The sequence below is a fragment of the Aquarana catesbeiana genome, linkage group LG10 (genome assembly GCF_042186555.1).
Source record: "Aquarana catesbeiana isolate 2022-GZ linkage group LG10, ASM4218655v1, whole genome shotgun sequence".
Lineage (NCBI taxonomy): Eukaryota > Metazoa > Chordata > Amphibia > Anura > Ranidae > Aquarana > Aquarana catesbeiana.
Window position 1 is genome coordinate 114,287,721 of NC_133333.1, and position 288,358 is coordinate 114,576,078.

Sequence of the window (288,358 nt, forward strand, 5' to 3'; positions counted from 1 at the left end):
CCGGGAAGACAGGAAATTCAAATGAAAGCTATTACAGCGGGCAATCCCGCTCTCTGCTGATCTGGGTGGCATGCCTCTTCCTCTGCATAGGTGGGGCTGTATGGGGCACAGGCAGACCAGGCTGTATTGGGCACAGGTCACGCTGTATGGGGCACAGGTCACGCTGTATTGGGCACAGGTCACGCTGCATTGGGCACAGGTCACGCTGTATGTGGCACAGGTCACGCTGTATGTGGCACAGGTTACGCTGCATTGACACTAGGGCAGCTGTGGGGGGGGCTTCTTGCAGGGGGGCGCCATACAGCATTTTGCTATGGGGCCCTGCTATTTCTAGTTACGCCCCTGTCCGGGGGGGTCTGTACTAATGGAGGGGGGTGGTTTGTCCTGGGGGGTCTGTACTAATAGAGGGGGGTGGTTTGTCTTGGGGGGGTCTCTACTAATGGGGGGGTGGTTTGTCGTGGGGGGTCTGTACTAATGGAGGGGGGTGGTTTGTCCGGGGGGGTCTGTACTAATGGAGGGGGGTGGTTTGTTCTGGGGGGAACTGTACTAATGAAGGGGGGGTGGTTTGTCCTGGGGGGCCTGTACTAATGGAGGGGGGTGGTTTGTCCAGGGGAGGTCTGTACTAATGGAGGGGGGGTCTGTACTAATGGAGGGTGGGTGGTTTGTTCTGGGGGTCTGTACTAATGGAGGGGGGTCTGTACTAATGGAGGGGGGATGGTTTGTCCCGGGGGTCTGTACTAATGGAGGGGGGTGGTTTGTCCAGGGGGTCTGTATTAATGGAGGGGGGTGGTTTGTTCTGGGGGGGTCTGTACTAATGGAGAGGGGTGGTTTGTTTTGGGGGCGTCTGTACTAATGGAGGGGGGTGGTTCTGTACTAATGGAGGGGGGTGGTTTGTCCTGAGGGGGTCTGTGCTAATGGAGGGGGGCGGTTATGTACTAATGGAGGGGGGTGTTTTTTCCTGAGGGGGGTCTGTACTAATGGAGGGGGGTGGTTCTGTACTAATGAAGGGGGGTGGTTTGTTCTGGGGTCTGTACTAATGGAGGGTGGGTAGTTTGGTTTGGGGGTCTGTACTAATGGAGGGGGTGGTTTGTTTTGGGGGGTCTGTACTAATGGAGGGGGTGGTTCTGTACTAATGGAGGGGGGTGGTTTGTCCTGAGGGGGGTCTGTACTAATGGAGGGGGTGTGGTTTGTCCTGAGGGGGGGGTCTGTACTAATGGAGGGGGGTGGTTTGTTCAAGGGGGGTCTGTACTAATGGAGGGGGGTGGTTCCGTAGTAATGTAGGGGGGGTGGTTTGTTCTGGGGGGTCTGTACTAATGGAGGGGGTGGTTCTGTACTAATGGAGGGGGAGTGGTTTGTCCTGAGGGGGGTCTGTACTAATGGAGGGGGGTTGGTTTGTCCTGAGGGGGGTCTATACTGATAGAGGGGGGTGTTTTGTCCTGGAGGTCTATACTGATGGGGGGTCTGTACTGAGGGAGGGGTTTATACTTAGTGGGGGTCTGCACTGACGGAGAGGGGTCTATACTTAGTGGAGGGGGGTCTGTACTGAGGAGCGACTATAGTTGGTGGAGGGGGGGTGATACCATGTTTTACCGCTCCGGGTGACACCCCTCTCCCTCTCCTCTTCGCGCGCTGCTGTACTAGTGAGCGGTGCACTATGTTTCTTCCCCCGCCTTCATATCGGCCAGGGAAGAAAAAAAAAAGGGGAAAAGAAGAGGATTGTGGGACATGTAGTCCCGAGGACTGGCAGCCCCACTGTAACACAGAAACTGCAGCCCACACAGCATGCTCAGCTGAATAGGAGAGAGAGAGTCAGGAGCCCTGGGAAAGCTTTCAGGGAAGTACACCCAGGACTCCAGGGGGAGAGGGCAGTGCTGAGGGAACACCATCAGAGAGAGAACCCTGCTGCCCTGCACCACCAGAGGGAAAGCCACACAGCCTAGCACCATCCCTGGCGCAGAAAGGAATGGAGTCATTGCCAAAATACAGATCTGGGTGCTACCCAGCGTAGTCGCCACGGGCAATTCAGAGTGAGCAGACTCCTGATCAGAGGAACCATTGATGCTGTATCGCTGGGGCAGGTGAGAGGGCCGATCGGCCATTATCTACTAACGTCCATAGGAGCTGCAGTCTCTGACCATCTCTTGTAACATGTCTGCAGTCTCTGACCATCTCTTGTATCATGTCTGCAGTCTCTGACCATCTCTTGTATTATGTCTGCAGTCTCTGACCATCTCCTGTATTATGTCTGCCGTCTCTGACCACCTCCTGTAACATGTCTGCAGTCTCTGACCATCTCTTGTATCATGTCTGCAGTCTCTGACCATCTCTTGTATCATGTCTGCAGTCTTTGACCGTCCCCTGTACTATGTCTGCAGTCTCTGATCATCTCCTGTATCATGTCTGCAGTCTCTGACCATCTCCTGTACTATGTCTGCAGTCTCTGACCATCTCCTGTATTATATCTCCAGTGTCTGACTGTCTCCTGTAGTATGTCTGCAGTCTCTGACATCTCCTGTACTATGTCTGCAGTCTCCGACCATCTCTTGTAACATGTCTACAGTCTCTGACCATCTCCTGTATTATGTCTGCAGTCTCTGTCCATCTCCTGTATTATGTCTGCAGTCTCTGACCATCTCTTGTATTATGTCTGCCGTCTCTGACCATCTCTTGTATTATGTCTGCAGTCTCTGATCATCTCCTGTATTATGTCTGCTATCTCTGACCATCTCCTGTAGTATGTCTGCACTCTGACCATCTCCTGTATTATATCTCCAGTCTCTGACCGTCTCCTGTAGTATGTCTGCAGTCTCTAACCATCTCCTGTAATATGTCTGCATTCTCTGACCATCTCTTGTAACATGTCTGCAGTCTCTGACCATCTCTTATATCATGTCTGCAGTCTCTGACCATCTCTTGTATCATGTCTGCAGTCTCTGACCATCTCCTGTAGTGTGTCTGCAATCTCTGATCATCTCCTGTAGTATGTCTGCAGTCTCTGACCATCGCCTGTAGTATGTCTGCAGTCTCTGACCATCTCCTGTACCATGTCTGCAGTCTCTGACCATCTCCTGTACCATGTCTGCAGTCTCTGACCATCTTCTGTATTATGTCTGCAGTCTCTGACCATCTCCTGTACTATGATTGCAGTCTCTGACCATCTCTTGTATCATGTCTACAGTCTCTGACCATCTCCTGTACTATGTCTGGGGGCTCTTTCTAACAGACTCTCTAACAGAAGCCCTCTCTGTGTGCATCAGAGTGACTCCCCTCCAGGTCTCATTAGTGTAAGCTCTTCCTGTATTTTCTTTATTGTAAAAAAATCATGGGAGGATCCCAGTGTAATGAAGACTTCTTAGGGGAGCATCTCTGTGTTTGAGTCATTGCCATAGTAACATTTGTAAAGGGGAGGAGTTGGTAAGATGACCACGCCCAGGTGGGGGCACCAGAAATATTTCTGCACCCAGGCATCTGTGACCCTAGGATCGGCCCTGTATCTGACTTTTTGAACGGCTTTTGTTGAACGGGCATGCTGGAAAAGCAGCATTCAATCAGCGCTCACAGACAATGACTTTGAGCGCTGATCAGGGTATTCTAGTGGTCTCAGCAGGAGAGATCCCTGAATCAACATTGCTTGTGTTGATGGGGGGATCTGTCAAGTTTTTTTTTGTTCAACCCAATGGTTGAATACAAGAAAACTTGTAGGCAGGTGCAGTCTACTTTTTCCACTGCAGATGGTGCTCTTCTGCAGCTGTACCACAGCTGGAGAGGAAGTCGAGAGGAACACAGTTTGTCTATGGTTTCCTGGGTCACTGGGGAAGCACCCAATTGGATGCTGCTGCCCCATGTGACTCAAGCAGCCTTCTTGGGTCAGGCACAGTCTATTTAAGGCCCTGGCTCCCATGCTTGATGTGCATTTTGCGAGTTGGTATAGTAGGAACAGGTACCCCATCTGTTAGGAATAGTAGCAGCGTTAGGGAGAGGTTTCTGACCAGGAGGGAAAGCATAGGGTAGCATCTCTTCTGGACACCTTCACAATTGGGAGCTAGACGGCCAGTCCACATTCTGTCCCCTCTCTACAGACGCTGTCAGTCCAGCTGGAATCTGCCCCTTCCGTGTGCTGGAAACTGTGAGTGCACCCGGTTGGGTAGCTTTCCCACCGGGTTTGTTGTGAACTGTTACTGCATTACTTCAATACAAGTCTTCTTTTGCACCTGCCTTTGTGAATTATTGCCTCCGCACCACGATGAACCACACCTACAAACTACCTGTGTGTACCTAGCTTTACTGTGTAGCCCTTGGACCCCTGCAGACAGGGCCGGTGTTCTGCCGAGAAAGTTCCTCTCGGCAGATAAGGACCCCTCTCTACTGCGCAGGCCCAGCGCTTGCGCAGTAGGAGCCGGCGGAAATAGTCAAAGCCAAATAGAATAGAAATCAGCTGTACACGGCGTCTTTAAGAGGGCCCCTCGCGGGCTCGCTTCGCTCGTCATGCTTCGGGCATGGCCTCGCTTCGCTCGGCACTTTTTTATTCTCCCTCTAGGTCCACTTGGATGGTGGGGCTTGAACCTGGACATAGCGCAGGCGCCGTGTACAGCTGATTGAAGTTTTTCAGCTTCGGCTATTTTCGGCGGCTCCTAGTCGTTCGTACTGCGCAAGCACTGCGCAGTACAGGGGGGTCCTTATCCGCCGGGGGAACTTTCTCAGCAAGACACCGGGCCAAGACATTGTGCTGCTTGGGACCAAAAAAAAATCACGCCCACCAAAAGGCCCCCACATCCATTATTTTATATCATGATAACTAAAGAGGGCCTGTCATGGCACTATACATGTATATAGGAGTATAAAGAGGACCTGTCATGGCACTATATATGTACAGTACAATATCTCACAAAAGTGAGTACACCCCTCACATTTTTGTAAATATTTTATTATATCTTTTCACGTGACAACACTGAAGAAATGACACTTTGCTACAATGTAAAGTAGTGAGTGTACAGCTTGTATAACAGTGTAAATTTGCTGTCCCCTCAAAATAACTCAACACACAGCCATTGATTCCTAAACCTCTGGCAACAAAAGTGAGTACACCCCTAAGTGAAAATGTCCAAATTGGGCCCAAAGTGTCAATATTTTGTGTGGCCACCATTATTTTCAAGCACTGCCTTAACCCTCCTGGGCATGGAGTTCACCAGAGCTTCACAGGTTGTCACTGAAGTCCTCTTCCACTCCTCCATGACGACATCATGTAGCTGGTGGATGTTAGAGACCTTGCGCTTCTCCACCTTCCATTTGAGGATGCCCCACAGATGGTCAATAGGGTTTAGGTCTGGAGACATGCTTGGCCAGTCTATCACCTTTACCCTTAGCTTCTTTAGCAAGGCAGTGGTTGTCTTAAAGTTGTGTTTGAGGTCATTATCATGTTGGAATACTGCCCTGTGGCCCAGTCTCTGAAGGGAGGGGATCATGCTCTGCTTCAGTATGTCACAGTACATGTTGGCATTCATGGTTCCCTCAATAAACTGTAGCTCCCCAGTGGCGGCAGCACTCATGCAGCCCCAGACCTTGACACTCCCCCCATCATGCTTGACTGTAGGCAAGACACACTTGTCTTTGTACTCCTCACCTGGTTGCCGCCACACACGCTTAACACCATCTGAACCAAATAAGTTTATCTTGGTCTCATCAGACTACATGACATGGTTTCAGTAATCCATGTCCTTAGTCTGCTTGTCTTCAGCAAATTGTTTGCAGGCTTTCTTGTGTATCATCTTTATAAGGGGCTTCCTTCTGGGACGACAGTCATGCAGACGAATTTGATGCAGCGTGCGGCATATGGTCTGAGCAAAAGCCTCTGGATATGATGCTGAGCACGTACATTCAACTTCTTTGGTCGAGCATGGCAAGACCTGTTCTGAGTGGAACCTGTCCTGTTAAACCGCTGTATAGTCTTGGCCACTGTGCTGGAGCTCAGTTTCAGGGTCTTGGCAATCTTATAGCTTAGGCCATCTTTATGTAGAGCATTTTTTTTTTAGATCCTTTAGAGAGTTCTTTGCCATAAGGTGCCATGTTGAACTTCCAGTGACCATTATGAGAGAATGAGAGCGATAAAACCAAATTTAACACATAAGCTCCCCGTTCACACCTAAGACCTTGTAACACTAACGAGTCACATGACATTTGGGAGGGAAAATGGCTAATTGGGCCTAATTTGGACATTTTCACTTAGGGGTGTATTCACTTTTGTTGCCAGCGGTTTAGACATTAATGGCTGTGTGTTGAGATATTTTGGGAGGACAGGAAATTTGCATTGTTATACACGCTGTACACTCACTACTTTACATTGTAGCAAAGTGTCATTTCTTCAGTGTTGTCACATGAAAAGATTGAATAAAATATTTACAAAAATGTGAGGGGTGTACTCACTTTTGTGAGATACTGTATATATAAGAATAAAGAGAACCTGTCATGGCTCTATACATGTATAAAGGGGTAGAAAGAGGACCTGTCATGGCTCTATACATGTAAAGGAATATAAAGAGGACCTGTCATGGCTCTAAACAGGTATACAGGAGTAAAAGAGGACCTATCATGGCTCTATACATGTATATAGGAGTATAGCGAGGACCTGTCATGGTTGTTTACATGTATAGGAGTATAAAGAGGACCTGTCATGGTTGTTTACATGTATAGGAGTATAAAGAGGACCTGTCATGGCTCTATACATGTAAAGGAATATAAAGAGGACCTGTCATGGCTCTATACATGTAAAGGAATATAAAGAGGACCTGTCATGGCTCTATACATTTATATAGGAGTATAAAGAGGACCTGTCATGGCTCTATACATGTGTAGGAGTATAAAGAAGACCTGTCATGGCTCTATACATGTATCGGAGTATGAAGAGGACCTGTCATGGCTCTATTCATGTAAAGGAATATGAAGAGGACCTGTCAGGGCTCTATACATTTATATAGGAGTATAAAGATGAACTGTCATGGTTCTATACATGTATATAGGAGTATAACGAGGCCCTGTCATGGTTGTTTACATGTATAGGAGTATAAAGAGGACTTGTCATGGCTCTATACCTGCCACGCCACCTGCCACAAGTTGCAGATTGTCACTTGCCTGTTACAATTGTCACTTGCTCTGTCACTTGCCTGGTAAGGTGCGGATTTCACTTGCTGTGTCCCAGAGTGAAGTCAGGCAGCAGAGAGATGATGCAATCTCTCTGCTGCCCGTGGCTGCACAGTGAGGGCAGAACTGCAGTGATGCAGGGCGGGCGGTGAGAGATGATGTCTTACCTGCCAACTGTCCTGTTCGCCGGCTCACCCGCTGACTGGCCCGCCCCCACTTGCCCGCTCACTCACCTGCCGAACTGCCCGCCTGCTCACTCACTCACCCGCGTCCCATGAGTCCCATGGTTGGGCTGGCCCTGGTCCCATGGTCAGGCTGGCCCTGTGTGTTAGAACAGCGAATGAATATTCGCTTTCCTAACACTGAACCGCCTCTCCACCAATCAGGTGTGCGGGTCTGTTACCCATCACTTGATTGGCTGAAAGGACAGGCAGTGTGATTGGACACCTATCAGGAAGAGGGGAGGAGACTTATGAAGGACACAGGAGCCGCTGTCTGACCCGCTGCAAGGTCCCACCGCTTGCCGCCGTCACCCGCATGCCTGACCTGCCACAGAGACAGGGTAAGTGCTGAGCAGACGGCGAGCGGGCGGAGTGGTCACAATGGCAGCTATTGATGGGGCACAGGGGCAGCATTTGATGGGCACAGTGGCAGCATTTGATGGGGCACAGTGGTAGCATTTCATGGGCACAGTGGCAGCATTTTATGGGGCACAGTAGCAGCATTTGATGGGGCACAGTGGCAGCATTTGATGGGGCACAGTGGCAGCATTTGATAGGGGACAGTGGCAGCATTTGATGGGCACAGTGGCAGCATTTGATGGGGCACAGTAGCAGCATTTGATGGGCACAGTGGCAGCATTTGATGGGGCACAGTGGCAGCATTTGATGGGGCACAGTGGCAGCATTTGATGGGCACAGTGGCAGCATTTGATGTGGCACAGTGGCAGCATTTGATAGGGGACAGTGGCAGCATTTGATGGGCACAGTGGCAGCATTTGATGGGGCACAGTGGCAGCATTTGATGGGGCACAGTGGCAGCATTTGACGGGGCACAGTGGCAGCATTTGATGGGGCACAGTGGCAGCATTTGATGGGGCACAGTGGCACTATTTGATGGGCACAGTGGCAGCATTTGATGGGCACAGTGGCCAGGGAAAACACGGGGAAAAAAAGATCAGTTGTCAGATTCAAAACATAGCGCCTTGAGGCCCCTATAAAAAAAAATTTTATAGAGAGAAATCACTTGTTCTTCAGATAAGCAGGTGCTGTGCAGGCTGCTCAGGCTCAGTCACAGCAGGCACAGCCACATAGGCAGCTCTCTTCAAACCCTCCCTTCCCTCACACTGAAAAGATGGAAGAGGTGGGTGGATGACGCAATTGACTGGTGCGGAGGCTGAGCACTCTGAATGCTGGGGCGGCCGCGGCCTCTGACATCACTGGTTGCTAGGTACCGGGTGGCAGGCGATTCTAGCAACCAGTGCAGCGCACAGACGTGCTGCATCGTGCTTACTGATCTGAGCGGCTACTACGGAGTGTGAGTACGGTACTACTACTGACAACTTCTTGCCCCTCTTAAAATGCCACCTGGAACTATGGTCCCACTGGGTCCCATGGTCGGGCTGGCCCTGCCTGCAGACAGTAGTCTGTGTTTTCCTAACCCAGGTGCCTACTAGCCAAGTAGAACTTTAGCCTGGCTTCCGGTAGTTAAATGGTCTGGTTTATTTCTTTCACTTACTTTTTCAGTGCTGTCCATTACTTTCTTCTTTTTATGTTTTTTTCCCCCTTTGATCTTTTAGAAATGCATCTTGCTGCGAGAAATGATAAATGTGGCACAGGAAATTTTTTCAAGTGGGTTGTAGGATGCACAAATGCGGAAGCCTGAATTTGTAACAGGGCTGTAATAGCAGTGATTGCTATCCATCTTGTGTAATTTTTCTCTAGTCCGTGACTGTCATTTGAAGCATGTCCCCATTTTTCAATAACCTCTACATGGCCACAGTCTCTGAGCATCTTTTGTGGCATGTCCATAATCTTTGACTACTTTGACAATCTCCTGTTGCATGCTTACGGTCTCTGACAGCTTTCTATAGTATTCCGTTCACTAATTATTATGTGTGGCCCTTTGGTGAGGTCAGGGGCAGCACTTGAAACCCCTTATATCAAGAAAGTTGACCCTCACTGCTCTATAAGCATCACATCAGCAAGTAATATTTTTTCCTTTGACTATTTTCTCATGTCATTTTCTTTATTATTAAAATTAATCTTGGGAATAAATAGACATATTTTACACAGGGCAAATCTTTTCATTCTTAATAAAGTGTATGTGTTTTTGTGAATGTGCACCTGAATATAAACCATCTGGAAATCCAACTTCATCCCCCAGAGCTCGTTATTATGATCATGTGTATCTGTCATGACATAGAATTAGGGTCTGTATGTGATGATAATGAGGTCTGACGAACCCCAAACTCTGTGTCATGTGCCTTATAGAGGCAAAGCTGATGAGAGGGCTTCCTTTACACCTCCTGTGCAGTACCCCCTGGAGTTGGTGACAGGGTGCAGCACTGTGAGGAGTGGCGTATCTAAACCCCTCAAAAAATATTTAATATTTTGCAGCTTACTAATCCTTAGATGAAGTGACTACATTTATATTATTTTTAGATTTTGTTCTCTTTATTTCCCATGGTGATCAGGTCAATATCACACTTCCTATCTTAGCTTAGCTCCTCTATCTTTGGATGAGTCAGGGCTCTTTCTCAATGACAATTACAATGAAGTAAAAACAGGCAGCTGAGCTTTTTTTTTGGACTGCAGAGGTTGACAGGAGGTTTGGGCAGCATCCAAGATTAGCCCCAAGTACTTCAGAGTGTGAGGGCTGGAGGGCAGACTTTGGAAAGCTTATTAAGCAAAAAGTTTGAAGGAACTGAATTGTACTTTGGACATTGGTAGATAACCAGAGGAGTTCTTCAGTAGAAGATTGTACCATGTGACATGAAAGCCTTGGATCCACAGAAGAGTAAGAAGCAAGGCAAACACTTCTGGGAACACTTGGGGCACATAAAGGAGCCCAAATGCTAGTGTTGCAAACTAGAAGTTCTGGTCTCCCGCAGCAAGCATAGAAAGTGTTCATGTAAGGGAAAGATTGGTATCTGTAGCAGAGGCGTAACTAGAATCTTCAAGAAACCATAAAGGGCCCCCACCAAGGGCATTGCTGGGTCTACAAAAGATCTCGGGCTAGATCCCATAGCAGCGAAGTAAAGAAAGTCATACACTTGGTTGGGCATAGACATGTATATAATATACATGTGTGTGTGTGTGTGTATATACTCCCTACTTACATTAGGATCCCCGGAGCCCTCTCATTACATCAGGGTCCCCAGCGAGCCCCTTCCTTACACCAGGGTCCCCAGAGAGCCCCTCCTTACATCAGGGTACCCAGAGAGCTCCTCCTTACATCAGGGTCCCCAGAGAGCCCCTCCTTACACCAGGGTCCCTAGAGAGCCCCCTACTTACATTAGGGTTCCCAGAGCTCCCTTCATTACATCAGGGTCCCCCAGAGAGCCTTTTCCTTACATCAGGGTCCCCAGAGAGCCACATCCTTACATCAGGGTCCCCAGAGAGCCTCCCCTCACATCAGGGTCCCCAGAGAGCCTCCCCTCACATCAGGGTCCCCAGAGAGCCCCCCCTTACATCAGTGTCCCCAGAGAGCCCCCCTTACATCAGTGTCCCCAGAGAGCCTCCACTTTACATCAGAGTCCCCAGAGAGCCCCCCCCTTACACCAGGGCCCCAAGAGAGCCTCCCCTTTACATCAGGGTCTCCAGAGAGACCCTTCCTTACATCAGTGTCCCCAGAGAGCCTCCCCTTACATCAGTGTCCCCAGAGAGCCTCCCCTTACATCAGTGTCCCCATAGAGACTCTCCTTACATCAGTGTCCCCAGAGGGCCCCTTCCTTACATCAGTGTTCCCAGAAAGCCCCCTCCTTACATCAGGGTCCCCAGACAGCCGCCCCCCCTTCCAGAGGTTCCCCTGTACCTGGCTGGTCTCTGCTGTCTGTGCACCTCCAACCCCCAGCACATCTCTGTGGGAGGCGGCGATCAGCAGCTCTATGGTGTCCATGGGTGGCGGGATCACCCTGGGGCTAGTAGTTCTCTTCCCCAGTGTATACAGTGGAGAGGAGAGGTGCCTCTGACCCAGGCATGTATCAGCAAGAGTGTACAAGCAGAGCGACTCACTTGTACACTGAAGAGTGAAACTGATACATGCCTGGGTCAGAGGCCCCTCCCCTCTCCACTGTATACACTGGGGAAGAGAACTACTAGCCCCAGGGAGATCCTGCGGCCTACGGGCAATGTAGAGCTGCCAATCGTCGCTTCCCACCTCCCCCCACTGCATTCTAAACAGACAGCCGAAGGTGCAGGGGAAATGCCGGGTCTTGGGGCCCCCCACAGCGACAGAACGGCAGGGCCCAGTCGCAAGTGCAACTGCTGCGACCATGAAAGTTACGCCATCAGTAGATTTCTCATATGTCTATTGATGCCAGAAATTCCCTTTGTTTGAGAGAAGCAATGACAGATCTTGGTAATTATTTTAAAGGAAAAAATTTGCGCTAGGTGTGCAAAGATGAAAAATGTGAATATAAAACCTGTGAAAAGGTATCCTGCAGCTGGACACTATAACCCTGATAGAGGGCACCACTAAGTATATATAAAGAAAAGTGCAGTGCTGGATATACAACAAACATTAAAAAAAGGAAAAAAACGCAGTGCACAGTAATTCACTAGTGGTAAAATAAATAGCGGCAAAATCATACATATTGTCCATACATATTCCAATATAATGACAAGCTGGGGTGTTGAAAAAATTCCTGTGAAAATAGATGCGTGGCTATCCCCACCGCAAACCTCTATCACACTTAGCTTTTTTGACCACTTACTCTAGCCAACATTGGGCCATTAAACGCATAATTAAAAGACATTGGCCACTTCCGGTTCCGGCGCCGCATGGAGTAGCTGCAACTACTCACAGCTCCACAGCTGTACACTAAAGATTCCCCAGCTGCACGCTCTGAATGGCAGATAGCAAAAAGAGAATTTGACACTTGGGTAAACACCCTTGAAAAAACTAAGAAGGCCCATCTAGATGCTACATTCCATAAATTTGGAAACAAAGCAGGTAAACTCCTATCCAGACTATGCAAAGGTCCATACCGCCCCACCCACATCACATCTTTACGTGATAATATAGGCGCCCTCCATGCCACTCCACTCTCAATCAACAAAGTCATGCAAAAATTCTACTCCACTCTTTATGCCTCTGATCCCATAGATTTACAAAAAGCACGCGCTTTCCTCGAAAAAATATCTATGCCCAAAATCTCTTCATCACAACTAGAAACCCTTAATGCACCTATAACTCTCCCCGAACTCTCAACAACCATCCGCAACCTAACTCTATCCAAGGCCCCCGGCCCAGATGGTCTCACCAGTGAATTTTACAAAACCCTACAACCCCTCCTAGAACCCACTCTTCTCCAAGTATATCAACATATATGGACAGGAGGCTCATACATACAATCGGGGAACCAAGCTATTATAAAACTGTTATCAAAAAAGGGCAAAGACCCCCAGGAACCGGGTTCCTACAGGCCCATATCACTTCTCAATCTAGATGTGAAAATCCTTTCAAAACTCGTTGCCACTAGGCTAGCAGATATTATGCCCTCCTTAATCCACCCCACCCAATCAGGCTTTGTTAAAGGAAGAACTGCCACCCTTAACATTCGCAAAGTCATGCTGGCCCTCGAACATGCACTCCATCACCCGAACACTGACCATGCCATTATCACGTTAGACGTGGAAAAAGCCTTTGATAACGTCAGCTTCGACTGGTTATCCATGACAATGACGGCAATGGGTTTTTCTGGTCCCTTCCACCATCTTATTATCGCCATGTACACAGCTCCAACAGCAAAGCTAGTGGCAGCAGGTCTTCTTTCTGAAGAAATCAGTCTCCATAAGGGCACACGTCAAGGTTGTCCCCTATCCCCTCTCCTCTTCAATATCGCACTAGAACCACTCTCCAGATTTCTAACATTAATAGCCCCCCTACATGGCATAAAAATAGGCACACATGACTTACGTACCTCCCTATCTGCAGATGACGTCCTCATATTCTCAGCCAACCCTACTTCAGATATGCGAACCATAAAAAATGTATTCGATGAATTTCGCTTGTGCTCTGGTCTTCGCATCAACTACAGCAAAAGCGAAATTCTACCCATCGGTACCCACTCCACACCAAAATGGACCCAGCAATCAATTTTCCCTGTTGCTAAAACTCATATCACCTACCTGGGAATAAAAATAGGAAAACTTCCCTCGTCACTATACCACCTCAACTACCCTCCTTTACTGTCAAAAATTACTCAGGAACTAAATACTTGGATGGATCTGCCCCTCTCGCTTTTGGTAAGATGTCATTTAGTGAAAATGGTCAGTTTTGCAAGACTATTATACCCAATGCAAATTATCCCACTACTTCTCCATCATAAAGATGTGACTTCACTCAATAATACTATATCGAAATTCCTGTGGCAAAACAAACGACCACGCATAGCTCTCAAAAAACCATATCTTCCCAGGCGCGAAGGGGGCATCAGTCTCCCTCATATCAGAATTTATAACATAGCATGTCTGCTTAGAACTAGTCTAGACTGGATATCGCAGTCCTCTCGTTACTCAAATTTCTCTTTGGAATCTGACATGGCCCATCCTCACTCACTAGTTGCCCTCCTACACTGCAGATGGAAGTCAGTCCACCCTCCCCACCAACATAATCTCCTATTAAAGGATACAGCAGTGGCATGGAGAGAAGCACGAAAAATACTCAAGATATCCCCCTTTGTGTCGGTTCACCTCCCAATTCAAGGAAATCCAGCCTTCCCGCCGGGTTCAGAGCACAAATCTTTTAAAATATGGGAACAAAAAGGCCTAACGAAATTCTCCTCCCTCTGTAACATACAGACGGGTCAACCATTATCCTTTACCAACATTGCGGAAACTTTCTCTCTACCCTCAACACATAAATTCTACTATGGTCAATGCACCAGTTTTCTAAGGGAGGCGTGCAAACAAGTCGACAAAAGGTTCCAAACAAGCGTCACAGACCAAATGATTTCGAATAACTCATACAAAATCTCAGACATATACAAACCTCTCCTCAACAAATCATCTCTACCCCTCTCATCCTCATCAATTAAAAACTGGAACAAAGACTTTCCTGATCCAAACCTAGTGGAAAAAATCCTACAAGGACTCAATGCTGTACAGAAGCTAACGCCCAATGAAATTTGGAGGGAAACACAACTGAAAATAGCCCACAGAGCATATATGCCTTTCCTATCGTCAAAAACGGACAAAAGCAAAGCCTTCTGCCCACTATGCAACCACCAGAAACCATCCCTAGCTCATCGATTTTGGGACTGCTCATACATATCAACATTCTGGGAACAAGTTCTAGCCTACATATTTGAAGTGACCCTAATTAAACTACCCAAGGATCCTTTGCTTCTTATTTTCGGCCACTGGGACCCAATACTTCTACCATGGTCCATAACCGCCAACATCAGTACTAGACCCACAAAGATCTCGAAAGCTGCCACCTCACACAAAGGGTGGTCCTTGACTTGCCTCTTAATCGCAATAAGAACCATCTTGAAAAACTGGATTTCACCTGTATGCCCCAATATCACCCAAGTCAAAAGAGATCTTATGCATCTACTAATCAAAGACCGCCTAAACACGGACTTTAAACAGAAAAACTCCTCAGAACACTTCCACTCCAAATGGCACGCCTTTATGTCCTCATCTCTCTCACAGGAGGAAATAGCAAATTTCAGCCTATCCTCCTTCTCCTACAACTCCTCCCACCCGATGCCTTCTCAAGAGCACAACTGGAACCATCCTCCAATCTCCAACACCAGCTAGCTCAATGTCAATGTGATAAAATAAACATAGTTACATAGTTACATAATAGGTGAGGTTGAAAAAAGGCACAAGTCCATCAAGTCCAACCTATGTGTGTGATTATGTGTCAGTATTACATTACATATCCCTGTATGTTGCGGTCATTCAGGTGATTATCTAATAGTTTCTTGAAGCTATCAATGCTCCCCGCTGAGACCACCGCCTGTGGAAGGGAATTCCACATCCTTGCCGCTCTTACAGTAAAGAACCCTCTACGTAGTTTAAGGTTAAACCTCTTTTCTTCTAATTGTAATGAGTGGCCACGAGTCTTATTAAACTCTCTTCTGCGAAAAAGTTTTATCCCTATTGTGGGGTCACCAGTACAGTATTTGTAAATTGAAATCATATCCCCTCTCAAGCGTCTCTTCTCCAGAGAGAATAAGTTCAGTGCTCGCAACCTTTCCTCATAACTAAGATCCTCCAGACCCTTTATTAGCTTTGTTGCCCTTCTTTGTACTCGCTCCATTTCCAGTACGTCCCTCCTGAGGACTGGTGCCCAGAACTGGACAGCATACTCCAGGTGCGGCCGGACCAGAGTCTTGTAGAGCGGGAGAATTATCGTTTTATCTCTGGAGTTGATCCCCCTTTTAATGCATGCCAATATTCTGTTTGCTTTATTAGCAGCAGCTTGGCATTGCATGCCATTGCTGAGCCTATCATCTACTAGGACCCCCAGGTCCTTTTCCATCCTAGATTCCCCCAGAGGTTCTCCCCCCAGTGTATAGATTGCATTCACATTTTTGCCACCCAAATGCATTATTTTACATTTTTCTACATTGAACCTCATTTGCCATGCAGTCGCCCACCCCATTAATTTGTTCAGGTCTTTTTGCAAGATTTCCACATCCTGCGGAGAAGTTATTGCCCTGCTTAGCTTAGTATCGTCTGCAAATACAGAGATTGAACTGTTTATCCCATCCTCCAGGTCGTTTATGAACAAATTAAATAGGATTGGTCCCAGCACAGAACCCTGGGGAACCCCATTACCCACCCCTGACCATTCTGAGTACTCCCCATTTATCACCACCCTCTGAACATGCCCTTGTAGCCAGTTTTCAATCCATGTACTCACCCTATGGTCCATGCCAACGCACCTTATTTTGTACAGTAAACGTTTATGGGGAACTGTGTCAAATGCTTTTGCAAAATCCAGATACACCATGTCTACGGGCCTTCCTTTATCTAGATGGCAACTCACCTCCTCATAGAAGGTTAATAGATTGGTTTGGCAAGAAGGATTCTTCATGAATCCATGCTGATTACTGCTAATGATATCATTTTTATTACTAAAATCTTGTATATAGTCCCTTATCATCCCCTCCAAGAGTTTACATACTATTGATGTTAGGCTAACTGGTCTGTAATTCCCAGGGATGTTTTTTGGGCCCTTTTTAAATATTGGTGCTACATTGGCTTTTCTCCAATCAGCTGGTACCATTCCAGTCAATAGACTGTCTGTAAAAATTAGGAACAACGGTCTGGCAACAGGGGTGGACTGATAACTCATGGGGCCCCCGGGCAATAGGAGATTATGGGGCCCCCAGGCAATCAGAAATTATGGGGCCACACAGTATACACACACACAGTATACAATCACACAGTATACACATACATGTACACACAGTATACACAGACAGATGTAAAAAACCCACAGATTTATACATACTGTCCCTGGTTTTACTGAGGTTAGCAACCCTGATGGGGCCCCCTAGTGGCCCAGGGCCCTCGGGCAGTGCCCGAGTGGCTCAATGGTCAGTCCGCCCCTGTCTGGCAATCACCTGACTGAGTTCCCTAAGTACCCTCGGATGCAAGCCATCTGGTCCCGGTGATTTATTAATGTTAAGTTTCTCAAGTCTAATTTTAATTCCGTCCTCTGTTAACCATGTAGGTGCTTCCTGTGTTGTGTCATGAGGATAAACACTGCAGTTTTGGTTACTGAAGCCCCCCGATTCACTCGTGAAGACTGAGGAGAAGAATAAATTCAATACCTTTGCCATCTCCCCATCCTTTGTAACCAGATGTCCTTCCTCATTCTTTATGGGGCCAATATGGTCTGTCCTCCCTTTTTTACTGTTTACATACTTAAAGAATTTCTTGGGATTTTTTTTGCTCTCCTCCGCTATGTGTCTTTCATGTTCTATCTTAGCCGTCCTAATTGCACCCTTACATTTCTTATTACATTCTTTATAAATTCTGAATGCTGAGGATGATCCCTCAACCTTGTATTTTTTGAAGGCCTTCTCCTTTGCTTTTATATGCATTTTTACATTGGAGTTAAGCCATCCAGGATGTTTGTTCGCTCTTTTAAATTTATTACCCAATGGGATACATTGGCTAATGCCCTTATTTAATATGCTCTTAAAGCAAACCCATCTCTCCTCCGTATTCTTTGTTCCTAATATTTTATCCCAATTTATGCCTTTTAGCAAGGTTTGTAGTTTAGGGAAGTTGGCTCTTTTGAAATTCAGTGTCTTTGTGTTCCCTTCATGTTTCCTATTTGTGTGATTTATACTGAAACTAATTGACCTGTGATCGCTGTTACCTAAATTGCCCCGTATTTCCACATCTGTGATCAGGTCTGTATTGTTGGTAATCAGTAGATCTAGTAATGTTTTATTTCTTGTTGGTGCGTCTACCATCTGACCCATAAAATTGTCCTGCAAGACATTAAGGAACTGGCGAGCCTTAAATGAATGCGCAGTTCCCTCCGCCCAGTCTATGTCTGGATAATTAAAATCCCCCATTATGATAACACTTCCCATCCTTGCTGCTAATCCAATTTGTGATAGGAGATCCGTCTCCACTTCCTCCCTCAGGTTAGGGGGCCTATAGCATACTCCCAGTATTATTTTCCCCTTAGCTTCATCCCTTTGGAGCTCTACCCATAAAGATTCCACCTCCTCCCTAGCCCCCTCAGTGATGTCATCTCTCACATTCACTTGTACATTATTCTTGATATATAGGCATACCCCTCCCCCTTTTTTACCCTCTCTATCCTTGCGGTATAGGGTATACCCTTGAATGTTTGCCAGCCAATCATGAGAGCTGTTGAACCGGGTCTCTGAAATTCCCACAAAATCCAAATCCTCCTTGTACAACAGTATCTCTAGTTCACCCATCTTGTCCGCCATGCTCCTGGCATTAGTGAACATGCCACATAGTTTAGACCAGTCGCATATTGTCCTCGTATTGGGTGTTTCAAGATTGCAACTAGGACTTGCTACTATACTCACCTTGTGTTTTTGTGCTTTGGTTAACCTGCCACTAATGCCCCCAATACTACCCTCTGGAATATCTTCCGCGCTGGCTATCACTGTCTCTGGACCCTCCCCCCATCGCCTAGTTTAAAAACCCCTCTAACTTTTTGGCCATCTTCATTCCCAGCAGATCTGCACCCTCCTCATTTAGGTGCAGTCCGTCCCTTCTATAGTACCGGTTACCGACTGAGAAGTCGGCCCAGTCCTCCAGGAACCCAAACCCCTCCTTACTACACCAGCTCTTCAGCCACTTGTTTACTTCCCTAATCTCCCTCTGCCTTTCTGGTGTGGCTCGATGTACCGGTAGTATTCCTGAGAACACTACCTTGGAGGTCCTTTTCCTCATTTTAGCTCCTAAGTCCCTAAAATCGTTCTTTAGGACACTCCATCTGCCTCTGACTTTGTCATTGGTGCCAACGTGCACCATGACAGCCGGGTCTTCCCCAGCCCCTCCCAGTAATCTGTCCACAAGATCTGTGATGTGCCGAACCCGAGCGCCCGGTAGACAACATACTGTTCGGCGCTTCAGGTCTTGGTTACAGATTGCCCTCTCTGTCCTTCTAAGAATTGAGTCCCCTACCACCAGAATCTGTCTTTCCTTTCCCTTTGCTGCCCCCCCGCACTCTCACTGGAGGAGTTCTTCCCCTGGCAGCTAGGAGAGTCCCTTATCTCCAGCAGTGCTGGTCCCTGACTGGTTTCACCAATGTCACTCAATGGAGCGTACTTATTGGGATGCTCCAGTCCTGGATCGGCCTCTCTGGCACTTCCCCCTCTACCCCTCCTGACTGTCACCCATCTACTCTTTGCTAGTGCCTGCACCTCTTTGTCTCCACCCGCCTCTGTGCTGGCCCCTGCCGGCGCCTGCCGTGTACGTTCCTGGCTCACCTTTAGTATGGAGGGACTTCTCAGTGCTGACAGTTGCTTCCCCAGATTCAGAACCTCGGCTTCCAGGGAAACAATGTGCTTACATTTTGCACAGCAGTATTCGCCCTCGATCGGATGATCAAGGAACGCATACATGCGGCAAGATGTACAAAGAGTCGCCTCTCCACACCCGCCGGGCATCATACCTATTAAATTTAGTGAGGATTTGGGGATTTTACCCTGTCCAAATTACCTAACAGCTAGCTTCCTGGCACTAATACTCAAGACAATACACAGGTACACGACAATACAATACACAGGTACACAACAAGACAATACACAGGTACAAAACAAGACAATACACAGGTACTCACAGACCTACGTGCACTCGCAATACACAAGTACACAGTACACAATACACAAGTACTAACGATCCACACACACTACTCAGACAACACTCAGATACTCACACTGCACAGGTAATATGACCCCTGTTATAACCTCCTGTTTTAAACTCCGGTTTTTTAACTCCCACTTATTCCAGCTCCACTTACACCAAGTTCCACAGCTTCAGACTGAGCACGCTCAGACTGAGTCCTACAACCAGTTAAATAGGCACCTGTGAGCAATTAACCACACCCCTTAATTGATAGACTGATGAAACCAGAGGAAAAAAAAAAAAAAAAGCTATTTAAAAAGTGACAGCAAAAGGCAAATTAAAAACTAAAAGGAAAAGCCCCAAAAATGCAACCCAGCAAACAAACAGCAAACAAACAGCAAACAGCAAACAAACAGCAAACAAACAGCAAGACTTGTACACTCTAACTCTGTTTTTTTAAACTCCCACTTATTCCAGCTCCACTTACACCAAGTTCCACAGCTTCAGACTGAGCACAACCTGGACAAACATCTACTGCACCATACCCTACCAAATGTTTTACTTTAACTAGGTGCCCCCCTCTCCCCCCCCCCACTCACCAACCTTCCATCTTTCCCTGGTTTTGTTCTCTTCTCTGTATTACTGTTATCGCAGAATTTAATGTTTTCAGGGATTTTCCAAACAGATCCATCCAGGTATTCATTAATGATAGTTAACTATTGAAATAATACGATCTGATAAAACTTGTTTATTCAGCCATCTCATATGGGTAAATACATTGGAAACCATCCCTTATTTAGACCTAAGTTCGTACCACAGTACTTCTTTTATTTATTGCCTCTGTACATGCCATAAAATCTGACTGTACTCAATGTTATATTGTTAATGTATATTCTGAAAATCAAATAAAAAACTTTTTGAAAAAAAAAAAAAAAAAAGACATTGGCCTGTCATTAAGAATGACAGGGTTTTGGGGCCTTTATTGGCAGATAAACCCTGTGTGCTATTTAGAGGTGCCTCTAATCTTAGGCACTTCATAGCACCTAATGTCCCTGACCCGCCTACAAGACCTACTTTCTTTGGAGACCTGAAGGGCTTTTATCCCTGTAAAAAATGTCAAATTTGCAGTATTAATGCATTCAGGGGGAGAAGATTAACTGAATTTACATCAACAGGGACAGGTACCACACATTTGATTAAATCTTTTATCACCTGTACTACAAAATGTGTAGAGTATCTTTTAAGGTGCCCTTGCGGTGCCCTTTTTTCAACACCCCAGCTTTTCATTATATTTGAATATGTATGGACAATATGTATGATTTTGATTTATTTTACCACTAGTGAATCACTGTGCACTGCGGTTTTTTCCTTTTTTTAATGTTTGTTGTATATCCAGCGCTGCACTTTTCTTTATAGATCTTGATAATTACTTTCGAAATTTTGGTATACAATTGCTACACAAGCCATGTTGTTGTTTTTTGTGATATAAATTTTCCTTTTCTTTTCAGTCTGCAGCCATTGTAGTTTTCTGTACTTCAATGCAATATGGCTACTAAAACTGAAATAGTAAAAACCTCACAGGCAGTGCATGTCCCAACAGGTGAGCTGAATGTGCAAACCAAACAATATATAAAAAAACAGTTCAGCATTAACTTTAAGTGCTTAAAATGGTTCTAAAGGTAAAAGTTTTTTTCTCTGCTCCCCCCCCCACCAAAATATTTAAAGTCAGCAGCTACAAATATTGTAGCTGCTGACTTTTTTTTTTCACTTTATTTATTTTTAAACATAGGACATGCTCGAGAACATACATATAAAGAGCGGAAAAAGAAAAAAAACATCACAAACATTAACATTTTTAGGCATACTTAAAACCCAATTTTGTATCATCTAACAGTAAGTTGAGTCTATGTCTAAAATAACTCTTACTCAACCATTACCCTGCCTCCTTTATAGTCTCAAGCCGGTCCCAGTCATTTTTATACCCATATATTAAGAAAACAAACAGACACACACACAAAAAAATAAATAAAATAAGAGCCAATCCATGGGGATATCTCTCCAGGGCCTTGACATCCCGCAAAAAAAGGGGATCCAGGTAGATTCCTTAAATAACTACTTTAACCATTTCGGTTACCGTCATGGAGGGTCCTTCCCTCTTCCGAGGCCAGGAAAGAATTCCAAGGAGACCAAGTCTCGGAATATCTTTCCTGTTGATGTTGCGCAGAGAGAACCAGATCTTCCAATTTATTTATCTCTCTCACTTTACGCAACCACATCTCTATCGTCGTTGGCGACGTCGATCTCCACGTCAAAGGAACACAAGCCTTAGCAGCGTCTAAGAGATGTCGTATCACGGATTTCTTATATACCTTTTCTGGTATCTGAGACCCATGAAGAAGGAAGAAGACTGGGTCTTCTGGTATCCTACAGTTAGTGATAATCTGGAGAATATGTTTATTCTCTGCCCAAAAATTCTTCAACTTAGGACAATCCCAAAAAATATGCAACATCGTGGCTCTATCTACGTGACATCTCCAGCAAAGGTCTGAAGAGTTGGGAAAGAACTTCTTCAATCCCTCTGGTGTTCTGTACCATCGAGTCAAAATTTTAAAGTTAGTCTCCTGAGTTTTCACACAGATAGAGGATTCGTGTGTAAACCTAATAATTTGTCGCAACTGTACTGAAGTTCCTTTCCAACTCTCGTTCCCAATCCCGGACCCTCGCTACATTTAATATCTCATAATTCGCTGATAGGGTATGTGATTTCGCTCCCCTCTCTGAACACATCTTCTCAAAACTATTAAGAGGCCTTTCAAACTTCCTCGGGTCTGAGAGGGAGCTAAGAAAGTGGGTAATCTGGAGAGCACTCCTGAATGTTAGTCTAAATAATTCCATCATCTCTGTAACTGTTAACCAAGTCCCCCCTTTTATATAGGTAGACACTTGTGTACCCCCCATATTTGGTAAGTGTTTAAACACTTTATCTTCATTCCCAGGGGGAAATAGGGGGTTCCCAATTATTGGATATAAGGGGGATGTCTCGGATATTACACCAACAATAGGGAACGTAGTTGCACAGATTTTAAGAGTATTTCCTATCAGGGGATGTTTAATGAGCTCTTTGGGGGCATATGCCGAACACCAGGGGACTCTTCCTAATAAGACAGGTGACTGGGCATATTCCATCTGTACCCAAAGTTTAAGATCTCTATCTCTGTTCCAGTCAACTACTCTGCTAAGATGTATAGCCCGATGATATCTGCGTGTGTCTGGCACCGCCAGTCCCCCCTGTTTCTTCGGAAGAGTTAATTGGTTATGACGTAATCGTGGTTGCTTATCCGCCCATATGAAATCGAAAATCGACTTCTGACACTGTTTAAAATAAGTAGCTGGGATTCGTATTGGTAATGCTTGTAAAAGATAAAGAAATTTGGGGAGAATACTCATCTTAACAATGTTACAGCATCCTATCCATGAGTGTAAACCAAATTTCCATTTATCTAGTAGTATCTTCACTCTTTGAAGCAGTGGGGGGAAATTTAGCCCAAAGATCTTATCAATATTGGGCACCAACAACTTGTCCAAATATGTAAGTGCTTTATCTGTCCACTTAAATTTAAAATTTTTTTAAGTTGTTCAATTGACGTTTGAGGGAAATTAACCCCCATTGCCTCTGATTTAGTAAAGTTAATATGAAGGTTGGATAGTAAGCTGTATTTCTCAAACTCCTTCATTAAATTAGGAATCGTAACTAGGGGGTTTGTCAAGGAAAACATCATATCATCTGCGTAGGCCGAGATCTTGTATTGCGCTTCTCCTACCTTTACTCCTGTAATATCTTGATTTAAACGTATAGTGCAGAGGAATGGTTCCAACGACAGGGCAAAATGGAGTGGTGAAAGGGGACATCCCTGACGTGTCCCAATTGCGATCTGGAAAGCTTCTGATAGCACTCCATTTGCCCGAACATGAGCTGTCGAACAAGAATAGATAGAAGCAATCCATTGCAACATTTTATTCCCGAAACCTCCATATCGTAAAACTGATAGCATGAAATTCCAATTTACCCTGTCGAAGGCTTTCTCCGCATCTGTGTTCAAAAACACACATTGAATCTAAGAATTTTTCACTACATGCAGGTGATTAAGGACTTTTATTGTGTTATCTTTTGCTTCGCGAGTTGGAACGAGTCCCACTTGGTCCAGATGTATCAAATTTGGAATGTATTGTTGAATTCTATTTGCCAAAATTTTTGTGAAAAGCTTAAAATCTACGTTAAGTAAAGAGATTGGGCGGTAGCTTCCACTGGAAGTCGGGTCTTTTCCCTCTTTCGGTATTACCAAAATGTGTGCTAGCATTGTATCCTTTATGAATGTTGCTGATGATCCAAGAGCGTTAAATAGTTTGACCATATATGGGGCTAATGAGGGGAGCAGGGCTTTCTAAATTTCCAAATGAAACCTAGCAGCTAACTTTGCTGCCTATTCTATTTCAGCCTATCCTAGAGATGTAACAAACACAAAGAGAAAAAAAAAAATAAGAGAGGGGAAAGAAAGGGGGGAAGGATGAATAATTTAAACACTCCACTTTATACCGTACAATTCTGCTCATATATGTAAAACTCCTACGGGGAAAGAAAAAAAATATATAGTATATATCTAGTGCTACATATAAAATATTATAAAAAATAAAAAGTAAAAATTAAGTGCTCAAAAAATTATAATGTTTATGACGGTAATCATTGTCAGAGGGAGAGGTGAGGAGTTCAAATTAGGAAGAGAGAGGAAACATAATCCTCCCTCTCCTCCCCCTCCCCCCCCCTCCCAACCCATATGGATTGCCCAGACTACAAAGACCTCTCAATAGTGTTATTTAACGTGTGGTAAACAACGTGCCTTTTTAATTGTGCTGATTTAATTGTCAATCAAGTGTCTCTAAACAGTCCCAACAAATATCAGTGAAGAAAATAAATAAATAAATAAATAGATAAGTAAGAATAAGACACACAATCCAAACGCAAACCCTCAAAGGTCATTTACCTTCCCTTCCTCTACCATTCTGTCCCCTTCCTTTCCTTCCTCCCTCCTTCTCTCTCCCTTCTCTCCCTTAAGCCATAAAACTGAAGATACAGCCAGAACCAAAAATCTATAATCTATAATAAGTAAATACTCTTATATTATATTATTATATTATATTCATAAAAAAAAAAAAAGGGGGGGGGAGGAAAGGGACTTGTATTTTAGACACTTCACTTTATACCATATATTACTGTCCATATATATATAAAGCTCCTATGGGGATAGGAAAGAAAATATAGCCTGGTTCGGGGTCAAGCGTACACAAGCCCCCCCATGGAAAGCAGCTTCCTCTGGGGGCACTCAGTGGGGGGGGGGGCAGAAGCACCAAGGGTGGACCCGAGAAGTGGAGGTTCCAGGCTGCTCTGTGCAAACCACAGAGCAAGTAAGTATGACATGTTTTTGTTTTTTTTTTAATTTATTCAAGCTTTACAATCACTTTAAAATCCAATACCATAAAGTGCTCAGTGCTTGTATTTTTCCCAAATGCAAAATCTGTAACTTGTGTCAAAATTCATCCAATGGTGGGAAACATTTATACACATCTGTGTTACAAATTAAATAAATAAATAGTTAAATATATAAATGGACCAGTCTCCTGCCCCAAAGTGTCAAAGCACTAGGAAGACTGAAATAGTAAAAACCCCATAGGTTGTGCAGCACTGCGTCACCACCAGTTAGAATCAATGTACAAACCAAACAAACAATATACACTGCTCAAAAAAATGTAAGGAACACTTTTTAATCAGAGTATCAAGTCAATTAAACTCCTGGAATATTGATCTGGTCAGTTAAGTAGTAGAGGGGGTTGTTAATCAGTTTCAGCTGCTTTGGTGTTAATGAAATTAACAACAGGTGCACTAGATGGGCAACAATGAGACAACCTCCAAAACAGGAATGGTTTTACAGGTGACATTTTTTTTCCCTACTCATCTTTTCTGACTATTTTTTACTATTTTATTTTTTGCATTTGGCTAGGGTCAGTGTTACTACTGGTAGCATGAGGCGATGTCTAGACCCTATAGAGGTTGCACATGCAGTCCAACTCCTCCAGGATGGCACATCAATACGTAAGTTTGCCAGAAGGTTTGCTGTGTCTCCCAGCATAGTCTCAAGAGCATGGAGGAGATTCCAGGAGACAGGCAGTTACTCTAGGAGAGCTAGACAGGGCTGTAGAAGGTACTTAACCCATCAGCAGGACCGGTATCTGCTCCTTTGTGCAAGAAGGAACAGGATTAACACTGCCAAAGCCCTACAAAATTACCTCCAGCAGGCCACTGGTGTGAATGTCCCTAACCAAACAATCAGAAACAGACTTCATGAGGGTAGCCTGAGGGCCCGACGGTCTCTAGTGGAGCACCATGGAGCTTGATTGACATTTGCCATTGAACACCAGAATTGGCAGGTCCGCCACTGGTGCCAAGTGCTTTTCACAGATGAGAGTAGGTTCACCCTGAGTACATGTGACAGATGTGAAAGGGTCTGGAGAAACCGCGGAGAACGTTGTGTTGCCTGTAACATCGTTCAGCAAGTCCAGTTTGGTGGTGGGTCAGTGATGGTCTGGGGAGGCATATCCATGGAGGGACGCACAGACCCCTACAGTCTAGACAACGGCACCCTGACTGCCATTGAAATCCTTGGACCCATTGTCAGACCCTACGCTGGTGCAGTGGTTCCTGGGTTCTCCCTGGTGCATGAAATTGCCCCGCCTCTTGTGGCGAGAGTATGCAGCCAGTTCCTAGAGGATGAAGGAATTGATACCATTGATTGGCCCCCACGCTCACTTGACCTAAATCCAATAGAACACCTCTGGGGCATTATGTTTCGATCCAACGTCGCCAGGTTGCACCTCAGTCTATTCAGGAGCTCAGTGATGCCCTGGTCCAGATCTGAGAGGTATACCCCAGGACACATCTGTTGTCTCATTAGGAGCATGCCTCAACGTTGTCAAGCATGCTTACAAGCACGTGGGGGCTATACAAGCTACTGAGTACCATTTTGAGTTGCTGCAATGAAATTTAAGCAAAATGGACTTGCCTGCTGCATCATTTTTTCAGGGGTTTCGGGGTTTCTTTCAATTCAGCCCTCTGTAGGTTGATCATTTTCATTTCCATCAAATGATGTGGCATACTTTCGTTCCTAACACATTACTCAGTCCATATCAGAATAGATATCCAGCATGATATTTTTCCCCATTGAGATCTAATGTGTTTTTAAATTGTTCCTTTATTTTTTTTGAGCAGTGTATAAAACAGTCCAAGATTAATAATAGTGCATAAAAATACAATACAGTAAGGTGCTCAGTGCTTGTGTTTTTCCCAAAAGCAAATTCCATGATTTGTGTCATAATTAATCCAATGGAATGGTGGTGTTCTCAGATGTGCTGCCCTGGTGCACTCCAGATACCACCCAACTTCTCCCACACTCACCAGACTCTATTGATTCCTTGTTGCGCCAAGTAAGTCAAAACAAGAGTTTAAAACACCCAGGAATCTGCTTCGGCGTTCTTTAAACTGTACCGTATATGAGGTAAAGCAATCAATGCCAAATAGAGAAGAGAGAGCTTGCCATAGTGAAGTGACCCAAACTAAAGTGCAGCACTCAAATGTGTATCTATAGTAGAATGTCCATGCAAACAAAAAACTCCACTGTGAATTGTAGATGAAATAATCTTCGTACTGTATAGTGTACAGAATTCCTCCAGGTGGAAAAAAAACCCCAACACTGTCTGTGCTCCCAACCAGTGCCCAGATCAGAGGCTTAACAGAACAGTATAACCCTGAAAATGAGAAGTCATATAGCGCTTAAAAGTGTTTAGCTCAAATCCTGAATATATGATGTCGTCACTTCACTCCACCGGCAGCCACTCTGGGGAATGCGCATGGAAAACTGAGAAGGCTCTACATAGTATAAAAATTAATGATATCCAATATTTATGAAAAACAATGCTTCTCATATGTATAAAAACATAGACAGTGCTGTGCAAACCAGACTCCCCAGGGGAATAGGCAGATTGCTTTCGGATTTCATAGTACATGATGAGGTCATGAGTGTGGGCTCTGCCTTACATGTTTCATCCAAAATTACATCTTGGGGATACTTGGGGAGTATCTTACGAAAATTTCAGTTTGGGTGAGACACTACCCAATAGTTAAATACTTCTAAAGGAATGCAGACCCTGAAGATTTTCTCATAAAAACACTGAGAATGCACCAACTGATTATACGGAACCAGACCTTCCCAGTCAGTCCCAGTTTTTTTTACTCAAAAAAAATGGTTTACTCTTTAAGTCCACGGCTGGGCAGATGCCCCCTTTTTGTATTGGGACTGTGAATAGGTTTTAATAGAAACCTTAAAATAATTTTTCCAAAGGAACTGGTATAACCACTCCTATTTTAATTCTATTTTGTACCTGTTTAAAATGACAAATTGGACCCAGATGCCCAGGACATCTTAGCTTCATACTACTGACACAAACGCCAACAGATGTCTTTAGGAATTATTATTAGGAAGGCTTCTGGGCAGGCTTGGTGGACTTAGAAGTGCAAAACTTTTAAAGAAAGGAAGTCTTACTTCTTGGTTTTAGGGTTGAAGCTTGGGGAGAGTTAAAAGACCCCTTTCTCTTGGTAGACATAGTATCTGTAGAAGTAAGAGACCTAGGATTGTTAGGTATTTTACCCAGTGACCTCCTCAATTAATTTATCAAGGGATTCTATATATAGGCATTCACCATCAAAAGGCATAAATTGAAAATGCTTCTTACAAGCAGGTTCAGGGGACCAAGCTTTTAGCTACAAAATCACAGAGATGGGGACATTCTAAAGACTTTGGTGAGTTACACTCTCGGCATCAGGGTCTTGATAGCTGCTAATCCAGGACTGTTTTAATTTTTTCCAAATGTCAGCCAGTCAACGTAATCTGTGGACAGACACTTTTTTTTATCTGTAACAAAACCTCTGCCATTCGGAAAGCACAAGCAGGGAAGCCCAGCAGCTCAATTGTGGCAAGTTCTGGCCAGTGGTCTATTCCCATGATCCAGTAACACAGTGGATCATCTACTGGAAAGCTCTCCATGTCTGTTCTATTCGCCTCTAGATAATCTTCCACCATATGATGCAGGTGTTGCAGATGGAATGTGAAAGGACTAAAAATTGTTTTAAATGCATCACTTAGGCGGCCCCCTTCTTCACTGCTCCTCCTTTGACCAACAGAAGCCTAAAAATGACCTTTTCCATGACACTGTAACCTACCAGAGTCTGGAAAGTTGTTACATAAACTCCTCTTTAAGGTGTCCTCAAGATTTTTCATCCCATGCTCCCAAGGCTTTCCCCTTGTAACTGTGGTCAAGGAGGGTTGCCAACCAATAATGATCCTTCTCCTTGATGCCATGAATTCTCTGGTCTTTTTATAGGTTTTGAAGAATAAGGGAGCCCATGCACCGCAAGTTTGCGGAGGCATGAGAAGCAAAGTTCTCAGGGTCACTGAGGATTACACTATCTGTAACTGCCTCCTTTCAGCCACATACTATTCCCAAGGTTCCTGGTGACTGAAAACCATCTCTTAAGGTTTGACGTATGTCTTCCTCTGCTTCAATGCCTCCCAAACTGCCAGAATCCTCCTCCTGCTCCTCCTCCCTCTGCTTTTGTGTGTTCTGTGGTGTCGCAAAAATGGTGTCAGCATAAAGTGGGCCTTGAGAGGAAAAGAAGTCCTCTTCTTCCTTCCGCTGCTTTGCCTCGAGTGCCCTGTCCATAATGCCACGCAAAGTATGCTCCAGCAGGAACACAAGGAATAGTGTCACTGATGCATGCATTGTCACGACTCACCATCCTTGTTGCCTCCTCAAATGGTAACAGTGCAGTGCATGCATCCTTTATTAGCAGCCATGGGTGTGGGGGAACAAGCAGAGCTCCCCTGAGCCTGTCCTTATGCCAGACTCACACAGGTACTTGTTAATGGCCCTCTGCTGCATGTTCAGCCGCTGCAGCATTGCCAAAGTTGAGTTCCACCTGGTGGGCATGTCACAAATCAGACGGTTTACGGGCAGGTGGAATTCCCACTGAATTTCAGCCAAACGAACACTGGCTGTGTATGACCTCCTTAAATGTCAACAGACTCTTCTGGCCTGCTTTAGAAGATCTTGAAAACCTGGGTACCTGTTTAAGAAATGCTGCACCACCGAATTGACAACCTGTGCCAGGCATGGCACATGTGTCAACTTTCCTTGTCGAAGGGCGGACAGAAGGTTAGTGCTATTATCGCACACCACCATTCCTGGCTCAAGCTTCCATGGCCTGAACCAGCTCTGGGCCTGCCCCTGCAGAGCTAAAAGAATCTTTGCTCTGGTGTGGCTTCTGTCCCCTAGACAGACCAGCTGAAGCATGCATGGCATCTTTTAGCCTGACTCATTGAATAGCCCCTTGAACGCTTAGGGGGTACTGATGGTTCATAGGACAATTCAGCAGATGAGGGCATGGAGGAGGAGGGGGTAGAGCTGACAGAGCTCGCATCATCATCACCAGCTGTATGGGAGTCCTGTTCTGCATCCTTCCTGCAAGAAGAGTTCCCCAGTGTGCTGTGAACGAAAAATATTGTCCCGGACCATGCTTGCTGGACACGTGTCAGCAGTAAGGTGGACCTTGCTGCTGACAGCCTTGCCCAACAATGCCAAAACATTGCCTTCCACTTGATGTTGCAGAGCTGGAATGGTCTTACCGGCAAAGAGATAGCGACTGAAAACCTGTCATTGTAGTTGTCAGGAACCATGAATCAGACTTAGACAGAAGTGCAGTAAAAATCACACTATTTAATAAAATGGTAAAATGGTATAAACAGAGCAAACGTAGTAAAAACATAGCCAGAGTTCGGTAACCAGGACGGGTAGTCACCCACAAATGCATACAAGGTAACGCCCCTCAATACCCCTGAGAGAAAATAAAACACTACACACATCGCAATCGCAATCATCTAACCAAAACCTCCTCATCATTCCCAAATACCGCTACAAAGCAAGGGGAGAGCGAAGATTCGCAGTCCAGGGACCTCGGCTATGGAACACTCTTCCAACTCACATCCGCATGGAAGAAAACCATCTGGCCTTGGGGAAAAAACTCAAGACCTTCCTCTTCTAAGAAGCTGACAACACAAAACGCATTTAGTGCCTTGAGGCGATTCAGTTCGCATTTGCAGCGCTTTACAAATCATTCATTCTTTCAGTCAGAACAAGCCAGAGAAACAGGAGTCCAGAGATCAGCAAAGTCAGGTGCAGAAAACAGGATGAGGAACCAGAAGGGAAGTCAGCCAGGCAAAAGTAATTCACAGTAAAACACAGCAGAGAGATTCCGGATATGTTGACCAAGGCGAAGGCACAGAAGATCTGATCCATGCAGTTTAAATAGCTAGCAGGAAATGAAGACCAGGTGACTCATTGTGGAATGAAGAGTGCTGGCACTAAACCAACAGTTGAGCACAGAGCTCTGAGAAGGAAGGGCTAAGACCAGCCCTGAGAGTGGTACAGCACATTCTGCAAATTCACAGAAGGGGGCAGAATCCACCAGATGGAATGAGTTGTAAAGCCAGCAATTTGGACAAGCTGGAATTTAGATGCTGGGTCTTCTTTCTGTGGGCTCATGTTTCTTCCTTTCCCCAACCTCAGAACCAACATCAGAATCAAGTAATGCCTGTGCATTGTCAAAAAGCAAGTGGCTGATGCTGTGTTCAAATAATTCAGCTGACTGCTCCATGCATGATGGTAGGGCTATGGCAGAGTAGCTCTGGACAAGGATGCAGATTAAGCTGTTCTGGCAGCTGCCTTGGACTGCAAACTAGTCTCAGCGTGGATGACAGAGGATGAGAAAGATGAGGGTGTTTTAGTAAGCCAGTCCACCATCTCCTCTGCATGCTGTGGCTGGATAGCACGGGCAATATCACTAAACAGAGAAAAACATGCCCTGCCTGAGAACGAACCATGTCCACCTTAGCCTGTGGAAAAAGGGGAGAGGTGGGGGAGTGGGATTTTATATGAAATATGCAGCTGCAGGGAATATAACAGTCAATATATATAATATCATATTTATTAATTCATAGAAATCTGTATATAACAATGCAAAAAACAATAATTCATAGTACTGTTTGATATCCCATATCATTTCATATATATGCATAGGGATGAGCTTGATGTTCGGGTAGGTTGTTCTCCCGTTCGCCGAGGGAGAACATTATGAGGCGTTCACGGGAAATTTGAGCACCCACATAACGCCCCATAATGCACTGCGAGATCGCAGTGCATTGCTGTATGATGAGTGGCCAAAGCATGCATCTGACCTGCATGCTTTGGCCAATCCCAGCGCCCTCTGCTAAGAGAGCCATATCATGGCTCAGGGGGACGCCCCACACTATATGAGGCTGCCTGCACGGCGGCCCTGTGTAGTGTTGTTGGCATGGACGGAGACATAGCTTGATTTAGATTAAGGTTATTCAGTTAGTGGAAGTGTATTTGATATATATATATATATATATATATATATATATATATATATATATATATATATATATATATACTATGCATTCAGTCAGTGTAGCCTAGATCTACATTCTACAGTGCATTCCGTGGTGTACTATTTCTAATCTACTTCAGGCAGTGTATTTGATCTTATGCATGTTAAGATAAGAATTAATTTGGAAAAACTTCCCGCACTCAGTACAGGAAAACCTCTTTACAGGAAAAGCTATCGGTTTATTGGTTTGAAGGACGGCACCATCTCTCACAGTCTGAGGTTCCTCAGGATAAGAGGAATACGATGGTCCATCTACACTGTGTACAGTCAGTCTAGTGTATATATATATATATATATATATATATATATATATATATATATACTATATACTATATACAGTGGGGACGGAAAGTATTCAGACCCCCTTAAATTTTTCACTCTTTGTTGTATTGCAGCCATTTACTAAAATCATTTAAGTTCATTTTTTTTTTCCTCATTAATGTACACACAGCACCCCATATTGACAGAAAAACACAGAATTGTTGACATTTTTGCAGATTTATTAAAAAAGAAAAACTGAAATATCACATGGTCCAAAGTATTCAGACCCTTTGATCAGTATTTAGCAGAAGCACCCTTTTGATCTAATACAGCCATGAGTCTTTTTGGGAAAGATACAACAAAATTTTCACACATAGATTTGGGAATCCTCTGCCATTCCTCCTTGCAGATCCTCTCCAGTTATGTCAGGTTGGATGGCAAACATTGGTGGACAGTCATTTTTAGGTCTCTCCAGAGATGCTCAATTGGGTTTAAGTCAGGGCTCTGGCTGGGCCATTCAAGAACAGTCACGGAGTTGTTGTGAAGCCACTCCTCCGTTATTTTAGCTGTGTGCTTAGGGTCATCGTCTTGTTGGAAGGTAAACCTTCAGCCCAGTCTGAGGTCCTGAGCACTCTGGAGAAGGTTTTTGTCCAGGATATCCCTGTACTTGGCCGCATTCATCTTTCCCTCGATTGCAACCAGTCATCCTATCCCTGCAGCTGAAAAACACCCCCATAGCATGATGCTGCCACCACCATGCTTCACTGTTGGGACTGTATTGGACAGATGATGAGCAGTGCCTGGTATTCTCCACACATACCGCTTAGAATTAAGACAAAAAGTTCTATCTTGGTCTCATCAGACCAGAGAATCTTATTTCTCACCATCTTGGAGTCCTTCAGGTGTTTTTTAGCAAACTCCATGCGGGCTTTCATGTGTCTTGCACTGAGGAGAAGCTTCCATCGGGCCACTTTGCCATAAAGTTCTGACTGGTGGAAGGCTGCAGTGATGGTTGACTTTCTACAACTTTCTCCCATCTCCCGACTGCATCTCTGGAGCTCAGTCTCAGTGATCTTTGGGTTCTTCTTTACCTCTCTCACCAAGGCTCTTCTCTTCTGAGAGCTCAGTTTGACCGGACGGCCAGCTCTAGGAAGGGTTCTGGTCGTCCCAAACGTCTTCCATTTAAGGATTATGGAGGCCACTGTGCACTTAGGAACCTTAAGTGCAGCAGAATTTTTTTTGTAAACTTGTCCAGATCTGTGCCCGATGGGCGTAACTACCACCATAGCGACCCATGCGGGCGCTATGGGGCCCGCAGCCGAGTGGGGCCCAGTGAGGATAAGAGCACCGCCGGCACAGTCTCCCAGCCAGGGGAAGAGAGAGGAAAGGAAAAGGCGAGCTGTCCGTATCAGCAGAGAGCTGAATTGCCCGATGTAAGAGCTTTCATTAGAACTTCCAGTGTTCCCGGGGCTCACGTCACATAGCTCCACCTTTTGGCCTTTGATAGACAGAACGATGATCCAATGCAGGACATGTGACGTCATCAAAGGCGTCGGGCCAAGAGATGGGGCTATGTGACGATGAGCCCCGGGAAGACAGGAAATTCAAATGAAAGCTATTACAGCTGCCAATCCCGCTCTCTGCTGATCCTGGTGGCTTGCCTCTTCCTCTGCATAGGTGGGGCTGTATGGGGCACAGGCAGACCAGGCTGTATTGGGCACAGGTCACGCTGTATGGGCACAGGTCACGCTGTATTGGGCACAGGTCACGCTGTATTGGGCACAGGTCACGCTGCATTGGGCACAGGTCACGCTGTATGTGGCACAGGTCACGCTGCATTGACACTAGGGCAGCTGTGGGGGGCTGTTTGCAGGGGGGCCCCATACAACATTTTGCTATGGGGCCCTGCTATTTCTAGTTACGCCCCTGTCTGTGCCTTGCCACAATTCTGTCTCTGAGCTCTTCAGGCAGTTCCTTTGACCTCATGATTCTCATTTGCTCTGACATGCACTTTGCCATATGTAAGATGTAAGGAAAGATGTAAAGAAAGATGTAAGGTCTTATATAGACAGGTGTGTGGCTTTCCTAATCAAGTCCAATCAGTATAATCAAACAAAGCTGGACTCAAATGAAGGTGTAGAACCATCTCAAGGATGATCAGAAGAAATGGACAGCTCCTGAGTTAAATATATGAGAGTCACAGCAAAGGGTCTGAATACTTAGAATCATGTGATATTCCAGTTTTTCTTGTTTAATAAATCTGCAAAAATGTCAACAATTCTGTGTTTTTCTGTCAATATGGGGTGCTGTGTGTACATTAATGAGGAAAAAAATGAACTTAAATTATTTTAGCAAATGGCTGCAATATAACAAAGAGTGAACAATTTAAGGGGGTCTGAATATTTTCCGTCCCCACTGTATACTCTGCATCCAGTCAGTTTAGCCTAGATCTACAGTCTACAGTGCATTTCGTGGTGTACTATTTCTAATCTACTTCAGGCGGTGTATTTGATATATATATATATATATATATATATATATATATATATACAGACAGTCTAGTATTTACATAAATATATATATATATATATATATATATATACAGTGGGGCAAAAAAGAATTTAGTCAGCCACCAATTGTGCAAGTTCTCCCACTTAAAAAGATGAGAGAGGCCTGTAATTGTCATCAGAGGTATACCTCAACTATGAGAGACAAAATGTGGAAACAAATCCAGACAATCACATTGTCTGATTTTTGAAAGAATTTATTTGCAGATTATGGTGGAAAATAAGTATTTGGTCACCTACAAACAAGCAAGATTTCTGGCTCTCACAGACCTGTATCTTCTTCTTTAAGAGGCTCCTCTGTCCTCCACTCATTACCTGTGTTAATGGCAACTGTTTGAACTTGTTATTAGTATAAAAGACACCTGTCCACAACCTCAAACAGTCACACTTCAAACTCCACTATGGTGAAGACCAAAGAGCTGTCGAAGGACACCAGAAACAAAATTGTAAACCTGCACCAGGCTGGGAAGACTGAATCTGCAATAGGCAAGCAGCTTGGTGTGAAGAAATCAACTGTGGGAGCAATAATTAGAAAATGGAAGACATACAAGACCACTGATAATCTCCCTTGATCTGGGGCTCCATGCAAGATCTCACCCCGTGGGGTCAAAATGATCACGAAAACGGTGAGCAAAAATCCCAAAACCACACGGGGGGACCTAGTGAATGACCTGCAGAGAGCTGGGACCAACGTAACAAAGGCTACCATCAGTAACACACTATGCCGCCAGGGACTCAGATCCTGCCGTGCCAGACGTGTCCCCCTGCTTAAGACAGTACATGTCCGGGCCCATCTGAGGTTTGCTAGAGAGCATTTGAATGATCCAGAAGAGGATTGGGAGAATGTCATATGGTCAGATGAAACCAAAGTAGAACTGTTTGGTAGAAACACAAATCGTCGTGTTTGGAGGAGAGAGAATGCTGAGTTGCAAACAAAGAACACCATACCTACTGTGAAGCATGGGGGTGGCAACATCATGCTTTGGGGCTGTTTCTCTGCAAAGGGAACAGGACGACTGATCCGTGTACATGAAAGAATGAATGGGACCATGTATCGTGAGATTTTGAGTGCAAAGCTCCTCCCATCAGCAAGGGCATTGAAGATGAAACATGTCTGGGTCTTTCAGCATACACACCGCCCGTGCAATGAAGGAGTGGCTTTGTAAGCAGCATTTCAAGGTCCTGGAGTGGCCTAGCCAGTCTCCAGATCTCAACCTCATAAGAAAACTTTGGAGGGAGTTGAAAGTCCATGTTGCCCAGCGACAGCCCCAAAACATCACTGCTCCAGAGGAGATCTGCATGGAGAAATGGGCCAACATACCAGCAACAGTGTGTGACAACCTTGTGAAGACACACAGAAAACGTTTGACCCATGTCATTGCCAACAAAGGATATATAACAAAGTATTGAGATTAACTTTTGATATTGACCAAATACTTTTTTTCCACCATAATTTGCAAATAAATTCTTTCAAAAATCAGACAATGTGATTGTCTGGGTTTGTTTTCAGATCTTGTCTCTCATAGTTGAGGAATACCTCTGATGACAATTACAGGCCTCTCTCATCTTTTTAAGTGGGAGAACTTGCACAATTGGTGGCTGACTAAATACTTTTTTGCCCCACTGTATATATATATATATATATATATGAATATATATATATATACACACTCTGCAGCATCCAGTGTAGCGTATATCTACAGTGCATTCTGTGATGTACTGTTTCTACTACTTTTCTGGTGGTGTACACAGCACACAATACAGTGTAATCATAGTGCAGTTGCTACTACTTTTCTGGTGGTGTACACATTTCGCAATACAGTGCAGCCATAGTGCAGTTGCTACTACGTTTCTGGTATTGTACACAGTACACAATGCAGTGCAACCGTAGTGCAGTTTCTACTATTTTTCTGGTGGTGTACACAGCACACAATAAAGTGCAACCGTAGTGCAGCTGCTACTACTTTTCTGGTGGTGTACACATTACACAATACAGTGCAACTATAGTGCAGTCTACTTTTCTGGTGGTGTACACAGCACACAATACAGTGCAACCGTAGTGCAGCTGCTACTACTTTTCTGGTGGTGTACACATTACACAATACAGTGCAACTATAGTGCAGTTGCTACTACTTTTCTGGTGGTGTACACAGCACACAATACAGTGCAACCGTAGTGCAGTTGCTACTACTTTTCTGGTGGTGTACACAGCACACAATACAGTGCAACCGTAGTACAGTTGCTACTACTTTTATGTCTGAAGCGGATCAAGCGTGGCCAGAACAGTCACTTGGGCACCACATGCTTGACCAGACATATGACGACCTCCCATGCAGTCCATTGGCAAAAGCACTTGAAAGACCCACATCAAAGAAAAAGGCGGACTTCTCCTTACTCCTCATCTGGGATCTCCAACCCCACTATACCTCCAGTCCTTTCACAAACCTGTACTGAGAGGAATTAAGGTATAGCAATAGGTGTCCCAAGTACTTGCAGCCAATCTGCTATCAGTACACCTCCATCTGATTTTAGCAGGCAAATTTCCCCAGTTGCTAAACCGTAAAAAGAAATTCGGTCCCAGCCATCCACATGCTCAGAGTCTGAATGCTAGCTTGGCCAAATTAATAGCACTGCAACTGCTGCCTTTTCAGCTGGTAGACTCGGCCCCCTTTCGTGAATTCATGGAATGTGCTGTACCTCAGTGGCAGGTTCCACAACACCATTTCTTTTCATGGAAGGCCATTCTGGCTCTCTACAGGTATGTGGAAGGCAATGTTTTGGCCTCGTTGAACAGTAAGGTGCATATTACCGCTGACTCATGGTCTAGCAGGCATGGGCAGGGACGTTCCCTTTTTTTCATAGCACACTGTATAACTCTGCTGGCAGCTGGGAAGGATGCAGGACAGGGTTCAGTATTGTTGGAGCTTGTTCCGCCACCACGCCTCCAAAATGCTAGTGGTCATTCTGCCACAGCTCTCTCCTCCACCCCGTCCTCTTCTTCTTCCTCTATGGCCTCTTCTTCAGATTTCTCCTCTGAACCAGCGGTGCTCCATAAGCGGTCAAGGGCCTACGCAAGCACATTTAGGGAAAAAGATGCCATGTGGTGCTTGAGTATGTCTGCTTAGGGGACAGGAGCCACACTGGGGCAGAGATTCTGTCAGCTCTGCAGGGGCAGGCTCAGAGGTGGTTGATGCCACGCCAGCTTCAGCCAGGAATGGTTGTGTGCACAATGGCACCAACCTACTCTCTGCCCTCCGACAGGGACACTTGACCCATGTCCCATGTTTGGCACACATCCTGAATTTGGTGGTGCAACAGTTCTTGAGCAGCTACCCAGGCTTACAGGATCTCCTGAGGTAGGCCAAAAATGTCTGTGGTCATTTCCACCGGTTATACAATGCCAGTGCTCGGCTGGCTGACAAGGGGAATGCAAAGGGAATGCAACCTGCCCACCAATCGCCTCATTTGTGACATGCCCACCAGGTGGAACTCAACGTTGGCAATGCTGCAGTGGCTGCACTCATGGCAGAGGGCCATCAATAAGTACCTGTGTGAGTATGGCACAAGGACAGGCTCAGGGGAGCTTGGCTTTTTTTTGCCACGCCAGTGGCTACTGATCAAGGATGCATGCACTGTCCTGTCACCATTTGATGAGGCCACGAGGATGGAGAGCAGTGACAATGCATGCATCAGTGATACTGTCCCTTTTGTCTTCCTGTTGGAGCACACACTTCATGGAATAATGGACAGGGCACTTTAGGCAGAACAGCGGGAGGAAGAGGAGGACTTCCTTACCTCTCAAGGCCCCCTTTATCCAGACAGCTTTCCTGTGGGCCCACCAAACACACAGGAAGAAGAGGAGGAGGAGGAGGATTGTGTCAGCGTAGATGTAGAGGATAACACTCAGCAGCAGTCTTCAAGGGATGGTTTTCAGTCCCCAGAAACCCAAGGAGTTGTACATGGTTGGGAGGAGGCAGTTCCTGACAACGTCATCCTCAGTGACCCAGAAGACTCACAATCAAATGCGTCTACAAACTTACGCTGCATGGCCTCCCTGATTCTGCAAAGCCTGCGAAAGGACTCTAGGATTCGTGGTATCAAGGAGAGGGATCATTACTGGCTGGCAACCCTTCTTGATCCACGTTACAAGGGTAAGGTTGCAGAACTCATCCTGCCTTCGCAGAGGGAGCAGAGGATGAAACATCTTCAGGAGGCCATGAAGAAAGGTTTGTGCAATGCGTTTCCAGACCCTGGGAGGTTACAATTTTCTGGTGCTGGACAACGTGTTGCTGAGGCTATGTTCAGTCAGAGGAGGAGCGGTGGAGAAGGTGGCCGGCTGACCGATGCCTTTAGACAATTTTTCAGTCATCAGCGCCAAGGTCTAATCGGTTCAAGCAACCATCGCCAGCATCTGCATTACATGGTGCAGGAATATCTTGGGGCAAGAGCAGACTTGGAGACCTTTCCGATAGAGCATCCACTGGGTTACTGGGTCTTGAGGATGGACCACTGGACAGAACTTGCTCAATATGCAGCTAAGCTACTGGCCTGTCCTGCATCCAGCATTCTTTCTGAACACACATTCGCTGCTGCTGGAGGGTTTGTAACGGATCATAGAATGCGCCTGTCCACAGACTCCGTTGATAGGCTCACATTCATAAAAATGAATCAGTCTTGGATCAGCAGCATCTATTAAGCACCTGATGCTGCTGTAACTGATTGATTTTTCTATGGATGTGGGATCCCTTTGTCAGGGGCATGTCAGCAGTCGTCGGGTGAACCTGCGTGCACGTAGGTCCACAAGGAGTGTTTTCCAGCGAATTCAGCCAAAATCCCCACCAGGGGGCGCCGGTGCGCTCCCGCGGATGCCTGTACGCGCGTTCGCGCGTTCGCGCGTTCGCGGGTGCGCGCGCCCGTTCGCGCTAGCGCCGTTTGGCGCCAAGGGGCCTTTAAGAAGGTGACAGGTGCTCATGTTAGCTGCTGTTCGTCTGCAGCTCTGCACCTGAAAGTTCCAGTATCTGCCTGCTTGTTACTACTTTTGACCCGGCTACGTTTGACTACTCTCCTGTCTCCCATCCGACCCGGCTTGTCTGACCTTGTTTACTCTGCTACCTGTTGCCGAACTCCTGCCTGTCTGACCAATCTTGGATCATCCCTCCTGCTTATACCCTGCCTGATCTCCTGCCAAATACGGACTGTCTGACCTTGCTTACCTGTGCCTTTAACGCTGCTTCCAGCCTGCCTGTTTGCTTCCAGCTACTGTCTTCATATCCGGCTGCCAGCCAACCTACCAGCCTGCACCAGTTACCTGCATCCACAGCTCAGCCATTCCTGCGGAACATCCTCCCAATTCCGGTGTTTGCTTCTGCTGGAACCTGCATCAGGCCCTCCTACCCACTGTGCTCAGGAGACCACTGTTCCCACTTCCAGCGGCTCCTGAACCAGCGCTTAAGAGAGGTCTCCTTCTACCAGTCAGGCTCACGACCAGGTACCTCACAGTACGAACAGCCATGACTGAACCTGCAGGAGAGACCTCTCCTATTCAGGAGATCTGTACACACTTGGCGGCCCTCACCCAAGCAGTAAAGACTCTACAAGACAGTTATAACAGACTGGAAGGGCAAGTGTTAAACCTCAGTGGTTCCGGTGGTGTGGCCTCTGCACCCGCAGCTGTTCCAGTACAGGCCGCAGCACCACCCTCAGTGGTCATGCTTCCACCAGAACCAAGAGTACCTGTTCCTGACAAGTTTTCCGGTGACCGAACTAAGTTTGTGGCCTTCCGCAGCGCTTGTCAACTTTACTTTGGATTACAGCCACGGACTTTTTCTTTGGAAGCCACCAAAGTGGGGTTTGTGGTATCCCTTCTACAGGGGGAACCCCAGACCTGGGCCCATCGCTTACTTGAATCCAACGCCATACAGGTCCAGACCCTACCTGCCTTTTTTGAAGCCATGGCCCAGCTCTATGAGGACCCTATGAGGACCACCGCTGAGGCAGCCTTGATCGCGCTCCAGCAAGGCCGTAGACCGGCCGAGGACTATGTCATGGACTTTCGACGCTGGAGCGCGGATACTCAGTGGAATAACGCAGCCCTACGCCACCAGTTCCGCATGGGGTTATCTGAGGGTCTTAAGGACGAGCTTGCTCGAGTAGGAATGCCTGACACCTTAGAAGAGCTCATTGCCATCACTATCCAAATTGACCGACGCCTTCGTGAGCGCCGGTCTGAACGATCTGCCCAACAAAATCGGCCTATGTGGATGACTGCCAGAGCCCCGCTGCCTGCCTCCCGGTATCCACCTTCTGCCGGGCCAAACCCAGCCAATCAAGCAACTGACGCCTCTGAACCCATGCAACTTGGACTTATGCGTACTACTCTGACCCCTGAAGAACGGGCACGCAGGCGCCAACTGAACCTTTGCCTCTATTGTGGCGGAACGGGCCACTACGTGAACAACTGCCCAGTGAAGATCCGTAAGTGTTTTTCTTCAGCTCCAACCAGTTTGTCTGCTTTAACAGCCAATGCCACTCAACTTGTTCTCCCTCTCTCATTACAGCTTCAGGGAAGAACAATTCAAGTCAACGCCATTGTTGATTCCGGGGCATGTAGCTGTTTCGTTGACTCCACTTTTGCTACCCAGCAAGATCTTCCTTTAAAAGATAAAACACATAGACTTTCAATCTTTCTGGCCGATGGGTCCCATATAAAATCCGGGCAAGTTTCTCAAGAGACCCTTCCTCTGTCTGCTATCTGTTCATCCCAGCATCAAGAGATCTTAATCCTGGACGTTATCTCATCACCTCTTTTCCCAATCATTTTGGGTATGCCCTGGCTTCAAGCCCACAATCCTCTTGTCAATTGGGCCACGGGCGAGATCAAGTTCCAGTCACCCTATTGTCAAAGACATTGCCTACCTGAACCTGTTAATCCTGCTACCACCCTACTATGTATGGACTCTGACCCAGATCTGCTTCAAAACGTACCAGAGGTCTACCAGGACTTTGCAGATGTATTCAGCAAGAAGGGAGCAGATTCTCTGCCACCCCATCGCCCCTATGACTGTCCAATTGAATTGCTTCCTGGAGCTGAGATCCCTTTTGGGCGCATCTTTCCACTATCCGAGAAGGAACAAGAGGCGCTTAAGGTTTACATCAATGAAAATCTAGAAAAAGGCTTCATTCGACAGTCCACTTCACCAGCTGGGGCGGGAATATTTTTTGTCTCTAAGAAAGATCTTACGCTCCGCCCTTGTGTGGACTATCGGGAATTGAACAAGATTACGGTCAAGAACCGCTATCCGTTGCCCCTAATACCAGAACTGTTTCAAAAATTACGGACCGCCATTATCTTTACCAAATTGGATCTGAGAGGGGCCTACAATCTGGTCCGCATTCGGGCCGGGGATGAATGGAAGACGGCTTTCCGGACCCGTTTCGGGCACTACGAATATTTGGTCATGCCCTTTGGCCTTTGCAATGCTCCTGCCACATTTCAACATCTGGTCAACGATGTGTTTAAAGATTTCCTGGACATCTTTTTAATTGTCTACTTGGACGATATCCTTATCTTCTCCAGTTCCCTTGAACAACACAGGGAACATGTCCGTAAAGTTTTAGCCCGACTTCGCTTGCACAGATTGTACGCCAAAGCAGAAAAGTGCGAATTTGAACAAGAAGAGATTCAGTTTCTGGGGCTAGTCATCTCCCCGACCGGTATTAAAATGGATCCTCGGAAAGTGTCTGCTGTGTTAGAATGGCCAGCACCCATGGACAAGAAAGGCATTCAACGCTTCGTTGGATTTGCGAACTTTTACAGAAAGTTTATCAGGGGGTTCTCTGCCATCATCTCCCCCATTACACAGCTAACCAAGCAGAATATTCGTTTCCACTGGAACCAGGAAGCCCAGGAGGCCTTTGAGGAATTAAAGAGGCGTTTCACGTCAGCCCCGATTCTCAGCCATCCAGACCCATCTTTGCCATTTATTCTAGAGGTTGATGCCTCCGAAGTAGCTGTGGGTGCTATCATTTCCCAACGTCAGGGCAACAAAGACCTGATGCATCCTGTTGGGTTCTTCTCTAGGAAACTTTCGCCGGCTGAGCGGAACTACGATGTGGGGGATCGGGAGTTACTTGCCATCAAGACGGCCTTGGAAGAATGGAGATACTTGCTTGAAGGTGCAGTCCACCCAGTACTGATTTATACAGACCACAAAAATCTGGAGTATCTAAGATCTGCTAAAAGACTGAGACCCAGACAAGCCCGTTGGGCTCTATTCTTTACACGGTTTTGCTTCCACATCACCTACCGGCCGGGTTCCAAGAATATAAAACCAGACGCACTGTCACGCATGTTTGATAATCCCAAGGACTCTTCTGTCCCTGACACTATTTTGCCGGCAAACAGTTTTCTTCTCCTTCAGACAGATTTGCTATCCATGATTAGAGAAGCATCCCCAGAACCTTCAAGTCTTCAGGAGTCTTCCTTAACATCTCGAGATGGACTATTATGGAGGGGAAGTCAAATCTTCGTACCAGAAAACGTCAGAGTCAAGGTGCTGACACTTTTGCATGACCATCCACTTGCAGGACATTTCGGGGTCCGTAAGACCCTTGAGCTGGTGCAGCGCACGTTTTGGTGGCCTAACTTAAAGGAATTTTGCAAGAAATATGTCAACTCCTGCTCTGTCTGCATCCAGAACAAAACCCCCAGGAACAGAGCATGGGGACTACTAAGACCATTGCCCATACCAGATAGGCCCTGGAGGATGATAGCTATGGACTTTATAGTCGAACTGCCATATTCTGAGGGGTGTTCGGCGATCTTTGTGGTCGTCGACCGGCTATCCAAAATGGCCCACTTTGTGCCCCTAAAAGGAACACCCTCTGCTGTTGAGACGGCCCGTGTGTTTATTAAGGAAATCGTTAGGTTACATGGGATTCCCGCAAATATAGTGTCTGATAGGGGGGTGCAGTTTACCTCACGCTTCTGGAGAGCCCTTTGTGAAAATTTGAAGATTGAACTAGCTCTGTCCTCAGCATACCATCCCCAAACTAATGGGCAAACTGAACGGACAAATCAAACCTTGGAGCAGTACATTAGATGTTTTACATCTTTTGTACAAGATGATTGGGTATCCTTGCTGCCACTTGCAGAGTTTGCGTACAATAATGCCAGTCATTCTGCCACAGGTCAATCTCCTTTCTTTGCTAATTATGGGTTTCATGCATCTTTTTTACCAGATTTTCTTTCAGAATCTTCGGTTCCAGCAGTCCAGGACACTGTACAGTTCTTCAGTCATAATAACCGGATCTTGCAGGAAGCGATATCCAAAGCGCAAGCGGATAATAAGCGGTTCTTTGATGAGAAAAGAAGGGGAGATTTAAACCTTCAGCTTGGCGACAAGGTATGGCTGTCTACTAATAATATCAGATTGTCATGTCCTTCCAAGAAGCTTGCTCCAAAATTTATTGGACCTTTCCCTGTGAAAAGGAAAATTAATGAAGTATCGTATGAATTATGCTTACCTGATTCACTTAAGATACACCCTGTATTTCACGTTTCACTCTTAAAGCCGGCTGTAGATGATCCTTTTCCTGATAGGGGTACCAGGGTCCCCGAACCAGTTCTGGTGGACGGCAATGAAGAGTATGAAGTGGAATCCATCCTTGACTGCAGAAAGAGGTCTGGGCAGGTACAGTTTTTAATTAAGTGGAAAGGGTATGGTCCGGAAAATAACTCGTGGGAACCTGACTGTAATATTCATGCCAAACGTTTAATTCATGCATACTTTTCTACCCATCCTGAAAAAAAGGTGTATCTGGGCATCCGGAGGCTGCCCGTTGGGGGGGGGCAATGTCAGGGGCATGTCAGCAGTCGTCGGGTGAACCTGCGTGCACGTAGGTCCACAAGGAGTGTTTTCCAGCGAATTCAGCCAAAATCCCCACCAGGGGGCGCCGGTGCGCTCCCGCGGATGCCTGTACGCGCGTTCGCGGGTGCGCGCGCGCGCCCGTGCGCGCGCCCGTTCGCGCTAGCGCCGTTTGGCGCCAAGGGGCCTTTAAGAAGGTGACAGGTGCTCATGTTAGCTGCTGTTCGTCTGCAGCTCTGCACCTGAAAGTTCCAGTATCTGCCTGCTTGTTACTACTTTTGACCCGGCTACGTTTGACTACTCTCCTGTCTCCCATCCGACCCGGCTTGTCTGACCTTGTTTACTCTGCTACCTGTTGCCGAACTCCTGCCTGTCTGACCAATCTTGGATCATCCCTCCTGCTTATACCCTGCCTGATCTCCTGCCAAATACGGACTGTCTGACCTTGCTTACCTGTGCCTTTAACGCTGCTTCCAGCCTGCCTGTTTGCTTCCAGCTACTGTCTTCATATCCGGCTGCCAGCCAACCTACCAGCCTGCACCAGTTACCTGCATCCACAGCTCAGCCATTCCTGCGGAACATCCTCCCAATTCCGGTGTTTGCTTCTGCTGGAACCTGCATCAGGCCCTCCTACCCACTGTGCTCAGGAGACCACTGTTCCCACTTCCAGCGGCTCCTGAACCAGCGCTTAAGAGAGGTCTCCTTCTACCAGTCAGGCTCACGACCAGGTACCTCACACCCTTGAAGACTGCCCATGCAGAGTGACTATCCTATTCCTCCTCAATCTTGATGATGCTAGCTTCCAACAATATTTTTGGTTTAGGGCACCACCACCACTGCCTAAGGCCCAATTTTTCTGCCCCTGTTTAACAGGGGCATGTAATTACAATTTTTGATCAAATATTTCACATCAGGGCCCATTCCTGTGCCCAACAAGAGTATCTGTGAGCAGTTTCAGTGTTGTGGCACCACCACCACCATTGCCTAAGGCCCAATTTTTCTGCCCCTGTTTAACAGGGGCATGTAATTACAATTCTTGATATAATATTTCATAACAGGGCCCGTTACTGCACCCAAAAAGCATAACTGTGAGGTTTACAGTGTTGTGGCACCACAACTGCCTAAGGCCCAATTTTTCTGCCCCTGTTTAACAGGGGCATGTAATTACAATTTTTGATCAAATATTTCACTGCAGGGCCCGTTCCTGCGCCCAACAAGAGTGTCTGTGAGGGGTTACAGTGTTGTGGCACCACCACCACCACTGCCTAACACCCAATTTTTCTGCCCCTTTTTAACAGGGGCATGTAATTACAATTATTGACATAATATTTCATAGCAGGGCCCGTTCCTGTGCCCAACAAGAGTATCTGTGAGGGGTTACAGTGTTGTGGCGCCACCACTGCCTAAGGCCCAATTTTTCTGCCCCTGTTCAACAGGGGCATGTAATTACAATTTTTGATCAAATATTTCAGGGACCGTTCCTGCACCCAACAAGAGTGTCTATGAGGGGTTACAGTGTTATGGCACCACCACCACCACCACTGCCTGAGGCCCAATTTTTCTGCCCCTGATTAACAAGGGCATGTAATTACAATTTTTGATAGAATATTTCACATGAGGGACCGTTTCTGCGCCCAACAAGAGTGTCTGTGAGGGGTTACAGTGTTGTGGCACCACCACCACCACTGCCTAAGGCCCAATTTTTCTGCCCCTGTTTAACAGGGGCATGTAATTACAATTTTTGATCAAATATTTCACAGCGGGGCCCGTTCCTGTGCCCACCAAGAGTAACTGTGAGGGCTTACAGTGTTGTGGCACCACCACCCAAGGCCAAATTTTTCTGCCCCTGTTCAACGGCAGCATGTAATTACAATTCTTGATATAATATTTCATAGCAGGGCCCGTTCCTGTGCCCAACAAGAGTGTCTGTGAGGGGTTACAGTGTTATGGCACCACCACCACCACTGCCTGAGGCCCAATTTTTCTGCCCCTGTCTAACAGGGGCATGTAATTACAATTTTTGATCAAATATTTCACATCAGGGACTGTTCCTGCGCCCAACAAGAGTGTCTGTGAGGGGTTACTGTGTTGTGGCACCACCACTGCCTAAGGCCCAATTTTTCTGCCCCTGTTTAACAGGGGCATGTAATTACAATTTTTGAATTTTTGAAATAATATTTAACAGCAGGGCCTGTCCCTGCGCACAACAAGTAACTGTGAGGGATTACAGTGTTCTGGCATCACCAACACCTAAGGCCCAATTTTCTGCAGAGTATTTAGAGCAGGCTGTATAGTATATATACTTCTGTTCAGAGTATATAGTGCCTGGGGGGCCCCCCACGCCATTTTTAAAAAAAATTTGGGTGCGGCTTTGCCCTTACTATCTATACCAGACCCAAACAGCCTGGTAGTGGGCTGGGGGGGGGGGGACACATGCCGTTTTTCTCAATTATTTTCATGTATATTGCCTGACCCGACAATACATCCAATACATACAGCCGCAAGCAGTGTTTTTTTTTATTATTAGATTTTTATTACTATTTAACATGTCCATTAAAACAAACTTCATATCATATTCATATTTATCACAAAAAATAAGAACATCTTTATCAGTTTCAACTATTCCCCCCTCCCCCAAAGAAAAGGGAAAAAAAAAATGTAATTAAACATTCCCTTCCTCCCTAACCCCCCTCCTTCCTCCAAATGCCTTGTGTTGAATGTGCTTCCCCCCCCCCCTTCTACAAACCAACCCAGTTCACAAAAAAAAAAAGAAAAGCTAGCAGTGTTAAATTACTTTTTTTCCCTTAGAAATCTCATTTTGCTGTGGTATTGTTCTAAACACGGGAAAACTGCACCACTATACTATAGACACCCCCCAGGCACAATATTTAAAGGAATATTTTATTTTTATTGTATCACTTTAAGCAATCTTAAAATCACCGTCCGTTTTTAAAACTTTATTTTGCATTGATACATGTCCCCTGGGACAGGACCCGGTCCCCAAACACTTTTTAAGGCAAAAACGTGCATATAAGCCTTTAAAATTAGCACTTTTGATTCTTCACGTTCGTGTCCCATAGACTTTAACAGTGTTCGCGTGTTCGAACAAACTTTTTTGCATGTTCGGATGTTCTGGTGCGAAAAACTGGGGAGTGTTCGGCTCATCCCTATATATACACATACACACATTGAATCAGGGGCGTAACTAGAAATAGCAGGGCCCCATAGCAAAATGTTGTATGGGGCCCCCCTGCAAACAGCCCCCCCCCCACAGCTGCCCTAGTGTCAATGCAGCGTGACCTGTGCCACATACAGCGTGACCTGTGCCCAATGCAGCGTGACCTGTGCCCAATACAGCGTGACCTGTGCCCAATACAGCGTGACCTGTGCCCCATACAGCGTGACCTGTGCCCAATACAGCCTGGTCTGCCTGTGCCCCATACAACCCCACCTATGCAGAGGAAGAGGCAAGCCACCAGGATCAGCAGAGAGCGGGATTGCCCGCTGTAATAGCTTTCATTTGAATTTCCTGTCTTCCCGGGGCTCATCGTCACACAGCCCCATCTCTTGGCCCGACGCCTTTGATGACGTCACATGTCCTGCATTGGATCATCGTTCTGTCTATCAAAGGCACCGGGCCAAAAGGTGGAGCTAGGAGACGTGAGCCCCGGGAACACTGGAAGTTCTAATGAAAGCTCTTACATCGGGCAATTCAGCTCTCTGCTGATACAGACAGCTCACCTTTTCCTTTCCTCTCTCTTCCCCTGGCTGGGAGACTGTGCCGGCGGTGCTCTTATCCTCACTGGGCCCCACTCGGCTGCGGGCCCCATAGCGCCCGCATGGGTCACTATGGTGGTAGTTACGCTCCTGCGTTGAATGATACCACACTAAAGTTGCAAATGGTTGTACATATATAACCTCCAAACTCTCTAGTGCACATCAGATATATAATAACAATCTTAAAATGATAATTGCGTAAAGGATCTTAAAACCACAAGATAATAAGAATGAAAGTTGGCATGATACTTGTAAATACATAGAAGGTTTAAACACAGCATCTAGTTAGCTTGACACATTTCAAGGTTTTTGTACCACTATTCAGCAGCAAGCACGTGGTATAAGTCTGAAATACAATTTCCATATAAAGACTGACATCTATCAAAGAAAATATACAAAAGATGGGACAGGAGAGCCCCCCTGAAATTACTCAAAAAGCCGCTGTTCATTGAAGGTGTGGTACTGAGATCTGGGAGCCCACCAGGGGCATAATTTCCGGGAACTTTGGCGGCATGATTCATGACCACAACCCAACCCAAAGCATCTTCCAAAGTGGAAAGCATCCATGGAATATGGTAAGGAGTATGATCAAAACCATCTTTAAAGGGCTTCTGTAAAAAGTATTGAATATGTATAAGTCCATTGTGCACAGTATATCCCAGTATTAATGGTGAAAACGGTATAAGTGCAGCTATAGTAATAGTAACCCTAGTGAGAAAACCCCACATAGAAGAAATAATGTGTGGAGTGGTGAAAAGATAAGTAAAAAGATAATACATATACCTAAAAACCTAGATAAACCAAAAAGAAAAAAATATACCAAGGAAAGCTACTGACAAGGTCAATCCAATATAGAAAATGTATTACACAATAGTGCATGATGTGAGGGAGATCCAGACCAGAATACTGGGCCACCAAAGAATGAGCTTATATCCGCGCAGCCACAGCACACCACCAACGTCACGCAGCATGCAAAGAAATATTCCGTCTTTACCATTAATACTGGGATATACTGTGCACAATGGACTTATGCATATTCAATAATTTTTACAGAAGGCCTTTAAAGATGGTTTTGATCATACTCCTGACCATATTCCATGGATGCTTGTCCACTTTGGATGATGGGTTGGGTTGTGGTCAGGAATCACGCTGCCACAGTTCCTGGAAATGATACCCCCCGATGGGCTCCAAGATCTCAGTATCATACCTTCAATGCACAGCGGCTTTGTGAAAGATTTCAGGGGGGCTCTACCGTCTCATCTTTTGTATATTTTCTTTGATATGTCAGTCTTTATATGGAAATTGTATTGTATTTCATATTTACACCACATGCTTGTTCCTGAAGAGTGGTACAAAAACCATGAAACGCGTCAAGCTAACTAGATGCCGTGTTTAAACCTTCTATGTATTTACAAGTATCATGTCAAATTTCATTCTTATTATCTTGTGGTTTTAAGATCCTTTACGCAATTATCATTTTAAGATTTTTATTATGTATCTGATGTGCACTAGAGAGTTTGGAGGTTATATATGTATAACCATTTACAACTGTACTTTGGTATCATTCAACATGTGTATGTGTATATATATGAATTTCTAAGGGATATCAAATAGTACTATGAATTACTGTTTTTTACATTGGTATATACAGAGTTCTATGAATTAATAAATATGATATTACAGTGCCTTGCAAAAGTATTCACCCCCCCTTGGCATTTTTCGTGTTTTGTTGCCTCACAACCTGGAATTAACATGGATTGTTTGAGGATTTGCATCATTTAATTTACAGAACATGCCCACAACTTTGAAGATTTTTTTTGTTTTATTATTGTAAAGCAAACAACAAATAGGACAAAATAACAGAAAAAATCAATGTGCATAACTATTCACCCCTCTAAAGTCAGTACTTTGTAGAGCCACTTTTTGCGGCTATCATAGTTCCAAGTCACTTTGGATAAATCTCTATGAGCTTGCAACATCTTACCACTGGGATTTTTGCCCATTCATCCTTGCAAAACTGCTCCAGCTCCTTCAAGTTGGATGGTTTGCGCTTGTGATCAGAAATCTTTAAGTCTGACACAGCTAGAGTGCTGGAAGCCATCGCCTTTTGCCAACCCACCCTCACCTTCAGGATTGAGGAGGTGAAGGTAGACGTCTCCTTGATTAGGTAAGATGTACACAAACTAAGAGAGCGGATGTCTGAAACCGAACGCCGGGTCGACCATGTGGAGGAAGGCCTACACCCACTCCAAGTTACCGCTGAACAACTGCAATACCAACTGAACGCGGTTCTCTGCAAGCAGGATGACATGGAGAATCGCCTCCGGAGGTGTAACCTGCACTTCGTGGGGCTTCCTGAGAGGTCCGGGGGTGCCGACCTCCCCACGTACCTGGAAAATCTCCTCATCAAAACCTACGGCAGAGAGGCCTTTTCCTCCACATTCATGCACACCGCCTTGCTGGAAAGCCCCTCCCCATTGGAGCGCCGCCGCTGACTTTTATTGCCAAGCTCCTGAATTACTGCGACCGAGACACCATCCTTAGGCTTACCCAGGAAAGAGGCAACATCCCCATCGGCAACGCGACCGTAGCGGTGTTCCCGGACTTCTCAGCAGAAGTCCAGAAAAAAAGAGCGAAATTCACTGAGGTGAAAAGACAACTCTGTGTGCAACTGCCATACGCGATGCTTTTCCCAGCGAGGCTTCGTGTGACGATTGACAGAAAGGCGCACTTCTTTGAAGACCTGCAGGCCGTTCTTTCTTGGCTAGAACAACACCAAGCGGCTGGCCCGTCCCGCACTTAGATCCACAGCCCTGAACACGGACGTCATGCACGGAAGTGAAAGCCGCACATCTTCTAGGATCTGTACCCTTACCATCAACCCGGGAACCGTGAGTTAGACAAGCACCACTTTAACTTTGTTGTCCCCCTTCTTCCTCATCCTACACTGTGGATCCGCACTTGTGTTTCTTCCCCTACATCTACCTGGCAAACTACTGTCTTTCCCCCACAGTATGCTTGAGTTGCGCATCTCGGGCGGCTCGCCTACACCTGTACCCCCCCAAGACTGTAAATCCCCCCTGCACCGTTGTGCGCTCTCCAGTTTGACCGCCCTACTGACCTTGCTGGTCACCCCAAGACAATGGCATCTCTGCCACCCCTGTTTGCCATTTTACTAAAGCTGTTTCCCTGGCCAGCCTCTGCCCCTGGTTCCACAGTGGACGTCAGAGTGTTAAACCTGCCTTGCTGGTCCAGTGCCTTTGCAGTCTGTTTGTTTTCTTTAGTTTTTTGCATTTTTTTTTCTACCTTTTGAATCCACACTGATGTACTGCATAAACTATGATGCTTTTTTCTTGATGCTGCTGCTTAGATGTATAACCCTCCTGTATGGGCCCATTAAACCTCTCACTACTATATATATGACCCATGCCCGCAATGGCTCTGTGGAGCTGACGTGGCACCCACCGGCTGGCTCCTCTGACCTCTGGGTGCTTGATATGCATTTTCATTATGCCAGGAAGTGTTTTATGCTGATTTCATTATTTTATGCTGCTCGTCGCCCCTTGGGAGTCTGACTGTACAAGTTGATCCCCCCTTGTACCACATAGCATCCCTAAAAATAATGACCTGGAATGTCCGGGGCCTCGGTGAGAGGGCCAAACGCACTGCGATCCTTTCCCACCTTAAATCCCAGAGGGCGGACATCTCCATTCTTGTCAAAATTCACCTGGCAGGCCAGAAACAAACAAGTCTCAAAAAGCTGTGGGTGAGATGGCTGTACCAGGCTCCACACACCACCAATTCCCGTGGGGTTGCGATTCTCATTGCCAAAACGGTGCAATTTCAGCTTCACACACTACAGTCAGACCCCCAGGGCCGGTCATTGTTTCTGCATGTCACAGTTGGAGGCCTGGAGACTCTTCTCCTTGCTTTCTACATCCCCCCACCATTTCATTTTGATGTGTTGCAGATGGGGATAGCCTTTATGGCCCAACACCCGACAGTGCCGACCATTTGGGCTGGGGACTTCAACATGGTCATTACCCAAAACCTAGACAGACTGAGCTTAATTACCCCCTCAACCTCCACATCTAACACCACCAGATTCGGGAAGTTCCTTGTGGAATTTAGCCTCACTGATACGTGGAGATACCAGCACCCGACCTCACCATGCTTCTCCTGCTTTATGCCCTCACGATCAGCCATGTCCTGCATACACTTTATCTTTCTCACCCCATCTCTCCTTCCCCGACTCCTAGACACAGGCTTTGATGCCAGAGTGCTTTCTGACCACTCTCCACACTGGATCATATTGCGGTTGCCGCCCCCCCTGCAGTCCGGATCTGGAGGCTGAACCCGTTTTGGCTCACCACTAGGGATGAGCTTCTTGTTCGAGTGGAACCCATGTTCGACTTGAACATCGTCTGTTCGATCGTTCGCCGAATTGCGAACGATATGAGCCGTTCGCGCCAAATTCGCCCATAATTCACTGCGGCATCGCAGTGCTTTGCTGGCTGATGATTGGCCAAGCATGCACTATGACCCGCATGCTTGGCCAATCACAGCGCCGTCAGTAGAGAGAGCTGTAATTGGCCAAAGCCAGGGTGGCTTTGGCCAATTATGGCTCAGGGGGTTTAGAACACGCCCCACACTATATAAGGCTGCCTGCATGGCGGCACTGTGTAGTGTGTTCCGGCGTGCTTAGAGAGAGAGAGAGACAGTGTCATTTCATTTGAGTTAGCTAGATTAGGCAGGACAGTCAGTGAGTTAGCTGCACTTACAGTGTATTGTGTATATATATGCATCCCAGGTGTTGTGTATATATATATATATATATATATATATATATATATATATATAAATATATATATATATATATATATATATATATATATATATATATATATATATATATATATATATATATACATATATATATATACACTGTATTCAGTTTAGCTAGATCCATTCCTGTTATCTTCCTACTGACAGGCAGGCTTGTCTTGTTACAGTATTTACAGCTACCTGAAGAAAATTGCTGGTGTTCTTTTGATCCTATTAGTACCACAGTCAGGCAGCTAGACTATTTGCAGTTAGTGTGATGCATCCTCCTCACAGTGTTCAGTTAAAGCTACAAGTTAGTTTAGTGTAACCTCTGCACAGTGTTCAGCTAAAGCTACAAGTTAGGGTAGTGCGTCCTCCTCACAGTGTTCAGCTAAAGCTACAAGTTAGTTTAGTGTGACCTCTGAACAGTGTTCAGCTAAAGCTATAAGTTAGTGTAGTGTGTCCTCTGAACAGTGTTCAGCTAAAATTACAAGTTAATGTAGTGCGACCTCTGCACAGTGTTCAGCTAAAGCTACAAGTTAGTGTAGTGCGTCCTCTGAACAGTGTTCAGCTAAAGCTACAAGTTAGTGTAGTGTGTCCTCTGAACAGTGTTCAGCTAAAATTACAAGTTAGTGTAGTGCGACCTCTGCACAGTGTTCAGCTAAAGCTACAAGTTAGTGTAGTGAGTCCTCTGAACAGTGTTCAGCTAAAACTACAAGTTAGTGTAGTGCGACCTCTGCACAGTGTTCAGCTAAAGCTACAAGTTAGTGTAGTGCGACCTCTGCACAGTGTTCAGCTAAAGCTACAAGTTAGTGTAGTGCGACCTCTGCACAGTGTTCAGCTAAAGCTACAAGTTAGTGTAGTGTGTCCTCTGAACAGTGTTCAGCTAAAACTACAAGTTAGTGTAGTGTGACCTCTGCACAGTGCTCAGCTAAAGCTACAAGTTAGTGTAGTGCGTCCTCCTCACAGAGTTCAGCTAAAATTACAAGTTAGTGTAGTGCGGCCTCTGCACAGTGTTCAGCTAAAACTGCAAGTTAGTGTAGTGCGACCTCTGCACAGTGTTCAGCTAAAGCTACAAGTTAGTGTAGTGCGTCCTCTGAACAGTGTTCAGCTAAAACTACAAGTTAGTGTAGTGCGACCTCTGCACAGTGTTCAGCTAAAGCTACAAGTTAGTGTAGTGCGTCCTCTGAACAGTGTTCAGCTAAAACTACAAGCTATATATACACTGTATTCAGTTTAGCTAGATCCATTCCTGTTATCTTCCTACTGACAGGCAGGCTTGTCTTGTTACAGTATTTACAGCTACCTGAAGAAAATTGCTGGTGTTCTTTTGATCCTATTAGTACCACAGTCAGGCAGCTAGACTATTTACAGTTAGTGTGATGCATCCTCCTCACAGTGTTCAGTTAAAGCTACAAGTTAGTTTAGTGTAACCTCTGCACAGTGTTCAGCTAAAGCTACAAGTTAGGGTAGTGCGTCCTCCTCACAGTGTTCAGCTAAAGCTACAAGTTAGTTTAGTGTGACCTCTGAACAGTGTTCAGCTAAAGCTATAAGTTAGTGTAGTGTGTCCTCTGAACAGTGTTCAGCTAAAATTACAAGTTAGTGTAGTGCGACCTCTGCACAGTGTTCAGCTAAAGCTACAAGTTAGTGTAGTGCGTCCTCTGAACAGTGTTCAGCTAAAACTACAAGTTAGTGTAGTGCGTCCTCTGAACAGTGTTCAGCTAAAGCTACAAGTTAGTGTAGTGTGTCCTCTGAACAGTGTTCAGCTAAAATTACAAGTTAGTGTAGTGCGACCTCTGCACAGTGTTCAGCTAAAGCTACAAGTTAGTGTAGTGAGTCCTCTGAACAGTGTTCAGCTAAAACTACAAGTTAGTGTAGTGCGACCTCTGCACAGTGTTCAGCTAAAGCTACAAGTTAGTGTAGTGCGACCTCTGCACAGTGTTCAGCTAAAGCTACAAGTTAGTGTAGTGTGACCTCTGCACAGTGTTCAGCTAAAGCTACAAGTTAGTGTAGTGTGTCCTCTGAACAGTGTTCAGCTAAAACTACAAGTTAGTGTAGTGTGACCTCTGCACAGTGCTCAGCTAAAGCTACAAGTTAGTGTAGTGCGTCCTCCTCACAGAGTTCAGCTAAAATTACAAGTTAGTGTAGTGCGGCCTCTGCACAGTGTTCAGCTAAAACTGCAAGTTAGTGTAGTGCGACCTCTGCACAGTGTTCAGCTAAAGCTACAAGTTAGTGTAGTGCGTCCTCTGAACAGTGTTCAGCTAAAACTACAAGTTAGTGTAGTGCGACCTCTGCACAGTGTTCAGCTAAAGCTACAAGTTAGTGTAGTGCGTCCTCTGAACAGTGTTCAGCTAAAACTACAAGCTAGTGTAGTGCGACCTCTGCACAGTGTTCAGCTAAAGCTACAAGTTAGTGTAGTGTGTCCTCTGAGCAGTGTTCAGCTAAAACTACAAGTTAGTGTAGTGTGACCTCTGCACAGTGTTCAGCTAAAGCTACAAGTTAGGGTAGTGCGTCCTCTGAACAGTGTTCAGCTAAAACTACAAGTTAGTGTAGTGCGACCTCTGCACAGTGTTCAGCTAAAGCTACAAGTTAGTGTAGTGCGTCCTCCTCACAGTGTTCAGCTAAAACTACAAGTTAGTGTAGTGCAACCTCTGCACAGTGTTCAGCTAAAGCTACAAGTTAGTGTAGTGCGTCCTCCTCACAGTGTTCAGCTAAAGCTACAAGTTAGTTTAGTGTGACCTCTGCACAGTGTTCAGCTGAAGCTACAAGTTAGGGTAGTGCGTCCTCCTCACAGTGTTCAGCTAAAGCTACAAGTTAGTTTAGTGTGACCTCTGCACAGTGTTCAGCTGAAGCTACAAGTTAGGGTAGTGCGTCCTCCTCACAGTGTTCAGCTAAAGCTACAAGTTAGTTTAGTGTGACCTCTGCACAGTGTTCAGCTAAAGCTACAAGTTAGTGTAGTGCGTCCTCTGAACAGTGTTCAGCTAAAATTACAAGTTAGTGTAGTGCGACCTCTGCACAGTGTTCAGCTAAAGCTACAAGTTAGTGTAGTGCGTCCTCTGAACAGTGTTCAGCTAAAACTACAAGCTAGTGTAGTGCGACCTCTGCACAGTGTTCAGCTAAAGCTACAAGTTAGTGTAGTGCATCCTCTGAACAGTGTGCAGCTAAAACTACAAGTTAGTGTAGTGCGACCTCTGCACAGTGTTCAGCTAAAGCTACAAGTTAGTGTAGTGTGTCCTCTGAACAGTGTTCAGCTAAAACTACAAGTTAGTGTAGTGCGACCTCTGCACAGTGTTCAGCTAAAGCTACAAGTTAGTGTAGTGCGTCCTCCTCACAGTGTTCAGCTAAAACTACAAGTTAGTGTAGTGCAACCTCTGCACAGTGTTCAGCTAAAGCTACAAGTTAGTGTAGTGCGTCCTCCTCACAGTGTTCAGCGAAAGCTACAAGTTAGTTTAGTGTGACCTCTGCACAGTGTTCAGCTGAAGCTACAAGTTAGGGTAGTGCGTCCTCCTCACAGTGTTCAGCTAAAGCTACAAGTTAGTGTAGTGCGTCCTCCTCACAGTGTTCAGCTAAAGCTACAAGTTAGTTTAGTGTGACCTCTGCACAGTGTTCAGCTAAAGCTACAAGTTAGTGTAGTGCGTCATCTGAACAGTGTTCAGCTAAAATTACAAGTTAGTGTAGTGCGACCTCTGCACAGTGTTCAGCTAAAGCTACAAGTTAGTGTAGTGCGTCCTCTGAACAGTGTTCAGCTAAAGCTACAAGTTAGTGTAGTGTGTCCTCTGAACAGTGTTCAGCTAAAACTACAAGTTAGTGTAGTGCGACCTCTGCACAGTGCTCAGCTAAAGGTACAAGTTAGTGTAGTGCGTCCTCCTCACAGTGTTCAGCTAAAATTACAAGTTAGTGTAGTGCGACCTCTGCACAGTGTTCAGCTAAAACTGCAAGTTAGTGTAGTGCGACCTCTGCACAGTGTTCAGCTAAAGCTACAAGTTAGTGTAGTGCGTCCTCTGAACAGTGTTCAACTAAAACTACAAGTTAGTGTAGTGCGACCTCTGCACAGTGTTCAGCTAAAGCTACAAGTTAGTGTAGTGCATCCTCTGAACCGTGTGCAGCTAAAACTACAAGTTAGTGTAGTGCGACCTCTGCACAGTGTTCAGCTAAAACTACAAGTTAGTGTAGTGTGACCTCTGCACAGTGTTCAGCTAAAGCTACAAGTTAGTGTAGTGCGTCCTCCTCACAGTGTTCAGCTAAAACTACAAGTTAGTGTAGTGCGACCGCTGCACAGTGTTCAGCTAAAGCTACAAGTTAGTGTAGTGCGTCCTCCTCACAGTGTTCAGCTAAAACTACAAGTTAGTGTAGTGCGAGCTCTGCACAGTGTTCACCTAAAGTTACCTGTATAAGGTTGGTGGTGTTTTCCTGATCCTATCACTACCGCAGGCAGCTAAATAAGTTACAAGTAATTTTTTTGCGAGCTCTGCACAGTGTTCACCTAAAGCTACCTGTAGAAGGTTGGTGGTGTTTTCTTGATCCTATCACTACCGCAGGCAGCTAAATAAGCTACAAGTTATTTTTTGGGAGCTCTGCACAGTGTTCACCTAAAGCTACCTGTAGAAGGTTGGTGGTGTTTTCCTGATCCTATCACTACCGCAGTCAGCTAAATAAGCTACAAGTTAGTTTTTTGCGAGCTCTGCACAGTGTTCAGCTAAAACTACAAGTTAGTGTAGTGCGAGCTCTGCACAGTGTTCAGCTAAAGCTACCTGTAGGAGGTTGGTGGTGTTCTCATACTACAGGCAGGCAGTAGATTTTGCTAGCTGCAGTATTAGTATATATATATATATATATATATATATATATATATATATATATATATATATCCCAGCTTAGTGCAGCTACAGGCCATTAGTATGTCTGGATGTCTGGAAGGCCAACAAGGAGAGGCAGACAGTCACAAGCCAATAAAAGAAGGCAAGCAGGCTCTGTGTCTAGAGGCAACAGTGCTGGTCATGGAGATGGTGCATCCTCATCAGCACGTGGCCGTGGGACACGCTTGGCCTTTTTTTCAGCAGCTGGCCGTGTTGAGCCGCAACATGTGGAAGACTTGGTCGAGTGGATGACCAAGCCGTCCTCATCCTCCTCATCCTCTCTCACCCATGCTCAGGGTACTTTGTCTGGCAAAGCAGCTGCCAACGCGGCCTCTTCCCTCGGCTCAATGGCATCAATGACTCCTTCCCTAGCCCCACCATGTCCTCCTGAGGAGTCCCTCGAACAGTTTGACCACAGTGTTGGGTACAAGCTCCAGGAGGATGCCCAGCGTTTAGAAGGCTCTGATGATGATACTGAGCTAAATGAAGGCAGTAACGTGAGCACGGACAGAGGGGGTGCCCAAGAAGGACAGCAATCTGGCAGTCATGCTCCCCCTGCTGCAGCATACTGCCAGGTTTGCTCCAGTGATGAGGAGGGAGGGGATGATGAGGTCACTGACTCAACGTGGGTGCCTGATAGGAGAGAGGAGGAGGAGGAGGAGGCACATCACCAACGAGGCAGGATGCCCTCCAGGGGCCAGCCTAAGGGCAGCACACTGACTGCATCACACCCCAAAGCTCTGCATGTGCAGGGCGCTGCTGTCTCTGTGCATTATTCCAAAAGTTCTTTGGTGTGGGCCTTTTTTGAGATGAGTGCATCAGATCGCACCGCTGCTATTTGCAACATATCAAACTTATCTGGCGTGGCCAAAACATCTCCCTCTTGGGCACCACATGCTTGACCAGACATATGTTGACCTGCCTTGCAGTTCATTGGCAAGCGTAACTAAAAGACCCACACCAAAGAACAAAGAGGACCTCTCCTTGCTCCTCATCAGCTGAGATCTCCAACCCCACTATACCTTCAGTCCTCTCTGAGACCTGCACTGAGAGGAATGAAGGTGCAGAATTAGGTGTGTCACAGCCAAGTACTTGTGGGCGATCTGCTTTCGGTACACCGACGTCAGATTGTACCAGGCAAATTTCCCTGCCCCGGCTGCTGCACCGCCGAAAGAAGTTCGCTCCCAGCCATCCACATGCCCAGCGGTTGAATGGTAGCTTGGCAAAATTGCTAGCGCTTCAACTGCTGCCTTTTCAGTTGGTAGACTCTGCCCCCTTCCGTGAGTTTGTGGAATGTGCGGTTCCTCAGTGGCAGGTACCCAAACACCACTTTTTCTCTCGGAAGGCGATTCCAGCTCTCTACCGGCATGTGGAAGGCAATGTCCATGCCTTGCTGGACAGGGCAGTCAGCGGTAAGGTGCATATTACCGCTGACTCATGGTCCAGCAGGCATGGACAGGGACATTACCTAGGTTTCACCGTGCATTGGGTGACTCTGCTGGCAGCTGGGAAGGATGCAGGACAAGGTGCAGTAGTGTTGGAGGTTGTTCCGCCACCACGCCTCCAAAAGGCCACTACTAATGATTGTGACACACCTCTCTCCTCCACCCCCTCCTCTTCTTCTTCCTCCATGGCCTCTTCTTGTGCTTTGTCCTCGGAACCAGCGGTGCTCCGTAGCCGTTCAAGGGGCTACGCAAGTATGCAGGCCAAAAGATGCCATGCGGTGCTTGAGCTGGTGTGCTTGGGGGACAGGAGCCACACTGGGGCAGAGGTTCTGTCAGCTCTGCAGGGGCAGGTTCAGAGGTGGTTGACGCCACGCCAACTTAAGGCAGGAATGGTGGTTTGTGACAATGGCACCAACCTCCTCTCTGCCCTCCGACAGGGACAAATGACCTATGTGCCCTGTTTGGCTCATGTCCTTAACTTGGTGGTGCAGCGGTTCTTGGGCAGGTACCTGGGCTTACAGGATGTCCTGAGGCAGGCCAGGAAAGTCTGTGTGCATTTACGCCGGTCATATAATGCCAGTGCTCGGCTGGCAGACCTCCAAAAAGAGTTTAACCTGCCCAAGAACTGTCTAATCTGTGACATGCCCACCAGGTGGAACTCAACGTTGGCCATGCTGCAGCGGCTGCACACGCAGCAGAGGGCCATCAATGAGTACCTGTGTCACTGTGGCACCAGGAAAGGGTCAGGGGAGCTTGTTTTTTTTTCCCCACGCCAGTGGGCCATGATCAGGGATGCATGCACTGCCCTGTCACCATTTAAGGAGGCCATGAGGATGGTGAGCAGTGACAGTGCATGCATCAGTGACACTGTCCCCCTTGTCCACCTGTTGGAGCACACACTGCGTGGAATAATGGACAGGGCACTTGAGGCAGAACAGAGGCAGGAAGAGGAGGACTTCCTTAGCTCTCAAGGCCCCCTTTATCCAGACAGTGTTCCTGCGTGCCCGCCGATCACACAGGAGGAGGAGGAGGAGGATTGTGTCAGTATGGAGGTGGAGCCTGGCACTCAGCATCAGCAGCAGTCTTTAAGGGATCAGTCCCAAGAAACACATGGACTTGTACGTGGCTGGGAGGAGGTGGCTGCGGACCATGTCGTCCTTAGTGACCCAGAGGACTCCGGACCGAATGCCTCAGCAAACCTACACTGCATGGCCTCCCTGATCCTGCAAAGCCTGCGTAAGGATCCTCGTATTCGTGGTATCAAGGAGAAAGACCAATACTGGCTGGCAACCCTCCTTGATCCACATTACAAGGGTAAGGTTGCAGACCTTATCTTGCCATTGCAGAGGGAGCAGAGGATGTAACATCTTCGGGAGGCCTTGCAGAAAGGTCTGTGCAACGCGTTCCCAGAGACTGGGAGGTTACAAACTCCTGTTTCTGGACAACGTGTTGCTGAGGCTTCGGTCAGTCAAAGAAGGAGCGGTGGAGAAGGTGGCCGTCTGACCGATGCGTTCAGACAATTTTTTAGTCCGCAGCCCCAAGGTATGATCGGTTCCAGCAACCATCGCCAGCGTCTGTTTTACATGGTGCAGGAATCCCTAGGGGCAAGATCTGACTTGGACACCTTTCCCACTGAAAATCCTCTAGGTTACTGGGTCTTGAGGATGGATCACTGGCCAGAGCTTGCACAGTATGCAATTGAGCTACTGGCCTGTCCTGCATCCAGCGTTCTTTCGGAACGCACATTTAGTGCTGCTGGAGGCTTTGTGACCGATCACAGGGTGCGTCTGTCCACCGACTCGGTCGATTGACTGACCTTCATAAAAATTAATCAGTCTTGGATCACCACCAGCTACCAAGCACCTGATGCTGATGTAACCGAATAATTTTTTTTGAAATCTCAGATCCCTTCATAGACTGCCTATGCTGATGCTGAGTGACTATCCTGAGTAATTATCCTCTTCCTCCTCAATGAGCACGCTGATAGCTTGTAAGAACATTTTTGGTTCTGGGCGCCGCCACTAAGGCCCAATTTTTCAGCCCCTGTTTAACAGGGGCGTGTAATTACAATTTTTGATGCAATACTTTGCAGCAGGGCTCGTTCCTGCATTCCAACTAGAGTATCTGTGAGGGGTTGCAGTGTTGTGGCACCAGCACCAGTGCCTAAGGCCCAATTTTTCAGCCCCTGTTCAACAGGGGCATGTAATTACAATTCTTGATCTAATATTTCACAGCAGGGCCCGTTTCTGCGCCCACTAAGAGCGAGTGAGGACTTACAGTGGCCACAACAACACCTAAGGCCCAAATTTCTGCTGAGTATATAGGGCAGGCCCCTACTTTCAAACATCCAACTTACAAACGACTCCTACTTGCAAACGGAAGGAGACAACAGGAAGTGAGATGAAATCTACCCCTAGGAAGGGAAATTCTCTCCTGTAAGAGTTAATATGGGAAAAACGTGTCTCCTTTCCACTGATGCTTTATCACCAATCCTTGTTTCACAAAAAAACCCAAACTTTCAAAAAACATTTGTCATTGGGACAAAAAGTGAGGTGAAATCTTCTGAAGAGGAGCACAGACAGCAAAACAAATGTCACAGGGGTGATAACCCTTCCCTATGTTTTCCAAAAAGCTTAAAATAGATTTTTTGGCTGGAGCTAAACACGTTAAAAATGTACCAGTTCAAAATTACAAACAGATTCTACTTAACAACAAACCTACAGTCCCTGTCTTGTTTGCACCGTCTGTATACTGCTGTTCAGAGTACAGAGCCTGTATACTGCTGTTTCCTTTTTTCATTTGGGTGCGTGGTTCCCCTTAATATCCATACAAGACCCAAAGGGCCTGGTAATGGACTGGGGGGGTACCCATGCCGTTTGTCTCACTGATTTTCATCCATATTGCCAGGACCCGACATTACATTAAAGCCGCAAGCAGTTTTAAATGACTTTTTTTCGTTTAAAAATGACATTTTGTGCAGGGACTGTTCTAAGCACGGGAAACACGCGCCACTTTACAGGCATACTATAGACACCCCCCAGGTACGATATTTAAAGGGATATTTCACTTTTTTTTTTTTTTTTACTTTAAGCTTTATTAAAATCACTGCTCCCGAAAAAACGGCCGTTTTTAAGAGGTTTTTTTGCATTGATACATGTCCCCTGGGGCAGGACCCGGGTCCCCAAACCCTTTTTAGGACAATACCATGCAAATTAGCCTTTAAAATGAGCACTTTTGATTTCGAACGTTCGAGTCCCATAGACGTCAATGGGGTTCTAACGTTCGTGCGAATTTTCGGTCCGTTCGCAGGTTCTGGTGCGAACTGAACTGGGGGTGTTCGGCTCATCCCTACTCACCACCCTGTCTGGCTTGGATACTGTCCAGGTGGAGTGGGAGCACTTCTTTCGCACAAACGAGGGTTCTGCTCTGGTCGGTTCCGTGTGGGAGGCCTTCAAATTGCATGCCCGTATGATTCTCTCTATGCACATTAATAGGCACAAGGCCTCCTCTAAATTACTGCTTCGCCAGGTGGAGGAACGTTTACACACCCTAGAACAGAACTTTCAGACTGATCCAACAGCTGCCAACGCCTCCCTTGTGCGAATGCAGACTAGGCTCACAGACCAACTACATCTCGAGAAAGCCAAACAGGGTATCTTCTTCACTAAACAACGCATATTCGAACATGGCGAATGAGCTGGCAAGCTCCTAGCTTATATGGCTCAGCTGGACCACAAACCCCCAATAGTGGTCTCTCTCCAGTCAACACCTGAGAACATGATCACAGACCCTGACCAAGTGGCGTTCAGGACCTTCTATTCTAACCTGTACTCCTCCACCACTCACTACTCCCAGGACGAACTGTCAGCGTTCCTACAAAACATCACTTTCCCCACAATCACTTCGTCACAGGTCGATCAACTTGAAGCTCCTATAACCACTGAATGTATAGCTGAGGCACTGGCACAACTTCCCTCATCTAAGGCACCCGGTTCGGATGGGCTCCCGCTGGAGTTCTACAAGCAATTCGGCAAGACCCTCATTCCTAAACTATGCAAACTTTACACCCACATATTCGAAACAAAAGCACTCCCCTCATCTATGAATGAAGCCCTTATTGTCCTTACACCCAAGCCAGGCAAAGACCCACTGTTCCCCGAATCATATAGGCCCATCTCTCTCCTCCAATTAGACGTAAAAATACTAGCTAAAATACTTGCCCTACGCCTTAACAAAGCAATCTCCAGTTTAATACACCCCGACCAGACCGGTTCATGCCAGGAAAAAACACTGCCTTTAACCTCAGACAGTTCCACATGAACCTCCAGTCCCAGCACATAGACATAGGCTCCAGAGTGGTGGTCAGTCTAGATGCCGCTAAGGCATTTGACTCTGTGGAGTGGAGGTGTTTGTGGGAATGCCTCCACAGATTCGGATTTGGCCCAAAGTATTTTAAATGGCTTCAGCTACTCTACCAAGCCCCCACAGCACGTATTCAGGTAAATGGTAGAATTTCCCCCCCGTTTCCACTGTCCCGTGGTACGCGCCAGGGCTGCCCCATCTCACCTCTGCTATATGCCCTGGCTGTTGAACCCTTGGCTACGGCCCTCAGAAATCACCCGGGTATCAGGGGCCTCCGCTGCAACCAACTGACAGAGGTAATTAGTCTGTACGCGGATGATATGCTCCTCTACTTGGCTGATGCTGGTCCCTCTCTCCAAATAGCTCTTCAAACCATCACAACCTTTAGGTCTTTTTCAGGGCTTCAAATAAACTGGTCCAAATCCCAAATCCTCCCAATAGATCTGGGCGCCCCCACAGCTGACCAGGCTGCACTCCCCCTGGTTAGAGCTAGCAAAATTAAGTACCTGGGCACCCACATCTCCAGATCCCTGCTTGACTACATCTCTCTTAATATCGAGCCCTTGTATGCAGTCCTGAAAGCCAAAACACAAGTATGGTCCCGTCTCCCTCTTGGGGTTATGGGCCAAATAAATTTGGTCAAAATGATTCTCCTTCCCAAGCTTCTATATGTTTTCTGGCATGCCCCACTTTACCTCCCCCCATGCATATTTAAATTCATGGAATCTATCTTCAATACATTCATATGGGGCTCTTCACGCCATAAACTGTTGTGGCGAGCCCTGAAGTGCCCAACAAACCTAGGTGGCGCCGCACTCCCTGACCTCTCCGGTTACTATATAGCGTCCCAACTTTCTCACTTTTTTCATTTCAATCACTCTGTTAGAGAACGCTATTCCACCCTGGTCTGCTCACAGGCCCCCGGCCCGCTGACCCATCCATTTCAGATTTTGTTTTGTGGTCCTCGCAGTTCGCTCCAAACCGGGGACAGGAAACACATGCTATTCCATCATTGTAGGATTTGGCAGCTTGCCATGCATCTCGGAGAGGCACCCTCCCCTCATTCTCACACACCCCTCTGGGACAACCCACAAATGCCCGAGCTAGCCTCAATCCCTGACCATGGACTATAGATCAATAAAGGCATCATATATCTTTCCCAGGTCGTAGCTAATGGAATGGTCAAAACATTCCAAACCCTCAAAGACAATTTTGCCCTGCCCAACCACATGTTTTTCCGATACCTTCAACTTCGGCACGCACTCAGCACACAGTTCAGGGACTCCATCCCAGTTCTTGAAGCCCCATTGTTGCTGGACATTGTACTGGGTGGGGACCCCAAAAAGCTAATCTCCTACATGTACACGAACCTCCTGACACCTTCGGCCAATGCCACTGCTCACCAATTGAAAACCAGATGGGAGACTGACCTGGGCACGGTGTCGGAGGAGGACTGGGAAGAGGCCCTCGCTAACTGCAAATCTGTATCTCCAAAGCTTTCTGACCGCCTCACCCATTTATACATTCTTCACAGATCATACCTAACGCCCTACCGCATATCTAAATACAGACCAGGATATGACCCTAACTGCCCCAGTTGTAGCCATCCTGACGCCCCCTTCTACCACTTACTCTGGACTTGCCCATCTATACAGGGATTCTGGACCCAAGTGGTTCAGTTCCTTCATGACAGTTTGGGCTCCCCACTGTCCCTTTGCCCCCGCCAGTGTGTGTTGGGACTTCTCTCACTCTCTGAAGGCGAGAAGTACCTCAACATATTTCTACAGGAAACATTCCTTGCCAGATTACAGATAGCCAAGAAGTGGATGAGGTGCCCCCCCCCCCCCCACATTACAACAGTGGATCAGAGAGGTCAATAATACCCTCCCGTATAAAAAATTACTATATATTCATAGGGGCTGCCCCAATAAATATCATAAGGTTTGGGACCGATGGCTGGAAGATGCCTCCACTTGTGATGCGGAGGACTAGACATACATTTCTGCGATGAACTCATTGGCCTTATTCAGGTCCCCCAGCGCTCTCCCCCATCACCCTCCCAATGCTATGCTACCTATTAGAAAGTGTTAAGCATGCTCCCCTACTGATTCATGTCATGCTCTTATGTACTTCAATTGGATTGATTTGTAATTGTAGTGCCTGTTGCACTGTCTACACGTATGTTCAAATATTTTATATGCTCAATAAACGTTGTTTTGATCAAAAAAAAAAAAAAAGAAATCCTTAAGTCTGACCACAGATTTTCTATTGGATTGAGGTCTGGGCTTTGACTAGGCCATTCCAACACATTTACATGTTTCCCCTTAAACCACTCAAGTGTTGCTTTAGCAATGTGTTTGGGGTCATTGTTCTGCAGGAAGGTGTACCTCTGCCCTAGCCTCAAATCACACACAGGTACAGGTTTTGCAAAAGAATATCCCTGTATTTAGCACCATCCATCTTTCCCTCAACCCTGACCAGTTTCCCAGTACCGCTGAAAAACATCCCCACAGCATGATGCTGCCACCACCATGTTTCACTGTGGGGATGGTGTTCTTTGGGTGATGTGATGTGTTGGGTTTGCGCCAGACATAGTGTTTTCTTTGATGGCCAAAAAGTTAAATTTTAGTCTCATCAGACCAGAGCACCTTCCGCCATACGTTTTGTGAGTCTCCCACATGCCTTTTCGCAAACTCAAAATGTGCCATTTTGTTTTTTGCTGAAAGTAATGTCTTTCTTCTGGCCACTCTGCCATAAAGCACAACTCTAAGGAGCGTACGGCTTATTGTCATCCTATGTACAGATACTCCAGTCTCTGCTGTGGAACTCTGCAGCTCCTCCAGAGTTACCTTAGGTCTTTGTGCTGCCTTTCTGATCAATGCCCTCCTTGCCCGGTCCGTGAGTTTTGGTTTGCGGCTGTCTCTTGGCAGGTTTGCTGTTGTGCCATGTTCTTTCCATTTGGATATGATAGATTTGATGGTGCTCCTAGGGATCATAAAAGATTTGGATATTTTTTTATAACCTAACTCTGACTTGTACTTCTCAACAACATTGTCCCTTACTTGTTTGGAGAGTTCCTTGGTCTTCATGGCAGTGTTTGGTTAGTAGTGCCTCTTGCTTAGGTGGTGCAGCCTCTGGGGCCTGTCAAAAAGGTGTGTATATGTAATGACACTTAAGCCGCGCACACACGATCGGATTTTCCGACAGGAAATGTGTGATGACAGGCCGTTGGCGGAAAATCTGACCGTTTGTATGCTCCATCAGACAATTTTTGTTGGATTTTCGACAAATGGATGGCAGGTTTGAAAATTTTCCACGGACAAATGTCTGTTGTCCGATTTTCCGAGCGTGTGTACACAAGTCCATCAGACAAAAGTCCAAAGAACAAACACGCATGCTCGGAAGCAAGGACGAGCCAGAAGCAGTCGGTCTTGTAAACTAGCGTTTGTAATGGAGAATTAACATTCGTGACGTGGCAAATTATGAAATCTCGAAATGCAGCGCACATTCTCTTCTTATTTAATGAAGCTGCTTTGCTGGTGATACTGATGGAGTTATTGCAAACTAATTTTCAAAGGCTTTTTTTTTCTAGTGATATTAAGAATAATATTGTTATGCTTTTTTTGGGGGGGCAAGTTACCACAACACAATTATCTCATAGTTTTTAAGATCAAAGATACAACTATGTTGGTGTCCGTTGTCAATTTTACATTGTATTTTTTTAAATGTAACTGCCCACTCCCAAACTGTCATTTGAAGTAAAACACATAGCCAAGTATTATTCTCCACAATTTTTTATTGTGCATTAAAAAAATTTAAAATAAAATTAGACATGCTATCTGCCAATAGAACTTAACCAAAAAGTGCATTCTATGCATCCAAAAATATAGAAAATATAACAAATTATTATTATTCAACCAAAAAATAAAATAAAAGCCTCATACATGTGTCCTGCTTCTTAATATAGGGGGTCAACAATGCCAAGAGTTGGTGAAAGCAGGGGTCCGTCATCCGGAAATAATTCCGAAAATCATCTGGATTGTTCTCCTGGAGCTCCCGCAGCAAAGGCATATGACATATTTGGTCACGATTAATAAAGCAACCAAATTTTGGTCCAAGAAATCCTCCTCCTCCTGTTCATGGACTGGACTTGGGTCAAACCAATAACTCCAAGGCCAATAATAAATAACACGTTATCTCCTCCGATTCTGCAACATGTCTAGTTAACGAACGGCCGTTCAGAAACGAATTAAAAAGCACAAAATGAAAAGCTCAAACTGAAAAGCGCTAAATGAAAAGCGCAAAATAAAAAGCGCGAATCAACACTCACCAAACTTCTACTAACACGAAATTAGCAGAAGGAGCCCAAAGGATGAAGCTAAAGAGCTGAAAATCACATAGTACGTTAGTAAGTTTGTATTTGTTGACCGACAATTCCTTGCTGTTTGCATGCAAGACAAAATCCAGGCACATGCCTTTGGACAAAAGTCTGAGGTTTTGTCTGCGGAAAATCCGATCGTGTGTATGAGGCTTTAGATTGCACACAGGTGGACTTCATTTCACTAATTATGTGACTTCTGAAGGTAATTGGTTGCACCAGAGCTTTTTATGGGCTTCATAACAAAGGGGGTGAATACATGCGCACATGCCAATTATCAGTTTTTAATTTCTGAAAAATAGTTTTATGTATATATTTTTCTAAAATACTTTACTTCACCAATAGTGACCAGACTATTGTGTTCTGGTCCATCACATATAATTCAGATTAAAAAAAACATCGAACTAAAGGCTGTAATGTAACAAAATAGGTAAAAATGAATACTTTTGCAAGGCACTGTATATATATATATTGACTGTTATATTCCCTGCAGCTGCGTGTTTCATATAAAGTCCCACTCCCCTTCCTCTCCCCTTTTTCCTTTTTCTATAGACAGGAATGGAGGCATATGACTTTACCAGGTCATTGCCTCAAATAAAGTACCAACATTTTTTTCACCTTTGCCTGTGGACACAGACCCTGCTGGCCCCCTCATAGTGGCACAGTCTGCCTTTCCTTGTTGGACTCCCAAATTTAATAGATACTGGGAAATGTGTAATTGGAAGCACTTAAATCAATGAAAAGTGGTGTTTGGTGCACTTTGAATTGAGCGCTGCCACTGACAGAAATTTAAAAACTATAAAAAAAGAATAAGAATGGGTGAACAACAGCGGTGCAGTCAGAAAAACTGCAGCTGGAAATTTTAAAAAAGGGTCAGGCACGAGACACACACATAGGCAAGTATAATTGAACCAAAAATTCCTTTATTAAGGGCTCAGAACCAAAGAAAGAGGGAGGCAACGCTGGATAAACATCATAAATTGGCGAAGTGAAGTGCAGTCTGGTCCAGAGGTCCCAGAGATCCTGAAAGCAGCAGATGACATCTGTGTCCCCAGGCTGTGGTACTACAAGAGGCTGCATATTTTGCCAGACCAGACTGAACCCAGGGTCATCACTCTCTGGTCTTCCTTCCACGCTTCCTTCCCGGCTGTGGCTCTGGTGTTGGAGATGTGGCAGGAGGAGGAGTATTACCTGGAGGAGGAGGAGGAGGAGTAGGACCTGGAGGAGGAGGAGGACTATGGGTGAGGTGACAAATGTGGGTTGCACATGTGATTTGGCCCCTCAACCCCTTATTTAGAGCTTCCAAAATTAAGAACTCACATAGGAGTTGTTGGCCCCCCTCCATTTGCATCATTTTGCAGGCAGTTATGGCAGCAAAGTCCTCCTCCACAGTGTGGGGTGTTCTGAGGGCCTCAGTAGCCTTCCAAATGAGGCCTATTGCAGCCTCCTCCAGGTTACTCCTCTTCCTGCCACTTTGTCTTTGAAGGTGTAGGGGAGGGACCTGGATATCAGCCAGCCTGCTTGGCAGGGCCACCTCCTGGCTGAGACTTCCTTGTATATGAAAAAGGGACCTTGTTTTAGCTTTTGCATCATCAATCACAATCCTAAATTAGTACTCCAAACTAACATCTAGTTAACATCATTGATTGGACAACCAGCAATATTTAGAAGAATGCTATACCTGGCTCAAGCTGGGCTCCTCCACATGTTGCTGCCTGGAAGGCCCAGGTTGGGTGTCAGAAGCCTCAGCCGGGGGGGAAGGAAGCATGGAAGGAAGAGTGGAGAGTGCTGGCCTGGGTTCAGTCTGGCCTGCCAGAAAATGCAGTCTGTCATAGTACCACAGCCTGGGGACATAAATGTCATCTGCTGCTCCTGATCTCTGGGAATCCTGGACCTTCTTGCACTCCCTTAGATAAATGCTCCTCATGCCACCAATTAGGATCTTCAAATAGGTGATGTCTGCTGTGGGGATCACCGGCTTCACAATTTCCAGCAATTGATCCAGCGCTGCCTTCCTCTTTGTTTGGTTCTTATAATCAGGGAGGTTTATTTGCCACAGACAGGGCAGCTCCCTGAACATATCAATGAAGCTGACATAAAGTCATGATCCTTCAAGATATCCATTTTAACTGCAAGACACAAAACAAGACAAACCCTAATGTCAGCCTAAAGTCTTCTAAACTTGTCCAAATACAAGCCTCAATCTAGAAGCAGTATAGGCCCAATGTTAAATATTACCTTCGCTATCATGATCGGTGCCTCCGTTACTCCTTCCCCTGCTCACAGATCATACGTACTACGCACGCGTGTTACGCTTTATAGACACTGCGCATGCGTTAAACTCCACCCGCCCCTGACGTTCTTTCTAGTCTATTCCCCGCCCCTTCTCGTTCGTCGCAGTGAGGGAAGAGCACATGGCGGAGACACAGCAGGTGTCTGATAATTACACCAACGAGGAGGAGGAGGAAAGCCCGGAGCCTGAAACGTCCCGATCCAGAAGGAGACGATTTAAGGCATCAAATATGTCTTTTGAGGAGATGTTGGAGATGGTGGACATCCTGAAGAGGGCCGACTATGACGGGAAGTATGGACCTTACCCCAACCCCAATGTCAGAAAGGCCAAGATCATGGCGAAAGTGGTCAAGGGTCTGCACCGGAATTTCGGGGTACGGCGATCCAAGGATCAGCTCAGGAAGCAGTGGTCGGACCTGAAATTAAGGGAGCACGAGCAGTACAGAAGGATCAGGAGAGTGCTGCAAAAAAGTAAGTAGTTGTGCTGTGTTCCTATTCTTTATGTCTATTACGTTTGTGCTGCTCCATGTGCTTTTCTTTACTGTTGTACAGTTTAAAATGGCAACTTTCATGTTCATGGGCACATTATTCGTTTGTATGAAACATTGTTCGTTCGGCCTAGAAAACACCATTGTTTTGGCCATATGCATTAGAAAACATTTTTTATGGCCTACTTGTCAGAAAATAGTTTGGTTGTGTAGATGGGTTTGTAACTAGAATGAAATGCAAACTAGATTCTGTGTAAGGAGAGGACACTCAGTAGCTGTTTACACATCTGGACACAGGAGCACTAGTGTGGGACCCCACAACACCCTTTTTATTAGGGTGTCCCACACAGGTGCTCCAGTGTATACTATAGGGGTGACTCCATCTGTGAAGCTTGTACTAAACAGGTAAGTATTCAAGCTTGACAAGGGACAAAAACATTTCCACATCTTGGAACTCTGCCAAAACAGACAATTGTACCCCACTTCCAAGCAATGTTTCATATTTATAGTTCTGCCATCAAATATCTGTGTGCTAAGTAGACCTATTTGTTTTTACATAGGGGATAAAAGACTCGGAGGACACCCCTCATCCGAGGAGACCACAGACCACCTCAGGAAGAAGTGGAGACCCACCAAACACAACAGGAGGAGGAAGGAGATGTGGTGGAAATTGTCACCACAACAGGCTCAGGTAAGAGGTGGATGCCGGCAGATTTATAATGCATGGTGTGTTTTTGTTTCTATATTTTTAGGTGATCGTGATGTTGTGGATCCAGATCATTTCACCTCTGAAAGTGCACAGATCCTGATTGGGGAGATCATGGGGTGTAACAGGGACTTGGAAAACATCAATGATGTTCAAAAAAAATTAAGAACATCATTAATGTTTTAGGGAGAGTTTAAAACCCATCCAAATCCCTTTTTTTTTGTGCTTTTTGTGATCTAAAAATTTATACCATTTTTTGTCATATTTGCGAAAAGCCAAATTTTGAAGACGCACACAGTGTGTCAACATGTGTTATCTGCCATCACGGGAGATCAATGTAGGCGTTTTGTGGGTGCAACCCCTTCCTCAATAATAAAGTAGCTGTGAGGAAGGGGTTGCACCCACAAAACACGTCCCTTGATCCCCCGTGATGGCAGCTAGCACATGTTGACATTCGACAATTTGTGTGCATCTTCAAAATTTGGCTATTCCTGGGGTGACTTCACCCCATCTGAAAGCAATATCAAACACGGTTTGTAAATACTCATATCTGATATTGCCTTCAAGTTCTACCAAATCTGAACTTTGTAAGTTCAAAATTTGTGTCTTTCTTGTTGGTTTTAAACATGCCTGTTTTATCTTAAATGGACATTTCTACTTTTTCTAATGTGACCCCAAAAATTGTTATACAACAAACATGTTGGTTTGTTTTAAAAACCTTTTACAAATGCACATGTGATTGTGCTGGGATTAAAAAGATTGATAATCAAGAATGTGTGGATTATTGTTTCAACGCTCCAAAACTTTTGTTGTGCTCTAATTGGTGTTTTCTGTGACAATGGGTGTTATTTCCTAAGGTAAAATCCACTTTGCACTACAAGTGCAGTTTCAACTGCACTTGTAGTGCAAAGTGTCTTTGCCTTTAGTAAATAACACCCAACAGTGCTTTGTAATGTTACACAACTACACCATTTTCAGGACTCACCACATTTCTGTCAGGGTCAGCTAAAAGAAACACAAGCAGTAAATGTCACCAAAGATTTTAGTAGTTAAAATTATTTTTTTTATTTGAAAAAGGTTTCAGATATTGTCTGGCATATTGATGGCCCCCTACCCGCAAAGTATTCAAGGTATCTTAGACGGACCTCACGGGCACTCAGGGGGGGCAAGCCAGGACGGCCACTTTCAAGCGCCGTCAGGGTTGGTTCATTCGGAAATTCCGGCCTCAGGCCCAACTGTGCCAGCATAGTTGGCAGAATGTTGCCGTAAAAAGTTGTGTAGAACACAGCACGCCAGGATGATATGATTCAGTTTGTACTCCGCCATGTGTATGGGTGTAAGAAATAGGCTGAACTGGCTAGGCCATGATTCCAAACGTGTTCTCCACCACTCTTCTGGCTCTGGCCAGCCGGTAATTAAAAACCCTCTGGTCCGGGGTGAGGGTCCTAATCGGGAATGGCCGCATAAGATGGTCCCCCAGCGCAAACGCTTCATCCGCAACGAAGATGAATGGGAGTCCTTCAGCATTATCTTCTGGAGGTGGCAAGTCCAAGCTGCCATTCTGGACACGCCTGTAGAACTCCGTCTGGGCAATGACTCCACCATTGGACATCCAGCCATTCTTCCCCATGTCCACATACAGAAACTCATAAGTAGCCGACACCACTGCCAACATCACAATACTATTGCACCCCTTATAGTTGAAATAGTATGACCCCGAGTTGGGTGGTGGGACGATGTGGACGTGTTTCCCATCAATTGCCCCTCCGCAGTTAGGAAAGTCCCACTGCTGGGCAAAGTGGGAGGCCACAGTCTGCCATTCCTGTGGGTTGGAAGGAAACCGTGGAGTCAAACAAGAAAAAAAAATATTCATTTTGCACATAAACAGGGAAAGCAGATTAGACACAAACATTCTTGGCCAACATCAAGATAATATTTATTTGAGGGAGTTTTTAAAGACCAAGGTATAAGGTACACCTATCAGATCCCCCCCCCTCTCATGGGCCATTTCTAACATTATGGGGGGGGCTCTTGGACAGGTAACCCTCTCCGCTTCATTGAGAGATGAATGCCTAAATAATGCGTGTTACTTTGGTCAACCCCTCCTTAGTTACACTATTGACAGCCCACTGGACAGGTAAGAAGTGTCAGAATACAAAGATATAAATACACATTGTACACATTTGAGCACATTTGGACATTCTGCTATTACCTATCAAGATAATAATAGTATACAAAAACTTTAAACATTACCATTTGAAAGTATACAGGCAGGCCCTTGCACTACATGCTTTGGGGAATTCAACCATAAATATGACCACAAAAGAGATGGGTATAGTGTGTATGGGTTTGGCAAAGTCAGCAGATAGATGATTGAGGATAGATAGAGAATTGGTATCAGCTGACTTAGCAGTTGGGAGGAGGGAGGGTTCCAACTGATTTGGGGACCCCCAAAAAAAGCCTCTGGCACTCTGCCTGAATTTTAAGCACAAATCACATTTTAAAACATTTTAGGGGGTGTTTGGGATAAAGCACTACTATGGAGCTGATAAAATACATTGTTAAGTGACTACATGACGTGAATATAGGGCCAGGAGACCATGCTGGGGAGGTAAGTGAAGGCAAATATGTATGAAGGACAAAAAAAATAATTACATAAAAATCCAGCATGAATGAGGACAAAGGGGACATTCACAGCATATTACAATCATGGTAATTAGGGAATGAGGAAAGAAATACAATATATTATCAAACATTATATACAATAAAATGTGATATTAAAGGATAAATCTTACCTTAATATACTCCTTCTGCAGGACCTGAATGATGGCAGAACAGGTCTCTGGGATAATGATCCCCAGAGCCTGGGGGGAGATGCCCGTCGAGAACTTGAGGTCCTGCAGGCTTCTCCCCGTCGCCAAGTACCGCAGGGTGGCGACGACCCTCTGCTCCGGAGTGATGGCTTGCCTCATGCAGGTATCCTGCCTGCTAATATAAGGGGTCAGCAAAGCCAACAAACGGTGAAATACGGGGTCCGTCATCTGGAGAAAGTTCCTGAAATCATCAGGATTATTCTCACAAATCTCACGGAGCAAAGGCATATGACAGAACTGGTCACGCTGGAGCAACCAATTCTTGGTCCATGAACTCCTCCCCACCCTGTTCATGGACTGGATTTGTGTCAAGGTAAGGACCCCAACACCAAGCCCCCACACAGCACGAACTCTACGAGGAGTACGTATACGCAACATGGCTAGAAAACGGTCGGATGCTCAGAACGAAGTAACAGAACGCACTGAAGAACAGCAAGGCCTGTGAAGAGCGACCTGAAAAACAGCAACGAGCGGACAAGATTGCACAGAAAACTCCAATACAAACTGACTGCACGCATTGAAGAGCAGATACAAACCCACAAGCACAAACTGAACAGCAGAAAACGATCTGAAAACCACGAGTCTGAAAAAGCGCGAATCGTCTCTCATCAAACTTTTACTAACACGAGATTAGCAAAAGGAGCCCAAAGGGTGCCGCGCTTGGTTCGGACCTGCCCTTTTCTAGTCTCGTCGTATGTGGTATACGTGACCGCGTTCTTGGCGATCGGAAATTCCGACAACTTTGTGCGACCGTGTGTATGCAATACAAGTTTGAGCCAACATCCGTCAGAAAAAATCCATGGATTTTGTTGTCGGAATGTCCAATACAGGGCATAAGTGGTAGAGAAATCTGCTTTTGTCAGACAAGCTACATGGTGGGTACCTGAGAGGAAGCTAAAGTAAAATAAGGGGAGTGGTGTCATAATAGGACATTGCTTCAGGACAAGGGAACAGCCATCACCCTGAGCTGAGTTTCGCTAAGACCATCTTCAGTATGTATGTTATTTGGCCCTTTTGTCCCAGCTCTCTTCCTCTATGATCTGAGAACGCTAAGGGAGAGGACCCCCAGAGGAGTACTCACAGAGTGAAGTGTAGAACAGATGGGATATGTTTGTTCGGATACAGGAGCAGCTATAACCCAGGCACTGACCACGTTCCTATGGCTGTGTCTCTGTGACAGAAGTCAGCAGGAATGGGGCAACATGCTATTTGTGTTTTTGGCTGAAAAGGCAGATGGGAATGCCCTCCTGAGACAAAGGAGGAGAAAGGGCTATTGTGTTATTGTAAACAGATAACTTCCTGTTCTCTCTGCCTGTGCTGACTATTTTCAGATACCAGTTACATTGTTTTTTAGTTAGCTCTGAGCACTACTAGGAGTGGGGTTATGTGGCCCTATCTTGTTTTTGTTACTGTGTATTACTGGCAGAATCACCAGGTTAAAATTAAGGAAAAACAATTAAAATGCAGCCACCCCATCTAAGGTTTGGTAAGTCGCAAAATATATTACATTTTTGTTTTTAGGTTTAGAAATGGTTTAACTCTGTGTTTCTGTTATAGCTTTATTTTTTTTAAACAAAACAGGCTTTAAAAAAAGTCAGCTTTAAAGGAGTAGACTTGGCTTGAAGAGTCCTGCCAAACCATTTTTCTAAAGATTTTAAGTACTCATTTTGTAGCCCCCACCAATAAAGATTTTTGGTCAGTTTCAAAATAGCAAGAGAAGGGGCTTTGCTTCCAGATTACAAAACCAGCATACACAGACTCATGTGAAGGCCATATCGAAAATTTACAATCACTCTTGTTGATTGTTAGTTAATGATGCTATCACAATAGTTTTCCTATACTTAGAATAACAAATAGAATATGCTTGGCTGCCAAGTAACAAAATTATCAGATACAGTCCTCTAGATTCTTGTGAAAGTAAGTTTACAAAGTACAGGCACGCATACAAATATGAGTCTCACAAACTATTATAGTAATTATCTCAGGTTCAGAATTCCAAAAGATGATGAGGTTTGTTGCCAAAGTATACAACCAATGGGCACAACCATTTGTGAAAGCAACCTTTTTCCAAAAGCACAGGTAATTTCACGAATACTAGCACAAAGTACCGGTGTTAATATTCCAGTTGTTTCCTGTATTCCTGTGGAGCCTTTTAGATCCTCACCCAGACAGTAAATAGAATATTTACTTTTGCCCAAGTTGAATACCAGAGTTTTAGATCGCAGAAGAGATCCTGTGGCATTTGGTAGTTAAATAATGGAAGTGGGATTAGCACCAAGATGGAGAAAAAGCTGACACTTTATATTGAGGCTCCACTGATAGCAGGGGCCTGGGATCCCAAAAGCCCTAGAAGATACATAAGGATCAAACTAAAGACTACCATAAGTACTTGCAAGCACAACAATGTCACATTTTTTGTTATCTTTGAAACGTTTTAGGCCAAGTCATGTTCAAGTTAAAGGTCACATGGAGACATATCTCAGATTGTCCTTGTTTTCCAAAACTGTTGTAAAAATCACACATAGGAGAACAGGGAGGAAGCAAGAGCAGTGGAGCGATGACAAGTGCTGGATTACAGCCTAGGCTGGTATGACAGGTTGAGTGAGTTTGGGAGGGAATGAGGAGAGGATCCCAATTACCTAAGAGGGAGGAGAGCGAGGATGCTGCTTGGGACAGACTAGAAGGCTGACTATAGCCGAGACAGGAAAGAGAACAGGTTGTACCCAGGACAGAGGAGGGGGGTTACACAGTGAAGGACTGGTACTAACTGGAACAGGCAAAAAAACAGTTACCCAACACACACTTAACATATGACTAAGCGATGGAAAGGTATTACCTGGCTTTAGATTAACCTGAGAAAACGAAGACGAGTAGTGCTACCTGATACTTTACAAAGCCCCGTATTACTTTCAATAGAGGCATTAACTTAGAAAGACATTTCCAAAGTTGAAGAGGACTATTGCATGAACAGTAATACAAGAAGTATCATAATCTGGACTGGAGTATTTATTATACTAAATTGTATTGTATGAGATAAAAAAAGGAATTAAGTTGAAACAACATCACGCCTATTGAGTAAGATAGATATACAAGTCAATGGAATGAAATGATCTTTCAAGTACATTGCTGACCCTCTCAGCTTCATCAATGGCTAATCCTCAGGTAAGTGTTTTACCTACAGATAATGCTATTATTAACTTTGTATGCTTTATATATCATAGTACAGACTAAACCATACACCTGAGCAATAATGTAGTGGAAAACTGCAAATGTTTGCTAAATGTATCATCAGTGTTTAAAGCTGACTGAGTTGTTTAACAAGGTTGAATTAGTTTTTATATTTAGCAGTATTGTTTGTATTCTGGATATATTAACATTTTTCAGTGATTTTCAGGAACACATTTGCCATTCAGCTAAGGCATTCAACCTCACTAAACCTGGTATTACCTATAAAAATATCTATACATTTTCATACTGATGTTAAGCATACTGAATGTACAGTATATCTTACATATTTTGAGCACTCCCAAAATTCTGTGCAGGTTGTTCCACTAAAGAAAAATCCAACTCTAGTCCAAATTATTTATTTTTTGTTCTGGGCATAGCAACAAAGCAATAGAACCTCTGTCTAACCCTGTTCGTACCCCACCCCACCCCCCCCACCCCCACAGGGGAGATTTGTGCTCACTTATTATCTTGGTGACATGGTGTCCCAAGGGGCAGATGGTTATGGGAGCTCTTCAAAAAAAGGTCAGAGACAGCAGCTAAAACACCTTTCTTTTTTTTTTTTAGAAGAAGAATTTGTAAAAGTTAAAACAACTGTCAGTGTTTTTACTATTGCCTAAATATCCCTTTCCCAGTAACTTCTAATCCTCTATTTCCTTGTCCCATGTCATCTATAGACATTCTAATTCTTTCTCAACCCCAAAAATTAAATAAAAATGGACTAGTTGAGCTTTAAAGTATACATTGTACAGAAAAGGATTGCCAGATGTAATTTTGTTGGTTTTATTTTGGTTTATTTTTATTTTTGAAAGATTGTTGATCCAAGGAATATCTGATTGCCTTAGAGGATTAGGAAGATTTTTTTTTTTTTCTGTTGGGTGAATTGGATCATGATTTATACTTTTTTTTGTTTTTTTTTGTTTTTTTGTTTTTTACTTCTACTGCACAAACTGTGAGCTTAGGGTTCTGTATATGTTGGTTTCCAGTTTTGCTATTTTTTTTTTCAACCTGACTAACTATGTAAAACAAACATGCCATCCTGCAATATACAGTACATACTGTTTATAAAACAAAGCCATAAAGTGGTATACCCCGTGGAATGGCACCTGGGACAAAATATTTGGATCCCTGACTTGTGTTTCATCAACTTGTGACTTGCTGCTCAGTGCTAACTACCCTATATGACTAAGTAATTGCTGAATAGGTAAAGGGCCCAACGTGAAAATTAAAGACAAAATATATACAGGTGCATCTCAATAAATTTGAATATCATCAAAAACGTAATTTATTTCAGTAATTCAATTCAAAAAGTGAAACTCTTATATTTTATATAGATGTGTTACACACAGAGTGATATATTTCAAGCCTTTCTTTTTTTTAATTTTGATGAATATGGCTTACAGCTAGTGAAAACCCTATCAAGCACAGTGATACCATGATCATTTAACAAGGTATTGGTAATTATGCAGTGTGGGCAGGTGCCAAGTCCTGCTGCAAAATGAAATCAGCATCTCCATAAAGCTGGACAGCAGAGGGAAGCATAAAGTGCTCTAGAATTTCCTAGTAGAGGGCTGCGCTGATTTTGGACTTGGTAAAACACAGTGGACCAACACCAGCAGATGACAAGGCTCCCCAAATCCTCACGGACTGTGGAAACTTTTGCATTTCATTTGGATATCAAGGTCCCTGGAGGAAGAGTGGAGAGGCACAGAATCCAAGTTGCATGAGGTCTAGTGTAAAGTTTCCACAGTCAGTAATGATTTGGGGAGCCATTTCATCTGGCAGAAGTCCAGATGAATGTGACCAACTACAACTAGCCATATTAAAGTGAAGTTAATCTTCAGTGAAGTTGAAACAGTAGATAATAGTAGTGGTACTATGAAAAAGAAATAAAACTAAACACATATTATAATAATTATTAATAATAATGAATATATTCATTATTATTTAATATTTACATTTCATATATACAGTATATTATAAAAAATTATGCACATGTGTACTGTGCATAACTATTAGGGTTGCCATGAATAATCTTGGACTTGTGTTGATGGGTATCACAATGGGGTGTATTTACTGAAGCTGGAGAGTACAAAATCAGGCTCACTTCTGCATAGAAACCAATCAGCTTCCAGGTTTTATTGCCAAAGCTTAATTGAACAAGCTGAGGTTAGAAGCTGATTAGTTTATATGTAGAAGTGAGACTGATTTTGCATGCTCCAGCTTTAGTAAATAAACCCCAATGCACATTTAGGTGCATTCTGCTTGCATTTGAGATCAGTTGGATAAACTGAGATCATTCAGAATCCACTGACAGGTGCATTTGACTTCCTTCTAAACTGCGGCAATGTGCTTTAATCTACTTTTGTGTTCCTTTTAATCTTTATGGCAAGAAACGTAAAGACAAACAAAAAGATGTCCATATAGACCCTTTAAAAAGTTGGACGAAAAAGTGAGAATGAAAGTCAGAAGAAAACGGATAGTGAGCGATGGACAATTATTGACCGGGGTGGGGGTTAGTTTAAGGGGAATGTGATTTAATATGTTAACCATCATTAACTAGTTATAAAAGAGAAAGACTTGGGCAGGTAAAGTTCATATTTGGAGAATATATTTGGAGGCTTTGTCAATTCAGGTTGTTTAATTTTTGCTTTGCTATAATTAGTTAATGTTTGATAAGGATATTTTTTATCTCCAAAAGTATGAAGCTTTGATAAGGACATGTTATGCCTCAATACTTTCTATCCATTTTTGGACTGGGGATATAGGACGATCTCTTAATCACATATAGAGGTAATATTTACTGAGAGCCTTTAGAAATACCAGAGTTCTGGTGTAAAAGTATTCATACCCCTTGACATTTTCCACATTTTGTCATGTTACAACAAAAAACGTATGTATGTATTTTATTGGGATTTTATGTGATAGACCAACACAAAGTGGCACATAATTGTGAAGTGGAAGGTAAATGATAAATGGTTTTCAAATTGTTTTACAAATAAATATCTAAAAAATGTGGCATGCATTTGTATTCATCCCCCTTTACTCTGAGGCTGGGTTCACACTGGTCCGACAAACGCTCCGACATTGGGAGCTCATGTCGCATGACGTGTGAAATTTAATGTTTCCCTATGGGAGCCGTCCTAACTGGTCCGACACAAGTCGTTCCGACTTTAGAAATGCTCCCTGTACTACTTTGGTCCGACTTTGATCCTACTTCAGCCTATTGACTATCATTGAAGTCGGATCAAAGTCGGATTGCCGTCTTGCATGATCCGACTTTGGCACGCGACTTGTGCTCAGATGTTCTTGAGGGGGAACTCCGCGCCAAATTTTAAATAAAAAACCGGCATGGGTTCCCCCTCCAAGAGCATACCAGGCCCTTGGGTCTGGTATGGATCTTGAGGGGAACCCCCTACGCCGATAAAAGCGGCGTGGGGGTCCCCCCCAATCCATACCAGACCCTTATCCGAGCAAGCAGCCCGGCCGGACAGGAATGGGGGTGGGGACGAGCGAGCGCCCCCCCCCCCTCCTGAACCGTACCAGGCCGCATGCCCTCAACATGGGGGTTGGTGCTTTGGGGGAGGGGGCGCGCTGCGGCCCCCCACCCCAAAGCACCTTGTCCCCATGTTGATGAGGACAAGGGCCTCTTCCCGACAACCCTGGCCGTTGGTTGTCGGGGTCTGCGGGCGGGGGGCTTATCGGAATCCGGGAGCCCCCTTTAATAAGGGAGCCCCCAGATCCCGGCCCCCCACCCTATGTGAATGAGTATGGGGTACAGCGTACCCCTACCCATTCACCTAGGAAAAGTGTCAATTTAAAAAAAAACACTACACAGATTTTTAAAGCATTTTATTAGACAGCTCCGGGGGTCTTCTTCCGACTTCGGGGGTCTCTCCGGTTCTTCTCCACGCTCTCCGGATCTTCTGCCGGGCTCCTCCGCTCTCTTCTGCTCTTTTGCCGCTCTTTTGCTAAAGCGGAGGAGCCTGGTCTTCAATCTTCTGCCTTCTGCCTTCTGCCCTCTTCTCCTGATGTTGACACGACGCTCTCCCCGGCTGGAATGCTCTCTGTGCGCTCTGCTCTGACTTATATAGGCGGTGACCCCGCCCCCTTATGCCGTCACAGTCCCTGGGCATGCTGGGACTGTGACGGCATAAGGGGGCGTGGTCATCGGGTGATGACCACGCCCCCTAAAACGTCACAGTCCCAGCATGCCCAGGGACTGTGACGGCATAAGGGGGCGGGGTCACCGCCTATATAAGTCAGAGCAGAGCGCACAGAGAGCATTCTAGCCGGGGAGAGCGTCGTGTCAACATCAGGAGAAGAGGGCAGAAGGCAGAAGGCAGAAGATTGAAGACCAGGCTCCTCCGCTTTAGCAAAAGAGCGGCAAAAGAGCAGAAGAGAGCGGAGGAGCCCGGCAGAAGATCCGGAGAGCGTGGAGAAGAACCGGAGAGACCCCCGAAGTCGGAAGAAGACCCCCGGAGCTGTCTAATAAAATGCTTTAAAAATCTGTGTAGTGTTTTTTTTTAAATTGACACTTTTTTCCTAGGTGAATGGGTAGGGGTACGCTGTACCCCATACTCATTCACATAGGGTGGGGGGCCGGGATCTGGGGGCTCCCTTATTAAAGGGGGCTCCCGGATTCCGATAAGCCCCCCGCCCGCAGACCCCGACAACCAACGGCCAGGGTTGTCGGGAAGAGGCCCTTGTCCTCATCAACATGGGGACAAGGTGCTTTGGGGTGGGGGGGCCGCAGCGCGCCCCCCTCCCCCAAGGCACCACCCCCCATGTTGAGGGCATGCGGCCTGGTACGGTTCAGGAGGGGGGGGGGCGCTCGCTCGTCCCCACCCCCATTCCTGTCCGGCCGGGCTGCGTGCTCGGATAAGGGTCTGGTATGGATTGGGGGCGACCCCCCACGCCGTTTTTTCGGCGTAGGGGGTTCCCCTCAAGGTCCATACCAGACCCAAGGGCCTGGTATGCCTCTGGAGGGGGAACCCATGCCGGTTTTTTATTTAAAATTTGGCGCGGAGTTCCCCCCTAAAGATTCATACCAAACACAGTGCCGGCATTGGCGGGGATCCAAGTCGGATCCCCGTTCATTGAAAGTCGGACACATGCCGGCTTCATGTCGCAGGGCAAAGTCGGATCCAAAGTAGGACGGCTGTCGTGTCGCACCAGTGTGAACCCAGCCTGATACCCCTAACTAAAATCTAGTGGAACGAATTGCCTTCAGCAGTCACCTAATTGTAAATAGAGTCCACCTGTGTGTAAGTTATTCTCAATATAAATACAGCTGTTCTGTGAAGCCTCTGGAGATTTGTTAGAGAATGTTAGCAAATAAACAGCATCATAAAGGCCAAGGAACACACCAGACAGGTCAGGGATAAAGACATCTCACACATCTCACGGAGCACTGTTTAATCCATCATCCAAAACTGGAAAGCGTATGGCACAACTGCAAACCTACCAAGGCATGGCCGTCCACCTAAACTGACAAGTTGGGCAAGGAGAGCATTAATCAAAGAAGCAGCCAAGAGGCCCATGGTAACTCTGGAGGAGCTGCAGAGATCCACAGCAGAGGTGGGAGAATCTGTCCGTAGGACAACTATTAGTCGTGCACTCCACAAATCTGGCTTTTATGGAAGAGTGTCAAGAAAAAAGCCTTTGTTGAAAGAAAGCCATAAGAAATCCCATTTGCAGTTTGCGAGAAGCCATGTGGGGGACGCAGCAAACATGTGAAAGAAGATGCTCTGGTCAGATGAGACCCAAATTGAACTTTTTGGCTTAAAAGCAAAACGCTATGTGTGGTGCAAAACTAACACTGCACATCACCCTGAACACACCATCCCCACCATGAAACATGGTGGTGGCAGCATCATGTTGTGGGGATGCTTTTCTTCAGCAGGGACAGGAAAGCTGGTCAGAGTTGATGGGAAGATGGATGAAGCCATATACAGGGCAATCTTAGAAAAAAACCTGTTAGAGTCTGCAAAAGACTTGAGACTGGGGCGGAGGTTCACCAGCTCTCACTACCCTTCCGTTGAAAGGAACAAGGCAGTTCCCGGATTGAGAGGTACAGTCACGTATGGATTGATTGTGTGGACATGGCCTAATGCATTTCATGGAGACTTCATCAGAGGGCGGCAAAGACACCCTCTGATGAAGTCTCCATTAAAATGCATTAGGGCATGTCCACACGATCGATCCAGACGTGACTGTGCCTCTCAACCCAGGGACTGCCTTGTTCGCTTCAACGGAAGGGTGGTGAGAGCTGGAAGTTCAAGCATAATTGTGTAGTTTAAATCTAATATAAGTCTAACATTTTCTGCATATACATGAGGTTGGTCTCTGCCCTTTTGTCTTTCAAGCTATTAAAAGATTATGTTTATTAGTTAGCAGAGGGGGCTTTCGAGGTACCTTTCTACAGAGGTACACCAGATATTTCAAAAGTATATCAGGAGGACATTGTTAGGACATAATTACTGCTACAACAGTAATTTAATGATAGCTGAGTAATTATTAGGTGATGATGTTCTTGAGGATAGAGGTTTCTGGTCTTTGAAGCTTTCTTTTCTCTTATACATTTGTGATCTGTTAAACATTTGCCATGCTTGAAAGATTTAAGATATGTTCGGATTGGCATGTGTTTTGAGTTAGTTCTGGAATAATTGGTTAATGGTTACTACATTTATATTTAGTGGTATTAAGGGCTTTCTTTTTAAAAAAAAAAAAAAAAAAAAACCTACAACAAACATGTCATACTCACCTGCTCTGTACAGTGATTTTGCACAGAGCAGCCCCTATCCTCCACTTCTCAGGTCCGTTGCTGGCGCTCTTGGCCCCTCCCTCCTGCCGAGGGCCCCAGATCAAGCAGCTTTTTATGGTTGCATCCAAGTAGGCTTGTTCCCGAGCTGTGGCTCTGCATGTCCATTCACCCACAGAGCCACTGCTTTGCCCCACCCCCTCTCTCTCCTCATTGGTTCACTGGCTGTAATTGACTGTCCCCAGGGAGAGTCCCCAGAGAGCCGAGGCTCTTGTGCACATCGCTGGATAAAGAGGGCGCTCAGGTAAGTATAAGGGGGGATCGGGGGGATGCTGCACAGTGGAGGTTTCTTACCTTCATGCATAGAATACATGAAGGTAAAAAACATCAGCCTTTTCAAACACTTTAATATGTTTAGTGGGGACTAAGTTATACTCTTTTTTTAAATGCAAAAGGTGTTGTCAAAAGGAATTAAAGTGACACTAAATTGTATTAAACTATGTAATCTTAACACAGAAAGTCCCTTCTATTGCTCTCAGCCTCCTCTAAATCTCCAAATTCCTTTTATTGTGCTGCTGTGATTCGAAATTCTGTTAGAAGGTGGCTATGTTTGTTCTCCATGGCCCCACTGTTTGTAGGAAGGTAGCCACCTCTCTTGCTTGGCCTCATGCTGGACTAATGACTATAGACTATGGATGATAGAATTTGGAGCGTGTATAGAGCAGTGCGCATTTCATGAAATATAGATTACAGGACTACAGTATTAGGTATTGGATGCAGATGGATTTTCTTGGGAGTACAAGGATATTACATTAAACCATTGATTGCAACTCTTCATGCAATGTTCTAAATAAATATATTTTCCTTATAAGCACTATGATGTGTGCTATGCACATGATGCATGATGTATGTATGATGATCTATGCACATAATATATAATACTGTATATGTATGATGACCTATGCACATGATATATAATACTGTATATGTATGATGATCTATGCACATGATGTATGCAACGTTTTTAACTACATATACAGTGTATCTTTCCTTGTAGCCACTATTATGTCTATTGTTTCTTCATTCAGTTTGAAAATAAATGATTGAAACAGAAAAGTTATTAAGATCAATTTTGTGATACTGCATACTTTGCTCTAGAAATTAGTAATATTTGTTGCGCTTGTTGAGAAGTAAGGTGGTAATTACATAAGTACATTACCATTTGTTGTAACCACCCAGCTTCTACTGGGTAATGTAAACAAGAGCCTGAGAGAGGACTGAGAGAAGCGTAAATAGGTTATCATATCATTTTTACCTTTTGGATAGCATAAGCTTTTAAGGAGATACTTGAAGTACTTGTCACTACTCGTTTAGATTTCACGTGAAAACAGGATATGGTCTGTGAAATTTTGCAATGGCTTCTTGGAGTGTTTGCTGTAGTGAGTGAGTTATCTTTAGTCTGAGGAGTGGTGAGATCAATAAAATTAGCTACACGAGGTAAGCCAGGAATGGGACAGATTGAAAATCCAAGGGACGGAAAAAGTTCCATAATTGTGTAGACGATTGGGGCTGATGTAATAAAGGCAAATAGGCTGTCTACTTAGCAAAGTGAATTTTCCCTTTGCAAGGAATTTTAGCTTAGTGAATGAGGTGAAGTCTGCTGACTCCCATCATCCGATTCTGGGCAAGATACTGTTTTTTTTTTTTTGTTTTATCCTTGCACGTGATTAGATATTCATTACAGAGTGAATTCTCACTACATTTACTATTCTGAGGAAAATTTTCCTTGAACAAAAATTCCTTTGGTCAATTTGCATTTTATTTGCCTTTATTAAATCAATCTTAGTGCATGGAATACTAACTGGTGAGAAATGGCAATTCAAAGCAGTGGCAGTATGAAGGTTTATAAGGATAAAAGAAGCATGGCATTTCAGGAGACTCTGGAAGAAAAAATTAAATAGTAACAAGAGACTACCAGGGATTAAGTCAGCATTATAAGTGAATCTGGGATACAAGAAAACTGTACTGTTGAATAATATTTAGGGCTTGGGCACAAAAATCATATAATATAAGACTTGGCTAACAGGTAGTGCCTGCAGACCTGCAGCAGCTTTAACAGGTTGCAGTGTATGGCAATGGCTGGTGTTCTGAAGGGCCATAGCCCCCACTTCTGAGTGGTGGAGCTTGGCTATTTCCCCCATATCTCTACTGGCTCACTTTGAGGAGCTGCATTAATGGCCAGTAGGACTGTGTGAGTTTGGGGTGGTATAGTCCTTCACAAATAGAAAGTAATTTTATAACATCAGCATTGTAATAGCAAACAAACAATTGGGAATTTTGAAAATGCAATAAAAGCTTACTTGAAACATTTCCTGTCATGTTGTGATTTCTGCCTGTCTGCTGGTCATCTCTCTTCATAACATCTTGATTCCCTGCATGCTTTGCAGCTTCTCTTCTGCTCACTCCCTTGGTTTACTTTTGATTTCTAAGGACTACATATCCCATGGTACCATGCTACCTGCAGGCAGTGATAATGTGGTGTGTTTCCAATACTGACTGTACCTCCTGTAGATCAGAAGGCAGGATCTGTGAAATGTGTGACACACCAATGCACATTCACAAGGCATAGTGAATACATACCACTGCTTTTAAAAGATAATCAAATTTACCTAGGTGGATGCTGCATCTGTCCCCCGCCGTCTCTAAGACTGAGAACCAAGCGATCAAAGACCGCTGATCACTTGGTGCTCCATGAGCAGAGAGCTGGTGCTGTCTGTTCTGCCCCAGCACTGGTGTTTACTGGAGCTCTGGGCTGTGGAGGGGGTGGAAGCGGCTGGTTCAGGCGCTCGGCAGCTCACTGAGAGGCTGAGACAAGTGCTGGTCCAGGCTCCTGGGTGGATCCTGCCAATATGGTCTCAATCTTTCCCCAGCCTGAACTGGCTCTGTGACATCAGCTGACAGGGGGCTGTCTGCTTTAAACGGGTCAATGTAGTGCAGCTTTGGCTGTACTTCTCTTTAAGGATATAAATGAGAGGGATTCTTGAAAAATTGTTTTTCAAACTTCAAGATCATTCAGATTATTAGGAGTAGGTTCACATAATTGAAATTCAACATGCAAATATATCATTTTAAACCTTGACCATAAAACCCTTTTTTGTTTTGCTGATCCCTTTAGGAGCCTGCAAACTTTCTACTGCTAGCAGTAGTAATAAAGTGCAGGTATCTGGACAGGGAAGGTATTCTAAGGTAACAAAGTAATTTAAAAAAAAAAAGGACTTAGGCAGAACATGAGTGATAAAAGACAGAGAGCAAGATATAGACGCTTGGCTGGTCTGGATGTGTTAGGAGATGTATGAATGGGAGGAACAAGCTCAAAAGGAAAGCACAAAGAAACCACTGCTAGAAAAAAGAAGGTATTACATTCACATGTCATTATGATATAAACAGTGAAAGGAGTGAGCCTGGTATTATTTTATTCACAAAAGATATGCCAGAATGGTTTTGAACAGGTGAAATGTAATAGCTACATTTTTAGATTTTAGTAGCCTTTTTCTGTGTATTTTATATTATCAAACACACCAAACAAAATTTTTTTTCCCAGTCAAGGGAGAGAAATATCAGTAATGGCCTTCTGAAAAAGATGGTTGCTTGGCCATTCTTGGTTTCAATAGTGTCTTAAAGAGTAAAATGCAACCCAAAAACAAAAATGTATATTTCAGACATGCAATCAGCGTGGCTCACTAGTGTAAATGGGTCTCTAGAGCTAGTTTTCATCAGGCCATTGTAGTAAAGCAAAGTAAGGCATGTTACAAGCGTTGGTGTGCAACTGTGCTATTCAATGTGAATGGCACCCCAACGTTCCTGAATTGCAGCAATGGGGTGAACTACTGTATGCTAGCAAAAATGCCGGAGGAGCAATTTATAGTCTGTTGTGGTTGAGTTAGGAAGCGCATTCAAATGAAATGCACATTAAATGCACCTAAAAGACCACATTGTTGTGGATAGGCCAGGTTGTCCTACTAGAGGTGTCTTAAAGGTACATTTAAGTCACAACTGAAATTTCAGTTTTAAAAAGTATACAGTGAGCACATTCAACCTGTTAAGTTCTTCATCCAGGCATTGCTGTAGTGCACTATAGTGCTCTACTCCCCTTTGTGAGTAATTTAGTGATCCTTGAATCCTTTTTGATTACCTTTGTGTTATGAAGAAAAGATCTTGTTGCACTCCCATTGAAAGTTATTGACATCTTTCACATACAGTAAACCAAATGTTATAAAGTGTCAGTGCTAAGAGCTTTCTTTTAACCTCTAGTGAGATATCAAACCTTCACTCTGATTGGTGATACATCACGCAGTGAGAATAAAACTTTTTTGGCATAGGCTTTAGAAAACAGAATCCTCCTGCAACATGTGAGGAGCTTTGTAAAATCTGGTTGCAGTGGGTTCCATAGAACTTTGATTAAGGCCCACTCAAACCTTAGTTTCAATCAGCTAAATAAATAGGTCATCCAGGTCATAAAGAAGGTGCTCAATGTCTCACTTTCCATTTTAAAGCAGCCATGGCCTAATTAGAAAAGCCTGTCCCCTGCCAGCAGCTGGAGAGTGGGACCTTTGTTCTCTGTGGGAAAGCAGTGATCTCTCTGCAGAGGTCTGGCTCTGCGGTAAGAGAAGTTTATGCTTCCCGCTAATTGGAGGCTTATTACTCTAATGCCGTGTACACACGACCGGACTTTTTGACCAAACTTGTCTGATGGAACAAATCCGTTGGACAATTCGACTGTGTGTGGGCTTCATCGGACCTGTAGTGGACCTTTTCTGTTGAAAATGTGACGGACTTTAAATTTGGAACATGTTTCAAATCTTTCCAATGGACTCGAGTCCGGTCGAAAAATCTGCTTGTCTGTATGCTAGTCCGACGGACGAAAACCAACGCTAGGGCAGCTATTGGCTACTGGCTATCAACTTCCTTATTTTAGTCTGGTCACACGTCATCACGTACGAATCCGTCGGACTTTGGTGTGATCGTGTGTAGGCAAGTCCTTTCATTAGAAAGTCAGTCGAAAGTCCGTTGCAACTCCATCGAAAATCTGTCGGAAAGACCGTCGGACCTTTGATGCCGAAAAGTCTGCCCGTGTGTACAGGGCATTAGAAGGGGCATGGCAGACCTCTGCAAAGAGATCACTTCTTCCCAACAAACAGAACCTGGCATGCATTTATCTATTTTACATTGAACACTCATTAGGGTTTTAAGGTATATTAAGTGGAATTTCTATACTTAGCACAGCTGCATTGTTGGCTGGACAACATTAACAGTTTGCCAGCTGATTTATAGTATTTACTTGTTTTAAAGTGAGCCTGACCTTGCCTAAAAAGTGTCTCAGGTGATGACTCAAGTGTCTGTGTTGCTGCACAACACACACCTATTTGACATGAGCTTGCAGGTTCTTATGTTCGATTTTTTTAGTCCTCACATATATTTGCTTAAACTTCCAAAATGTGTTTATTGGTCATCACTCGCAACCAGTTCTTACAAAGGTTTAACGAAATGTTCACTCATGTCAAATGCAAACAATAAGGAGCTATTTTAAAGGTAAAATGACTGACAAACACGTACATGGGAGCATGCTATTATTATTGTTAGAGGAAGGAAGATGTCATTGTGTTGACACAGATATGACTGTGCAGTTTGCAAAATTAATGGAGTAGGCACCTGGCATTCAAATATAAAAAAAAAAAAAGTATTGTGAAAGTATTTTAAGCATTGTAAGCATGCCTTATCAAATTTTAATAAAAGAAAATCTTTTATACACATGTATTTATAAATATTGTTATTTAGAATAGCTTTCTTTATTCATGAAAATATAATGGCCCGTACACACGATCTGAAAATTCTTTGACAGATCGTCTTTTTTATTTTTGCATGCTAGTCGCATATCGAAAATGGAGAGGTTACTAAAGTTATGAAAACGTACGACAAAATAAAAAATCGCAAGTCATGTAATATGTTGTAGTGTATTTATATTGTATTTTCGGATAACAATTGTACTAATTAAACGAAAATCATATGATCTGGTTTCATACGAGAAAAATTTTTGCGCTTGTCAGATCGGATAATATTGGATGAACTGTCGCGATTGGCTCCCGAAAGCTCTGTACTAATGATCCAATTATCATACGATCTCTTAGAAAGCAGTATTTTTCGTACGATTTTCGAATCGTGTTTATGGTCCATCAGATTTGACCATTTGTTTAGAACATGTGCAGTATGTTTTTCAGAAATAGAAAATTGTTGCTGGTCCTTGAACGCCTTTGGGTTCCATTCGTTTTAAGGCTCCTACAATAAATTGACGTTAGCACATGGCTCATTAAAGATTGTAAGTGTGTGGTGCATGCACACTGTCACATTGTCACGCCCCAAGGGAAGGGGAATGCAGTGCCCTAATGCATTCTGATGTGATTTTATGTATAATCTTAACTTTCTTGTATTTTATTGTATTGTAACTGTACTGTCTCTCTTTTATATTGTAAAGCACTGCATAAACTGTTGGCGCTATATAAATCCTGTATAGTAATAATCTATTTTATTGAGTTTTCAAATTGTATGCAAGGAAACAAAACAATAGAGAAACTATATATCACAAAGAATGCTCTTTCCACCACCGACACAGGACATATAATGAGAATGCTGGTGCATTTAGTAAGAAAAAGTACATAAGAACACTCCGGACCAAATAGAGCGTGGGGCGGGCACATATGCGTAAACACAATACTTTAATAGCTGTAAAAAATACAACATAGAATCAGTATGAAACCAAGTATATAAAGAGCATCTGATAATATCTTGATGGGCATGGGTATTAAATCCGTCAACTATGTAGACATAACTATGTTGTAAGTAGTAAAGTGGCAGGTGAAATCTACGTAATCGGTAGACATCCAGAAATCAATCAGTATGCAAGTAACCTATGCAAGTAACCTATATAGGAGAGAGAAAAGGTGCACAGTGTTAGGTAAGGTAGAGAGGGGGCAAAGGGGATGGGGGAAAAAAAATTGGGGAGAGGAAGGGGGGTTTGGGACCCGAGCGCTATGATAGAAAGAAGCCGGGGCGTCTAGTCGAGACTGGCAGACAGTAGAGCACCCAATTATACATAAGAGGCACATTTTGGAGAATGTCGGAAGTGATTCCAAACTGACCATGTGAGGGTATAATCGTCATTTTAACCTGTTTCCCAAGAGACCAAATTTTCCATGTGGCAGATGGAATCCATTTCACAGGCCCAAATTCTGTTGTGATGTGTAACCACTTAAGGACCGGAAGGATTTGCCCCCTTAAAGTGGAGTTCCACCCCAAAAAAAAAAAAAAATTAGTAATGTGCTTAAAAACAATTAAAAAAAAAAACATTTGGAGAAAATTTGTTTTTTACTCACCTCTAAATGCCTGTTGCTAGGGGGTCACTCGTAGTCTGCCTCCTTCGGTGCCTGGGCTCCTGACGTCACTTCCCTCGGCGCAGGAAGGGAGATCGCCTCTCTACCCTCCCTCTTGTCAATCATCTGGGACACGTGACCGGTCCCAGATGATTGCGGGGCCAGTGACGGCTCGCGCATGCGCAGTGGGTGCCCGGCTGTGAAGCCACAGCTGGGCGCCCACAGTTAAAATGCCGGAGTCGCAGAGCAGAGGGGGGGACGAGCGGGGCTTTGTTCCCCCACATCGCTGGACCCTGGGACAGGTAAGTGTCCGATTAAAAGTCAGCAGCTGCAGTATTTGTAGCTGCTGACTTTTAATGTATTTATTTTTTTAAATGGGAACACCACTTTAATGACCCGGGCATTTGCGATACAGCACTGCGTTGTTTTAACTGACAATAGCGCGGTCATGCAACGCTGTACCCAAACAAAATTTGTGTCCTTTTTTCCCCACAAATGGAGCTTTCTTTTGGTGGTATTTGATCACCTCTGCGGTTTCTATTTTTTGTGCTATAAACAAAAAAAGAGCGACAATTTTGAAAAAAAAAGCAATATTTTTTACTTTTTGCTATAATAAATCCCCCCCCCCCCCAAAAAAATATAAAAAAACGAATTTCTTCCTCAGTTTAGGCCGATATATATTCTTCTACATATTTTTGGTATAAAAATCACAATAAGCGTATATTGATTGCTTTGTGCAAAAGTTATAGTGTCTACAAAATAGGGAATAGATTTTTTATTTTATTTTTTTACTAGTAATGGCGGTGATCTGCGATTTTTAGCGGGACTGTGACATTGCAATGGAGAGATCGGACATTTTTGACACTTTTTTGGGACCATTGACATTTATTTATACAGCGATCAGAGCTAAAAATAGCCACTGATTACTGTATAAATGTAATTGGCAGGGAAGGGGTTAACACTAGGGGCGATCAAGGGGTTAAGTGTGTTACCTAGGGAGTGTTTCTACTTGTAGGGGGATGGGACTGCCTGGGGGAGGAGACCGATCGCTGTTCCTAAACAGTAGGAACAGGAGATCTGTCTTTCCTCCCCTGACAGAACAGAGATCTGTCTACTTACATTGACAGATCTCCGTTCTGTCAGGAGCGATCGCGGGAGGCCGGCATCGAGCCCGCTGGCCATGCGCATCGGCTCCGGCATCGAGCCCCCTACAGTTCTTAAAGCGGCCCACGTACAGTTACGGCCAACTGCGGTGGCTGGTCCTTAAATCGGAGTTCCGCTGAAAAAAAAAAAATTAAAGTCAGCAGCTACAAATACTGCAGCTGCTGACATTTAAAATAAGGACACTTACCTGTCCAGGGCACCTGCGATATCCTCACTCGAAGCCGACCTGTTCCTCGGCTCCCAGGTGGAGGCGCCGACACCTTCAGTAAGGGAACCAGGAAGTGAAGCCTTGCGACTTCACAGCCTGGTTTGCTACTGCGCATGTGCGAGTCGCGCTGCACGTCCTGACTGGTTCCTACTGTCTTCTGGGACCTGTGTATCTCCCAGAAGACAGCAGGGGGGGTCGGAGGAGGGGCCCAACATGGCGTAGATCGTGCGGCGGTCTATCGCTCGCTGGAAGGGGGAGCAAATACCTGTATTAGACAGGCATTTGCTCCCCCTGAAAGGTGCCAAATGTGATACCGGGGTGGGGGGGGGGGTGGGGGGACCGGATAAGCGGAAGTTCCATTTTTGGGTGCAACCCTGTTTTAATTGGTTAAAGGAAACATGTGCACTCTGTGCTATAGTTGTGTGTTCTTTGCTTGATGCAAGCAATTTATTCTGTGCTCTCTATTCTGTTTGTGCTTTTTTATGTCATGTGCTTTGTATACGTTGTGTGTGCTTGTGTATGCTATGTACTGTGTACATGTTGTGTGTATTTTGTGTGCACTTTGTGTGCTCTGTGCGGTGTATACTGTGTGTATTCTGTTTTATCTGTTTATTCCAGGGATGCAAATAAAATGACCAAGTCTTATTCTTATATAAAGCTAGGAGATTTGTTTTCTTTTTGGGTTTAAAATATGTCTTACCCTAGCAATTCTACTTTTTTCATTTTTTTTTCTTTGGAATCCAAGTAGACTATGAGCTGGAGATTGGCCAAAAATCTACAGTATCTCCCAAAAGTGAATGCACCCCTCACATTTTTATAAATATTTTATTATACCTTTTCATGTGACAACACTAAAGAAATGACACTTTGCTACAATGTAAAGTAGTGAGTGTACAGCTTGTATAACAGTGTAAATTTGCTGTCCCTTCAAAATAACTCAACACACAGCCATTAATGTCTAAACCGCTGGCAACAAAAGTGAGTACACCCCTAAGTGAAAATGTCCAAATTGGGCCCAAAGTGTCAATATTTTGTGCGGCCACCATTATTTTCCAGCACTGCCTTAACCCTCTTGGGCATGGAGTTCACCAGAGCTTCACAGTTTGCCACTGGAGTCCTCTTCCACTCCTTCATGACGACATCACGGAGCTCGTGGATGTTAGAGACCTTGCGCTCCTCCACCTTCCATTTGAGGATCCCCACAGATGGTCAATAGGGTTTAGGTCTGGAGACATGCTTGGTCAGTCCATCACCTTTAGCCCTCAGTTTCTTTAGCAAGGCAGTGCTCGTCTTGGAGGTGTCTTTAAGGTTGTTATCATGTTGGAATACTGCCCTGCGACCCAGCCTCCAAAGGGAGGGGATCATACTTTGCTTCAGTATGTCACAGTACATGTTGGCTGCACATTTGTTCCCTCAATGAACTTTGGCTCCCCAGCGTCGGCAGCACTCATGCAGCCCCAGACCATGATACTCCCACCACCATGCTTGACTGTAGGCAAGACACACTTGTTTTTGTGCTCCTCACCTGGTTGCCGCCACACATGCTTGACACCATCTGAACCAAATAAGTTTATCTTGGTCTCATCAGACCACAGGACATGGTTCCAGTAATCCATGTCCTTAGTCAGCTTGTCTTCAGCAAACTGTTTGCAAGCTTTCTTGTGCATCATCTTTAGAAAAGGCTTCCTTTTGGAACGACAGTCATGCAGACGAATTTGATGCAGTGTGTGGTGTATGGTCTGAGCACTGACAGGCTGACCCCCCACCCCTTCAACCTCTGGAGCAATGCTGGCAGAACTCATACGTTTATTTCCCAAAGACAACCTCTGGATATGATACTGAGCACATGCACTCAACTTCTTTGATCGACCATGGTGAGGCCTGTTATGAGTGGAACCTGTCCTGTTAAACTGCTGTATGGTCTTGGCCACCGTGCTGCTGCTCAGTTTCAGGGTGTTGACAATCTTCTTATAGCCTAGGACATCTTTAAATAGAGCAGCAATTCTTTTTTTCAGATCCTTAGAGTTCTTTGCCATGAGGTGCCATGTTGAACTTCCAGTGACCAGTATGAGAGAGTGAGAGCGATAACACCAAATTTAATACACCTGCTCCCCATTCACACCTGAGACCTTGTAACACTAATGAGTCACATGACACTGGTGGGGGGAATGGCTAATTGGGCCAAATTTGGACATTTTCACTTAGGGGTGTACTCACTTTTGTTGCCAGTGGTTTAGACATTAGTGGCTGTGTGTTGAGTTATTTTGAGGGGACAGCAAACTTACGCTGTTATACAAGCTGTACACTCACTACTTTACATTGTAGCAAAGTGTCATTTCTTCAGTGTTGTCACATGAAAAGATAGAATAAAATATTTACAAAAATGTGAGGGGTGTACTCACTTTTGTGAGATACTGTAGCTGTTGAAGCTGTGTTAAAGATCTGATTGTGCTTAATTGCCAAAACACTGAAAAGTATAAAGAGTACTAACTGGCAACATTTTTCTTTCATTGTTGCTGTGGTTTACTGGCACGGTTCATCATTCTCATGGTTTTGCATGACTAAGTCTATATTAATTGGGTCAATAATTTAATATTCTTCATTTTCATGAAAGCTATTCATTGATTTGTCATGTAATGACATAAAGTAAAACTTGCCCGCTTTCATTAACTGATATATTCATAGAATGTTATTGTCTTTACTCCATCTTTGAGAATTTCAGCCAAGCGGGCAACATGTCATAACCTGCAGTCGTACATAATAAATTGATACTAATGGCAGGACTATTGAGGTGTGAATACTAAAACAATGCCAGTGTTTACCTTCATCTTTGGAAATTGGAAGTTGAACTCAAGACAGACACAAAACAACACAAATAATAGAAACGTACATTGATTAAAATGCATTTATTCATTTATGCATTAATTGAATAGATTTTTAAATACAGCCAGTATAAGTACCTAATGTGATTATGAATCAATTCATAATCATGGTTCAATATTGATTGAACCATCAATGCAGGCCAAGTAAACTTTATTGTACTGTACAGTGCTAATTGGAAGGGAAAGCAGATTGGTAAAGTTGACTCTTCACTGACGATCACCAGGCTGGGGCAGAGACATGTCAATACTGGAAAAAAACATTTCTTATCACAATTAGAAATCTTTCACATGGCAGATTCTATTCCTGTAAATTTGTGCATGGGGACTCTCAGAGTCTGGCTGTTACGGGCACATCTACAGCATTGGATTACTGGTCACCTGCACTGGAAACGGTGATGGCGAGGAACCAAGATGGTCAACTTAGGTGAGTAAAGCATGCTTTAGAAGGTGAGGAAAAAAGTGCTGGATTGATGGGAAGAGGCTAGAAAGGGTGTTAATTTTTGTAAGGATGTGCTTTACCAGTCTGTCTGTTCTATCCCACTGGGCATAACGCTTCAGTAACTGGACAGCTGTAAAATATGCAAAGTTACCTCATGTTGCACGTCTCACACATCTTCTCAGATAAGTCAATACAGGATAGCAGATAATACAACAAAAATCCCAGAGCACAACAAATCTAGTAGAGACTTGGTAAAGACAATTAAGAAGTAGAACATTATGCATGGAGACCAGTGCCGATCCTGACCTCCCTGGGGTCCTAAGCAAAATTCTGCTAAGGGGCCCTCTACCTGACCCGTGATGCTGTGAGCTATGTAAACCATTTTCCATTGCCACACAGTCACACCTGACAATTCAGTGCTCCCAATACAATCCTCCTTTAAACAAAACAGTCAAAGAATAAGTACAACAATACATATATTACATCAGGGTCCCCAGAGAGCCTCCCCCTACATTAGGGTCCCCAGAGAGCCCCCCTTACATCGTGGTCCCTAGAGAGCCTCCCTCTACATTAGGGTCCCCAGAGAGCCTCCCCTTACATCAGGATCCCCAGAGAGCCTCCCCTTACATCAGGGTCCTCAGAGAGCCCCCCTTAAACCAGTGTCCTCAGAGAGTCTCCCCCTACATCAGGGTGCCCAGAGAGCCTCCCCCTACATTAGGGTCCCCAGAGAGCCTCCTCTTACAACAGGGTCCCCAGAGAGCCTCCCCTTACAACAGGGTCCCCAGAAAGCCCCTCCTTACATCAGGGTCCCCAGAGAGTCCCCCTTACATCAGTGTCCTCAGAGAGCCCCTTCTTACATCAGGGTCCCCAGAGAGCCTCCCCTTACATCAGGGTCCCCAGAGAGCCTCCCCTTACACTTGCCCATCAGTGCAGCCTCACCAGTGCAGCCTGATCAATGCCCATCCATGCAGCTTGATCAGTGCCCATCCATGCAACCTCACCAGTGCAGACAGGGCCCATCATTACAGCCTCACCAGGGCAGAGAGTACCCATCAGTGCAGCCTCACCAGTGCAGAGAGTGCCCAGGCATCAGTGCAGCCTGATCAGTGCCCATCAGTGCAGCCTGATCACTTCAGACAGTGCCCATCAGTGCAGCCTGATCAGTACTCATCAATGCAGCCTCATCAGTGCCTATCAACACAGCCTGATTAGTGCCCTTAATGCAGCCTCACCAGTGCAGACAGTGACCATCAATGCAGCCGGATCAGTGGTCATCGGTGGGGGGGGGGTTGGTTGAATGCCCTTGGGCTGCCACTGCCAAACTTTAAAATTGTTGCTATGCATCATTTCTTAAATTTACTACTGAAGGGGATACAGTAAATAAGTTTTATCACAACAGAGGTCATCACACCTTACTTCAGGCTGTTCACTTCAGGTGTTTCAGTGGAGAGCCAGGTCCTTGCACCTCTTCGGGGGGGGGGGGGGTGATGATTCTGTCCTGTCATGTCCAGTCTCTTCTCTTCTCTGCAGCCAGTGCCCAGCCCCAGCCCACAAGCTCAGCAAGTCACATGGGACGGGTTCTTGACGCCGCTTGTACCCTCCCCTGACGTGCCACGTGACCTGCCTCTGAGACTCCTGGGAGGTGGGAGTTGTAGTTTGCTGCACTGATAAGGTCCTTACCTACAACTCCCACAATGCAGCGCAGCCTGCGCAGCAGCTGTCAGCTAGCCAATCGGCTGACATCTAGCAAAAAAAAAAATTGACAGCCAGCGCCGCGGCCGAAATCTTGTAAAAAAAACAAAAAAAATAACAGACAGCCAGCGCCATGGCCCACGGCCGTTTTAAAGATAATGTAGGTGGCCTGGGGGGAAATTTCCACCCTGCCCCCCGGCCCAGCCTGCCCCTGCAGGGGGGGATGCTGGGTCTTGGGGGCCCCCCCATAGCGGCGGGGCCCTACGCAGCTTGCGTAGTGAGCGTATAGGGCGGATCGGCTCTGATGGAGACACATGTATATGAGATTATGTGCTTTAGCCCCTTTGGCGGTGGACAAAATTTTCAAAGGCTCATTTGTGGCTTGGAAAAACAACTAAACACTACTACTTTTCAAACTAGAGCTGACTGAGCAGTTTTTAAACAAAGTAAAGCAAAGGAGCAGTGAACTGATTTCCCCTGGGTATGAGAATTGACAGTGTATGCTTTATTCTCCCAGAAGATACTATATGAATGACAGTGCAATATCCCCTATGGACACAAAAAGATGAAAAAAACAAAAAACATGATTTCTCCCATCAAGAACTTTTAGTGTCAGTTCACACTGCCGCGACTTGGGATCCGACTTGTCAGCCCTCAAGGCGCCCTGCCGCCCCCCCACCCAAAAGCACCTTGTCCCCATGTTGATGAGGACAAGGGCCTCTTCCCGACAACCCTGGCCGTTGGTTGTCGGGGTCTGCGGGCGGGGGGGCTTATCGGAATCTGGGAGCCCCCTTTAATAAGATCCCGGCCCCCCACCCTATGTGAATGAGTATGGGGTACATCGAACCCCTACCTATTCACCTGGGGGAAAAAAAAGTGTCAATAAAAAAAACACACTACACAGGTTTTTAAAGTAATTTATTAGGCAGCTCCGGGGGGTCTTCTTCCGACTTTGGGGGTCTCTTCCGACTTCTCCGCTCTCTCCGGCCTCTTCTCCAGCTCTCCGGCCTCTTCTCCCGGTGTCCAGTTCTTCCCCCGCTCCCCAGTTCTTCTGCCGGGCTCCTCCGATATCTTCTGCTCTTTTGCCGCTCTTTTGCTAGCGGTGGCCCGGTCTTCTCCATCGTCTTGTTCCCTCTTCTCTTCTGCTGATATTGACATGATGCTCTCTCCCGCTGTAATGCTGTGTGCGTGGTGCGCAGCGACTTATATAGGCATGGGGTGTGGTCTCCCGGTGACCCTGCCCCTTATGATGTCACAGTCCCATCATGCCCCGGGACTGATGATGGGACCCGGGGCATGATGGGGGGCCGGGATCTGGATTCCCATAAGCCCCCCGACCACAGACCCCGACAACCAACGACCAGGGTTGTCAGGAAGAGGCCCTTGTCCTCATCAACATGGGGACAAGGTGCTTTGGGGTGGGGGGCTGCACGGTGCCCCCTATCCCCAAAGCACCCACCCCCCATGTTGAGGGCTTGCGGCCTGGTACGGTTCAGGAGGGGGGGCACTCGCTCGTCTCCACCCCCTTTCCTGACCTGGCTGCGTGCTCGGATAAGGGTCTGGTATGGATTTTGGGGGGGACCCCCACGCTGTTTTTTCGGCGTAGGAGGTTCCTCTTAACATCCATACCAAACGTAAGGGCCTGGTATGCTCTTGGAGGGGAATTCTTTCTCGCGCTCGCTGCAATAGTAAAATGTGTTTTTAATATTGCAGCGAGATGTACAGTACCCTGTCGCCGAGAACCAGCGCGATGGGATCGCGCTGGAAACACATTCTTGCGGGCAGCTACTGTATGTCACAAGAGCTGATTAGCTCTGATTGGCCACAGGCAAAGTCCTGGGGGCGACTTGAAGTCGTGTTGTAAGTCGCTCAAAGTTGCGTTGAAGTTGCATTGAAGTCGCCTCCAAGTCTCCTTGCTAAGTCGTGTTGCCCCAGTGTGAACCGACCCTAATGCCCTGTAAACACGGTCAGATTTTCCGACGGATAATGTGTGATAGGACCTTTTTGTCCGAAATTTCGACCGTGTGTCGTGTGTGGGCTCCATCACACATTTTTCATCGGAATTTCCGACACACAAAGTTTGAGAGCTTGCTATAAAATTTTCCGACAACAAAATCCGTTGTCGGACATTCCAATCATGTGTACACAAATCCGACGCACAAAATGCCAAGCATGCTAAGAATAAATTAAGAGACAAAAGCTATTGGCTACTGCCCCGTTTATAGTCCCGACGTACGTGTTTTACTTCACCGCGCTCAGAATGATCGGATTTTCCGACAACTTTGTGTGACCGTGTGTATGCAAGACAAGTTTGAGCCAACATCCGTTGGAAAAAAAACCATGGATCTTGTTGTCGGAATGTCCGATCAATGTCCGACCGTGTGTACAGGACATTAGGATTACTGAATGATTCAGAAATCTGCCAATGTGTGGTGCTATAAGGTTTAGGTGTACTATAAACTTCATACTGCAGATTTTTTATTATATACAGTGCCTTGGAAAAGTATTCATACCCCTTGAAATTTTCCAAATTTGTCATGTTACAACCAAAAACATACAGTAAATGTATTTTTTTGGGAATTTATGTTATAGACCAACACAAAGTGGGGGTTATTTACGAAAGGCAAATCCACTTTGCACTACAAGTGCAAAGTGCACTTAAAATTGCACTGAAAGTGCACTTGGAAGTGCAGTCGCTGTAAATCTGAGGGGTAGATCTGAAATGAGGGGAAGCTCTGTTGATTTTATTATCCAATCATGTGCAAGCTAAAATGCTGTTTTTTATTTTCCTTGCATGTTCCCCTCGGATCTACAGCGACTTTACTTCCAAGTGCACTTTCAATGCAATTTCAAGTGCACTTTGCACTTGTAGTTTGCACGTGTAGTGCAAAGTGGATTTGCCTTTTGTAAATAACCCCCAAAGTGTCACATAATTGTAAAGTGGAAGGAACATGATAAATGGTTTTCAAAATGTTTTACAAATAAATATCTAAAAAGTGTGGCATGCATTTGTATTCAGTCAATACTTTGTAGAACCACCTTTTGCTGCAATTACAGCTGCAAGTCTTTTTTGGGGATGTCTCTACCAGCTTTGCACATCTAGAGAGTGAATTTTTTGCCCACTCTTCTTTGTAAAATAGTTTAAGCTTTGTCAGATTGGACAGATGTAGCGCTGGTAGATTTACAATCTACCACAGATTAGGTAAATTTAGTAAATTGTGTGTTAGGAAGGTTAAAAGTTCGCATCTGTTCCAGCTTGGCTGACGTTGTGTGTGCTTCCGTGCTGACCAGTGGGTGTCGCTGTTACCATTAGTCAGTGTTGGAAGGGCAACGTGTCAAAGTGTATAGATGCTCCTCTGTCTCGGAGACAAGCTCGGTGGAGGTGGTCCTCCGAATTGCATTCTGGGAAGGGGGTATTTATGGGACAGACGCCATGTTCTGAGGGTCGTTTTTACTGTCACCTGCTGGCCCTCCTGGCCGACAGGTATGCGTTAAGGAGCTACCTCGCAGTCCTCCGATCAGGAGGCCCACGATGCTACGGCGCAGGGGTTGGTCCGGAGGCTTGTCTGGGGCCTACCACCGTGGCCGAGGAATGGTCCTGAGCTGTCGGTCCTGTGTGATGAAGCTGTACAGCCGAGGAGATCCCAGGGGAAGACCCGTCTTGGAGAGATCACGCAGCGTGCTGGTCTATAGAGGGGCCTGGTGACTCGGCTGGAGGACGTATCCAAAAGAAGTAATTATACAGCATAGTGTCGCCGTTTCGGCTTAAAGGTTCAGGCACTGTGACTGACTGTTCACTGCAGAAGATCTGATACATCCTGTGGCAGAGGATCGTGCAGATTTACTCCCAAGTAAATCTTTAGACTTTAGATTCGTGGTGCGTACTGGCTGCTAGACCGGTGAGAGAGGCCTATCCAGACGAGCAAAAGAGTGCGTCCCATGAGGGGAACGTATTCCACATAATTATTTGAATTCTACCGGGACATTTGTCGCTAAGATTTTGTAAGAAGATATTTGAGTTTCTCCTGAAGGTTTCCTTTTCTGTCTCTTTCCTGCTACTTCCTAAAGTTGGCTGTTTAATAAAGCATTGAAAACGTACTCCAGTGTTGGTGCGTGTGTCATCCAGCAGTAAACTCAGCGGAACCCCTAGACCTGGTGCCGGTAAAACAGAGGGAAGCAAAGTGAAGGTAACAGACCCGCTTAAACCAGCAGCTCCACCGTGAGTTAGTGCTACACGGAGAGCAACTGTGTACAGCAATTTTCAAGTCTTGCCACAGATTCTCAATTGGATTTAGGTTTGAACTTTGATTGGGCCATTCTAACACATGAATATGCTTTGATCTAAACTATTCCATTGTAGCTCTGGCTGTATGTTTAGGGTTGTTGTCCTGCTGGAAGGTGAACCTCTTGACACTCTTCCATAAAGGCCAGATTGGTGGAGTGCACAACTAATAGTTGTCCTGTGGACAGATTCTCCCACCTGAGCTGTGGATCTCTGCAGCTCCTCCAGAGTTACCATGGGCCTCTTGGCTGCTTCTCTGATTAATGCTCTCCTTGTCTGGCCTGTCAGTTTAGGTGGACAGCCATGTCTTGGTAGGTTTGCATTTGTAAACCATAATCTTTTCATTTTAGGGTAAAGGATTGAACAGTGCTCCGTGAGATGTTCAAAGCTTGGGATATTTTTTTTATAACTTAACCCTGCTTTACACTTCCCCACATCTTTATCCCTGACCTGTCTGGTGCGTTCCTTGGGCTTTATGATGCTGTTTATTCACTAAGGTTCTCTAACAAACCTGAGTGCTTCACAGGACAGCTGTATTTATACCTAGATTAAATTGCACATAGGGGGACTCTATTTACTAATTAGGTGACTTCTAATTAGTAAGACAATTTGTTTCACAAGATTTTAGTTAGGGGTATCAGAGTAAAGGGGGCTGAATACAAATGCATGCCACACTTTTCAGATATTTATTTGCAAAAAGTTTTGAAAACCATTTATAATTTTCCTTACACTTCACAATTAAGTGTTAGTCTATCACATAAAATCCCAATAAAATACATTTACGTTTTTGGTTGTAAGATGACAAAATGTGGAAAATTTCAAGGGATATGAAAACTTTTTCAAGGAACTGTATATTTATGGTCGGCGCCCTATGTCCGGGAGAGATGTGAACCTCATAAACACGTCAAAAGACTAACAACATAAAGTAGACCTGAAGTATGCCCTGGTCTGCTGGACGGTGTGCCAAGAGAAGGGGGCAAAACACTTGGTTAGGGAGGTAATTATGTATTTGAGCTGATAAAGTACTACTGGGCAAGCTTGCTGAAGGCCTGTAACGTTTCTGCTTGCTAATTCGGAATGTATCGTGCAAAACAAGCGGAATTACCACCTACCCATTCTCTTGATGACATGGTTCGGTACCCTGTGTTGTGATACTGCTGATGCTGCTCCGATCCAGAAGGAATATCCAGATTATCAGCCGGGGTCAAAGCCTAAGTTAAGCGAGAGGATCCTAATGTGTCTGGTGAACTGGCTACCACTCAGAGGGTTGGTAGGGAAAGGTAGCAATGGGCTAGACTCTGACAGGTCAGGCAGATGAGATAATGACTGGTCAAGAATGGCCACTGAGCACTAGGCATTGGGAGTCTGGAATAGCTTGATATCTAGCCCGGAACCGGACTGTTGCGTTTTTGGACACTACAAGGTGCAGGATGACGTGATTCTGATGGCGTGTCAGATGGCATCTGCGTAGTACCTGACAGCTGGGGGCAGTGAAGGTGAACTCGCTTGGATGTAAGAAGCCATAAAAGGCCAGGTAGATGGCTGCTTGGAGGACCAGGCTGGGCAATAACCCGAAAGGGGAACATGGCAGGATGGTAGACATGTCTCTGAAGATGGTGCTAGTGTCGGGTAGGCGCTTGCTACTAGTTTTGGGGTTGCTGCAAGTGGATACCAGGTAGGATGGTTTTGACTGCATGGGAAGAGACTAAGGATGGCTTGGTAGGGTCCTGTAAGGAGACAAAATGCTGGATGCCAGCTAAGTAGAGTCTGATGGTATTATGTGATAGAGCCAGCTGCATGTGGCATTATGATATTGAAGCTAGGATGTTGTTTAAGATCTCTTAACACTGCCACGGGGATTTGGGGCTAGGAACCTGCTGTAGGAATTCCAGGCTGTACGATAGGCCTACAGAGTGTTGCGTGAGAACGACTGATTTACTAGGCGGGTCGCATCGCGTAGGTGTTGCTTTTATCCAGTGTCAGCTGTGACCAAGGTGGGATAAGAGACATGAGTCGGGTCCGTTCCAGGTTCCTACGAGAAGAATGGCGCAAATTTAAAGTGGGATAGTGCGTCGGCCGAGTCTTTGCACTTGCCCAGGATATAGATGCAGTGCACTTTGAATTGATGTTGCAAGGATAGTTGCACCAGCCTGCGCCTGAAGGACATGATGGCTAGCGATTTGGACCTGCCTATCTTTATGATATTAGCTGTGGCCTGATTGTCTGCGGCAAACATCACTGTTTGCCCTGCCCAGGTGCTGCCCCAGACTTGAGCTGCAGCCACAACGGGGTAGAATTTGAATAGTGAGAAGGACTGACTGAACCCGAGGATCAGGAGGATTTCTGGTTGCCATGGCCCTGCAAGCAATGATGGTCAAAAATTGCCGCAAAGCCTGTAGAGGCTGCGTCGTCCGTGGCTACCCGAGGTGACGAAGAGGATGCTGACGGAATGAACATTGATATGCCATTCCAGTTTGTGAGAAATTCGTCCCATATTGACAAATCTGCTAATGCTGCTGTGTCTAGCCTAGGAATCTGGTCGGGATCTTGCGCCTGCGAGAGGAAACTAAGAGGCGTGAGATGAAGGACCGCTCCTAAGGGATGATCCTCATGGTGAAATTGAGCATGCCCAGCAAGGATTGTAACTGTCTCTTGGTACACCCTCCAGTAAGGGTGTGAACGACAGACCTGATACGGGTCAACTTGTCGGGAGGCAGGCTGGCCCGCATGGACCGTGCATCGAGCGCGACACCTAAGAAGGTGATGGACTGTGCCGGGCACTCCACTTTATTCTCTGCTATGGGCACATTAAATCACCAAATACCCTTCTTAAGCTGTCAACGTCTACTGGGGGCTCACCAGTTATTTCTATGCGCAGGAAGTCATCGAGATAGTGGATGACTTTCTGGCAACGTGCCTGATGCGACAGGGTCCAGGAAAGGGACTGGGCAAAAGTATTAAACAGCCACGGGCTGTGTGTTTTTTTTTTTTCTAGTACCAAATTTCAATTTGGTGGCGAAATAATATAAACCTTTCCACTTGATCCCTATGCCATCACTAGAGGGATGGCTCGATGGACAGTAATTTGAAAGCATCTGAGATGTCCGCTTTGGACTGCCAAGCGCCTACTCCTATACTAACGATGGCTTGAATGGCTAGGTTGACTGACGAATGCTTAAGGGAAAATTCTTCTGAGAGTATTAGGGAGTTCAAACTTTGGATGTGAGAATAATGGGGCGCGGATAAATCATGCTCTAATGAATTTTATTAGAATACATGCCCTCGGCAAGTTCAATAGGGCTGACTCTCCAGACGGTGAAAGGTGACTTGGAAAAGGGGCGATCATGTACCCCCGATCCAGTTTGATTTGCAACAGGCTGCAACAACCTACCTACATATCCCCAGCCTGTACCCATCCAGTGCTTTTAATATTTATGCTTCAATAAAGACTTTATACTTTACTTTCTGCATGGGTGTGCTGCCGATCCAAAGATTCTCTGTCCGATGGCTGACTCGTCGGTGGCAGCTGAGAGTAGGTTCTTGCAGGCGTGTGGGGCAGCGTGATGAGGCCGGTGTGGAATCCTGAGGTGCATCCCTGCACGAGGAAGGCGGCCAGGGAGGGAGTCGGGTACGTAGAACCCGAGCCACCCAATATGCATGCGGCCTAGTCATGATGTATTTAGCTGCCTAATGCTGCCCGTGACTTTGGGATGTGCTTCATGGCATGAGAGGCAAACATGAAGGAGCTTAGAGTGCCAGGTCGTGGCTGTGGCAGGTGAGGAAATACCTCTGCACGGCAGCTCTGCTGTGAGCTTGGGGATGGTCCAAGCTCTGGGAGGTGTGCCGCCACTTTCTGAACCTGCAGAGGGTGATGGAGGGGCAAAGGCGAAGTCTTCGCAGTTGGCCTATGATATGGCTTCGGCTAAAAGACAAGGAGAAGGGAAGTGAATATTTTAAGATAAGTTGAAAAGGAAGGAGGGGACAGATGCGTTGGATAGGTAAAGATGGGGAAAAAAGGAGAAAAACGAGAAGGACAAGAAAAGAAACGATAGGCGTAGTAAAGAAGCCAGTTTGCGTACGAGTGCCGTTGAGTGGAAATTTAGAAAACTCAAAAGAATACGTGGCAACCAAGGTGAGCCAGGAGGTGACTGGCCAGGTAACCGATAGCTCGGGTGCCCGTCTGTGCTTGGCACAAACCTGTGAATCAGAGCCCCCAGGGCGTGCTGGGGCCAGGAGCTGCAGTCTGGTATTCTAAGTAGGAAAGTTGCGATCTGTAGCTTATTGACGTATGTTCGGCCTGCTAACACTTGCACTGCCAACAAGCTTGACGTTGAGCGACCTTGTCTGCGCGGTGAAGGATCTCGCTTAGAAATCAGAGTGAAGTGCACAGAAGTATGTGACAGTTACTAACGCCTCAGGAGCAACTCGAATCATGTATGTGAAGTAAAATATATTGTGAAAGATTGCTTAACGGAAATGCAAGGGAGGATCCCTTGTACTATGCACCTGACTCGATGCCCTAGCTGTGAAGTCCTGGTTGGGGTCGAGAACTGAGTCGACCGGGAACCTGTAGTAAGGTGACATAGGAAATTGATTAAAAAGGGGGGTTTGCAAAGAACTGTTTGGGGCATGGCTGGCCCCCTGGTGAAGGTGTGAGCCCTGTCATCGGTTTGTGGTTTTTTGTTTTTTTGTTTTTGAGGGAATACCATCCAAACCTGATGCAGGATGGACCAACTGGAACTCCACTGACCTAAAGGGGGAGGCAACAGAGAATAAGGGAGTGGCCGATTTGTCACTGGAGATGAAGAGTGGCCGATTTGAGCCACTTGCAACGATTGCAAGTAAGCGGCCTTATCAGGAAGGCAAAAACAAAAGATAGCCGAATTTGAGCATGTAGGAATGACCAACCTCAACAACGCACAAATAGATGGAGTGAGATGTGTATGTTTATGCGTGATAAGAGTAATGTAAAGCCGAGGACCCGAATCGTTGTGCCGCCACAATGTCACGCCGAAGCGACTAGGTTCGGATTGGGCTGCAGAGTGAGTAAATGGTGTTTGAGTGTAGAGCCAAGGTTCCAAATCGTTGTGCCACTGCGTTTTTACCGTCGCTGCGACTAGGATCAGGCTGGAGTGTGAGTAATGGTGAGGTTTGTAGCGCCAGGGATACGAATCATTGTGCCGATGATGCGACTAGACTCGGATGGGGCTGTTGGTGTGAGTAATGGTGGGGTTTGTAGTGCAGCGGATCCAAATCGCTGTGCCGCTGATGCAAATAGACTCGGATCGGGCTGAAGAGTGAGTAAATGGTGTTGAATGTAGAGCTGAGGATCCAAATCATTGTGCAATGTCACCAGGATTCGACTAGATTCGAATGGGTCTGAAATGGTGTGGTATGTAGAGCCGAGGATTTGGGTTTTTATGTCGCTGGTGCAACTAGATTCGGAACTGACTTATGTGTGAGTGAGTGGTGTGGATTTGAATCATTCGTGCCGCAGATGCGACTTGATACGAATCGGCCTGAGCAGTAGGCTGACATGAGTCGTTATGTTGCCAGTGCGACTGGACTCGCATGGGGTGTAGAATATTTTACGACTGCGTGGTAGTGATTTTTGAGAAACCGACTAGGTACGAATACATGCGAATGATACGGTAAGTTAAATGGGGATAAGGCAAGGAACTTATGACATGAGGTAACAACAGTTTTATGAATGGGGAACATGATAGACAATGGTTCAAACGTATGCAATTATATCTGCCACAATCGGTTTGTAAAGAGAGATGACTCCGATACAAATTGGTTATAAATGTATGAAACGAATCCGATACGAATTGGTAGTAAGTAGTATTAAATTTATCTGATACGAATTGGCTGTAAAGTATATGCCACCCCTAGCTCTGAAACCGAACACAACCAACCACCAAACCCCCCAGGCTAATCAAGGTGCAGACAAGGCACCAGGGGGGTCTAATTATCACCTCAATGAGCCACAGAACCTGTACAAGCAATACATGCTCATCTCCGAATGAATGAGATGGCAACCCCATGGACAGTGAATCCTATAAGCAGTGAAGCCGAGTGATATCGGCAAAAGGCCGACAGCGGCTCGGGGGCTTGGATCTACAAATGAATCCTATGTTTGAAGATGGGATGACAAACAAGGCAGAAGAACCTACGAACGTACTACGCCTGTGCCAAAGGATGTCGGGACATGACTGTCAACAACTCGGCTGCAGGTTTTTTAACAAAAGGGATGCGGGATAGGAAGCATAACGAATCGCAAGATTGCAAAAAGTTAGAATCCTACCTGCAACAGGGAGCGGGGACAGGCCAACGAAGACCATGAACGGAGAAGCCGTGACGCACTTGCGATCGAATGCACAGGCTCACGAATATGAGGTGAGCTGAAAGAGTAAGCCTAGCGACGTGTAGTACCGCGCACTGGAACCTGACAAAGACCAGTGTGGGTGGTCTGCTTAAATACCCCCGGGCTCCTCCTATAATTTCAGGCCACCATACTGGCCTTCCTATATGTTGGTGTGAATATTTGTTAGATTTTTGTCCTTGAAATCGGAGGGATTGTATGGTTTATGATCTGAAATGATTAATCTTTGTTGTCTCATCTCACTAAGGGGAAAGAGAGTGCTGATTGCAGTGATATTAAGAGATATTGGAGGTTATTTACTAAAGGAAAATCCACTTTGCACTGCAAGTTCACTTGAAAGTAAAGTCGCTGTAGATCCGAGGGGATCATGCAAGGAAAATAAAAAACAGCATTTTAGCTTGCACATGATTGGATGGTAAAATCAGCAGAGCTTCCCCTCATTTCAGATCTACCCCTTAGATTTAGAGCGACTGCACTTCCAAGTGCATTTGCAGTGCAAAGTGGATTTGCCTTTTGTAAATAACCCCCATAATCTACACGGGGTGAGGTGTGTTATTAGGACCTCTCTTATCATGGTAGCGCAGTGTTAAAGCATTTTCTTCAATTTTAAAACAAGTTCATGGTTACTATTGCAAATGTGAGCTAGTTTAACCCCTTTAATACCAAGACATATATTATACATTCTGGCTGTCAAAGCGATAAGCATTGAAAGCTCCGGCCCCTACAGTATTTAAGTATTATAGCATTGGGTAAAGTGTTAAGTTAGCATTAGCGTTAGTTGCAGGGTTAAATTAGATTTGGTGTTAGAGTCCGAGATCAAGGAATTAAATGTTATGGTTAAGTTTATGGGGAGTTGTTTTACAAAAAGTGAAGGGTTGGGTGTTAAGGTTGTATAAAAATGTGCATGTTTTGCTGAACTGTACTGCATTTTTTGTTGTTGTTGTATTTTCCCTTACATATACTTGAAATGTTAAGTGTTCATTTTTGACTTAGTGACTAGGTTTAAGAATAATAAGTCATTCGATAGAATGAGCCTGTGGGTTGGAGTCTTTATAAGTGTGGCATCATCTTGTTCAATGTGGAGAAGACAAAGAGTGCCTGGGGCTGTTCTGTAGTAGCCTGTAGGAGTTTGAGTCTCCGATGGTCCTTAGCAATGCTAATTCCAAGGTCAGCCTCCCAAGTGGTCATTAGGGTTGTGCTCTTCAACCTGATACGATTACAATGATATCACAGCACAGACCCACATCTCTACTTCTTACGTTTGTAAGGGATATTTTTTATTTGTCTTTCTCTGTTATTCTGCTTCAAATATTTCCCTCAGAGCTCCTAGGATTGGTGTAGGTTTGGATACTTTGTAATGCTTTGAGATGTGTCACCAATGTGCTAGCAGTGCTATTGAAGTAATTTCAAGTGCTGATGAGTGTGTTCCTTTTATGTGTATGAGTGTATATGTGGATTGCTAATCTTACAATCTATTTAAAATTAAAGGCAAATGTTTACTTATGATTTTGTGCTGTAGGATTCTGCCTCTAGTCCAGAATTTAGTTGAACAGAGCATGCTCCATCAATACCCACCACCCAGCATGCACTTTTGTCTTTGCCATGTATTCCTGTGCTGCTTTTTTGCCCAATTTATTTGATCTTGGACATTTGAAATTGGCGAGTGTGAGGCCATAAATAGGTGATGGGCTGCACCAGATGGTATTTTTTTCACAGTGGTGAAAAAGATAGTTTAAAAAAGTTTTTTGAAGTCTGCACATACTGTAGGGAGTTGACAAGAAACGTGGACCTAATCAAATGGACACCGTGGGGGTTATTTACTAAAGGCAAATCCACTTTGCACTACAAGTGCAAACTACAAGTGCAAAGTACACTTAAAAATGCACTGAAAGTGCACTTGGAAGTGCAGTCGCTGTAGATCTGAGGGGGACATTCAAGGAAAATAAAAAACACCATTTTAGCTTGCATATGATTGGATAATAAAATCAGCAGAGCTTCCCCTCATTTCAGATCTACCCCTCAGATTTATAGGGACATTCCGACAACAAAATCCTAGGATTTTTTCCGACGGATGTTGGCTCAAACTTGTTTTGCCTACACACGGTCGCACAAAGTTGTCGGAATTTCCGATCGCCAACCACGCGGTCACGTACACCACGTACGACGAGACTAGAAAAGGCCGGTTCAGAACCAAGCGCGGCACCCTTTGGACTCCTTTTGCTAATCTCGTGTTAGTAAAAGTTTGGTTAGAGACTTTTTCAGACTCGTGGCTTTCAGATCGTTTTCTGCTGTTCAGTTTGTGCTTGTGGGTTTGTATCTGCTCTTCAGTGCGTGCAGCAAGTTCCGGGTGACTTTAGGTAGTCATTGTATTCTTGTTCGTTCGTTACTGTATTTCAGGTCGCTCTTCACAGGCCTTGCTGTTCTTCAGTGCGTTCTGTTACTTCGTTCTGAGCAGCCGACCGTTTTCTAGCCATGTTTCGTATGCGTACTCCTCGTAGAGTTCATGCTGTGCGGGGGCTTGGTGTTGGGGTCCTGACCTTGACACAAGTCCAGTCCATGAACAGGGTGGGGAGGAGTTCATGGACCAAGAATTGGTTGCTTCAGCGTGACCAGTTCTCTCATATGCCTTTGCTCCGTGAGATCCGTGAGAATAATCCTGATGATTTCAGGAACTTTCTCAGGATGACGGACCCCGTGTTTCACCGTTTGTTGGCTTCGCTGACCCCCTATATTAGCAGGCAGGATACCTGCATGAGGCAAGCCATCACTCCGGAGCAGAGGTTGGTCGCTACCTTGCGGTATTTGGCGACAGGGAGAAGTCTGCAGGACCTCAAGTTCTCGACAGGCATCTCCCCCCAGGCTCTGGGTATCATTATCCCAGAGACCTGTTCTGCCATCATCCAGGTCCTACAGAAGGAGTATATGAAGGTAAGATTTTTATCCTTTAATATCACATTTTATTGTATTGAATGTTTGCTAATATTTTGTATTTCTTTCCTCATTCCCTGATTACCATGATTGTAATATGCTGTGAATGTCCCCTTTGTCCTCATGCATGCTGGATTTTTATGTAATTATTATTTTAGGTCCTTCATACATATTTGCCCTTCAATAACCTCCCCAGCATGGTGTCTCCTGCCCTATATTCACCTCATGTAGTCACTTAACAATGTATTTTATCAGCTCCATAGTAGTGCTTTACCCCAAACACCCCCTAAAATGTTTGGAAATGTAATTTTAGCTTTAAATTCAGGCAGAGTGCCAGAGGCTTTTTTTTGTGGTGTCCCCAAATAATTTTTAGTAACCCTCCCTCCCCCAACTGCTAAGTCAGCTGATCCCAATTCTCCATCCTCAATCATCTATCTGCTGACTTTGCCAAACCCATACACACTATACCCACCTCTTTACTGGTCAGATTTATGGATGAATTACCCAAAGCATGTAGTGCAAGGGCCTGCCTGTATACTTTCCAATGGTACTGTTTAAAGTTTTTGTATCCTATTATTATCTTGATAGGTAATAGCAGAATGTCCAAATGTCCGCAAATGTGTACAGTGTGTATTTATATCTTTGTATTCAGACACTTCTTACCTGTCCAGTGGTCTGCCAATAGTGTAACTAAGGAGGGGCTGTTCCAAGTAATACCCATTATTTAGGCATTCATCTCTCAATGAAGTGAAGAGGGTTACCTGTCCAAGATATCCACACACCCCATAATGTTAGAAATGGCCCATGAGGGGGGGGGAATACAATAGGTGTACCTTATACTTTGGTGTTGTTAAATTCCCCTTAATAAATGCTATCTGGAGGTTGCCCCATAATGTTTGTGTCTAGAGTAAAAATAGTAATGTTTATTGTTTTTTCCTCAACAGTTTCCTTCCACGCCACAGGAATGGCAGACTGTGGCCTCCCACTTTGCCGAGCGGTGGGACTTTCCTAACTGCGGAGGGGCAATTGATGGGAAACACGTCCACATCGTCCCACCACCCAACTCGGGGTCGTACTATTATAATTACAAGGGGTTTAATAGTATAGTGATGTTGGCGGTGGTGTCGGCTAATTACGACTTCTTGTATGTGGACGTGGGGAAGAATGGCCGGATGTCCGATGGTGGAGTCATCGCCCAGACGGAGTTCTACAGGCGTCTCCAGAATGGCAGCTTGGACTTGCCAGCTCCAGAGGACAATGTGGAAGGACTCCCATTTGTTTTCCTTGCTGATGAAGCATTTGCGCTGGGGGACCACCTGATGCGGCCATTCCCAATGAGGACCCTCACCCCGGAACAGAGGGTTTTTAATTACCGGCTGGCCAGAGCCCGAAGAGTGGTGGAGAACACATTTGGAATCCTGGCCAGCCGGTTCCGCCTATTTCTGACACCTATCCATATGGCGGAGTATAAACTGAACCATATAATACTTGCGTGTTGTGTTCTCCATAACTTTTTACGGAAACATTCGGCCAACTATGCTGGCTCAGTTGGGCCTGAGGCCGGAATCCTACATCAAACCACACTGACGGCGCTTGAAAGTGGCCGTCCTGGCTTGCCCTCCCTGAGTGCCCGTGATGTCCGGTTACGCTACCTGGAGTTCTTTGCGGGTAGGAGGGCTATCAATATGCCAGACAATATGTGAAGCCTTTTTATAATAAAAAAAAAAGAAATTCTTTGTGGACATTTACTGCTTGTGTTTGTTTTAGCTGACCCTGACATAAATGTTTTGAGTGCAGAAAATGTCGTGATTGGGTAACCTTATACAAAGCATTGTTGGCTGGTATTTCCTAAATGTAAAAACACATTTCACTACAAGTGCACTTGCAACTGCACTGAAACTGCACTTGTAGTGCAAAGAGGATTTGCCCTTAGGAAATAACCCCCATTTTTGCATAAAACAGCTATTACATCACCCCAAAAGTGTTGTAGTGTTGAGACAATAATCCACACATTCTTGAGTAAGGCACTTTTTTATACCTGCACAATCACATGTGCATTTACCAAAGGTTTTTAAAACAAACCAACATGTTTGTTGTATAACAATTTTTGCAGTAGCATTAGCAAAATTCGAAATGTCCATTTCAGATAAAACAGGCCTGTGTAAAACCAACAAGAAAGCCAAAAAACTTGAACTTACAAAGTTCACATTAGGTAAAACCTGAAGGCTATATCAGACATCAGTATTTAGGAACTGGGTTTGATATAGCGTTCAGATGGGGGGAAATCACCCCTGGAAAAGCCAAATTTGGAAGATGCACACCAATTAACGAATGTTAACATGTGCTATCTGCCATCAGGGGGGATCAAGGGACGTGTTTTGGGGGAGCAAGCCCTTCCTCAACGCGACTTTATAATTGAGGAAGGGGTTGCACCCCCAAAACGCGTCCATTGATCTCCCGTGATGGCAGATAGCACATGTTGGCACACTGTGTGCATCCTCCAAATTTGGCTTTTCAAAACATTGCAAAAAAATTTAAAAGATTGGACCACAATCCAAAAAGTGATTTTGTGGGGTTTTAAATTCGCCCCAAAACATCAATGATGTTATTATTTTTTTTAATAACATCATTGATTTTTTGCTGGATGTTTTGCAGTTTGGCATTACACCCCATATTCTCCCGATCAGGATCTGGGCACTTTCTGAAGTAAAGCGTTCTCTATCCCTCACATCACGATCACCTAAAAAGAGAGAAAGAAAAAAAAAAACAGGTCTCAAAAATCTGCCACCATCCATCGCTTTTACCTGAGCCTGTGGTCGCAGACACTCACCTGTTGTGGTGCCAATCTCCACCACATCTTCTTCTTCCTCCTGCTCAGCTTGGGTTTGGGGTATTTCCGCTTCTTCCAGAGGGGGGTGGGCTCTGGTCTCCTCGGATGAGGGCTGTCCTCCAAGTCTTTTCTCCCCTATGTAAAACAAAAATGGTATAATTAGCACACAGATATTTGATGGCCGAACTAGAAATAGGAAACATTGCTTGGAAGTGGGGTACAATTGTCTATTTTAGCCGAGTTCAAAGATGTCTTTTTTTATTGCCCTTTGTCAAGCTGCAATACTTTACCTGTTTAGTACAAGCTTCACAGATGTAGCCCCCCCCTATAGTATACACTGGAGCACCTGTGTGGCCCCCCTAATAAAAATGGTGTTCTTGTGTCCCACACTAGTGCTCCAGTGTCCAGATGTGAAAACAGCTGCTGAGTGTCCTCTCCTTACACACAATCTAGTTGGCATTTCATTCTAGTAACAAACCCATCTACACAAACAAATATTTGGCATCCAAGTAGGCCCAAAAAAAATGTAGGAAAATGCATATGGCCTAAACAATGGTGTTCTAGAGGCCGAAAGAAAAATGTTTGATACGAACGAATAATGGGCCCATGAACATTAAAGTTGCCCTTTTAAACGTTACAATTAATAAAAGCACATTGAGCAGCATGAACGTAATAAAGACAGAAGGAATAGGAACACAGCACAACTACTTACTTTTTTGCAGCACTCTCCGGATCTTTCGGTACTGCTCTGGCTCTCTTAACTTCAAGTCCGACCACTGCTTCCTGAGCTGATCTTTCGATCTTCGTACCCCGAAATTCCTGTGAAGGCTTTTGACCACTTTCGCCATGATCTTGGCCTTTCTGATGTTGGGGTTGGGGTAAGGCCCATACTTCCCGTCATAGTCGGACTTCCTCATGATGTCGACCATCTCCAACATCTCCCCAAAGGACATATTAGTGGCCTTAAAACGTCTCCTTCTGGATCGGGATGTGTCCGGATCCGGGCTTTCCTCTTCCTCGTTGCTATAATTAGCACACACCTGGTCTAACTCCGCCATCATGGTCTTCACCCACTGCGCCGAACGAAAAGGGGCGGGGAATAGACTAGAAAGAACGTCAGGGGCGGGCGGAGTTACACGCATGCGCAGTGTGTATAAAGCGTAACACGCGTGCGTATTACGTACGATCTGTGAGCGGAGGAAGGAGCATTGGACGCGCCGATCGTAAGAACGAAGGTAAGAGACAAACTTGTGCCTATACTGCTTCTACATTGAGGCCTATATTGTAACAAGATTAGGAGAGTTTTGTCTGACATTAGGCTTTGTCTTGTGTTGTGTCTTGCAGTGAACATGGATATGCTACTCAAAGATAATGACTTCATGTCAGTATTCCTAGAGATGCTAAGGGAGCTGCCCTGTCTGTGGGAGATTAACCACCCCCATTTCAAGAACCAAGCAAAGAGGAAGGCAGTACTGGAGCAATTGTGTGAAATTGTGAAGCAGGTGATCCCCACGGCAGACATCACCTATTTAAAGATATTAATTGGTGGCCTGAGGAGCACATATCTAAGGGAGTGCAAGAAGGTCCTGGATTCACAGAGATCCAGAGCAGCAGATGACATCTATGTCCCCAGGATGTTGTACTACGACAGGCTGCACTTTCTGGCAGGCCAGACTGAACCCAGGCCATCCCTCTCCAGTCTTCCTTCCACGCTTCCTTCCCCCCTGACTGAGGCTTCTGACGCCCAACCTGGGCCTTCCAGGCAACATGTGGAGGAGCCCAGATTGAGCCAGGTATAGCATTCCTCTAAATATTTCTGCTTGTCCAATCAATGATGTTAACTAGATGTTAGTTGGGAGTACTAATTTAGGATTGGGATTGATGAAGCAAAACATTACAACCATGTCCCTTTTTCATACACAGGGAAGTCTCAGCCAGGAGGTGGCCGGGCCGAGCCGGCTGGCTGATCTGCAGGTCCCTCCACCCCCCCTGAAAAGAGAAAGTGGCAGGAGGAGGAGTGCCCTAGAGGAGGCTGCTATAGGATTCTTTTGGAGGGCTACAGAGGTCCTGGGAGCACCCCACACCATGGAGGAGAACATTGCTGCCTTCATTGCATATAAAATGCAGAGGATGGAGGAGGGACAACAAGTCATGTGTGAGGACCTCATATTGGAGGCTCTTGAGAAAGGTATGAGGGGCCAAATGACACCTCAGACACACCTTTGGGATGGTCCTCCTACTCCTCCTGCAGGTCCTCCTCCTCCCTCTCCTCCAGGTCCTCCCAGTCCTCCTCCAGGTCCTACTCCTCCTCCTGCCACTTCTCCAACTGCACAGCCACAGCCCGGAAGGAAGCATGGAAGGAAGACCAGACAGTGATTGCCCTGGGTTCAGTCTGGTCGGCCAAAAGATGCAGCCTCTTGTGGTACCACAGCCTGGGGACACAGATGTCATCTGCTGCTATCCGGATCTCTGCGAATTCTGGACCAGACTGCCCTCCCTTACATATGGACTCCTCAGGCCACCAATTTTGATGTTCAAGAATTGATGTCTGCCGTAGGGGTCCCAGGCTTCGCTAATTTCTCCTGTTGATCCAGTGTTGCCTTCCTCTTTGTTTGGTTCTGAGCCCTTAATAAAGGATTTTTGTTTTGAATTATACTCTCCTATGTGTTTTACTTCAAAAATGACAGTTTGTTTGTGAGGATTCAGGTACATTTCAAATATACAATGTGAAATGAACAAGGGACACCAACACCAAACAATCTCCTGGAGATTAAATAATACAAGGTATCAATGGTGTTGGGGTAACTTGACACACAAAACACACACAAAAATATTCTGGAGTAAAAATAAAAATAACATTGAACAAAGATCAGCCTTGGAAAAAATCCAAACATTAAAGAAAAAAAAAGGCTGAAAATCCAAAAAAAAAAAAAAAAATAATCTAAAACTGTCAGATGTGACAACTAATAACAATATATTCAGGGAATCCCACTAAAAAAACACAAATAAAACTTTGTGAGAAGTGTGTGTGAATATGAGCAGCAAAACTACTTAATTCTTGTCACATTATAAAGAAGAAGAGAGTGCGCTGTATTAAACCATTTTGAACATTGCAGCGTGACGAAAGTGCTGTATCCATTGCGAACGCTAAGTTTACCAGAATGAGCTGTCCCGTCTCGGAATTTCTTCTGAGCATGCGTGGCACTTTGTGCGTCGGAACAGGCCACACACGGTCGGAATTGACGCGATCGGATTTTGTTGTCGGAAAATTTTATCTCCTGCTGTCCAACTTTGTGTGTCGGAAAATCCAATGGAAAATGTCCGATGGAGCCCACACACGGTCGGAATTTCCGACAACACGCTCCGATCGGACATTTTCCATCGGAAAATCCGACCGTGTGTACGGGGCATTACAGCGACTACACTTTAGAGTGCACTCTCAGTGCAATTTCAAGTGCACTTTGCACTTGTAGTTTGCACTTGTAGTGCAAAGTGGATTTGCTTTTGTAAACAACCCCCCCTTGTTACTTTAATTTTCAAATAAGTGGGATAGAGACATTTCACTTTTATGAACACTTTTTGGTTGATAGTCATTTATTCATTTATTTATGAACACAGCTTTATTGTAAAGAGTGGTGATATGGGTAGGCGACAGTGTCAGAAAAATGGCACCAACATCCCTATAAATATGGACAAGGGAAGTTTTTTTGGGGGGATCTTTTGGGGGTGCCAGGCAAAGGAAATTTCTTTCAAAACTACAATGTATAAAAAGTATAACAAAGTTTATTACATAGAAGACAGGTTTAAAACAAATAGGCTATACATAAAGTACACAGATACAGGTAAACATCTAAAGATCAAAACAGGTGGAAGAAGTGGTCACTCAACAATAACATTAGAGTGACTTATCTCGACATGTTTCGCTTCTTAGGGCTTCCTCAGGGGATGTTTTTTTGAAAATTAGGTGGGCTGGAGAGCGGCTGCACAGAGAAGGTTTTTTACCTTCATGGATAGAATCCATGAAGGTAAAAAACTGAGCGTTTAGAACCACTTTAAGTCTTCTAGTTGATTTTGCATAATAAACAGGGTTTGGAAAAGATTATTAAAGGGCAAAGCTGCCCAGGGTTCGATTCACCAAGGATTCAGCAAATACTTTTTAAAATGCAGCACATTCTATTGAAGTCTTAAGGGTGGGATTGTTGTTATTAAATTCTGGCCATTGTTAGTGCTAAGAAGCAATCTATTGTAAAAAAATGTTACTGCTATGGGGGATATGTATTGCTGCAAAAAATAGTACTGTAGAAAGGGAGATTTTTTTTTTGATGGCTTTGAATCGAAGGACAACATTGAAAATCCCAAAATCCTTTAAATAAGACGCTTGGAGGATGCCTTAAACCTGTATGTGGGGTTACAGAACAGTATGATTTTTACTGACTCCTGGTAAACCTGCACATAAATTTACTGGCAAATCTCAAATCTATGGTAGTGTCAAACCCAAACCTTATCCCTAGAGAAAGTCTAACTTCTGGTGTCCAGACCTGTGCCCTGTTCTACACGCAATTAAGAAACACATTGGGGGTCTTAATTTATTTTTTTATGTAATTGTTAGTAACAGAAGAATATCCTTGTTTAACAAATTTTTCCACCACACACTAGTCAGCATTTTAGAGTACCAAATTGGGGCGATTGGCGCTGTTCTACTAGGTCCACTCTGATGTAAAAAAACATATATAAGTGTAAAAAATAAATATATTGTATATAGGAAAATTTCAAACGTGTGAGAAAAATTTTTTTTTGTGTATGTGTAGAAAATGCCCACAATATATAAAGTGCAATGTGTGTTATCGCATATATTACAACATAAAAATTAGAGTGATCCAGATTAAATCATCCCAGAACAAGGTGAATAAATAAATATAAGAAAAACATCCCAAAACAAGGTGAATAAATAAATATAAGCAAATTAGTGGTAAAAATAACGAAAATACTGGAAAAATCCTTAGTGATAAAATCCTGTGCTAATGTGTACTTCAGTGGTGCTAAAACATATTAATAAAAAGCATATGTTCATATGTGCATATAATAGTGTTGAAAACAAAAAGTAAATAATCAGTCCATAAAAACAAGTGTCCCCAAAAGGAAAAATCCATAGAACATTCTTCTTAAAGTGCAGTAATAAGTCTCTTCAATCACATAGCAATAATCTTGATGGGATAAGTACTCCCAGCCTTCCAAAGGACCCCCCTTTTGGGCCCTCACTTACCGGAAGAATTCACCCCTGCAGGGGTATCAAGCCTGTAAGACGTATCTCGCAGCAGTGATCCGTGGTGACAGTCCTCCGTTCTACTCTCCTTTTCTCGTATCCCGATCACCTCCAGTCAATCCCCGGCATGAACATCCATATGTTACAAAACAAAAATGAGCCCCATTGCGTGAATCCGAAAAAAACTCAGCTTTATTATAAATAGGTTTAAAAAGGGGAGCGAACAATGCCCTGCTGGCTGATACACAGTCAAAAGGATGTGGGGAATGCAGCGCGGTGTAGCGTGCGTTCCACCGCCCGCTACTCAACCCGGAAGTCAACTCACAGGACAAGACGTATGCGTATCACGTGGCCACGCCTTACGCGTTTCGTCATCAAGACGTCATCTGAAGCGCGCCTCAGATGACGTCTTGATGACGAAATGCGTAAGACGTGGCCACGTGATACGCATACGTCTTGTCCTGTGAGTTGACTTCCGGGTTGAGTAGCGGGCTGTGGAACGCACGCTACACCGCGCTGCATTCCCCACATCCTTTTGACTGTGTATCAGCCAGCGGAGCATTGTTCGCTCCCCTTTTTAAACCTATTTATAATAAAGCTGAGTTTTTTTCGGATTCACGCGATGGGGCTCATTTTTGTTTTGTAACATATGGATGTTCATGCCGGGGATTGACTGGAGGTGATCGGGATACGAGAAAAGGAGAGTAGAACGGAGGACTGTCACCACGGATCACTGCTGCGAGATACGTCTTACAGGCTTGATACCCCTGCAGGGGTGAATTCTTCCGGTGAGTGAGGGCACAAAAGGGGGGTCCTTTGGAAGGCTGGGAGTACTTATCCCATCAAGATTATTGCTATGTGAATGAAGAGACTTATTACTGCACTTTAAGAAGAATGTTCTATGGATTTTTCCTTTTGGGGACACTTGTTTTTATGGACTGATTATTTACTTTTTGTTTTCAACACTATTATATGCACATATGAACATATGCTTTTTATTAATATGTTTTAGCACCATTGAAGTACACATTAGCACAGGATTTTATCACTAAGGATTTTTCCAGTATTTTCGTTATTTTTACCACTAATTTTCTTATATTTATTTATTCACCTTGTTTTGGGATGTTTTTCTTATATTTAATTATTCACCTTGTTCTGGGATGATTTAATCTGGATCACTCTAATTTTTATGTTGTAATAAATGCGATAACACACATTGCACTTTATATATTGTGGGCATTTTCTACACATACACAAAAAAAAATTTTTCTCACACGTTTGAAATTTTCCTATTTACAATATATTTATTTTTTACACTTATATATGTTTTTTTACATCAGAGTGGACCTAGTAGAACAGCGCCAATCGCCCCAATTTGGTACTCTATACTATTTAGAATTTCACCTAGGTGTTATTCTGTGCTGGGGGGCTGCAGTTCTTTTATTGCCTAAGCGCGGAACTATTTGCTTCTTATACTAGTCAACATTTTCCCAACATGTTATCTGATGTATTTTGTATTTCTTTTGTTGACCAATTATCTATTTCTGCACTTGCCTCCACCAAGATAATTATAAGCCACCCATGAGTAAACAATCAGGACATCTTCCACATCAAATCTATATGCCTTTTTTATTTTGGGATTGTTATGTAAGGGTTGTAGAAATACAAGTTCTCTGCTATATACCTCACACCCAAGTGCTGCCAGTAATATGATGTTTTCTTGTTATTGGTCTTGTTGACAGAGTAACATTACATTTCTGTCTTTAGTCACATACTATGAATGCTATTGTGTATGTGTCTCCCTTTAAGCAGTAGACTTGTTTGTTGCAGGTTTGTTGATGCCTAATACATAAGGTTCATAAACCAAGAAAAATGTGCCTCTTATGTTTGTCCTTTCCCTATAATCCTCATTATTTAACTGCTTCAGCCCCTGAAGATTTTACCCCCTTCCTGACCTGAGCACTTTTTGCGATTCAGCACTGCATCGATTTAACTGACAATTGCACGGTCGTGCGAGGTTGCACCCAAACAAAATTGTTGTCCTTTTTTTCCCACAAATAGAGCTTTCTTTTGGTGGTATTTGATCACCTCTGCGGGTTTAATTTTATTTTTATTTATACAAAAAAAGAGCGACAATTTTGAAAAAAACTCATTATTTTTTACTTTTTGCTATAATAAATATCCCCAAAAAAAAATTAAAAAAAAAAATTTTTTTCCTCAGTTTGGGCCTATATGTATTCTTCTACATATTTTTGGTAAAAAAAAAACGCAATAAGCGTATATATTGATTGGTTTGCGCAAAAGTTATAGCGTCTACAAAATAGGGGATGGTTTTATGGCATTTTTATTATTCATTTTTTTTTTTACTAGTAATGTCGGCGATCTGCGATTTTTATTGGGACTGCGACATTATGGCGGACACATCGGACAATTTTGACACATTTTTGGGACCATTGGCATTAATACAGCGATCAATGCTATAGAAAATGCATTGATTACTGTCACTGGCAGTAAAGCGGTTAACACTAGGGGGCAATCAAAGGGTTAATGTGTTCCCTAGTGTGTGTTCTAACTGAAGGGGGGAGGGGACTGTGCAGGGGAGATGATAGATCGCTGTTCATACTCTGTATGAACAGACGATCTGTCTGTTCCCCCCTCAGAGAACCGGAAACTGTGTGTTTACACACACAGATCCCGGTTCTCCGTGTGCCCCGAACGATCGCGGGAGCCCGGCGGTGATCGTGACCGCCGGGCACTCGCATCGGCGAGCGGGGGGCCACAGGGCGAATCGACATTACATAATGTCGTTTCGCCCAGCCGTGCCATTTTGCTGCAGTACAACTGCGGCGGATGGTCGGCAAGTGGTTAAAGTGTATCCAAACCAAAAAACCACAATGTATTTCATTGCAACTTATCTGTGTCTTAGACATGGTTTCTGCATTCATTTTATTTGTTCAGTTTTATTTTGACCTGTTTATTCTGCCGTTAGCACCCTTCCTGTCCTAGGGTGTCAACGTCCACTCACTGTCTTATACCTATGGAGGAACAGCATTGCCACCCTACAGGGTTGTCAACCGCTGGTAAATTTACTGACAGTTTGTAAAAATCTGTGATTTTTTTACAACTGCCAGTAAATATCAGGGGCTGATAATTTCATGGTGTGTTGACTTTTTACATGTAAATCAAGGAAATTACTTTGTTATTGGTATTGTCAGTGTTTCCATATCATGTTTATACTGTTCAAATATTCACTGTGTTAGTTTTCAATAGAAGTTCTATAATTTCTCAGGTTACCATGTTTTGTCAGTAAAAAATGCTGCAGGAGGTTGGCAACCCTTCCACCCCAGGCTGCTCTCCTTAGACTATAAACACCTCCCTCTCTCCAAAACTTCATCAGAGGGGAAGGTTTTCTGTAGTAGTTGCATTAATGTTTCTTGGGCTTACAAAAGAAAACTAAAACAGCCAGTGCATCTAGGGCATTTGGTAAGCTGCAAAATCTTACATTTTTGTTTCAGTTTACATATACTTTAACAAAAAAAATCATCTAGCGTTATTGTTAAAAATTAAATAAAATAAGTCCTTGAAGTGGTTGTAAAGGCAGAAGGTTTTTTATCTTAATGCATTAATGCATTCTATGTATTAATATAAAAAGCCTTCTGTGTGCAGCAGCCTCCCTTAGCCCCCTTAAAACTTACGGCTCGGCTGTCTCTCCCTCCTCATTGGTTTAGACATTAGCAAAGTGCCATTGGCTCCCGCTACTGTCAACCAGTCAGTCAGTGAGCCAATGAGGAGAGAGAGGGGCAGGGCAGGGCTGGACCAGGACTCAATGTCTGAATGGACACAGGGATCTGCGGCCCAGCTCAGGTGCCCCCATAGCAAACTGCTTGCTGTGGGGGAACTCAACAGGAGGGAAGGGTCAGGAGTGCCAAAGAAAGACCCAAGAAGAGGAGGATCCAGGCTGCTCTGTGCAAAATTATTACACAGAGCAGGTAAGTATAACATGTTTATTATCTTTAATGAAAAAAAAATGAGATTTTAGTATCACTTTAAAGTATATGTGAACACTTATCTTTTAAAAAACCCACCCAGGTTAAAATAGAAATGAAAGGCAAAACACTTGTGTATACATATCAAAAATAAAAGTTTTCCCTATTTATAGGTGATCACATACCCTCTGTTCTCAGCTGCATAAGGAGCTCAGAGAGCTGAGGGAGGAGAAACAGCAACACACTGGTCTTTCCAGAGAATGGGTGTTGAGGGAGGGGAGTGTCAAGTCTATTCATTGGAGGAGAACAGGCTGACTTCCCAGCATAGCCATAAAACTAACCATGCTGTGCTCATATCACTAGTGTGGTCAGGTGTGATGTGCAGGATTTTTATTTATTTATTTATTTATTTATACAGGATTTATATAGCGCCAACAGTTTGTGCAGCGCTTAACAAAATGAAGGCAGACATTACAGTTACATTACAATTTGGTACAAGAGGAATCAGAGGGCCCTGCTCATTAGAGCTTACAATCTAGGAGGAAGGGTCCATCGATACAAAAGTTAATAGCTGTGGGAGATGAGCTGTTGCAGAAAGTAAAACAGTGTATTAGTTAGAAGCAGGATGAGCTTCTTTAAAGAGAAGGGTTTTCAGGGATCGTCTAAATCATCTAAAGATGGGAGAAACTCTGGAGAAATCTTGTAGGTGAACATGGGAGGAGGTGACAAGAGAGCTAGAGAGCAGGTGGTCTTGGGAGGACTGAAGAGAGCGGCTTGGTTGGTATTTTGGGACTAGGTTAGTGATGTAGCTGGGGGCAGAGTTGTGGATGGCTTTGTAAATTATTGTTAGTATTTTGAATTTTATTCGTTGGGTGAGTGGAAGCCAGTGCGGGGATTGGGCAGTGTCCTCCATCTGCAGAGAGGGATGGAGGACACTGAACGGTTGGTAAGGTGGATGAGTCTTGCAGCAGCATTCATTATGGACTGAAGCGGGATAGTCTATGTAAAGGTAATCCAATGAAAAGTGGGTTGCAGTAGTCGAGGCGAGAGATAACCAGGGAGTGAATTAGAAGCTTAGTGGTGTCATTGTTTAAAAAGGGGCGTATTCTAGAGATGTTGCGGAGGCTAAGGCGGTATGATTTGGACAGGGATTGAATGTGGGCCTGAAAGTTCAGTTCAGAGTCTAGGGTTACCCCCTAGCACTCTGGCATGTGGGGACGGACTGATAGTTGTGCCATTGATCTTGACAGAGAAGTCAGGGGAAGGGGCACGTTTGGGAGGAAATATTAAGAGCTCGGTTTTAGATAGATTCAGTTTGAGGAAGTGGTGTGACATCCAGGCTGATATGTCTGTTAGTAAATCAGTGATGTGTTGGGGCGTGGCCTGGACAGGCATGTGAGCGGACGTTGTACACGGAGCTCCCGCTATTGATCCTACCTTGATCCTAAACCCGCGACCGATCCGTTCATCCAACCGACCCACAGGCACAGCGTGAATCTGCAGGAGGCCCCACAGCGTCGGCGGACAGTCACAGGAGCCCATGATGACTTGCAAGGGGGAGAAAGAAGCAACAGCAGCGGCGGCCATGGAAGGCCAAGATGGCGCCGGCTCTCCTCTGCCTCAGCGTGTGGCGCGCAGCACGGACAAGGCACAGGAACCGAGTGGTAAGACGACAAAGTCTGTGAAACAGTTGGGGAAGGAGCAGCCCAGGGACATGATGTACTATGCACAAAAAATGCAGGGACAGAGCGGCGCTCTCCCCCTAATGCAGCAGTCACTAGCACTAGAGACTGATGGGCAAGATGGCGCCATAGCACTAGATGACACGCTGCCTTTAAAAGGCTCCCTGATCCTTAATTCAGACGGTTCTGATTCCCTGCAGGATGAGGCACAGCAGCCTACTTTGAGTGACATCCTACGGGCGGTGCAGAGCTGCACAGCGTCTGTTAATGGAATGAAAATGCAGTTTGGAAACCTTACTGAGACTGTGTCCCTCCTGCGCCATGATATCCAAAAGATTAGGGAGCGAACCACAGCAGTGGAGGGTAGGATCAGTGAGGTAGAGGATGTGATACCGCCCCTCACTAGGGACACCAGGAGTGCACTACAGCAATCAGCACAAGCCAACGCCAAAACTGAAGACATCGAGAATCGTCTCAGGAGAAATAATGTGCGCATAGTGGGGCTCCCGGAGAAGGTGGAGGGTAGGGACCCCACGGCGTTTACAGAAACATGGCTATAGGACATATTCGGCAAAGACGCCTTCACCACGCTGTTCGCAGTGGAACAAGCTCACCGTACACCGCCTAGACCCCTTCCTCCGGGTAATCCACCTAGATCCATGCTGGCCAGGCTTCTGAACTATAAGGACAGAGAAATAATACTTCGATTGGCCAGGGAAAGAGGCGCAGTACACTACAATGGAACCAAAATATCATTCTAGCCTGACTTCTCGGCGGAGTTGCAGCGCAAAAGGGCCAAGTTTGCTGAGGTGAAGAAACGACTGCAGAGGATCCAAGTTACCTATGCCATGTTGTATCCGGCCAAACTACACATCACGGCAAGAGCGCAGTCAACCTTCTTTGAATCTGCATCTGAAGCGTCCGCCTGGTTGGATCGCAATGAACAGGATCTCAGGAGGCATAGAGAGGCCGACATGGGAGACTGAACGCCGCTGCATGGAGCTAAGGGGTCGGTATGTCACTATTAGATGTTTAGAGTCTACAATTTACAATGCGGGATACTGTTTCTAATGTTTCTATTTTTCAAAGTTAGCGCTTGACAAGAGCTTTGTTTACAAGTGATTTACTAAGGAATAACGAATACCACTGTGGTATAGTTATACCCACAGGAATTTTTTGGAAACTCACTTTACCCCAGTTGAAGGGGCTGGTTAAAAAGTGCCCGGTTGGCGCAAGTTTACAACACGATCTAGGGTGTGAAGGCGGAATGAGGGAATCCTCCTCAGACCTGTGCGGGACAGTTGCCTACACCCAAGGAACCGGTTTAGGATTGCTATGCACGTTTTTACTGCTAGGAATGACACACTTCCATTTGTAATCATCGCGCACATGCTTCCACAGACGCCTCACGTCATCATCTCGAACCAATACCGAACGCTACAACAGAACAGTCTGTATCTTTGGGATGTACACTGACTCTTTGCTGCCTGGGATGGGGGCGAAGAGGCAGGTTAACATTGGACATAACACCTTACCTCACCAAAAATGGCAAACACTCCAGTTGTAACGTGGAATGTCTGCGGTGTCCATGATCCCTTGAAACACACTATGATAAGCACCTGCCTGAAAAAGTTTCACCCAGCTATAGTGAGCCTCCAGGAGACTCATCTAACAAGGGATACGGTTGGTTTTCTGCGATATTCCTGGGTGGGCAAGGCATACCACTCCACTCACACTGCATATTCCCGTGGGGTGAGTGTCCTGGTACACAAGTCCTTGGCCTACCAGGAATTAGACGCAGTTATTGATTCTATGGGTAGATTTGTATTTTTACACTGCAGACTATATACTTTAACGTTGATATTGGTGTTTGTGTACATACCTCCTCCATTCTCTAGGGAGGTACTGCAGCTCTTCTTGACTTACCTGGTTGACAAATCTGATGTCCCTATAATGATCATGGGAGACTTTAACGGTTACCTTGATCCCCGACTTGACAGACATCCCCCGGCACAACCACCTTCTGTGAACAGAGGTACTATTTTGAGTAGATTGCTGGTAGAGGTGGGGTGGACGGACTTGTGGAGAGCTAAACATCCCACGACCAAACATTTCTCATGCTTCTCCAAAACCCATGGGTCACTCTCCCGTATAGACCTGTGCGTGGAGTCCCCGCAACTTTTAAGTATTCTGCATAAGGTGGATTATTTCCCTCGGGGAGTCTCAGATCACTCCCCACTGGCCGCATATCTCATCACCAGACCTACGACCTCACTGCCTAGAGCGCCATGGAAACTGAACGCCTTTTGGTTAAAACTTTTTACTTCCCATGATAGAATATTGAAACAAATAGAACAATACTTTTCTGACAACCAGAGACAGACTGATTTACTACTGAGATGGGATGCATTTAAGGCCTGCCTCAGAGGTACATTCATAGCTGAAATTGCTGAAGTAAAACACAATTCCTCAGCATTGTTGGTACAGGTGGAAGACCGGGTAAAGCAATTGGAGCTTGCATTTATTCTAGACTCATCAGAGTCTGCGAGGGAGGCATGGATATCGGCTCAGTAGTCTCTGGACCGGTTGAGATCCTCCGCCGCGGAACGCAAACGGTTTTTCACCAAACAAGCATTTTATGAAGAAGGTGAAAAAACTGGCAGACTGTTGGCTAGGATAGCCAGATCTCAACAGTCATCCCCTGCTATAGGAGCGATACGTAGCTCTTCGGGACGTCTGGTGAATGATCCAGAGAAGATTATAGATGAACTGGCATCTTTTTATGCTGAGGTATACAAACCTTGTGACAACTATACAGATGAGGAACTGCAGACATATATGGGCACAATAACACTTCCAACTCTGACCCACCAAGAGAGGGGAGAGATGGAAGCACCAATCACACTGGACAAGCTGAGGGAGGCGGCAGCCTCCTTTCCTACTTGCAAGGCCCCGGGGGACGATGGGCTTCCCATGGAGGTCTATGCCCAATATGGCGAAGTAATCTTACCCAAACTGCTAGAAGTACTAAATGCCTCCTTTACGTCGGGAAAGTTGCCCACCACCATGACTAAAGCTAATATCATACTACTGCTAAAAATGGGCAAAGACCCTTTAGACCCCAGCTCTTAAAGGCCTATATCGCTGTTACAGAGCGACATTAAATTACTAGCTAAGGTGCTGGCAATGCGGGTCAATACGATAGTCAGGTCAATCGTCCATTCAGATCAGGCAGGCTTTATGCCTCGAACGTCTACAGCGACCAATCTTAGACGACTATACTTAAATATGCAGACCCCCTCGGAGTCAACCGGTCGCAGAGCCCTGTTTTCTCTCTACGCCAACAAGGCGTTTGACAGCGTGTGCTGGAGGTATCTGTGGGCGGTCCTGGCCAAGTTTGGGTTTGGGCCCAGGTTCATCCGGTGGGTGAGGCTGCTGTATGACACACCGCGGGCAGCCATACGCATGGCAGATAGAATGTCGCATGCCTTTGGACTGGGCAGGGGGATAAGACAGGGGTGCCCTCTGTCCCCCTGCTCTTTGCACTAAATCAGCTCTAATGATTATAGATGGATCACTGGTAACTAATGAGAGACCCCCAAGCCAGATACCTATAGTATCCACCTTCAAATACCTAGGTATATTCATTTCGCCCAAACTTACCGAATTCTGTAGCTTGAACATCTACCCTTTGTTATCGCGGTTCAGAGATAAAATAAATGTATGGAATAAACTTAAAATGTCCCTGGCAGGGAAAGTTAACCTCATAAAGATGATTCTGATGCCACAATTTTTTTATATGCTGCATAATACGCCAGTTGTTATCATATTGAAGATATTCAGAGTGGTTAATTCCTTATTCAGGCTGTTACTGTGGCACACCAAATCCCCCAGAATTAAATTAGAACAGCTACAATATTCAAAAGGGGGGGTCTTGCCCGCCCCAACCCCTGGATATACTACCTGGCAGCACAATTACAGCATCTGATAGGTGCCATGGCTCCTTTTGCCGATGGGCTCATCAGCTAAGCTTATGCTGGTGGACACAGGGGCGGAATCAGTTCCCGAGGGATTGGAAGCTCGCCTTTTCCAAAGGCCCAACAAGCAAATGCCCACATATATACTCCTTCAGAAGGTTTGGAATAAGGCTAAACAACTGCAAAATGTGACAGGTTTCACCACATATAGCCCGCTATGGGAAAACAAAACATACACAGAACTGGCCAAGATTCAACAGGGACCCAGGTGGCGCTGTAGGGGTATCACTCATTTGAGTCATGTTTTTCGAAATGGGTCATTGCTATCTTTTAAGGATTTACAAGCTAAATATTCTCTGCCTTCCAATATGTTTTTTTATTATTTACAACTACAACACGCTGTTAGAGCTCAAGGGGAAGCGACGGACTGGTCCCAGTCCCCCACGCCTGTTTTTCATATGATGCAGGAGGCGTTAGAGACTAAAGGCATAATTTCACAATGTTATAACATGTTATTATCGTCATTCTTGGAAGGGCACCCCACAAGGGCGGCAACTCAATGGGAGGCGGATTTGGGCCCCATTTCAGGGGAACTGTGGGAAGAGGCTTTGCAAGCGGTCAACACCTGCTCACTAAACGTGGCTCAGAAGGTCTCCCAGCTATATATCCTATTGAGAGTACATTATACCCCCATAAAGCTATAAAGAATGGGCAGAGCACCAGATTCACTATGTGGCAGATGCAGAGCAGCGGCTGGAGACCTAATTTACCTCCTCTGGCGTTGCCCCAAACCCCATAGGTATTGGACGGAGGTCTTGGCTACACTGAATCAGGTGTTCCAGGCCAATGTTCCTCTAGATCCGTTGTGTTGCCTACTGGGAGTGTTGGGGGGGGTGATAGCGGAAGAGGTGACGAGAACCGCCTTTGCAAGAGCATTGTTTCAGGCCAGAAAGGTAATACTGATAGGATGGAAATCTGCTATGCCACCTAGTTACACAACATGGATACAACACATGGGAAAAACACTTATAATGGAAAAAAATATATACCAGCACAGGGGGAGCCCCGGAAAATTTGATAGACTGTGGGACCCGTGGGTAGAAGTGCCTGGCATAAGCCCCATGGAATTGGTTCAGATGAGACTGTTAAGAAGTGCTTAAATTCAAAGGCGGAATGAGGTATCAATCAGGCGGCTGGGAGTTAGGTTACATGGCAAATACGCTATGAAGCTGTAGAAAGTGTGTAACAAGGGATGGAGGAGGAAGGTGTGAGGTAGATGGAGATCATGCCCTTGGTTAAATTAGACGGGACACATAGTTGAAAGTTTTAAGTTGTATAATGTATCACTTGACTGATGGTGTATTCCTGTACTTGGAAGATGTCTACTACGGTTCATGTATAATTGTACTGTTTGTTTTTTGAGCAATAAAACCTTTTTTGATTAAAAAAAAAAAAAAAATCAGTGATGTGTGAGGAGACTGATGGGGTGAGCTGAGGGGCAGAGAGATAGATTTGGGTGTCATCGGCATATAAATGGTTTTGGAATCCATGGGAGGCTATCAGCTGAACCAGGGAGGACGTGTAGATCTAGAATAGTAGAGGTCCAAGGACAGAACCTTGGGGGATCCCAACAGTAAGAGGAGTTGGAGAGGAGGAAGTGGACTTGTAAGTGACAGTGAAGATGTGGTTAGAAAGTTAAGAGTCAAACCAATGGAGAGCACAGCCATGGACACCAAGCAAATTGAGTTTTTTGAGGAGGAGGGGGTGATCAACTGTATCAAAGGCATCGGAGAGGTCCAAGAGTAAGAGTACGGAATAATGACCATTGGTTTTAGCTGTTAGTAAGTCGTTTATGAGTTTTAGGAGAGCAGTTTCTTTGGAGTGCTGTGGACGAAATCCAGACTGAAGGGGATCAAGAAGGTTATTCTCAATGAGGTGGTCACTCAGTCGGTTGTAGACTAAAGGTTCAAGGAGTTTGGAGGCAAAAGGGAGTAAGGAGATGGGTCTTAGGTTGTTAAGATTGGTGGGGTCCAGTGAGGCCTTTTTTGGTATGGGAGTGACAATACAGCCACATGATCTGTTATAGGCACTCATCAAAAGTGCCAACTATGCCCACCTTTTCTGCCTCTTCCTCTATTCATAAATGCTGTAAATAGCTTCCATCAATGAAAAGCGATCTATGAATGGAGGACGGGCTGATGAATGAAAGGTCCACCTTCTCCTTTCATAGAGCGCCACCAGCACAAGGGACACTTCTATTTGATTATAAGTACTGCCCCTTGTGCTGATTTAAAGAAAAAAGTAAATAAATGTAGGCTTTAAGCAGAATGTGGTGCATTATTAATCACTTTCTTGCTCAACTATGGGTTTATTGTATAAAAGTTATGCACAGATACATTGATCTCAACAAAGAAATCTTGTTGCGTTTTGCAAAGGGTGTTTGTTTTAAAGGACTTTACAATTAAGCATCTTGTGCCAAGGTTCCCTTGTTGATGTCTCTTAAACCTACTGTATGCGTACCTTTTATACAATAAACCTACAGTGGGGGCAGAAAGTATTCAGACCCCATTAAATTTTTCACTCTTTGTTATATTGCAGCCATTTGCTAAAATCATTTAAGTTCATTTTTTTCCTCATTAATGTACATACAGCACCCCATATTGACAGAAAAACACAGAATTGTTGACATTTTTGCAGATTTATTAAAAAAGAAAAACTGAAATATCACATGGTCCTAAGTATTCCGACCCTTTGCTCAGTATTTAGTAAAAGCACCCTTTTGATCTAATACAGCCATGAGTCCTTTTGGGAAAGATGCAACAAGTTTTTCACACCTGGATTTGGGGATCCTCTGCCATTCCTCCTTGCAGATCCTCTCCAGTTTTGTCAGGTTGGATGGTAAACGTTGGTGGACAGCCATTTTTAGGTCTCTCCAGAGATGCTCAATTGGGTTTAAGTCAGGGCTCTGGCTGGGCCATTCAAGAACAGTCACGGAGTTGTTGTGAAGCCACTCCTTCGTTATTTTAGCTGTGTGCTTAGTAAACCTTCGTCCCAGTCTGAGGTCCTGAGCACTCTGGAGAAGGTTTTCGTCCAGGATATCCCTGTACTTGGCTGCATTCATCTTTCCCTTGATTGCAACCAGTCGTCCTGTCCCTGCAGCTGAAAAACACCCCACAGCATGATGCTGCCACCACCATGCTTCACTGTTGGGACTGTACTGGACAGGTGATGAGCAGTGCCTGGTTTTCTCCACACATACCGCTTAGAATAAGGGCCAAAAAGTTCTATCTTTGTCTCATCAGACCAAAGAATCTTATTTCTCACCATTTGGAGTCCTTCAGGTGTTTTTTTAGCAAACTCCATGCAGGCTTTCATGAGTCTTGCACTGAGGAGAGGCTTCCGTCGGGCCACTCTGCCATAAAGCCTCGACTGGTGGAGGGCTGCAGTGATGGTTGACTTTTTACAACTTTCTCCCATCTCCCGACTGCATCTCTGGAGCTCAGCCAGAGTGATATTTAGGTTCTTCTTTACCTCTCTCACCAAGGCTCTTCTCCCCCGATAGCTCAGTTTGGCCAGACAGCCAGCTCTAGGAAGGGTTCTGGTCATCCCAAACATCTTCCATTTAAGGATTATGGAGGCCACTGTGCTCTTAGGTTGAAAGTGAAGTGAGCGGTGGTTGAAATGACAGACCTGACCCCAGATGTGGGGTGAAGATGCTGCACAAGTGTGACCACACTAGAGGAGGGAATATATCTGCCTGATTTTAAGTCCTAGGAAAGAGTCAAAGAAGATATGTTTCCTGGGTAGAGTTGTAAGACCCATGTGTAAAGGCTAGTTTACATCTGCAAAAGGATGGAACTGAGCGTCAAGCAAACTCTCCTCCCTCAGAGAACCCACTGTGTGTTACAGGACATAGCTTAGCATACTAGCTGGGTTTGTAGGCCTATAGGTTCCCAATATTATGAGACTTGTCCAAGCTCTGCAGATATGTGTGAGATGTTTCCCCTTTACTTCATCTATGGTTCTTTGGACTCATAATTGAAGATCTCCCAGGGGCACCTTATACTGCATATGACTTTCTCTTAAGCTGCATCAAACTTCTCCAAGTTGTTATCGCAGATCTGAAAAAGTTGTTCTGACATGATCAAATGTCCAAGTGCACAAGCTGTAAGGAAGGGGTGGCACCTCTGATCCTCCCCCTCTTCCACAGTCCCCAATCCATCTCCTGATAGTACAGAGCCTTGCACATGCTCAGTTTGGTGTGTATTGCTAGAAAAAAATTTTATTTTTTTGGGAGGGTGTATGTGATTGGTACTGTCCAGACACAGGGTCAGGAGTCATGCAATCTCATAGGACAGTCAGAGGAGAATGAAAACTCCTCCTAAAAGCTCTAACCAGTGCTCGGCCAGATACTGATAGAAGTCACAAGACACTATGGATTTTATTTATTTAAGTGCACTTGGAAGTAAAGTCGCTGTAGATCAGAGGGGGGACATGCAAGGAAAAAAAAAACAGCATTTTAGCTTGCACAAGATTGGATTATAAAATCAGCAGAGCTTCCCCTCATTTCAGATCTACCCCTTAGATTTAAAGCGACTGCACTTTCAAGTGCACTTGCAGTGCAAAGTGGATTTACCTTTCGTAAATAACCCCTTATGTATAATGCTGATGAGAAAAGATATTTAGCAGTTTATATTTACTAAAATAATTGCATTTCCAGGTTCTGTGTACTGTGCGAGACCAGATATATCGAATGCAGGGTCCTGGGTTTAGTAACACTTTAAAACTATAGGATATATCTTTACATTTAAATTATTTCTTTAGTCAAATATATCAATATAGTTTATAACTGAAAGAATACAGTTGTTTACAACAGCTGTAACGGTTTTGGATTTCAGAAGCTGATTGTCATTTCATGATCAAACACTACAAAACATTCAAGTAAAAAAATCCTTTGTTTTGAGTTGACATCATGTCGATATCATGTATTAAAAAATATGCACTTTCTCCTTCACTTGCATCGCCAAAAAAACATGTTTTCTAGAGTGTTTCTGGTCCTCCTGGATGTGAGGTGGTATCATCAGCAGTACAATTGTGGCTTTACAAATGGTACCTGAGAACAAAGCATGTCTTCTTAAAGGGACCTCATGGAATCAGAGAATTCAGATACTAAGTGGTCATTTTGAAACAAACGTCTGTCATCTTTCGCATTGGCATATTCAAAGTGTTAATAAAATGCTTACCTGTTTCAAAGAATCTTTGTGTGAGTTTCCTCATCAATGGAAGCTTTGATTCAGTCTGATAAATAGGTGAGTTTTTCAAGGAACTGTCATAATAAGTGAGGTCTGTATTGAATCCACAGAGTTCTTCTCCCACTGCCAATAAGAACAGAGCGGGTTTCCTGCTTCCTCTTACTCTAAAGCCTGGTACACACGATCAGATTGTTGGCCAACCGAACGTCTGATTTTTGTCAAAAGGGCATGTGCCAGGATCTTGTCTTGCATACTAATGGTACACAATTGTCAGCCAACAAACACGAACGTAGTGACGTACTACGAGGATTGTCAGCTCTACTCTTTGGGCCCCTTCTGCTAATTTCATGTTTGGGGAGCCTTGATTCCGAGCATGCGTGTTTGTACTTTCGACTTTTGTGTGATGGACTTGTGTACTGACCATCAGAAAATCTGACAACAGGCTGTTGTCCACCGAAAATTTACTAGCATGTCATCCAACATTTGTTGGCAGAAAGATGGACAACAATTGTCAAAAGGAGCGTACTAACGGTCAGATTTTAGGACAACAGTCTGTCAACAGACAATCCCCTGCCAATAATCTGATCGTGTGTACGAGGCTTTAGAGCCCTTTATCACGGTCCTACCATTTGTCTATTTTTCATCCTTCCTTTTTTTGGATGGAAAATGAACAGCAATTCATTCTTATGGGCTTGCTGATGTAAATGGATGATCATCCGTATTAAATTAGCTTACATCTGTGCCTGTTCAAAAATGTTTTTTGTAAATGCAACAAGGCTGCATCCTTTTCTGTTTAGAAGGGTCTAAACAGATGTAAAGAGATGTCATCTGTTTAGGTCCGTTCTATTTAGACTCAATTATTAGGCAAGAAACATATTTATTGTTTATACCTTTGTCACCTTTGATTAGTTTATTCAACAACTATAAAAAAAAAAAAAGGATGAAAAATCGGATGTAGATTGTATTGAAGACTTTTGTGCAGACTGATCAGTATTCATCAGTTTTTTGTTTTTGTAGCAAAAACCTGACAGAACTGATGACACCTGTGTGAAAGGACCCTAAACCTTTTAAGGTGGGTGATACTATGATTGTCTTATACTGAGACATGTTAGAGAATGTTTGGAGGGCCAAACTGAATGCAGTTGTCTAGCTGCTTGGAGAATTTTCATATATATGGAAGCAGAATAGGTTTTTCTATACATTAGGCACACTTTTCCACAGTTGTGAGATTATGTATGGTGGTGTTTAAAGGATTTCTGGAGCCATGTGAAAAATTGGTGAATGTGGTAAGCACCCCCAGCAGCTTTATAGTTTTTTCACATGTAGGTGTGAAGAAAAATATAAATAAAGGCTTGAAAAAGAGGAATAAATCCTATGATGCTGGGGCAACACCTACAGTATGTGCAGTATGTCCCACAGAAGTAGGATTTCCTCCAATGTGCAGCATAAACGCACACTGGTGTTAGTGCTGGAGGCACACTCCATAGTGCACTCCCAGTGCAGAGACCAAGCTGTCAGACAGCTCCACGTCTAGTACTAATTCTGTCTCCTAATCCCGTGATCATTGTGATAGCCTTTGATTGACTCAGTAAAACCCTGAGCACTCTGATTCTCCTTATATACTGTGCTTCACCTTCTGAAAAAAACAAATAGATACAGTGTACCTTTTTTATAACCAGAGGAGAAAAATGCAAACAACAAAGGATGCCTATGTGTAAAATATATATATATATATATATGTATAATAATAAGAATAATACTTACATGACTATAAAATAATAATAATAAAAAATAAAGATAGAATCGGCTTGATCTAAGTTTTACAATCTAAGACCTAGCGTCAGGGTCAAATATCAGTGTGGTGTGTTTCTGGTAGGATTTAATTTTTTTTTATTTACTGTCAGTTGTAGGTAGGATAAAAAAGAAAAAGAAAAAAAGTGCACTATTGTTTCTTCATTGTGCTACAGGTGCAAAGAACAAATAATATGCACATACTGTATGTGGTATTGCCTTGTTTGTCTGGAGTAGGGGATTTTTTTAAATTCATTTTTATAGTGAGTCATGGCAATGGTAAGAAATATACAGCTAAAGTTAAAAAAAAGTTTAGAATATTGTCTCAGCTTTCCTTTGATGATAAAAAAAATCAGGAGATATTTAATAGCATTTATCATCAAATGAAGACACAATTTATCCTGAAAAAAACAAGGTATTGTACACCTGGATACATTAAATAGTTGCGATGATCAGTACAGTTTTACTAACACAAGCCAAAGCTGTACAATTGCATTTAGGCATTAAAAGAGAGGTATTGACTTTTTTTAAATTGTAGAATTATACTTACTCTAGGTGGATGCAGCATCGGTCCGATGCTGCATCTGTTCCCTGCTGGCTCTAACACTGAGAACCGAGCGATCAAACACTGTTGATTGCTCGGTTCCCAGAGCTCCCTGATCAGAGACCTGGTGACTGTCAGTCACTGCTCTCTGCTCTGCCCCCCCCCCCCCCCCCCGTGCTCACTGGAGTGCTGGGCTGTGGAGGAGGCAGGAGTGGCCGGTTCAGGCTCTCAGCGAAACAGAGAAAAATGGCGGCACATCCGGAAATAAAATCAAGGAACATGACATACATTGATCCAAGGTGCTTCACTGAGCACCTTGGATCAATGTATGTCATATTCCTTGATTTTTTTGGATTTTCAATAAACTTTTTTGATTTTATTCCTGGATGTGCCACCATTTTTCTCAATTGCATTTCACTTGCTGCGAACCAGGCAGTCACCCGGATTCTTCCAGCAGCTCCTCAGATCCCAACAGGTGGCTTTGAGTGGTGTGCACCCAGCTCTTTCTCTCATCAGGCTCTCAGCAGCTCACTGAGAGGCTGAGCCAGGTGCCGGTCCAGGCATGTGGGCGGATCCCAACTTCATTATCATGATCTTGCCTGTGCCCGGACCGCCTCTGTGACATCAGCCGACAGCGGGATTCAGCCTGCCTTCTGCTGAAAACGAGCCACAGGAGTGCAGAATGGTCTGCTGAAAATGGGCCACAGGAGTGCAGAACAATCTGCACTCCTGTGGTCTACAGGAGAAGTATAGCCAAACAAACTTTGGCTGTACTTCTCCTTTAAGGTTTTCTTTTCTTCAGGCATTAGGGGATAATATACTGAATACATATTAATCACATGCATACATGCTTTCATGATGTCCTTTAAGTAAAGTAAAACAGCCACATGTATTGTAATGTGACTGTATAATCTGTTTTTATATTTACTAACAACTATACATTGAGAGGGTGTAGCTGAGTAGATTTACAGGGAACAAGTTGTTAATGTTTCAATCACGCTACACAAGTGCAAAGTAAAGAAGTCTGGAAGAGATATTGCACAATCAGATTGTTAAACTTGTTGCCAGGTTAATGCCAGACACACACCTTACAAAGTCTTCATTTAGGGATCATTCAGATGGGTGATTAATCCCCTTCTTGGTGCAGAGTCACTGGCAGATGTGTGGGCATCCACCTAAGAGCTGAGTGCAGGCAGCCCATAGAAGTGAATGAACATGCACCGGCTGCACGGACACAATCACATGTCAAAGATTGACATACCGCCAGGAGCGGGTGCATGATTCTAAACGTATTGGACTTTTGGATTTAACAGAACTGCTTTTCCCTTCATAAAATTAATAGGAACACTAAAGCAGATTGAAGCGGGATAATGCAGCTTATAAATAGGTCTAAGGCAGGTTGGATTGAGGCCAGAAGCACCTATGAAAGAAGGATTTCAAAAGCATCTCAAACCTCAATTGCAAGTTAAGGGCACCTGAAAGCATGCTTCATCTTGTCAGCTATACAATCCCTTTGGGTTATTAGTATTATTATACAGGATTTATATAGTGCCAACAGTTTGGGCAGAGTTTCAGATATAAATGGAGAAAGTGTAAAAAATAAAGGCAGATTATAACATTGTCTCAATAGTATTAGGACTGGAGAGCAGGGGTGATAAAAATAGGTGGTTGAGCCTTGGTTTTACTTCCTCTCGATTAACCACCTCAAAATTACATGACAGCCCTGATGAAGTTGAACAAATGCCATGGTGGTTGCTAAATTTTAACCCTGTGGCATTCAGCAGGCAGTACCGCCACCGAATACAACCCCTTTAAGATCAAGCTAGGTTTACAGTTGTGGTGCAGTGTTCTTATTAAAAAAAAACAGTTCGGCTGTAAAACAAACAAAAAAAGATAAAGGCATTTAGGAGGTGGCGCTATCGCTTTCCTAATGTCTGTCAGCCACTCCTGTACCATTCTTTGAAATGCAACCTACTGTTGATCGCTTTTCAGAGACTAACGCAAGTGTAAACAAGCTCATACTGTATTCCATAATCTGAAATGACAATGCTGGGCTATAACATGCTGTGGCTACAGAATGCCACTAGATGGTGCTGATATCAAATGTTCTAAACAAAGTGGAACGCGTACATAAAGTTAAGTAGCATTGCAAGAGAGAAAAATAAGAATAGACTGGTAGAAACCTAAGGCTGTTAGCAATATACTATAAAAATTATTATTTTCATATATATCACTCCTAAAGAATTAAGTGGCACAAAAAATTAAAATATTATTAAAGTAAAAAAACAAATAGAAATACCATATACTATGGAGGGTCTTGTGTGTTTGAGTTGTAAGAAATGACAATGAGCTGAATTATGTTGGGAAAAAAAGGAGAAAAGTATGCTTATGTAATTTGATTAGACTTTCGTTTTAAATGCAATTAATAAGTTCATAATTAATTTGCAGGAGAGATGATCAATTTTAGAATAGGAACATGTGATGGTGCCATGATAGCACTTCAAATACTAATATTATATGGGAAAGAGCCTGGTATAGATTCATTCATTTGTCCCCTCAAAATCATTTTAAGGTAACATTACTTAAGTGCATGAACCTTGTGTTGCATACAAGTACCTTTGTTATTTGTCAAAGCAATTTCTTGTCCCTATGGAGCCCCCCTAGAAGATAGGCCCAGGCTGCAGATAGCACTGTCCTAGCATAACTCCCAACTGTCCCTTATTTTGAGGGACTGTCCCTGATGTGAAGTCCATCTGTCCCTCTTTCCTCCTCATTTGTCCCTCATTTTGGTCTGATCTATCTAGTTGTATATAAAATGCATTACTTCTCTATCCCCAGGTTTAAACCTATCATCCAATTTCTAAACGGCTGCATTTGTAAATTCCAAAAGCTAAAATAAAGGAATCGTAGTGGTAAAAAAAAGCACTTGTGGGTTTAACCAATCATTTTTTTGTACAAAGCTTAAAGGGGTGTGTGGCAGGGGGCAGGTCCTATGCCTGCATACTTTTGCTAATAAGTGTCCCTCATTCCCATCTCAGAAAGTTGGGAGGTATGGTCCTAGGCCATAGGGGATCTCCACCTCTAGGTACCCAAGTGACAGATTTCCCAATTCTAGATCATCCTGACAGTGCGCAATAGGATGAACAAATAAACAGGTGTGTCATTTCTCCCAACCATAGAGATGCAGATGTTATAGATTTTGCATCTGCAAATTATTACATCATTTACTGCTATGTAGAAAAAATGATGGGCTCTTATAGCAGCTGTTATGGAATAGCACAGCTGTCATTGTTTCAGGAAGATCTTCAGAAAATATATTCTCATTAGGAACAGAATGTAATGATGGCTGAGTAATCAAACCAAAAATATGGTTTATGCTTTTAAATGGATGGATGCATCTGCTTTCCTGGTTAAGCTAAATTTCGTTTTTGACTCTGCTGTACTCAGTGAAGTGGTGAGCTGGTCCTAGATTTGGTCAGGTTTCCCTAAGCTTAGTGGTTAATTTCTCTTGCCTACCTGTGGAAGAAGTTTCCAGAGATACAGCAGGAGGACCAACCACTGAAGTTATGAATATTTATTTGTTCTCAGACAATCCCTGGGAAGGGTACCCAGAAGGTGGCTGAGAGAGGTTTGGGAGGCTTGCTCAGAGTGTTCTTGATTTGGGGGCTGCTGCCCCTGGGATGCAGCTCATGTACTGGAGTTGCTATTTGGGCCTCAGCATGTGCTTGGCTGAGGGCCTAAAGGACTTCTGATTGACAGACATTTGCTGTAGGCTACCACCTGTGGAGGTTTGTCTGGAAAAGAACCCTTTTTATTTCTTCCTTACTGCAGAGAGTGGCATGGAGGCTGGGTGGCAGACAGCTGTCCTTTGTGAGCAAGACTTTGACTTTGAATCCCAGGTGTGCATGTGCTTTGGAAAGTAAGGGCCAGAGGTTGCTGTGAGGACTGGGACTGCTTGCATAGAGTCCCAGATTAACTGGCCACCCACTTCTACCCACAGCAAAGACTGTTACAAGCGGATTTTGTCTAAGGATTGTTTTCCCTTTAATTTCTTCTGAGGTTTTGAAGTATCTTGCTCCTGTGCCCCTTTTCTGTTTTCTGCAATAAATCTAAAAAGACATCCCCTAGACTGAGCCTACATTTGTTGGTGAGCTTGGAACTGTATCTGGGTCTAGAAGCCTCTGTACTCTAACAAGAGAGACCTGGGTCAGTTCTGAGCAGCCCCTTCAGGGGTGAGCGGTTCACTTACAATTACAGTTAAGATGTGCTAAATGTAAAATAATCTGTATACACCCTACCCAATAAGAGCAACTATGGCTATTGACCCCTAGTGGTTTTTAATAGTAGGTTGTCTAAATTTACACTGAAACTGTTTTTGGGTAACCAGACATTTTTGGGGGGTCCACGTGTACAGCCCACATCTTCTATAAAGGTTCACACATAATTGGGTTTTATGTGCTTATTAAATGTTTATTGTGATTACCAGTACTGTTAATTTAGTTTTTAGAGTCATTTTGACTTTCTACAGTCAAACTTTGCACTTTGGAGTTTTTCTTTAACGTGTATGCCTGTGCAACAGAAAAGAAAAGAAAACATATCAGTTTATAGCTATAATACATCTAAATTTTACAATTTTGTGTCTCTTTAAAAATGCTGCAAGTACACAAAAATACCAGTTGATCCTGACAGAAATCCCATGAGCTTCTAATTTCCTGCAGTGAGCTAACAATGCTGATTTTCTGAAATCTCAAGCACTGTGATCAGTCTTTCCCTGCTAGACACAAAACATAGCATCTTCTCCACATCACCATAACCTGAGAGAGTTGTTTTGTAGTCAAGAAGGGAGAACTGGAAAGAGCTTGTGGGTAGGTGCAGATTGGTGCAGCAGCAGAAAACACTAATAGTCCCAGTGCAGAGAAACAGAAATATATTGTAACTGAATTTTGATAATACAGAACAGGCCCGGCGGGAAGGTAACCCGACCAGGAGCACTCACAGCATAAAACAGCAATGTGTCAGTAGAAGTAGGCCTCAGGTGGGCCGACAGCATCTGTCTGGAGGGGTGGGATTTGGCCTATCCAGTCGGTACCCAAGTGGGGAGGCTTCCAGACACAGTGGCATGTCTCTGCACTTTTCCTACTCCTCTAAAACCTTTCCCTGATGCTAAGTACTTTCCCTGCCAGATAGGTAACCTGTCCTTCCTTTAGCCACATGTGAAATGCGTGCCAAGCCTTGGAGCCAAGGTTTTCAATAGACTCTGCCTGACCCAAGATGGCCACCAGAATCACATGAGGCACCAGCATCCAATTGGATAGCTGCCCCCTGTGACCCAGGAAACCATAGAGGAGCTAAGTTCCTCTTGACTTTCTGTCTCTCTGCAATGCCGCTGCGGTTGAGTGCCACCTGCAGTGGAGACAGCAGACAGTACCTGCCTACAGGCTGACAACAGGGGAAGCGGTGTCTCTGTTACTAGGTAGATTACTTTTGTCATTTGTCCTGATACCAATAGTCACAAAGCGATAGGGAATCCCAAATCTTACACATGTCACTGTGGGTAGGGCCAATGTCATCTGCATGAGGATCCATAGAATTTGCAGGGAGAACATTTACTATCTTTGTATGTGTCAATCTCTCACCAGCTCGCTTCAGAGTGTAGGTTGCTGGCAATAGTGCGAGTGTTTCACCTTTTGTGCTGTGTTTTCCATAACAAATCTTCTGCTGGTAAATTCTCAACAGCAATGTGATTGCAAGTGTGATATAAATCTTGCAATGGGGTCACCTGTTGCTCAGACAACTGTTTAAGAATAATCTCGTAGAGATTTCATTCCTTTTCCAAGGGCAGATAGTTAGGAGAATTTTTCTCAACATAACAAGTACAGCAGAAAATAAACACTAACGAATTTTAACCCTTCCCTATCCAACTTGTAAAGGAAAAAGTTTTTGTACACAAACATTTTAACAATAACTTGCAATTAAATGTCCAGTTATAAAACACTATTGAAAGTAATTTTGAATGGTCTAACCCACTTCTTTCTGTTGTTTTTTAGCCCTACACCAATGGACCATATCCAGGTTATGCTGTCTCAGGCAACAATGTTGTCTACCAGCCATATACCATTCAACCAGGTCCTCCTGCGCCTTCTTACATAATAGAGAGACGACGTGAGTATCAGTTCTATTGATGTTAAGTATTGAAATGCTGAACATTCAGAAATAATGGGTACAAACACAGAAACCGACAAACACTGATATTTGGGAACAAATTGGTATACTCCCTTATTCCCATAGACCACAATCCAGACATGTTCACCTTGTACCAGCTAAAAAAAAAGGTTCTTACCATGGATTGATCACTACTAAATCAACCAAATAATGTACAGTAAATGTCCCTTTACTGGTGCTTTCATTGGTCTTGGATCTTGCATTATTTTTGCTGCTGAAGATCATATTTTTTATTTAAATCATTGTTCCTGTGCAAAATAAGAAATAATATGCAAGAGTATAAAGTTCCAGAAGAGGAGGGGGTCTCTTGAACCTCGAGGTGGTCACCTAGTATTGCACAATAATTTGTAATCGTCAAAACTCCCCTATCCTATACCTTCCTTCATAGGCGTGCACACAGGTTGTGCCGGCTGTGCCTAGGCACAACCTAATCACCCCCTGTGAGTGTAGCTGCATGCCGGCTGTCTCCTGAGTTCTCTTGTGAAATGCTGCAAGAGAGTGTATAGCGCTTTCACATTGAGCAGATCGCCAGGCTAAGAGCCACTAAGTGCGTTAAACTATCATGTAATGTCACTGCTTGCAGATACTAGCTGTCAAAACGTGGTGGTGATGTCGGGGGTGGGCGGGACCAAACAGCTAGCCTATGAAACACAAGCCAACGGGATAGGGGCTGGGCGGGCTGCTCTGTGTATGTGGCTCCGCCCCCTTTCCATCAGCTATCATACACTAGCCAACGGCATAGGGGCTGGGCGGGCTACTCAGTCTATGTGGCTCCGCCCCTTTCTTAAGCAGCCCAATCATTGGCTGGTGTTTGATAGCTGATAGAAAGGGGGCGGAGCCACAGCCCCTATCCCTGTTGGCTGGTGTATGATAGCTGTTCTGTCCTGCCCACCCCCGACATCACCGCTGAGTTTTGACAGCTAGTCTCTGCAAGCAGTGACATTACATGACAGTTTAACACTCTTAGTGGCTCTTACAAGTCTGGCGATCTGCTCAATGTGAAACTCCCCTCTCCTCTATCAGTACCAATCAATGCTTCGTCAGTGCCAATCAATGCCAACCAATGCCACCTATCAGTGCCACCTGTTAGTATCAATCAGTGCCAACCAATGCCACCTATCATGCCACCTGTCAGTGGCAATCAATGCAAACCAATGCCACCTATCAGTGCCATTCAGTGTCACCTGTCAGTGACAATCAGTGCCACCTGTCAGTGCCAACCAATGCCACCTATCAGTGCCAACCAATGCCACATATCTGTGCCAATCAATGTCACTTATCAGTGCCACCTGTCAGTGCCAATCAATGCACCCAATTAGTGCCACTTGTTGGTGCCAATCAGTGCCAACCAATGCCACCTAATAGTACCACCTGTCAGTGCCAACCAATGCCACATGTCAGTGCCAATCAGTGCTACCTGTCAGTGCCAATCAGTGTCAACCAGTGCAATCTAGCAGTGCCAATCAGTGACACCTATCAGTGCCAATCAGCGCTTTCAATCAGTGCCACCTATCAGTGCCAATCAGTGCTCATCAGTGCCTACAATCAGTGTTGCCTATCAGTGGCTATCACTACTGCCTATCAGTGCCAACCAATGCCACCAATCAGTGCCCATCAGTGCTGCCTATTAGTGCTGCCAATGAGTTTCCATCAGTGCTGCCAATCAGTGCACTGAGTGCAGGGATGGGGAAATTAACTCAGCAGCCAGGCATATTGTCCATGGGGGCCAGCCTGGTGGGGCACAACTGAAATCTGTTGATGTTTATTAATGCCACATGCCAATATTTTGTATAATAGGTCATCACCACACTACTATTTACAATAAACTACTCAAGGTAAAATAAAAAAGTGTCAGTAAAAGGCTTGCTGCTAAGCACTGTTATGTGTTCCCACACCATGAAAAAAAAAAAAAAGTGCAGCGCTAACTTACTTATCTGCAAATTAACAATAATGGTGGAATCCTCTAATGTATGGAAATCTCAATAAACTTCAATATTATAACAATACCGGTCTCTGTGATATGTAACGTCACATATAATACACATACAAACTGAAAAAAGACATAAAGAATTAAACTTAGCAGGGATGGTGGAAACCTCTCCTATAGATATTTGCCATACAGATTAACTTATAACAACTTATAATAACAATAATCCAGTGATATGTGATTTCACATTTAATACACATTAAAATGAGAATAAGACAAAAACATTTTTTTTAAACTTAGCAGGGATGGTAGAAACCCCTCTATAGATAATTCCAATACAAACCAACTTCAAGTGCAACAACTTTTTAGTTGGGAGGTTCAGCATTTCAGAATGTTTATTTTTTAGATTGTTACACTTAATTCTATATGTTTTAGTTACTATTATAATGTGAATTTTTGTACTTGAAGTAAATTTTCTGCCACCCTTTCTAAGTCCATATCTTTATGGACCTTGCTTTGTGCCCAGTCATGTTGGAACAGGAAGGAGCCATCCCCAAACTGTTCCCACAAAGTTGGGAGCATGAAATTGTCCAAAATGTCTTGGTATGCTGACGCCTTAAAAGTTCCCTTCACTGGAACTAAAGGGCCAAACCCAACACCTGAAAAACAACCACACACCATAATCCCCCCTCCACCAAATGATTTGGACCAGTGCACAAAGCAAGGTCCATAAAGACATGGATGAGTTTGGGATGCAGGAACTTGACTGGCCTTTACATTAGAGTGGAGACTGCAAACCGGGCTTTCTCATCCAACATCAGTGCCTGACCTCACAAATGCGCTTCTGGAAGAATGGTCAAACATTCCTGTAGACACTCCTAAACCTTGTGGACAGCCTTCCCAGAAGAGTTGATGCTGCTACAGCTGCAAAGGGTGGGCCAACTCAATATTGAACCCTACAGACTAAGATCGGGATGCCATTAAAGCTCATGTGTGTGTAAAGGCAGGTGTCCCAATACTTTTAGTAATATAGTGTAAATATATATATTCCTTCTCTTTCATTAACATGTTATAAGCATTTGTCATATGGGCTTTTCCATGTCATTCACCAATGTTACCTTTTTCATTTCAGCAAATAAGTTCCCATTTTCCTTCTTTTCAAGCCGTGCCTCTTCCATCTTTGTCTTCCTTGTCCTGATTGTTGTCGTTATTGGACTTGGTCTCATAACAGCATGTAAGTCACCTGGTCATTTGTTTGCATACAAGCTTACAATGTTTACAGACTACACAATTGCGCAAACTCCATAACCAAAGATAATTTAATGTATTAGAAGTAAAACAGACTCACATTTGGTAAGTTAACAAACAGCAGTGTGAAGCGTCCAGCGCTTCTAACCACAAAGATGGCCGCCGTGTCACCGTCCAACCGCGTCCTGCGTCACCAGTCTCTGACATCGCCCAACGTTTCATCATCAACATGCATCTTCATGGGCGACACAACAGGTTTTACTTCTAATACATTAAATTATCTTTGGTTATGAAGTTAGCACAATGAGCGTTTTCTTTTGCTTCCCATCTACCACGAATCTTGAGGTTGTTCACACCCACTGGTTCACATTTGGTTCATTATTTGTTTTCAAAGAGGAACCCCCAAGCTTTCCATCTGGTCTAGAGGGGATTGAATATGTTGATGCCATTCTAATGCCCCGTACACACGGTCGGATTTTCCGATGGAAAATGTCCGATCGGAGCGTGTTGTCGGACATTCCGACCATGTGTGGGCTCCATCGGACATTTTCCATCGGACTTTCCGACACACAAAGTTTGAGAGCAGGCTATAAAATTTTCCGACAACAAAATCCGATCGCGTCAATTCCGACCGTGTGTGGCCTGTTCCGACGCACAAAGTGCCACGCATGCTCAGAAGAAATTCCGAGACGGAACAGCTCGGTCTGGTAAACTTAGCGTTCGGAATGGATACAACACTTTCGTCACGGTGCAATGTTAAAAATGGTTTAATACAGCGCACTCTCTTCTTTATAATGTGAGAAGAATGAAGTAGTTTTGCTGCTCATATTTACACAGACATCTCACAAACTTCTTTCTTTATTATTTATCGGGATTCCCTCAATATATTTTGATTTGTCACATCTGACAAAAATTTTTTTTTTTTTTTTTTTTTTTTTAAAGGCAGATTTTTTTTTATTTTAGGTTTGTATTTTTTCCAAGGCTGATCTTTGTTTTATTTTATTTTTAGTTTTACTCCAGAATATTTTTGTGTGTGTTTTGTGTGTCAAGTTACCACAACACCATTGATATGTTGTTCTATTTAATCTGTAGGAGATTGTTTGGTGTTGTTGTCTCTTGTTAATTTCACATTGTACTTTAGAAATGTACCTGAATCCTCACCAACAAACTGTCCTTTTTGGATGAAAACACACATAGGAGAGTATAATTTTCCCCAAAAAAATCATTTATTAAGGGCTCACAACTAAACAAAGAGGGAGGCAGCACTAGAGAAACAGCAGAAATGGGTGAAGCCTTGGACCCCCAGGGCAGACATCAAGCAAAATTGGTGGCCTGAGGAGTCCTTATCTAAGGGAGTGCAGTCTGGTCCAGAAGTCCCAGAGATCCGGAAAGTAGCAGATGACATCTGTGTCCCCAGGCTGTGGTCATACAAGAGACTGCAGCTTTTGTCAGACCAGACTGAACCCAGGTCATCACTCTCTGGTCTTCTTTCCACGCTTCCTTTCACGCTGTGGCTGTGGTGGTGGAGTTGTGGCAGCAGGAGGAGGAGGAGGATGGTCCAACTCAATCACGTCGGTCTTGGGTGTGATTTCGCCACTCACCCCCTTAGTTAGGACTTTATAAATAAGTTGCTCACACATGAGGCGTTGACCCTCCTGCATGGCCTGCAGCTTGGTGGCAGCCATGCAGGCAAAGGCTTCTTCAGGAGTGGGAAAGGCTCGGAGGGACGCAGAAGCCTCCTGAATGAGCCTGAGTGCAGAATCCTGCATGTGAGTCGCCTTCCTCGCTCTTTTGTATGGAAGGCGGAGGGGAGGAACCTGCGATTCGGTCAGGCTGCGACTTGTCCCAGGCTTCTCCTGGCTGACACTTAGCCCCGCCTCCTCCTGGCTGACACTAACCCCCGCCTCCTCCTGGCTGCCACATTCCACAGCCTCCTCCTGTGTGCCACATTCCACAGCCTCCTCCTGGCTGAGGTCTTCCTGTGTATGAAAAAGGGACATAGTTTTAGTTTTTTATTCATCAATCACACTCAATTTTCACCTCCTGACTGTTGCAAATTGAATGTTAACAAATATAACAGACTATCTTTCTGAGCCCAGCATTTTTCATTCTTGTCCCAATTATTTTTGCCCACTACTGTCTATTGATATGTAAAACACTTTTTTCAATCAGCAATTAGTGATCATTAATAACATCTAGTAAAGATAATTTCTTTATTGACCAGAAATCTGTTGAAGAATGCTATACCTGACTCCAGCTGGGCTCCTCCACTTCTTCCTGGCTGGATGGCCCAGGTTGGACATCGGAAGTCTCATCTGGGGTGGAAGGAAGAGTGGAAGGAAGGGTGGAGAGGGATTCCCTGGCTTCAGTGTGGTCTGACAGAAATCGCAGTCTCTCATAGTACCACAGCCTGGGAACATAAACGTCATCTGCTGCAGCTCCAGATCTCTGGGAATCTGTGACCTTCTTGCGCTCCCTAAGATAAGTGCTCCTCAGGCCACCAATTTTGGCTTTTAAATAGGGGATGGTTGCTGTGGGGACCACCAGCTTCACCAACTCCAGCAGTTTTTCCAGCGCTGCCTGCCTCTTTTGTTTATTATTATAATGGGGATGTCTCACTTGCCACAGACAGGGCAGCTCCCTGTATTTGTCTATGAACAGGGGGAGGAAGTTGTGGTCATTGAAGCCATCCATTTTCCCTGCAAGACACAACACAAGACAAACCCTAAGGTCAGGCCAAACTCTCCTAATCTTGTTACAATATAGGCTTCAATTTCCAAGCTGTATAGGCCCAAGTTTAGATCTTACCTTTGTTATCACGATCGGCGCCTCCGATGCTCCTTCCTCCGCTCACAGATCGTACGTAATACGCACGCGTGTTACGCTTTATACACACTGCGCATGCGTGTAACTCCGCCCGCCCCTGACGTTCTTTCTAGTCTATCCCCCGCCCCTTTTCGTTCTGCGCAGTGGGGGAAGAGCACATGGCGGATACACAGCAGGTGCGTGCTAATTACAGGAACAAGGAGGAGGAGGAAAGCCCGGAGCCAGAAACGTCCCGATCCAGAAGGAGATTTAAGGCCTCAAATATGTCCTTTGGGGAGATGTTGGAGATGGTCGACATCTTGAAGAAGGCCGACTATGATGGGAAGTATGGGCCTTACCCCAACCCCAATGAAAGGCCAAGATCATGGCGAAAGTGGTCAAAAGTCTGCACCGGCATTTCGGGTACGACGATCGAAAGATCAGCTCAGGAAACGGTGGTCGGACCTCAAATTAAGAGAACACGAGCAGTACAGAAGGATCCGGAGAGTGCTGCAAAAAAGTAAGTAGTTGTGCTGTGTTCCTATTCTTTTTGTGTTTATTACATTCGTGCTGCTCCATGTGCTTTTCTTACAAGTGTACATTTTAAAATGGCAACTTTCTGGTTCATGGGCACATTATTCGTTCGTATCAAACATTTTTCTTTCAGCCTATAAAACACTATTGTTTTGGCCATATGCATTTGGGCACATTTTTTACGCCCTACTTGTATGAAACTAATTTGGTTGTGTAGATGGCTTTGTTACTAGAATGAAATGCAAACTAGATTCTGTGTAAGGAGAGGACACTGAGCAGCGGTTTTCACATCTGGACACTGGAGCACTAGTGTGGGACCCCTGAACACCATTTTTATTAGGGGGGGCACACAGGTGTTCTAGTGTATACTATAGGGAGGTCTCCATCTGTGAAGCTTGTACCAAACAGGTAAAGTATTGCAGCTTGACAAAGGACACTGAAAATGCTACATTTTGGAACTCTGCCAAAATAGACAATTGTACCCCACTTCCAAGGAATGTTTCCTATTTATAGTTCTGCCATCAAATATCTGTGTGCTAAGTATACCATTTTTGTTTTACATAGGGGAGAAAAGACTCGGAGGACACCCCTCTTCCGAGGAGACCACAGACCCCCCCTGGAAGAAGGGGAAATCCCCCCAACCCAAGAAGTGCAGGAGGAAGAAGATGTGGTGGAAATAGTCACCACAACAGGTGAGTGTCTGCGACCACAGGCTCAGGTAAGAGATGGATGCCGGCATATTTTTGATACCTGTTTTTTGTTTGGTTTCTCTCTTTTTAGGTGATCGTGATGTTGTGGACCCAGATCGTTTCACATCAGAAAGTGCCCAGATCCTGATCGGGGAGATCATGGGGTGTAATTTACAATTGGAAAACCTCAAGAAAAACATCAATGATGTTATTCAAAAAAATAAAAACATCATTGATGTTTTGGGGCGAGTTTAAAACCCCTCCAAAACACTTTGTTTTTTTGTGTGCTACAATGTTAAAAATGTTTTAGCAATTTTTAGAAAAGCCAAATTTGGAGGATGCACACAGTGTGCCAACATGTGCTATCTGCCATCACGGGAGATCAATGGACGCGTTTTGGGGGGTGCAACCCCTTCCTCAATAATAAAGTAGCTGAGAGGAAGGGGTTTCTCCCCAAAACACGTCCCTTGATCCCCCGTGATGGCAGCTAGCACATGTTGACATTGGTAAATTTGTGTGCATCTTCCAAATTTGGCTTTTCCTGGGGTGACTTCACCCCATCTGAACACAATATCAAACACAGTTCCTAAATACTCATGTCTGATATTGCCTTCAAGTTCTACCAAATGTGAACTTTGTAAGTTCAAGATTTGTGTCTTGCTTGTTGGTTTTACACATGCCTGTTTTATCTTAAATGGACATTTATATTTTTTATAATGCCCCCCCAAAAATTGTTATACAACAAACATGTTGGTTTGTTTTAAAAACCTTTTCTAAATGCACATGTGATTGTGCAGGTATTAAAAAGATTGTTAATCAAGAATGTGTGGATTATTGTCTCAACGCTACAACACTTTTGTGGTGATGTAATTGCTGGTTTCTGTGACAATAGGGGTTAGTTCCTAAGGGCAAATCCTCTTTGCACTACAAGTGCAGTTTCAGTGCAGTTTCAAGTGCACTTGTAGTGCAAAGTGTCTTTGCCTTTAGTAAATAACACCCAACAGTGCTTTGTATAAGGTTACACAATCACGCCATTTTCAGGACTCCCCACATTTCTGTCAGGGTCAGCTAAAACAAACACAAGCAGTAAATGTCAACAAAGATTTGCTTTTTTTTGGGTTAATTTGCTAAAAGGCTTCACAAATTTGCTGGCATATTGATGGCCCCCCTACCCGCAAAGAACTCAACGTATCTTAACCAGACATCACGGGCACTCAGGGAGGGCAAGCCAGGACGGCCACTTTCAAGCGCCGTCAGGGTTGTTTCATGTAGAATTCTGACCTCAGGCCCAACTGAGCCAGCATAGTTGGCAGAATGTTGGCGTAAAAAGTTATGTAGAACACAGCACGCCAGGATTATATGATTAAGTTTATACTCCGCCATATGGATGGGTGTCAGAAATAGGCGGAACCGGCTGGCCATGATTACAAATGTGTTCTCCACCACTCTTCTGGCTCTGGCCAGCCGGTAATTAAAAACCCTCTGTTCCTGGGGTGAGGGTCCTCATCGGGAATGGCCGCATAAGATGGTCCCCCAGCGCAAATGCTTCATCCGCAACGAAGACGAATGGGAGTCCTTCCACATTCTCTTCTGGAGGTGGCAAGTCCAAGCTGCCATTCTGGAGATGCCTGTAAAACTCCATCTGGGTGATGACTCCACCATCGGACATCCGTCCATTCTTCCCCACGTCCACATACAGGAAGTCGTAATTAGCCGACACCACCGCCAACATCACAATACTATTGAACCCCTTGTAATTATAATAGTATGACCCCGAGTTGGGTGGTGGGACGATGTGGACGTGTTTCCCATCAATTGCCCCTCCACAGTTAGGAAAGTCTCACCGCTGGGCAAAGTGGGAGGCCACAGTCTGCCATTCCTGTGGCGTGGAAGGAAACTGTTGAGGAAAAAAAACAAAATGAGTATTTTTGCACATAAACATTGAAAGCAGATTAGACACAAACCTTCTTGGCCAACATCCAGATAACATTTATTAAGGGGAATTTTACAACACCAAAGTATAAGGTACACCTATCATATCCCCCCCCCCCCCTCTCATGGGCCAATTCTAACATTATAGGGGGGGGAATCTTGGACAGGTAACCCTCTTCACTTCTTTGAGAGATGAATGCCTAAATAATGGGTATTACTTGGAACAGCCCCTCCTTACTTACACTATTGACAGCCCACTGGACAGGTAAGAAGTGTCAGAATACAAAGATATAAATACACACTGTACACATTTGAGCACATTTGGACATTCTGCTATTACCTATCAAGATAATAATAGGATACAAAAACTTTAATCAATACCATTTGAAAGTATACAGGCAGGCCCTTGCACTACATGCTTTGGGAATTCATCCATAAATCTGACCACAAAAGAGATGGGTATAGTGTGTATGGGTTTGGCAAAGTCAGCAGATAGATGATTGAGGATAGATAGAGAATTGGTATCAACTGACTTAGCAGTTGGGGGGAGGGAGGGTTCCAAATGATTTGGGAACCCCCCAAAAAAAGCCTCTGGCACTCTGCCTGAATTTAAAGCACAAATCACATTTCTAAACATTTTAGGGGGTGTTTGGGGTAAAGCACTACTATGGAGCTGATAAAATACATTGTTAAGTGACTACATGAGGTGAATATAGGCCAGGAGAACATGCTGGGGAGGTAAGTGAAGGCAAATATGTATGAAGGACAAAAAAAAAATAACATAAAAATACAGCATGCATGAGGACAAAGGGGAGATTCACAGCATATCACAATCATGGTAATTAGGAAATGAGGAAAGAAATACAATATATTAGCAAACATTCAATACAATAAAATGTGATATTAAAGGATAAATCTTACCTTCATATACTCCTTCTGCAGGACCTGGATGATGGCAGAACAGGTCTCTGGGATAATGATACCCAGAGCCTGGGGGGAGATGCCTGTTGAGACCTTCAGTCTTGTAGGCTTCTCCCTGTCGCCAAGTACCGCAGGGTAGCGACGAGCCTCTGCTCCAGAGTGATGGCTTGCCTCATGCAGGTATCCTGCCTGCTGATATAGGGGGTCAGCGAAGCCAACAAACGGTGAAATACGGGGTCCGTCATCCTGAGAAAGTTCCTGAAATCATCAGGATTATTCTCACGGATCTCACGGAGCAAAGGCATATGAGAGAACTGGTCACGCTGAAGCAACCAATTCTTGGTCCATGAACTCCTCCCCACCCTGTTCATGGACTGGACTTGTGTCAAGGTCAGGACCCCAACACCAAGCCCCCGCACAGCACGAACTCTACGAGGAGTACGTATACGCAACATGCACATAGAAAACGGTCGGCTGCTCAGAACGAAGTAACAGAACGCACTGAAGAACAGCAAGGCCTGTGAAGAGCGACCTGAAAAACAGTAATGAACGAACAAGAACACAATGTCTAATTAAAGTCACGCGTATCTTGCTTGCACGCACTGAAGAGCAGATACAAACCCACAAGCACAAACTGAACCGCAGAAAACGATCTGAAAGCCACGAGTCTGAAAAAGCGCAAATCGTCTCTCACCAAACTTTTACTAACACGAGATTAGCAAAAGGAGCCCAAAGGGTGCCGCGCTTGGTTCTGAACTGGCCTTTTCTAGTCTCGTCGTACATGGTGTACGTGACCGCATGGTTGGCGATCGGAAATTCCGACAACTTTGTGCGACCGTGTGTACGCAAAACAAGTTTGAGCCAACATCCGTCGGAAAAAATCCTAGGATTTTGTTGTCGGAATGTCCGATCAATGTCCGATCGTGTGTACGGGGCATAACAGAGGATCGTTAGAAGATTGCCTTTGCTATCTGTTTACAACCCATGTGTATAACCCATACACTGATGGTAAGGGTTAGTTTGTTTGGGTGATGGTGATGGCGTTCCTATCCCTTTCTGAGTTTTCCTCTATGGTGGATCTCGTTGAATAGAGGGTTCCTTATTTCCTCCTGACGGAGAACGTTCTGTTTGGCTTCATTATATTCATATTTTGGGACATTATTGTATCATTTATATTTTGCGGGACATTATTTATTTATTTTTTAGTGCTGCACCTTCTCTTTCTTATCTCTGTAATTGTACCCAGCAATTTTGTGCTAGCTGCTTTTTACTTAGACCCCTTTCACACTGGGGCGGTTTGCAGGCGGTATTGCGCTAAAAATACCGCCTGCAAACCGCCCCTAAACAGCCTCCGCTGTTTGTTCAGTGTGAAAGGCCGAGGGCTTTCACACTGAAACGGTGCGCAGGCAGGGCGGTGAAAAAAGTCCTGCAAACCGCTTTTTTGGAATTTGAAATCAATGGGACAGCGCGGCTATACCGCGGCAATACCGTGGCTATAGCCGTGCTGTACGAGGGATTTTAACCCTTTTTCGGCCGCCAGCGGGGGTTAAAACCGCCCCGCTAGCGGCCGAATACCGCTGCAAGAACGACGGTACAGCAGCGCTAAAAATAGCGCTGTTGTACCGCCGACGCCCCCACCGCCCCAGTGTGAAAGGGGCCTAAATGTTACATTAAGCGCAACAGATTCTGTTTTTTATTTCTGCATTGTAGAACTACCTGATTTTGTTACATGAATCGCTATCAGAACTGAAAGTGTCGCAAATACTTCATGAATTTGGCACAATACTTTAACAAGAGGGATAAACACCAAAAAAAGTGGCACAGTGGCTTTACTAAATTCCCCCTATAATGTGCCTGTGCCTTCCCCTGACTATGTCCATAGTCTGTTCAGCTTGAGGCAAGATGCAATCTGTGCTTGAGCAGAGGGTGTGTTCAAGGGAGGGGGTGTGTGCCAGAGGCAAGCTGTGATTGGTCAGGGTGTGTGGTGGCTGAACAGACTACCCAGTACAGGTATGCTGTGCGTCTGCAGAGTGTCCTGTACCTCTGAACGGCTAGACAACGGAAGAGAACTTCCTATAGTAACACAGAGCATCTTCTGTGCTTTGTGTGGTCAGTTTAGAACAAGAAAGAATAGTGACTGACAGGATGAATCAGGTACTTCAAATGGAAGAAGTACATGAAAATGATAGAGACTATGGGGCTGCTTTACAAAAACTGGAGAGTGCAACATCTGGTGCAGCTCTGCATAGAAACCAATCAGCTTTTCTTTTGTCAAAACTTAAAGTGTTCGTTACTCAGCAAAAAAAAAAGAGCTCCTGTTTGCTTATAGCATATTAAACAGCACAGTGCTTGTGCTGTCTAACCTGTCCCTCTCTAAGCTGTAAAAAAACTGACTGATCCTGCCAGTTCCTATATCCCCTCTGTGTACTGACTGCGGTTTATCATGGCTGCTGAGCCCCTGATACTGTGGTCAGTTTACATGCCTCCGTCAACCAGAGCTCTTCTCTGTCCTCCTCTGTCCCCCTCACCCTGTCAAGCATCTGGTAGTGAGCCCTTGTAGATCGCCAACTCAGGGTTTCCCAGGGCGCAGAGTGCAAGCCCCAGCCTGTGTCAGGGAAATGGCTGTAGGAGAACTGGCAATAGTGCCAGTACTGGTAATGGACACTTCTGGCACATTGCCATACGCACTAGTGCAAAAAGTGTGAACGGGCGTATACAGGTCCGCAACAGTGCTAACATGCGAACGTGAATTCGTGACGGCGCTAATTGGCGAACGCACAATGTGATAGATTCGGCCACTTACTGGCCTATATAAGACTGCTGCTGAGCCCATCACATTGCTGGATTGTCGTCAGCCTTCCTATGTTCCTGAGCCTCTGTGCATATTCTACTTGGATTTCCTGTTGTGACCCGGCTTTCTCCTGACCTGTCTGATCTGCTCTCCTGGTTTGACCCCCTGGCTTGCTTTACCAACTTTGCTGCTATCTCAAGTGTCTGATCTTGGCTTGCATCACGGACTTTGCTACTGCTACCTGTTCCTGGCCTGCCTTCCTGTATTTGACCTTGGCTTGACCCTGTTCCTGCTACCTGCCTCTTCCTCCTGTCGGATCTACAGTGTTTGACCCCTGGCCTGGCTTCCACTACCGTCTCCTGCACACACCATTGCCAAGTGTTACTGAGGATTCCTAGAGTAGAGACTTTGGCCCAGCTGTGTATCCTGCATTATCCGGTATACTTCAGGTGACCACCAGCTCTACTCTTCTGTACCCATCTGGCAACCTGTGCTTCTTTGGGCGCTACACCTTCTGTACCATCTTCAGGGGTGTAGACGCAAGGGGAACCCTCTCGGCACTTCGGCCTCTGGCCAGGTATGTGACAGTACAATTCAGCCAACAAGTCAGCGCTCTTACACACGTGCAGAGACTCCAGGATGGCTACTTCCAGTTGGAGGGTCGGCTGCCACAGCCACTGCGGATTCCAGTTCACCTTCCACCAGCACTGCATCGGCTTTCTTGCCTCAAGAACTGGCCAACCCAACGCATACGGTGATGGTTCCGCCTCCTGAGCCACGGGTACCTACACCTGAACGGTTCTTCGGTGACCAGAAGAAGTTCAGGGCCTTCAAGAATACTTGCTTGTTGTACCTGGCCCTTCAGCCTAGAACTTTTTCCTTTGAGTCTGTGAAAGTAGGGTTTATCATTTCCTTATTATCCGAAGAACCCCAAGCTTGAGCCCATAACCTAGAACAAAAGAACTCTGCTCTGAATACTGTGGACACTTTCTTTGAGGCAATGGCACACTTGTATGATGATTCCCAGCGTACGGCCCCTGCTGAATCTGCTTTACATGCTTTACAACAAGGAAAACGCCCAGTGGAAGATTACAACGTTGAATTCCGCAGATGGTCCGCCGACACAGGTTGGAATGAGGCAGCACTTAAGTATCAGTACCACCAAGGACTATCTGAGATCCTCAAGGATGAACTGGCTCGAGTTGCAGCTCCTGCTACTCTTGAAGAACTTATCCAACTAGCCATTCAGCTTGACAGGTGCCTGCGGGACCAGCGGTCAGAACGTGCTCAAACCTTCCGGCCTACCTGGATGCTACCCAAGATTCCACCTGCTGTTGCACCTGCACCTACATCTGCTTGCCCTGCAACCTCTGAAGGGGAATCAATGAAAATTGGCCTGGTCCGTTCTTCCCTTACTCCTGACGAGAAGCAACGCCCCTGGCAGGCCAATCTCTGCCTCTACTGCAGAGGGGCTGGACATTTTCTACGCAACTGCCCCGTGAGACCTAGTAAGTTCTACCCACGAAGTCCCACGCATTTCCAGGTCTCTGGATCTTCCCTTTTTCACCTCCTTCTCCCTGTCTCCTTACAGGTGGCGGAAGGGGAGATCTGGCTACAAGCAATCATTGATTCCGGGGCATGTAGCTGCTTTTTGGACCTATGCCTGGCTAAAAGACTCTGTGTGCCCCTCTATGAAAGGAAACAAAGACTTGAAGTACATTTGGCCGATGGTTCCCTGCCCAGTTCTTGACTTGTCACCCAGGAAACCATACCCATCCTCATTATCACAGATACCAGCCATCAAGAATTCATCTGCTTCGATGTCTTATGCTCACCCATGTTCCCCATCATCCTGGGAATCCCGTGGCTGCAGGCACATAACCCGCAAATCAACTGGGCCAAGAAGGAGATCTCTTTCTCTTTCTCTGTGTATTGCCTGCAACACTGCTTTGCTCCCAGCTCCAGTAGTCCTGCCAGCTGTTTGGCCGCGCAACCAGTTCCCAGTAACCACCAGAATATTCCACCAGCTTATCAAGAGTTCATGGACATTTTTGACAAGAAAAAGGCTGATGTCCTCCAACCTCACCGACCTTATGACTGTTCAATTGAACTACTCCCTGGGGCCGGAATCCTGTTTGGACTAATTTTTCCCCTATCTGAAGGCAAGCTGGAAACCTTATGGTTGTATATCGATGAAAATCTGTAAAAGGGGTTTATACGTCCCTCCTCTTCTCCTGCTGGGGCTGGTATATCCTTTGTTGAGAAGAAAGATGGCCTATTGAGGCCTTGTGTGGACTATAGGGAACTCAACAAAATCACTGTAAAGAATTGATACCCATTCCCTCTCGTTCCTGAACTTTTTCAAGGGTTCGGAACTGCCCGGATCTTCACTAAATTAGACCTGAGGGGCGCCTATAACCTTGTCCATATCCGCGAGGGTGATGAGTGGAAGACGTAATTCCGGTTCGGTCACTTTGAATATCTTGTTATGCCATTCGGATTATGCAATGCCCCAGCCATGTTCCAGCACCTGGTGAACGATATCTTCCGGGAATTCCTTGACCACTTTGTAATTGTGTACCTTGATGATATCCTCATCTTCTCTGCCTCTCTGGAGCTTCATCGACCTCACGTAAATTAAGTGCTCTCAACCCTGAGGAAACACGGACTATATGTCAAGGCAGACAAATCTGACTTTGAAAAGATGTCTATTGAATGAGATCCCTCCGATGCTTGCGGAGCTCTTTGCAGACCATGGGTTTTGCTGTAGAATGCGTCTAAGAAAATGTCAGGAAAGACCTACTAGAACAGCTGATTTTGGGTTTAATCAGAGGCACTTTAAATGATGGCAGGTGTGTACTGGCTCCTACATGAGTTTGAATGTGATTGCTTAATTCTGAACACAGCTACATCCCCCGTTATAAGAGGGTGTGCACACTTATGCAACCACATTATTTTATTTTTTTATTTTTACTTCCCCCTAAAAGATTTCAGTCTGTTTTTCAACTGAGTTGTAGAGTTTGTAGGGCACATTCAAGGTGGAAAAAGTTCATTTTTACATCACAGAAATATGACATTTTAACAGGGGAGTGTAGACTTTTTATATCCACTGTATATGTGTGTGTGTCATTTTTTAACTGTTCTTTGTAGTTAAACCTTGTTCGAACTTACAACACCAGAGTGGTTATGCTGTCTTCCTCCCTCCCCTTTCTTTTGTTTAACATACAATTTTAGAACATTTGTTTGATTTTTTAATCATTAGTGGAGTCAGTTGGGAACTCATTTTTGAGTGCAGTGGCAAGAAAATTTGAAGTAGCGGGATGCAAAATTCTTCTCAAACAAAATTCTAACATAGTATGTGGTTTTCCTTTGGGAAAGTCCATTTGTTTCCCAAGCGAATGTTAAAGAATTTGTAAACCCAACATTTCATATTCCTCATGTGCCCGCTGTACCGTGTACTTGTATGAGAAAGTATCCTGTTCTCTTTGTGTTGCTTCCTTTGTGTGAAATCCCTGGTGTTCCTTCCAGTCGCTCTGCTATTAAAAACTGACCACACTAAGCAGGAGAGCACAGTGTGGTCATTTCTCAAGCTATGCTGAGAACTCAGCCTGCTCTCCTCCAATCATCAAACTTCTGCACAGTCTTTCACTAAGAAATTCAGTGTGCTGCTGTGTTACCTCCCTGAGCTCCTGCTGCAGCTAAAAACATAGGGAATGAGATCATTTATAAAAGGGAAAAAAGGTATTTATAAGGGTTTTTTTACATAAATGTTTTGCCTTTCATTTCCATTTTAAACGGAATGGGATTTTTTACAAGGTGAGGGTTTACATATGCTTTAAAAGCAAATGAAAATTTGAAGCACTTTATTTTTTAAACTCAAGTTTTTATTCAAGTATTTTATCCATACAACAGTACATCTTTCAGAGGTTTACAGACGATTTGGTAATAGATACAAGGTACATATAGGTACAGTTAGATATGGTGTGACAACTGAAGAGTGAACAACAATTAAACAATAGTGTGCTGCCTACAACATGTAGGAGCACACACCAATGATTGTAGCGATAGAGCAGGTGATCCTTTTGGGTGTCAACATTCTAGGGTTCTGTTGTGAGACTTGGAAGTCAAGGTAGGGGTAAGCATTTAGGGTGTGCTAACCAGGGGTTCCATCTGTTTAGGAATGCGGGGACTAGCAGATGAGCCCCGGCGTACATGAATTCCATTAGACATTGGTTATTCAATGATAGTCACTTCTGTGAGAGAAGGGGGATCAGGAGATTTCCATTTTTTAGCAATTCTTAGTCTAGTAGAGATAAGGGCATGAGTTAAAATAGGGTGAATGGCTGGTGGCCAGGAATTAAAGCCTAGACCCAGGAGGACCATTTGCAAGGATAGTGAGATAGGAGTTGATAGGATAGAGGTTTTGTGAGGGCAGACCAGAAGGGTTTCAGTTTGGGGCAGGATCACCAAGTGTGTATGGTTGTACCAGAGTGGCCACAGGTTCTCCAGCAAGTGTCGGATGTGGTGGGGTAAATCTTTGCCAATTTAGAAGGTGTAAGGTACCAGCTATTGAGAACTTTTTGTACAGTTTCCCAGTGTGTGATACATCGGGAACATTTTGGTGGTCTTCTAAGGGCACTGTGCCATTGTTGTGGTGTGTAGGTACACTTTAGGAGGTTCTCCCACTGCAGCATAGCAGAAGTTTTGGTGTCAGGTGCAGGGTCAGTGAACAGCTTATAGATAAAGGAGATGTCTTTCAGATGGGGATGATCTGTATTGTAGAATTTTAGCAGGTGCCAGAAGAAGGGATTCTTAGACCATTCTACCCGTGAGAGCACTGAGCGGATTCTGAGGTATTTGAAAAAGTTTCTGGGTGGGATGTGGTATTTTGTAGATGTTGGAAGGATAAGAGCAAGGAGTCCTGGTAGAGATCCCAATTGTATTGATGCCCGCATGTATCCAGTTTGAGATTGGGATATCAGGTAGAACAGTTTGTGGATCCTTTTGAGAGGTATGTCTTGCAGTAGTCGGTGGGGTATGCCTCCAGACTGTTGAGAGATTGCTCGCCATATTTTGAGAGTAGCATTGACAGTAGTAAGATAGCTCTGCTTTTTGTGGTGGTGTAGGAGTAGTGCACTAAGGGTTAGTTCAGGGTGAGTTCCTATGACCGTTGTTTCTATTTGTAGCCAGGGATTTTTCATATCTGGTTTCCACCAATTTTTGCCTTGATCCAGAATGGTTGCTTTATGAAACACTTTTGAATGACATTCATCAAGGCATTGAATGTACTGAGAATTTTTGTTTAAATTTTCATATAAACGTTCAACTGAAAATCTACTAGTGTATTGGCAGCTTAAAACTGGAGGCATCTTAAGCTGGAGGAAGGGCAAACTACAATATACTGTAAGTGTAACTGCACAAAGGTGCAGACATGTGCATATTGTGCAAGAAATTAGGGGTGGCTGCGCATACTTGTAGAAGCTTTTAGTCTCTGCCCCCCACTCCCCCTGAATGTCTGGTCATTCTGATTGAACAAAGCTTGGAACTTTGTCTCCATACAGTCCTATGGGCCAATATAGTGGCCATTAGAAATACATGGGAGGAGCATGCGAGCAATAAGATGCATAGGAATACTCATTCCTTCACCAATACAGTTATCAGGTGAACATTTTCCTAAGAAGACTGGATTGTCTGCACAAACTTCATCTGCTAGAAAGTACACAAAGTGATAAAAGGCAAGATAGTGTTCCTGGGTAGTGGCCTTTCATTAATGCAGCTGGGCAGGTGTCAGGAGCCATGGTAAACACAGGCATCCTAAAGCAATATTCACTAGCAACAGATGTCTCTAAACTTACTGAGCGCAGTAATTCCTTGTAATATACACAGTGTTATAGAACTCTTCACAATGGTCTTCACATCCACTCCTGTGGCATTGAAGAGCCATGTGGCAAATGGGCCTCCAGCTGAAAACACTGCTTTGTAGTACACTGTTGGAAGATCTAATCGTACAATATATTTTGATACATTTTTCCACAATGCTGATTTATTCTTTATTTGATTAGAATCTGTTCTGATATAAACCTATACTAATAAAAATGTTCCCTTCTCTCCCAGATAAATTAAATGCATTTGGAGGATCCTCTTCCAACAACTACATTGTAAGAGAAAAATGTTTTCCCAACAAGACCCTGTGCAATGGGATAGCTGAGTGTGAGAAAGGTGGAGATGAGGCCGGATGTGGTAAGATGCCTATTTTCTATTTGCTAGGAGTGATAATAAGTGAGATTTATTTATATACATTGTAGAATGAAAGGTTATGGACATTTTCCAGCTTGATGCAATAATACAAGAAAACATCTACCCATAATAAAGTGTAAACATGTAGAATCTTTACCGGATAGATGTGATCATACATTTCTTATATTCCTCAGTGCGTTTTCGGTGGGATAATTCACTGCTTCAAGTCATGTCCCGTACAAGGGAGAACATATGGCTGCCAGTGTGTTCCACAGGATACAGCAATAACTTTCCTTCTTATGTTTGCCAACGGTTTGGATTCCAAGAGTAAGTTTTCTTGTGTTTTCTTTTTTGTTTAGTGTTTTTTTTATGTCATGTGTTCCAAATAGACATTCAATAAAATTATAATGTATAAGGGACTTGGATGACTTAAACCTGGGGTAATTAATCTTGAAGAGGTGGAGATTTACCTGAACAACACGGACGAAGTCAAAGATTATGGGCACAGTGTCACCCAGTGTTGCAACATATTGTCTCCTCACCACCTGTCAACACACATTCGGATCACTTTGCAGAGGAGCAGCAGTGCCTGCTGCACTTGTGAATCAGCCCTTAGTTGGATTTGGCAGTGGCACCCTTACGGTTCATTCACAGGTAAAGTTGGGGGTGGTAAAACAGCAGGATATAATAGACGTCTATGGCTAAGCGCAGCAAACCCACAGGAAAGCTGCAGGTACACTGCACCCGCGGTGTGGGTAAACCGCAATGCGTCAGTGTGAAAGCAGCCCTATACTATTATGCCCAGTGTAGTGCTTCACACTGACCTGAAGATTTCTTCTTTCCTGCTACTGGCACCACACTGGAGACTGCTAGCCGTGATAAGAGGTGGAGTGCAATTGATTTAACTCTGCATGGGCCAGGAGCCAGTAATACATGGGAGGCATTGGCTTATGCGGCTCTTGCCCACTATAGCTCCAACTTTACAAGTAATCCCTTTGCATTGCATTAAGTTTGATGCTCTGGAATGGCGGGTCAGCAAACCTAGACTGCGATCTACCAGTCACCTGGGCGCGATCTACTGGTGGATCATGATTTACAGGTTGCTGACCCCTGACCTAAACTCAATTACAACATACACAGAAGTGCGTGAATTAAAATTGGCAAATACTGTATGTGTACCTAGCTGCAGCTCCTAACGTGGATATCACTAAATACAAAAGAAAGGGAGCTGCACTACCTAATAAAGCGTGTTACAGATGCCTAATGTGTGTAAATGCCCTGTGAATACTAATACATTTGTTTGATATTACATACCAATACCCAGGTTCACAATTATAAAGTGCCATGTTGGGTAAAGTGCAAAGTGCTATAATAAAAACGCGGGACAAACTAATAAAAATACAATAGGTAATTGAAACAAATAAATACAGTATGTGCAAAAAGTCCATGAGCAGAAATCTCCCGCCTGATCAGCCAAAATGACTGTTATGCCGCGTACACACGAGCGGACTTTCCGGCAGAAAAAGTCCGACAGAATCATCCCATCGGACATTCCGATCGTGTGTGGGCTTCATCAGACTTTTTCTGTCGAAAATTCTGACGGACCTAGAAATAGAACAAGTTCTAAATTTTTCCGACAGACTCGATTCCTATCAAGAAAATCATTCGTCTGTATGCTATTCCGACGGACCAAAAACGACGCAAGGGCAGCTATTGGCTACTGGCTATTGAACTTCCTTTTTCTAGTCCCGTCGTACGTCATCGCGTTCTAAACGAGTGGACTTTGGTGTGATCGTGTGTAGGCAAGTCCGTTTCAGAGGAACTCCGTCGAAAAAACCATCATGCTGAGTACACACGACCGGTCTTTCCGTCGGACCGAAGTCTGACAGTCTTTCCGACAGAGTTCCGACTGACTTCCGCTGAACTGGACTTGCCTACACACAATCACACCAAAGTCCATTCGTTTAGAACATTATGACATACGACAGGACTAGAAAAAGGAAGTTCAATAGCCAGTAGCCAATAGCTGCCCTTGCGTCGTTCTTGGTCTGTTGGACTAGCATACAGACAAGCAGTTTTCCCGATAGGAACTCCGTCGGGATAGGAGTCCGTCGGAAAGATTTGAAACTTGTTCTATTTCTAGGTCCGTAGGAATTTTCGAAAAGAAAGGTCCGATGAAGCCCACACACGATCGGAATGTCTGACGGAATGGTTAAGTCGGACCTTTTCTCCCGGAAAGTCCGGTCGTGTGTACACGGCATCAGAGTTCATTCCGACGGAAAGTCCGCTCGTGTGTACGCGGCATAAGATGCAGATTCTTCACCACCTTAACTACCCAAAACAAGTGCTCTGGGGTGCCCCTTTAAGGCATGTCCACTTACCGGAATTAGTTGACCTCTTATTCACAAGTATCCATTCATACATGTTTAGAAGCATGGGAAACACAGGACAATAGAGGTATCATTGCACGCCATCTTCATTTAAAAACTGCCCGAATGTAAAAGATATGCACTCACAGTAATTAAGTGCCCCTTTGCCACCCATAATGACCAGCTCACTGAGTGTCAGGGAGACGCTGCTGCTCCGCTCAATCCTGGAGTCAGTGTGTGTTCCACCAAACTGCAGCCCTCCTTTCTTTTATAGTTAATGTTAAAAAAAATTACACGAAATGCCATAGAATGTTAGTGGTAGTTCAACAAAAGGTTACAGTAAACCTTAACTAAATTGCAAATTTGCAAAAGTACTGTTTCATAAGCAACTGACATGTTTTTTTTTTAAAACTGTTTTCACTTTTTTATCCTATGTTGATCTCTTGCCAATTCTTTACAGCTACTTCTTGTTTGCATGCAATCTCTCTGGCATTGGCTGCACAGGATTTCTCACAACGGGTTTGCTAATGGTGACAACCACGGACCATGTCTGTGCAGTGTGCATCAACATGGCTGCTTTTGTCTCCATTGGGAGAGCTCGTAACAGGGTGACAACAAAGGAAAACAATTGGGAAGCAGAAATAATGTAGTCATTGTATAAAAGGAAGTGCCTACCAAAGGACCTTCATGGTGGAGTTACCATGTATTATAATAATGAAATGTGCAGATTTAAAAAAATATAGAAATTGCTTTAACAAATTTCAGCTTGTAAGAGAGTTTAATGATTGGGTTATGTATTCATTAATATTCAAAAACATAAAGCTGCAGGTAGTTTTATCTGAGCTGAAGCACTAAAGTCACTAGTAGCACCATAACCTAGAAGAAAAAAACTCCAACTGTCCATTGAACGCACTGGACAACGTGCCCCAGCTTTTATGCCAAGATGGATGGACCAGTCAAGGTGGTACTTTTCTGGCCAGACTTTGGGGAAGCAGAGCTTGACCTACCGGTATGTCATAGCCTACTGGTATGTCATAAAAATTAATCTCCATTTTCCTAAGCTGAACAATGTTTTTTAAACTACTGGGACCCTTGGCTACACAGTATTTTTTAAAAAGGCAAACTAACCCTTTACATTTATATTATTGTTCCTCTAGCATAGCCCTAGTGGAAGTGGGAGGTAAACACTAAACATAATTTTACAGCAGTGTGTGGCAAGCCAATAACAACTAGACTTTCTTTTAAAATAAATAAAATATAAACAGAGAATGTATACTCTTTATTACTCTGCATACATTGTTTCTGCATCCATCATTTTTATTCTGTCTCCATCCTTAGACAACCATCCTTTCAGTTAGTGACCATGAATGACAATTCCGCAAATGTTGGCCTTTTTACCGCCAGGACATCTGACACGATCCAAGGAAGCTTGGACAGGTATGAGATTTCTAGAGCTTTCATGCTTTTCAACATGACTTGTTTTGGTAGTGTAATAAAAGTTTAATGATTTTCCTAATTTGTAATTCACTGTGGCCATAACCTCCACTGTCAGGATAAAAAAGTTAACGTGTTTCTATTTAAAAAGTTTTTGCTTTTGGGCCAGGAGATCGATTTCAAATGAGGTTTTAGATCAGCCTATCTCAACTTTTTCATCACAGTAGTATCCTGTAAATAACTTTCCCATCTAAAAGAACCCCTGGGAAAAATAACTATATCTACAACTCATGATACATTAGTGTGATGGTCATTGGGAAAAATTACCCCTTTACAGATAGTTAAAAAGATGAATGGTGTGAGTTGGAGCTTATCTGAGAGGCAGACAATGCTCATTGCTCATGGAAGCCCTAGCAACCTCTGGAGGAATCCTAGGCTTCCATGGAACCCTGGTTGAGAAACCCTGTTACATTTTAAATAATATAGGTGTCCTTTTATGAAAGTGCGGTAAAATACCGCTTTTCAGTTCTCAGGCATTCTCAGAGGAGATCGCTCTCCTCTGAGTGCCTGTTTATGAAAGTGTGTAGATCACTTCTCATGTTGAGTTGAGGAGCGATCTACAAACGCCGGGAACTCCTGAGAATGGCTCCTCTCACTGTAATTTCGCGTGATATAGCGGGATTACAGTATGAGGAACCATAAAATACAAAGTGTAACACAAATCAGCACACATTATTCCCCAACATATTAATAAAATAATAAAGTTAAATTCCCCCTACACAATATACATTAACCTAATTATAAAAAAACATTGTTTTTATCAATATTTAAAGATCATACATGTCCCTATTTAAATGTGAATGGTGTATAGTAAATGAATGTAATGCACATATGTAATGCAGCTATACACCATTCATATAAATGCAAAATACATTTATAATCATTAAAAAAATAATTTTAATAAAGTATACAAGTATAAATATTTATTAATAAATTAAAATAAAATATATTTAATAATTGATAAACATAAAAATTGATAAACTGGTGCAATGCGAGAACACTGCGAATCCACTGCGGGTTCCCGCATCGCACCGACTCACATGTCAGTTCACACTGCCATATGCGAATCGCTGGGGAGTGTCAATACATTGTTAAGGACACCCCCAGTTCAGCTTGCATATCGCACTGCGAACTGACAGTCCGGACATGCGATCCGATTCTGGTCCGAACAGAAAAAAGGGTCCTGTGCGTGTTTGCACCGAATGCGGTGCGATATCAGCCATACTACCTGTACAGCTGATATCGCAATGCACAGACATCGCATGTAATGTGAATGGCAGTGTGCTGCGAATTACATGCGATGCCTGTGCGATGTCCGGCATCGCACAAGTGCGAACTGGGCCTAAAAGTTAACACCCCCAAATCAGTTCGCATATCGCAGTGTGATCTGCAAACTCGGACAGTAATCGAATCATGTTCACACCCATGCGATCCGATTCTGCTGTGGACCAAAAAAAGGGTCCTGTAAGAGTTTGGTCCGAGGGCAATGCAAATTTAGCAATACTATCTGTATGGCTGAAATCGCATTGCACAGAGATCGGATGTGATTTTGCACTGCAGTGCGGTGCGAATCACATCCGATCTCGGACACCGCAGCAGTGGGAACTGGCCCTAAATCATATTGCATTTGCACCAAAATGGTACAGGACCCTTTATTTGGTCCGCACTGGAATCGGATCGCATGGGTGTGAACACCCATGCGATCCGATTCCTGCACCATTACATAGTTCGCACTGCGATCTGTGAAATGATCTGGGGGTGTCATTAACTTTACATTGACACCCGCAGTGGTGCGCAGATGTCAATGTAGGTGCGATGTGAAAACCCACTTAGGAATCACGCTGGTTCACGCATTGCACAAGTGTGAACCCAGCCAGAGACGTGAACATCTAAAAAAAAATATATACATATATCTATATATATCTATATATATATCTATATATATAATATAGATAGATATATGTATATAATATATAATATATATATAATATATATATCTATCTATATAAATATATTATATATATATATATATATATGTAAAAATATATATAATAGATGTATCTATATATAGATATATCTATAGATAGATATAGTCTATATATATCAATAAATATCTATTTATCTATCTATCTATATATATATATATATATATATATATATATATATATATATATATATATATATATATAGATAGATATATATAGATATATACATATCTATATCTATATATATCTATATCTATATATATATCTATATATATACGTATATATATATATATATATATATATATATATATATATATATAGATATATATCTATATATATCTATATATATATATATATATATATTGTGGCAGAGCAAGGCTCTGTCACTATGAAAATGGGGTTAAAGTGGACACAGAGTCTGCATATTGTCTGAGTGCAGAGCTACAGAGTGTAGGTTTGAGGTGGAGAGAACTGCTCTGGCAGTTTTCTCCAGGTTTTGCTAGTTCCTTATGGGGCTCTGTAGTTTGGAGATCCTTCAGAGTCTTGGGTGGGACGGGATCTCCAACCCTGTGTCCGGGTCTTGTGGACAGCCAGCAGGGTGTGTGCCCAGGTGCACACAGCCCATATAACGAGGGACTGGTGAGAGCAGAAAGGGTGGAGGAAGGTGAAGTTGGAGCAGTGGCTGCTAGTAACTGTCTCTGTGTGAGAACAGATGCTGTGTGCGTTGAAGGGCTTCAAAGCTATGTGCGTCCAAGGAGCCAGATGCTGTGTGCGTTGAAGGGCTTCAAAGCTGTGTGCGTCCAGGGAGCCAGAAGCTGTGTGCATTGAAGGGCTGTAAAGCTGTGTGCGTCAAAGGAGCCAGAAGCTGTGTGCATTGAAGCTCTTGAAACTGTGTGTGACCAAGGAGCCTAAGACTGTGTGCATCCAAGCAGCTTGTTTGAGGGGCCTGTTCCCTATAGCAGCAATACTGCTGAAGAGTAGCCAGGTGGGCTAGCATTTTCATTTGGATTTTCTATTGTATTTACTTGCTGAAGCTTGGACCCCTGCGTGGGATTCCTGGATGGACTTTTGTTGTTTTTTCCTTTAATAAACGTGGGCTACCAGGCCCTTAACTATAAATGCCTCTCTGATGTGGACTCACTGCACTAAAACGCATCTATCCACTTGAGCTGAACAATCCCCAATGTCACAAGTGGTGCTCGAATGCGGGCATGTAGACGGTTGAATCTAGGTCCTTGCTCCATGGTGAGTCGCATCAGGAACTACTGCTAGCTGTGTGTGGCAGCCAGGCGAACAGCATTGCACAGAAGTTTGATGGACTGTGTTGCATGCAGGTTGTGTACCTGTGAAAGGAGAATCACATATTTTTTCTCTCTGTGTTGCATGCAGGTTGTGTACCTGTGAAAGGAGAATCACATATTTTTTCTCTCTGTGTTGCATGCAGGTTGTGTACCTGTGAAAAGAGAATCGCATATTTTTTCTCTCTCTGTGTTGCATGCAGGTTGTGTACCTGTGAAAGGAGAATCACATATTTTTTTTTCTCTTTGCTGTGAAGTGTGTTGCAAGTTGCTGTGTGTGTAAGACAGCAAGCATGGGGCGTTCAAAACAGAAAAAGGAAGCAATCCTTGCTGAAGCAAGGGAAAGGGTTCTATGGCTAGAGGGTATTTCACCACATGCCCCAGCCACGCCAGAGAATTTTTCCAAGTGTGAAATTTCTGTGACCTGGGGTAAATTAATCATGTCATCCCCAGTTGAAAAGGAAGTGAAAGAAGTTTCCCCTGGCAACAGGAAGCCAGGTGGACAACAGCGTGTGAAAAAGAGGAATATGGTCATCTGTGGAAGCAATGTCCAGGCCAACAGGGATGTCGGGGATCCAAGGAGTCTGTCTGCTGATGGTCATGACCAGTGGTATCCCTTGGCAACAGAGAGCCAGTCATCAAGGAGATTCCAAGAAAGTAAAGTTCAGCTACCAGTACCGTGCTTGGAATGTGGTCAAGTGGGGCATGGAATTTTTACTTGCCCAAGGTTCTGGAACAACGCTGAAGAGTTTGGAAAGGCTGCAGTGTCGTCCTGTGGCCACACAGAGGAAGTAGCTGGTATGGATGCAGCTGAGAGACGGCGCACTCAAGTGAAGGGTATGATGCCAGCCACTGAAAATGGTAAGACTGTTTCAGTTTGTGGGACTGAACTTAGTGACATGGGAGTGTGTCCAGCGGGAAGATCCGCAGTGCAAATGGACATAGACTTGCTGCAGTGTGCTACCCGGAGCAGTGGGGAGGCACATGGCGAAGCCCAGCTGACAGCAAGTTTAAAGACTCAAATGGACATGGGGACTATGCATGTGCCTGCTATAATCCAACAGAGTGCTGGAGAGGTTAAACTAGGGGTGACCAAAACTGTTCTTGTGCCATGTTCCCTAGTGACAGGTGCTGCAGAGTTGCCCAGGGAAACTTCAGAGGAGCTTGCAGTGATGGAGCAGAGAGTTTCCCAGGTCAGCTATGGAGCTGCCCAAGGAGGAAAGAGTTCCCCTTTAAAGATAGAGGGTGATGTGAGGAGAGGCTCACAGGCTGTGGTTGGTAATAGACAATCCACAAAAGTAGCAGTTATGTCTATACGTAATGAAAATTCAGATGGTTATGCTGACAAATGTGTTACTGTTGGCAAATGTGATGGTATTGGTGATAATGACATTGAAAAATGTGTTCCCTTTAATGTCATGTCTGAAAATGTTGCAAATGTGTTCACTGACAATGATCGGAGTAGGATATCTCCCGTGACAACCAGAAGCGCAGGCTTGTCCATGGAAGTCTCATGGGGTCTCCATGTGTTGGAGCCAGAGGTGTTCCAGGATGGCTGTGGTGCTACTCTGGTGAAGCAAAGGAAGACTGAGTCACACAGTGAGAGTGTGCGGGCGCAGCCCCACAACCCTAAGTGTAACCCAGTTGTCAAGGGGTTAATTCAGCCTGCAAAAGCTGAAAGTGCAGAGCTGTGTGTGTCAGTAGCGCCCCCAGAGCAGGTAGGGCAAAAGCATGTATTACAGCCTACCTTGTCAGATGATGTGTCAACCCAAGGGGATATGTATAGAAATGACACAGGTGATGTTTTGGCTAGTGAATCCCAGGTTCCTGTGGGGCCTTCTAGAGTAAGTGATGGAACCACAATAGACTGGGATAATTGGTATGAGAATGCAATCGCAATATTAAATAATGTGGTGGACATAACACCTGCTATGCCCAATGGAGGGATTGCAGATCGGCTGGTGCTCAAGGACACGTTTGTCCCTGTGAAGGTTATTGCCCTCCAGTCTGAAGGAACTGTTCAGGGTGCTGGCATAGCAGATGTGTTGTCCACAGCCCAACAGCTCGGATGTCAAGGTGACAATGTGACTTGTAATGACCTGCAGTGGCTCACTGACACTGGTGCAGAAGGGTTAAGTGTGAGACATGTGTCTGACAGCGCTCCAGGGGAGCAACAGGCTGTGATGAGGGGTACCTCCAAGGAGGTGGAGGTCTCTTCAAATGTCTCAAACTCAAAAGCTGCAGTGGATGAGCCCCTCCATGTCTTGGACAGGGAAAAAGACCTTAGAAAGGTCTGGTATTTAGACATGGGATGTTTAGAGATGACAGAGACCTTATTTGAAATGCTGGAGTTGGTAAAAACGCACTCATTGTACACTTGGGTGTCTCCACCGCAGTCGGACCAGGTGGTGCTGCGTAGTACTAATGGGTGGAGCCAGGTGGTACAGACTGTGCTGGGAAGTCTTGATCTACAATGGTATTGGTGGGGCCAATGCTTATTAACAGTGTGGCAAATAGTCTTAAGGTTCTCTGAGAGGGTGCTCCCAGTTACTGAGTGGTATGGAAGGCGCCCAGGAGAACTGTTGGAGACATCAAAGGTCTCTCCGGCTGGTGTAGTGACTATAAACATCTCTGCTGGTGTGGTCCGAGGTGCGGCTGAGCTGTGGTCAATAGAGGGCGTGGATACTGTCTCACCCGCTGAACCTCATGAGAAGGTAGGGCCCAAAATAGACGCAGCACTAGCAGAGATGCTTTCTATCACTCAGAAAGTGGTACAACTTAAAGTACCCGGAGACACTGTAAAGGAAAGTGCTAATGTTGGTTGCTGCAAAAATGTAATGTGTACATCAGAAAGAAGTAGTTTGTGCTTGGATCAGTGTCATTTGTTAGATCAGTTACCCATGGAGTGTTGGACAACAGGTGAGGTGAAGCTGTGCTATGGACCCTTGGGGTGTAATCGCTTGCCTGTGTTTTGTCCCTCCTCAGGTCTGGTCCTAACAACAAGTACTGAGATAGATGGCACTGATTGTGTTCGACAGGATGTCATTGAAATGTATGATCTGCTAATGTTTGGTGCTGTTAAAAGTGACGTGGTTGCCGTGGGTAACCAGAGAGAGGTTTTTGAACCTGAAAGACCTGTGGTGAAAGATAAAACTGACGTCTGTAAGCTGAAAGGTAGGATCAGGGAAGGCAGAGTTCCCCCAAGAGAGGAGAGTATGCTCAGGAACCCCAAGAGAAGAGAGGGAAGGCAGAGTATACGGAATTATAGGACCCTGTTAAGATCCAAGGTGGGACGTACCTGGAAGCACACCCGAAAAAAGGGTTGGGCCTACGTGGCTGATGGCCAGCACAGAAGTGTCCCAACTGCTATGGTGGGTGCAGGTGTTTCTCCCTCCGGATCGAAACAAGAGGGGGGGGTATGTGGCAGAGCAAGGCTCTGTCACTATGAAAATGGGGTTAAAGTGGACACAGAGTCTGCATATTGTCTGAGTGCAGAGCTACAGAGTGTAGGTTTGAGGTGGAGAGAACTGCTCTGGCAGTTTTCTCCAGGTTTTGCTAGTTCCTTATGGGGCTCTGTAGTTTGGAGATCCTTCAGAGTCTTGGGTGGGACGGGATCTCCAACCCTGTGTCCGGGTCTTGTGGACAGCCAGCAGGGTGTGTGCCCAGGTGCACACAGCCCATATAACGAGGGACTGGTGAGAGCAGAAAGGGTGGAGGAAGGTGAAGTTGGAGCAGTGGCTGCTAGTAACTGTCTCTGTGTGAGAACAGATGCTGTGTGCGTTGAAGGGCTTCAAAGCTATGTGCGTCCAAGGAGCCAGATGCTGTGTGCGTTGAAGGGCTTCAAAGCTGTGTGCGTCCAGGGAGCCAGAAGCTGTGTGCATTGAAGGGCTGTAAAGCTGTGTGCGTCAAAGGAGCCAGAAGCTGTGTGCATTGAAGCTCTTGAAACTGTGTGTGACCAAGGAGCCTAAGACTGTGTGCATCCAAGCAGCTTGTTTGAGGGGCCTGTTCCCTATAGCAGCAATACTGCTGAAGAGTAGCCAGGTGGGCTAGCATTTTCATTTGGATTTTCTATTGTATTTACTTGCTGAAGCTTGGACCCCTGCGTGGGATTCCTGGATGGACTTTTGTTGTTTTTTCCTTTAATAAACGTGGGCTACCAGGCCCTTAACTATAAATGCCTCTCTGATGTGGACTCACTGCACTAAAACGCATCTATCCACTTGAGCTGAACAATCCCCAATGTCACAATAGATATAGATATAGATATAGATATAGATATAGATATAGATATAGATATAGATATAGATATAGATATAGATATCGATATCTATAGATATAGATATCTATATATATATATATATATACACACTATAAATTTCACCAGTTTCAGGCTTCTCACTCTGATTCTCCACTTCTGAAATGGTCAATCAGAAAGTGAGAATTCTGTCACAGATCGCCAGTGAGGTGCTGAGATCGCACCTTCATAAACTGGCCGTTTCTGTGAAGTCAGTTACAAATTCTCACTGTGCTGAGATAATCAGCGGAGAACGTGTTCTCCGCTGATTATCTCAGTTTCATAAACTGGTTATGAGCTGAGATCAGCGGTGAGACTCGGGATCGCTGCTGATCTCAGTTTCATAAAAGGACACCATAATCTTTAACAGGTCTGCAGGACCCTAGAGCAGCTGTCCATAAATTTAGTGTTTTTGCAGCACTATGGATTTCAGTATTTAGTAAATAAAAATTGTCCAGGTTAAGGAAGTTTTATTCTTTAAACAGCTTGAATAATCAATGCTTTAAAACCCAACTGCAATTTTAGCTTAAATAAGCTAAATACTGTCCAAGGACATCACAACAAAAAGTATTCAAAGTCCCACAGTTAATTTCCTTTTTGAAAGCAGCCACAGACCTAGCAATCAAGCCTGTTCCCTTCTAGCATGCTATAAAGAAGAGCTCTCTATTTTTTTTTCAATTTTTTACACTTTGTCTTTTACTCAACTTTATTGCTATCACATAGGGGATCAATAGCCACCTAAGTGATAGCATATTTATAGTGACAGGTTCTCTTTAATGGGACATTAGGGGTCTATTTGAATCCTGATGTCTCCCCTGCACAGATTGTCACAAAGGTGCTGGAGTGACAAGTGATAGTAGAAATCAGAACTGACTAAAATCCTAATCCCTTCTGAGCTCGTACTTCCTGGTCTCCCTCTCCTCTATCCCGCAACATCCACCATAAAGGTCACTAGTCTGCAGGTGGGATAGCAGAGCTGGAAAACATGGTGAGAGAGTGCGGCACTTCCAGGAGTCCGTGGAACAGACTGGACGGCTCTGGAGATGAGATATCCAAAAACTCTCCCTCTAGCTTCTTCTGGGTGGGGGGTCTTCGGCTGTCTGCACATGGAAGTTAATTCATCCCAGTACCCCCCAGCAGGTGCTGCACACGTACCCTGAGCTGCTCATGCACAGCTCAATTTACATTGTGAATAAGATTGCGGAAAGGAAGGTAATACACCTTCTTTACAAAAGAGACATAGGGACCGATTTACTAAAGGAAAACAGGCTGGGGAAATTTCTCTTTGGAATGAGGTGAAGCTCTGCTAACTTCTTTCATCCAGTTGTGTGAAATCAAAAGTACCATGTTTTTACTTTTCTTGCACAGGATTGGATATTCTTTGCAGAGTGCATTTTTTCCACATTCACCAACCTAAGGGAAAATCCTCTTACAAAGTGAACCCCCTAATTGCCTTAATTAAATAAACCTCATTGTATGTCTGTTCTGTAATAAAAAAAACTTTCCTCTCTCAAACTTTTAAGGGCACAGTTCCAATTGAAGCATTTATTTCCTTTGTTGAATTGATGAAGCTGATAGTAGGTCAGGTACTTTCTTTTGTGAATCACTTCATTCTTCTAACTTGGCACATAAACACAGGGCCAAGTAATCCATTCCAGAGAACTAAGCAATAGAAATCTGTAGGGAGTCAAGGTAGGTGTTATCAGCAGGATTGGACACTGAGGCCAAAGTTCCCAGTTATTCAACTGCAGTATCTTCATTATCATAAACAAATACATATGTAAAGGCCTTATTTTTAAATAAACACTATTAAATATAGTTTATTATTCATCAAGTTTTCTTGTTATGCTGTCATGTTACAATTTGCACCTTTACACTTTGTAATTTGCCAGAAAAACATATTGGTAGATTGTCTGCTCAAATGGAAAATTGATGTCTAAAAACAGAATTCCTCAAATTAGTGAGAAATGCCATGCTGCAATAGACAGTGAAAAACGGATGGATGTGGGTTAATTTTAACAAAGGAGAATTACAGTGCATCCGGAAAGCGCTTCACTTTTTGCACATTTTGCTATGTTACAGCCTTATTCCAAAATGGATTAAATTCATTATTTTCCTCAGAATTCTACAAACAATACCCCATAATGACAACGTGAAAGACGTTTGTTTGAAAACTTTATTAAAAATAAAAAAACAAAAAAATCACATGTACAGTATCTCACAAAAGTGAGTACACCCCTCACATTGTAAATTTGCTGTCCCCTCAAAATAACTCAACACACAGCCAATAATGTCTAAACCGCTGGCAACAAAAGTGAGTACACCCCTAAGTGAAAATGTCCAAATTTTTCCTCCCCGGTGTCATGTGACTCATTAGTGTTACCAGGTCTAAGGTGTGAATAAGGAGCAGGTGTTGTAAATTTGGTGTTATCGCTCTCACTCTCTCATACTGGTCATGGTTCTGCAGCAAATCTAAGGCACACAGAATCACAGAGGCGCAGCCAGGCTAATAGGCATCCAGCGGTGAAGAGACACGTGCCAGCGCGGAGATCGCGCATGCTCACACAGTAACTTTTCCTTGGCGCCAGTGGCCTTTAAAAGGGCTTCAGCTGTACTCGTTCTTTACTGTTTGATCTGCAGCTTTACCCTGTGACCCGATCCTGAGCCTGCATCTAATCCAATACTGGCCCGACTTCCTGACCTTGCTGCTGTCTCCAGTCCTGACCCCTGGCTTCCTTAACCTTGCTTTTTCTACTTGTCTGCCTGATCCTCCGTTACCAACTTGACCTGACCTCTGACCATTTCTTGCCTGCCGTCTCTGCTAACTGATCCACTGTTTTTGACCAGGCTTGTCTGACCTTGCTCCTGCCTGCTGTCCTGCACCCACTGCACACCTGCATCCTGTGTCCTGCATCCACAGCACCCAAGCCTGTTCCTCGTCAGCTGCCATCATCTCCAGCCAAGAGAACTCTACAGGCACTCATACCTCACTGTGCTCCTATGGTCACTGTCTTAACTCCAGTGACTCCGGCACCAGGGCTGTACAAGAGGTCTCCCTCTGCACGTCAGGCTCAGCTCCAAGGTACATGTCAACATGGCACCTCATGGCAAAGATAATATAACAAGTAAACATTAGCAACAGAATTCCAATCGTGTAAATATATACATAAATGAACTCTAATGAGATCAAAACAAGATGTAAAAAATAGAGTCCGTATTATAACACACCAGATTAAAATAATGGGAGTAGTGTAAGTAATCCACATTCACGGCAGCCTTCCGATGGGAGTGAAAGCCATAGCCTCCTCTTCCTTGTCCTCATGGCAAAGAACTCTCTGAGGATCTGAAATAAAGAATTGTTGCTCCACATAAAGATGGCCCAGGCTATAAGCAGATTGCCTGAAACTGAGCTGCAGCACGGCGACCAAGACCATACAGCAGTTTAACAGTATAGGTTCCACTCAGAACAGGCCTCGCCTGGATGACCAAATAAGTTGAGTGCACGTGCTCAGCATCATATCCAGAGGTTGTCTTTGGGAAATAGACGTATGAGTGCTGCCAGCATTGCTGCAGAGGTTGAAGGGGTGGGGGGGACAGCCTGTCAGTGCTCAGATCATACGCCGTACACTGCATCAAATTGGTCTGCATGGCTGTCAGTCCAGAAGGAAGCCTCTTCTAAAGATGATGCACAAGGAAGCCCGCAAACAGTTTGCTGAAGACAAGCAGACTAAGGACATGGATTACTGGAACCATGTCCTGTGGTCTGATGAGACCAAGATAAACTTATTTGGTTCAGATGGTGTCAAGCGTGTGTGGCGGCAACCAGGTGAGGAGTACAAAGACAGGTGTGTCTTGCCTACAGTCAAGCATGGTGGTGGGAGTGTCATGGTCTGGGGCTGCATGAGTGCTACTGGCACTGGGGAGCTACAATTTATTGAGGGAACCATGAATGCCAACATGTACTGTGACATCAAAAAAGGGGAAATCAACCAGCGCAACAAATATCTCTAAGAGATAAGCAGCTGAAAATACTGAGGGTCAAATTTATCAAATCCCAAAAACAGAAATAAAAATAAGGCAGTACAGCGCTTTTTAAAGTAAAACTAATAATGATAACATGATAACTAAAAAGAAGAGAAAAAGTCCATAATAACTAGAAGAAACAGTCCAAAAAGCACTGATATGCTTCCAGTGTTGAGAGTGAGGTAATAAACATAAATGGTGACTTCCGTGACACCCTCCACCAGCATAAGGATTGGACCCTCACCTCATGTAATGGACCCCTGAGTGAATCAGTCAGGTCTCATTCAGCATTCCCATTACTGGGTCAGTAAACACACATCAGGATTGGCAGTGGTAGGACAGTGTGAATGTAAAATCCTCTTCAACTCCGATCACTTCAACTCTCCAGCCGCCTCCATCACTCAGGAGTTCTTTTTAGTTATCATGTTATCATTAATAGTTTTAATTTAAAAAGTGCTGTACTGCCTTATTTTTATTTATGTACTGTGACATACTGAAGCAGAGCATGATACCCTTCCTTCAGAGACTGGGCTACAGGGCAGTATTCCATCATTAAAAGACACCAAACACACCTCCAAGACGACCACTGCTTTGCCAAAGAAGCTAAGGGTAAAGATGATGGACTGGCCAAGCATATCTCCAGACCTAAACCATAGCATCTGTGGGACATCCTCAAAAGGAAGGTGGAGGAGCGCAAGGTCTCTAACAGTCTCTAAGGCAGTGCTGAATATAATGGTGGAAATAATGGTGGCCACAAATATTGACACTTTGGGCCCAATTTGGACATTTTCACTTAGGGGTGTACTTACCTTTGTTGTCAGCGGTTTAGACATTAATGGCTGTGTGAAGTTATTTTGAGGGGACAGCAAACATTTACATTGCAGCAAAGTGTCATTTCTTCAGTGTTGTCACATGAAAAGATATAATAAAATATTTACAAAAATGTGAGGGTGTACTCACTTTTGTGAGATACTGTACATAAGTATTCACAGCCTTTGCTCAATACTTTGTTAAAGCACCTCTGGCACCAATTACAGCCCCAAGTCTTTTTGATTACGATGCTACAAGCTTGGCACACCTATTCTTGGGCAGTTTCTCCCATGCTTCTTTGCAGGACCTCTCAAGCTCCATCAGGTTGGATGAGGAGCGTCAGTGTACAGCCATTTTCAGATCTCTCCAGAGATGTTCAATCGGGTTCAAGTCTGGGCTCTGGCTGGGCCACTCAAGGACATTCACAGAGTTGTCCCGTAGCCACTCATTTGTTATCTTGGCTGTGTGCTAAGGGTTATTGTCCTGTTGGAGGATGAACCTTCACCCCAGTCTGAGGTCCAGAGCGCTCTGGAGCAGGTTTTCATCAAGGGTGACTCTGCACATTGCTGCATTCATCTTTCCCTCGATCCTGAGTAGTCTTACAGTTCCTGCTGCTGAAAAATATCCCCACAGCATGATGCTGCCACCACCATGCTTCCCTTTAGGTATGTTATTGGCTAGGTGATGAGCAGTGTCTGGTTTCCTCCAGACATGACGCTTGCCATTCAGGCCAAAGAGTTTAATCTTTGTTTCATCAGACCAAAGAATTTTGTTTCTCATGGTCTGAGTTCTTCAAGTGCCTTTTGGAAAACTCCAGGCGGGCTGTCATGTGCCCCTTTTCTGAGTGGCTTCCGTCTGGACACTCTACCATACAGGCCTGATAGGTGGAGTGCTGCAGAGATGGTTGTCCTTCTGGAACATTCTCCTCTCTGCACAGAGAAATGCTGGAACTCTGTCAGAGTGACCATCAGATTCTTGGTCACCTTTCTGACTAAGGCCCTTCTTCCCCGTTTGGCCGGGTGACCCGCTCTAGGAAGAGTCTTGGTGTTTCCAAATTTCTTCCATATACAGGTGATGGAGGCCACTGAGATCATTGGGACCTGCTGCAGAAACTTTTCTGTACCTTTCCCCAGATCTGTGCCTTAATACATCCCTGTCTCTGAGATCTACAGACAATTCCTGGGACTTCATGGCTTGGTTTGTGCTCCGGCATGCACTGTTAACTATAGGACCTTATATAGACAGGTGTGTGGCTTTCCAAATCATGTCCAATCAACTGAATTTACCACAGATGGACTCCAATCAAGTTGTAGAAACATCTCAAGGATGATCAGTGGAAACAGGACACACCTGAGCCCAATTGTAAGTGTCAAGGCTGTGAGAACTTATGTACATGTGATATTTTTGTTTCTTATTTTTTATAAATTTGCAAAGATTTCAAACAAACATCTTTCATGTTGTCATTATGGGGTATTGTTTGTAGAATTTTGAGGAAAATAATGAATTTAATCCATTTTTGTAATAAGGCTGTAACATAACAAAATGTGGAAAAAGTGATGCACTGTAGTATATAGATATAACATTGAGAAAAGGTGCCAGTCTGACAGGCATGCCGAACAAATATTCACAATCATCCTAAAAACATACATATTGTATACATTTTACTTGCTATGTACAAACATTTATTTTTCTGCTTTACTGTAGTGAAACTTGTTCCACTGGCCAGTATTTGTCGTTAAAATGCTCAGGTAAGCAGTGTGTGATTACTCCAAATATAGCTTGCTGATTTATGTGCAGTTTACTTTATTCTATAGTTATAGTATTAAACCCTCAGCCTTTTTAGCTGGGCACACTAAAATATACATCCCCCCCAGTAAACTATTTGGTAAAATATTTACCCCAGCACTTGCAGTTTACAACTTTCAGTGCTGCTTCCCTGAATTTCTGGTCTTCATAGGATTTAGCAGTGGACAGTGCTGACTTCAAGGAGTCCTTCAGCTTGGAGAAGGGAAGAGGGAGAAGGAGGGAGAGGAGAAGGGTAGTGCATTAATATCCTAGGCTATGGGATGTTTCTATTGGTGCACACAGTGTAGGGAGACATGACTCTATTCCCTGCATACAAGGGTGGCTTCATAGGAGGCTGCAAGAGAAAGGAGCTGCCCAAACAGGAAACCTGAGACAACAGTAATGGCACCAGCTTAAATAGGAAAAAAAACAAAACATAAAGCAGCTGCAAACCAAGTAAGTGTTTAAACCCATTGCTGAAACTGCTTAAAAAACAAGTTAAAATGTCACTTTAACTACTAGCAAATATTCTGGGAAGGGAAGGGAATGCAATCTGAAAAGGTGCCTACTTTAGTTTTAGAGAGAAATCCAAATGCAAGTATAGTGTGCTGGGACTTGTAGTGCCACAAAGACAGAAAAAAAAGTAGGGTGTGCTGGGACATGAAGTTCTATAGAGAGAAAGTATAGTGTGCTCAAACTTGGGGTTCCACGGGGAAGGGAGAAATGTGAGTATAGCGTGCTGGGACATGTAGTTCTTGAAGGAGTTTCTGAGTTGTCTAGAGACAGAAGAAATGCAGAGAATAATGCATGGCTCAGATCTTTGTAGAAAGTATGAGAAGTGGCAAGATTGACCAAAACCATTGATGGAAAGACTTGGGTGGATGGATGAGGGGGAGGCAGTGGAGGGCTTCTTAAGGAAAATGTTGGTGCTTTACAGTCAGGGGCTCAAACACCAGCTCATCACAGATCAAAAGAACATATTAATCCCTACAATTCCCAGAGTTTATAATAAAACAAGGGCAACAGATTCCCACTACACTGAGCACACAGCTCTTTTATTATATTTATAGGATGTGGTTACTAAGCTCTCATTCCAAAAGTAAATAGGATTTGTGACTGAATTTGGGGGGAATAATTGTCTTAGTTTAGTCTAAATCTTTTTTAGTCTATTCATTTGGAGAACAGTAGCAGGTTATTGCATCAAGCCAGACTATTACGGAATAAAATAACTTTCCACTGAGTTGAGGAAAGGAACATTTAGTAAGTCTGGCTTTTCACATTCTCTGTACAAGGAGCATGGGGGCTGATTTACGAAAACTGGAGATTGCAAAATCTGGTGCAGCTCTGCATAGAAACCAGTCAGCTTGCAGGTTGTTTTGTCAAAGCTTAAAGTGACACTAAATGGTTGGGTTTTATTTTTTTTTAAATAACAAACATATCATACTTACCTCCATTGTGCCACTCGTTTTGCACAGAGTGGCCCCGAACCTGCTCTTCAGGGGTTCCTCGGCGGCTCCCTCAGCTCCTCCCCGCATCAGATAACCCCCTAGGAGAAGCACTCTCCCGGGGGGTTACCTTGCGAGAGCGCTCCATGGACACCGAATGCAGGACTCGGCCTCAGCCCCGGCAGGGGCTTTGATTGACAGCAGTGGGAGAGCCCAGAACCCCAGGCAGGGAGAGAGCGCGTCCCCGTGGGACAAGTTCGAGGGTTCAGGTAAGTAAAACGGGGGGGCTGGGGGGCCGGTCACTGACAGCTGTTTATTCACCTTAATGCATAGGATGCATTAAGATGAAAAAACACGAACCTTTACAACCCCTTTAATTGAACAAGCTTAGAAGCTGATTGGCTACCATGCACAGCTGCATCAGCCCACTTTTAGGAAATCAACCCCAAGGGCTGGAGCTATTGTTGGAATTGTAAAAGCAACAATGGAACTTTAGTTCTATGCCTTCCCTGTATTTTACCTGGTGATCCTGTCAGTAACACACTAGCAGTCCTAGAGGTACAACGATCACTCGTTGTACTGTATCTATAGAGAAGAAGTGTTGTCAGTCTAGGACAGAAAGTGTTAGGACTACAGAACACCCCTTCTCCTCTTTATAACATCAAGGGGAGATGTTTTCTATTTCATAGATCTGAACTATGGGGGCTAACAAGCAGAAAATTTGCTTTCTGCAACTATTTTTCTATCATTTCCAGTGACTTTCCCCAAACTGTAATCTTAAGGCCCCTTTCACACGGGCCATATAATCAGTTATGCCTGTTAGTTGATCAGGGGGTTCTGATCGAAAGATCCATGCATTCCTATGGACAGACGGGAGTAAACAGATTTGTACCTGTTTACACCCGCCTACCTCCGGGTCAGATCTGGCCCGCTTAAAAATAAAATGGATGGGAATCGTTCCTTTTCTGTTTAGGTGGATCAGATTGGAGAGTAGTCGGGTGTAAATGGGCAGCGAGGTCCATTTACTCCCAGCCACCCATAAGAGCAGAGTGGGCTCTGTCCGTGTCTGATCTGCAGAAACTAAACAGACAGAGATGTGTCATCCGCCAGCTGTGCTTCAATCAGCAGGGGATCTGTGAGCTGATCTCCTGCTGATCAGGACAGAATCCGCCCCATGTGAAAAGGGGCCTTTAGTCACATGTCCTTCACATTGGTCCTTCTAGACCAGCTTTTCCCAGGCTTTTTACAACAGAAGAACCCTTGCAATAATATTCAGGTGAATCCCTGCTAAAAATTATTTTATATAAAAATTGTGGTATGTAGGCCACACCACATCAGTGGTTAATGAGAGGTGGTCCCCTTACACTGGTGGCCAATGGAAAAAATGTTCCTTACAGTGGTTGTCAGTGGAAAGGATGGCCTTACATTGGTGGTCAGTGGGAAAATGCAGCTTACATAGGTGGTCAGTGGGAGGAATGGTCCTTACACTGGTGGTCAGTGGAAAGAATGTTCTCCTTTAGAGACAGCTAAAACGATCATTGGTGCCAGTGGTTACAGTAGCTAAATAACAAAATAGATGAGAAGTTGTCTCTGCCAAGTGGCATTGCTGTCAGAACTATGCAGGTACCATCAGGTGGGAGTTTAGTCCACTACTGCTCAAGGAACCCCAAGCAAACTCTGGGGGAACCCTAGTGTTCCACAAAACCCTGGTTGAGAAAGGCTGCCATTAATTGTATGTCAATGTAAAAGTGCCCCTTTACATTGGTGGTCATTGTAGGTGGGAGGCAAACCTGTCATTGCTCAAGGAACCACTAGCAACCTCTAGAGGAACCCTGGGTTTGCAGGAAACTCTGGTTGTAAAAGCCTGTTCAAGACCTTGCTACATGTCAAAGTGTGTGACAAACACTGAAGACAATCCTGTAACTAGATGCAAGAGTAATAGCATTGAGTGCTAACAGAAAATGCACTGTCTGTGACTACTAAATTGTGATGACATTATGGCAGCTCTATGAGCAAGTGAAATAAACAGCCTAATCCACCATGGATATGATGATGGCAGAAATCAGCACCATAAGAAGTGAAGAGCACCAATGCAAAAATGTTGACAACTATGCTGCTATTATCTGCCCTCTTAATCACAAAGCTAGTCGTATAATTTTGTTGGCAATGTTGCAGTTTTCTATTAGCTTTTAGCTGAGAAGTGGGTCTGCACAGTCTCCTAAGCAATCATATACAGTATATATACAACTAACTTAGAGTGTTAAAGTAGAACTATAGGGAAATCTTTTTTTTTCATTTTGGATAGAGTAAGGGAGGGTTATAACCCTTGTCAGTGTTTTTTGTTGCCATTTGTGTCCCATTAAGGAGATTTCTTTTCACTTCCTGTCCCATAGCCAAAACAGGAAGTGAGAGGAAATCCCTGCAAATTAGGAGAATCCCTTGAAGCCCCCAGGTCACCAGAACTAGTGCCCCATTGGAAGATTTCCCCTTTATTACTTATCTGGGGACAACCCGAAATTTGGGATTATCTTTTACGTTCACTTTCAATTATAATGGTAAACAGGTCAATTCTCTCTAACAGGGGCAGATCCAGCAATAAAAACCTAATAGGTGTTCTTATCCATCTCCACTATGTCCAAAATCAAATTAAAAATGTTGTCTTTATTTATATGTTAACTTAGAAATGCCCAGAGTGTCCTGGACACTGGAACTGCAATTGTATAATGTATAAAAAAGACAGAAAGGAAAACCCCAGCAACAAAGTCCACAACAGCAAATGAATTGGTCAAAAACACATTATCTTCACTACCATAAATGTGACATACAAATATAACCAAAAATTAATTTTAAACATTTAAAAAGGCATAAATTAGTTCATAGTAAAAAGATAGCAGCCTCCCCAGTTAGAAAAATATACTTTTCTTTCTAAGTTTTAATCATTTCTGGTGCTAGTATATTTGCTGTGGTTGAAATCAGATAAAAAGCTCCAAAACTTCTGAAAAATGTCTATACCCAGCATCATTTTTAAAATATTGGTTGCTATGGTTGATCTATAATTGTGTTAATTACTTCCTTTGTCTTACAGATTGTGGGAGACAGATGACTAGTAGTAGAATTATTGGGGGCACCTCGGCCAGTACTGGAGAATGGCCCTGGCAAGTCAGTTTACAAGTTCCTAATGGAAAACGTTATGCCCATGTTTGTGGAGGAACCCTTATCAACAGCAACTATGTTTTAACAGCATCTCACTGTTTCGGCATGTGAGTATAATGGGTGTATATGTGTGTGCTCAGAAAGGATTTACAAAGCACTATGGTCAAATTTAGGGGTGATTTTGGAGCATATTCTGTTGTTAGAATGCATCTTCCTTTTAATGTGGAAATTCACCTTAGATATACTCAATGAACATTGCCATATACCATGTACATTGATAAATGTATAGCGCAATGTTTGCATTTTGTCTGTACAGTTTTCAACCAATTCACCTTTGAAACCGCCAGCTATTATCACTGACAAAATGCAACTCGCAGGGACTATGACATCACGTGCCCACCTACAGCTTTGTGAGCGCAATGACAACCTGACCATGAGCTCACATACAGAACGCAGTAAAAGAAAGATAGGGTGACAGATCTATATGTAGAATGTGTAGGGTGTGTTCTTACGTTGCAATAGGATTTTCACTTGGTTGGTGAATTTGGTAAAAATTTACTTTGTGTGGAAGCGAGGCTGATTTTGTACATTGCTTTTGGTCCTGCCCTATAGTCCATGTATTTTGGTCTGAAGTAGGCTCATTTCTGTCTACTGTTTTAGGCCTACCTAATATCTTGCACCCCAAAAATTGTTTACTGGGTATTTTTGGTAAACTGACTGTTCCTACACATGTTAAACGTTTATTACAAATATTGTATTCTGTCCTGGCAAGGAACAACTTGTCCTACTCTAACCACTTGGCTCCAGTTGATAAATGACAGCCTGCCTTTATACAAACTCATATTTGAACTTCGAAAAAAAAAATCATCTTTTTGATACGTTATGACACAAGTGGGTGCCCAGCCCTCTTACCCTGACAACATTAGACTCAAAAACTTAGAATGGTTCCCTTTATTTTCCCTTTGGCACTCCTGGCATTGTAATACACTTCTGATTTGTCATTATTTTCTATTGCTATATGCTTGGGCGTCCGCAGAAGTTTTTCTGTTCACAGAATCACAGTGCGGTGCTGCATGTCACGGTGCGCGCTGTGTGATCTGTGCTGAGCTGGGTAAAGGTGTGAGTGGGACCGGCGTCAGCATCAGCTTTTCTTGAGAGACCCGTAGCTTTAGTGCCCCCCCCCTGTCCTGGCACCTTAAGGCAGCCGCCTTTCCTCCCTCATGCTGGCGCTGGCTCTGCACCCACCCAGGATCAGCCTGGCCCCTGAGTGTCCATGTGCAGATACCTTGCTCCGGGGGGGTGAAAAGCCCCCCCTTGCCCCTACCTGAGGACTCCCATGGCTACAGGTAACATAGGGGGAGATTTACTAAAACCGGTGCATACAGAATCTGGCGAAGCTGTGTATTGTAACCAATCAGCTTCCAGTTTTTATTAACAAAGCTAAATTGAACAAGCTGATGTTAGAAGCTGATTACTATGCACAGATGCACCAGATTCCCTGTGCACCAGTTGTAGTAAATCTCCCCCATGGTTTCATATACATTACCATTCTCTATGCTATTAATGTTCTTTTTTGAGACACGGGAAGCATAGTTGGGTTGTATTGTACCCAGGTTATTAATGTTTACTTGTATAACAATTAAAAAAGGTTAAACATATTTAAAAGAAAAAAAAATACTTCACAAAGAATACCCAATCACAAGCACAAACAGTAAAAAAAAAAAAAAAAAAAAAAAAAAAACAAGTTTTTCTGCTTGCACATGATTGGATGATGGTTCACTTTGCTAAGAGAACAGCCAATTTGCTTTTGCCTTTAGCAAATCCACCTCTTTGAGTCATTAACCTGAAACAAGTATGAAGAGGACTTTGTTCTGATTTTCCTAGTTCCAGGTCAGAGACTCAAAATATTGAAGGAAGTAGGTAAGCATAAAAGTCAGGAATCTGGTAGTTTCAGAAGGAGGCTGGCAATTTGAATGCAAATTCTTAGTTTTGTAAAATAATGAAAATAGTAGAAAAATCAATAACACTAAATAAGTGAGACAGTGAGGTTGATTTACCAAAACCAGGGAGTGTAAAATCTGATGCAGTTCTGCATAGAAATCAATCAGCTTCCAGGTTTTTTTGTCAAAGCTTAATTGAATAAGCTGAGGCCAGAAGCTGATTGGCTACCATGCACAGCTGCGCCAGATTGTGAGTGCTCCGGTTTTACTAAATCAGGAAAATAGCAAAAGCTATGTGATTTAGTTATTGTATAACAACACATCTCTACTCCCTTCTTTGACAGCTCTATTCCGATGGAAGACTGGAGGATTGTTGCTGGCACAAATAATTTGAACCAAGCTCGCAGCGTGTCTGGTGTGTCGGCTATTATAAGACATGAGAACTACAACGCAGATAATGATGATTATGATATGGCTCTGATGAAACTGAAAAACCCCTTCACCTATTCAGGTAAAGATATTAGAAGTTGTTGAGAAATATAATATCACTTAACCACTTCAGCCCCGGACCATTTGGCTGCCCAAAGACCAGAGCACTTTTTGCGATTCGGCACTGCGTTGCTTTAACTGACAATTGCGTGGTCGTGCGAGGTGGCTCCCAAACAAAATCGAGGTCCTTTTTTCCACACAAATAGAGCTTTCTTTTGGTGGTATTTGATCACCTCTACGGTTTATATATTTTGCGCTATAAACAAAAAAATAGCAACAATTTTGAAAAAAATGCATTTTATATAAGTATAGCCAAGCGGTGAAGAAGTGGTGTATTCACCGCTCTTAAACCGCTCCTGCCCATTGAAATCAATGGGGCAGTGCGGCTATACCGCCGCTGTAGCGGTGCTATGTGAGCGTTTTTAACCCTTTTTCGCCCGCGAGCGGGGGTTAAAACCGCACCGCTAGTGGCCGAATACCGCCGCTAAAACGACGGTAAAGCAGGGCTAAAAATAGCGCCGTTTTACCGCCTACGCCCCCACCACCCCAGTGTGAAAGGGGCCTGAGGGAGATGTCACAGGCTGTCATCAAGAGTGCCTGACTATGCTCACCCTTTCTGTCTATCTCATCCATTCATAGAAACTGTCAATATAGCTTCTATGAATGAAGCACAGGAGTTGATGTACTAAAACTGGAGAGTGCAAAATTTGGTGCAGCTGTGCATGGTAGCCAATCAGCTTCTAACTTCAGCTTGTAAAATTAAGCATTGACAAAAAAACCTGGAAGCTGTGCAGAACTGCACCAGATTTTGCACTCTACAGTTTTAGTAGATCAACCCCACAACAACGAATAGTGAGGATGGACCTTTTAATCATCCACCTAACCTCCATTTATAGATCCTGTTTCATTCAAAAAAAGCTGCAGTACCAGCTTCTATGAATGAAAGTGCTGGGTGGAAGGAGCGGGCATAGTTCCTACTGTTTATCCTGGTATTTAACATAAAACAATTGATATGCACATTTTAAAATCTTTAGCAAAATTATGGCTATCACTAAAAGATTTGAATGTAACAGATAGGATACAAAATGATCTGGAGGAGAAACATGTGTTTGTGTCCCTAGAAATAAAAATAATTTGAATATTTCTTTAAATGTTTTATTCATGTCTGCTGACAAAGAGTCAGTAAAAAGGTAAAAAGAGAAGATAGTTGGTGCTTGATAGTAATGACCTGTAAGCAGTAGGATATCACCAAAGAACTACTAAATAGCACATTTGAAGCTTGTGGAAGCTACTGCTTGACTCTAAATGATTGGTTTTCCACATATACAGTGTATGGTCCAAGCATTCTTTCCAGGTCTAGTTCTTTCTGCATTGATATCATGCAAACCACCTCTTGGTTCAGAATTGTTCTTTTTAAGTGCATTAGTAAAAGTATTAAAGAGGTTCTTTAAATAACCTTGGGTGATCTGGTTACTTACAGTTGTTGCTTTATTTTCAGAGTTTTCCTGTGTTTTCAAGTCAGTTTCTAGGTCCTCTACTGATGTAGTGTACTGGTTGATGTACTAAAACTGAAGAGTGCAAAATCTGGTGCAGTTCTGCAAAGAATCCAATCAGCTACCAGGAATTATTTTCAAAGCTTAACTGAACAAGCTGAAGTTAGAAGCTGATTGGCTACAATGCACAGCTGCACCAGATTCTGAGTGCTCCAGTTTTAGTAAATCCCCACCACCACACGCCTCTCCTCCTGGCAGCATTCACCATTTTGAGAGTCGCTTGCTTGAAAATCAGCTTTTTCATTCATTTAGCCCACTTATCAGCAGGCGTCTGAGGTCTGGAGTTGTAAAGCAGGTCCCCACCTTTCCCCAGAGCTGCTCTTTTGACCATTATAGTTGCCCTTTGCTGTTCAGGAGGAGTCTGCTGATCTTGGTCCTGGGCCAGAGCTCAGCGTTAAAATGGTTGTAAAGCCAGTGATCCCAATTCCTGCCAGCCCCTCTTTAATAATAAGAATTACTACACAGTGGATGTGTTTTTTGAAAATTCGGCAGCTAAATACCTTTTTCACATCGCTGATGTGTGGTCACATGACTGCCCTCTGCTCTCCTCCCCCGATCTATGTACTACAGTGGGAGAGGCTGAGATTTCCCTCTGATATCAGCTGGGCGGTCCCAACTGACATCAGGGCACCAAGGCCATGACTGCACATCAGCGATGGGAAAAAGGTATTTACCTGCTGAATTTTCAAAAAACACAGACACTGTGTAGTATATTACAGAGGGGCTGGCAGTAATTGAGATCACTAACTTTACTGGCGCACAGAATAGCCGCAGGAGGGGAGGGGTGGATTTTCTTTATCAGCTCACACACTAGCAAGTGACAGGGAGAGAGGAAGGGGGAGAGGGAAGAGGGAGAGCAGCAGGATGACGGAGGCATGTAAACTGACCACGGTATCATGGATCAGTGGCCATGATTACTATGGTCAGCACACTAAGAAAAAAAAAAGGGGGGGGGGGGTTACAAACCCTTTAATTCCACTATCCAATGTAAAAGAGGAGCAACTCAGCCAGATTTTTAGATTTTAAAGTTGACTTTTCTGAATCTGAAATGTGTGTCCTTCAAATAAAAAAAGGAATTTACTAGCCCAAAATGATGCTGTAAAGATTCAGCTCTAAACATATGAAGTACTTAGGGGCTAAAAAAGAATATTATTGGTAGTCTTTACATCTTACATTTGAAACAATTTTAAAACTGGAAAAAATATATATCTTGGTCAGGCAGATTTTAATAAAAATGGTATTCTTACTAAAAATTCTATTAATGAATAATAATAAGAAAACTAATGCAGCTAATATACATATATAACCTGCCTGCAAGCTGAACAAAAGAAATAGAAGCCTGCATCTGATTCACTGCAATTATCGTTTATCTGGATAATGTCAACAGGGCCACACAGGGAGCTAAATTTGGCCAATTCAGCAGATGAGTGGCCAACTTTTGTGTTTCTACTCTCAGTGACCATTGACTCCAGAATAGGAAATCTAAATTGGGATTGGGATTGGGAAATCTAAAACTTTTAAGTTGTCACATGAACAGCAGGTTAGGGGAAACCCAAATGGGGACACCAGTTCTGGTACAAACTACCTAATATGGAATATCCCATTGAATGTAAAAGATCTCCTACTACTTTACGCTGTTTCCTTAGACACAAAAACAAATAGATCTGACATTAGTCCAAACCATTCCCTACACTTCCAAAATAAAAATAAAGGTTTTGCTTTACATACACGGTAACCTGCCAATATGAAGAAAAATAGAAGTTGCCTGTTTGGCTTTATGCTGATAAAGTTACAGCAGAAAAAATATATTGAACTACAGAATGATTAGCTCTGGGCTTTTGCGTGTGAATCTACAGCATAAATACATCACTAAGATAACAATTATTATCAAAATGCGTTTACATATGACTAAGCAGGTAAAGTTATGTTAAAATATTTTTGTATACTTTTGCATTGTTTTCATAATAGCATTTATTACCTTATTTTGCATGTAGTTTATACATCCTGCATCTTCTGTCTATATTTTAGCTACCATCCAGCCTGCCTGTCTTCCAATGACTAATCAAAACTTTTACCCCAACACTAAATGCTGGATCACTGGATTTGGTAAAACCGTTGCTGCATCTGGTGAGTAGAGGAAATTTCTTGACAGTTTTTCATGCTATAATAGCAACTGTTAGTGAAGACAGTACATGCGGTAGTAATGAGTTATGATGAGAAATACATGTTTCTTCCTGTAGAGGAAACTTCCCAGCAACTGATGAAAGCAGAAGTGGCCATCATCTCTGAATCAACCTGTAACAGTGTTAATGTGTATAATGGCCACATCAGTGCGCGAATGATGTGCGCTGGAGATCTCAGAGGAGGGACAGATTCTTGTCAAGTGAGTATTAATGGACCAGTCTAAGCAGGGGTCATATGGCTTACTTTTACAGCAGTACAAATAATAGGGTGACTCCATGCAGATGTCGAACAGTTGGAAAAGCGAAGGCTGGAGTAAAAAAATGTCAGCAGGAGCCAGCCTGCAGATAAGGAACACCAAGTCTTTACTCTGGGAATGGCAAAGTATTTGCAATCTTTACAACTGTAGTCCTCATTGAAAGTCAATGCCGCAGTTGTAAAGGCCCATTCTTACCATTGCGTTATAACTGTGCCAAAATACACATTCTCAGCTAACGGAAACTGCAAAAAAAATGGTTTCCATTCTAATCTATTAAGCTTTTCACATTAATTTGTTATCTACAGTGTAGAGTTTTTTTTTAAATACCCTGCTTGCTGCAACTTTTCTGTGTGTGCAATTCTTGGAAAACCTATATTATGCTAAAGCAATGCACTAAAGACACAGTACACCTTTTAATCAGTGCACTTTTACTCATGCGTCCACGATTTTACATTTTTGCAGGAAGGAAATTGAAAAAAATGGAGCAAAACACAAGACATTCTCATGACAGCCCAAGAAGTAGTCATAGAGGGCTCTTTTTTTTCCCCTCAAAATGTGTATAAAGTAATTCATTGGAAAAGGAAGGGTTCCCCCTTATGGGACTTTTAAGGCCCTGGTGATGGTATGTACAGTCACCATGGATACTACATAATCATACTTTTTACTATGATTATGTAGTATCCATGGTGACTGTACATACAACCACAAGGGCCTTAAAAGTCCCGTAAGGGGGAACCCTTCCTTTTCCTATTACCATTTGAGATGCTGGCCCACCTATAGTTCGACCTATCTCAACTTTCTTGTCCAAAGTCATTACTTTGGCCCAATTTATCTGTATGCGGCAGCTCACCACAAAGACAGAGATTCCCCAGGAGAGGAAATTTGCCCAAACTGAAAAAAATAACCTCAGGGCTGGAGGAAACGTTTAATATAACACACATAAAAATGATGATAAAGTAGAATTGCTACTTGACCTATTAGACTTGGCCAAGTAACAATGAGTGCATGCTCCCAACTAAGATACCAATGTGTATTGGTTAGCCAAAAATCCTTTATGTAATGTTCAAGGCAAACTCTGTATAGCTGCAGGCCCTTCTCAGTATTAACTTTAGTATTAGTACCTTCACTTTTATAGCTTTTCAAGTGTTCACCAGATGATCTACCGTTTTATTCTTCTACATTTATTTACTGTGTGTGTTCTTCAACCGCGTTGGAAATACCGCGTTTTGCCAGATAGCACAGCTCCTTCTCTACTTTGGGGCTTCTGCTGACATCAGCAAGGCTGCTATGACAGAGACCAACGCAGGTGTTCTCTCTCTCCCTGCTGCATGCTTTGCCATTTACAAAAGAGTGCAAAAGTAAATACACTTGAAATATATGAAAGCTATGAAAATGATGCCACTGTGCTGGGCTTTAATACTAGATAATGTATAGCCAGTAATAGTTAGTCACCTTCCCCTGGACCTGAAATGTTGAAGGACTCATCACTAGTCAGCCAAGTAGTTTAAGGGCTAGAGATGGATAAGTGGCAAACACGTCCTTCAACATTCAAGAGCAAGTCCAGTTGAATGCGGCAGACTACTAATAATAGTTATACTAGGTCTTATTTTTTCTATCAAAGTGTTCTTTATCATAGTCATAAAAAAGCGTCTCAAACCCTGTATCAGTTTTGTTGAAATATTTTTTCTGACGTGTGCAAATCCTTAGTCTATCCCTGTAACTGCGGCTGATTTTTTTTTTTTTTTACTATTTTTGTTTCTTCATAACAGCCAGTGTATGTGTGTGTGTGTGTGTGGGGGGGGATGATACATGAACTTACTGCAGACTGCACGTCCCCGGGCACACTTTAGGTGTGCATGTGACAGGCAAAGAGTAGACTTTAACAATGCACTCTGTCCATCACAATCTTAGACCTTCTGGTACAGAATTAAGCAACTGATCAGCACAGCACAGCTAAAGTCTGCACCATCCAGTGGCCAGCAGGGAGACACAGGCTTAACTAAAGGGATTCCAAGGATGAGTTTTTCACTATAGGCTCATAAATGCTCCTAACCTGTTATCACTTAAAGTGTTTGTAAACCCACTTAGGAAAAAAAAAAAAACCTGCAAGACAAAGGCATAATGAGCTAGTATGCATAGCATATTAGCTCATTATGTATTACCCACCTTAGATCGAAGCTCCCAAAGTGGTCCTCGTTCACCGATCCTGCCAGCAACATCGCTCCCGGAGTTACTTCCGCTGTGATTGGCCGGAGCCGCGATGATGTCACTCAGGAGCCGCCAATAACGGCACAGTCTAACTGAAGCAACGGCACGTACTGCCATTGCTTCAGTGCGCATGTGCCGATGACATTGGCACATGTAGATACAGGGGATATCTCCTAAACCGTTCAGGTTTAGGAAATATCCTGGGTAGCTACAGGTAAGCCTTATTATAGGCTTACCTGTAGCAAAAAGTGGTCTGTTAGGGTTTACAACCACTTTAAACTGCTGTCATTGCATCTGAATGGGTGGCTACAAAGGGAGATTTTGAGAGAGAAGAATACATTGTAGATGCAGGCATTAAAGAAATGAATGCAGATGGAACGTATTTATGGGACTAAATGTACATATAACTTTAAAGAAAATGGATGAAACAATCGAGAACTGAAATGTAAAGCATTTATGTTGTTTGTATTTTTTACTTGAGTTACACTTTAAGCAAACTTGTGCCCAGATCATGCACACTGAAGTATTCCCATATTATGCAAAAGCAGTAAAAGCACCTCCCAGCCCTCATTCACCTCTGTATCCAATCTATACATTGTGGAAAAAAATAATTTTCAAAGTTCACAACACAGGGAGTTAAAGAAGATCTGCAGTCTGCTCACATCATTTGTAATAAAAACATCTTTGCCATTCTGAAGCTTCCCTCCAACCACTTTGCATATTATTTTATATATACTGATTCTGTACTTGCCAAATATGCTGCAGAAATCTCCCTCCACTGAGTCTGGCTGCAACCATTTTTATTGTGGGCAGCTGAAGCTGCTGCCTGCTCACTTCCTGGATTTGCACAGACACACAGAGGCACACCTCCAGCTCTGCAGCCCTGCAGCTTTCATTGGCCCTCTTATGACTCCCCCCCTTCCTGGCAAACTCTCATAATAGAGTGAGAGAGAGAGAGAGCTTTGCATGATGTCATCGGCCTAGGCTTATTACCAGACAAGAAATAGGAAGTGGGTTGTATAAGGTATTCACTGGCAGAAAAAAAAATGTTTTACTATCCAAAGTTAAAACAACAAGGGCAGAAGATTTAATAGATGGAAAGATGGAAAAATGACTAAAGGTCGGCTTTAAGTTTTAGCTTTTTTTTTTTCTCTGAGAGCAGATCCTGGCAGGCTGCTAACCTTTTAACGCACACAACCAGCAGGTGTTCTTAATCTGTTAGAAACAGTCTGAAACCTGACTTTGGAGTTTGTGATGTGATCTTTGAGGATCTTTGACAAGGAATATCATTAAAAATCAACAAGAAAGGACAGAATTGGCTTGTTTTGATGTGTACGTTCATCTTTTCAGGAATAATTAAAAGGGGAACTAGCACCCTATAACCCTTCCACCCCTCACCCAGGAGCACTCCACACGCCCTGGTGAGGCAGTTCTGGATGTCAGGATGGATCAGAGTGTTTCTGATTGGTCACCACCAGCATGTGGCCACGCAATCAAAACTGCTGTTATCCGTCCCCGCATCCTTAAGAGGGTTGCCACCTCATCCTTTTAAACCTGAACACATATGAATTACACAGGTTTTGAGGCTAATTTAATTCAGATAAGGCACCAAGTGAGTTTATTACCATATTCATTACACAGGCCACAGAACCTGTGCAATTAATGTGTTCGGTTTTAAAGGGATGAGGTGGCAGCCCTAGTCCTTAGGGAACAAGGAGGAAAAACAGCTTGGTTTTCAAACCCCAGGCCTGCTGCACTGGGCTACATGGGCGGTGAAACTGTATCACCCATAGAGGTACAGTGCCTTGAATAAGTATTCATATCCCTTGAAATTTTCCACATTTTGTCATGTTACAACCAAAAACATAAATGTATTTTATTGGGATTTTTTGTGATTAGACCAATACAAAGTGCCACATAATTGTGAAGTGGAAGGAAAATGATAAATGGTTTTCAAAATATTTTACAAATAAATATGTGAAAAGTGTGGTGTGCATTTGTATTCAGACCCCTTTACTCTGATACCCCTAACTAAAATCTAGTGGTAGAGTCCAACTGTGTGTAATTTAATCTCCTTATAAATACAGGTGTTCTGTGAAGCCCTCAGGGGTTTGTTTAGAGAACCTTAGTGAACAAACAGCATCATGAAGGCCAAGGAACACACCAGACAGGTCAGGCATAAAGTTGTGGAGAAGTTTAAAGCAGGGTTAGTTCAGTGGTGTATTTAGGTTTTGTGCTGCCCTAGGCCTGACTAAACTCATGCACCCCCCTAATTTAAATACAACCCTCCCCTTGCTGCCGAGGCCACACCCCTTCCTGTTTAAGACCCACCCTATCATCTGTAAACCACACCCCTTCCTCTTTAGGCTCATTTAGCACCTTTCAGGGGGGAGGGGGGAACAGGTACCTGTTTTTGACAGGTACCCTTCCCCACTCCCTGGAGACTGCGCTACCCCCTCTTAAGTTCAAAACCCCTCCTCCTTCCTCCACTGGGGCATTCAGAATGTACAGTAGTGAACCGTACGGTTTCCCTTACCATGAATGATGGTGGCAAAACCCAAGAGCCAAACCTCGGCTGAGGTGTCGACATCACAGGATCCCTGGACAGGTAAGTGTCCTAATATTAAAAGTCAGCAGCTACAGTATTTGTAGCTGCTGAGTTTTAATGTTTTCACAGGGTGGGGGCGGGACACCTCTTTAATGAGTTTGAATTGATTTCAGCGCAACCACTGTGCCCAAACGCAGCCACTGTGCCCACCAAACGTAGCCACTGTGCCCATCAATTGCAGCCACTGTGCCCATCAAACGCAGCCACTGTGCCCATCAATTGCAGCCACTGTGCCCTCAAACGCAGCCACTGTGCCCTCAAATGCTGTCACTGTGCCCATCAATTGTAGCCACTGTGCCATCAAATGCCAACACTGTTCCCATAACACTAATATAATTTATTAAATAACTTTACCTGCTGTCCTGGGGGATTCTCTTGTGCTTCTCTCTCTCTCACTCTCCTCCTGACGTCACTGCCAGACCCCGCTCCAGTGCCGAGAAGAAGAGTCAAGGAAAACAGTGCGGAGGAGGGTAGGTGGAGCATAAGGCTCCACCTCCGCCAGTCACCGGCCGCTAATTGGGTGGGGGGACTTTCTCTCATGCTGGGGGCAGCTTTTTTGCTGCCCCCCGCAAAGTGCCGCCCTAGGCCTAGGCCTTGTCGGCCTAGGCCAAAACACAGCCCTGGGTTAGGTTATTAAAAAAATATCCAAAGCTTTGAACATCTCACAGAGCACTGTTCAATCCATCATCGGAAAATTGAAAAAGTATGGCACAACTACAAAACCTACCAAGACATGGCCGTCCACCTAAACTTACAGGCCGAGCAAGGAGAGCAATAATCAGAGAAGCAGCCAAGAGGCCCATGGTAACTCTGGAGGAGCTGCAGAGAATCACAGCTCAGGTGGGAGAATCTGTCGACGGGACAACTATTAGTCATGCACTCCACAAATCTGGCCTTTATGGAAGAGTGGCAAGAAGAAAGCCATTGTTGAAAGAAAACCATAAGAAGTCCCGTTTGGCTTTGGCCAATTATGGCTCAGGGGGTTTAGAACACGCCCCACACTATATAAGGCCGCCTGCACGGCGGCCCTGTGTAGTGTGTTCCGGCGTGCTTAGAGAGACAGTGTCATTTCATTTGAGTTAGCTATATTAGGCAGGACAGTCAGTGAGTTAGCTGCACTTACAGTGTATTGTGTATATATATGCATCCCAGGTGTTGCATATATATATATTCACACTGTATTCAGTTTAGCTAGATCCGTTCCTGTTATCTTCCTACTGACAGGCAGGCTTGTTTTGTTACAGTATTTACAGCTACCTGAAGAAAATTGCTGGTGTTCTTTTGATCCTATTAGTACCACAGTCAGGCAGCTAGACTATTTACAGTTAGTGTAGTGCGTCCTGCTCACAGTGTTCAGCTAAAACTACAAGTTAGTGTAGTGAGACCTCTGCACAGTGTTCAGCTAAAGCCACAAGTTAGTGTAGTGCGTCCTGCTCACAGTGTTCAGCTAAAACTACAAGTTAGTCTAGTGAGACCTCTGCACAGTGTTCAGCTAAAGCTACAAGTTAGTGTAGTGCATCCTTCTCACAGTGTTCAGCTAAAGCTACAAGTTAGTTTAGTGTGACCTCTGCACAGTGTTCATCTAAAACTACAAGTTAGTGTAGTGAGACCTCTGCACAGTGTTCAGCTAAAGCTACAAGTTAGTGTAGTGTGTCCTGCTCACAGTGTTTAGCTAAAACTACAAGTTAGTGTAGTGAGACCTCTGCACAGTGTTCAGCTAAAGCTACAAGTTAGTGTAGTGCGTCCTCCTCACAGTGTTCAGCTAAAGCTACAAGTAAGTTTAGTGTGACCTCTGCACAGTGTTCAGCTAAAGCTACAAGTTAGGGTAGTGCGTCCTCCTCAGTGTTCGGCTAAAACTACAAGTTAGTGTAGTGAGACCTCTGCACAGTGTTCAGCTAAAGCTACAAGTTAGTGTAGTGCGTCCTGCTCACAGTGTTCAGCTAAAACTACAAGTTAGTGTAGTGCGACCTCTGCACAGTGTTCAGCTAAACCTACAAGTTATTTTTTTGCGAGCTCTGCACAGTGTTCAGCTAAAGCTACCTGTAGAAGGTTGGTGGTGTTTTCCTGATCCTATCACTACCGCAGGTAGCTAAATAAGCTACAAGTTATTTTTTGGTGAGCTCTGCACAGTGTTCACCTAAAGCTACCTGTAGAAGGTTGGTGGTGTTTTCCTGATCCTACTACAGGCAGGCAGTTGATTTTGCTAGCTGCAGTATCAGTATATATATATATATATATATAGCTTAGCTTTAGCTTAGTGCAGATACAGGCCATTAGTATGTCTGGAAGGCCAACAAGGAGGGGCAGACAGTCACAAGCCAATAAAAGAGGGCAAGCAGGCTCTGTGTCTAGAGGCAACAGTGCTGGTCGTGGAGACGGTGCATCCTCATCAGCACGTGGCCGTGGGACATGCTTGGCCTTTTTTTCGGCAGCTGGCCGTGTTGAGCTGCAACATGCGGAAGACTTGGTCGAGTGGATGACCAAGCCGTCCTCATCCTCCTCATCCTCTCTCACCCATGCTCAGGGTACTTTGTCTGGCAAAGCAGCGGCCTCTTCCCTCGGCTCAATGTCATCAGTGACTCCTTCCCTAGCCCCACCATGTCCTCCTGAGGAGTCCCTCGAACTGTTTGACCACAGTGCTCTAGGTGGATGCCCAGCGTTTGGAAGGCTCTGATGATGATACTGAGCTAGATGAAGGCAGTAACGTGAGCACGGACAGAGGGGGTGCCCAAGAAGGACAGCAATCTAGCAGTCATGCTCCCCCTGCTGCAGCATACTGCTAGGTTTGCTCCAGTGATGAGGAGGGAGGGGATGATGAGGTCACTGACTCAACGTGGGTGCCTGATAGGAGAGGGGAGGAGGAGGCGGCACATTACCAAGGAGGCAGGATGCCCTCCAGGGGCCAGCCTAAGGGCAGCACACTGAATGCATCACACCCCAAAGCTCCGCATGTGCAGGGCACTGCAGTCTCTGCGCGTTATTCAAAAAGTTCTTTGTTGTGGGCCTTTTTTGAGACGAGTGCATCAGATCGCACTGCTGCTATTTGCAACATATGTCTCAAGTGTATCTCGCGTGGCCAAAACATCTCCTGCTTGGGCACCACATGCTTGACCAGACATATGTTGACCTGCCATGCAGTTCGTTGGCAAGCGTATTTACAAGACCCACACCAAAGAACAAAGAGGACCTCTCCTTGCTCCTCATCAGCTGAGATCTCCAACCCCACTATACCTTCAGTCCTCTCCGAGACCTGCACTGAGAGGAATGAAGGTGTAGAATTAGGTGTGTCACAGCCAAGTACTTGTGGGCAATCTGCTTTCGGTACACCGATGTCAGATTGTACCAGGCAAATTTCCCTGCTGCACCGCCGAAAGAAGTTCGCTCCCAGCCATCCACATGCCCAGCGGTTGAATGCTAGCTTGGCAAAATTGCTAGCACTTCAACTGCTGCCTTTTCAGTTGGTAGACTCTGTCCCCTTCCGTGAGTTTGTGGAATGTGCGGTTCCTCAGTAGCAGGTACCCAAACGCCACTTTTTCTCATGGAAGGCGATTCCGGCTCTCTACCGGCATGTGGAAAGCAATGTCTAGGCCTCGTTGGACAGGGCGGTCAGCAGTAAGGTGCATATTACCGCTGTCTCATGGTCCTGCAGGCATGGACAGGGACGTTACCTAAGTTTCACCGCGCATTGGGTGACTCTGCTGGCAGCTGGGAAGGATGCAGGACAAGGTGCAGTAGTGTTGGAGGTTGTTCTGCCACCACGCCTCCAAAATGCCACTACTAATGATTGTGACACACCTCTCTCCTCCACCCCCTCCTCTTATTCTTCCTCCATGGCCTCTTCCTGTGCTTTGTCCTCGGAACCAGCGGTGCTCCGTAGCCGTTCAAGGGGCTATGCAAGTACGCAGGCCAAAAGATGCCATGCAGTGCTTGAGCTGGTGTGCTTGGGGGACAGGAGCCACACTGGGGCAGAGGTTCTGTCAGCTCTGCAGGGGCAGGTTCAGAGGTGGTTGACGCCACGCCAACTTAAGGCAGGAATAGTGGTTTGCGACAATGGCTCCAACCTCCTCTCTGCCCTCCGACAGGGACAAATGACCCATGTGCCCTGTTTGGCTCACGTCCTTAACTTGGTGGTGCAGCGGTTCTTGGGCAGGTACCCGGGCTTACAGGATGTCCTGAGGCAGGCCAGGAAAGTCTGTGTGCATTTCCGCTGGTCATATAATGCCAGTGCTCGGCTGGCAGACCTCCAAAAGGAGTTTAACCTGCCCAAGAACCGCCTAATCTGTGACATGCCCACCAGGTGGAACGCAACGTTGGCCATGCTGCAGCGGGTGCACACGCAGCAGAGGGCCATCAATGAGTACCTGTGCAACTATGGCACCAGGACAGGGTCAGGGGAGCTTGTTTTTTTTTACCCACGCCAGTGGGCCATGATCAGGGATGCATGCACTGTCCTGTCACCATTTGAGGAGGCCACGAGGATGGTGAGCAGTGACAGTGCATGCATCAGTGACACTGTCCCCCTTGTCCACCTGTTGGAGCACACGCTGCGTGGAATAATGGACAGGGCACTTGAGGCAGAACAGAGGCAGGAAGAGGAGGACTTCCTTAGCTCTCAAGGCCCCCTTTATCCAGACAGTGTTCCTGCGTGCCCGCCGATCACACAGGAAGAGGACAAGGAGGAGGTGGATTGTGTCAGTATGGAGGTGGAGCCTGGCACTCAGCATCAGCAGCAGTCTTTAAGGGATCAGTCCCAAGAAACACATGGACTGGTAGGTGGCTGGGAGGAGGTGGCTGCGGACCATGTCGTCCTTAGTTACCCAGAGGACTCTGGACCGAATGCCTCAGCAAACCTACGCTGCATGGCCTCCCTGATCCTGCAAAGCCTGCGTAAGGATCCTCGTATTCGTGGTATCAAGGAGAAGGACCAATACTGGCTGGCAACCATCCTTGATCCACGTTACAAGGGTAAGGTTGCGGACCTTATTTTGCCATCGCAGAGGGAGCAGAGGATGAAACATCTTCGGGAGGCCTTGCAGAAAGGTCTGTGCAACGCGTTCCCAGAGACTGGGAGGTTACAAACTCCTGTTTCTGGACAACGTGTTGCTGAGGCTTCGGTCAGTCAAAGAAGGAGCGGTGGAGAAGGTGGCCGTCTGACCGATGCGTTCAGACAATTTTTTGGTCCGCAGCCCCAAGGTATGATCGGTTCCAGCAACCATCGCCAGCGTCTGTTTTACATGGGGCAGGAATACCTAGGGGCAAGATCTGACTTGGACACCTTTCCCACCGAAAATCCTCTGGGTTACTGGGTCTTGAGGATGGATCACTGGCCAGAGCTTGCACAGTATGCAATTGAGCTACTGGCCTGTCCTGCATCCAGCGTTCTTTCGGAACGCACATTCAGTGCTGCTGGAGGCTTTGTAACCGATCACAGGGTGCGTCTGTCCACCGACTCGGTCGATCGACTGACCTTCATAAAAATGAATCAGTCTTGGATCACCACCAGCTACCAAGCACCTGAAGCTGATGTAACCGAATAATTTTTTTTTAAATCTCATATCCCTTCAAAGACTGCCTATGCTGATGCTGAGTGACTATCCTCATTAATTATCCTCTTCCTCCTCAATGATCACGCTGATAGCTTGTAAGAACTTTTTTGGTTCTGGGCGCCACCACCAGTGCCTAAGGCCCAATTTTTCAGCCCCTGTTTAACAGGGGCGTGTAATTACAATTTTTGATGCAATACTTTGCAGCAGGGCTCGTTCCTGCGTTCCAACTAGAGTGTCTGTGAGGGGTTGCAGTGTTGTGGCACCAGTACCAGTGCCTAAGGCCCAATTTTTCAGCCCCTGTTTAACAGGGGCGTGTAATTACAATTTTTGATGCAATACTTTGTAGCAGGGCTCGTTTCTGCGTTCCAACTAGAGTATCTGTGAGGGGTTGCAGTGTTGTGGCACCAGCACCAGTGCCTAAGGCCCAATTTTTCAGCCCCTGTTCAACAGGGGCACGTAATTACAGTTCTTGATCTAATATTTCACAGCAGGGCCCGTTTCTGCACCCACCAAGAGCGAGTGAGGACTTACAGTGTTGTGGCACTAGCACCACCACCACCAAAGGCACAATTTTTCTGCCCCTGTTCAACAGGGGCATGTAATTACAATTCTTGATCTAATATTTCACAGTGAGGGCTTACAGTGTTGTGGCCACAACAACACCTAAGGCCCAAATTTCTGCTGAGTATATAGGGCAGGCCCCTATTTTCAAACATCCAACTTACAAACGACTCCTACTTGCAAACGGAAGGAGACAACAGGAAGTGAGATGAAATCTACCCATAGGAAGGGAAATTCTCTCCTGTAAGAGTTAATATGAGAAAAACGTTTCTCTTTTCCACTGATGCTTTATCACCAATCCTTGTTTCACAAAAAAACCCAAATTTTCAAAAAACATTTGTCATTGGGACAAAAAATGAGGTGAAATCTTCTGAAGAGGAGCACAGAGAGCAAAACAAATGTCACAGGGGTGATAACCCTTCCCTATGTTTTCCAAAAAGCTTAAAATAGATTTTTTTGGCTGGAGCTAAACACGTTAAAAATGTACCAGTTCAAAATTACAAACAGATTCTACTTAACAACAAACCTACAGTCCCTGTCTTGTTTGCACCGCCTGTACACTGCTGTTCAGAGTATATAAGGCCTGGGGGCCCCACGCCTTTCCTTTTTTTAATTTAGTTGCGGGGTTCACCTTAATATCCATACAAGACCCAAAGGGCCTGGTAATGGACTGGGGGCTCATGCTGTTTGTCTCACTGATTTTCATCCATATTGCCAGGACCCTACATTACATTAAAGCCGCAAGCAGTTTTAAATGACTTTTTTTCCTTTAAAAATGACATTTTGTGCAGGGACTGTTCTAAGCACGGGAAACACGCGCCACATTACAAGCATACTATAGACACCCCCCAGGTACGATATTTAAAGGAATATTTCACTTTTTTTTTAACTTTAAGCATCATTAAAATCACTGCTCCCAAAAAAACGGCCGTTTTTAAAAGTTTGTTTTGCATTGATACATGTCCCCTGGGGCAGGACCCGGGTCCCCAAACCCTTTTTACAACAATACCATGCAAATTAGCCTTTAAAATGAGCACTTTTGATTTGAAACGTTCGAGTCCCATAGACGTCAATGGGGTTCTAACGTTCGTGCGAATTTTCGGTCCGTTCGCAGGTTCTGGTGCGAACCGAACCGGGGGGGTGTTCGGCTCATCCCTACTCAGCAGAATCACCAGGCACCAAAAAAGGGTAAAAAAAAATGGAACTAATAGTGAAATGTACCATTTGAAAAGGGATTTATTCCATATACAAATGGGTACTTACAAAATGGTGGATAAAAACAGGCATGTAAAGGGTTTAAAGATGGATCCGGACGCTGCTCACGGTGTGCATTCCAAGGAGCAGGAAATGACATTAGTGCCACCGGAAATACGTCGACGTATTTCCGGTGGCACTAACGTCATTTCCTGCTCCTTGGAACACACTTCCTGGTTTCTGGAACGCACGCCGTGAGCAGCGTCCAGATCCATCTTTAATCCCTTTACATGCCTGTTTTTATCCACCATTTTGTAAGTACCCATTTGTATATGGAATAAATCCCTTTTCAAACGGTACTTTTCACTATTAGTTCCATTTTTTTAATCCTTTTTTGGTGCCTTGTGATTCTGCTGAGAAATTCCAACAAGAAATCCTCTGATCTGATGTGCACAACACCACTCCTGAGCTTCTCTGGATACCATCACATAAGCCTGAAGTGACCCCCAGACTGCAAAGCTGGGGGTCATCGACGAAAAGTCCGGTTGTTTGTACATGGCATAAGAGTCAGCCAAAGTCTTGAGACTGGGGCGAAGGTTCACCTTCCAGCAGGACAATGACCTCAAACATACAGCCAAAGCTACAATGGAATGGTTTAGATCAAGGCATATTTATGCGTAATGCCCTGTACACACAATTGCACATTCCGACAACAAAATACATGTTTTTTTTCCTACGGATGTTGGCTCAAACTTGTCTTGCATACACACAATCACACAAAGTTGGTTGGAAATTCGGAACGTCAAGAACGCGGTGACGTACAACGCGTATGACAAGCCGAGAAAAATGAAGTTCAATAGCCAGTGCAGCTCTTCTGCTTTATTCTGAGCATGCGTGGCACTTTGTGCGTCGGAATTGTGTACACGCGATCGGAATTTATGCGAACGGATTTTGTTGTCGGAAAATTTGAGAACCAGATCTCAAATTTTGTGAGACGGAAATTCCGATATAAACTGTCTGATAGAGCCTACACACGGTCAGAATTTCCGACAAAGGGCTCCCATCGAACAATTTCCGTCGGAAAATCCGACCATGTGTACGAGGCATTAGAATGGCCCAGTCAAAGTCCAGACCTAAATCCAATTGAGAATTTGTGGCAAGACTTGAAAATTGCTGTTCACAGACACCCTCCATTCAATCTGACAGAGGTTGAGAAATTTTGTAAAGAAGAATGGGCAAAAATGTCACTCTCTAGATGCAAATAGAGACACCCCCAAAAAGACTTGCAGCTGTAATTGCAGCGAAAGATGGTTCTACAAAGTATTGACTCAGAGGGGCTGAATACAAATGCACGCCACACTGTTCACATATTTATTTGTAAAGAATTTGGAAAACCATTTATCATTTTCCTTCCACTTCACAATTATGTGCCACTTTGTGTTGGTCTATCACATAAAATCCCAATAAAATACATTTACATTTTTGGTTGTAACATGACAAAATGTGGAACATTTCAAGGGGTATAAATACTTTTTCAAGGCACTGTAAGTGCAGTGGGACCAGAAGGGGTGCGGATGTAGGGTGTTGGTTTACCTTTTTCCTTTTTTTCTGAAAAGGTAAACTAAACTTTTAGCTCCCTTTTTGCTTGTTAAAGCGGAGCTCCGCTGATTTTTTTTTTTTAAAAAGTCAGCAGCTAAAAATACTGCATACTTTTAAAATATGGACACTTACCTGTCCAGGGCGCCCGCGATGTCGGCTTTCGAAGCCAATCTGTCCCTCGACTCTCGGGTACTACCGCCGCCACCTTCGGTAAAATAATCAGGAAGCCTTGCGGCTTCATTTCCTGGTTCCCTACTGCGCATGCGTGACTCACATTGCGCGTTCCCACTGGTCCCTGCTGTCTTCTGGGACCCATGTGTCTCCCAGAAGACAGCGGGGGGGGGGGGCGTGAAGTGGCCTAGATGCCTGTGGGTGGCGCAGGTATCTATGCCCGGAAGTGGGAGCAAAATACCTGTATTAGACAGGTATCTGCTCCCCCCCTGAAAGGTGCCAAATGTGACACCGGAGGGGGGGGAGGATTCCGAAAAGCGGACGTTCCATTTGTGTGTTGAACTATAATAATTTGTAAATAGTTTCAAGCTGTATTAAACCTGAAAGCAAACATTTATTTTATTGCAGCTTACTAATTCTTAGATGTGATGGCAGATTTTATTTTTTTATTTTTTAAGCTTTCTTTCCTTTATTTTCATCTGGTGATCCAAACAGTAAGTCTGTAGTTTTTCAACAGAGAAGGCTACTGTCCTACAAATGTAGGAGTTAGAGCAGTGGTCTCCAAACTACGGCCCGGGGGCCGAATGTGGCCCTTTGCTAGCTTTTATCCAGCCCTTGGGGCACTATTTCTCCCACTGATACAATAATACAAGGCACTATTCCTCCCATTGACACCAATAATGGGGCACTATTTCTTCAACTGGTACCAACGATGGGGTACTATTCCTTCCACTGACACCAATAATAGGGCACTATTCTTCCCACCAACATCAATGATAGGACATTATTTCTCCTACTGAAACCAAAAATAGGGCACCATTCCTCCCAATTATACCAATAATGGGGCACTATTCCTTCAATGGTACCAACGATGGGGCATTATTCCTTCCACTGACACCAATGATGGGGCACTATTCCTTCCATTGGTAACAACAATGGGGTACTATTCTTTTCATTGATGCCAATGAGGGGGCGCTATTTCTTCCACTGACACCAATGATAGGGCACTATTCTTCCCACCAATGTCAATGATGGGACACTATTTCTCCCACTGACAGCAATGATGGGGCACTATTTTTCCCACTGACACCAATGATGGGCCACTATTCCTTTCACTGACACCAATGATGGGACACTTTCCTTCCCACTGACTCCAACGATGGGGCACTATTCCTCCCACTGAGATCCAATGATGGGGGAATTCCTTCCCATGATACTAACAACGGGGCAATATTACCCCCACTAATACCAGTGATGGGGCATTGTTTACCCCCATTTTCTACTCACACTGGCCGCAGTCCAGCCCCCTTTAAGCCTGAAGGACAGTAAACTGGCCCTTTGTTTAGAAAGTTTGGAGGCCCCTGAGTTAGAGGGTTGAATCCAATATTTGCCACTGACAGGGGTGCTTACAATGTTCAGCTTTTATTCATGTAAAACATCGATCCCAGTAGAAAAAAAGCACCGTTGCAGTAATTGCTAGTGTAACTGCAGTGTGATGTGGAGTTCGGCTTCAATTTGTTAGTTTATTTAAATCTGCTAGTTCATCTAACACTGCCCTCCCCCCAGACTGACAATGCTGCAGTCCAAAGGTGCCTCCAGTGCACATTCCTCCACAGTGTCTGATACAAGAAGTGTGTTACTGGCCAGATCACCAGGTAAAAACAGAGGGAAGAAAGACTATAAAAGAAAATGGATGCAGACACCACAATGATTGGTAAGCTGCAATATATTACATTTTTTTTTTGGAGTTTTATACTACTTTAATATCCATATCTGGGCGGAAGCTGCCAAAGTTAACTTTTCCTATTAACAAGCTGGTGATTGGTTGCTCGGACCGCCTAGCAACCAATCACCAGCTTGTTAATAGGAAAAAACTTTGGCAGCTCCCGCTCCCCTGTCCAGTGCTGTGCTCTGCTGTAATGCCGCATACACACAATCAGACTTTCCAGCAGACTTGGTCCGACGGTCTTTCCGCCGGACTTTCCGGCGGACTACCTGAACAGACGGACTTGCCTACACATGACCGGACTTTCCGGCATGCTAAGTCCGCCCGTCTTTCCGACGGACTTTCACCGGAGTTAAGGCTGACTTTTAGAATGAACGGACTTGCCCACACATGGACAAGTCCGTTCATTTTGAACGTGAACGGTACGACGGGACTAGAAAAGGAAGTCAATCTCTCCGCTTTTATTGTCGAGATTGACACCTTGCGAGCCCCGTCGCGGGGCATACCAGGCCCTTAAGTCTGGTATGGATTATAAAGGGAACCCCCTACGCCGAAAAAACGGCGTGGGATCCCCCCTAAAATCCATACCAGACCCCGATCCAAACACGCAGCCCGGCCGGTCAGGAAAGGGGGTGGGGATGAGCGAGCGCCCCCCCCCCCCACCTGAACCGTACCAGGCCGCATGCCCTCAACATGGGGGGTGGGTGCTTTGGGGGAGGGGGGTGCCCTGCGGGGCCCCCCCACCCCAAAACACCTTGTCCCCTTGTTGATGAGGACAAGGGCCTCTTCCCGACAACCCTGGCCATTGGTTGTCGGGGTCTGCGGGTGGGGGGCTTATCGGAATCCGGGAGCCCCCTATAATAAGAGGGCCCCCAGATCCCGGCCCCTCACCCTATGTGAATGAGTATGGGGTACATAGTACCCCTACCCATTCACCTAGGGAAAAAGTGTCAATAATAAAACACACTACACAGGTTTTTAAAATAATTTATTGGACAGCTCGGGGGGGGGCTTCCTCCGGCTTCCGGGGTCTTCCTCCGGCTTCGGGGGTCTTCTTCCAGCTTCGAGGGTCTTCTTCTGGCTTCGGGTGTCCCTCCAGTTCCTCTTCTCCCGGCGTCCGATTGGTTCTTCTCCGCTCTCTCTGGCCTCTTCTCCCGGTGTTCCAGTTCTTCTGCCGGCTCCTCCGCTGTCTTCATGCCGCTGTTTTGCCAGCGGAGGCCCGGACTTCTGGCTTCTTGTCTTCTTGAGTTCTTCCCTCTTCTCTTCTCCAGATGTTGACACGACGGTCTCTCCGGCTGGACTGCTCTCTGAGCGCTCCACTCGCTGTGACTTATATAGGCGGAGACCCCGCCCCCTTATGCCGTCACAGTCCCTGGGCATGCTGGGACTGTGACGTTTTAGGGGGCGTGGTCAACATTACCCAGTGACCACGCCCCCTAAAACGTCACAGTCTCAGCATGCCCAGGGACTGTGACGGCATAAGGAGGCGGGGTCTCCGCCTATATAAGTCACCGCGGAGCGCTCAGAGAGCAGTCCAGCCGGAGAGAGTGTCGTGTCAACATCTGGAGAAGAGGGAAGAAGCCAAGAAGACAAGAAGCCAGAAGTCCGGGCCTCCGCTGGCAAAAGAGCGGCATGAAGAACTGGAACACCGTGAGAAGAGGCCACAGAGAGAGGAGAAGAACCAACCGGATGCCGGGAAAAGAGGAACCAGAGGGACCCCCGAAGCCGGAAGAAGACCCCCAAAGCCGGAGGAACACCCCCCCCGGAGCTGTCCAATAAATTATTTTAAAAACCTGTGTAGTGTGTTTTATTATTGATACTTTTTCCCTAGGTAAATGGGTAGGGTTACCATGTACCCCATACTCATTCACATAGGGTGGGGGCCGGGATCTGGGGGCCCTCTTATTATAGGGGGCTCCTGGATTCCGATAAGCCCCCCGCCCGCAGACCCCGACAACCAACGGCCAGGGTTGTCGGGAAGAGGCCCTTGTCCTCATCAACATGGGAACAAGGTGCTTTGGGGGGCCCCGCAGGGCGCCCCCCTCCCCCAAAGTACCCACCCCCCATGTTGAGGGCATGCGGCCTGGTACGGTTCAGGGGGGGCGCTCGCTCGTCCCCACCCCCTTTCCTGACCGGCCGGGCTGCGTGCTCGGATCGGGGTCTGGTATGGATTTTAGGGGGGACCCTTTATAATCCATACCAGACCTAAGGGCCTGGTATGCCCCGCGCTCACCGCAATAGGAAAATTTGTTTTTCCTATTGCAGCGAGCGCGAGATGCAATACCCTGCCCTTGCGTCGTATCTGGTCCGTCGGACCAGCATACAGACGAGCGGGCTTTCCGTCGGACCAGCATACAGACGAACGGACTTTCCGTCAGGAACTAAGTCCGACGGAAAGATTTAAAACATGTTTTTAAATCTAGGTCCGGCGGACTTTTGGGGAAAAAAAGTCCGCTGAAGCCTACACACGATCGGATTGTCCGGCGGACTCTGGTCCGCCGGACCAAGTATGCCGGAAAGTCCGCTCGTGTGTACGCGGCATAAGTCTCTTTGTATCCTAAACCAGTGAAAGTGTTGATCATTGGTTTTAATTTATTTAATGCTATATTTAACATAGCATTAAAATAATTACTTAACAAGGCAGTAATGATGTGTACAGTGTCTATAGTAGCCAATCATATTTTATCCCTATTTTATTTATCACAGTCAGATCAATGAAATATGCTTTATGTTAATATTGTTAAAGTTGTTGTTAATGTTTATTTTTGTGACTTAATTCTGCATATAAGATTTAACAGTGTCATTTCATGAGATCATTTATGAGGTCGTGTTTAGGGGCGACGTTAGGGGCGGGGCAGGGTAGGGGTTGGGTGGGGCAAGTGGTAGCGAGTAACTCTTAGCCCCCGTTCACACCTATGCGAATTAGATGCATCCAATTCGCAGGACATTTTAAAATACATTCATATGAATGCATCTGGTTCACATATGTGCGTTGCATTCACACTGCGCATTGCACAAAAAACGTGTGCGTTTTCTGGGCATTGCGGTGTGAATTACAAGCCCAGTATCTTCTATGGGAACGCATCTGATTCGCAGATGCATTGCGTTCTGAACATGGATTTTCTCCTTCTCCTCACTACACCTCCCCCTCTCCCCCCCGCTCCCTGCTCACTGATCCGCAGCTGAAACGCAGATGAACCTCTGAACAACAGATTTTTATCTTCCCAGTGAAACCTGAGCTTCAATTCGCACCGCACATGTGTGAACCCAAGCTTAAGGCTTGAGCCCTGGACTAAATACAAGACACGTGTATTTTTATTTGAATCTTGCCTTCTTTGGCCTCCTTTGCCTATTTCTTCCAGATCTGTGCAGTAATAGAGCATTAAACAACTTCTGCACATTGTGTGAGTGCAGCTATTTCCTGTAAAACAAACCAGTCACTACTTCTCTCTCTCCTTGTGCAGGGTGCCTGGACTTGTATCCGCCCCTTCCTGTAGTTTTCTGCAGGCAGCCTGTAGCAAATGGCCCTGCAGGTTCCCTCGCACAGCTTAGCCCTCTGTACAGGCTGTTTGCAGCCCAGGGATGACATTACCTCTACATTTACAAGGTTACTCCTAGGCTAGAAAAGGCATTTTGTGCACACTTAGTTGATTTATATACCTTTGTGGCTATCGAAGAATATATTTCATTTCAGAGGAATTACGTGATGTTGATGCTAAGTGAGGGCTTACTACCACTTGCTTCCATCAAGCCTCTATTCTTAATATGTTAGCCCTTATGTTCACACAAATATTCTAAGTCATAATCATTACTCTGCAATTAGGTATATATTACATTTCCCTTGGCAGCTTCTATGCAATTACTAAGGGTGTCACAGACATCAATGGGCCTAGGGCACTTGCAGTTTTCAGCTGCGTCGGGGCATGTATGCAGAAAAGTAATGCATGGTATTGTATACAGATTTACAAATATCTGTGTTGACTATACCTTTTGGACATTTAAACTTTAAGATTTTTTTTTTTTTTACATCTGCCCATGACAGCAATTTTAGCTGTGTGTTAAAGTAAGGACTTGTTCATTTTATTTGATTTCATTCAGTGCTTACCCTATAACTCACAAGTAGACATACACTAATGTCTGTAGTCTGATCTGGTTACAGGGGGACAGTGGAGGACCACTGGTGTGTCTGCAGGAAAATCGTTGGTATTTGGCCGGTGTGACTAGTTGGGGAACTGGCTGTGGGCAGCCGAATAAACCAGGAGTGTACTCTTATGTTCCTGAATTTCTAAGCTGGATATACAACAAGATGGAGGTAAGAACAAAAACAAGATTTTCACCAGTAGGTTACTCAACTTAGGAGCCCATTTTACATTTTTGCATGCATTAACGAGTGTTGCATTATTTAATATAAATGGGCTGCCAACACACTGAAACATTCCAAAAAATCAGACATGCTACAAATTTTGTAACGCAATGCAGGATGGTGTGTTTGCATGCTTTGCGGCCTTCAGAATAAATTACAGCACAATACAAGTAGTGGTTAGGGGTGCATCTTAATCAAAGAAATCTATTGGAGTTCAAGCTAAATAGCCTAATAACAAAGGTGGCACTAGGAACAGTGGTACAGTAATGAAATGTACTGACAGATGAAGTCATTATACTACTATAGATGCATTATTTTGTCTTTCAAAATAGCTTACTTGAAAAAAAGATTTGCCTATTACGTGAGTTACTCCCATCTTCAGGAACAAGTGAAATTGAGATTTTCACTTTTGTGAAATTTCTCCATTTCATCTAAATGCAATAGAGTCTATGTGGAAGGTGTTATGCCGCGTACACACGGTCGGACTTTTCGTCTACAAAAGTCCAACGGACGCCGACGGACTAAAGCTGGCTGGTAATCCGTTCGTGTGTGGGCTTCTCCGGACTTTCAGCAGACTTTTTCAGCCTCAAATCCGACGGACTTTAGATTTGAAACATGCTTCAAATCTTTACGTCGTAACTACGACGGACCCGAAATCCGCTCGTCTGTGTGCTAGTCCGACGGACAAAAACCCATGCTAGGGCAGCTATTGGCTACTGGCTATGAACTTCCTTATTTTAGTCCGGTGTACGTCATCACGTACGAATCCGTCGGACTTTTGTGTGGTCGTGTGTAGGCAAGTCCGTTCATTAGAAAGTCTGCTGCAAGTCCGCCGAAAGTCCGCCGGAAGTCTGTCGGACAGGCTATCGGACTTTTGTAGACGAAAAATCCGACCGTGTGTACGCGGCATTAGGGAGGTTTTCGTTGGTTTCTAAGGAGGCAATGCACCTTAAATAGCTCATAAGGGTTACTGAAGTTGGTCTAAATTACCCTGAACTTGCTGTTGTGACATAAAATGGCCCCTTATTAGTGTTATTATTCATGTTTTTTTCCATAGAAAGAAAAAACAGACAGCAAAAAAAAAAAAAAGACAGCAAAAAAAAGCAAACAAGGTTTTAACTATTCTCTACTCCAGGTATCGCCAAACTTTTTGAACCAGGGCCGGGTTTGTGGAAGAAGATTTTTCCCCAGACCAGGTGTGGGGGGGGGGGGGGCGCCTCAATCATCCCACCACCATGGGCAGTGCCAGGACAAGGTCATCCAGCACCCAGGGCGAACATGCCAAGGTGCGCCCCCCACCCCATTTTATGCATGACCAATCATCTTACCCGCACCTGATCATTATACCTATGTATAACGTGCAGAGGTCAAGATTAGATAAATTGAAAAGTGCAAAGGTCAGGAGAAAAAATAATGTACAGAGTGCAGCAGTCAGGAGCGGATAAAAGAACAGGGTGTAGGGGTATGGTTTATGTAATATATAATGTGCAGGAGTCAAGGGTGGGTAAACTATATAGTGCAGAGATAATGCGTATATACATCCTAGTGCACCGCAGTATCCCCTATGAGGCATTTCATGTATACAGTATACACAAACACACATACAGTATCTCACAAAAGTGAGTACACCCCTCACATTTTTGTAAATATTTTATTATATCTTTTCATGTGACAACACTGAAGAAATGACACTTTGCTACAATGGAAAGTAGTGAGTGTACAGCTTGTATAACAGTGTAAATTTGCTGTCCCCTCAAAATAACTTAACACACAGCCATTAATGTCTAAACCGCTGGCAACAAAAGTGAGTACACCCCTAAGTGAAAATGTCCAAATTGGGCCCAAAGTGTCGATATTTTGTGTGGCCACCACGGTCTGCAAAAGATCTGGGGCTAGAGCCCATAGCATCGGTCACCAACCAGGGGGGTAGTAAGCATTTTTTTGCGGCCAATGGCTGGTGACAGCACTTCAATCATCACGGCACCATGGTTGATGTGGTGTCAGGGTGATTGAAGCGCATTATTTTTATTGTTACATTGTAATATATAATGAAGTGGTTCAACTCACCATAATGCAGAATTAGTGAGAGCCCTGGGCGTGTCACTTGCCACATCTCCTGCCACTAGATGCAGCTTGTCACTTGCCACCGTCGCCTGGCACCAGATGTGGATTGTCACTTGCCACTGTTGCCTGCCACCAGATGTGGATAATCGCTTCCCACGTCACCTGCCACCAGATGTGGATGATCGCTTGCCACGTCACCTGCCACCAGATGTGGATGATCGCTTGCCATGTCGCCTGCCATCAGATGTGGATGATCGCTTGCCATGTCACCTGCCAAGATAAAACGTGTGAAATTCTTTGGTGTGATCCAAAAAATTACTTCCAATAAACTTTTTTTATATATATATACCCTTGTGTTAGTGCAAAAACACCTTAATCTAATGGAAATTAATATTATATGTGCAAAGAATCGCAAATATCAAGCAGCACATCTAAATACCATAAATACATGAATAAATATAAAGTGATAAAGTGCCAAAAACAATAGATGTCCAAAAACAATAATTGTCCACCAATAATGTGTAAATGTGCAATAAATATAGGTAATAAAAATTCATTGATAATGTGTCCAAATCGCAGCTAAAAAAAAAAAAAATCACAAAACCACATGCTGTTTGGTAAGAGAAAGATTCATAACCAACAATGTATAAACGTGCACTAATTTATAAGCATAAAAAATCGTTAATAATGTGTTCAAATCGCAGCTAGAAATCGCAAAGCCATATGTTGTTTGGTGCAAGAAAAGTTCATAACACTTGTGCAAAAAATCTTCTTAAATGATAAAGTGCCGTGCTGTGACAACCAGTGGTCCCCCCAATGTGGTTGCACTCACCAGAGCGCTCCACCCCTGCAGGGGTACGAGCGTGTAATGCTGGTCCTCTCACTCCAGTCCAAAAGATGTCAGTTTCCTTCCACGCATCCCATTCTTAAAACGCAGCTGTATACACTGAGAGGTGGGGACTTCCTGTCCCTTGGTTTTAGAAGACCCCACTCGATATCCGCTGCTCGGACGGGTGTTCGGTGGAGATTAGTAGTCCATGTTCCGGAGAGGAGAAGGCAGACCGATCCCGCTCCAGCATGCAGCACTCTGCTCGGGGCCGAGCAGAGTGCTGCCTACTAATCTCCACCGAACACCCGTCCGAGCAGCGGATATCGAGTGGGGTCTTCTAAAACCAAGGGACAGGAAGTCCCCACCTCTCAGTGTATACAGCTGCGTTTTAAGAATGGGATGCGCGGAAGGAAACTGACATCTTTTGGACTGGAGTGAGACCAGCATTACACGCTCGTACCCCTGCAGGGGTGGAGCGCTCTGGTGAGTGCAACCACATTGGGGGGACCACTGGTTGTCACAGCACGGCACTTTATCATTTAAGAAGATTTTTTGCACAAGTGTTATGAACTTTTCTTGCACCAAACAACATATGGCTTTGCGATTTCTAGCTGCAATTTGAACACATTATTAACGATTTTTTATGCTTATAAATTAGTGCACGTTTATACATTGTTGGTTATGAATCTTTCTCTTACCAAACAGCATGTGGTTTTGTGTTTTTTTTTTTTTTTTTTTTTTAGCTGCGATTTGGACACATTATCAATGAATTTTTATTACCTATAATTATTGCACATTTACACATTATTGGTGGACAATTATTGTTTTTGGACATCTATTGTTTTTGGCACTTTATCACTTTATATTTATTCATGTATTTATGGTATTTAGATGTGCTGCTTGATATTTGCGATTCTTTGCACATATAATATTAATTTCCATTAGATTAAGGTGTTTTTGCACTAACACAAGGGTATATATATATAAAAAAAGTTTATTGGAAGTAATTTTTTGGATCACACCAAAGAATTTCACACGTTTTATCTTTACACTTTTATTCACACATTTTCATTTCTTGTTAATTTTTATTTACACTCCTAACACAGCGCCACTCCCTATCCTTTGATTTATATTTCTTGGGGGATCACTTAGGTGTTCCCTTCCTATCTAGGGGGGCTGCAGGTGGGAGTCGGTCCACGAGCGCGGATTCGTTGATATATTTATTCATGTCACCTGCCACCAGATGTGGATTGTCACTTGCCACGTCGCCTGCCACCAGATATGGATGATCACTTGCCACGTCACCTGCCACTATTTGCAGATTGTCACTTGCCATGCCAGCCAGTGCCACCAAATGTGCATTTTGCCACCAAATGTGCAGTTTTCGGTTCAGGAGAGCGGTGATGCGGGGCAGGCAGTGAGAGATGATGTTATCTCACTGCTCCCTGCCGCACCTCCGACATTGACGAGGCCCGCACTGTGAGGGCGGAAAAGCAGTGATGCAGGGCAGACGGAGAGAGATGACGTCATCTCTGCTCATCTGCCTGCTCACTTCTCTCATGCACCTGCCTGGCTCTCGCATGCAGCCCTCTCCCCACCGCACTCGCGGCCCGGTGGCAGAAATGCCACGGCACGTTGGTTAGGCAGGGACTGGGGCTATAGCCTCAATAGCCACCCCCTGGCGATGCCACTGGCGGTCACAATTATTTTCCAGCACTGCCCCTACCCTCTTGGGCATGTAGCTCACCAGAGCTTCACAGGTTGCCACTGGAGTCTTCTTCTACTCCTCCATGATGACATCACAGAGCTGGTGGATGTTAGAGACCTTACGCTTCTCCACCCTCCGTTTGAGGATGCCCCACAGATGCTCAATAGGATTTAGGTCTGGAGACATGCTTGGCCATTCCATCACCTTTACCCTCGGCTTCTTTAGCAAGGCAGTGGTCATCTTGGAGGTGTGCTTGGGGTCGTTATGTTGGAATACTGCCCTGCAGCCCAGTCTCTGAAGTGAGGGGATTATGCTCTGTTTCAGTATGTCATAGAACATGTTGGCATTCCTGGTTCCCTCTATGAACTGTATCTCCCCAGTGCCAGCAGCACTCATGCAGCCCCAGACCATGACACTCCCACCACCATGCTTGACTGTAGGCAAGACACGCTTGTCTTTGTACTCCTCACCTGGTTGCTGCCACACACGCTTGACACCATCGGAACCAAATATGTTTATTTGGTCTCATTAGACCACAGGACATGGTTCCAGTAATCCATGTCCTTAGTCTGCTTGTCTTCAGCAAACTGTTTACAGGCTTTATTGTGCATCATCTATAGAAGAGGCTTCTTCTGGGACGACAGCCATGCAGACCAATTTGATGCAGTGTGAGGCGTATGGTCTGAGCACTGACAGGCTGACCTCCCACCCCTTCAACCTCTGCAGCAATGCTGGCAGCACTCATACATCTGTTTCCCAAAGACAACCTCTGGATATGACGCTGAGCACGTGCGCTCAACTTCTTTGGTCGACCATGGCGAGGCCTGTTCTGAGTGGAACCTGTCCTGTTAAACCGCTGTATGGTCTTGTTCACTGTGCTTCAGCTCAGTTTTAGGTTCTTGTCAATCTTTTTATAGCCTAGGCCATCTTTATGAAGAGCAACATTTCTTTTTTTCAGATTCTCAGAGACTTCTTTGCCATGAGGTGCCATGTTGAACTTCCAGTGACCAATATGAGAGTGAGAGCGATAACACCAAATTGAACACACCTACTCCCCATTCACACCTGAGGCCTTGTAACACTAACGAGTCACCTGACACCGGGTAGGGAAAAATGGCTAATTGGGCCCAATTTGGCCATTTTCACTTAGGGGTGTACTCACTTTTGTTGCCAGTGGTTTAGACATTAATGGCTGTGTGTTGAGTTATTTTGAGGGGACAGCAAATTTACACTGTTATACAAGCTGTACACTCACTACTTTACATTGTAGAAAAGTGTCATTTCTTCAGTGTTGTCACATGAAAAGATATAATAAAATATTTACAAAAATGTGAGGAGTGTACTCACTTTTGTGAGATACTGTATATACATAAAGCCATTATAAAATGTTTTGTAAACACACATCATAACATGTTTTAATGTGTTATTGTAAGTTGTCATTTAATTATGCTGAATAAAATTCTATTGACAAAAAAAAAATAAAAATTCTCAAAAGCAGAAAAAAAAAAAAAAAAAATATATATATATATATATATATATATATATATATATATATATATATATATATATATACACATAAAGCCACACATTTATATTCATACCTGACCCAAGTGTCTTCTCTGAAATTATCGTACATAATAAAGGTTTAAATCCCTGCAATATAAAAAAAATCCACCCTTGCAGTAGGGCCCCCGTACTGCATGGGTTAAATGCTCATTCTAGGGGCAGAGGATTAAATACCTAAAGGCTAGGTTCACCTTTAATTAAAAAATAATATATGCACATATTTTTGCTGTCATTGCAGAGCTGTAGGCAGTGTGAATGAAATACCGGAGTGCTGATTAATGTGCTTGCAGTTCATTTAAACTACAAGTCTGTCTGCAACAGTGGGGGACAAGACTTGTAGTTTCTACATTCAAAGATTCCTGTGAATTGATAATGCGATTGTGTGGGTGGAGCCTTGCACAGCTACGCTGTTTTCAAAGTGTGACAACAGGTGAGGGGAGAAGAACCTCTGCCTGCTGTCACACTGAGGGAGGGGAGGGGGGTGGCTGAAGGGGGTCAACTAGAACATGTTACTTGTTACACCCTGAATACTGGTGTAACATGTAACGTTCTAAAATGTGAATTTATCATTTAAGCTGGTACATTTAAGCTGGCTGATAGGTTCTTGCATCTACACAAGTGATGTGGATGCAGGAATATGCAGGGACATTGTATTCTGACAGTGTGGACTATATCTTATTTAAAAAGATGTGTATGTGGAATACATCTATGTAGTACCTCAGAGGTCCCAACCTATTCAAGAAATGTACTCTCTCTCTTAGTAAACCTGTAATGCAAGGTGCAGGGCAGGTTTACAGACAGCATAGTACAGGGTGGAAGGCAGAGAAGGTCAGGGCTCAAGGGGAGGAGATGCAGAGTGAAGATCTGTCTCAGATCTTCACTCGGGGAGAGCTCTGCAGTGTGCTGGGCAGGAAGCAGTGATCGGGGCTCCTGTGTAATCTTCTTTTCTAGCTCTGCCCACCAGTACTGGAGTTCTTACTGTGAAAGCCCCAACTCAGCCGGCCATACTAACATACCCAGGGAGAGAGCTGAGGGAGCGGGCGTTCTCCCTTTCTAAAAAGCGGTGTGATACTCTTCTGCCTGCTAACAAACCACCCCCTCCCACACTCCGCCCACCGCTCACCTCCTTCAGTGAGATCTGTGCGGCCTGGCCTCAAACAGGCCATGGCCTGGCACCAGGCCATGGCCCAGGGGTTGGAGACTCCTGCTCTTCTCTATATAAATATAATAATATTTGGACTTTAAAAATTCTCAGGTACACTGTATTACTATCTTCATTTTTGTAAACTAAAATTTAAATGGACATTATTCATACTTTCAAGTATAACTAAAGGCAAAACATCATTCTTTTTTGGAGTGGATTAGAACACCTGTCATTTTTAATTGCTAGTTGTGCCTATGTTAGGGAGATTCTCCCTCTCTATTTGTCCGGTTTACCTTTATCACTGAGACTGAAAGTAAAAGAAAATCCCTAATTTTGGGTTGTCACCAGAACAGGAATAGAGGGAAATATTCTACTGGGACACTTGTTCTGGTGACAACCAGGGATTTCCTCACTTTTACCTCTCACGTCATGTGGCTATGGGACAGGAAGTGACAACAAATCTCCCAAATTGGACATAAATCTCTTTATCCAAATGAAGAAAAAAAAACTTTTCATTTAGTTCTACTTTCAGTCTCTTATTTTTAACAACATTGATTGCATCATGTTGTCTGAACAAAAATATCATTTTCCTTATTTCCCAAAGTGCCTCAGTTGTGCCCTTCTTAGGGGGCAGTAGAAATATTGGAACCCTTATTTTTTACTAACCTTTCAATATTTTTCTGATTTTTCTTTTACAGCTGGAGAGGAACCAGTGACCTATTTCTTTGGAGGAATAACAGAATATGACTTGACTGTGACTCTAGAGAACAAAGCACACTACTGTGGAGAAATAATGGGGAGTTTTGAATACACTGTATTAGTGACATTGCATACCTTGCATAATACAGTGTCACACAATATCACCTGTCACTTAAGGTTTTATGGGAACACTCATAAAACAAAGCAAAGATCCTCAGAAAATGTCAGTGAAATGCCATTCGAAAGTACCTACCTTGTGATTCTTGGTTAATAATCCTAGCAATGAAGACCTTCTTATGCAGACTTTCTAAGCACTTTATGCCTTGGACAAAACTGGAAGTATTGGAGCTGTATTTATTGCTAAAATGATACACAAATCTGCAAGTTCCAGAGACCTAACAAGCATTATATTTAAATCACTTACAGCAGCTGTGTGTTAGTCCATCGCCACTGACAAAGATAGAAGTATGGATTTAGGGTAATGCCAAGGTATCACCCTAAATCCAAACTTTTGCCTTTACATTTATTACATAACCTTCATGGGTTCCAAGCTTGCTGTAAAGTGCTGCAATATATTGCCATACTTATGTGTGGATTAAAACTGTGTTTTAATGCTGCAGATGATACATTAACAAAAAATGCATACACAATATGGGCAAAGGTTTGTGGACATCCCATTCCAAAACCCTAGAAATAATTATGGAGTTGCCATTCCTTCCCCACTACCCCCCCCCCCCCCCCCCCCCCATCTGGCAAGGATTTTAAAGTCTTTGTGGTGTTGAAAGAAAGGAACCATCTGCCAATTGGCATTCCAATTTACTCCAATTCAAAAATTCTGAGGGGTATCCACATATGTTTGCCATTTAACTTTAACAAAGCATTTTTGGTCAGTTATCACAACAATACAGTGGGTAAAGATTAAATACATATAGAAATACTTTGCCAAAATTGATTTTTTTGTATGTCAGGTCCACTTACTTTAGTTGAAGGTCATTCCCCACAGGCAATACAATCAACACAAGCATAGCATCCAGAAATGGTGTATAAGTATATAATTTTGCTAGTAATGCATTTTGTATTAATATTTCTTGTCACGCCCATTTCCTGATAATAGGGAATATTATTTTTGGGTAATGTGGAAAATAAAAAAGAAGATTACTAAAATAAACATTGTGTGACCATCCTCTGATTGCATGACATGCCATTGATGAGATCAAACCTTATTCAACAACTGAGATACAGCAAAAATTGGCCAAATGTATTGTGACATAAGTGAATAATGCTTTTAAAAATAATACTTATGCTAGGCAACAAGTGCAATACACTGATAAAAAAAAATGTAATTACATCTGAAGACTATATCAATTTGATGCCTGACATGAATTCTACCTTTGGGATTTGCATTCGGGCAAACTTGTATGTTTTCAAAAAAATATATTTTAACATCGTAGGAAGGAAGGAAGGAAACATATTTATATTTTACATTTTTTCTGTTAGCTGTGCATAAATGCTTAACTGTAGGCTAGCAACGGATGCCACGTTGTTTAAAAATCAGTAGGAAAGACCTTAGTCTAGGAACGAAACTGCAGAGGAATTCAGTGTCACAAATTTCTACAACAATTGTATAATTCTTTGCTAGGATTGTTAAACATATCACAAAATATTCCCCCCTCATGTTTATAGAGTACATTTGATAAAGGATGACATTCTATATGTGTGTGTGAGATTGTGATCAAATTTATGTAAATAGCAATGTGTTAAAATTGTTTCTATTTTTATATATATAGCTGTATATGGGGCCACAGTTGTGTTTTTAATACATGCTATGCTTCCTGATTAGGAACACAGCATAACTATATATAGGTATGAGAGTGGTCAGAGGTGCCGGCACAATCAGACCACCCTCCGGTATATGCCCCAGCTGGGACTTCCACAAACATCAATCCCAGCCAAGCATGTGTATTTTTGCCTATTCAGAGGAGAAGGGGCAAGAGAAGAGAGCCTTGGGCATCCATTACATGTGCTGGATTATTTGGGTGACTAGAACCAATTTTCTATTTTGACAGATCAACCTTCTCTGGTAGAGTGGTCATTTGGTGGGCATCTGCCTGACCCATAGACATAGGAGGTTTAACTGATCAATGGTATTGATAAACTGTTATCTCGTGTCTGTGGGTAGCTTTAGGCTAGGTTCACTCCTATGCATTTTTAGGGTCATCCTATTAAAAAAAAGTTCCAGGTATAGATATCATATTTTTACATGGTTAAATTAGCCTAGCTTGGACCAATGTAACTATGCATATACCACACTTGTGGGATCCGTATGAAAGCTGGAAATCAATCTTGTAGACATCGCTTTTCCAGTGATCTCCACTAGCTTCTGGGTCCAGTGCCTCTGAATTAACTAAATGGAAAAGCAGGGCTGTGATATCATGCTCTCCATCTTGTCCAATTAGAGAATACTTTGCATTCATTGAGAAAATGCTAATATTCTCTGAATGGTGCACGTGCTGAGTGGCCAAGCTCCTGTCTTCACAATGATGCAGGGCAGCTGCTGGGCACTGGAACTGGAAGCTAGTGGAGAAGGAGATCACTGAAGTAGGGGTGACTTTTACAAAGATTTACAGTTTCTAGAGAGATCCCTCAGGTATAGTATATGCATGCTTACATTGGTCCAAGCTGGACCAATGTGACTATGTAAAAAAACCCATGCCTGGAATTTATCTTTAATTTCCAGTGGGCCCCCAATGCACATCAACTCATTTGACCCTTCAAAGGGTCAGGTATGTTTCTGTGCATAGGCACTTGTTAAGGGCTCAAAAGTAATGAATGGCCCGAGTTGACAAAATGCATGTATCAAAAAAGGAACAGAGTATCAATGTGTGTTTTTTTTATGCAAGTATAAAAACACCTCAGATTCATAGTAACTAACCAAAAGTGGAAAAGCTGTAAGACAAAATATTACCAGCTCAGGTTATATGCAGTATAGGAAGCAATATACTCTTTCTGTGTTTTGTGTGGTAACTGATTTTGTTACAGCAGTGGTTTAGCACCAATGCACACATTTATTTAATATATCTGCTTTGAATTATTTATAAAGTATAGTGCCAACATATTCACAGTGCTTTATGGACTAAGTTTACATCAGCCAAAGCCCCAAAAAAAGCATAATTTGATGTCCCAACTACAGTCATACTGGCACAGATACACTAGGGCCATTTTGTTTGGAAGTTAGTTGTCAGTATGCTTTTGACCACCAGAAAGAAATAAATGCTAACCTGTAGGGAACATGCAAACACAATGCAGATAGTGTCTTCAAAGGGAACTGAATCCAGAACATTAGTGGCTAAGTGTTTATCCACCATAGTGTCCCAGGTTTAGAAAGCCACTTGGAGAAGCATCTACCTATCTCTATGTGAAATACGATTGTTAAAAAAGTCACAGCAGGCATGTTAACATTTATACATTTATTTATTTCAGATATTTAATACAGGTATATAAAGTACAGGAACATTAATGCATAAAATATTTTTGTTTTTAATTTATAAATGTTTAGGCTTGTGTGAATCATATAGCAAAATAATAAATTATAATACTGCAAGTTTGGTATATGAATTATTGAAGACTTCCTGTTAAAATATTGTGACAGGGTTAAAATAAAATTTCGTTACCCAAAAATGTTGAAAGCCTTCGGTATTTACTTGTGGATTTGTGTTAAAGCTGATGTTTAGCTTAAAAAAAAAAAAAAAAAACCTACAGCTTATAAAGTTTATGTGCCACATTGTGCAGGTGTATCGTCACTTATGGCGACCCATCACATTTGGCTACCTGCTGGAGTGCGCATGTGCGACGCCGCCATATGCGTTCCAACACTTTTACGACAAAACAGCACACTAAAACCGTCAGATAATGTGACGGAAGTGACGTTGAACTGCGCTTGCGCAGTTATTATGTGGCTCCACCCCTAAGTCCAGGTTCAAGCCTCACCATCCAAGTGGACATAGAGTTAGATTATAATTATGCCGAGCGAAGCGAGGCCATGCCTGAAGCGTGGTGAGCGAAGCGAGCCCGTGAGGGGCCCTGTTGCAAAGTGGTGTCTTACAATCAATAATTATACAGAAAAAGAGCTTGTCTGTAACGTCACTTCTGTTACATTAACTGACGGTTTCACTGCTCCGTATTGTCGTTAAAAACTTTTGGAACGTATATCAGCAAGTTACGCATGCGCAGCGCGAAATTTCTCAGCAGATCGTCACTTCCGTAGCCAAATGTGATGGGTCGCCACGTGACGAAACACAGGCAGCTATATCCTGAAAAAAGCTACACTGCGGGAATGCCTGTCCTCTTCCTGTCTTTGAACTTATGGTGTTGCAATGGCTAACAGCTTCAGGTCTTCAGGAAGAACAGCAGTAAAAGATGGTCTGATGGGAACAAACTGTGACGTCAGGAGTATAGATGTCAGCAAAACTACAAAGTGCTACAAATGAAGAAAGTTCTATAATACATAGCATATACCATGAGCAGGACCATAGGTAGAGCAGGCCGGCTGATGCTTGTGGTGCACCACGACAGATGTAGCCAAGAAGTTACAGATTTGTGTACATATTATACTGATAACATGCGCTAGTGCCAAAATTAGACTTGGATCCCTTGAGATTTATGAGAGGGTGTTACTATTGAATTGTTACATCTTTAGTTTCCTTTTTGGCTGATTATTGTAACCACCTTGTAACCACCTCTATTTGCAATCTATACCAATGATGGTTTTACATTTATTATTTCTCATTTATTATTTTGTATTAGCTGTCTATGTGAGGTTTTTTGAGCATTAGCTTTTTTATATATATATATATATATATATATATATATATATATATATATATACATATATACATATACACTGTGTGTGTGATAAATATATATATATATATATATATATATATACATTTAGGTTTATATTAATATATATTAATATATACAAATAATGTTTTTACAAATAGTCCTTATTGTACCCACATAAGTTTATGAATCCTTGTACAGTGGAACAAAAGGTTAACGTTTCCATACTGCTATGGTCATGCTGTCATGAAGTCGGGTATTTGAGAGCTAGGACCCTTGTTGCAGTATGGACATTTAAAAAGGAGGTTCCGCCCCTTCGGAACGCATTGTCATAGCAACGGTATGTCACATGTTTTATGCCCTGTACACACGGTCGGATTTTCCGACGGAAAATAAAATGTGTGATAGGACCTTGTTGTCGGAAATTCTGACCGTGTGTAGGCTCCATCACACATTTTCCATAGGAATTTCCGACACACAAACTTTGAGAGCAGGCTATAAAATTTTCTGACAACAAAATCCGTTGTCAAACAATTGCTTTAATCACTTAAGGACCAGAAGGATTTACCCCCTTCCTGACCAGAGCATTTTTGGCGATTTGGCACTGCGTCGCTTTAACTGACAATTGCGCAGTCGCGCAACGCTGTACCAAAAAAAAGAATTATGTCCTTTTTTCCCACAAATAGAGCTTTCCTTTCGTGGTTTTTATGTTTTTGAGCTATAAACAAAAAAGAGTGAGCATGCATCGGCTCCGTCATTGCGCCCCCTAGTGCTCTTAAAGCGGCAGATGTACAGCTACTACGATTCACTCAGGGGAGCCAACCTGCCACAATATAACTGCGGCGGCTGGTTCTTAACTGGTTAAACATGGGCAGCAAACATTCGGTCAATCACTGTTATTTCCAGGTAAAGACTATCTTAGGTGAGTTTTCCTCAGCCTTAAAGGGTCAGCCCAAGGCCTGGCACTGACCTAAATCCCCTCCTTCCATACAGTAGCTGAATCACTTAGCCTTGTTTCTATGTCCTATGCAAGAAAACATGAGAACTGGGTGCAGAAAAATGGCAGCATGTGCTCTGTACTGATGAGTGAAAATCTGAAAAATTTTACTGTAGCAAAAGGCAGATTGTTCATGGAGAGCTGAAGAACGGAACAATAATGAGTGTCTGCAGGCAACAGTGAAGCATGGTGGAGGTTTCTTGCAAGTTTGGGGCTGCATGTCTGCAAATGGAGTTGGAGAATTGGTCAGGATAGATGGTGTCCTCATTGCTGACAAATACAGACAAATACTTATCCATCATGCCATACCATCAGAGAGGCGTGTGATCGCCCCAAGTTTATTCTGCAGCAGGACAACAACCCCAAACATACAGCCAACGTCATTAAGATCTATCTTCAGCGTAAATTGAACAAGTAAAAAGGCGCAATACATAGGTACCCTGATCAACCGTTCCTAATAGTCCAAGGGCAAGATACATACATATAGATATGTATTTATATACATATGCACTAAGTCAGTCAGGGCTGCCACCTAAAGGACCGGAAGCCGCGTCCAATGTGCTGAGAAAGGAAACAAAGGAAAAGGGGCGCCTCTGAATATGTATCAAAAACAAATAAAACCAATATCCACTCACATGTGAGACTGAGAAGTAGAATTCAGGCACATGGAGAGGAGAGAGAGGGGGACTACGAGTAGCAATAGGTCCTTATGCTGGCATCGCATCATGTCCATCAGGGATGAGTGGTAGCAGGCTCTATAGGTAGTTCAGTTTAACACACCAACGAAAGATGGTGTCACACATGGGGCCGTTAGAAGATGGTGTGGGTTCCAGGGAGAAAGTGTGAAGAGGACGCCAGAGCCTGAGCCAAACATCAACTGTGCTGCGGGATCAACACCGCCTCATATGGCATCCGTGATGTGAAGTAACAAGGTCGTGCAGTCGGAGCCAAAACGAGGCTTGGAAGGCACAGTAGTGACGTCACTGCCCGGTGTCCACACTGTGTTTGCCTTCCAAGCCTCGTTTGGGCTCTGACTGCATGGCCGCGTTACTTCACATCACGGACGGTGAGACAACGCCTGTGTGGGAAGCCTCTGAAACAGGGAGATAGGTGCTGGGGGCAGCACAAGGCTGCATCTAGTTGTTAGTCAGGGAACTTGCATATATAGTAAGTGGCCAAGTTGGCAAGGATTTATTTTCATGTTTCTTTTGTTTTGCTGCTCTTTTTCCCTTGTATATAGTGTAAATAAATCGCACATTAGTTTTTTCACCTGCAATGCTGTTTGCTGTGCCTAATTTTGTGTAGTGAACTCATCCAGGGGGTCACACACCCGCTGCCGGGCTAACCCTCTTACAGTTGGTGGATGATACAAGCAGTTTTTTTTTTAATATAGGCCAGCATGGAAGAGTTGCTGAGACAGCTTGTTGTGGCAAATGCCAATCAACAACAAGCGAACCTCAAGCAAAGGCGTGCAAATGAACAGTTGTAGCGGAGTCTGGAAGCTCAGCAGCAAGCTCACCAGTAGAGTCTGGAAACTCAGCAACAAGCCCAGCAGCAATTTGAGAATTGCTTCTTAGACCTGTTGCAGAAGCAGGAGCAGAGACTCCAATAGCAAGTGGAGACATTAATACAGCAACGTCCGCAGACCAGTGAGGCAAGTGGTTCCACTAATACCCCATCATTTTGTGTGAGCCATTTACTGCCAAAAATGACTAGAGAGGATGATCCTGAGGTGTTTTTGACCACATTTGAAAGGACTGCTGAAAGGGAAAGTGGTCTAAGGAGCAGTGGGCTGGACTGGTGGCCCCACTATTATCTGGTAAATCGCAGAAAGCTTATTATGACCTAGAGCCTGACCAAGCAAAAGACTATGTTGTGCTAAAAACAGAAATATTGGCACGGCTGGGTGTCACCCTGGCTGTTGGGGCTCAGGCCCCCAACAGGCCATGTTTTGGGAACTTCCCTTAGATAAAATAGCTCTTATCAATACCATGTCATTTTTGTCACCCTGGTTGTCAGGGCTCACCCTGGCTGTGGGGTTTTCCAAGCCAGAAACTGGACTTTCTGGCTTGGGAAACCCCACAGGTCTCAGATGTATGATGTCATTCACCTGAGCTGGAAGTGGCTTCAGCCAGAGACTTTGACCGCACCAAAGATGTGGAACGTGTTGTTATGGATCGGTTCCTGAGATCTCTTCTTACTGCCATCCAAAAGTGGGTAAGCCATGGAGACCCAGAAACGGCCGACACGCTTGTGGATCTGGTTGAGAGGTGCTTAGCTACAGAGAACCTGACCACCTCTCCCAAGGACTCACGGACTTAGACCAGACCATCCCCAGTGGCGAGTAAGATGATGCCAAGGGGTGAGGGTGGAGAGAGTGAGAGGGCAGGAGTTCAACCCAATGTCTGGTGAGAGCAACCTTGGGAAGTCAAGGCCGCAAGAGGCAGCGAAAAAGATTATCTGTTACCTCTGCCGACAAGAGGGACATATTGCAGCAAATTGCCCAGTGGTGGATGAACCGATGCAATGTGACTTTCTAAGGGACAGACATCAGTTGCTGTTTACAAAAGTTGCATGCACTGCCAGCCAGGGAACCGAGAAGCATTTGTGTAAAATGTATATTACTGGTAGTAATGTTGTTGTGTTGCTGGATTCAGGTAGCCTAGTGACATTGGTAAAAGAGGAATTAGTTACTGCAGAGGTCTCTGGGTATAAAAAGGTGGCTGTAATTTGTGTGCATGGGGGCACCAGAGAGTATCATGTGGCTACAGTGTCTTTTGGGACCCCCAAAGGTAACTCATCTCATCAGGTGGGGTTAGTGCCTCACTTACCACATGATGCCATTGTGGGGAGTGATTTTTCAAAATTCTGGGAACTCTGGGATTGTCCCAACCCTCCCCCCACTGTCGCCCCTTTAAAGCAGGAAGGTGAATCCCAGAAGTCCTCTGAGAGTGGTGAGGAATCTCCAGAAATCCCCTTGTCGGGATTGGCAGGGAAGACTCGAGAAACTGGGGAGGAGCCAACATCCTCAGGCGAAAACATGCCGTTTGTTGGGTTTTCTGATCTAGAGGTTCACAAGGAAAATTTTGCCACAGAACAGTTAAAAGACCCCACACTGATAAAAGCACGGGAAATTGCGGTAAGAGTAAGTGGTGAACTAGTGAACAAAGATAAGACTTGTGCTTACTAGTACTTCATTGTGGAAAGGGAACTAATGTATCAAGTTGCTCAAAGGGCGGAAGAAACCACTGAGCAACTTGTCGTGCCAAAAACTTACAGGAAGTTGGTGTTGGAGATAGCCCGTGGGCACATTCATGGAGGTAATTTTGGGGCAGAAAAACCAAGCGCGAGAGTATTGCAGAGATTCTATTGGCCTAGGGTCATGAAGGAAATAGAAAATTATTGTTCCTCCTGCCCTGTGTGTGTCAGAAGTCAGCACCTATGCCACATTTCCGTAACCCGTTGGTACCTAGTCCCATCATTGAGGTCCCCTTTGAGAGGATCTCAAAGGATTTGGTAGGTCCGATAAGAAAGTCCGCTAGGGGGCATCAGTACATCTTCGTTATACTGGACTTTACCACCCGCTATACAGCAGCGATTCCTCTCTGAAATACCAATTGCAATTGGCACCCGGTGACCCCTGTTATAGGTGGGACTATATAAGAACTGTTTTGCAGACATACCTTTGTAATGACTAAGCACACGTGACGTGTGAGAAACTTGTCTACCCAGCATTCTGATGCCTGTAATTTTTGGGATGTCCAAATAAAGGGGATTTTGATCTACAGGAGTGTGTGACCATTTCTTATTTCATTGTGTGCAGAGGCGAGCCGAGACGAGCACCTGCTGGATTATTGAGCTTCCTTATCTCACCTGCAGTGGCGGGTTTTCTTTTTTCCATTGACTCAATCTGATTGCTTGGTTCCTGAGGTTGGATTAGCAGTCACCTTATCAAAACCCCAGCAACAGAAGGTTAAAGAGGTTGTGCTGTGCAACAAAGAGGTTTTCTCTGAGCTGCCGGGTGGTGTAGGGGAGGTTTGGGACTCACCCTGTGCCACGGCCTCCATGTGAAGATCCTCCCCGAGCAACGCGGGCAGCTCCCCAGATAGTGAGGGAGAAGGAGACTCCGCCATGATGGCGCCGGCCAAGACTGCACGCTGAAGGTCGGCTAGTTACGGAATAATGCTGCCTTGCAGACGTCTGTAGTAGGAATCAGAAGGTGCCTCCTTGTCCCCCTTCTTCCTGAACATGCCAGCTTCCAAACCTGGGCGGGATACTCTGCTGCAGGTGTTGTAATAGCGATGAGGCAGTGGGAGCTCCAAGATAAGCTGCCTTCCTCCGCCATGGCTTCGCCACACCCCCCAAAATAACATTTTTAAAGAGGATACAACCCTTCCCCACTCTATCCACAGCTGAAAAAAAAAAGGTTTCGCTTAGAAATAACTTAAAGGTGGCCATACATGCATCAAAATTCTACCGATGCACCAGGGACTTGCAGAATTTTAATCCACGTATGGCCACTGAGGTTGAACTCAGGCTGAATCTCCCAAACGACTGATCAATCACCCTGTCGGATTTTAGCTACTTAATCAGCACTGCGTGCTGTATATTCTGGGGGAAAAGATTCTCCTATCCACCTCCAATGTGTGGTTGGGGGAATCAGGTTTTTTTCATCCAACCTGCTGGTTGAATGAAAAAAATTGACTGATCTGTGGCCAATAGGTGAAACCTTGTAAGCTGTCACAATAAACCTAAATAACCTAAATAAACATAAAAGATATAATCAGCTGCCCACACTTCCCACACTTCCCCAAACTGTGATAATGCAATATACATATACATATATATATATATATATATATATATATATATATATATATATATACACACCGTGCAGCGCTAATATGTATAAAAACAATACTAATGTAAATATATATAGCAAAAATATCTAAAATGTAACACCATGTTTAAAAGGAATGTATAAGTGAAAAGTGCTGGTGCTCCGTGATATTGCACTCAGTCATCAATGAGGTTATTTTAAAACTAAACAACAACAGTCCATATAAAAATATAAAGTGCTCATGCTCCATGAATATCAATTAATGATTGATGATGTATTTAAACCAAACAGCAAAAGTCCATATTAACATCAATCATGCGCTGTGCACACACAAACCCCACCAGGTGTTCCCTCACCTTAGGGGCTTAAATAATAAGCCTGTAATAGATAGCAATAGCCTGCAGAGATCCTCCTTTACTTCCTTTATCCTATGCAGGTTTGTGGGACACTTATATGGAACACAGGACACCTGCTCTTTCTGATAATAACGCAGCTCAGAGGCCTCTATTTTCTCCTGATATGTTCAGAAAATCTTCTCATACATCACATGCAGGAAAAGACAGAGGCATGTAATAGTGTGATACCGTTTAAAAAAACGTTTAATTGCACACAAAACTCCACATATATACAACTCACATTTCAAATGAATAAAAAATGCCTTTAAAGTGCTATAGTGCTGAGGGGTGATAAAGTCACCTGTGGTCCGGTTCTGCAGCCCCGGTTTTCATGGCGTTCCATGCCAGCTCTCAAGCACTTCTTGGTACCTCTCTTGTCAGCCGATCAAGCTCCTCCTACCGGTTTCGTCACTCTTGTGACTTCCTCGGGGGGGATCCAAAGGGAGTGTGCAAAATCTGGTGCAGCTCTGCAGAGAAACCAATACGCTTCCAGGTTTTATTGTCAAAATTTAACTGAACAAGCTGAAGTTAGAAGCTGATTGGCTACAATGCACAGCTGCACCAGATTGTGAGTGCTCCAGTTTTAGCAAATCTCCCCAGTGTTTTAGCATGTCTTAAAACCAAATTTACATACACCTTAGAGTTATGGATACACTATGGTGAAGTTAAACATACTGTACAGTAAAGCAGGCCATAGATGGATCGAAATTCGTCCAGTTCACTAGGAACTGGCCAAATTTTGTTCAGTGTGTGGTTGTCCCTAATCCAAAGAAGTTTATTGTTTTGATTGTGGTAAGTAAATGTATTTGCGCTTCTCCTAAAAATGTAATCTATAGACTGAAGGTGCTGCTGCTCAAATAGCTAGAATACTATAACTAGAGCAGAAAGTAAAGAAATATGAGCGAGCTACACAATACAACCGATAGTGTTAGGTGTCCATTAATCATATAAACAATATATGAAAATATATATAAAAGAAAATGTAAAAGTTCAATCAAAAAATTGGGTGACTACAAAAAAAGAGAAAAAAAATCTCTATCTGAAAAAGTCCAACCAGTGTTTACAAAAATCAAGTGAAAAAAACAAACAAAATTCAATCGATGAGTTCCCTTTAAGTAAAATCAAAGCCACTTACCAGACCTGTAGGATCTCAAATGATAGAGATCGAATGCACTAAAACACAGAAATCTAACAAAGAAAATCCTCTCCTGTTAATCCTCTGCACACCTCCTCAATGAAAACCAGACTGTGGGGGTATGGGATCTATCTTGCGTGTGGATAATCTGTCTCTGGATCATCAAATCTTCTCAATGGAACTGGGTTTATGGAATAAGGGGTCTCTCCTGGATATGGATAATCTGTCTCCAGGTCATCTCAGATGAAAGGAGTGATGGAAGGAAAAGACTTCATGGTGCAGTACTTCATATAAGAATTTATCTAAAAAATGTAGCACTTACAGTCAGGTCCATAAATACCCTCAAATTAAAGCTGAAAGTTTGCAGTTAAAGCACACCTCACTAAATTTAATAGGTACGATGCCCGGCGGGTGTGGAGAGGTGACTCTTTGTACATCTTGCCGCATGTATGCGTTCCTTGATCATCCGATCGAGGGCGAATACTGCTGTGCAAAATGTAAGCACATTGTTTCCCTGAAAGCCCAGGTTCTGAATCTGGGGAAGCAACTGTCAGCACTGAGAAGTCCCTCCATACTAAAGGTGAGCCAGGAACGTACACGGCAGGTGCCGGCAGGGGCCAGCACAGAGGCGGGTGGAGACAAAGAGGTGCAGGCACTAGCAAAGAGTAGATGGGTGACAGTCAGGAGGGGTAGAGGGGGAAGTGCCAGAGAGGCCGATCCAGGACTGGAGCATCCCAATAAGTACGCTCCATTGAGTGACATTGGTGAAACCAGTCAGGGACCAGCACTGCTGGACATGAGGGACTCTCCTAGCTGCCAGGGGAAGAACTCCTCCAGTGAGAGTGGGGGGGCAGCAAAGGGAAAGGAAAGACAGATTCTGGTGATAGGGGACTCAATTCTTAGAAGGACAGAGAGGGCAATCTGCAACCAAGACCTGAAGCGCCGAACAGTATGTTGTCTACTGGGTGCTCGGGTTCGGCACATCACGGATCTTGTGGACAGATTACTGGGAGGGGCTGGGGAAGACCCGGCTGTCATGGTGCACGTTGGCACCAATGACAAAGTCAGAGGCAGATGGAGTGTCCTAAAGAACGATTTTAGGGACTTAGGTGCTAAATTGAGGAAAAGGACCTCCAAGGTAGTGTTCTCAGGAATACTACCGGTACATCGAGCCACACCAGAAAGGCAGAGGGAGATTAGGGAAGTAAACAAGTGGCTGAAGAGCTGGTGTAGTAAGGAGGGGTTTGGGTTCCTGGAGGACTGGGCCGACTTCTCAGTCGGTAACCGGTACTATAGAAGGGACGGACTGCACCTAAATGAGGAGGGTGCAGATCTGCTGGGAATGAAGATGGCCAAAAAGTTAGAGGAGTTTTTAAGGGTCCAGAGACAGTGATAGCCAGCGCGGAAGATATTCCAGAGGGTAGTATTGGGGGCATTAGTGGTAGGTTAACCAAAGCACAAAAACACAAGGTGAGTATAGTAGCAAGTCCTAGTTGCAATCTTGAAACACCCAATACGAGGACAATATGCGACCGGTCTAAACTATGTGGCATGTTCACCAATGCCAGGAGCATGGCGGACAAGATGGGTGAACTAGAGATACTGTTGTACAAGGAGGATTTGGATTTTGTAGGAATTTCAGAGACCTGGTTCAACAGCTCTCATGATTGGCTGGCAAACATTCAAGGGTATACCCTATACCGCAAGGATAGAGAGGGTAAAAAAGGGGGAGGGGTATGCCTATATATCAAGAATAATGTACAAGTGAATGTGAGAGATGACATCACTGAGGGAGCTAGTGAGGAGGTGGAATCCTTATGGGTAGAGCTCCAAAGGGATGAAGCTAAGGGGAAAATAATACTGGGAGTATGCTATAGGCCCCCTAACCTGAGGGAGGAAGTGGAGACGGATCTCCTATCACAAATTGGATTAGCAGCAAGGATGGGAAGTGTTATCATAATGGGGGATTTTAATTATCCAGACATAGACTGGGCGGAGGGAACCGCGCATTCATTTAAGGCTCGCCAGTTGCTTAATGTCTTGCAGGACAATTTTATGGGTCAGATGGTAGACGCACCAACTAGAAATAAAACATTACTGGATCTACTGATTACCAACAATACAGACCTGATCACAGATGTGGAAATACGGGGCAATTTAGGTAACAGCGATCACAGGTCAATTAGTTTCAGTATAAATCACACAAATAGGAAACATGAAGGGAACACAAAGACACTGAATTTCAAAAGAGCCAACTTCCCTAAACTACAAACCTTGCTAAAAGGCATAAATTGGGATAAAATATTAGGAACAAAGAATACGGAGGAGAGATGGGTTTGCTTTAAGAGCATATTAAATAAGGGCATTAGCCAATGTATCCCATTGGGTAATAAATTTAAAAGAGCGAACAAAAATCCTGGATGGCTTAACTCCAATGTAAAAATGCATATAAAAGCAAAGGAGAAGGCCTTCAAAAAATACAAGGTTGAGGGATCTTTCTCAGCATTCAGTCTTTATAAAGAATGCAATAAGAAATGTAAGGGTGCAATTAGGACGGCTAAGATAGAACATGAAAGACACATAGCAGAGGAGAGCAAAAAAAATCCAAAGAAATTCTTTAAGTATGTAAACAGTAAAAAAGGGAGGACAGACCATATTGGCCCCATAAAGAATGAGGAAGGACATCTGGTTACAAAGGATGGGGAGATGGCAAAGGTATTGAATTTATTCTTCTCCTCAGTCTTCACGAGTGAATCGGGGGGCTTCAGTAACCAAAACTGCAGTGTTTATCCTCATGACACAACACGGGAAGCACCTCCATGGTTAACAGAGGACGGAATTAAAATTAGACTTGAGAAACTTAACATTAATAAATCACTGGGACCAGATGGCTTGCATCCGAGGGTACTTAGGGAACTCAGTCAGGTGATTGCCAGACCGTTGTTCCTAATTTTTACAGACAGTCTATTGACTGGAATGGTACCAGCCGATTGGAGAAAAGCCAATGTAGCACCAATATTTAAAAAGGGCCCAAAAAACATCCCTGGGAATTACAGACTAGTTAGCCTGACATCAATAGTATGTAAACTCTTGGAGGGGATGATAAGGGACTATATAAAAGATTTTAGTAATAAGAATGATATCATTAGCAGTAATCAGCATGGATTCATGAAGAATCGTTCTTGCCAAACCAATCTATTAACCTTCTATGAGGAGGTGAGTTGCCATCTAGATAAAGGAAGGCCCGTAGACGTGGTGTATCTGGATTTTGCAAAAGCATTTGACACAGTTCCCCATAAACGTTTACTGTACAAAATAAGTTCCATTGGCATGGACCATAGGGTGAGTACATGGATTGAAAACTGGCTACAAGGGCGTGTTCAGAGGGTGGTGATAAATGGGGAGTACTCAGAATGGTCAGGGGTGGGTAGTGGGGTTCCCCAGGGTTCTGTGCTGGGACCAATCCTATTTAATTTGTTTATAAATGACCTGGAGGATGGGACAAACAGTTCAATCTCTGTATTTGCAGACGATACTAAGCTAAGCAGGGCAATAACTTCTCCGCAGGATGTGGAAACCTTGCAAAAAGACCTGAACAAATTAATGGGGTGGGCGACTACATGGCAAATGAGGTTCAATGTAGAAAAATGTAAAATAATGCATTTGGGTGGCAAAAATATGAATGCAATCTATACACTAGGGGGAGAACCTCTGGGGGAATCTAGGATGGAAAAGGACCTGGGGGTCCTAGTAGATGATAGGCTCAGCAATGGCATGCAATGCCAAGCTGCTGCTAATAAAGCAAACAGAATATTGGCATGCATTAAAAGGGGGATCAACTCCAGAGATAAAACAATAATTCTCCCGCTCTACAAGACTCTGGTCCGGCCGCACCTGGAGTATGCTGTCCAGTTCTGGGCACCAGTCCCTCAGGAGGGATGTACTGGAAATGGAGCGAGTACAAAGAAGGGCAATAAAGCTAATAAAGGGTCTGGAGGATCTTAGTTATGAGGAAAGGTTGCGAGCACTGAACTTATTCTCTCTGGAGAAGAGACGCTTGAGAGGGGATATGATTTCAATTTACAAATACTGTACTGGTGACCCCACAATAGGAATAAAACTTTTTCGCAGAAGAGAGTTTAATAAGACTCGTGGCCACTCATTACAATTAGAAGAAAAGAGGTTTAACCTTAAACTACGTAGAGAGTTCTTTACTGTAAGAGCGGCAAGGATGTGGAATTCCCTTCCACAGGCGGTGATCTCAGCGGGGAGCATGGATAGCTTCAAGAAACTATTAGATAATCACCTGAATGACCGCAACATACAGGGATATGTAATGAAATACTGACACATAATCACACACATAGGTTGGACTTGATGGACTTGTGTCTTTTTTCAACCTCACCTACTATGTAACTATATAAATATTGGGACATCGACACAATTCTAATCTTTTTGGCTCTATACACCACCACAATGGATTTGAAATGAAACCAACAAGATGTGCTTTAACGGCAGACTTTCAGCTTTAATTTGAGGGTATTTACATCCAAATCAGGTGAACGTTGTAGGAATTACAACAGTTTGTATATGTGCCTCCCACTTTTTCAGGGACCAAAAGTAATGGGACAGATTAACAATCATCCATCAAACTTTCACTTTTTAATACTTGGTTTCAAATCCTTTGCAATCAATTACAGCCTGAAGTCTGGAATACATAGACATCACCAGACGCTGGGTTTCATCCCTGGTGATGCTCTGCCAGGCCTCTACTGCAACTGTCTTCATTTCCTGCTTGTTCTTGGGGCATTTTCCCTTCAGTTTTGTCTTCAGCAAGTGAAATGCATGCTCAATCGGATTCAGGTCAGGTGATTGACTTGGCCATTGCATAACATTCCACTTCTTTCCCTTTCGCAGTATGCTTCGGCTCATTGTCCATCTGTACTGTGAAGCGCCGTCCAATGAGTTCTGAAGCATTTTGCTGAATATGAGCAGATATTGGCCGAAACACTTCAGAATTCATCCTGCTACTTTTGTCAGCAGTCACATCATCAATAAATACAAGAGAACCAGTTCCATTGCCAGCCATACATGCCCACGCCATGACACTACCACCACCATGCTTCACCGATGAGCTGGTATGCTTTGGATCATGAGCAGTTCCTTTCCTTCTCCATACTCTTCTCTTCGCATCACTCTGGTACAAGTTGATCTTGGTCTCATCTGTCCATAGTATGTTGTTCCAGAACTGTGAAGGCTTTTTTATATGTTGTTTGGCAAACTGTAATCTGGCCAAGATGTGCTTTAACTGCAAACTTTCAGCTTTAATTTGAAGGTATTTACATCCAAATTAGGTGAATGGTGTAGGAATTACATCAGTTTGTATATGTGCCTCCCACTTTTTAAGGGACCAAAAGTAATGGAACAACTGGCTGCTCAGCTGTTCTTTGGCAAGGTGTGTGTTATTCCCTCATTATCCCATTTACAAGGAGCAGATAAAAGGTCCAGAGTTCATTTCAAGTGTGCCATTTGCATTTGGAATCTGTTGCTGTCAACTCTCAATATGAGATCCAAAGAGCTGTCACTATCAGTGAAGCAAGCCATCATTAGGCTGAAAAAACAAAACAAACCCATCAGAGAGATAGCAAAAACATTAGGTGTGGTCAAATCAACTGTTTGGAACAGCCTTAAAAAGAAAGAACACACCGGTGAGCTCAGCAACACCAAAAGATCTGGAAGACCACGGAAAACAACTGTGGTGGATGACCGAAGAATTCTTTCCCTGGTGAAGAAAACACCCTTCACAACAGTTGGCCAGATCAAGAACACTCTCCAGGAGGTAGGTGTATGTGTGTCAAAGTCAACAATCAAGAGAAGACTTCACCAGAGTGAATACAGAGGGTTCACCACAAGAAGTAAACCATTGGTGAGCCTCAAAAACCACCAAAAGACCCGGAAGACCACGGAAAACAACTGTGGTGGATGACCGAAGAATTCTTTCCCTGGTGAAGAAAACACCCTTCACAACAGTTGGCCAGATCAAGAACACTCTCCAGGAGGTAGGTGTATGTGTGTCAAAGTCAACAATCAAGAGAAGACTTCACCAGAGTGAATACAGAGGGTTCACCACAAGAAGCAAACCATTAGTGAGCCTCAAAAACAGGAAGGCCAGATTACAGTTTGCCAAACAACATATAAAAAAGCCTTCACAGTTCTGGAACAACATACTATGGACAGATGAGACCAAGATCAACTTGTACCAGAGTGATGCGAAGAGAAGAGTATGGAGAAGGAAAGGAACTGCTCATGATCCAAAGCATACCAGCTCATCAGTGAAGCATGGTGGTGGTAGTGTCATGGCGTGGGCATGTATGGCTGGCAATGGAACTGGTTCTCTTGTATTTATTGATGATGTGACTGCTGACAAAAGTAGCAGGATGAATTCTGAAGTGTTTCGGCCAATATCTGCTCATATTCAGCAAAATGCTTCAGAACTCATTGGACGGCGCTTCACAGTACAGATGGACAATGAGCCGAAGCATACTGCGAAAGGGAAAGAAGTGGAATGTTATGCAATGGCCAAGTCAATCACCTGACCTGAATCCGATTGAGCATGCATTTCACTTGCTGAAGACAAAACTGAAGGGAAAATGCCCCAAGAACAAGCAGGAAATGAAGACAGTTGCAGTAGAGGCCTGGCAGAGCATCACCAGGGATGAAACCCAGCGTCTGGTGATGTCTATGTATTCCAGACTTCAGGCTGTAATTGATTGCAAAGGATTTGAAACCAAGTATTAAAAAGTGAAAGTTTGATGGATGATTGTTAATCTGTCCCATTACTTTTGGTCCCTTAAAAAGTGGGAGGCACATATACAAACTGTTGTAATTCCTACAACGTTCACCTGATTTGGATGTAAATACCCTCAAATTAAAGCTGAAAGTCTGCCGTTAAAGCACATCTTGTTGGTTTCATTTCAAATTCATTGTGGTGGTGTATACAGCCAAAAAGATTAGAATTGTGTCGATGTCCCAATATTTATGGACCTGACTGTACATTCAAGAAAGCAGTAAACTTCTCAAAAGTAACACAGCCGTTGAACTTGCCAACAGACTACTCGTGGTGACATCTAAGAAATGCAGCTTAAGCTGACGCTTTTCCCCGTAAGAGGCATCAGCTGGGATCGGAGGCCCTTCCCAGACATCACACACCACGCATTAAATACTCTACTTAATCAGGAAAGACACCAGAAGGGCCATTCAATGCTCTTCCTGTGCCGTGTCATCCATTTCACAGAATGTTACCATGGTTTCAGATCAAAAAGAGCACAAGGCTATACATTATCGATTAAATTGTATTCATTACACACAATACATGATAATAATAAAATATTTGCATAAGAATTGGTTCAAATACTGCACAATTGATCTAAATTCTCATATTTAAAAGTCAAATTAAATATGTATATAATTAAAAATTAATATAATTATGAAAAAGCACAAGAAAAAAGGACAACAAATCCTACATTTTCCAGTGTTTGGGACAGGGCAATTACAAGAACTTCAAATGCTGCTAACAGCCAGGAAAAAAAAAAACAAAGCATATATTAGTCCTCAATATATTCCATTCTTGTCATTAAATCTGAAATTAAAAAAAAAAAAAGCAGGATCAATGTCGTGAATAGAGCCAACCTAAATATTCACAATAAGCAGGTATATTAATATATACACAATACCTAATAATTAGGGAAGACCAAATAGAAGAAAAAGAAAGGGAAAAAATGATATATTGATAAATCAATTGTTTTGATTGGCTTCTGTCGAAGGGACATGCTGGTCCAGCTGTCAGAATACAGTGTCTGGGTAGGAGTGGGGGGATTCCTCTATCCACCTCACTGAATGATAAAAAAAAAAAAAACATCTATAGCCAGCTTAAGGCATGCTAGAGTACAGCCTTTTTTTAACACTACAATGTGAATCCATCCATATGACTGAAAATATTATGTATGTGAGTCTTCAGCCTACTCCATCTGCCTCCTGTGAGGAGTAAAGACAGTTTCTATCCCTTCTCTCCATGTGTCAAGTGGAGGTCCTGCTAGGGATATGGGATCTGTACAGTGGTATCATCAGACACTTCATCCATGTGTGTTTGTGTACTGTATGTGTTACTGCAGTAGCTCAGTGAAAGTTATGTGAAAATCCCCTCAGAAAAGCTCCTCAGCATGTGGCCGCCCTTTGTTCAACAATCATTTTATAGAAGGCAGAGCAGACTACAAACTCCGGGCTCTGTGAGCATCTCCCCTCGGGCTATCCACAGGAGGCAGTGTAAAGTGAAAAGTAAATAGAAGGAATAGTTTATTCTTACATGAGCCTCACAGATGTACTGTACTGTTTTTGGATTTACAAACTGATATAGCATTGAGGGGGGAACATTAAATGGGCAGAAGATGTCTATGAGCATTTTAAAATAGGTTTCCACAAGTGGCCCATACTTAACAGGATACATTGTGTGCAAGGATAAGTGAAATCCTCATTTTGCAGATTTGTAAATTTGGCAGACCTAAACATAGCAGCAAATTCTACTGAAGTTTATGGTTCTGACTTGTAAGAGCACGACAGGTCAAATTAAATGTTTCCCTAGGAGAGCCGCCTTAACTGATCCAACACAAGTCGATCTAACTTTTCAAATGTTTCCTTATCTTAGATTGCCATGTTGATGTAAATCATGTATCATGTCTGACTTTGGTGACATTTTGTTACTTGTTTTGATACAGCTTGTTGACTAACAGCAGTCATCAAAATCCCCTGAAGAAGCCTTGACAGTCGAAACATGTTATGAACATGACATGATACCGCTATATATGTGAACGCTCTATGATAGTGTAACCAAGATGTGTATATATTGCCTATTTTTTAATTGCATTTAAATCTTGTATAACAATAAACTATGTAATGTCAAATTAAATGTTTCCCTATGAGAGCCATTTTAACTGATCCAACAGAAGTCGCTCCGGCTTTTAAAAAGGTCCCTGCGCTACTTTGGTTCGACTTTGATACGACTTCAATGCCACAGAGTGTAAAATGTCACACCAAATTTGTATCAAAGTCAGATTCCAAAGTTGCACTGAAAGCCGCATGACTTTGGAATAGGGCTAGTGTGATCCGAGCCTTAATCATGTTAGTTAGTTCTGACCATTTTTAGGGCTAATAGGCAAGACAGGCATGGAAGGATTTGTGCTGAAATGGGGATATTTACAAATGGCAAAAACAAAAAAGTAAAAAAAAAAACCAAAAAAAAAAAAACACTCCTTTACCTTTAGAAAATGACCAACAATCTTGGTTAAATCCAAGGTGTTTTTTTCTTCATTTTCCGGTCGCTTGTTTTCAAGTGGCAGGATTTTTGTAATATCCTTTGCCTCCACATGGGGGGGATAGAAATCACTGATGGTTTCCGAATTCACCACATGAGGTGCCGTCGCTACCTGACCTTGAGAATCATCAGGCAAGCATACGTGCAGTATATGTATGTTCTGTATGTTGTTATGTTAGTCATGTGTTGTGGATGTTTTGTTTGGTGGTTTTTTTTTTTCTTTCTCTTTCCTCTCCCTTTTTAAAGATCTGAATACATTATCTACATTGTTCTACACACTCTAATACAATGTATACTTATGCTACTTTGTCACTTTGTCATTGTTTTTAATTTTTTTTTAGCATCTACCCAGTAAATGTCCTGAAGAAGCTTTTTTGCGTAAACAAAAGCATGTGGAGGAACCTATGGACCCTATTTAACTATACACTCATTTAAGTATACGTGTCCACAATGATTCTACTGTTATCCATACCTCCATGCCTATTGGGTACTGTTGATTCTGTTTGTCAGTAAGGTGCTATGTATGTTTATGTTTTTTAAAAAAATGTTATATTTTGTAATAAAGATTGTATATTTTTTTAGATACTTTCTTGGTCTCATGTTGTGCCCACAAAATCCACAGTTTTTTTTTGTATTGAGGTGTCTCAACCCAGTCAATCCTTTTTTCTAAAAAAAACCACCTTTCAGTGGAGAGAAGGTTCTGACCTTCAGGGCCACGTGGAAAATACAAAATCACAGGCTCTGGGAATGCCTTAACGCTGTGTGGGTGTTACAAAACAAAACAATTGTCACAGACGGCTTCATCAACAGTGAACTTTGCTGGTGCATATTTGGTTTTGGGATTTAATTTTTTCTGTTACAATTAGCTTGGCATACATACAGCAGTACTCTAGAAATTAGTTAACAGTTTGCAGAGGCCGTCTCTGTTCTCACCGATGCCTTAACACTGGCTAATTTCTATTGCTTATTAAAAGTTAGGAGACAGCAGTGCAAAAATTGGCCACTGCCAGGGCAGTGTTAATAAGCAAGACTAGGCCAAAATGTACTAGAGAAAAACAAACACAGAGAACCACTCTAAGTGCAGCAATACACATAACCAAACAAGTTTATCTAGACAATTGGCACTAAGATATGAAAAGGAAAAAAGCGCTTGTCAGACTCTCCAGGAGGGAGACTCTCCAGGGTCAGGAGGATCACAGCACAAGGAAGGATCTTATAATCCAAAGCACCCGCTATTCGGATGGGAGAAGAGGTCCGCCATGTGATGAACTGTGTTCTGGGATGCTTAGAACTCCCGTTTTCACAGGACGTTGAACACCGGCAGTTGGAGTTGATGTCAGCGCTGGAGGCTGGAAAAAGGGGAGCGGCTAACGCATTTCAGAGCCATCCACGGCTTCTCTGTCAAAGCTCTAGAAGTTCTGCGCATCCCAGAACACAGTGCATCATCTGGCATCATTACTGATTTTTCTCAAAAGTCAAGATGTAAGCCCTCATCTACATATCTTGCCATTCCTCCTGGCATGTGATGTATGCAGCAAGCAGTGATAGATGAATGTCATAGGGCTGATGTGCTTGCATCTACCACACCCCTATATATTACTGATATGACAGAAAGTCCCCGCCAATAAGCAAAGGGGCAGGGATAGCACAGATATCATTGCCCAAGTATGGTCACTGGCCCATATTCAGGTAACGACACTTTATATATCTGATGAGAGCTTGGGAAACTGTCATTTTGCTGGTGGTGTCAGGATTGCAGCAGATACACACGGAAACTGAGAACAAACAATGTATATATCTTTTAAGTGAGATTTATTTACAATGAAACAAGAGAAAAGCACACACCAGCAAACAATAAATATGAACAAACCCCAATGACAAAATACCAAAATAACAGAGACCTAACAACCGACTACATACAAAATAAATACAAAATGAGGGACAAGGGTAACATGGAATACCAGGGATGCAAGGAAGGGGGGAATCAAGACTGGGCACAAGAGCAAGGAGCAGGAGCAAGTCAGCAGGGCACAGAGTGCAAGATAGCTCAGGAGCAGGATAACAGGAACAAAAGGATCTAACACCAAGGAAGCAATCAAAACAGTGACGCAAGGTGTGTTAGTAGGAGCAGCTTTATATAGCCACCTGGCAGCTGAAACCAGGTGGAGCAGATCACTGAAGCCTGCTGACTTCTAGGAGATGCCTGCTGGTGGACACTGGAACTACAGCCATCAGCCCAGAGCACCACAGTGCTACCAGCAGGCAAACTCTGTCCTAACAGGTGGTAATATTGGGAACAGTCATGTTCTCTGGGTCATTTGTAGGTAGGTGCAGTCTGTATTCCCTACTGTAGGTGGTGCTTGACCAAAGCAGCAATGCAGAAGGGGAAGGAGGCTGGGAGGAACTTGGTTCCTCTATGACTTTCTGCATTCACTAGGGAGACAACTGTCCGATTGGACACTGGAGCCCCACCTCGGTGGCCATCCTGGGTCAGGGCAGAGTCTATTTAAAGCGCAGGGCCACCCGTAAAAAAAAAATGCCACCAAAATTCCTAAAAATATTTAAAAAAAAAAAATTTGGAAAAAAAAAAATGTTTTTATACTTACCTAAACCCTTGTTGCTAGGCAGTCTTCCTAATCTGCCTCTTCCTATTTCGCGGCGTGTTCTTCTCCTCGGTGAGCGGCCCCGTTGTCTTCTGGGAACTGTGTGTGTTCCCAGAACACCACAGGGCCATTCACAGATCGCTGCACCGCTCGCGCATGTGCAGTAGGAAACTGGCAGTGAAGCCGCAAGGCTCCACTGCCTGTTTCCCTTACATAGGATGGCGGTGCTGGGACCCGAGAGCCGAGGGACGGTTCGGCCTCGGGCGGCCGACATCGCGGGCACCCAGGACAGGTAAGTCTACTTATTTAAAGTCAGCAGCTACAGTGTTTGTAGCTGCTGACTTAAACATTTTTTTTTAGCTGGCCGGAATCCCGCTTTAAGGCTCCCAGGTTTGGCGTGCTGTGAGTGGCTAGTGTAGGGACAGGTTCTCCATCTGGGAGGGGCACTGCATAGTGGCAGAGAATGGTTCCTGAGCAGTAGGGAAAGTACAGGAACTATGCCATCTCCTCGTAGGTAGCCTTCCATTTGGTGTGGACTGGCCAGGCTGCATTTCCGATCTCTGCTGCAGAAGCTGTTGGCATTATTTCAAGACCACAATCCTGCTACTGTTTGTAAGTGGCTCTGGTCAGCTGTGCCAATCTGCCGGGCCTGAATGTATGTTGTTAGAACTGCACTCTACCCACACGGCGGGCATCGTGACTTACCAGGGGACTTTTTAAAGTTTTTTTGTGCAGACTCACGGGTCTTGTATCCGCCTCCTTCCCTAGTTTTTTGCATTAAGCCTGCAGTGGATGGAGCCTGCTGGGTCATACCCACAGTTCTGTTGTCTGTACAGTAATAATAACTGGGTACTAACTGGATTTGCAAGGAAATGACAAGGTGGGTAAAGTTTATTTAATTTGCAGCCATTTGGAAATACACTATATTGTCAAGTATAAGTATTGGGACGTCTGCCTTTACACGCACATGAACTCTAATGACATCCCAGTCCGTAGGGTTCAATATTGAGTTGACCCACACTTTGCAGCTATAACAGCTTCAACTCTTCTGGAAAGACTGTCCACAAGGTTTAGAAGTGTGTCTATGGGAATGTTTGACCATTCTTCCAGAAGCGCATTTGTGAGGTCAGGCACTGATGTTGGATGATGTCCGCCGGCCACCTGCGATCACTCCACAGAGAGACAGAACTTGAATCTGTCAATGTAAACAAGCAGATCCCTGTTCTGTCAGGGGAGTACAGAGTGATCGTCTGTACTTAGTGATCAGGAACAGCAATCTCTCTGTACTCCCTGTCAGTACACCTCCCCCCACAGTTAGAAGCACCTCCCTAGGAAACACTTAACCCCTTGATCGGCCCCTAGTGTTAACCTCTTCCCTGCCAGTGCCATTTATATAGTGATCAGTGGCTATTTCTAGCTCTGATCACTGTAATAATTTCACTGGTCCCAAAAATGTCCGATCTATCTGCCGCAATGTCACAGTCCCACTAAAAATTGCCGATCACCGCCATTACTAGTAAAAAAAAAAAAAGAATAATAAAAATGCCATAAATATATCCCCTATTTTGTAGACGCTATAACTTTTGTGCAAACCAATCAATGTATGCTTATTGCGATTTTTTTTCCAAAAATATGTAGAAGAATATATATTGGCTGAAACTGATGGATGCAATTTGTTTACTTTTTTGGGGGATATTTATTATAGCAAAAAGTAAAAAATATTGTTTTTTTTTTCAAAATTGTCGCTCTTTTTTTGTTTATAGCACAAAAAATAAAAAATGCAGAGGTGATTAAATACCACCAAAAGAAAGCTCTATTTGTGTGAAAAAAAGGACGTCAATTTTGTTTGGGTACATCGTCGCAGGACTACGCAATTGTCGGCTAAAGCGATGCAGTGCCATATCGCAAAAAATGGGCAGGTCATTAAGGGGGCTGAAGTGGTTAAGCAAAAAAAGCAGATATTTGGCATGCTCTTTTTTTTTTTTTTTTAAGTGGTCAGAAAATATGTCCCATAGTACTTTGCTCACACACATCACACTTCCCTTAGCAAAGATTACACTGTATGAGAAAAGCTTCAGCTGTTATACTAGTACGTTGCAGCTGTGTGTCATAATTCCCGTCCAGGAGGGCAGGGCTCAGAAGTGTCTCTCCAGAAAAGCAAAGTGGAAAAGTTTTAAGCAACAACAGAACTGAGAAGTCTCTGGAATACCAAAGCGTGAAATACATTGGCTATAATAAAAGAAGAATTCTAACTGCAAACAAGGTGCTTTCCTTAAAGGTAAGATCCAAATGTTCTATAGAAGACTTATTGGGATTCTACAATGCCAGGGAGTATTTTTTGAAGACAATGTGAGAAACGAAAATTTACTAAAATGTTGTTCAGCTTAATCTGGGTTCACATTAGCTAACCAATTAGGTGTGAAAGAATTTCTAAATTAGGAATTCTCCTTGAATTATTGTTGCCAATTTTCTGGAGAAAAAATAATGTGTTGCCTTTTTTTTTTTTAAATGACCAATCTTGCAGCCAAGTCCAAGTTGCAATCCGACCTTGAGTTTATGTGAGTAGGTGAAGTGAACACAGGCTAGGGTAAAAAAAGCTTTCTTTAGTAAATCACCCATGATGTGTGAAGTAACCAAAGAAGAGGAGGGGGAGCACATGAGGGAGAAAGCAGAGAGTGAATTGGGATTTCATTGGGAATCTATTTATATGTCAGAGAGCTGCACTTGTAGACCTCTTTGTGGCTGTCCCTGCATGTCAAACAACCACATGGTGTACAGGAAGATAATATTACTGTCTACTCTTTCTAAGTAATCAAAGACATACTCTCTATTAAACCTACATGAAATTGTAAATAAAAGAGTAAGACATTGTAAGCTGGGACTAATGAGCAGAGAAACATACATAGGGTTCTCATGCCAACGTACTATTTAATGTGCCAGGCAGAATACAATGCACACCTTGACCTAACCGTATCAGCCAGCCGTTTACTGGAAGACACTCAAGTTTTTGTATCTGGACTTTTTTCAATGAAAGTCTTTTCAGCTTTTCATTATCAGCTGTACTCTAATTCATTTGTTCTGTTTTTTATTTCTGTGTCAAGTAGATGATGTAAAGCTACACTCTGGGATAAGCAAATGCTCCTAAATGCAAGAGCCATGTGTATTCTCACTTGAACCTTGGTGTGCTTTGTGTATTTGTTCCAGATCTGTTTATTAAAAATGTGTACAAATGTGCCTGTGTGCAGGAGCTTCCTGTAATAAAGACCAGTCACTGCTGCTTCCTCCACTTGGGCAGACTCACGGGTCTTGTATCCGCCTCCTTCCCCAGTTTTTTGCATTCAGCCTGCAGTGGGTGGAGCCTGCTGGGTCACACCCACAGTTCTGTTGTCTGTACAGTAATAATAACTGGGTAATAACTGGATTTGCAAGGAAATGACAAGGTGGGTAAAGTTAATATCATTTGCAGCCATTTGGAAATACACTATAATGTCAGAATTATTGGGAGACCTGCCTTTACACACACAAGAATGCTAATGGTATCCCAGTCCGTAGGGTTCAATATTGAGTTGGCCCACCCTTTGCAGTTATAACAGCTTCAACTCTTCTGGGAAGACTGTCCACAAGGTTTAGGAGTGTGTTTCTGGGAATGTTTGACCATTCTTCCAGAAGCGCATTTGTGAGGTCAGGCACTGATGTTGGATGAGAAGGCCTGGCTCTCAGTCTCTGCTCTAATTCATCCCAAAGGTGTTCTATCAGGTTGAGGTTAGGACTCAGTGCAAGCCAGTCAAGTTCCTCCACCCCAAACTTGTTAAACCATGTCTTGATGAACCTTGCTTGAAGAAGAAGAGTTAAAGCTGTTATAGCTGCAAAGGGTGGGCCAACTCAATATTGAACCCTACAGACTAAGACTGGAATGTCATTAAAATGCATGTGCATGTAAAGGCAGGCGTTCCAATACTTTTGACAATATAGTGTATATTTAAATGAAATTGTGCTTGGAGTTCAACTTTAAAAGTATTGGTGGTCTGGTAAAGAATACTTTCAGGGTGTGGGTTGCATGTAAAGTGTATGTCATTGCTAGTTAGGTGCCTGTTGTATTTTTTTTTTAATTGGGGCTACCTGCTTTGTTCTTTAAAATACTTGCAGTTCATTAGAGCATAGCTTTTTACTGATATTATTGACAATAAATTGTCATTAGCTGGCTGAACTAGGTTGGCATATGTTATTATAAGGAAGTGACTCCTGCTTTTATATATATCTGACCTGTATCACCAGCATTCATTATACCTATCAACAGGAACACCATCAGCAACATAATACAGTACATATGCGTTAACTCCTATGATAAACTACACCCACCCTAACCCCCAAACCCCCCCCCCCCCCCACATCCTTTTACCCTTTTCACTAACATTGACTTCCTTTGGGATCAGAAAGGAAACTTGTTTGGAGCAAACTGGACCATGGTTTTCCACTTTCCTCTGGATCAGCTATGGATTTAGGATTCAGAGGGCGTAACCGGAAGTGAAGTCAGCACGCACAATACTCCCGGAAGTGACATTTTTGTACACCCGTGGATCGTGCAGGAAGAAACTGTTAGCTATTGGTATGTATGAAGGAAACGTTGGAATAAACCTTAAGAGACACTGAGCGATTTTAACATATGATTTTGCCTTGGTGCAAGGCATAGCACTCTCAAATGTGAGTAGGATTACTTTGTTTTTTCTTACTTAAAAGTTGATGGTTTGTACACTATGGCGAATCTTCCTTGTTTTCCATATGCCTCCTATATGTGTCATCTATGATTATACCCTAATCTTGATGAGTGGAGTGGTGGAGGCCCCAGAGTCACTGTGGATGGTGGATGCCTCGTTGATAACAGGCGTTATATGAATTACCTGTAGTAAGTGGTCGTGTGTAGTTGGTCAGTTGTCTGGCATGGCGATGGTGGATTACTCAAGCACTATTTGAAGACTCCTAGCACTATTTGAAGATTTCCTTTGCACAACACAAAATAGCACTTTATGGTCCTAGATATTATGCACATATAAGAGACTGTCATATTGTATGGACACTTTACTTAGTAGTGGTTTACATTTATATTTTTACTTTTTTTATATATATGTATGTACAGAACCCCCTGATTTACTTGTTGGGGAAGGCAAAAGCTAGCAGATCAGCGTTGTATAGTATGGAGTGTGTTTTTAATAATACCCATTAGGGGTTGGTGTACAGCTGCTTTATCTGCACATAATATTCCAGCGCTGGTGATACTATTGTATATTAGGGTTCAGAGGATGCTGGTTTTTAAATGGATTTATTTTTGTCTTTTGGTTGAACCCATGTCCTTTTCAACCTAACTATGTGATGTAATATGCCCCGCAGCTCACACTGCTCCATCTCTATAACACAACTTGCTTGCCCATTTATTTAGCTGTCATCTATGTCTTTGTACCATTTTCTACACTTGAGCTGCCAAATTCCTTTCTACCTCCTTCTCACGCCTCCACATCTCCTGTAATCCAGTTCAGGATGATGTGCAAAAACTCACAGTCATACACAACATTTTATAAGTAGTGGATAGATCGACGATCCTTCAAATACCACATCTGCATTTGGCTGTTGCCAGATACAGTTCTATATATACTCTATATTGCTCACTCTGGCCACCATTTTTGGACAGCACATGTGTGAGATCATTCTAAAATAGTATTTAGTACAAGGAGGAGAATTATGCAAGGCTAGTTCTGATGACAGATAGTCATAACACAAAGTACAGTCAAGGTTAGCAGGTGTTTAAATGTAGCACAAGTAAATATACACCGAACTGATATTAAGGGCTTGCCACTGGGTTCCGGAATGAAACTATGTTTCTTTGTTTTGGCTTTTATTTCCCCTAGATAAGAAGCTCTACCCATATAAACATATTTTCAAACTACCCAATCTCAATGTAGCATATAATTTAAATACAAGACAAAAAAACCCAAGATAATGACATTGATGTGCAGTTTTTTTAGAACGTAAACAAGTTTCTGAAAATGCTATTTGCCTGGCTATTATGTTGACACAGTGGCTTCTATATTTTCCTAGTTACCAACCTTCAACAAGTATGCAGAAAAGAAAGGTCAAATTATTTTCAGATGCCTCTACTTCTTCTGGGTTAGTGAATCAAAGTAATAAATCCAGAGGCTCGGCATAGCAGTCAAACAGCCAACATATGCAGAATGAATTCAGCAATGGTGGTCTCCATGTTCCTTAAAAGCAGACCTTGCACCAAAATAAGCCAATAATGGTCCTCCCTCCGATCTAAAAACACGGATTTCTAATATAAAAAAAACACTTATACAGAAAAGTTTAAAAATATACCTACCTTACACCCAGTTTGATCCACAGTGTTCTAACCCTTTAAAGGGGAAGCCGGGGATGAAATTTCAGAGACTGTTTACCAATTCTGTTCACAGGCCAATGCAAGGGGTTCTCACATTAATGATTTGCATTTTTCTTTAATTGTTACTATGGAGAATTAAGGAAGAAGGGTGAGACCACAAGGTCACTAATGAATATTAATTAAAACAAAAATAATGTGGCACTCCAAATAGTGACAAAATATAAAAACTGTGGAAGAAAAGTGAATATACTGGAACCAGTATCATATACATGAATATAACAATATATGGTGTATATGAACAAATGAAAACTCAAAGTGAATGTTCCATAGATAAATAAATAAAAAAATTAAAAAATCCAAAAAAGTTCTTGAATAAATAAAAATGTGCAACATAAAATAAATCCTGTGTATGGAAAAAGTCTCTTACTCTTCTCCCGGTGATATCAAACTTGATCTTGTGTATAGACAAAAGATAAGGTTGGCACGCTTACCAAACTTGGTTAACTCATATACTGTACAACATAGGAGTCAATAGGCATTCGTGAGGGGAAACCTCAACGGGATTCAGCATGTGAAGTCGATGATCTGAGAGTGAGCCACTTCCGGTATCAGCAGAGAGGTTCCAAATATTAGAAGAAGAACTCCATGGTGTACAATGATCTACATCAAAAGTAAAATTGATGATCTATGGAAATAAGTAAATAAAACAAAAAAACACACATAGTGTAACACTGTATAATGGGTTTATTGTAAAGACATGGAGTAGACAATCAAAAAATTCAATAACATGCTGGCATCCTTCAGTTATAAAAACAACAGCGTGGACTTCTGGTTCCAGCGCCAATATGTAGCGGGTGCGAGTGACAGTGGCTCTGGCAGGGACAACATATAAAAGCGGCACCAAAGCCACCAGGTACGTCACCCTATCGCCCTACGGCTCCCCGCACAGCTTTGGAACATCACCCGATGGAGAGGTACCTCATATTGGGTGGCCCCACTCCCGCACAAGTCATGGAGACTGATCCATCTCTCGGCCCCCTGCAGACCAAGATGGCTGATGCCTCCTCACTGCCCGCAGCATCACCCCTAGCCCACACTACTCACCTCACCCTGGCCACCACAGACGAGCAGTGCAGGAGAATGGCCCAGGTAGTGGCAGCCCTGCTCTCCCCCATGGTCACAGCAGCTGTGGATAGGGCTGTTAATGCTGGGATTGATCAGCTCCGGAGGGAGCTGAGAGAACAGGCAGGCTGACTCACAACGCCTCTCTGATCTGGAGGAGGAGGCACAGAGCTCCCAAGCAGCTGCACACCAGGCTTCCCAGACCCAGCAATACATGCTGGAAAAGCTGGATGACCTGGAAAATCGCTTGCATTGCAATAACCTAAGAATCATAGACCTTCCAGAGACCTACAACTCAGGATCGTTCACGGAGTTGTGTTTTACTCGCATCCCAGAGGCCCTTGGCATCGCCACCCCCTGTGTAGTGGAGAGAGCCCACCAGGTAGGAGCACCATCGAATGACAGACGCTCCCCCCGTCCAATAATATTAAGATACCTGAATTACACGGACAGGGTCGCCATCCTAAAATCTTTCCGAAATGCCAAATCCTTTCAGCTGGAAAGGCACAAGCCTCTCATCTTCACCGACTATTAGTAAGAAGTATTGCGCAAGAGGAATGCTTTCTAACCCATCTGCTCAGCCCTCCACCTTAAGGGGATAAAATTCACCCTGGCATACCCGGCTATTTTACGTCTCACTGGACAGGCAGGGGAGACAAAGTCCTTCAACCACCCGGAGGATGCTACCGCGTACCTACACTCATACTTTCACATCCCTCAAGATCTCACCCCTATGGCAACCAACCGTTACCCCGAAGGTCCCAGGGATCAGAGTAGTCCTTGCAGGGACCCTCCAAAAAGGATCCGCTACTCAAATATTCCAGGATCCCCCAAACACCACTGAAAAAAAAAAGAGGGCTTCATGAAACCCGTGTGCTCAAGCTCCTTATTTACCCTGGCCTCCCAGGAACCCACTACTTAATGCCTCATACCTCTATCTGACTGTTCAGGCTATAAGTTCTTCTTTGTTACTGTTGCTTAACTGTTGTTGTTCTAATGCTCTCTGTTACAGCCTTCCGGAGATGTGCGGCCTGGTAAAAATATGCACTGACCCGAACTGTGTGTTGTGACCCTCCTGTTCCTTACCGTCTGACTTGACACGGCTACCTGGCTAAAGCAAGTTGGCATATTGACCAAGTCCCCCTTCTCCGGTAATGCTGTCCTTTGGAGATTGTTACGTGTGGAAGAAAGGGAAGTCAAGACTTCCCTTTAACTGTGAATTCAATTTTGACTCTTCTTCTATTCCATCCCACTGCTGACTCTTTACACATACCCTATCCTTCACCCTCCCCAGAGTTCACATATACCCCCTCCCCATCCCCTACTTTACTCCTTTCCCTGACTGCCGAACCTGGCAAATAGTCCACGGTCCATTGACCAATAACATGCACCTCACTTCGACATAATCTCAACCCTTATAACACAATGAAAATCATCTCATGGAATGTCAAAGGGCTCCGATCCCCTCACGACGCATGGCGATACTCCGCCACTTAAAAAGATTAAAAACATACATTGCCCTCCTTCAGGAGACCCATCTCCCCTCGGCTGACTTTTGATGTATGCGCAAGCTTTGGGTGGGCCACAACCATGGCTCAGCCTTGAAAAAAGGCAAAGCAGGTGTCCTGATCCTAATACACAAAAACCTCCCCTGCGAAGTGGTGTCATCTGCAAACGATGAGGAAGGGCCTCTTTCGACCCTACACCTTCGTATATCTAACAAACACCTTATAGTGACCAAAGTCTATGCCCCCAACTCTCCTAACAAATCCTTCTTCCAGGCAGTCGCCGCACACCTGGCTCCCTACCTGCAGTTTCCCCTCCTGATAGGAGGTGATTTGAACACAGTAATGGATGTGCAGGAAGATAAATGTCGGCATAAACCTAATCCCAACCACATCCACAAACTACTGCCACATCATCATCCTTTGCTGTGGCTCTCAGCTTAGTGGTCCATGGCGGCTATCTCACCCCGAAGGCAGGGAATACTCCTTTTACTCTCCCCCACACCCTACCCTGTCAAGAATTGACTACCTGTTATGCAACTCTACTCTGCTAACACCTCAGACACATTCATCCACAAAATCGTTATTTCAGACCATGCCCCTATCTCAATACTCATACAAGACTTTGGACCTCCTCCCCTGATGAGGACGTGGCGATTCCCCCAATTCCTAGCCCGAAACCCTGACCTCCAGGAAACACTAGGTGAAACATGGTCAGCTTACGAAGCAACCAATGCTCCCCATTGCTCAGACCCCAACCTGTTCTGGGATGCGGGCAAAGCTGTCCTGCTGCGGAAGAATCATAGCCTTCGCCACCGTGTACAAACGAATGGTCTTTACAAAAATTTGGTGATGCCAGTGACCGCTTGCATCCCACTCAAGCACAGCTATCGCAAAACAACATCCCCGCGAACCGTAACTTTTGCCACTAAGCCAAAACAAACTTTGATATGTGGACAGGTGCCCAGGAATGCATCTATAAATCCCACTCTGACTTACAGTACCACAAATTTGGCAATAAGGCTGGGAAATTCCTAGCTAGACTGTGCAAGGGGGCTCATGCTCCTACTCACATAACCTCACTGAAAGACACCCAAGAAAATACATGTTCTGCCCCTAACGATATTAGCGACATTGAACAATATTACACCTCCCTGTACAGCCCTGATCCTACAGACGTGCATGAAGCCCAAGAATTTTTAAAAAAGATCAACCTCCCGCAAATCGACCCCCTCTCCTCTCTCGACTAAATTCCCCAAACACTGAGGTAGAAATCCACAAGACGATCTCCTCCCTTGTGAACAGGAAAGCCCCAGGCCCAGACGGTTACACCCCTAAATTCTACAAGCCAACGGCACAAACATTAGTCCCAACTCTGGAGAAGGTATATTAGGAGATTCTCCAGGGAGGGGACTACATCCCTTCCGGATACCAAGCCCACATTAAGTTGATTGCCAAGAAAGGGAAAGACCCTTCATAACCAAGCTCCAACACGTCAATTTCCCTCCTCAACATAGACTCCAAAATCCTATCAAAGATCATTGCAAACAGACTGAACAAAATAATGCCCACCCTAATTCACCCAGCTCAAGCAGGCTTCACCAAGGTCGATCTGCATCTTCCAATATCCAAAAAGTTTTTATGGTTCTCGAACACGCCAGGACACACAACAACAATATAGCCATTATCTCCCTTGACGCAGAGAAAACCTTTGACAAGGTAGGCTTTCCTTGGTTGTCCTCAGTACTACAACATTTTGGCTTCTCTGGACCCTTCCTTCACTTAATTACCTCCATGTATTCCGCTCCTACAGCTAACATTGTAGCAGCTGGCCTCATTTCCAAAACTGTTAATCTACACAAGGGCATCATACAAGGCTGTCCCCTCTCCCCACTCCTCTTCAATCTGGCTCTAGAACCTCTATCTCACTATCTTCTTTCCCATCCCTCCCTACATGGAGTGCAAATAGGACACCAGGAACTCCGCCTAGCTCTATCCGCGGATAACATCCTTATTTTCACCTCTGACCCCGCATCCGACGTGCCCCTCATCCAAGACATATTCACTAGGCTCAAGGGACATTCAGGCCTATGCATTAACTTTGCTAAAAGCGAGATCCTTCCCTTATTCCATCACAAAACCCCTCTTTGGGCCCACTCCTCTATTTTCTCCATAGCAAAAAAACACCTCTCCTATCTAGGAATAAAAATCGGTAGGACACCCTCCTCCCTATACAATCTCAACTTCACCCCGGTAATATCTAGGATGATTAGTGAGTTGGAGACATGGATGGACCTCCCCATCTCACTCTTCGGGCGATGTCATCTATTCAAAATGGTCAGTTGCGCCAGACTTTTATGCCCCCTACAAACTATTCCCCTACTCTTATGCCACAAAGACGTACAACATTTACATGGAGCCCTATCCAAATTTCTCTGGCTACGACGATGCCCCCGCATTTCACTGCAAAAACTCTTTCTCCCAGTGAGCGAGGGGGAGCTAACCTCCCCAATATAAGAGTGTACAACTTGTCTTGCCTTGTAAGAATATGTCTAGAACGGATTTCACAAACCTCCAGATACTCAAACATTGATCTAGAAACCCAAATGACTACCCCCTACTACTTACCGGCCCTTTTACACTGTAAACTGTGCTCCATTCCCTCACATCTTCAACAAAACCTGCTAATTCAAGATACGCTAATCGCATGGTGTGAGGTCAGACAGAAGCTGAACCTATCTCCCTGGATTTCTCAACACCTCCCAACCCATGGGAACTCCTCATTTACCCCCACTACGTCTCACTTGGGCTTCAAGATCTGCACTCAACAGAAACTACTACATTTCGCTCAACTCTTTGAATCGGCCACGGGCAAGGCCAGACCAATCTCCCAAACTCTAGCCCTCTTCAGCCTGCCAAAACATAATTTCTTTTCAAATATTTTATTGGTAATTGACAGGCAACTGTTTCATACAATTCAGTACATGGTACAGTATAAATACTAAATACTGCATATAACAGTTGGACAATATAACGTAGGCATAAAGAAAACTAGATGGTATTACAAAAGATGGATACTCAGTCAGATAACATATTGATTCAGCATAACCATAGGTGTGAACAGCGAAAGGGAACAGGGTCCCCATATTCGATATATTAGCAAAACATAATTTCTTGCTAGTCCACCAAGCGGTAAAACATGTTGCCAGCTTGTGCCCAAACAAAATTCAACGCTTCCGCCCCTCTTTCCTGGACACCCTTCTGGAAGAACAACACTTCAGGATCATGGACATTTACCCACTTTTGAATACACGCCTCAGCAAACCCCTGCAGACAACTTCTGTTGCATCATGGAACTCTGACCTCCATTCCCTGGATGCTGTAGACCGTATCATTACTGGATACAATTCAACCTTTCTTTTTGTCACCAACGAATTTTGGCGTGAACAACAGTTCAAAATATTGCATCGTGCCTATATTCCCTTCCTATCCTCAAATCAACAAACCCCCAAACAACATTGCCTCTGTATGGCCAGAGAAGACCTACATTGCTCCACAAACTCTGGCACGCCGCCCCCTTTCTCCTGCACCCATCAATCTCCAATAGATAGATTCATGCATTGCAAAGATTGGCTGTTTGGGGCCCCATTCACCTGGCCACATCGTTCATTCACAGAGTTCCGTGAAGGTGAGAACTACAACTACCGACAGCCTATGCAGCTGTCGGCTTGTAGTTCTCAATGAACTACCGGGGCGCTGTTGGGCACTCTAGGTAGTTCATTGATGCTTCCTGTAAGTGTGTAACTTACTTTGCAGGCTCCTAGTAAAAAATAATAAATAAATGCACATTTTTTTACCTGCAAAAAAGATGTGCATTTATAATTTTTTTTTTACAAAGGTGAACTTATCTTTTAAGACTGTTCACTTTGCAAGGACATTTTCCTTTAGCTTAGTGAAGATATTAGTGATTGCATGCGATTGGATGATTGAAGACAGCAGAGCTTTGTCTCATTCAATAAGCTGAGGGAAAATTCCAATGCAAAGTGAGCAGCCTATTTGTTGTTAGTAAATCAACCCAAATGTGGGCCCTTGAGGTCAGTCGTATGAAACCAGTGGGATAATAAATAAAAAGGTGTGTGGGAAAATAATAATCATGTATTTTTCATCAGTGTATTTTTTCATGAATATACTGTTTTTTTACATATTCGCACTTTTCAGTTTTTCTTGTATATTATTTTTTTTTCTTTGTATTTCCTTTGATTTGTGTCTGTGTCACAATATGATCTCAGTTCTGACATCCTGTTCACTTTCATTTGTGTTTCTAGGGTTTAATATGGGGTTAAGGTAATGAATCCAGTCTACTTCATTGTCCAATGCCCTTCAGTCTGTGTAGAAGACTAATCCTCAAGTTCAAATGTTCTATTATTCTGCAACTGTCTTAGCAGCATCATCTCCTTTGCTCCCTCCCCCTCTGCATGTTACAGAACAGCTCAAGGCCCAGATTCTCCTTGCAGTCACAGGCAGTGTGACTCCCTGATCTCTTTTTCTCTTTTGCACGTCCCTGCCCCATTATCCTATTTATAGCAGAGCTGCTGGGAAATATGAATTACGCTTTCCATGACAGACACGTGGTCACAGGGGTAAGCCATCCAGGCAGCCAAATTTGCATCTAAAATTAAGATCATTTTATATACTAAATATGTAGTTAAGGTTTACAGGCAAGCAAATTCAGACTTTGATAAAATATTAAAGCTTTGTAAGTGATCCTCTAAAACTAAAGAAGGAAGAACATCACAATAAAAGGGTTTTCTACTTCATTCATAGTGTAGACCAGCCTTTTTCAACCAAGGTGCCCAGACAAAAAACCTTGAGGTTTCTTCAGGGGTGCCTTGGCAAAATTGCCCAAAAATTGTATACAAGCCAGTGGGTGGACTTTGCATATCTAGACCTTGCAATATTTGCCCACTCTTCTTTGCAGAACTGCTCAAGTTCAGTTACATTTGATGGTGACCATTTGTGGACTGCAGTCGACAAGTCATTCCACAGATTTTCAATGGGGATTAAGTCTGGCTCTGACTAGGCCATGCAAGGACATCCACCCTTTTCTCCTTCAACCACTGTGTGGTCATTTTTGCTGTGTGCTTTGGGTCATTGTCATGTTGGAAGGTAGACCTTCCCATTGACAACTTTCTGGCAGAGGGCAGCAGATTTTCCTCAAGAATTTGATGATATTTTGCCCCATACATTTTTCTTCTATCCTGACAAGTGCTCCAGTCCCTGCTGCAGAGAAGCACCCCTATAACAGGATAGTACCACCTCCATGCTTTACTGTAGGAATGATGTTTTTTGGGTGGTGAGCTGTATTGGGTTTTCACCAGACATTGTTTGGTGTTGAGGCCAAATAATTAAATTTTTTCTGTTCAAGGGATAAGGTAAGTAAAGATGCTTTTTAATAGTACACAAGACAAAAACAAACACGTAATCCTTGCATTGCAGGTTAGCCCTGCTGCAAAAGAAGTTTTTCAATTTTCCTGAGTTCAACTTTACACTAAAAAGTCAGATTCCCTAAAAGACTGTGAGTTGAGGACCCAATGTTCATTTTCTGCTCATTTGGTCTACCACTGACAACAACCTCCTTTTCTCTGTACCAATCTGTAATCTCTCTCCCTCCAAAGCAGAATTATAAGAAACTTTATGGGCATACTTCACAAGTTCTCAACATATCCCTGCCTTAATTACTTAATGCTTTCTATCTTTGCATAACTTTTCCCACCATTATAAAGCTTGTATGATTGCATGAAAAATATTCCCCAACAAAATAAATATGATTTCCCTGGGTGCCAGGTGACATTGACTCCTCTGAATAACTAAGCCCCATACGGGCATATTTATGGTTAGCCACCCTACAGTAATGCCTTTATTGCCCTGATAGCAGTCCTGACCCGAAAATTAGCCCTTTAGTTAACCATTAACACACAGAGTGAACCTGTTATTCCTAAGAGCCAAAGACTGTGGGACCCACCGTGATGCCCCAAGTCTTCTACTTCCAGGTCTTCTTTGCAGTAATTTTTGTCATCATCCCAAAAATTGTCCTGTAGTATAGACAAACATACTTCAATCTTTGCTAAGCTTTGTCACAAGATTATTTTGTATTGCAAATCTATCACACCAGCAATAGTAAGTTTATTTTTGATCTCACATTTTTAAGAATGATATTGGGTAGATCATTTAATGATCAGGAATTTTTTTAGACCGGAATATATTTACCCATACCTTCAATGGGTAAAACGCTTTTTGAGCATCACATAGGTAATATATTTTTTAATTAAATAAATATTTCCTTTTTTAATCATAGTCTTAACTAATTGAAACCAATTCATTGTTTTAGTTAAAAAGACTATATTTTTCGATTTAGGATTTATTTAATACAGTTCTTTTTCTGTTTGTCTTTTTTTCCCAACTTCTGTTTATTAAGGTTTTAAACGTAGAAGGTACAAAACAGAGCCAATTGGGCATACCCTGCCTCGTCTAAACAAAAGTACAAAAGACCATATAGGAAAACAAATTAACCAATACCTAAAGGCACTCAATACACGTTAGTGCACTAAGGAGTAAACTAGACATTCTGAAGCATGTCCACACGCATCCCCTGAGATAAGAACACCCCCCCCCCCCCCCGGCCCACACAGAGGAAACAAAATAGCATAATATTGGGAGACCAGTAACAAAGAGGCCAATTAACATCATCAAGAGCAAACTGACTCAACACTAGGTATGTATTTTTTGGGAGAGAGTAGTGGAAGGGTAATTTACCAAATATCTCAGACCTTGGGGAACTTCTTTTTCTATATGTCTTAGTAAGTCATGTGTAATATAAGTTATGCTGGAAGCAGTGATTTTGCATGTTGCTGTTTTTTTTTTTTTTTTTTTGTGCTCGCTCTGGCCTAGGACCACTTTCAATTCAATTCTAAGGGGTGCAATGGGAAAGAAAAATATACTCAATAAAGTGAAGATAGCAAAGTGTTGGGTCAAATATCCATGATATAAGTGTTATTTATGGTATTTTGTTTAATTTTACCAATCATCATTTTCCCCTTTTGAAATGAAATTACAAAGATGTATCCTGCTTTCATAATTTCAGATTATGTTTATATTAAACTAAAGCAATACATTTCCCATATTTGGCTCACAAAATAAAAGCAAATTATGCTTTTGTCTGGCAGAAGGTATTTTAAATACATGGGTATATAAATATCCAAAATTTTTCAAAAATACATGGATGATTTTTTAACCATTACTTAATTTTTCCACAGCAATACAGAAATTGTTGATAGAATGAAAAGGGAGAACCAATGTCCTAAAAACGAACATGCTTCCTTGCCTGTTGGCTGTAATGCTTATGATCCCAATTATATTACAGAAAAGAATAAGCATTAGAAGCATTGGTTATAGCGCTTGTATGACAGAAAAAGGTCCACCATATTTCTAACTTCATATTAACCACTTCAGCTCCGGAAGATTTTACCCCCTTCCTGACCAGAGCCCTTTTTGTGATCTGGCACTGATCGTCGCTTTAACTGACAATTGCGCGGTTGTGCGACGTTGCACCCAAACAAAATTGATGTCCTTTTTTTCCCACAAATAGAGCTTTCTTTTGGTGGTATTTGATCGCCTCTGTGGTTTTTATGTTTTGCGCTATAAACAAAAAATTTTGAAAAAAACACAATATTTTTTACTTTTTGCTATAATAAATATGCCCCAAAAATATATAAAAAAATATTTTTTTTTCCTCAGTTTAGGCCGATATGTATTCTTCTACATATTTTTGGTAAAAAAATCGCAATAAGCGCATATTGATTGGTTTGTGCAAAAGTTATAGTGCCTACAAAATACGGGATAGTTTTATGGCTTTTTTATTATTAATTTTTTTTTACTAGTAATGGCGGTGATCTGCAATCTTTATCGGGACTGCGACATTATGGCGGACATGTCGGACAATTTTGACACATTTTTGGGACCCTTGGCATTTTTACAGCGATCAATGCTATAAAATTGTATTGATTACTGTAAAAATGTCACTGGCAGTGAAGGGGTTAACCACTAGGGGGCAGTGAAGGGGTTAAGTGTGTCCTAGTGTGTGTTCTAACTGAAGGGGGGAGGGGACTGTGCAGGGGAGATGACAGATCGCTGTTCATACTCTGTATGAACAGACGATCTGTCTGTTCTCCCCTCAGAGAACCGGAAACTATGTGTTTACACACACAGATCCCGGTTCTCCGTGTGTCCCGAGCGATCGCAGGAGCCCGTTGGTGATCGCGACCGCCGGGCACTCGCATCGGCTCCGTGGGCGAGCAGGGGACGTGCGCACATGCCCCCTAGTGGCCGTCTATGTTACCGACGTAACATGGAGGCGATTCGTGCAGCCGAGCCATGTTGCCGCAGTACAACTGCGGCGGCTGGTCGGCAAGCGGTTAACCAGGCCCAAATGGATAGATTTTCAGATCTTCCAAAAACAATTAAAATACTGCGCAAATCAGAGCCCGTTGTGCCCCAGATGCTCTATTGCAGTGGTCATCAACCCTGTCCTCAGGGCCCACTAACAGACCAGGTTTTATGTATTACCTTGGGGAGATACAGACTAGAATACTGCAATCACTGAGCGGCAAATTATATCACCTGTGATATATTTCAGTTATCTTGGAAACCTGGCCTGTTAGTGGGCCCTGAGGACAGGGTTGAACCACTGCTCTACTGAACCCGGTACTTTCTTTCATCTAATATGGAGCTGTCCTGTTATTCAGGCTTACTGGGGGGCAAATAAAGTTCCTTCATGACAACATGGGCTCCCCTCTACAACTAGACCCCAGGCCATGTATACTGGGACTGCTTCATGACATTGAAGTAGATATATTTCTTTCAACCTTCTTACATGAAACTCTGTTTAATGCTCATAAACTTGTGGCACGTCCCTGGATGATGGCGCTTCCCTCACCATCCAGGCTTGGATCTCAGATATAAATGCTACACTCCCATACAAGAAATTGGTTCATCTCCATAGGGGCTGTCCAACAAAGTACAAAAGGGTTTGGGACAGATGGTTGGAGCTATCTGACACATGCAATGCTTGAACCCATGTTTATGACCCCACACAAGGTCACAGTAACTAGTTTTGAGGACTGTCTGCATACTCCTGGAGTTTGCACGGCTCGTGCTATTAGCACTTCCCCTGTATTTTCTATGCTTTGATACACATGAAAACTTTGTACTGTTCAGATAAACTGCTTTTGTACCTAAGATGTACCCTTTCATCACCATCATTTCTTGATGGATATCTTATATGTTTGTATTTGTACCATGCTTTTATGTTTTGTATGCACCCTTTACCAATAAACTCGGTTTGTTGAAGTTTAAAAAAAAGTTGTGGAGAAGTTTAAAGCAGGGTTAGGTTATAAAAAAATATCCCAAGCTTTGAACATCTCACAGAGCACTGTTCAATCCATCATCTGAAAATGGAAAGAGTATGGCACAACTGAAAACCTACAAAGACATGGCCGTCCACCTAAACTGACAGGTCGGGCAAGAAGAGCACTAATCAGAGAAGCAGCCAAGAGGCCCATGGTAACTCTGGAAGAGCTGCAGAGATCCACAGCTCAGGTGGGAGAATCTGTCCACAGGACAACTATTAGTCGTGAACTCCACAAATCTGGCCTTTATTGAAAGACTTGAGACTGGGACAGAGGTTCACCTTCCAGCAGGACAATGACCCTAAACATACAGCCAGAGTTACAATGGAAAAGTTTTGATCAAAACATATTCATATGTTGGAATGGCCCAGTCAAAGTCCAAACATAAATCCAATTCAGAATCTGTGGCCAGACTTGAAAATTGCTGTTCACGGACGCTTTACATCCAATCTGACAGAGCTTGAGCTATTTTGCAAAGAAGAATGGGCAAAAAATGTCACTCTCTAGATGTGCAAAGCTTGTAGAGACATCCCCAAAAAGACTTGCAGCTGTAATTGCAGCAAAATGTGGTTCTACAAAGTATTGACTCAGGGGCGCTGAATACAAATGCACGCCACACTTTTCACATATTTATTTGTAAAAAATGTGGAAAACTATTTATCATTTTCTTTCCACTTCACAATTATGTGCCACTTTGTGTTGGTCTAACACATAAGAGCCCAATTAAATACATTTAAGTTTTTGGTTGTAACATGACAAAATGTGTAAAATTTCAAGGGGTTTGAATACTTTTTCAAGACACTGTAAACTAAGGATGGGACTGGCAACAGAAGGGAATGTCAGTCTTCCTGTCAGAGCTGACCAGATAAGTTTTACCTTCAGTTAGAGGACACAGATGACACTTTTAACAAGCACAGGGTGGCTGTTGCAGACAATAATTAGTTTTAACCCTTTGATTGTTATGACACATTCCATATGTCACTGGCTACCTACAATAGGGAACAACCATGCTGTATAGCGCATGTTCTTGGCAGTCAAAGGGTTAATGTAAATGGACATCCAACCATTGAAGAAAACGATAGACATAAATAGATATATAAAACTTATGCAGAGGTATATAGGACAATTAGATAAAGAATTCCTTTCTATTTTTGAGGTATTAAAGCATGTTTACAATGCAGTGGGTACAGAGTCAATAGACTGTGGAACGCAACTAGTTATTTGTTTATAAGGACTGCATGATGTGTCAATATGTACTGTACATGGTTAGGAACATGCATTATAAAAATAACCTAGCAAATTTTAGAGGGCCATATTTTGAACAGTATTAAAAACGTTGAACTGTGATGTAGGGCTCCTGCACACAAGCTGAGCTATCGGAGGAGAAGAGCCTTGATGAGAGAGGTAAAGAAGAACCCAAAGATCACTGTGGCTGAGCTCCAGAGATGCAGTCGGGAGATGGGAGAAAGTTGTAGAAAGTCAACCATCACTGCAGCCCTCCACCAGTCAGGGATTTATGGCAGAGTGGCCTGACGGAAGACACATGAAAGCCTGCATGGAGTTTGCTAAAAAAACACCTGAAGGACTCCAAGATGGTGAGAAATAAGATTCTCTGGTCTGATGAGACCAACATAGAACTTTTTGGCCCTAATTCTAAGCGGTATGTGTGGAGAAAACCAGGCACTGCTCATCACCTGTCCAATACAGTCCCAACAGTGAAGTATGGTGGTGGCAGCATCATGCTGTGGGGGTGTTTTTCAGCTGCAGGGACAGGACGACTGGTTGCAATCGAGGGAAAGATGAATGCGGCCAAGTACAGGGATATCCTGGACGAAAACCTTCTCCAGAGTGCTCAGGACCTCAGACTGGGCCGAAGGTTTACCTTCCAATAAGACAATGATCCTAAGCACACAGCTAAAATAACAAAGGAGTGGCTTCACAACAACTCTGTGACTGTTCTTGAATGGCTCAGCCAGAGCCCTGACTTAAACCCAATTGAGCATCTCTGGAGAGACCTAAAAATGTCTGTCCAACAACGTTTACCATCCAACCTGACAGAACTGGAGAGGATCTGCAAGGAGGAATGGCAGAGGATCCCCAAATCCAGGTGTGAAAAAACTTGTTGCATCTTTCCCAAAAAGACTCATGGCTGTATTAGATCAAAGGGGTGCTTCTACTAAATACTGAGCTAAGGGTCTGAATACTTAGGACCATGTGATATTTCAGTTTTTCTTTTTTAATAAATCTGCAAAAATATCAACAATTCTGTGTTTTTCTGTCAATATGGGGTGCTGTGTGTACATTAATGAGGAACAAAATGAACTTAAATGATTTTAGCAAATGGCTGCAATATAACAAAGAGTGAAAAATTTAAGGGAGTCTGAATACTTTCCATCGCCACTGTATATATATAAATATATATATATACACACACACACACACACACACACAGTACTGTGCAAAAGTTTTAGGCAGGTGTAAAAAATGCCATCAATTAGGAAGGCTTTCAGAAATAGAAGTGTTAATAATTGAATCAAATCAATATTTGGGGTGACCACCCTTTGCCTTCAAAACAGCACCAATTCTTCCAAGTCCAAAACCAGGACTCCTTGTTTTCAGTCTTTACACTGAAGATAGTTCTTAATGACATTGGCTGTATGTTTGGGGTCTTTGTCCTGCTGCAGAATACATTTGGGGCGAATTACATGCCTCCCCGATGGTATGGCATGATAGATACGTATCTGCCTGTATTTCTTAGCATTGAGGACACCATTGATTCTGACTAAATTTCCAAGTGGATTTGCAGAATTGCAGTCCCAAACTTGCAAGGAACCTCCACCATGCTTCACTGTTGCCTGCAGACATTCATTGTTGTACCACTCTCCAGCTCTTTGGCAAACAAACTGTCTCCTGTCACAGCCAAATATTTAAAATTTTGACTCTTCAGTCCTAAGCACCTCTTGCCATTTTTTCTGCACCCCAGTTCCTATGTTTTCGTGCATAGTTGAGTCACTTAACCTTGTTTAAACAATGAAGGTATGGCTTTTTGGCCACAATTCTTCCATGAAGACCACTTCATGGAACACAACTAGCCAGACTTCTCCGCACAGTAGATGGGTGTACCTGAGTCCTGCTGGTTTCTGCTTTATAGCACTGCTGGAGATCTTCCAATGTTAAAAGGAAGAAAGCATGATGTGTATTTCATCTGCTGCATTAAGTTTTCTTGGCCGCCCACTGTGTCTAAGGTCTTCAATGTTGCCTGTTCCATTTTGTCCTCAATGCTGAGAAATACAGGCAGATACTTATCCATCATGTCATTTCAACAGGGAGGCGTATGATTGTCCCCAAATGTATTCTGCATCAGGACAATCACCCCGAACATGCAGCTAATATCATTAAGCACTATCTTCAGCATAAAGAAGAACAAAGAGTCCTAGAAGTGAGGGTTTGGCCCTCACAGAGCCCTTATCTGTACATTATTGAGTCTGTCTGGGATTACATGAAGAGACAGAAGGATTTGAGACAGCCTACATCCACAGAAGATTTGTTCTCCAAGATAAAAGTGATTGTAAAGTCAGAAGATACATTCTATGCATTAAGATAAAAGCCTTCTGTGTGCAGCAGCCCCCCTCAGCCCCCCTAATACTTACCTGAGCCCCATCTAGATCCAGCGATGTTGTAGGAATGTCTCGGCTGCCTGGGACTCCCCTGTTCATTGGCTGAGACAGCAGCATGGTGCCATTGGCTCCCGCTGCTGTCAATTAAAGTCAGTCAGCCAATGAGAATAGAAAGGGGGTGGGGCCGGGCACATGGAATGGACATACAGAGCTGTGACTCGGCTCGGGTGCCCCCCATAGCAAGCTGCTTGCTGTGGGGGCACTCAAAAAGAGGGAGGGGCCAGGGGCAACAAAGAGAGACCCGAGAAGAGGAGGATCCGGGCTGCTCTGTGCAAATCAACTGCACAGAAGAGCTAAGTATAACATGTTTGTTATTTTTAATTTAAAAAAACTAGACTTTACAATCACTTAAACAACATACCTGCCAAGTTCCTTCAAAAACTGTGTGGAAGTGTGTCCAGAAGAATTGATGCTGGTTTGAAGCCAAAGGGTAGTCACTCCAAATATTGATTTAGATTTCTATTCTGTTCATTTTTTTTCCATTTTGTAAATTGATAAAAATAAACAGTTAAAATATATATTTTTGAAAGCATTCTTACTTTACAGCATTTCTTCACACCTGCCTAAAACTTTACACTATATATTTATATATACAGTGCCTTGAAAAAGTATTCATAACCCTTGAAATTTTCCACATTTTGTCATGTTACAACCAAAAATGTAAATGCATTTTATTGAGATTTTATGTGATAGACCAGTGATGGCGAACCTTGGCACCCCAGATGTTTTGGAACTACATTTCCCATGATGTTCAACTACAGTGCAGAGTGCATGAGCATCATGGAAAATGTAGTTCCAAAACATCTGGAGTGCCAAGGTTTGCCATCATTGTGATAGACCAACACAAAGTGGCACATAATTGTGAAGTGGAAGGAAAATGATAAATGGTTTTCCAAATTTATTACAAATATATATGTGAAAAGTGTGGCGTGCATTTGTATTCAGCCCCCCTGAGACAGTACTTTGTAGAACCACCTTTTGCTGTAATTACAGCTGCAAGTCTTTTTCGCAATGTCTCTACCAGCTTTGCACATCAAGAGAGTGACATTTTTTGCCCATTCTTCTTTGCAAAATAGCTCAAGCTCTGTCAGATTGGATGAAGAACGCCAGTGAACAGCAATTTTAAAGTCTTGCCACAAATTCTCAATTGGATTAAGGTCTGGACTTTGACTGGGCCATTCTAACACATTAATATGATTGGACTTAAACCATTCCATTGTAGCTCTGGCTGTATGTTTAGAGTCATTGTCCTGCTGGAAGGTGAACTTCTGCCCCAGTCTCAAGTCTTTTACAGACTCTAACAGGTTTTCTTCTAAGATTTCCCTGTATTTGGCTCCATCCACCTTCCCATTAACTCTGACCAGCTTTTCTGTGCCTGCTGAAGAAAAGCATCCTGACAACATGATGATGCCACCACCATGTTTCACAGTTGGGATGTTTGGTTGTTTGGATGTTTGGGATGTTTGGTTTTCCCCCACACATAGTGTTTTGCTTTTAGGCCAAAGAGTTCAATTTTAGTCTCATCTGACCAGAGCACCTTCTTCCACATGTTTGATGTGTCCCCCACATGGCGTCTCGCAAACTGCAAATGTAACTTCTTGTGGCTTTCTTTCAACAATGGCTTTATTCTTGCCACTCTTCCATAAAGGCCAGATTTGTGGAGTGCACGATTAATAGTTGTCCTTTGGACAGATTCTCCCACCTGAGCTGTGGATCTCTGCAGCTCCTCCAGAGTTACCATGGGCCTCTTGGCTGCTTCTCTGATTAATGCTCTCCTTGCCCGGCCTGTCAGTTTAGGTGGACGGCCATGTCTTGGTAGGTTTTGTAGTTGTGCCGTATTCTTTCAATTCTCCGATGATGGATTGAAGCTTGGGATATTTTTTCTTATAACCGAACCATGCTTTAAACTTCTCCACAACTTTATCCCTGACCTGCCCGGTGTGTTCCTTGGCCTTCGTGATGTCGTTTGTTCACTAAGGTTCTCTAACAAACCTCTGAGGGCTTAACAGAACAGCTGTATTTATAAGGAAATTAAATTATACACAGGTGGACTCTATTTACTAATTAGGTGACTACTGAAGGCAATTGGTCCCACTAGATTTTAGTTAGGGGTATCAGAGTAAAGGGGGCTGAATACAAATGCACGCCACACTTTTCACATATTTATTTGTAAAATATTTTGAAAACGCTATATCATTTTCCTTCCACTAAACAATTATGTGCCGTTTTGTGTTGGTCTATCACAAAAAATCCCAATAAAATACATTTATGTTTTTGGTTGTAACATGACAAAATGTGGAAAATTTTAAGGGGTATGAATACTTTTTCAAGGCACTGTATATAAAATTCCTGTTTGTGTGTGTGTGCCCACACATAATAATTCACAAAAGTGCAAGTGGCACTGAAATGTACATGCTTCTTTGCCAGCTAAAGGATCAAATTTACTCATAGAGATTCTGCATCCAACACATTTGTTTTTATTTATTCGCTAAACTACAGAAATCTGGTAGCCATATTTATTTCCTGGGACATAATAATCTGTTCTGTTTATCAAGCATACAAGACAAAAAGCTGCTTGGATTACATCCAAGGAAAGAGCTTAGGAGAAAGGCACAAAGGAAGAACTTCTATATGTATTTAACTTGTAATTAACATGTATGCAGCTGATAAACAGGCTTGTAATAGCATGTCACTAGAGACCCCCTTCCCCCAATTAGCAGAAATCCATTAGAGTTTAAACCAAAAGCCAAATCTAACATCTTAAAATTGAGCATTTGCACAAATTCTACATATATGATGGTTGTCATTCTGCAAAAAAAAAAAAAAAAAAATAAACCAAAATGCTTAAAAACAGGAAAACATAATAAAATGTCATAATCTAGTCTGACAATATTCTGCTTTACGTGTAAAAAAACAAAATTGTGGTAAACTCCCCAGTGTGTTAATTGACAGCAAACTCCAGTGTCAGACTATCTAGCCCAGGAGCCCCAAACTATGGCCCGTGGGACACATCCAGCCCACTACAGAATTTTATCTGCCCCCCGCTAAGGTCAGTAACATATTCTCAATGTGCATTGATTGAGGATTATGGTCAAAAGAGGCTGCCTATGATCAATGCTTCTGATGGGGACCCTGATGTAAGGGGGAGCTCGGACTCAAGGGGAATTCTGTTGGGGACTTTTTTTGGCCCACAAATATTTGTAAAATATACAATGTGGCCCTTATACTGAAAAATTTGGAGATTCCTGATCTAACCCATAGCATCTTTTTAATACACCAGACATCTGACAACCCAAACTACCTAGTGGTCCTGATTTTTAATAGGCAAAAGGTAGTGGGCCATGCTTCAGTAATAAGGTTGAGACCATCAAAATGATCAATGAACAAAATAAAACAATTAACAAATAAAAATTTTGGGAGGAACACAAAATATAACAGTAAGAAAAAGAAATGTTAAAGTGTAGAATAAAAGTGTGTGTATATATACATACATATATATATATATATATATATATATATATATATATATATATATATATATATATTAAAAAAAGGTAAATTAAAGCCACCCTGTACAAAAAAAAAAGAAATGTGTATTTACCTTTGCAGTGGCCTATATCCTAAAACTCCTCTACAATAATAATCCCTGCCAACTGCAGGTATCCAACACCGATGGGTGTGTGGAATACCTGGTCCCTTGCCACATGCTTAATACTTACAAACGGAAGGAGACAACGGGAAGTGAGAGGAAATCTACCCCTAGGAAGGAAAATTCACTCCTGGAAGAGTTATCATGGGAAAAAGGTATCTCCACTGATGCTTAATCACCGATCCTTGTTTCCACAACAACCTAAAAATTTCAAAATCCAATTGTCATAGGGACAGAAAGTGAGATGAAATCTTCTGAACGGGGGCAGAGACAGCAAAACAAATGTTACAGGGGTGTTAACCATTCCCTATGCTATCCAAAAAACATAAAATATTATATTTTTGGCCAGAGCTACACTTAAAAAATGTACCTGTTCCAACTTACAAACAAATTCAACTTAACAGCTTGCCGATCAGCCGTTGTCATTATACTGCGGCAGGTCAGCACGATCCTAGTGTTGACCCCTTCCCTGTCAGTGACATTTCTACAGTAATCAGTGTATTTTTTTAGCACTGATTGCTGTATAAATGTCAATGGTCCCAAAAATGTGTCAAAAGTGTCCAATGTGTCCGGCATAATGTCGCAGTCCCGATAAAAATTGCAGATCTCCGCCATTACTAGTAAAAGAAAAAATAATAATAAAAATGCTATAAATCTATCCCTTATTTTATAGATGCTATAACTTTTGCGCAATCCAATCAATATAAGCTATTGCAATTTTTTTTTTCACAAAAAATATGTAGATGAATACATATCAGCCTAAACTGAAAAAAAATTTGCTTTTTTTAAAAAAAAATGGGGATGTTTATTATAGCAAACAGTACAAAATATTGTGTTCGTTTTCAAAATTGTCGCTCTTTTTTTGTTTATAGCGCAAAAAATAAAAACCGCAGAGATTATCAAATACCACCAAAAGAAAGCTCTATTTGTGGGAAAAAAAGGACGTCAATTTTGTTTGGGTGCAGCATCGCATGACCGCGCAATTGTCAGCTAAAGCGACGCAGTGCCGGATCGCAAAAAATGGCCTGGTCATTCAGCAGCCAAATCTTCCGGTGCTGAAGTGGTTAAGAACAAACCTACAGACCCCATTTTGTTCGTAACCCAGAGACTGCCTGTACTGACAAGGTCTTCTAAACAAATGCACATCTTCTTTGATGATAGCCAATGATAGCCAAACATATTGTTTTTAAAGGGGAAATAAATCCACATTGTGATGTGTGGGTTCTTGCAATAATGGTCAGGTATGCACAGTAGACGCCAGACACCAATCTCTCCCCTAACTTCGCTGGTTCCAGATCCCAAGATACTTCTCTTTGTTCGTTGGGCAGCCACTAAGGATCTAACTTCTGTGAGACCTTGCATGCTTATCCTGCCCAAAATCAACTCCCAGCAGGCTTTTAGTTCCACTGTAGCGTTATTGTACCTAATGACAGTGAAATCGTGCTTCACCTAAGTTATCCATAAAAGTAAGCTGATGTTAAAGTAGACATTCCAGGTCCCCTTTGCAGGTGATTTGTCTTTCAGAAGCTGGGGGCTTTTAACAGAGCTAACTTTAAGTTTTTATGAAAGGTCCACTGAGTATTATTGGTTATGTCTATCAAAGGGAGCTAGGGTGGAGATACAGTGCCTTGCAAAAGTATTCACCCTCCTTGGCAATTTTCGGGTTTTGTTGCCTCACAACCTGGAATTAACATGAATTGTTTGAGGATTTGCATCATTTAATTTTCAGAACATGCCCATAACTTTGTTTTTTTTATTGTGAAGTAAACAACAAATAGGACAAAATAACAGAAAAAGTCAATGTGCATAACTATTCACCCCCCTAAAGTCAATACTTTGTAGAGCCACCTTTTGCGGCTATCACAGCTCTAAGTCACTTTGGATAAGTCTCTATGAGCTTGCCACATCTTACCACTGGGATTTTTGCCCATTCCTCCTTGCAAAACTGCTCCAGCTCCTTCAAGTTGGATGGTTTGCGCTTGTGAACAACAATCTTTAAATCTGACCACAGATTTTCTATTGGATTAAGGTCTGGGCTTTGACTAGGCCATTCCAACACATGTTTCTCCTTAAACCACTCAAGTGTTGCTTTAGCAGTGTGTTTGGGGTCATTGTCCTGCTGGAAGGTGAACCTCTGTCCTAGCTTCAAATTACACACACAGAGTGGTACAGGTTTTGCTCAAGAATATCCCTGTATTTAGCTCCATTCATCTTTCCCTCAACCCTGACCAGTTTCCCAGTACCAACTGCTGAAAAACATCCCCACAGCATGATGCTGCCACCACCATGTTTCACTGTGGAGATGGTGTTCTTTGGGTGATGTGATGTGTTGGGTTTGCGCCAGACATAGTGTTTTCTTTGATGGTCAAAAAGTTCAATTTTAGTCTCATCAGACCAGAGCACCTTCCTCCATACATTTTGGGAGTCTCCCACATGCCTTTTCGCAAACTCAAAACGTGCCATTTTGTTTTTTGCTAAAAGTAATGGCTTTCTTCGGCCATCTCAGGGTCCAGGGGAAGAGCGTACAATGGCACATCCCAAATATACTAGAACAATGAAAAGGGAAATACCATTCCAAAGAACAGGGAACTTTAAAGGCATCATACTAGGACCAATGACACATTATAAGTAAAACAAAAATGTATTACATCAAAGTGACGGGGTGAACCTCAGTTACTGCATGAATTTTACATACAAATAGATACAATTAGTGCAAATGCATAAATGGACTAGATGCACACCACATCTCCATCGGAGACTCTCTGCATCTGGGAGGTCTCCTTACTGTTGTGAGCTGTGACTGGTTGGCCAGTTTCTGCCTGTGTCTCCCCTGTGAGTGGTATAGTGTCCGGCCTTCCTTTACCTCCCCATTTTTCCTCTCCACTCATTTCTGGGGGGATTGTTGGGGGTTTGGTGTTTTGACCCTGGCTGGGGCTCCCCTTGGAGAGTCAGCGCATATCGTTTAGTGACAAATGTAGTGATGTTTCCGCGGTGTCCCAGATGAAGCAGTTCTGACTGAGAAATGCATCGGCGCATACAAGCGGGATTTGTTGAGCATCTAGTCCATTTACGCATTTGCACTGATTTTATCAATTGGTATGTAAAATGCATGTGGTTACTGGGGTTCACTCCACCGCTTATTAATGTGATTTAATAAATTTTTGTTTTACTTATAATGTGTCATTGGTTATTGTATGATGCCTTTAAAGTCCCCTGTTCCTTGGAATGGTATTTCCCTTTTCCTTGTTCTTGAATGTAGTACTGGTCTGTGGCAGATAAAAACTAATTGCAAGCAATGTATTCAGCAGGGTGAAATAGATTTTTTTTCTGAAAATCCCCAAAAATTGTTTTGTTTTCAATTTTGCACTATTTTTGTTTGTGGCATAATATTGGATACTATTAGGAAACAAATTGCATGCTTTTTTAACTAGATTTAAACCGTTGTAGTGTTATGATATTTATGACTATTACAGATATTATAAAAAATACAAGTAAAAAGTTACTGCTCATTTTGGTATAATGCAAGGAAAGCTCTTATTCATGTCTTTTAAAGACACAAACTATAACCAGGTGAGGGAATAACATTAAGGCCGGAATCACATTGTTGTATTGTGGCAGTGCATGGATCCTGGTACATGAAAAAGCATGTTATGCACGTTGGTGTGCTGCCATTCATTCTTAATAGCACCACATTGTGCCTTGCCAACTTTTTTTTGTGTTTCAAATACTACTTTTACTCAACAGGCGTTGACGTTCATCGTTTAGATTAGGATGAACCCTATAAAAAGGTGGTCACAACTATGATGACAAATAAGGTGTTCAGTTCAGGGGGCTTGGAATGCTTTGACATAAAATGTAAAATAATCGGCACATCTGTATTAAATATAAATTGTCTCACTGCACAATCCAGTTCAGAAAGATTGACTGGAACATCACTAACCACGTATACAATACTGCAGTTTTGTAATTATGCAAAACACTTGCAGCCTATGAGTTTTTTAGGGTACAATAATTAGACCAAAAACATAAACAAAGTAAACATTGCTTTATTCTCTAAAATGCATCCAAAGTTAAGGCGATTGTAAAGGTTTTTTGTTTTTTTAAATCACAAACATGTCTACACTTACTTGTTCTGTGCAATGGAACTGCACAGAATAGCTGCGAACCTCCTCTTCTCGGGTCCCGCACCGACGCTCCTGGCCCCTCCTTTTTGTCCAGTGCCCTCATAGGAAGCTGCTTTCCATGGGGGCACTTATGCGTGCTCGCTCCTGAGCCCTGCTGCTCTGTCCAGTAATACAGACAGTGGGACTTCAATTTGTCTTTTGTTTTTGTACTTTGATAGCCAACTTCAGCAAAACCTTTTTTTTAATAGAGCAGGGATGCGTTTGCCATGTTTTTATTGCTGTCTGCATCTCTGTTAGGGAGATTTATCCTCACGTCCTGTTCTGACAGAATAATCTCTTCAACAATGACACAGACAAAAACAAATATGCATGTTTACTAGAGTGGGGAAGTGTTAAAACTTTTGTTTTATTGCTGTCCATGCCTTCCTGTCCTAGTAACAGTCACACCCCTCTTTTTGCAGGAACAGGAAATGAAGCACAATCTCCTCAAGAGGGATCACGGATAGAAATACAAATCCAGACAGATATTTTAACTCTGCCTCATGCTAGCCAAAACTTAAAAGTAAAACATAAATGTTTGGAGTTAGGTTTTAACCATTATTACAGGGTTTGTTAAATCCAGACAATTTTTAAATGGCCCTTCCTTTTATGTAAGAAAATCTGAAAATAAAAGAGTAGTTATATGACTCCACCAGGTCAGGTGAGGTAAAAAAGGTAAAATTACTGCGCTATCCCCATAAAACATGTATAGGAGAATATACAATGTATAAAGTGATGCTGGTCTCAGCATTCAGCAAACTCCGGCAGCTGACTCCTGCTCTCCTCTGGTCCTCTTCCAGAACCTGAACTTTCTGCTTCCCAGTTCTGCCCCCAGCTTCTTCCCAGCAGCAGCATAAGGTAAGGGGGACACACTGTGATGTAAGGGATGGTGGTGCTCTGGACATCTAATCTTACAGACATAACTAGCCCTTTGAGTACAACCATAATGTTGATGCGGCCTGTGATAAAATTGAGTTTCATACCCCTGATCTAATCAGTAACACTCCTGATATGGGTCATCAGATAGTCCTTGTGTATACCACTTTAGACTTTTATGACAGAAATTGTACATTAAATCAACAATTAGCACACCAGAGGGTCATCTTAAGATAAGATAAGATCTCCATACTCATTTATTGTTGGTAACCAAATTAAAACTGGAGAATAAAACAGCCAATGCTTTTGGGGGAAACAACTCCCCTCCATCCGGACTAGAACAACAAAACATATTGACTGCCTTTTATCTTCCTATTTTGATATGGTTACCAGCAATAAATAAATAGACATGGATGACCTTCTGGTGCTCTTTTCGTTGATTGCATTTGATTTACTCAGTTTTGAGAGCCATTTCCTATTGGGCCTTGTTTTGTAGCAGAGCTGCTGAAGTTGAGCCATCAAGCCCAACCAGCACCAACTGAGTGACGAATATAAGATTCAAGTCCAGAGCCTCACATCTACTCCATCTTGAAAATAAATTGTTCTTTAACTATTTAGAAATATTTTCTCTGAGCCAACCTGGACATGCAGCCTAAACTGTCCATAGCCAAGGGGGATGGGTTTCAACACTTGCAAATTTAACCATATTCTAAGTAACAAGTAGGGATTCAAATCGGCTCTTGAATTGGAGGCAGCGTGTGTGCAGTATCTTCTTTGTCAGCTACTTACTCAACCATTGCTAAAGCATGATATATACAGAATGCTAACAACATAAATAGAACCACAGTAGATCAATATTCAGAGTAAGGGGTCTTATAATCTGGGATTTATTAAATGTAGCATCATTGTCATGGTAATTAAACCTGTTTGGGTGCTATAAACCTTCTACTTATTTGGTTCCTGGTGAGATCAATGAAAGACCATGGTGACAAAATTTTCAATTGAAAGTCAAAGGATAAATCTTTGATAAAGAAAAAGAAAAAAGTAAAGAATGTAAAATGTGCAATAGAATATGGAAACATGATTGTATTATACAGCAAAGTTTAATAGCCTGTTAAAGCTAATCACTGTTCAATGTGTTTAACTGCTGTTAAAGAAAAACTCCAGGAGAATATACTTCATATTGTATGCCTGCACACAGGGGGAACATATTTGCTCACACACCCATATAGTAAATATTAATTTAAGATGACATAGTACATGTCAATACTTTAGTCAGCAGCTTCCACTAGGGGTTTAAACATGGCATTCTTCAAACAAACACACCCAACATTTAACTCGTGATGGTCGAGGCAAGATAGGCTTCAAAGATCAGTAAACCCAGACATTTCTCAGCACTATACAGAGAAAAGTCAAGCTGAACCCTGAGCACATAAATAGAATAATGAGGATAAAAAGGTTTACCATGATTGATGTTAACATGTATTTAATGCTCCTTGCTAAAAATGGAAGTCCACCTATATGCTTTAGAAACTCTTTCCAAACTGCTTCTTCTGTTTCTGGTGACCAGTCACTGTGGCTACTCTTCTGTGAGTGAATGACCAGACACCTACACTCCCCCATGAGGTTCCTGGTGGCTTTATATCAGTGGCATCTGCTATGGGTGATTCTGCAGAGCTCAATGAGAATCTTATCAGCACCCACTTCGCCTCATTTATATGAATGTAGCAAGGTCCCAGGCCTCCTTCCGTCTAATGAGAACCTCCAGGGCCAGGGATAGCCGACATCCTTCTGTATATATGGTGGGTTGTGAGGCATAGTGGGTGCAAGGTAGTTAAAGTCATTGGGTGCCAGACACTTCTTGAATGCAAAATAGATTTTTATTTCTCTTAATAGAACTTTGTGAGAGAGGGTTAGGGCCAGGACACCCTTGGATAGTTGCAAGATTAATTGGCAGACTCAGAGACTTCAATAGGAGGACAGCCATGCAGGGAAAGGCATCCAGCAAGACGCCACATCTGCATGTGCAGGAATGCTGTCTCCTATGGCAACAGTCTTCAACAGTTCCTAACACAAAGCTTAACAGTTCCTTCTCTTCCACTACAATCACCTCTTGTAGTTCTTCAGCCCACTGAGCTCCCAGTCTCTCACTAGACTAGATGATACACTGACACTGAATCCCTTGAGCTCCAGTCATCATGTTGGTATATTCCTCAAGTGTCACCTCCACTTCTCTGCTGGATCCCTAGCTTGGCACTCAAGATACCTCTCAAGCTTCATCCCACTGGCCTGCTCGGTCCCTGCCTTGACACACAAGGCTGCTCTTCAAGCGTCACCTCCGCTGGCTAGGTCCCTGGCTTGATACCCACTGAAACTTCCAGATTCTTCACCATCCCTGGTTGGTGATAATACTGCTCCGGTATTTGCTTCAGTTACTCACTGTGGTAATAAGGTGGTTGGTCCCTTAGTGGCAACAGCTTTCCTTCTACCTCTGACCACGGCAGAACCGTCACTTCTGGTTGGATTGCAAGTCACAGTCCCAACCCTGAGCTGCTCTCTTGCTTCTGGATAGGCTCTCAGACAGCCTAGCAGCCAGATGTGCCCAGGATAGGCCCAAGCTCTGGCCTAGCAGCCGGGCAGTACAATACAGGTCCACCCAGACAGCAGTCCAGGTGGTACAGAACCCCGATCACCTGACTCCACCCAAATATATAGGTTCTCTCAGCAGGCCAACTGGCCAAGGGATTTAAGAAAACCCTTGTCCATTGGCTGAAATACCCCATATACCCATAATCTGACCTTGCAGTGCCCTTCTCATATCTAATGCCATCAGGTACCCAGCCACCTAGCGGCAAAAGAGAGAAGTGCAGAAATTACAGCCTAATGCCCTGTACACACGGTCGGACATTAATCAACATTCCGACAACAAAATCCATGGATTTTTTCCAATGGATGTTGGCTCAAACTTGTCTTGCATACACACGGTGGCACAAAGTTGTCGGAAAATCCGATCGTTTTGAATGCGGTGACGTAAAACACGTACGTCGGGACTATAAACGGGGCAGTAGCCAATAGCTTTCGTCTCTTAATTTATTCTGAGCATGCGTGGCACTTTGTGTGTCGAATTTGTGTGCACACGATCGGAATTTGTTGTTGGAAAATTTTATAGCAAGCTCTCAAACTTTGTGTGTCGGAAATTCCTATGGAAAATGTGTGACGGAGCCTACACATGGTCCGATTTCCGACAACAAGGTCCTATCACACATTTTAGATCGGAAAATCCTATCGTGTGTACAGGGCATTAGAGTGAAATCAATTTATCCTCAACAATTAGCCAAGGTAGCTATACCTGGCAGGCAAATTTAGGAGTAACCCTGCTTAAAAACCAGGGTGTTACATGAAGTTTTGCAGTGCAAAAAAACAAAAAAAATCAGGATTTGCTGATCACTTGTAAATCTGTAAATCTGCAAATTTTCTCATGTATGACCAGAACTATGTCCATCCATTAAATAATCACATGGTTAGCAATAATGTGTTGTGGTGTTAGATAAATTTGTGGCCTCCTTTCCAAACACCAAGCCAATACTGATAGACCTTGGGCTCTTCTGGTTCCCCAAAAGGAGCATGTAATTAGGAAGTTATTTGCAAGCCAATCCCGGTTATGTTAAACTGGTGAAGGGCTCCATACAAAGGATTCAAAATGTAAACTTTGATAATAAAAAAAAAAACACAGACATGGGACTATACCACTTTATTGTGTTTGTTAATTTACCACTTTAAACATTTAAATGTTAAAAGAGGGACTATGGCATCCTGCTTCTTACTTTTAAAAAGCAACCGTAGGTAGGTATTTGGTTGTAGAAAAATTAACTTTCCTCCTGAATTTATTCATTTTTCTCTCTTCCATGGCTCATGATGTGAAACAAATCCAGCATTTGGTATTTGGTATATATATGTAATTCTTTCTGTGAAATATCTATCAAAATTTCAGAGTATAGTTCACTTTCCAGCATTGCATCAGAGGATCACAGGGAAAGACTACTTGATTTTCAATAATAAAAGCATTTTTGATGGAAGTCTCCTGCAATAATAGAAACAAAAAAACTATTTGAAAACGTATCTCTTCACTTTTGCAACAATTTGCCTCTGGAAACAAAGTAGTAGGGTTGGAATGCAAACATTTTTTTTTTCCCCACAATAAAAGTTTATTGTAAAGTTAGAATGAATACAAAGTATGGTTTAGTAAAATAACAAGAGAAGAAGGGTAAAAAAGGGGGTAGTTAGTATGTACATTGATACATCTGCTATTAGGTTGGTGTTGAACATGTATACAATGTCATAGGAAACACATTTTTACATTGTTCTGTTGTAAACAATAAACTGAAAAGGATTTTTTTTTAGGATATGGTATATATTGAAAATGCTGAATATGTCAATTAAATTGGTTTCCAGATAATAACTTTTTTTAAGATTTGTTCCAAATGGATAACTTAAAGTGTATCCAAAGCCAAACTATTTTATTTATTTTTTTTGATAAAGTAGAGTAGGTAGGCTAGGGTTAAAACCTCTGTCAAGGTTTTATGTAATTGAGATGTTATCATAGTTATACATAGAATTATACATAGTAACACACAATAGTGTAATATATCCATTTGTCATATCTATATAATAATCAGTGCCTAGAATTGGTAAGTATTAAATATGAAATGTAGCCTTGGGAGAAAGAAATAGAAGCAAGCAGTGATTGTCATAAGTTACAAAGAGGGTTGAGAAAGCCATTGATGCCAAGAGTGGTAGTAATCCAAATAGAAATTATTATTGCATGCAAGTATAGGTTTGTGTGCACATTGAAGATTGACTTCTCTTATGAAATCTGCAAGTCCTGGTGGGCAGGTACTGTACAGTGCCGATTTTGAGATGTAAGAGATTTGGCTATCAAGTTTTTATGTACTCTATTTGCCCTGGTAACTATTCTCACTGAGTTTAAAATTTGTGGGAAATCCAACATTTTAGAGTTGTTATCAGAGCAGGAAGTGGGGTATGGGAAAATCTCCAAATAGGGACACTTGTTATGAGGACAAATGTCTAAGACATTTCCTCTTACTTCCTTGCATTTCTAGGACCAGCATGGGACACATGCTAAAAAAAAAAAAAAAAAATTACAGGGATTTTAATGCTTCATTTCTGTATGTAGAAGATATAAAAAAAAGTGTTTGACTTACATACACTTCTACTTGTGAAAATGTCACATTTATTGACCCTTCTAACTCTGCTGGCCATTGGTGTTTTCTGGGTAGTCCACTCAAATGGGTCCTCAAATTTCTGATAAATTTGCATACAGGACATACCAGAGATCAATATGATCATGGGAATACAAAATGACTGCCTCGATTTCTATAAGAATATGGCCCTTGAAAGCTTATCAAGAATCTGGGCACTAGGTTAAAATTTGCAGGGTATTTAATGAGCAGTAAAATATAACATTTCTAATATTCTATGAGAATAGAAAATGAGAGGGGGATAGGGGAAGAAGGCAGATGGTAAAAAAAGGATAGTAAAAATGACTTTGGTGAAAAAATATATAAAAAAAAAAAATACAATACAAGAGGGAAATTAGGCTGAAAAAATGCAGAGGAAAATGGCAGAAAAAAGAAAACAAGTTTGTGGGACAATATGTTGTAGTAATATGACTGAACCGGAGTGACTCCATCTTTATAAGTTCATATAAGATTAACTTGGGATAATCTGCTAGTTAATTTAAGTTCTGTATTCACAGACTGTAACAGTTTTTGCAAGGCACACATATGGGAAAATATAGCTTACAGCAGCATCTTTCTATATAAAGTCTTTGTGGTAAGAGATGTCTGGGCCCTTCCTGTGTAATTAGACATGAGACATGAAACGGGGAAGCAGGACCCATGACTATGAATCATGAAAGCAGATGGCATTATTAATGATATGTAATGATATGTAATGATGTGAGATGTACACCTCTGTATTAAACACGCCCATTTTCCATATTATGATGGGCTAATGATAACGTATATAAGTTGTATACCCGCCCAGAATTAAACCAGATAGCTTTGAACATTGACTTTGACTCATTTCTTCTTGTGTTCAGAAAGAAGCTATCTCACCAGTACTGGGAGGGTCTTGTGAGTGTGGTAATTGCCGTAATTATACCTAGCTGGTCTTGTCAGGTATATAGAAATACTGTCTGATTCCACTTCAGTTTGGAGACACCGCTTGAGATTTTTGGATTTAGGAATGAATTTAGGTAAGGGTCACCTGTGGCAAGGTTTTTTCTTGCCTCGGCTCTGATAAAACCTTAGTCTTTTAAGAAAAAAAAAAGAGAAGTGTGAGACGGACCATGCGGATCTGGCTTTAGGTAAGCCTTTTAAGAAGTTTAAAATGTAGTGTGGCTTTTGGGAAGCCTTTTAAGAAGTTTAAAACATAATATTACGCTCCTTTTTGGTGAAGGAGCAGAATAAGTTAAAGGGTGTAATAAGGCAATTTCTACCAGGACCCACAAACTTTTGCTCTATCTGGCTTTTCTTGTCTATTGCATTTGCAACATAAAACTATAAGATATCTGTTGTGTGGGATACGGGGCTGTATGGGGGAAGGCAGCCCCCTGTTTTCACTGTGTTATATGATGTCACAAGAGGGGCAAATTAAATTAGAGTGAAGTAAATTTCCCTTGTTATGTTCAGGTATCATGGAAGGGCTGAGTACTGTTATGACCTGTACACACGAGCGGACTTTTCGACCGGACTGGTCCGACGGACCGAATCCGGCGGACAATCCGACCATGTGTGGGCTTCATCGGACCTTCAGCTGACTGTTTCTGTTGAAAATCTGACGGACTTTAGATTTGGAACATGTTTCAAGTCTTTACGTCGGAACTCCGCCGGACCCAGTTCCTATCAAAAAATCCGCTCGTCTGTATGCTAGTCCGACAGACGAAAACCGACGCTAGGGCAACTATTGGCTACTGGCTATGAACTTCCTTATTTTAGTCCGGTCGTACGTCATCATGAACGAATCCGTCGGACTTTGGTGTGATCGTGTGTAGGCAAGTCCGTTCGTTCGAATGTCCGTTGAAAATCCGTCGGAAAGACTGTCGGACCTTTGTTGCCGAAAAGTCTGCCCGTGTGTACAGGGCATTATATGCATATTCATTATACGTTTGCTAAAGGTTTCTTTGAAGAGATAATGGTATAGTATATGAATAATATGACTATGACTCCCCTTTGCTAGTATTTTGGTTATAGAGCTTTGGAATTATAAGTGCTTGATTCTGTTTGAAAAATGCGTAATTTGTTTAAGATGTTGTTAACATAGTCTGGTAACTCTGTGGAGAAAGAAAAGAGTGGTATTTTTGAAGCTTGTGAAAAAATGTGTTAGTTGAAAGGAGGTTTGTGTAATGCCGCGTACACACGAGCGGACTTTACGGCGGACTTTGCCCGGCGGACTGGATTTCGTCGGACAATTCGATGTGTGTGGGCTCCAGCGGACTTTGTTTTCTCAAAAGTTGGACGGACTTAGATTTGAAACTTGTTTAAAATTTATCCGTTGAAATCGAGTCCGGTCGAAAAGTCCGCCGTCTGTATGCTAGTTTGACGGACAAAAAGCCACGCTAGGGCAGCTATTGGCTACTGGCTATGAACTTCCTTGTTTTAGTCCGGTCGTACGTCATCACGTACGAATTCGACGGACTTTGGTGGATTGTGTGTAGGCAAGTCCGTTCATTCACAAAGTCCGTCGGAAAGTACGTCGAAAAGTCCGCCAGGCAAAGTCCGCCGTAAAGTCCGCTCGTGTGTACGCGGCATAAGGTAACTGTGTGATGAGATTGGAAAGTGAGAGCGGTTTAAAATGTGTTTTTTAATAAAAACATCCTACATTGTAGAAGGTAAAGTGAAGTTAGAAGGTAAAAAGAGAGATTTGACTTATTTATTAAAAGAAGGTTTGCATTTTGCAGGTGTTCTTTTTAGACAAGCCGATTTCAAAGCTGTTTTAAAATTGACACTTATGCCCCGTACACACGGTCGGACTTTGTTCGGACATTCCGACAACAAAATCCTAGGATTTTTTCCGACGGATGTTGGCTCAAACTTGTCTTGCATACACATGGTCACACAAAGTTGTCGGAAAATCCGATCGTTCTAAACGCGGTGACGTAAAACACGTACGTCGGGACTATAAACGGGGCAGTGGCCAATAGCGTTCATCTCTTTATTTATTCTGAGCATGCATGGCACTTTGTCCGTCGGATTTGTGTACACACGATCGGAATTTCCGACAACGGATTTTGTTGTCGGAAAATTTTATCTCCTGCTCTCCAACTTTGTGTGTCGGAAAATCCGATGGAAAATGTCCGATGGAGCCCACACACGGTCGGAATTTCCGACAACACGCTCCGATCGGACATTTTCCATCGGAAAATCCGACCGTGTGTACGGGGCAATAGAAAAAGAAAAAAAGTGAAGGAAAGTACTTTTAAAAAGAACAGGAAGTTAGCAGTCAGAGTTGTTTGAGATTTAAAGGAGACATTTTTACCGGAATTGCATACCAAGCTTGAAAGGATTTTTTTCATGATTGCTGTAGCAATGTGGAGATATTCGTTTTTATGTATTTATTGATCATGAAGTATCTTTGAGCAGTGGCGGAATTGGCGGAAAAACTGTCCTCTCTGGCAGGGGATGAGAGAGGACACACAGCTGATCTCATGGCTCTCCCTTCTCCCCCCTCCCTCTCCTGTGTGCTCCGCGGGAAATGTGAGATCCTTAGCTTCACACATGGCTGCCCAAAGGAGGGGGGAGGGGGAGAAGGGGGAGCCATGAGATCAGCTGTGTGTCCTCTCTCATCCCCTGCCAGAGAGGACGGACGGGCAAATAGAACGTTAATGCCGTCGGTGTCTCTGTGCTATGGTTCTATGACACACGATCTCCGCTCAGAGCCGCGCTGTCCTGAGAAGGCAGACGGCACTGATGGAAATTAATAGCAGGCACTAATGAGCACTAATAGAAGGCACTGATGAGCACTAATAGAAGGCACTGATGAGCACTGCTAGAAGGCACTGATGAGCACTGATAGAAGGCACTGATGGGCACTGATGAGCACTGATAGAAGGCACTGATGGGCACTGATGAGCACTGATAGAAGGTACTGATGAGCACTGATAGAGGGCACTGATGAGCACTGATAAAAGGCACTGATGGGCACTGATGAGCACTGATAGAAGGCACTGATGGGCACTGATGAGCACTAATAGAAGGCACTGATGAGCACTGATAGATGGCACTGATGAGCACTGATAGAAGGCACTGATGGGCACTGATGAGCACTGATAGAAGGCACTGATGAGCACCGATAGAAGGCACTGATGAGCACTAATAGGAGGCACTGATGAGCACTGATAGATGGCACCGATGAGCACTGATAGAAGGCACTGATAGGCACTGATGAGCACTGATAGAAGGCACTGATGAGCACTGATAGAAGGCACTGATGAGCACTGATAGACGGCACTGATGAACACTGATAGAAGGCACTGATGGGCACTGATAGAAGGCACTGATGAGCACCGATAGAAGGCACTGATGAGAACTGATAGAAGACACTGATGAGCACTGATAGAAGGCACTGATGAGCACTGATAGACTGCACTGATGAGCACTGATAGAAGGCACTGATGAGCACTGATAGGAGGCACTGATGAGCACTGATAGTAGGCATTTATGGGCACTGATAGGAGGCACTGATGGACACTGATAGGAGGCATTGATGAGCACTGATAGGAGGCACTGATGAGCACTGATAGGTCACATTGATGAGCACTAATAGGCAGCACTGGTAGGAGGCACTAATGTGCACTGATAGGCTGCACTGATAGGTGGCATTGATGGGCACTGATAGGTGGTAATGATGGGCACTGAGGAACACATAGGCAGAACTCAGGCAGTATTGATGGGCTTTGATGGGCAGAATTGAAGAGTACTGATAGGTGGCACTGATGGACGCTGTTAGGCGGCATTAATGAGCACTGATAGGTGGTGCTGATAGGCAGAATTGATGGGCACTAATAGGCGGCATTAATGAGCACTGATAGGTTACACTTGTAGGTGGAAGTGATGGGCACTGATAAGCGGCATTGATGAGCACTGATAGGCAGCACTGATGGGCACTGATAGATGGCATTGATGATTGGGGCACTGATTATCAGTGTAAACAATTTACTGACATTCTTGACAGTTAACGGCAGTCCTTTCCTAACACAGACACAGCGTGTGAGGAAAGGGCTGTGGATAACCGGCAAGTCTGTTTACATGTGATCAGCTGATCACATGGTAAAGGGCCGATGTGATTGCACTGGATGCATGTCCCAGGGGAAGCACAGTTTTGGGAGGATGTCCATGGACACCCTCCCAAAATTGGAAGCCCGGGGCTCGGATGGAAGGGGGGCCCATCATGGTTTCTTGCACCGGGGCCCTGAAGGTTCTAGTTATGCCTCTGTCTTTGAGGAAACGACCTTAAAGGACAGCCAAGATGGGAGTTTTTAAGCAGTTAAGGAAATTAACACAGAAAGAGTTTTGTTTAAAATAAGGAATTTAAAGTGTCATGGCCAGGTTTAAAATTTGGAGTATCAGTATGTTGTTAAAATAAGGATTTTTGTGTAAACATGCCCCATTTGTTTGTTTATTAATGTTTGCTGAAGTTATGAGTCAAGACTGGTGGGTCGGTAAAATGTGCAGATCAGTGCAGATCACTGCTCGGCAACAGGCACAGGTACAGAGGGTGGTGAGGGCTGATTCCCAGGTGGCATCGGGACATGGTTCCTCTACTGCACCAGACATATCTGATGTAGGGGAGGAGGACTGTGAGACCGAGGCTTCGGGGAGGGCACCCACACCTGCTTGTACAGGAAAAGGTTCAACCAAGGGTAAAAAGAGAAAGAGCTGGTGGGGAGGCTAGAACCCTTGTTGAAAGCACCCCACCTCATGCAATGAGCAGCCCCAGGTGCTGGGGTCTTGTGAGACTTTTACGCGATTACGGTACCAGAGATTCACAGAAACACCAAGATGTCGGTTTATTGGGCAGTGATTAAATTGTCGCTGCTGGATGCACTGACAGGGGGACATGGTTACTGTTTTGGGGGGTCTGAATGAGGTAGAGGGAAGTTAAAAATCTTCCTTCCCCTTCGGATTCCCCCAGATTCCCTCTTTGCTCCCGATTCTCCACCCCTGAGCTGGTGGGTTTGGGGGTGTGAATTCAGACACGGATCTCCGGTGAAGCACTGAGATCGCAGCTTCATGGACTGGCTGTTTCTGTGTCGATCAGTGAGGAGATCATCGGAGGGAGAACATGTTTAAACACTTCTCCCACGATTGTCTCAGTTTCATGGACTGTTTGTGGACTGTGATCTGTGGCAATCCTTGGGGTCGCCGCTGTTTGCAGTTTCATAAGACGGACACCTAGTTAGAGGAAAGTTGTTGTTAATAGAGAGAAACGCCAAATTTTATGTGTATGTGAATTTTTGTCTTGTCTTGGAATTCCAATTTAGAGTATAAGTTGTTTTTTTCTTCTGAATGCAGATGAATTGTTGGGTAGTGGGCAGGTGAGAGGGACAGAGTGGGGTACTCATCTGTGTGTGGTGCTTTAAGAGGATTGAATCGCGGATTCAGACAAGTTACTATTTGAGTGATTCCTCCTGTCCAAAGTACTGTTTAGCACAATGCACGGAGGTAAATATCCGCTCGCAGAGATCTGCTATTTTGCTTCAGGTGGAAGAGGGGATCAAACCACCAACCAGGCCCTCACCACTGCTTTTGTGGAGAGCATACTGTTATATTTGCATTCCATAGTCAGCAAGACTTGCCAAGGGGGAGAATGAATGTTAAAGAAGGATTTGATTCAGAAAAGGTATCTATAAAAGTACATGTTTATTGTTAAAATGTTGCAACTATCGTCAGTCTGTTTATGAAATGTGTTGGGCACATATTAAGCCCACTGCATAGTTAATTGGGAACATTAAAAGGCAGATTGTGACACGTCACTGATAAAATTATATGTATGCGCTGCTACCAAATGTTTTTTTTTTGGAGGAATCTGATCAGATACAATTTCTTTGGGAGTAACATTTCAACTTATACATGGGGTGTTTTGATTGTTTCAGTTGGGCTCTGTTTCCACTGTTGCAGCCCCAAAGTCGTGCGATTTGTGATGCAACTTTGAAGTGCGATTTCATGCAACCAGTGAAAACCGTGTGGGAACAAGTCGCGACGAAGTCAGAACAAAGTAGCGCAAGAGCCTTTTTTGGAGTCGCTGCGACTTGGGTCACACCAGTTGGAACGGGGAGCCTTGAAGTCTGGTTTTAGGGACTGGTTTGGTTGTGTATGTTGTTTATTCTTGCATTATTGAAATTAAAAGGTGGTTTTTCGGTATCGGCGAATGTGCTATAGATCGGATTGATATAATTGCCCTGGGTTCCGAGGTGTTCAGTAAATGACATTATACTGTTATCAAAAAACAGAACCTAGAGTGGTATTTTGTGTAGGGAAAAAATATTTTATAAAACAATAGATTGTAAGTTTAAGGGGAAGTTGGGCCGACAAGCGCATTTGTTGATGTCGAAAGAAAAAAAAAATGTGAGTTTTGCATTGTATAGGGACATAAAGCAAGGGAATGATCATTTGTGCAAATGAGCTTAATTGTGTTTAAGATGTTTTAAAATTGAATGGGGTTAATTGTGTTTACGATGTTTTAACATTGGTTGGGATTTTAAAATGTTTGATTTCAACCAAATACAAGTTTAAGAATATTAATATTATTATGCTAAGAATGAGGAAGTTATATATTCCAGGCGCTATGCCAGAGGAATTGTGGTTAGTGAAGAAAAAGAGAAGTAACTGTGTTGTGTAATTCTATGCACTAGAGAAAGGGAAAATATGAAAAATTGGAGAGTGAATGGTGAATGGATTGGCCAAATGAATGTGGAATGAAAAAGTGGTTGTATTGTGTTTAATGAACACACAGGTTATCGTTTTGATTAGTAAAGTATTTTAAGTGTGTGTTTAGAATGTATACAGCAAGTTGTCTCAGGTTGTGTTCAGGCCCATGTTATATTTTCACTAAAAGTTTGGGGTTAAAGGTGATAAAGGGATTTTGGTAACAGAAGGGTGAAATTTGGGAAAAACGATTGAAGAGTACTGAAATTAAGTAACCGGAATCTAAATACATTGCTGCATATATTGAGTCCATGGGGTAC

At 43.8% G+C, this 288,358-nt stretch overlaps 1 protein-coding gene across 1 annotated transcript; it reads left to right on the forward strand.

Annotated features, from left to right (window-relative positions):
* Window positions 1–77,609: 77,609 nt before the first annotated feature.
* On the forward strand, window positions 77,610–223,749 carry TMPRSS13 (transmembrane serine protease 13). The gene is made up of 13 exons (XM_073602484.1): window positions 77,610–78,146; window positions 143,749–143,863; window positions 146,983–147,084; window positions 162,885–163,010; window positions 163,202–163,334; window positions 166,715–166,813; window positions 180,985–181,028; window positions 185,596–185,770; window positions 187,948–188,114; window positions 191,674–191,772; window positions 191,886–192,028; window positions 211,858–212,010; window positions 220,071–223,749. The coding sequence occupies exons 1-13, from the start codon at window positions 78,132–78,134 to the stop codon at window positions 220,086–220,088; spliced, it is 1,389 nt and encodes a 462-aa protein (XP_073458585.1). The 5' UTR covers window positions 77,610–78,131; the 3' UTR covers window positions 220,089–223,749.
* The last annotated feature ends 64,609 nt before the right edge of the window (window positions 223,750–288,358 follow it).

Bases quoted from the DNA above. Each gene is read 5' to 3' on its own strand.
- TMPRSS13 (XM_073602484.1), top strand. The intron at 143,864-146,982 runs GTGAGTATCAGT...TTTTCATTTCAG, and splicing joins TTACATAATAGAGAGACGAC to CAAATAAGTTCCCATTTTCC. The intron at 166,814-180,984 runs GTATGAGATTTC...GCTTTACTGTAG, and splicing joins ATCCAAGGAAGCTTGGACAG to TGAAACTTGTTCCACTGGCC.